Source organism: Perissodus microlepis, chromosome 3 (genome assembly GCF_051167445.1).
Source record: "Perissodus microlepis isolate ML-2025 ecotype Zambia chromosome 3, ASM5116744v1, whole genome shotgun sequence".
NCBI lineage: Eukaryota > Metazoa > Chordata > Actinopteri > Cichliformes > Cichlidae > Perissodus > Perissodus microlepis.
In genome coordinates, this window is record NC_140463.1 from 40,925,562 (window position 1) to 41,144,487 (window position 218,926).

The window sequence follows — 218,926 nt, forward strand, 5'->3', positions numbered from 1 at the left end:
TTTGAGAGAGAATCAGGCCTTCCAGCCACACGTTTATGAGTACAACAGAGTACACAAAAATACCTAAATGACAAAAACAGAATTAAAAAAAAAAACTGTGAAAGAGTGCAGAAGGCACTACATTACAAAAGTAATGTTTAACAAACAAACAAACAAAAAATGTTTATACCAAAATTTAAATTGGTTATGTATATTCTAGCTAATCCACTTCAGTGGCTGACAACTGGTATTGAAAAACAAAGTTGTTGATTATATTAAGAGATGCAAAACACTTTCTGAAACTCCTTTTTTGCTTATTAAAAAGTTACAACTATGTTCTAAAGACTAAAAAAGAACAGCAACAATGTTTTATTTACATTTTACACAGCATCTCAGCTTTTCTGGAATCGTTTTATCTCCCTTTTCCTTTCCAGATATTCTTTAGTCGCTGCTTTTAACCTGAGATTGTCTGCCTCCTCTCCAGCACTTCACTCACCTGTTCAGCTTGAACAGGTGGCCTAAAGGTCACAAAAGAATGAGATCAGGGTCACCACTCAGGAAGGATGGTCAGTAAACGAGGTCAAGAAATTTTGTAAACAGAGCAGGCTTTTGGATCCCTTGTAAAACAGAGAGCTACAAACCAAGGTACATGCTCTACCATAGCCTAAACTATTTCTACTATTTTGCCTGATGCTCCACCTGTAGAACTTTGCTCAGCTATTCCAGTGCAAGTCTCTGTAACTACCCATTTTTCTGGTGAAATAGGCCACTGTTGTGAAGTTCTCCTGTGATACTCATTTGTTTTCATCAGTAGGGAATACAAGGTATCATACTCGAAGCAACCATCAGATTAGGTGGAGACATTTTCTTCTTCTGAGTCTTTAATTTCGTTCACTGAATTCAAGGAGCAGCTAAAGAAAGCTTATGATCACTTCTTGCATTCAGAAAATGCTAATAAAGAGTGCTTCCTGTGTCTGAGCTCTCATTGTGTTCTCATGGTCGGTGGGATGCACAGTCTGTATGTTGTGTAAGACCCAAATGCAGATGCATACAAAGCAAGAAGAGTTTAACAAAAAGCACTTACTTGGCTTATTGCAAAAACACCAAAAGCAGTTAAAATTCAAAATGTGAAACATAAATTCAAAGGTATGGTCAAGGTATGTATTAATGTAGAAATCCTTTCCATGATTATTTTAAGTCCCTTTAAACAATTTTATTTTCTTACCACCAGTGTTGGTCAAGTTACTTGAAAAAAGTAATCAGTAACTAATTACTGATTACTTACCCAAAAAAGTAATCCCGTTACTTTACTGATTACTTATTTTCAAAAGTAATTAATTACTTAGTTACTTAGTTACTTTTTAAAAACACGATTTACAACCTGAATAGGTAATAAAGCAATAGATCTGTCAGGCTAATTCTACTTTTTCTGCATAATCCATCACAAAATGTAATCAAATGGAAAAGTCTCTTTTTAAAACTTGTTTTATTAGTTTTAATCTTTTAACTTTATGCATCAAGCAAAAATTTAATTATATGCAACATTCTCTGACTTGAATAAATTACTTTAACATTTAAACCTATTTTCTGCACATTCCAGCACATAAAATATTTTTTTGTGTGTGTTTACACTCACTCTTTCAAATAGATGCAAGTAAAACACAGCAGAAAATAAATAAAGTCACAGACTAGCGGTCCTGTTGCTCTATTTTCACCTGTAAAACAGGAGCAGGGTAGGCGGAGGTTTACCCTGGTGCAGGTGTGCCGCAGCGGTCAGTGGAAGAATCCGCGAGTTTCTCTGTGAATTTCCCATTACGTCATAGCGCACTCGGTGCTTGCTTGGAAGTTTAGGGGTTTTTTTCGCTGTAAAAAGAAGTTTTCTTCCCATGCACAACGGACACTAATGTTTTTGTCACTTTTTATGGAAGGTCAGTACTTCCACGCTTTAAACGCTGCACGCTCATACTCTCTCCTGCACTCGATATATTATCCATTGTTGATCTGTACACAGCTGTTGTCACAAACGTCGCACTCGCTTACGTCACTGTCATGAGACATTCTTGCAAAAAAATCACGGTTTTAGTAACGCAGTAACGCAGCGTTCCTACGGGAAAGTAACGGTAATCTAATTACCGTTTTTGCAATAGTAATCCCTTACTTTACTTGTTACCTGAAAAAAGTAATCGGATTACAGTAACGCGTTACTGCCCATCTCTGCTTGCCACCAAGCAGTCTGTCCATACTTTAAAAAGAAGTAGGAAAGCCATGATTATAAGGTTTCATACAGAAGCTTCTTGACATTTTTTGTCCATGACAGGTTAAATCACAATAAATATCAATAGCATTGAAGTCGTGTGTGTGTGCTTTTCTGCTTCTCAGTGATTTTCCTGTGGTTTGAAATCTCATGTGAGCTTGTGATATCATATCATGTCATATCAGCAGGAATAAATGAACTAGTTTGTTGTTGAATTTCATGCAGATCATACATGATCAATTACACCAATCAAATTTAACATTTACCAGAACACCGAAACTGTCTCCTTAAAAATGAAGGGCTTAAAACATTCATCCAGGGTCTCAGGGGTGGGGGGGCCTACTGAGAGGAGGCATGGTTTTAATCAACCCCACCCCTTTTGGTTTATGTGAAGTTGAAACGACTGTTTCCATTTGTAAGCTTCACAATCTGCAATCAAGTGGCCAGACTTAAAACAATAAAAAACAAACAAAAAAAACCAAAAACACTTTTGGTCTGCCTTGGGACTAGATACAAGTACCTCACTCTTCGGGTGCTGCGCAGCTGGCACCTCGCTAGCCTTCGCTGGGGTATCGTGTCGGTCATACCTACTGACACTGGTTTTAGGAATGAGTGCGAACTCATCAGCCAGCGTCGCAGCCTGCTGTAGCGAGGAAACCTTTTGTTCATATATACTGCAATGCGCTCGGCAATGCAGTTCTTAAATTCCTCTATCAGCATTAGTTCACATATCGAAGCCAGGTCAGTAGCTTTGCAGGCCAAACACCACCGATTGAAAAGGACACTTTTTTCCCCTGGCGAAATCCAGATAGGACTGACCCTTTCCAACCCCCAGAAACACTGCCTATAAACCTCTGGGACCAGCACATAAGCCAGCAGGATAGCACGTTTCAGCTTGTCATAGTCCAGGCTGTCCTCAGCTGACAACGAGGAACAAACTTCCTGAGCCTTACCTACCAGCTTACACTGTAGCAAAATGGCCCACGAATCCTGTGGCCAGTGCAAGGCTGTGGCTATTTGCTCAAATGACTCGAAGTAACTGTCAACCTCAGTGTCGCGGAACACTGGAACAAGATGACTTTTTTCCCCTACATCAAACGCCTGCCGAATGGAAGCAGTTGCAGGAAGGGAAGCCTGCTGGAGCTCCAACTGTCGCAACTTGACAGTTGTCTCCACCTCTACCTTTTTCAATTCAACCTCCATGGCCCTCGCAATCTCTGCCTCTAAACACCCAAATTCCAACTACTTCTTTAGCTGGAACTCCCTCTCTCGATCCTCCTTTTCAAGCTGGAGACGAGCCAGGCGTACACGGAGCCTAGCATCCTGCTTTGAACTTACTGATGACTCTATGGAGAGTGGTTCGAAGTGAAGCAGTGTCATCGGCTTGTCCTCAGACAGCCCCTGAGCAAAAGGTGTAGACACTGATGGAGCTACAGCTTGATCTGGCACCTGAGGAACAGGCTTTACGCAGAGCTGTGGAGACACCAATGCCATAAAATGATGCCACCTCATGCAAATCCCTCTTCCTACAGGCGTCCAGCTGGACAAGCGAAGGGTTTGCCGTAAACACGGCAATATCAAAGGTAGCCATTAAAAACAACAAAAAACTACCCCAGGCTAACAATAACAACAAATGAGAACCACCTCCACCACACAAATCAAATACAGTTGGGAAATACGTGTGGCCACAGGGTTAACCAATAAATAAAAATACCACCGACCCTCTCCCCAGACCTACCTACTAAAATCTTAGCCTACTTAGCTTTTGGAGTGTGCCAGGTTCGAGGCAGCTTTAAAGGCTAAGCATCAGGTGCACAAAGCACCGACAAGCCGACAGGGAACTAATCCCCACCCAGGATTACTCCAAAAATAAAAAAGGCAAAATAAAAAATGAGTGCCTGAAAGAGGAGCTTACGCTCAGCTAGACACTCCCCTGTGCTAATGGAGAGAGAGCATAGCAGATACAATACAACTAAACAAGCGACTGGCAAACACACCAAAACTTAATCACTGTTCCTTCAATTCATATCCCGGACGAGCCCCCACATTGTTATGTCCCCACGAAGAGGTCCAGGGGTGTGAGTGTGGGGACCAGTAACAAATGGGTCCGGAAATAGAATGAATAGGAAAACAGATAGAGTTGTAAACAGCCGGCAACGCCGTTTTTACCAATAATGCCAAAGAAACAAAGGAAGCAGTCGCAGCCACAAAAGAAAAAAACTACCAAACAAATAAGGGAGGCACTTCCCACTTAGCTCCTCACCACGGGGAGACACTTCCGGGGCCCACAAGCCCATCTACTCACTACTCAAAGGAGCCTGTCCAAAACCAAGGGAAACCCGTGTAGAGCCAAAGGGGAAAATACCCCCCCACACTAGTGATGTGACATTCTGTATCGAGGCTTCGAAGCTTGTGTCGAGTAATTGAGGGGGCGTTTCCGCGATGCGCGTATCGAGGCTTGCTTCATTTATGGGAGGAGCTGAAAATGATGACGTCCGAAGCCTCGCTGCCCGGCTGTACCACGTGACTGGTTCATGAAGTGGTTCGAACTTTGCCGCGAGCTATGACAGCGATATAAACCCCTCAGACTTCATTCAAAATGTGGGTGTTTAGAGAGAGTTTGGAGGTTTATGAGAGTGAGGAGAGAAAGTCAGGAGAGAATGGAGCCAGCTAAGAAGAGGAGGATGTCCTCCCCTGTGTGGGAACATTGTGATCTTATTCCTCCCAACAAGGTATGTAAATTTCTACAGAAGATGTATTTTCATAATACTGATGGTGCAATACAATTTATGTTAAGCTGTCTTTACTTTTGTACAAGGTGAAGTGTTTGCTATGTGCCAGGGAGCTGGGATATAACAACAACACCTCATCCATGCTTAGGCACTACAGAGCTTTGCATGAGAATAAGGGGAACACCGATTGTGGAGCAAGACCAGGTGAGCCATCAAATATCATGATAATATAGCATGCCGTAATGTTACTAAATGATATAACAATATTATACAACTGTAATAAGTTACGTGTGTGATATTTATATTTGTGCTTTGTTTTTGTTGTCTTTCCTCAGGAGAACAATCTCAAATAGATGAAGACCTGGTTAGCATGGTGATTGAGGACTCCCAGCCATTTAGCATTGTGGAGGACAAAGGATTTAAAAGATTTGTTAAATCATTAAATCCTAGCTATGTTCTCCCCACTAAAAAGGTCATAAAAGCAGTGAAAATTTAGTTTTTACAGAATAAAATGTGGGCAGGACTGAGGCTCAAAGCCTCAGTGTGTAGCTGTCCATACCTCAACGTTACAAAACCACAACCACTGCCCACACCCCAACCACACCTCACCTCACAGTAAATGATCATTTCCATTTTAAGCATTTCCAAATGATCATTTTCCATACTGCCAGTATAAATATACACAGTATACTGCCATCACTACAATATACATGTTTTACACACTCCTTTTGTTGTTGACATTTACAGACTGTGTGCAAAAAGCCACACTCTTCAAATTCATGCCAACTAATATTTTTATGTCCAGTAGGTGTCCTACTAGAGCAAATGAAGCTTCAAGATGCTTTGCGCTGGGGTGAACCAATTGGATGAACCGCTTCATGGTGCTTCATGGTGCTTCATGGTGCTTCATGGTGCTTCATGGTGCTTCATGGTGCTTCATGGTGCTTCATGGTGCTTCATGGTGCTTCATGGTGCTTCATCTGCCCATCACTACCCCACACTCACAGTTCACCCCCGGCTTATATAGCCTCAGAGGTGATTGCTGACAGGGCCCAGGTGGCAAACGAGGCTAATCAAAAGCAGCTGTGTCCTGGGGAGAGAGAAGAGTGAGAGAGACAGAGGGGGGTAGGAGTGGCAAGAGAGGAGGAGGTGGAGAGAGGGTCAAACACCCAACCCACACCCAATCCCTTTGATTTACTTCAGATGGTAAAGTCTGCGCTTAGAAAGAAATCAAAGGAAAAGCAAGCACAAGAGTAGCTACAAAAAGTGACCAGCAGGTGTCGTACTTTATCAGGCACATTCTGAATTGTCTCAATATATATATATTTTTTAAATATGATGTTGACAGTAACAGCAAACATCAACTTCCTGGTATTGTGGTCACTTTTAACATAACACAGATATTTAATTTTAACTGACTAATATTCACATCCATTTTTTAATACAGAATATTTTTTTCATATTTCGAACTAGATTAAGTGTTACATCTGCAGTAATTATCACTTAGATTTAATCACAAACTGGACTCTGGAAACAGACTCAGCTCTCAGGTATGCAAATATGTCCATCCAAACTTTCAAGCATTGGAAAGTTTATCAGTGTGGCATTTTATTTAAAACAAAACTTTGACTATTCTTGCTTTACATTCTGGGGCTGAATCTGAATGTAAAATAAAAGTTAAAAAAAAAAACATTTTGTTGTACGCATGTATAATTTCTAAGAGAGTGGCGCTGTGCAGGGTGATTCAGTAAAAGGACTAGATGTTACAATCCCTGATAATGCATTGCTTTAAATGGAGAAAGTCTTGAGGGATGGCTGTTACGAGGAAAGGCAGCCCAGAAACTTTACCAGCGGGACACATCATTGTGTGCCTCAACTTCACAGGGTGTTTCGGTCTTTTAACCAAGCTAATCTGCCATTTTTTTTTTACCTTCCTTGGTTAGGTTTAGGGATTAGAGATCTGATCTAGATTATCATATTATAATTTGGGACACGTCGTCAGTAGTGGACCTTGGATTCATAGGGTGTTTCGGCCATTATCACTAGATACCCTCATTCAAGGAGGCCCTGCCAGGGTTGATCAGGCAGTGAGTGTCTCACTATTTCATGTTCAATTGTTATTTCTCTACTACTTTCTTCTGTTTAGTTTTCTACAGTTTTTTTCTCCTATCAATTCACTGCAATTAAGAAGTAATGCTTACCTCTTTAATATTTATGACAGGACAGGAAAATTATAATATTTTAGCTGAAAGTCTAAACTTTAGTCACATCTTGCCTGTTTGGTTTCAAATTGTAAATACATGGAGGCAAAACAACAAAATGCACACAAGCACAATACAAAACTTAAAGACCTCACTGTATAAAAAGAAGCTGCATGCATTCATTATATTTGTTATACCAGAGGCATTTCCAATTCACAGTCTACACTGTGAATCTTTAGCTTGTTTGCTTTTTGTTTTGTTTTTGCCTTTTTTCTTGTTGTTGTTTGTTTGTTTTTAAGCTTTCGTGCTTGGGGAAATTAAATCTGCACATAGTATAATCCAGATTCCAAAGCAGAGATTTCCTAACCTGGATTATTAAGCACTACTCAAGACTTTAAATAGTATTTAGGATGTAAAATGATGTGTAATATTTTAAGCACACACTTGATTTACAGTAGAAGAATCATTGGTCAAGGATGTCACAATGTAAAAATGTGCCAAACATTAACTGAAAGAATTTAAATATGTATTATTTGAAGGAATATGTTTGATTTTTACTTGGAAACAAAAAGAAAAACAAATTAAAGAAAATTGCCTTTCATGAAATGTAATTTAACAAAAACTGAATATGCACAACACAGATGTACAGGGATACAGATGGAAACAAAAAAAAAATTCAGATTGTTGTTTGACAGTTTTATGAAGCTCATCATTCATTTCTCTGCACCCTCTATTCCTCCAGAAGAGCCAGTTTCATGTCTAAGTGAGCTCTGAGATTCTTTAATAATCGCGTCCCAATTGCAATTATTTCCCGCAGTTCTGGAAAATCAGCTGATAATGTTTCCAGTAGTTCCAGTTTAGGAGTAAGGAGATAAACTTTTTCATCAAAAACTCTTGAGAGATTTACCATGTAGAAGTAGTCTTCTGCCTGAAAAAAACAAAACAAAACATTTAGCACGAATTAAAACATGTTGCATTCTCCTTTAGATGCTGCTGTTTTCAATAGTTACAAGAGTTACAGTTCAGTGTGTGGTGTAACACATTAAAGGTATGCTAATGTCAAATGAAGTGCTGTTTTTAATTTATAATTTAGAATCTACACAAACTGCATATTTTCTCAGCCAACATGTGAGTAACACGGAGACTGACTGACTTACCTTCAGTCTCTCTTCTTCTTCTGCTACTGCTGTCTGGAGGATTTTCCTGAATATTTTCTGAGGTTTAGCAGAAAGAAGCAGAGCATAGTGAGAATGCCAGCTGCTCAACAACACAATGAAATTAAAGGAAACAACAAATAATAATGAAAGAAAATATTAATTTACCAGCTGGTTCTTGTTAGGAAGTGAATTTGTGAATTCAAATAGCTTTGTGATGGTTGCATTTTTATAGTTTTCTTCTGCCTAATGAAAAACAATAAAATAACATTTTTTGAAACATTTAAATTTATTACAGTATATTGTGTTGAAAAGACTGTAGTCATAATATTTGCATGACTGTCAATGTATCACAGATAGATATTTTAATCTGAAATATAGTTATTGATAGTTTATATATATATATATATATATATTTTCTAACTGCCTACACATGACAAACTTTCAAAGTTAGCTTGTGAGCAACTTGGACCCACTTTGTGTCTGTTTCTTCTTTTGCACTCAGCATTTATATTGAAATAAATAAAATAACAGCTGCTTAAGCTTCTATGAAAACCCCTTTTAAGTACAGAAACTGTTCAGCAGTTAAGAATTATTTGCAGTGTTTATGTGCAAATAATAAATTTACCAGTTTGTTCTTGGCCCAGCTTGCGATGCAAATGAAGCACAGCATCGAGTAGATCGCCAGTAACACGTAGAGAAACAAGCACGTGATGACACAGACTCGCCCTCTTGTTCTGGTAGCTGCTTCTGCCATCACTGTGAGAATTAAAACAATATCACTAAGGACTGTGGCAGACAAATTCTAAATTTGCGCTGGTTAGATCTGGCCCAGTCTGTTCCACCACAAGTGAGTCTACCTCTGGTTCATGTACACCACGACGTGTCTCACTGAGTAACGGATTTTACAAATATCGCAACTAAATCTGCATTATGTGCTAAATTAACCTTGTTTAGTTGAAAACTCATAGCAGACTAATTCCCCCTCATCCCTGTTTCATCACAGTCACCAAAGGAAGATTGCAACTGACTCTCATATTTTCACCCCATTTTTGAAGCAAGTGAATAATTGTAATGTAATCCTTGATTGTATTCAGTAAAAAAACACCCAAAGGTACAATGCTGAGCTTACCTGCCAGGTGAATGGAAGAAGACCTGCTGCACTGTACAGGTGACGAATGAAAACGATGAGATGACACGTTGCAAATGCTTTATGTACTCTGGTTATGAGCTGCCCTTTCACTTTTGTTTTCAGAACTTACCTTAGACTCCTTTGGTTTTAAAAATGTGTTTAGATTTAAACTCAGTAGTTCTGCTACTATGCAATAAACAGTAAATGTTGATAGGTAATTCCGCATATTTAATTTTCCAAAATGTAAACAAATACAGTGTAAATGACACATTTTTGGATAAAGTGTACACTTTATCCAATACCTTTTGGAGTGAGAAACCCCGGAAATATTTAGAATTCAGAGCCCTTCAGGACACCAGGAGCAGTGAAGGTGAAGTCCCTCAGGGAGTACCAACAGAGACACCTTGGAGACTGGTGACAAAGTAGACCCACCGGTGGTCGAGGTGAGATGATTTGGCAGGTGATAAACAATGACAGAGGGGTGTGGAAATCCATAGGTGACAGTAGTCTTGGCTTGGATTTCACAAACAGTGTTGAACCCTCAGAATCTACTCTGCTGACCACACACCTTTGGAACGGAAGTCGCAAGTTCGATTTCCTCCCAGTATCCAGTAAGGGTCCTGGCTAGGCCCCCCATGCCAAAAAAACACCAAGTCCTGGAATGGCGCGGCTACGTCTGCAGCCTTTGCGCAGCTCGGGCAAGACACATTTCACATTATGTTGTACTCTATATGATTGTGTATGTGACCAATAAAGCTTGTTTCGTTTCATTTTGTTTGTTTCGTTCTACTCACAAGGGAAGAGAATCCCCAAGTTCAGGCTCTGTCAGCACAGCACTCTCAGGGGACATGGAAACTATCGGCTTGGGTCCTGTCAGTTGAAGCCGCACCACTGGATATGCAGTGACTTCAAGCTGATCGCCTGCACTGGACTTCATATCAGATCACTGTCTGACACCTCGCCCAGAAGCAGTCACATGAGTGATCCTGCCAACAAAGCCAAATGTTGTGGAAATCTACAACAAATAAGGACTGAGAGACTCTAATGGTGTCTTTCTATCTTATTTATTGAACATCTGCCACTGAACCACACAACCAAAGAGTGATGGTTAGTGTCTGGCAATGAGGACAGAAATATATGATTTAAGGAATACTTGTTTTTGTGTTTATTCCTTCACGTTAGGATTTTCCCCCAAGGCTGCTGTTTATCACTATGTACTAACAAAAGAATTTCATGCCTACACTAGTAGCACACCAAGCAGAAAAAGACTCCAACATAAAAGGAAATTACAAGTGGATAATTACACAACAGCGATTAACTGTATTAAATTGTCTTTTTCTTCTACACTTGTTTTTATAGGAAACAAACAACTCTTCATTTGCTGCAAATACTACAGTAAATGTCAAAAACGAAAGAGAAATTGACAGACACGTTTAGAACAACATGCAATGTTTTACTCTTTTGGGCTGACATATTTGAACAGTCACAGTATTGCCTCGGTGAATAGCCGGTCTGTCAAGTTTTGATCACAAGCCAAGGCTTTATTCAGCTCTCATAGTGATACCAATACTGTTTAGATTAGATCAGATACTGTCTGTATAAAGTGATACAATATGTACATTATCATCTCCGTCTAAAACCAAAATCAAATTTAAAAGAAAATGTGAGGTAATTAGGCTTTTTTGAATCAGATAGTGGAATGCATGATATAAGCAGGCAGTATTAATCTAAGATGTTTTTAATGGTGAGAGACACTGAAGCAAATCCCCAAGGCCATGTGGAGACTCCACACAGAAGACTCCTACCCAGGTTAGAACCCAAGACCCTCTTGCTGTGGGTTCACCACTGCTGCCAACAAATACAACTGTGTGTTTGTATGTTCTTTGACAATAGTTAGTGACCATACTGTATTATGTAGACTGTGTGGAGGTAAAGTATGGGGGCACATATGAAACAAACACTAATCCAATTTATGTGCTACAAAAAAGGGGTAAGAATTTTAAATGGATAGGGTTGCACTATTCATTAAACTTTCTGCCTTAAAATGTTACCATTTAGTTGATCTCAGCACTGCAATGAAAATGTACAAAGCACTAAATAATCTACTTTTAAGCTGCTTTCAGTAGTTGTTTGAAGGTAGGGAGACACAGTACAAACTGTGGGAAAAGGCATGCTTATCAAAAGTAAGTGTCAGGAGTAATATTAATAAAATATGTATATCTGACAAGGCCGTAAATTTCAGTAGTTGTGATGAAAAAGAATGAAAAAAAAGTTTAAACAAAAAATAAAATGAAAGTAATTATCAATGACTATAAAATAGATGATATAAATGTAACTATATATAAAAATTTTCCTGTCTTTTAATGACGTGAGTGTTATAAATAGTTTTTTGAATGAATGCAAACAGGCAAACTGCCCACCTGACCACTGTCAGTGTCCTCATACATGCCCGGCATCACTCTCACGTTCTTCTCTGCCATTTCTGACTTCCTTGTGCAATATTACAGTTCCTCCCTATCATAAGCTTTCTCCATAATCACCAAAGACATTATGCAGGTGTGGAGCAATGTGACAGGCACCACTTTAAATGAACATTCAGCACTTCATAATCTGAAGGTTTTAAACAAGTCTCAGTCGGCTCAATCAGCTTATCCTCCCAAACCCCCATCCCCTTAGAGACTGTGCCTGCTCTCAAACAGTTAAAAAACAAACTACAAATTGGCAAAAAACGAAAGAAAGAAAGAAAGAGTAATAGAGTATCCATGTCTGCACCAAGGTGTTAAACTGTGTGATCATATGCTCCTCACATACAAGGTTTTGAATAATCAGATCAGGTTGCAGCAGAGAGCAGCGAGCACTGCAAAGTGTCAGCAAGATCTGTGAAACTGACAACACAGACATTGTGAATAAAATAATATAAAAAGCTGAAAATGAGCACTCTGAGCCTTGTCAGGTCCTTCAGGGTTCCAGGTGCTATTTCACAAAATCATTCCATTTAGCAGACGTTCACTTTCATTACTTACCAGGACACCTGAAATGATGCCAAGTCAAAATGTGTGTCATTAGTTCTGTCTGTTGTTGACATAACTACCAGAGCATGAAGAGAATGTAAATGTTTTTATTCTGTATTATTTTTGCATTGACATTGTTTTCAAACAGGTAAAACAAGTATTTTCAGAGGCTATTTTAGTCCAAATTGAAGGGATGCAGCACTTGTAAATAAATACTTATGTATTTACAGTTCAGTGTGCTGCTCCCCAACGTTTTCAATCAATGTCTTCATTGTTCTCAGTTTCTTTTCCATGGATACAATTTCCTCATCAAGCTCTTCATTTGTGCTGTCTAGTTCAGCTTTGGTTTCTTCCATGGAAACCTTAAGGTCCTCCATATCTGTGTCAGGATCTGTTTCACCAAGCAGTGCGTCAAATTTCTTGATCACTGCTATCATTGGGTCCATGAGAGCCAGATATTCATCTACCAGCTCTGAAGCTTTCAACATGTCTGACTTGCACTCCTAATAGGAAAAAGAAAATTTTCATGGCACAAGATCAATAAATACACAACAAAGTCATGCTTCAAAGTCATGCATGATGCTATTCTTAATGCACACAAGGGACAAACTCAGTATATTTTATATGCAGTGAGAAACTTTTACTGACCATCAGTTCATCCATTTCCTGTTGTGCTTCCTTGTAACTTTCCTTGAGCACTTCCTGGAACTTAACAGGGAGCAGTGACATGTGGTTACAGTTTATAATGGCTGACAAAAACTTTTATATAGTTTCAGCAACAGATGTGATTGTGGTGACTCACAATCGCTGCTGACATGCATTAGATAAAAATAAAAGATTGGACTTAAAGCAAGCATCAGTTTACCAGTTGGTTCTTGTTTATCAGTGAAGCTGAAAGGCAAATCAGACACAGCAGGGTGGACATGAGGAACAGGCCTTTGGTGATGCTGGAAACAGCCACCCCTCTGCTTCTGGCCAAAACTGCTGCTGCCATCACTGTTTGGAGTAAATAACATGAAATTTTTACACTGTAAGAAAACAAATAGAATATTTACAAAAAAAAAAAACAACATTTGAAAATTCCAGGGAATATATATTCTAATTAAAAAATGTACAATGTTAGCAATACACAAACAATGGTAATAGAAATACTCAGTCGAATCTGCAACCGTCTGATTAGTGAAAAGTTCTAGAATAAACTATGATGTTGTAAATATTAGTTTTCAGCTTACCTGTGATGCAAATACAAGCTGATAAATGAAATGAAGAGATGGGACTTTACACAGTGCTTTTATGCAGACCTGCAGCCACCTCCCTGATGGCGCACCTCTGATATGTGTTTACATTGAGCACTTTCTGTTGTTTCACTTTCACAGAAATCTTCATGACGTATTAAACTAATTGCATCATTGTGTTTGATTACAAGTGTCTGAAGAGGAAAGCATGGGATTGGGGATATTACACATATTCATTTTACTAACCCTAACAAAAAAGAAACAACATTTGAAAATTCCAGGGAATATATATTCTAATTGAAAAATGTACAATACCACCAATACACAGTCTGGGTTTCCAATAAGTACAGTTTTCCGTCAGTAATTTGTAATATGGTTATTTCAAACTTTCTCTAACAGTAATAATAAACCTATTAACTATCTATGTATATGGGTGCCTTTAAAAAAAGAGATGAAGTTAAGAGTATATATAAAAAGAGCAAGTCAGACTTTTTCAGACCTAATAATGTATTTTCTGTAACTTGACAATTTAGAGAATGTTACTGTTAATGCTGTTTTTAGTAGACCTGGAATAGAAATTTATATAGTAGTTTTATACCTATCAGTGCCTGAAGAGCAGAATGTTTTTTTTCTTATCATCATGTAGATTAAGGTTTACACATGACCAATTTTGTGATTCAGACTGAGGCACAAATATTGTGAATGTGAGTGAATATTGCTTTAATCCAGCAGCAGACGATACCTTTATGTGATAATCCAGTAGCCTTATCACCTGGCAGTGAGGCATAAACAGACATATTTCAAAAGCCTGAGCCTTATGTTTCAGAGTGGTGAGGAATGAGTATATATTAAATTAATGATATGAGTGTATAAATTGGTTAGCCTTCATCATGTGACTAATTGATTGGTGTGCTACATTTTGTGGGTTATGATATATTTTATCAGTGAGTAAGCATTGGACAAATTGTTGATTATTAAATATGAGCTTTATTTGCAGACAGGGTTTATTCTTCTATTGTTAACTGTCAGCTTTACTGATACTACTTAATACAACAAATTATAACAATGTTATAATAATGAGAGTGAAAAACTTCACACTGAATCTGCACATTATGGAAGAGAAGCTTTATGAATACAGTGGAAACAACACCAGAGACAGACAATGACTAATATGTTACAGTTCATCTTTATGCCCCTCTAGTAATATTAACCACTTCATAATTCCACTTAGTTTCTCTTCATTGTCCTTGAGTTCTGCAGCTTTTAACTCAAGGTATTTGCCTTTGTACTTCTTGGTAGCATCCATGAGCTTCTTTAGGTCATCCATGAAATGCAGCAATGGCGTGAGCAGTTTAAACTCTTCCACTGTATTTCTCATTTTAAATAGATGGTTTATTAAGCGTGTAGCATCATCATAGATTAGTGGAGTATAAATTCTATCTAGCTTGTTTTCAGCCTGACAAAAAAAACCCAAAGCAAAATCAATACATATATCCTTTTTATATTATTTATATATCAAAGATATAAAAAGATACATTGATGGATTTTATTTATAGCCATTTGTTTTTTTGGCTTTGCTAATTTCATAACATTAGAAAGATTTATATTAGCAGTGACAGACTCTCATCCATAACATGAACATTGACACTCACCTTCTTTCTCAGTACTTCTTCCTGTAGTTTCTCAACATTTTCTCTCAATTCCTCCTGTATATTCAGAGGGAATGTCAACAAACATGTGAAGCATGTGATTACGCCAAAAGCGAAACAAAAACAATCATTTTTCTTGGGTGGTCCTTGAACCAATACAAAAACAATGTAATTAAAAAAAACAAAACTAATTAATAATTTTACCAGTTGATCCTCATCTATCAGTGAATTTGAAAGGTTAGCTGGATACAGCAGAGTGAAAATGATGAATAAGCCTTTGGTGACTGTGATCCCACTCACTTCTTTGCTTCTAGGCAAACCTGCTGCTGCCATCACTGTTCTGAAACAAGAACAAAGAGCAAACTTACAAAGTAAACTTTTTCTTACTATGAGTCAAGATATTAGATTACAATTTGACAACATAATCTTCTCTTAATACAGCGTTACAGATCATACCTGGTATTGGAAGGAGAAGCGATGAATGACAAAATAATTGGATGACACACCACACGTACGTTATATAAGACCTGGTGTTACCTCCTCTATGACACGGCTCACTTATGGGTGGGAAGGTCTGTGGGTGTATCCAGCTATATTTGTATTTACTTTTTTTGTGCATAATTATTTGTTCTTGTAATTTTATTAATTCAATATGAGTACAGTGAGCCAGTGAAACACAAACAAAATACTACAATAAGTTGTAAAAGTAAAAGAGAAACTGGCAAAAACCTGCAGCAGGTAGGTATCCTTTATGTTCACATACTTGAACTGTCACATTGTAACAACAAATATTGACACTGTCATAGTTAGCCACATGATGTTTTTTTTCCGTTTGAACAGAGTTTAAATGATCAAACAGACAAAGTGTAGCTGCGTAAGGGCCACAGACGCCTACACAGAAACCTCCATAGATTTTGGCAATTTAAAGGTAGAGTCAGTTTTTTTGTAAGTTATGAAAACAAAGTGTCTAATTCAGTTTTCAAAAAACAAACAAACTGGTGGATCCTTATAAACTTAAAATTAATCAATTAAAAGTACAGAAGAGCAGACATCGGGTTGTGGAAGCCGCTAATGTGCCCTGGCATCTTAAATATACTGACTGACATGGACATCCATCTAATCATGTTTTATGCACGTGGCTAGAGAACGACAACACAGGGCTGGCCCCTGGCATAAAGTGCCTTTGTGGTTGTTTAGGTTAGCCCTAGCATCGCTAACCAGAAGTTAGCCCCAGTAGTGGCTGGGCAAAATTGGAACAACTGTATCATAACGCTACATATCAATATGGACTTTTGATTATCCTAACACTGAATAAATGGCTCCTAAAATAATATCTAGGTGCTCAACAGAAAAAGAAATAAAAAGAAAATCGGAGATGGAAAAAACGATTCTTATTTCAAATGGTCAAATTCTTATATCAAAGTCGTGTTTGAACATATGTAACAGTAAATAGCCACAGTACATTTTAACCTGACCTGCTGGCTCAACATAATAGATGAGATGATGACTCTGAAGCATTTTTTCTGAGAACATACTTATTTTATGACAGTTCGTTCGCCAACCCAAGTGGATTTGTAACGTGCGGTGGAGATGAAGCCAGCCGCGGAGGTGTGCAGGTGGATGGCAAATGAGCAAAAGCTTCTAACTTTCCAAAAGTACTCATTTATTTAAAATATCAAAAATAAAAGTGCTACCTCTACTACACATTACTTTAGAGCACACTAGTCCGGGTACACACGGAAGAATCCATTACAGAGAGATGGTACGAAGAAGAGCAAAAAAATCAGCTCAAGAGGACGAAGGCAAGGAAGACAGCAGGTCTGGATGGAATCTGCTCCAGACTGCTGAGGGACTGTGCAGACCAGCTCTGTCAGGTGGCCCTGTACATCTTCAACCTGAGCCTGAGCCTGGAGAGGGTTCCTGAACTGTGGAAGACTTCCTGTGTGGTTCCAGTGCCAAAAATCGCACACCCCAGGGAGCCCAACCACTGTTGCCTGTTGCTTTGACTTCACATCTGATGAAGACCATGGAAAGGCTCATCCTGCACCACCTTCGGCCACTGGTGGGCTCAGTGCTGGACCCCCTGCAGTTCGCCTACCGTTCTGTAATTGTCATCTACCTGTTACACCGATCCCTTTCTCACCTAGAGCAGGCGGGGAGCACTGTGAGGATCTTTTTTTTTTACTTCTCCAGTGCTTTCAACACCATCCAACCTGCACTACTGAGAATGAAGCTGGAGGGAGCCGGAGTAGGCAAGCAGCTGACTGCATGGACCATCGACTACCTTACCAACAGACCACAGTATGTGAGGCTCGATGACTGTGTGTCCTAGGTGGTAATCTGCAGCACGGGGGCACCACAGGGCATGGTTCTCTCACCTTTCCTGTTAAGCCTTTACACTTCAGACTTAATTTGGACGATTGCCATCTACAGAAGTTCTCAGATGATACAGCCATCATTGGATGCGTATCAGACGGGAATGATCAGGAATACAGGGGGTTCATCAGTGACTTTGTAGGCTGGTGTGAGACCAACGTACTCCAAATCAACGCCAGCAAGACAAAGGAGATGATCATAGATTTCAGGAGGAAGTCACCCCCTACAACACCGGTGAACATCTAAGGGAAAGACATTGAGATAGTGGACTCTTATAAGTACCTGGGTGTTCACCTCAACAATAAACTGGACTGGACTACAAATACAGACATCCTGTATAAGAAGGGCCAGAGTCGACTCCACCTGCTGAGGAGACTGAGGTCCTTCGGAGTCTGCAGGACTCTGTTAAGGACATTCTATGACACTGTGGTAGCATCTGCCCTTTCCTATGCAGTGGCCTGCTGGGGGAGTGGATGCACGGACAGGGACAGGAGCAGGATTGACAAACTGGTGCGGAGGTCTAGCTCCATGCTGGGATGTCCCCTGGAGTCTGTGGAGGTGGTTGGCGAGAGGAGGATGTTAGTAAAGCTGACATCCATCATGAACAACCCACATCACCCACTGCATGAGTCTGTGAATGGGCTGAGCAGCTCCTTTAGTCAGAGACTGAAACATTCTCGCTGTAGGAAGGAGCACTTTCGCAGATCATTCATCCCAACAGCAGTTAGACTCTATAACTCCTCAATCACGATGTCATAAGTCACTGGACACTGTGAACATCCATGGTCACCACTTCATGCATAATGGACCTTCCATGAGTATGGACATGTGCGGGTTTATATGTATGTATATGTATACATATGTATATTTAGTGTGTACATGTGTGTGTGTACATGTCTATACATAGGGATAGTAGTGGTACAATAGTTATGTCAAGCTATATAGTTTGTCTTGCATATTTCCAACCATATCCTTAATCACATACTGTGTATGCTACCATTGTATATAGTGTATTATCTTACTTTTTTTCATTGATTGTACTTATTTGTATTTTTGATATCTGTACCTGCGCTGAGGTAACACAAAAATTTCCCCGTCGTGGGATCAATAAAGTCTTATCTTATCTTATCTTATCTTATCTTATCTTATCTTATCTTATCTTATCTCATCTTAGCTTATCTTATCTTAAAAAAGGGGGTGACACACCAGTCATGAGACAGGAGGCGCCACCATGCGGCGATACACTGCATTACAACAGCAACTGTTACAAATTGTAGACAAAAATAATGACCAAATAACCTCGTAGTGTTTTCTTGTATATGAGGCAAATCTTTTCACCTGACCAACAGCAACTAGAAAGTAATAAATTTATCATTAATTTTTGCTAATGTCTTTATCATTAGAACAAGATATACTTGCTACTCATTTTTTATTCATATTGATTTTTCATTGCTATTTATTTGTTCTTTTCAATGTTATTTTTCATTTTCTTTACTGATATACCTTTTATACAAGTTGCTTTCTTTCTTCGCCTAGCAGTGTGGTGGCTGTCCTGGAAGTGTTTTGGGGCTACATATAAAATCTCAGTTAGGGCCATTGAAATCTTAGGGCCAGCCCAGAAGGCAAAGGAGAAAAGAACTCATAAGCATTTGTGAGCCATGGGGACAACTCAATGTAATTCTAGGCTAATCTAATTACTTGTAGCAATAGGAAATGAGCTGGATGTCATACTGACACATGGATTTTGAAAAAATAAATAAATAAATAAACTAAAAGTTTGTCATATGGGGTTATTATAGCTAGGATTATGCAGGGGTTAAGAAAAGAGAATTCAGTTGACTGATTGGAGAGTACAGTCTGCAATCTGATGACATCTAGTGGTGAGATTTTACACAATACAACAATCAATGAATTATACTTTTGTCTAATAAACTGTTATGATAACTGCTTTAAAGCCACTTCATATTTTAACAAAATCTTCACAGCTTTTTTTTTTTCAAATTTAGTATATGTAGTGTAATAATTTAACTAGAATTGAATTCATAATAAGTTGGTTCACATTCTTTTGAACTTTCTCTTGTAATTTTATGTTTTGTTTTGTTGCCTTGATATGTCAATATATGAAATTTGTCATTTATCCAAATGCCAAGTTATTTATAATCAGAAACCTTCTGACTAGATTTGAGAAAAGCGGAAATGTGACAGTTGAATGGCGATAACAGTGACAGGAGAATAATGTAAACATTAATAAGTCTGACCTGAATTCAGTGCCAGTTTTGGTCATTAAGCACAGCTTGGACCAAATCAAAGTAATGCTGCAGGTTTTACATGTTAAGTTGAAGAGAATCAGGAATAAAGTATTATTATATATTGTGTCACTTATATATAATTGTAAATAAGAATTAGTTAACAAAAAACACAGTGCTATCAATATAAATTGTTAAAATGAAGTAAAAAGGAGTTGGCCTAGAATCAAGTTTTCCACAGGTAATACATCCATCATATTTCAGATTTTATTTAAAGTGTATAAATGAATGAAAATGAATCACAGTTCAGGAAATAAATGATGTCCACCTCTTTCAGGAAAACATAGTATATCTAAACAACATGTATTTATTTTGAAGATATTAAATAGAAACCGTTAGAGTTCATCTCGTTTCTCCTCTAGAAATTTGATGATGTTCTTTAGTTCTTCCAGTTTCTTTTCATTGTCCTTCATTCTTGCTTTAATGTGATCTTCCGCCCCATTAAACCAAACCCTGGATTTGTCAATGAATCGACTAAATTTGTTCATCAGTTCCAGCAATGGTGGAAAATCCTCTGCGATTGATGATGTCTTTATTAGTTCATAAATAGAATAAAACTGCTCTATTTTTTCATCATATTCTCTTGAATTGGTTGCTTTACTGTACTTGTAGTCTGCCTAATGAAGAAAATAAAGATGTTTAGTTTATATTCTGTTGTGGAATGTAGTTTCATGTCCACATTTGGCTGACAACATGTGATCAACATGAAACTGACAGACTCACCTTCATTCTGGCTGCTCTTTCTTCTAGTTTCTGAAGTTGTTCTTTGAGTTTCTGAAATTTGCAGAAAGAGGTTGTAAGTGTGTCAGTTGCTTCACAGCACCACATACAAACATCTTGAACTGAATAAAAAAAAAAATCCAACCATTAATGAGCTTGTGGTGACTTGCAGTGACAGATAAACATGTATTGGTCATATGACAAAAGAAGATAAAAGATTTACCAAAAGTTCCTTATTGCTCAGTGAATTCGCAACATAAACCAATGACAGCAGAGAGAAGATGAAAAAAATCAGTCCTCTGTTTCTGGATAAGGCTGATCCTGCCATCCCTGTTTGAAAAAAACTGGTATCAGTTTGAAAGAAAATAACTAAATATTATTGAAAAAAGAATTCAATGGATGTGTCCTGTTGTTAATTTATTGATATATTGTATAAAATATATTAAATGTAAACCATCTCACTGTAGAGTGTTACTGATCTTACCTGCCTGGTGAATGGAGTAGAAGTTGCTTTACTGTACAAGTCAGGGCTGAAAACACAGTGAGACGACACGCTGCAAATGGCTTATATTCTCTGGTGTTAGTTCACTAATGTCACATCTCATGTGTGTGAGCTGCCCTTTTGCTTTTCTTTCCACAGAAATAGTGTCGGTCAGACCCACTTTACAGGAATTAAGGGTCATCAGTTACTCTTGTGACATTTAAAGAAAAAACTGACAGAAGCCACCGACAGCAAAGGCACGAGAATGTGGTTAACACATTTTAACCACAAAGACAAAAAACTCAACACAAATGAAACCAGTCATGATACAATGGTAGAACTGTCATTTTTGTTAAACAAGAGAATAGCAGAGTCTCAGTTTTTCCAATAATATCAGTGAACCAAATATGATGTAAGGTGATGTTAGGTTTGTATACTGTGTTCTACTGTGTTACTACTATTGTACTATTCATGCATCACTACTTTTGTGCCACTTTTGTTACTCGCTACAATCAACACAGGAAGTTAGTAATAACATATAATAAATGTAAATAGTTGGTTATCAGAATACAGTTTTTTCTTAGAGCAGCCATTCCTTCTACAAATACCAGGATCCACAGTTATTTTAACATGCACATCAATCTGATTGTCACTGATCATTTCAAATCATTTGAAATAAAAAAAATATTTTACACAAAGCTTTACTGAAGCATCAAATATTATGCTGTGTATTGTTGCTTGTATCTTTCATGCGACGGGAGTATAACATAAACCTCGCTGTTACTTTATTTATATAACTGAATACAATATCTAGTAGATTATAAGGTACTTTAAATAAATAACTACAATATCAGTATAATCCAGTTAATACTATGGAATAAAATTGCACAAACACACAAAAGTAAACAGGGACAGAGGTTTCATTTATTTAAATTTGAAAAATCCATTAAGGCTAGCACTCACTTACAATGTTGCTGTGCATTTAAAGCAACAATTTTTTTCTGGCACAACTTCACCTACTTCCAAGGTGCATGGAGAAGACAAAGATCTGATGACGTGGAAGACTCCAGCCACACTTATTAGGGAACAACTTTATTAAGTGACCAAACCTTTTTTGTTTAAGCATTTTGTGTTTAAATAAAAACAGGAAACAGAAAAAAATCCAAGTGGACCAATCACACCTTCACAAATAAACCAGCTGACCAAATTAACATTTAACAAGGTGGCGTTGGCTAATTGGTTAATTGGTTAAGCCAAGGCCGAAATAGGTTCTGGACCGAACCACTACAGATTGAATACATTTAAAGCAATACAAAATATAATGCACATAAATGATAATGGGTCCAAATGAACATTAGAGACATTTTTGTGAAACAAGGGAATAGTCCAGGTTTCCAGTATCTTCAATTTTCAGTTTGACATTTATTATATAGCTTTGGAAACATTCTCTATTATTCAGATGGATATCTTAACAGTTTTCAAATGAGCAATATAAGCATGGGAATGTAATAAATCATTTAACCATCCATATAAACACATTTCTTTATGACATGTTGCAAAACATTGTAAGTCATTGACTACTGCCAGATTTACTGATGCAGTTCAACACACAATCTATGTGTTCAGTGGTTTTTGTTTATATTAGATCTCTAAAATGAAAATGTTTACAAGCTTCATCAAACTTTGTAGCACACTTGTACACAAAGTCTTCCTCAGTGAAAACATTTCAAAGCCACTTTCCAAAAATTTCAAACTAAAGCTGCTTAGTATAGAAGTTTTACACAGGCAGTACATACAATAGCAGAAACAGACCAATGTGTTGTGTCTGTAATGATTAATATGTTACAGTTCGCCTTTGTGCTTCTCTAGGTGTGTTATCCGCTCCATCACAACACTTAGTTTCTCTTCATAGTCCTTGATCTCTGCAGATGTAGTTTCAAGGTATTTACCTATGTACTCACTGAATGCCTCGAGGAAGGTCTTTAGGTCATCAATTATCTCCAGCAGTGGTGGAAAATTCAACACTGGTGCAAAATCTTTCCTTAGCACTTCAGACAAAGACTTCATTATGCGTGGCGCATCATCTAACAATTCTGGTATGTAGGTTCTGTCAATCTTGTTTTCAGCCTGAAGGAAAAAATAAAGCCAGAGGAATAAAAAAAAAAAACAAGAAAGAAAATAATTAAATGTATTATGTTACAAAAAAGCTTTGCATGATGGAAAATTTTGATTTGCTTTGGTGGTTTATAGTTATAGACCCTCCAGATTGCTCCTCCATTTCCACAATATGGATACTGACTGACTTACCTTCCATCTCAATGCTTCTCGTTGCAGTTTCTGAACATTTTCTTTCAGTTCCTCCTGCAAATAAAGAGGAAACATCAACAAACATGCACGTGAAGCATGTGATTATGCCAGAAAACCCCCAAAACACTGTACATTTGAATGTAATGACTTAGTTGTAGAAGTGCTCAATTTAGCTGTTCGTTTGGAAAGTCAACAATCGCTTTACCAGTTGGTCCTGGTCTATTAGTGAACTTGAAAGGCGGATCAGACACAGAAGAGTTAAAATGATGTATAAGCCTTTGGTTGTTATGACACCACTCAGTCCTTTGCTTCTGGACAAATCTACTGCTGCCATCACAGTTCTAAAACAACACAACAAAGTAAACTCTTTAAATTTCACTGGACATGATGTATTAAAAATCTGCATACACTATCTTCTCACAGTACAGTGTTGCTCTTCTTACCTGCTACTAGAAGGAGGAGTCATGAATAATAGCATGAATGTTGAATGACAACACAACACAAAATGCTTTATAGACTCCTTGAAAAGGCTAGCCTGTGGGCGGGTGGGTGGGCAGGTGTTTAGGTGGGTGGGTTGTTGCTAACTGTCTCTTTAATTTTAAATTCTTAAGTCATATTTGGATGTTTTGTTTTACAGGAAAATACCCATTTCATTTACTGTAAGTACTAAGAGATATGAACAACTACTGCAGTAAATACAAAATAAATGGAACAGAAACTGGCAGAAACTGAATTCAATAAGAGGGTTAACATTTCTTTGAACTGTCTTTTGTTGATTTGTTTTTTTTCCTTTGTCCTTGGTCAAGTTTTAGCTCAAAGACTGTGCACTGTGGTTCTGTCAAAGTAAGTAAATAAGGAAGTATAACTTTTGAGGTTAGAAATCTCTTTTGAACCAGAGTCTTGGACAGGCAGCTTTTAACAGGCATGTTTAATGATTCCCGTTTAATGTTAACTGAAGAAAACTCACCTGACCAGGGAGACGCATTCAAACTCAACAGCAATCATGCTGCTAACTAATGCAAATGCAATGAAGAATTAAAAATAATAATAGTTTGCTTTTTAAGTTTGTGCTTTCTGTTCATTATTATTATTATTATTGTTGTTGTTGTTGTTGTTGTAATGACAGACTTTCACCTTTGGCACTGACTGTATAAAAATAGATTTATATCATATGTTGAGCCTGGAGGGTTTAAAGTTCACAGGTACTTGGAAATTAGGAAAAGACTGTTGCTGTAAATCTTCATTATATGTGTGTTACAGAGGATGGGACAGTCTCCAAAATCAGCGTGAGGTCCATTGGCATTCATAGACAAATAATCAGAATAAATAATTCTCTACTAGTTTGTCATTCATTTTTGGTCACACTGAAGAAAAAGTAAGTCTTGTTAATACTATGTTTCAAAAGGGAGGAATAAATTATGATATGAAACCCTGGATGATCTTCTTTTGGCTTATAACCTAATGACTTTGTGACAACATATTAGACAATGAATTTCTGGTTTTCCATCAGACCCACCCTTTCAGCCTCATATCAAGACTTGAAAATCAGACTTCAGAAACAAAAGATTTCAGAGCTTCAAAAAAGGACGCGTAACATGATTTATTTATTTTTTTTACATAATATATTTATTAAAATTGTATTATGATGTCAAATCATTGGACAAGAGCGGCAAAACCAAAAGAAGTTCTCTGGGAATAAAGATAACTTTTATTGCATCAAACATTTACTTATTTAAAAAGGTTGCAGATAATTTCATAAGAATATGTTTGGTTTAATCTGGAAAATTATATAAAAACAATATTTTTCCACTGAGACACAGACAGAACGTAAACTGTTACTACTCAGTATCTTGTTTCTCTTGTTCTCTAGTCTTGCAGCAAAGCCAGTCTCTCGTCTAAGTAAATTCTAGCAATCTTTAAGGCTTTCCTTGCGATGTTAGCCATTTCCATCAGGTCTGGAGAATATGGCAATGTCTTCACTAGTTCCAACTGAGGAAGAAATTGCTTCTTTTTTTTTTCTTCAAATTCCTTTGAGGCAGTCAGCATGCTGTACTTGTATTGTGCCTGATGGAGAAAATACAACTTTTAGCATTTAAATTCATTGTTCAGTGTTACTTTGTGCCACATAGACTCCTGTTTCCTACACATCCATGTATTAGACTTATACTGATGTCATATCAATTTTTTTTTTTACTTCCTAATTTTATGAAATCATGTTGTATATTTCTAAACAAATGTAATCTGCAGACTGACTGACCCACCTTCAGTCTCTCTTCTTCTTTTACAGCTTTGCGGAGTGTTTCCTTGAATAGTTCCTACAATTTCCCAGAAAGAAGCAGAGCACAGTGCGTGGGCTAATATAATGAAAACACACATGAAAACAAGTAAATTCCTAATTTTATTATAAAATTATTCATTTACCAGTTTTTCACTGTTAGCCAGTGAATTTGAAAGCTCGAATAATTTTGTGATTGTTGCATTTCTATGCTTGTGTTCTGCCTGATGAGAAAAAAAAAATCACAGTTACATGTTAGTTTACTGATATTAGTTACAGCTATTAGAGATGCATGATATATAAAACTTGGAGACCAACCAACCTTCATTCTGTTTGTTTCTGCTATTGCTATCTTCACTTGTTCCTGAAATTTGAGACAATGGAAACTGCTGAACAAAGTATAAAGCCCATTTCATTTAAAGAAAAATGCTGATAACTTGCAGTGTATGTTAACAAGTTAACAAATAAATTGCAAGGATGTTAAGCAAGGATGAATTCACCACATAGTCCTTGGTTTTCAGTGAATTTATGACGCTAACGAGACACAGTAGAGAAAAGATGAAAAACAGGCACTTGTGTTCTCTGACACAAGCTTGTCCTCTGGTTTCGGATAAGGCTGCTGCCTTCGGCCCTGAAGTTAAAACAGAGTATCAAAAATAATGGAAAATGGAGAATTGTAGTTGAATACATATGCTGATATTTTTAAATATTTTGATCAGACAGAGCTAAATGTAGGATGTCGAGACTGGCTTCACCTTTCATGAACATGAAATCAAGTAAACATGAGGTACAGTAAGTGGTACGTGCTGTGCTGAACATAAACACGCAACCAGAATGCAATCTTTTACTCACTCAATCAGACACACACACACACACACACACACACACACATACACTGACATGCTGTACAATGCTATCGGTCTTACCCATTTGTGACTTGAAGAAGAAGTAATCTACCGTAGGGGTAAGGAATGACAACACGGTGAGATGACTCGCTGCAAATGCTTTATGTTCTCTTTTGTCACTTCACTTATCATCATCTCACATGGGTGAGCTACCCTTTCAGTTTCAGTTTCAGTGTTTTACACTTTTTGGGAATAGACAGCTGCCAGTTATTATACTATAAAAACCCTCCAATAGCTTTCCACTTTAAGCTCTTCCTTCCTTTTATAAAAAGTGACTAGGAACCATTTTATAAGATTTTAGGGTAGGGTAGCAATGTTTACTAACTTTTAGTAAAATTAGTTATATCCACCTATGAGAAATAGCTTTTGCACAAACCTATTTTGAAATGAATTCTCTGTAGTAATAATGTATTGTAACTAAGATGATAAAAATATACTAATAATAACATATTAGTATTTGTTAAATATGAGTAAATATTATTTTTCGTTTAATAGTAAAGATATATTTGATCAGTAAGGATGTTTCCCAGTCATTCAGTCAGGAAAATGTTGTTCATGGATTTATTTTAAAGCAGTTACACAAGAGAATGCACATCTAGAGCTCAGATTCAGTAACAATTGCTGGTCATTTCCAAACTGTTACAGTTGAAGGAAGTGGTTTCTGGAACAAAACAGAGCTTGTTATAATTTATTTAGAGTCAACAGAAACTATAACAAGCTATAACAGCATACTGTTTAACATTTAGAGATTGGTTTTGATTGAAATGTACACCTTTATATGGAGAAACGCAGTCCTTGTTGTCCAGTCCAAGCTTGGCTGCAAAAAGCAGCGCTGACAACTTTTGGATTATGTCAGTGGTGTTACCATGTGTTTGGTATCATGTTTCTGAAAGCAGTTAGGAGGAACTGTGTGGCAATGTCAAAGTTTGTGCCACTTTGACATTGCTTTCAGATCTCTTTTGGTTACAGCTCTCAGGGTCTGGAGTTTGATTGAGTACATTTACTGTAATGTGGTAGGCTTTATCATGCACATCTGACCTAAATGTTATTGAACATTGATTGTTGATTGTTAATGAACTGGAAATTAAGGAAATAACACATGCAATGGATTTTCTTTCTTTCTTTCTTTCTTTCTCTTTTTTATTAAAACATGCCTCTTACACAGTTACGTCCAAGTTTTTGGGCAATGATATATTTTTTTGTAATTTTGCCTCTGTACACCACAACGGTGGATCTTAAAAAAAAAAAAAATACACGTGACAGACTTGTATGCTTGATTTAACCTTTTAGAGTCCAGGGATTCACCAATTCACATGACTGATTTAAGATGGCCTAGCAGTGACATGGAGTATTCGTAGAAGTGTTAAAATGAATTCTGAAGTGTAGAAGTTCAGCCAAATACTGCATAACTGAGCAGAGAGTGCTTAACAGTGCAAATGGACAATGACCCAAATCATACTGCAAAAGGAATCCATGAGTTGTTGAAAATGAGATATTCTTCAATGGCCAAGTCCGTCACGTGATCTCAACCCAACAGACCATTTTTTGCAGTTAGTGAAGACAAAAGTGAGTGAAGAAAGACCCACAAGAGCATCTCAAGGCAGGAAACACGGTGTTTGGTGATGTGCATGGGGTCTAGATTTCAGACAGTTATTAACTGTAAATGACATTACAAATGCCGGTGCACTGATTCAAGTATGCATGTTCAGCAAATGAAAATGTGTATTTGTCATTTTGTAAATGGAGCTTAAGCAAGGATTCACCAAGTGTTGTTAGTTAGTGAACTTGGATTGGATTGGATAAATGCCTTTATTTGTCGGTTGCAGATGCCTGCAACTGAGATTAAAGACCTTGCAGACCGTACAGACAATACACAAACATCACATTGGGGAGACAGGTCAGGCTAGGTAGCAAAAAAGAATAACAATGAAATGTGTAACAGAGAAGGGGAGTTCAGGAGATAAAAAGAATTTTTGCTCATACTGATCCCCAAAAGGGAGTCAGCATGAAGCTGAAGAATTTGAAGCATAAACCACAGAATCACTGATACTCATCACTTATTGTTCGGACATTAAAAAAGAAAAGAAAAGAAAAAACACAGACAGAAGCAATCATTAACAAAAGGCATGGAATGTGATTAACACATTAAGCACTTAGAACAAAGGAAAGGTAAAGAGTAAATAATGACACAGGAATCAACAGGAAGTCCAGATGTCCCATGTTTCCACTAGCACTTGAATCTAGCTTACGTTTGCGGAACTATGTGAGTCTCAAAGCCCAATGTGCAAGAGATCCCACACACAGATCACATCTGATACAAGCATTATACACATATCTATTATACACAATTTTAAAGTTTTTTTCTTTCCTATTTTTTGTAACATCCTTTGTTTTTAGGAGAAATTATTTCTTTTCAATCAGCACCAGGGGGCAGTATTCGACTGTGTTAAATGTGTTGCTTTTCAGAAGAAGCTGTGTGCGCTTCTTAGTACAGCAATTCAGTCACATCAGTAGGCATGTATGTGCATGTATATATAGACCAGAAGTCCTTTATTTAGTTTAGCTGATGACAAATAAACACATCATGAATAGTATCATTCATCATGACTGACAGTTCATTGTTTTTAGTGTACAATGTGACTAAACTGTAGAATAAACTTCGCAATCCTGATTGATCATTAGACTGCGATTTGGAAGCTTTTGATCTCTAATCTGGAATCCAACCTGCTTCAGAGCATCCTAGGTTCACAGCAAAAGTTAAAATACACCCTGTAAGAAATGAACAACCTTGATAGCAGCAAACACCCAGCGTTAATCCTGAAGTTTCATTTTGCTCTTAGTATGCGAGTAATGTTTTAGTTTCACTCTAGTATCTTGAATTTTTAGTTTTTGTGTTTATCTTAGTTATTTAGGTTCAACTTTTTGTTGAGTGTTTATGTTTTGTATTTGGTTTCCTCAGTTTTCCTTTTTTTATCCTGTTCAGTGTAATTTTTTTTGTCTTTCTGTTTAGTAGTTTTTTGTTTTAGTTGTCTATTGTGTCCTGCTTTGAGTTTTGGCTCCTCCTCATGATTTTCTTGATTGTATACACCTGTGTTTCACTCTCCCGCTCGTATGTAGTTCTCCTCAGCACACGTGTGTGTGTGTGTGTCCTTGGTTCCCTTAATTCACTCCCTTGTTGTATATCTGGACTTTAAAGCAAACAAAAAATTGGAGAACATTTAACTTTTTAACATTTCAGAGTAATGTTTATTTCACAGATACATATATATCTACAACACAGATCAACAGAGACATGGATGGAAATATAAATTGTTGCAGTTCAATTAGTTTTTTCCTCCTATTATTTTATGGCGGTCTACGTTTCACTCAGTTTTTTCTGGCTTCTTACTGTTCTTGCAGCAAAGCCATCTTCTTGTCTAAATAGGTTCTGCTATTCTTCAGTGAACGCATCACAATGTTTAGCATTTCCCGTAGTGGTGGAGAATCATATGTCTTCACTAATTCCAGCTGAGGAAGAACTTGCCTCCATATTTCATCAAATTGTTTTGAGGCAGTTTGAATTTTGTGCTCGTATTCTGCCTGATGGAGAAAAATACAACTGTTATTGTTACATTGTGTTGTGTACACTCCTATTACCTACACATCCTTGAGTTGCAGTTCTGTCAGTATGCTGTGTGTAACATCACTAAAGGGTTTGCAAATGACAAACTGTCTTAGTCAACATGTGAATAACCTGGAGACTGACTGACCCACCTTCAGTCTCTCTTCTTGTTTTAGAGCTTTGCAAAGTGTTTCCTTGAACATTTCCTGAAATTTCCCAGCAGGGAACAAACCATAAGGATTATGAGCTCAGTGAAAACAACTGCAAATGTAGGAAGTTCCAGTAGTGAATGAGGTTGTCATGATATAAAAATACTGGAGTTTATGATAGAAATACATTTGTAATTGTTTCACATGAAAATAAAAGGTTAAGAAAATATGAAATTACCATCTGGTCCTTGTTAGTTAGTGAACTTGCAAGATCAAATAGTTTTGTGATGGTTGCATTTCTGTACTTCTCTTCTGCCTATAAAAACATATATTAAATGTCACTAAGGCAGTACGATGCAAAATGCAATTGTTAATTTATATTTTTAAACATAACTTTTCTTCCTACACATATGGAAGACTTTCAAAGCCAACTTGTGAGCAACTCGGAGACTGATTGACCCACCTTCTGTCTTTCAGCCTCTTCTAATGCAGTTTTCATTTTTTCCTGAAATTTGAGAAAATAACAGCAGCTGAAGGATCTATATAACCTTTTGCAGATAAAGAAAAATTAATGAGCCCATCATTACGTGGGGTAAATCTGTAAAAATAAGTCTATAATTCAATTTATATAAAAAAAGGGAAAGTAAGCAAGAATTATTCACCAGTTGATCCTCGGTCTTCAGTGAACTTGTGACATAAGCAAGACACAGCAGAGAGAAGATGAGAAACAAGCCTTTGGTAGTTCTGGCTGGTTCTCTGGTTCTTGATAAGTCTGCTGCTGCCATTGCTCTGAAAATGACAAGAGCTTGAGACAAAAAGGAAATAGAAAACTGTGGGTACATAAGGTTAATTCAGTCTTACTGAACAATGTTAATGAAATTACCTGTTAGATCAACTGAGCAAGAGCTGCCGTGCGGGTGAAGAATGAAAACATAATGAGAGGACATGCTGTAAATGCTTTTATATACTCTTGATTTCACCTCAATCATATTACAGGGTGTGTGTGAGCTGCCCTTTACCTTTGTTTTCAAAGGAGTAGTATTTGTCTGAACACTTTACTGGAATATGTGGTTATCAGTTAACATAAAACACTATAAAAACACTCCTTTAACTTCCTGCTTCATGCACTTTCTGCCCTCCTATTACATTTTCTATCTATATGGTATACACAGCACACTGGAGCTTTCCATTCAGCAGGGTCCACTTGTCCAAAAGAATGAACAGTCTTAAAATTCTGAATGAATCATAAATGATAATGTGTCTTGTATCAAAGCTGAAAGCACGTTGATGATTATAGTACAATAGGGCAGACTATATTTGTCAATGATTGGCAGACAGTAGTTGTAGTTGAATTCGAAAATCATTTGCACTGTTTTTCACTATTCAAAATGATGCAATGAATAGAAGATACAAAGACAAGATGGAAGAGTAAGACCACAGTGTGGAAGCACAAGTAATTGAGAGATTAAGATTCAGAAAAAAGTGACGTTCAGCAGACTTTGACAATGCAGTAAAAATAAAATAAATAAAGGGGATTTTGTGTCTCCAGTTGGAAATAAACAAGCAACCTTTCATATGTAAAACAAATGAGTAAACCACTACACTATGGAAACACATACTATATATATTGAGTATTTTCAGATAGAGAACGAAAATCAGTTAAATCAAGCATGGACCCATGCTAAATGTTTTGTAATCAGCAGTTTATGTTAATCATTCATCTTTTAGGCTGCAGTGCAAAAATTCTAGGTGGATGAAGTATAGTAACTACAAGTAAATTTTCTATGCTTGAGTCTGGTATGACTTAAAGTACCACTGTAATATGGGAGTTTTGCAAAATGGCAGCTTTCCAGAAAGAACTATAGTGATATTACTGTCAGAAAATATATAAAGCTGTCCAGTATTACTGGACAGGGCAGCACGGTGGCACGGTGGTTAGCACTGTTGCCACACACCATCAGGCCGGGGTCTTTCTGTGTGGAGTTTGCATGTTCTCCCCATGTTTACGTGGGTTCCCTCTGGGTACTCCAGCTTCCTCCCACCATCCAAAGACATGCAGCTTGTGCGGATAGGTTAATTGGATAATCCAAACTGCCACTAGGTGTGAATGTGCGAGTGAATGTGAGTGCGAATGGTTGTCTGTCCCTGTGTGTTGGCCCTGCGACAGACTGGCGACCTGTCCAGGGTGTACCCCGCCTCTCACCCTATGACAGCTGGGATAGGCTCCAGCGCCCCCTGCGACCCTGAAAAGGATAAGCGGAAGCGGATGGATGTCCAGTAATAACGCTGAGGGGTTAAAAGCAGCTTAAAAGAGGCTGATGCATGCATAAATCGCATCTCTACAATTCAGTACAAATTCAGATAAAACATGTGAAAGCTAGTGCTGCTAATTTGACTGGGTTTTATTACCATTCGGTAGTAACTTGGAGATGATTAAAGTAATTTTACAGGGTTTCATTGACAAGTTAAGTAGAATTGACGTTAAAATACCACAATGAATCACCAACAGAGCAATTAGTTTAAAACAAGACAGTGCCATTAATGAATAACTATAATATCAACAACGACTAGATGTAAAAATCAAGCTGTATCAGCTCAATGAGCTCTGGCACCAGTTTTGCAGAGAATACACCCGTCATGTGTTGAGGCTGCATACATAGTTATTTCATGTAATGGACATATTAATTTAAGTTTGATCTACCTCTGTGAAGTACATAAATTTCATACTTGTGAAATTTAAGTGTATAAATAAGTAAAGGTTTTATTACTTAACAGAAAACAAACGGTCAGGAACGGTAAAAGCAAAATAAAGTTAAAAAATGTTTAAAATAAAAGTTCTGACGACCTTATTAACCAGAAATATAATAATAATAATAATAATAATAATAATAACAATGCAAAATTACTCCAAATTCTAAAACAATGTGTAAACACAATATTTTAAATTGTATTTATTTTAAAGAAGTTACACAGAAACTGTTACAGTTCATCATTTTGCTCCTCTAGGAATCGTAGGATGTTCTTCCGATTTTCCAGTTCCTTTTCATTTTCAATTACTGTCGCAGCGAAACTATCGTCTTGCTTTTTCAACCAAACCTTGGTTTTGTCAATGAAGCAATTCAAACTGTTTGCCAAATCCACCAGTGGTGGAAAATCCTCTGACCATGACGACGTCTTCATTAGTTCCACAAAAGAATGAAGCTGCTTCATTTTTTCATCCAGTTCTTGTGAGGATGTTGCTTTTCTGTATGCCTGATGAAAAAACATTTCTGACACAGATGAAATTTACTGGTATATGTATTGTGTGCTCTCTCACTGTACGTCAACATCAACAAAGATATGTGTCACGGCGAGTGAAAAGAGCCGTGTGGAAAAGGAAAAGGAGGATCCAAACGCAGGCAGTCGTGAAGGTGTGAGGGTGATTTATTGAACACAAAATAAATATGGACAAACAGCAAATGAAGCACGAACTAAACTAGACTGGAAACAACTAAACTACAGAGCACAAACCTGGACAAGAATGAGAACGAGCAGAGGAGATTGACGATGGACAGCAGGGAGAACACACGGGTGACACATGATGGATACACAGAGGACACGACTTAAATACACAGAGAAACAGGGGAATTACACACAGGTGGTGGACACAGCTGGGAATAATCAACAAGACGAGACAGAGGTAAAACTGAACACACCCACATGAGACGCAGACCTTCACAATAAAACAGGAAACGAGAACACTACACCAAGACGCAGACCTGACACTGAGACAGACAGAATGACACATGGAACCTGAACTAAACCTGCAAAAACATGACAACTCAAAATACTGGGTCAACCTGACCCAGAACCGTGACAATATGACTAATATGCATTTCTTGTTTCAAATTTCACTGACATGTGATCAACATGAAACTCACTGACTTACCTTCATTTTGGCTGCTGTTTCTTCTGCTTTCCGAAGTTTTTCTTTGAATTCCTGAAATTTCCAGAAAGCGGTTGTAAGTGTTTCAGTTGCTTCAGCCCTACATAAAAAATGCCTACCTCAATGAGCTCATGGTGACTTGCAGTGACACATAAAGGTGTAACTGCTGTAGTGTAAAAGCAGCTTTAGCAATAATTCCTTTACCAAAAGTTCCTTATGTTGCAGTGAGTTTGCAACATAAGCCAGGGACAGCAGAGAGAAGATGAATAAAATCAATCTGTTGGTGTTTCTGATGCCAGTCACTCCTCCGTTTCTGAACAAAGTTGATGGTGCCATTGCTGGAAAAAGAGATGTATCAACTTGAGAAAAAATGACAGAGGATTATTGATGAAGGAAGAATCAAATGGATTTTTCCTATTGTTAAATTATTGATAAAATCTACTAAATATTAACCATCTTACTGTAGAGTGTTACTGATCTTGCCTACCTGATTAATGGAGGAAGAACTGCTGTACTGTACAAATGAGGGCTGAAAACATAATGAGGTGACATGTTGTAAATGCTTTATATACTCGTGTTACATCTCAGGTGCGTGAGCTGCCCTTTTACTTTCATTTTCACTGAATGTTTGATCCACTTAACGGGAATAGAGGCAGATTAGTTATTAACATGACATTTAAAAAAGTTGCTATGGAGACGCCCCAACAGCAATCCACTTTTAATGATAGATGATAGTAGTGGATGACAGAAGAAAGTAGTTAAGGGCTCCAACTCAAAATTAGAGGATTCTTTTGCTTCAATGTCTTCTGTATGACTTTATCAGTCTTTCACATGACTATCGAGTAATTTTGGCCCCACGTTCTTCACAGTGATGCGTCATTGAGGCTTGGGGGTGTTAGTTTATGCACAGCGGATTGATCTGTGGACTTTGACTGGTTTTCTTTATCCACCATTCTGATGTAGATTTGCTGTTGTGCTTAGGATAATTGTATTATTGCATGAGCCAACTTCAGCCGAGCTGTAGCTGTCAGACATATGTTCTCACATTTGACTCTGGTATGACTTGGTATGAGCAGTTCACGGTCGACTCAATGACTGCAAAGTCAAAAACAAAAATGTATCACCTCTCTGCTACTGTGCTACACAGTCGGCACGAGGCTTTTGTTCTCATATGCTGTGTTTGGATTTCAACAAACATGACAATGTACATTCTGGCCGAACATCAGTAAGAGATTCTTACAGTTTCTCAAATAATTAAGTGCTTCTGATAAGCAGCACCTGGCTGCTATGTATCCTCTTAATGGCCCTGAAATGTTGTACTTTCATCCTGAGTCATGAGAAAAGTTCCTTTTTCAAGTGTATCCTTTGGATCACAAAGAAAAGAGGCCTCAGACAACTGATTGATGTTTTTTCTTGCACAGTGGTTAATGAAGTGTAAACTAACTTCAGGAGAAGCTGCACAGTCATACACTCCTCCTCCTCAACAATGCCGCAGTGGAGGGGTTCAGCAGCACCAAGTTCCTGGGGTTGCAGATAATGGATGCTCTTGTCCTGGTCACTACACATTGGAGCTCTTGCAAAGAGAATTCTGCAGTGAATGCACATTTTGAGCTGCACAAGGAATGCTTTTGTGTTTTTATGCCCTTTTTATGCATGTTCTCTTTTTAAGGGTGCCACTGATGATTTGCAAGGCAAATAAAAAAAGGTAAGGCTATTAATGTGTGTGCTGTTTCTTGTGTTCTGTAATGTGATTGGGGAATAGCAACGTACTAAACTCGCCTTTTCCTTTATTTGCAGCACTGAACATAAAACTGGGTAAATTGACAGTCACTTTAATAAATGATTGCACCACAAATATCTATTAGATAGTGTTTAATAGAAATATGCACATACACAAAAGTACAAAAGCACATAGCAAGTACAATAGCAAAACTTACAAATGAATGGTGTTTGTTTAGTGAGCTAGTTTCACCAAGTACATAGAGTATTAAATGACTTGTTCAGTAGATAAAACTTTTTCCGTAAATGTTTATAATCAAGTTAAGAGAAGATGAAAATCCAGTAATTAGTGAAGAAATGATTATAGAATGGTCTTTAGATGAGTGGATAATTTAGTGGTTTACTATGAGTGTACATTGTATTACTGGGTTCTGTGATGCAAGGGACTCGCTGTTGCCATAGTGAAGAAATGTGTGTCTATGTGTGTAGTTTTTATGATACAACTAAAGAACAACACGTAATTCTAATACAATATATTGTGTATACTAAAGTTTATTCTTATGTTACTCATGCATTTTCCACCTAACATCATTAATTCATGAACTCATAGAGTCTTACAACAAAAAATTTACTGGTTATCTGGAAAGTAGTCAAGGTGTCTCTTTGTTTAAAAAGCAGCTGAACATTAAACAAGCCTCTTTGTGTTGATGCACATTTCCAGAGTTTATGACCACGCTCCTGATAGCAATCAATATTAGATTCATTTTTATTTTTTAAAAACATCGCAGTCCAGGGTGCTAATAATTTTAGTGTCAGTTTGTCATTTTTATTCAGTGTGGTGATCTTTCTCTATTAATCAATAAAATATCTTACCAGTGAAATAAAAAAATATATGTAGGAGTATAGAATGAGCAATTCAAGCATGGGATGTGATAAAAAAAAACAAAAAACTATTTCCTATTTATGATAAAGGTCTTTGTAATTTAATGCAATACAAATTCAAATTCACAAACAGATTTTCTCACTGAATCAAAAACATCCAAGGCTACTTTAAAAGAACTTCAAAGTCAGGCTGAGACAAGTTTTAGAGATACAGTGAGTACAATATGAGAGAAAGTCAATGACTAATAACTTACAGTTCATTTTGCACTTCTAGGTGTGCTATGTGCTCCATCACACCACTTAGTTTCTTTTCATAGTCGCTGATTTCAGCAGATGAATTGTCAAGGATTTTATCTATGTAGTCCTTGCCTGCTTCCATGAATGTCTTTAGGTCATCCATTAAATCCAGCAGTGGTGGAAAATCTTTCGTTGGTTCCTTCACTATTTCAGACAAAGTGTCCATCATGTGTATAACATCATTGAAGATTTCTGGAATGTAGATTCTATCTAATTTATGACTAGCCTGAAAGAGAAAAAGTAAAAACAAAAAGTGTGTGTGCATATATATATATATATATATATATATATATATATATATATATATATATATATATATACTACTTATATATATACTTGATTGGCAATTTTGTTTTGCTTTGCTTATTTCATAGGAATATTTATATTAGCATTAACAGACTCTCCAAATTACTCATCCATAGCATGAACGCTGACAGACTCACCTTCCTTCTCACTGCTTCGTGTTGTAGTTTCTGGAGGTTTTCTTTTAATTCTTCCTGCAAATCCAGACAGAACGCCAACAAACATCAAAATAAAGCATTTGATTATGACCTCACAAAAAGAAAATATACATATTTAGAAAACGTGATCATAAATCTGAGTGTGATGACTTAGTTATGATTAATTTATTAAAATGACTTAATTAAAACAAAAAAGTCATTCTACCAGTTGTTCCTCATCAATCAGTGAACTTGACAGGCAAACCAGACACAGCAGACTGAAAATGACAAAAAAGCCTTTGGTAGTTGCAACACCATTCCCTCCGTTGCTTCCGGCCAAACCTGCTGCCGCCATCACTACTCTAACAGAGCAACCAGTATAAAAACAGATATAAGGAAGATTTGCAAACTGAACTGAATGATACGATGGAACGCCACACGACGAATCTTTTATTTCGTTCTAGTGTCACCTCCTCCCTGGCACGACTCACCTGTAGGCGGATATCCAGGTCTGTGGGTGTGTCTGGCTATTTTAATTCCCAGAAGCCTGCTGTTATATTTTACAGGAAATTACCACCTTAATTTATTGTGAGCCATAAACACACAATAAACACATAAACCACAATACATTACGAAAACAAATAAGAAACTGTCAGAAACCATCAGAACACACATTTTATTTAATTTTTAATTTCGATATATTTTACCATTTTATGCAGAACAAACACCAATCCAACGTATGTCCTACAGAATATAGCTTTAAGAATTGTAATTGCACAGGGTTTTAATGTACCAGCCTGCTGTCTGACAAATATAATCTTCAAAAGAATCTTCCTGCAAAATTTGTTCAGGGGTTATTTGAAAATAAGGATTGGCATAAACTAATGGACAATAAATCAGGAAAAATATTTTTTAAAAGTTGAGGAATTACAAATGTGTAGTTGACTTTGTAAATTAAAAATATTTTTTTTACATAAAGTGATAAACTTTATTTGTAAATGGAGAAAGTGGGAAATTATTGTTATTATTAAACTTCATTATTAAGGGCTTTTTCATTTTAAAAAGTGGAATACAAAATTATGTCAGGTTTTTGACCTATTTCAGTACAGTACAGTGTACTATAGTTCTTTCCATTTAATTAAATTCTTTAATTACAGCCCATACTCTGATTACTGTTAAGCTGTGGTTTTCACTTTTGTTTCCTTTCCGGTATTTTGACCCTTTAGCTCTTGTGATGTTTAGGTCTTTTTTGTTTGTTTTGTTGAGTGTTTATTATCTGTGTTAAGATTCAATTGTTTTCCCTTTGTATGCCTTTCTGTTTCTTTGGTTGGTTGTTTTGTTTTGTTTTTTTCAGTAGTTATAATATAGGATATTTCCTGTTTTCCTTTCGTAGTTGGCTGCCTATTGTGTCTTAGGGAGTTTTGCCTTCCCCTTGTGATTGTCTTGATTGTATAAACACAAAAATCCCCTATTCAAAATTGTCTTGTGACTACCTAATTTGCATGTGAATTGTTCACCTTAACAGCAGCTTAGTGACATCATTAGAATCTTACATCAAACATCCCTTTTGTCATAACTCATAAGTAGGCAAGAGAAACTTTAAGGTTAACCATTTTAAGCTTTCATGCTCACAGCTATCAATCAACATCGACTAAGAAAAATTTGAAAAATTTTATTGAGCTACTAAAATGTCTCTGAAAAAAACAGCCAAGAAAAAAGGCTCACCCAATCACTCCTCAGAGGAGTGATTTTATAATCCTCAGAAGGGAGTTTGATTAATGTAGTGAGGAAAAACTACACCTGGAGAAAACTCATGCAGAGGAGAAGTACACTGATATGCAGTGCAAGCTCCATGACATGGAGAACAAAAATAAATGCAAAGGAAAATAATGTTTGATGAAGTGCTGGGAAGGAATACAAAGAAGCTAAAAGAGAAAAAGGAGCAGGAGGTAATACAGTGACGCAGTACAAACTTCAATATATGGAAGCTCAGCTGGAAGCTGTACACCAAGAAATGCAGATCATGATCCAAGACATAGAGAGGAAAAATCAAGGCTTGCACACAATGTTCAATAAAATGCTCCAAAGAAATACACAAATGCTTAAAAGAAAAAGAACAGCAGGTGGCAACTCACCAACTGCTGCAGTGCAAACGTTATAAAATGAAAGTTATACACCAAGAAATACAATGCAGGGAAAAGTCACAGAGAAAAATAGTGAAGGCATACGAGTCATGTTGGATGAAGCAATGCAGAAGTACTGAAAGAGAACAGCAAGAGGCAACACACCATCTGATGCAGTGCTAGCTCCAAGACATGGAGAGGAAAAATCGAGGCTTGCACACAATGTTAGATGAAGTGCTCTAAAGAAACAAATTTGAAAGAGAAACAACAGCAGGAGAAAATACACCAACAGATGCATTGTTTTAAAACATCACTGCTGGAAATGACCATCTAGCAGTAATTAAGAAAAGCTCAAAAACTTGAACTGATTTTTATTTCACATTACTCCGGTATTAAGATCAAGGTTGAGTTTGATAACAGGAACCAGTTCAAGAATAATTGGAAAATAAAGCTGTGGTGTGAATAAGGCACAGCAGGACCACAGATCCGTGTTTTGAGCCATCTTTATTTTTACATTTGTCACACCACCACAACAACACTCTCAACCAGGGGCGGACTGGGCATCTGTGGATTCTGGAGAATCACAGAACGGCCGGTACTCCAGGAAGGCCGGCGGGCCGGACCACCCCTCTCCACGCATGCTTTCAACACCTGTTTCCCCCCCCCCACTAATCTCTTTCACACTCCAGTACTCTAGGGGGGAGCACTGCACCTCTGAGTTGGATGCCAGCTGCATTGGCTGTGGCCGCCAGGCAAGGAGAAGAAGAAGTGGAGTAGGAGGCAAAGACGGTGGAAAGAAACGATGCAAAACGCAGCTGTGAAGAGTACAAGGTCAGGATGGTAGGGGTTGGCTGTGATGGTGACGAAGAAGAGATCACAGATGTACTAAACAAACAGTGCAAATCTTGTAAGGAATGCCCAGTCTGTTGTTATCAGATTCTGAAACGATACAACCTCTTCACAGATGCTTATCATATTCTTGGCTGGGGATACAGGTACCTCCTTACTCTGCCTGTGACACAGGTAGCAAGTTTCTCTGTTCTAAAACACATAAAAAGTAGAATAAGTTTTATTAAAACTTTTATTAAATGTGTAGTTGTAGTTATTTTTATATACACATTGCAAATGTGCTCATGAAGAGTTGGCGCTCAATCCTTTTAAGGTCATAAGCTTCGTCTGGCGTGAATGTCCAGACAATATATTGTGTAAAGGTGGCTCAGAGCGCACAAAGGTCTGCTTACAGACACAAATAACAGTAGGTGAGTTTTAGGCCAGAGGTGAGATATATTTTTGCTTGTAACTGCATTTTGTGCCTGCATAGCAACAGTTAGGACAGGATGGGCTAAAGATAAGCATAAGAAGTATAAATCAGCAGGAAACATCTGGAGGATAAGATGGTTGAAAACACCATGTATGGCAAAACTGTTGCTGATAGCGGGAACTTGTTTAACTGTCATTAACTGTAACTAATGCATGTTATATTATTTGCTGATGCAAGAAGGGGCAGAACCCTGACATACAAAACCAATTTGAAGTGTGTTTTTTAGCGGATATCTATGTTGCTGATGTCACTGTGTACATCTCCCCACGCACATGTTCAATAAAATCATTGTTTGACTGAACTCATCTGGACCAGTTTTTATTTGTTCTCATCCTCAATATAAAAGAATCAGGACAAAGCACACAGTCACAAGAACACCTGGAAGCATTTATGCTTATGACTACAGAGAAAGACATCCTCGTGTCCCTTGACAATGACTTGGTCATAGACAGAGTTGCAGAAAAAAGCAACCTGTTGAAGAAAATACTTATCCCCCAACATTAAGTAAGGTGAGTATTCAAGTTAACCTGCATACTAAAACCTCTTTACTTTGAGATTTATCATAACTCATACAGTACTATGTGTTGTGTGTTTCAGATAATGGTTTTGTATTGGTTCAGCCAGAGGGACTGCAGTATGTTGAGACCTCCATTTCTATATGAGTATTCAAGTTAATCTACCATAATATACTCTTAATACAACATCTAGTCAACATCAGCACTGTTGCTATAATTTTGATGGTTTGATAGCATAAGCCACAATTAAAGTCTTGTAACACTCATGCCAAGCATTATTGTTGCCGAGTTTCCGCACGCCAATTACTTTGCTCTCAACCCTGCTTCCCCGTGATTTAACACCGCGCGCGTGATCTGCAGATGCCGTGCAGGTGCGTCTGCACGGCACCACAGACCACGCCCCACCACAAAAGCTTTATTGAAGTCTCACTTTAAACATTTGACTTAATTTTATTAGGAAATAGGTGTATTAGTGTTGACTAATCCTGTTGAGGGTGTAAAAAATGAAAAACGTTTTAAAACAGAGAAAGGGTCAGTATTATCTGCAAACTTCTTTGTAGACTTTACTTGGGAGCCATTTAACACTCTAATAATGTTTTACCAATTTAAAGATCCTTGAACCAGGATTCTTGTAATGGCCAGCAGCGGGCATCTTGTGTGCTTTCAGAGAGACCTGATTGTATAGAAATCTCTGTGAACAAGGGCGAAAACGCCCTCACTCTCTGACCTGAAGAAGCACTAGCCAATCAAATAGTCTAAAAGTAAAAAATGCAACTGAACGGTGTGGCGCATTGTGCCGTGCATTATGAATGATGCACATTGTTTGAAAATGTATAACAACCATTTCAATAAAAGTTCAAATCTAAATAAAGGCAAACAATAAATCATCAAGGCAGTTTCTTCTGATTATCTGAGGTCAGGTTGCAGGGACAGCAGGGAAGCCCACCAACGTGGCATAACAATTTACTGGCAATGGCAAAATTTGCACAATACATATTTATGCAATAAATTGATATAATACAATTTAAAATGCATATATGCGAAACAATATTTTTATTGCTTTAAAATATTTTTGTAATTTTTCAGAAGGTTGATTATTCTTGTTTTGTTAAGCATGTGTCCCTTTTAAGTGCACAGTTAGTCTGTTAGTTGAAGCCACACTGCCAGTGATTTTTCTGTCATTTTTAAGAGAAATGCATTCTTTACAATAAACACCAGAGGTCAGAATTTGACTGTATAAAATGTTAAATGTGTTCATATATATTTATTTTTGAATGATCTTGTGTATGCACATCAAGTCCTGTTTGTGGATACAGGTATAAACATTAAGCCAGTAAGCCTACTTTAACATATATGTGGATATATGGTAGAATTACTATAAACCCTTTATTGAGTGTTACTGTAGAATTTACATAGTTTGGAAGATGGCAAATAGTAAAAGTAACACTATTCAGCATTATCATCATCATCATTATAATCAGTGAGAGCCCATCATTTTTTTATGTAGACCGTGACTGAAGTGTAAGTTGCTCACTTGTACTCAGCCAAGTTTTCCACATCAGTTGCATTGTTTGGCCAAGTAGTTGGAAGTTATGTTCCAAATGATGTTTGCATCTGTCCTCAACAGCATCAATAGTTGATTTGACAATCAACTATTACACCAATTTGATCTCTGTATTTCTTGTGCCTCCCAGGTTTCAGGGTCCCTTTGTGTTTCAGAATGTTAAAATATCTTTCTATCTATCTTATCATATCTTTTGGTCAACAGAAGACAATTCTCCATAATAGATGGCTATAGGTAGCCTCTCTGCAAATTCTATTCCAGCCCACCTGAGATGAACTGCTGTGATATAGGCCTCTGTACTAAATATGCCTGCTTGCTCAAGCACCACCTGTAGTTTGCAGACTTGCTGTGTGCATGTACTGCAGTTGTGTAGTTTTGTTCTTCTTAGTTTAAGAGGTTATGAAAGTGTTCCTTCCATTGCTCAGTAATTGCTCATATATGTAAGAAGTCAACTCCTGTCAGCTGTCTTCTCTCATGCAACTGAATTGGTTCAGCAACCATAGGTGACCCTCAATGCAGGGCCTACATCATGCTCCTATAACCTGTCTGGTATTTTTCACGTACATTATCCTAGTGGATAAGTTTTGTTGTGGTCAAGACTTTATAAAAGTATTTTTATGTTGTTATTAAAAAGCCATTTAACATTACAGTTGTTTTTCGTAGTCTCTATTATTGTGTTTCCTGTTTCCTGTTGTTTCCTATAGCGGTTGCTATAGCCCCTACAGGACTGTAATATAATCACCTTTTACTTAAAAATTAAGATTTCATCAGAGTAAAGCATAACTGCATAAATACATCTCAGTTATGTTAATGAATGATATGACCACAATAACAATACAGCATTCTTATGGACTAAGGATGTACACACACACACTTACAAATACACAACCACATCACATACACACGGATGAAGAAGACGCACAAGGAGAATATTCAATTCCTAGCAATCAATTAGGAAAATTGGCAACCGTGTTGTGCTGCTTCACCGGGGGTCCTGATTTCACAGCCAGCCTTCGTCACTACTGCGTCAGGACTGATGAGCTCAGCCTTACCGTAGGGGAGGGGGGGAGCTGGGGAACAGTGAAGAGAAGGGAAGAGTGAGAGAGAGTGAGTGAGAGAGAGAGCGAGAAGAAACGGGGTGTTGCCGCCTCAGAGACACACTCACGCATCACGGAGTAACAGCAGCAGGCTGAGAACAGAGCATCCCCCCATACTTCTCTCTGGGAAATCCTGTTTGTTTTTTAATTATTGAAGCACTACAAAGACTTTTGTATTATTAATAAAATCTGAGAAAAACCGCACGAGCATAGCATCAGAGGAGCGGCTACTACAGAAAGCAGCGCCGAAGCTGAAGCGTTGAAGCAGACGGACATTGTTCAGCACCTTGGATAGCGACCATGGCTCCAATGGTGGAGGATGGAGCTCAGCTCGGTGAGTCCAAATCCTGCTCAAAACTTCACAGATATCGTTTTCATCGAGAAAACCCCACCGTGGATGTCTAAGCTGCCGCGTGACTCATCCTAAAATTGTTAGCTAGCACTGGCTGGAAGTGGCCAGAAGCTAATTTATAGATTTCAAATTTAGCTGACTTTCTAAATGTCGGCTTCTTCTTCTTCTTCTTTTTTTCTTCTTCGTTGTTTGCTAGTTTTGTAGGGCGTGTAACTAGTGTAAAGTGAATGGCTCGCGCAGTGTGTCGTTTGGGTGGACTTCATTCCTCCATTTTGCAGCTGGCCAAAGGGCGACAGCTAATTATCAGGAAAGGGTGGAGCTCATTATTCAGTGCGATATTAATGGGTGCAATAATGAAGTCACTATTTTCGTATTCTAGGTGTTACTACAACGCAGGTAAAGCCAGGAAAGCACCTGTTTGTTTTCTTTATTTTCCTCTCGGTTCAGCTGCTACCTCACCGCCCTCCCGTTGCCTCATCCATCTGTCTGTTGTTGCTGCCTTGAAAGCCATCCCACCCAGGGATGCTACTGGGCTGAAATATTCATGAAAAAAGCAGAGAAAACAATATGTATAAGTGCTGTGATCTAAAAGTGAAGTGAACTGCCTACTCGTGGATAAAGTGAATTTCGTTGTATTTTCAGATTATTACACAGTTGCCTGAGCAAAATCAGCCTACAATATGAATGGAAATCTCTGCAATATTATTAGATCACCCCAATCCCATAGAAGAAGATTACATATTAATTATTTAGGGTTAAGTGAATAAGTGATTCTGTACTAATTCTCAAATTATCAAAAGTAGAGCCGTGATTGTGTTGACAATATGAAAAGGCAGATTTTAAAGATAAGTATCAGAGTGATTGATTACCACAACCACCACCTTGCCACTTCCACCTCTTCCTTCTTTTTATTGGCTGATCTGAGTGCTTTTCCACTATGTCGCCTGCTTAATTGCAGGAAATGGTATGCATTTTCTTCTGCGAGGCAACCCTTTTAAATCTGGTAGCATGACAAGGCAGCTTGATTGATGGTGAGTCACAGCTCAGCACTGCAAAACAAAGAACTGAAGCATTCACTTGTAAATATCTCTGTCTCCAGCAATACCATAAAAGGAATACTGACAGGAAATAGGTCCCTAAATATGCCATAGTAATCCCAATAGTAGTAACCATCATCCTTGATGAGTATGACTAAAGATATCTGCGTTATTAAGTACTGTTTCTAAGATCAGGACCACCCAGCCGGTTGAAATAAGGATTTGCCCAAACCACATGTATTAAATTCTCACTCCAAATATTTGAATTTTCAACATTTCTGCCTGTTTCCTTGTAATAGTGTACACTGATCTTTATAATGCTTTTGTGACAATGATTGGATCTGAGTTTAGCTGTTTTTATAAAGCTGCTATGGAGAGATCACCTTATCACAAAAGACGTTGTGTAGTTTTCCCAAAAGTTCATTATTTTTCCACCTGTTTCCTGTTCATAAAGAGTAACCATGTTTGGAATCTGAAAACAGTGATGCCGAGATTTGATCAGAGTTGAACAGATTGCGTTGTTCTCCCTCTGAGTCAAGGCTGCAGCTGCATTAGTCAGAATCACAAAATGGACTCACTTGCCTCGGTGTAACAATAAAATCTGTGAGATAGAAATTGTTTTACAGTTGCTGCTTAGTTTGTTAAGTTTTTATTTTTAATTTTACTTAGCTGAATTATTTTTCTCCATCTTTCCACCCACACCCCCGCTGTCCTTCCCTTCATTCTTTCCTCCTCCACAGTGGCAGTGCCAGTAGGTGTTGCTGTGGTGAGTGTCTTCGGCCTCGTATTCACTGTGTCAGCCTTTGCGTGGATCTGTTGCCAGCGTAAAAACACCAAGTCCCAGAAGACACCTCCGTACAAGTTTGTGCACATGCTCAAAGGAGTCGACATTTACCCAGAGAGCCTCAGTGGCAAGAAAAAGTTTGCTGCGCCTCCCACCACAGCAACTAACGACACCAGTAAAACAGATGTCAATGGAAACTGCCACACCGCGCCACCAGTGAATGCAGCTGGCACAGACAAAGTGGCATCAAGCCCAAATGGCTCCAGGCCAACTCTCCATCTGGACCTGGAGAAACGGGATCTGAATGGCAACTTTACCACTAAACCATTTCATCACCACCAGAAGCTGCGGAGCTCCCCAGATCTGGAGCTGCCTTCTCCCCATGCAGGGTTCACCCAGCCTGGTGTGATGGACCGCCGTGACCTGCCTTCACCATCCAGTACTCTCTCCAGCCAAGCACCCACCCCGGCTGTGGACAGGCCCCAGGGGGAAGACAAGGAGGCTGGACTAGGGACCCTCCACTTTTCCCTTGAATACCAGCCAGAGAGGAAGGCATTCATTGTTCATATCAAGGTACTGTATATGTTTAAGATTGTTTTTAAAACATTTAAAATAATACTCATTTTTAATACATACAATCTTAAATACTTGATTTTTTTCACGTTTCTAGGAAGCCCATGGTCTGACTCCAACTGACGAGCAGTCGCTGACCTCTGACCCTTACATCAAGCTGACCCTACTGCCGGAAAAAAAGCACAGGGTGAAGACCAGAGTCTTGCGAAAAACTCTAGACCCCACTTTTGATGAGACCTTCAGCTTCTATGGCATCTCACTTGCTCGTGTGTCAGAGCTGGCCCTTCACTTCATGGTGCTGAGCTTTGACCGGTTCTCTCGTGATGAAGTCATCGGCGAGACCCTTGTTCCCCTGTCTGGGATCGACTTGTCCGAGGGGCGTGTCCTCATGAGCCGAGAGATAATCAAGAGAAATGTCAAGGTAAGATTTGGAACAAATGTTTGAACCCTTAGTGTTGTATTTCATGTATAAAGTCATTCAGTGAGATCAATTTTAATTCTACAACTGCTCTGATAGTGACTCAGCTTTTTTTCATCACACCATCTCTGTCTACACCACCACTCCCTAAAAGCATTACAGCAGAACAGCTTAGTCAAATTCAGCAAAGTAAGCTGATTACTTCCACTGTTACCATATTAATCAATAAATAATCTTAAAAGTCATTTAAATACTAAAGTATAATAATATGTAAATCGTTCAAATGCAAGCCCACCATTTTATCGATTCCAAATTCTCTTAATAAAAAGGATTAATCTCATTCCGTGTGTGTGATCTCTATCTTCGATGGAAGTTTTAAATTAACATTTAATTGGTATATACCAGAGGAATAACTATCATAACAGCCTCTAGTTGGTTTAGAAATTATTTTAATATTATATGAAACCAGAGCAGAAAGCAGAGAGGGTATATATCTCTCTGTGGAGAGAGAGATGAGATCTGTTACAGGAATATGGATTCGCAAGTTGACACTGAGCTGCTTTGGATACAAGGATGCTTTTGGTATTTATTTTTTACGTTTTTCATCAGCTTTTTTAGGGTTCGTTATTTTCTTTCACTGCATTAGCCAAATATGAAAAAGTCATTTCATCTGCTCATTACATTTAACAGCTGGAACTGCTTTACATGACATCCTCCCTACATACCTTTCCTTTAGTGCATCGCACAGTTAAAACGGTAATCGCAACCTGTGAACCAGGCTATCATGGCGACATTTCCCATTCCACGAAGGTCAGACGATAACATCACTACATCATTATAGATCTGTGGGCAGGCAGTCAGTAGGTTTCTACTCCAGGCTTGCTGTTCCTGGCATCTGTGAGGACCACAAACATGCAGCAGTAATGTTTATAAGTGTCATTTAATGTATTGAGTACTTTGACACCCATGAGTACAATATGTCTTCATTTCCTCTAAATGCATTAGCCTAAATGATTCCTGGTTTGGCTAAATTAAATAAAAGTAAAAGGATATCATTGGTCTGTGGTATAGTATAGAGCACCACTCTATAGACTGGTATTAAATGGTATGGCCATGCATGAGCATCTCTCATTGTGTAATTATAGACGTGTGAGGTGATATTGTGCTCTTCTAAAATGGAAGCTCTTTCCCTGTGTGGTAGTTGTGGATATGTTCATGCATATTTGTAGTTTCTCAAAAGGAATATGAGCTACGTGTAATGTCTTTAATGGTCTCTGGTACCATATCGTACTCTAGGGAAGTGCTAGGAAACGGAAGTCTGTGAAGTATAAAGGGTTTATCCCATCTCCACTCGTCTCTCTTCAAGAGGATAAGATTTCTTATCTCTCTTCTCTTCACCCCATGCTGAGACAAACTGTATTTCATCAATTCCATTTCTCATCTGGGTCCCAGAGGAGAGAAATCTCGCAAAGCTTTATAGTAAGGGGGAATAAGAACCTGTGAAATCAGCTAAAAATTAGTTTTAGAATTCATGAAATTGCTTTGCAGGTTATTTCTGGATTCTTTTGCTGAAGAAAATCCTTAATCTCTTTCATTTATTTGCTATGCCGCAGCTGAACTTGTCAGAATGAGAAACATTTCATATGCAAATAAAAGGGCAGAGAACGCAGCTTGTTGGCCTTGTGACATGGATTTACAGTGTACAAAGGGACAATAATTAAACAGAACCATTTTCTCCACATCAGCATGAGAGACGCATGCAGTTGTTTCTTAAAAGTTGCAGCCCGTGCCTTACAGGGTGGTGGCTCTCTTTGTCTGTGTGACATAGATTTTGTCTCACTGCTTTGTGTAGTTTTGTGTATGTGTGACCACCCAGTAGTTTAAAGAATCAATACACCATCACCAACATGCTTTTGCTCTGGAAGTACAGAAACAATAAATACATTAATACACAAATAAACAAACTAATAAGACTAAAAATAACAGGCAATCCTTTTGGATTTAGACCTGAACATCAGGTCAGTGGTAGAAGTTCTCTGTGTGCTACTTCTCGTTGCTGTGGCAACCATGAGACTGCGAGCCTCTAAGGTGCGATCGCAACCATCTGAGGTGCCGACTCTCACGGGGTGCGGGCATGGATGTGTATGTGCATGAGCAAACTGACAGCAGCAACAAATTGTAGAGAAGATTGGGAGCTTCTCAGTGACACATTTTGTGTGTGTTAAATATGAAAATCTACCACATAAGCAGGTGATGATTATTTAGCCGGCAGTGTCTCAAGCTGTCAGGACTGACACCATTTGCTGCACGGGAAGCAGCAGCAGCACCACAAACCGTTCTGTAGCTCGTAATTTTGTAGGTTATTCATTATTTAAACGCCCTATTGTGTTAATTCTTTTAATACATACTAAGTGGATCCATTCTTCTGATTAATTTAAGCTACTTAAATGTATTAACTTGACAACCGAATAACAACTTTACAAATGACTGCTTATTAAGTAGAATTGGAAAACATGAAAGGACAGGCTGAATTTAGGGTTTCTTTAGTGTAAGTTTCACTTACAAATGTTTGCTCTGTTTGCTTTGCCGATTTTTGCTTTTTTTTAACCTTTATCCATTCTTCTCTTCTCCACAGAAATCTTCAGGTCGTGGTGAGTTATTGCTGTCCCTGTGTTACCAGTCCACCACCAACACTCTGACTGTAGTTGTTCTCAAAGCTCGCCACCTCCCCAAGACTGAAAACAATGGACCTACAGGTACACAGGCTTTTAACTGAACCAGTTTAATATGCAAACCATGTCCATATAACTGCAGGCTTGAATGTATTTCTTCTTCATAACGGTAAAGGGATGAAACCAAAATCATTTTGCTCTTCCTGCTGTGCATCCCAGACTGCTTTAGATGCTGTGATAGTTGCACTAATGGCACCGCCACCGCACCAAAGTAATCTGATCAGGATGTGATAGAGCACTTTAGTGACAAGCACACACACACGTACACACACAGTGTTTACACAGCCAGCCTCTTTTGTCCTCATCACTAACATCCATCATTTCCGCCCTATTGATTGCTGTATTGATCTGGTTTAGAAATAATGTGCCACTCTGCAGCTGCCGCAGGCATGGATAGTCGCTGTGGCTTTTCTTGCTCAACTCTTGTCGTTCTTCTCCTCCAGATCCATATGTCAAGGTGAACATGTATCATGGAAAGAAACGCGTGTGCAAGAAGAAAACCCATGTGAAGAAAAGCTCGCCTAACCCGGTGTTTAATGAGCTCTTTGTCTTCGATCTACCCTCCGAAGAGGGCCTGAGGGACACCAGCGTGGAGCTACTGCTGATGGACTCAGACATGGGCAACTCACGCTGCCCCAACACCGTCATTGGGCGCCTTGTGCTGGGCACATCGGCGGCAGGTACTCCCGGGGAGCACTGGAGGGAGATCTGCGACCACCCGCGTCGCCAGATCGCCAAGTGGCATGTCATGTCAGAGGATTAGAAAGTTGGGGTGTTGGTGGCTCCTGTCATCCATATCTGATCTGGTTCAACCACGAGAGGGACGGAATGAGGATGGGTGGGATCCAACATCCTGCTTGCCAGTAACCAATGGACTTAAAATGAGGGCGGGTTGAATAAGGGGGGAGTGGACTTTGATGTGTGTAGGAGGGGTTCATTTCAAGTGATGTCATCATTCAATTGTTCATTCATTCAATCACCTATCTTTGAAGTATTTGGGGTTCAGTGGGAGGGCAGGGGCATGACAAAAGGAACCCCAAAGCTTTAAACGATTCCAAAGACTGTCACTGAAAATCACCTGGAAACATGCAGCATCATCTACATGCAAGAAACCAATTGTCACTGTAGCCGTGTGCAGTGCAGAATGTCTTTAATGTTGCTATTACTCTTCTTCTTTTCCTCTTCTTCTTCTCTTTCTTCAGCTCTTCCTCCTATAAATAGTAACCTATATTCCATCATATGAAAACCAGAATGAACCACATCTGACACAGCTGTAAAAAAGTGGATTATTATTAAAGTTTATTTTATAATGACAATGTTTTCATCATAAAGATGTAGACTGTTTTTATTTATTCTTTTTTTTTATTTGTACTCTTGGTTTGTTGAACATGTTTTGTAAGTATAAGTGGTATTTCATATATCATTTTCTTAAGTGCAAGAAAGCCTAAATTAGGTGGTTGGAGAATAGATTGGAACTGACTGACTGCATCGGGGACAGTAATGTGGATGCATTTACACACGTGTGAGAGGGTGCGCGTCTTTCGAATAAAGTGTCCTGACACCACTGTGTGAGTTTGTGTGTGTGTGTGTGTTTGTGTGTTAGCGCTAAAGAGATGGGAGCCGCATAATATTTACGTTGTGTTTTGTCCCCTTTACTGTGAGCACAAAGACGGCTGAAATGTAAATGTATGTACTTATAAAATATGGCAAGTTCTGAGAAAGAAAATGAGTTTGATTTTTTTTTCTTTTTTATTTCACTGTCAGTGTGTTATTAAAAATACATTAACACCGCTTCTATAAAGGATTTCAAGGGTTGAGTCTGATGCAAGAAACTAAGGTAATAAAGTTAAATATTCTTATTATTTTCCTATGGCAACAGCCACCATCTCCACAAAAAATCTGTATAAGCTAAAAGCTTCTTTAAAATTATACTACTACATTACACAGTCTGTGCACACATGTGCGCATCACCTGCCCCACCTCTAGGGATGACATCATTCGGCTCAATTCCAAATCTGATGATGTAATAACTGCTGAGTGGCTAAGTGCTTGGGGATGAAGTCATCATGTCTGAATTTAATATCAGCTAAGTGGTTCAACAAGAGGACAGCTGCCTCAGCATGCTACTCCCCTCTTTTTCCCTTCCTTTCATAAAATTATAAATTCAACTGCAAATCTAAGTCTTTAAAACTGATATTCCTCCATTTCTCCTCCCACCCTCTAGTCTGTAGTCTTGCACTGAGTTGCATCAGTGTCTGTTGGTCTGTCCCCTTGCACTTCTTCTTCAGTGCTTCTAACACTGTAGCTGGTTTCTATTGTAAACACCTGTCTGTCATTATTTAAGAACTCAACAAGGTTATTTTGTGCAAGATACCGAACCCATGCTATCCTCGTATTCTCAGCTTTTCTAGCTATACAGTTACAATTAAGAAGGTGATTGGCTTATGCTATATATACATATATATATATATATATATATATATATATATATATATATATATATATATATGTGTGTGTGTGTGTGTGTGTGTGTGTGTCCAAGAAGTCTTACCTCACTTTCCAGTTTTTTAGTTTTACTTAGGACTAATCAGCTACTAGCTATCTATGCATTGCAGAGTTTGTCAATGCAGGTAGTTAGCCAAGATTGCCCACCTTAGTTGCTAACTTCAGTAACTTCATATAAATAAGGTAACTTTTGGGTCCAAAAACAAACAAACATGGTGGTAGCAACACATGGACACTGAAGATTCAAAATGCATAATCCAGTAGCAACCGTGGCTTCATAACTTTGACTTCAACCAAAGGAAGAAGCAGATAGTTGGCCACAGGAGGTTGAGACAGGAGTCAGGCCACCTGACTGCTGCAGAGTGATGTGTGGAAAGTGATCACATAAGGCCAGTCTGACATATGACTAAAAGAAGTGATCGGGGAAAGAGATGAGTATACGGCTAAAGTTAGTTTAGGAGTGTGTGAGATGAGTTTATGAATAGCTGACGTGTGTGGGTTTGCAGACAGCTGCCTGGGTGTGTATATTTGAGTGTCAAGAAGACAAAGTAGTGCAGTGAAGAGGCGGGAACATTGAATGACTGAGATGTGATGTCTGCAGGAGAATAGACAAGAGAACTTGAGCAATGACTTGAACTTTTGAAGGACAGAAAGCAGTTCTGAGAGCTTAAACAAAAACACCAATAACACGTCTCATTTCATGTTCTTCATTTGTGTTTCATTTCCATTGTATTTCTGAAGTCAATCTTTCTTTTTTTTCTTTTATCATAATTACAGACAAGCAATTACATTATAAGTTGTAAAAACATTACCAACAAGTTATTATTCTACATGCAGTAATCCATATTAAACATTGTAACAAATATACCTTTCCCACCCTTGTTTTGCTCCTCCAATAAAAAAAGTACCATCTTCAAAATACTCTTTCATTATGTCAACAAAGCAGCTCATATAACACATTTTAACTGTTATGATTTGTTTGTTTATGTCCCAAACTATCCAGATCGTCTGCATCAGATCAGACATTTAATCTCATGCAACATTTCACTTCAAGGTTGCTCTATTGTGATGACAGCAGAGGAGAGATGGCAGACACGGCTGACACTGTAGAGGGGGCTTATTTATATAACCTGTTATCAGTGAGGTAGCTTTACCTGAGGTAGAGAGAGACGAGAGAGTACAGAGCATATGATGGTGAAACTTCAAAGCAGAGACTACAGTCTTACATAACATCCTAGCCAAAGTATTTCTTGAACTAACATAATGCTAATAATTGCTGTTGAGACATTCATTCTCACACCCAGAGAGGAAGGAGCTGTTATCAAGGATAAACTGCAAGAGAAAAAAATGTAGATACAAGATAGCAGAATTATCACTACTGCAGGACTCCAAAACTCAAAAAACACTTAAAAAAGTATGATTTGATACTTTTTAAATATTCCAGCTAGGTTGCTGTAGAGACCACTGTGGTTTACACCTCATTGTTCTTATTGGTCTCTATCCATCATTCTGTTATGAGATACAATATTTCTGTGTGGCAGAAATAAATAACCCCAGAGCCACTGTGTCATCTCTACCACCCCATAATAAAAACAAGTAGAGGAACAAAAACCCAACACTCAGGTACCTCTGACAGAGGTGAATCTTTTTTCATCAGCCACAGCTTTTTCCCTCAAAAATATGATTATGAATTATTACTTCATCCCGAGTCTTTTGTTTTTCAGCTTCAGAAAGTTTGTTGCTTTTTTGTTAAGTGATCAAAAGGAAACTTTGTTCATCTTTCCATTTCGTCAGTCACTACTACATAGTATAGTTAAGATGTAGATGATATCCAAAAGATGGATGACTTATCATCTCCCTACACTGTGTATCAAGCTTCATAAAGGGCTCAAGCTTCATAAGAGGACAGAATAATAAATCACGTCTTAATGCGTAGGGAGTCAGCATAAGCGCAACGCGTACTGTATTACATATTGTGATATCAACTGATGTTTGAGATTTTCAGCATAAACTGATGCAGAAAAGTCAAAGTTCAAAGGTGCATTGAAATTGACCTAACTACAGTCAATAACCTGACTAATCCTCAAAATGAATTGCTTCATGTGTTCCCCGCAAAGCTAAGATGACACCCACAAGCAGGGATTCTATACAGGAACAGTTCAGCGCAAAAGTAACTTTGTTGTCATCTTTTCATGTGTATAATAATAGCACATTATCTTTTGTGATGCTAACATTGATGCTAGACTAGACAGTGGTAATGATATTCAGTATTAGACATATTAGAAGGAGTGTGTTTATAAATATCACACTTGTTGTTGTGTTCCTAATTGTGATATCATTGTGTCTGATCAATGACCTTTTTCAAAAGGTGACTGGACAGGTTGCCTGGAGAGAGGCAATCTCCATCCACTCATCCATGATCTTCTGTTCATCCAAAGCCAGGTTCTTGCTGGCAGTAGGCTAAATAGGATATTCCAGACATCCTTCCCCAGTTACTCTTGGGGGAGGTAATCCTGTCTCCAAGCAATCACGGTCCAAATCAAACCGACTGCAATCCTTTAAGACAGATTGGTAAATATCTGCAAATAACTGTGATCTAATTCAAATGCAGGCAGTTGCATTTAATCGAAGCCTGAACACAACTTGCCTGTGATGCACCTCTTTGCAGTTGTAGACTGGAGTCAAATGATTACCAGGTGTTTGTGTTCTAGTTACATTCCTATACAAAAGCAAGGTTGCCAAGTGTCTATGTCATTTTGCAGTTGAATCGCCATCTTGCAGCAACTATGTCTCAATATCATAGTGAATGTGAATTTCTGTTTATATCCAAGGCAGCAGATTCACAATTTTCACAGATTTATCACAGTCAGTTGCTGTATTTTTACAAATAGATTGCATCTAATTGTCAATTGTCTTTCAACTGCAAACTGGTGGCAGTCTGAACGCAAACAGACTACATCTTATTTCTATTACAATCTTGATACACCAAAGTATTTCGAAGATAGCAACTGATAGAAAAGCAAATGCAAGCTCTCTTCCCACCATTGCATGAGTTTTGGTTGCCTTCTCCAAACGCTGTTTTCTCTAGTGTGTCTGTAGCATAAAGGCTAACAAAGGTCAGTTGCACCACATCCCCTTCACCACAGTTACCTACAGATTTATGTTTAGGTCTTTCTCCTTATGGGCCTTTGCTCAATGTGTGGTTTGGTTTGGGCTTAGGCATAGCTTTATTCTTTGCTAATCCTGTTAGCTTCTGATTGATCCCAGTCTATATAAACTACATACTATTTAGTTGTGGTACTATAGGATAAAAGTTCAGCCGTGTTAACTTTAGTAATAAGGATTAATTCAATTCAATTCAATTCAATTTTATTTATATAGCGCCAAATCACAACAAAAGTCGCCTCAAGGCGCTTCATAGATACAGAGAAAAACCCAACAATCATATGACCCCCTATGAGCAAGCACTTTGGCGACAGTGGGAAGGAAAAACTCCCTTTTAACAGGAAGAAACCTCCGGCAGAACCAGGCTCAGGGAGGGGCGGCCATCTGCTGCGACCGGTTGGGGTGAGAGAAGGAAGACAGGATAAAAGACATGCTGTGGAAGAGAGACAGAGGTTAATAACAGATATGATTCAATGCAGAGAGGTCTATTAATACATAGTGAGTGAGAAAGGTGACTGGAAAGGAAAAACTCAATGCATCTTGGGAATCCCCCGGCAGCCTACGTCTATTGCAGCATAACTAAGGGAGGATTCAGGGTCACCTGGTCCAGCCCTAACTATATGCTTTAGCAAAAAGGAAAGTTTTAAGCCTAATCTTGAAAGTAGAGATAGTTTCTGTCTCCCGAATCCAAACTGGAAGCTGGTTCCACAGAAGAGGGGCCTGAAAACTGAAGGCTCTGCCTCCCATTCTACTTTTAAATACTCTAGGAACAACAAGTAGGCCTGCAGAGCGAGAGCGAAGTGCTCTAATAGGGTGATATGGTACTACAAGGTCATTAAGATAAGATGGGGCCTGATTATTTAAGACCTTGTATGTGAGGAGCAGGATTTTGAATTCAATTCTGGATTTAACAGGAAGCCAATGAAGGGAAGCCAAAACAGGAGAAATATGCTCTCTCCTTCTAGTCCCTGTCAGTACTCTTGCTGCAGCATTTTGGATTAGCTGAAGGCTTTTCAGTGAGTTTTTTGGACATCCTAATAATAATGAATTACAGTAGTCCAGCCTGGAAGTAATAAATGCATGAACTAGTTTTTCAGCGTCACTCTGAGACAGGATATTTCTAATTTTAGAGATGTTGCGCAAATGGAAGAAAGCAGTCTTACATATTTGTTTAATATGTGCGTTGAAGGACATGTCCTGGTCAAAAATGACTCCAAGGTTCCTCACAGCGTTACTGGAGGCCAAGGTAATGCCATCCAGAGTATGAATCTGGTTAGATACCATATTTCTAAGATTTTCAGGGCCGAGTACAATAACCTCAGTTTTATCTGAATTAAGAAGCAGAAAGTTAGCGGCCATCCAGGTCTTTATGTCTTTAAGACATTCCTGCAGTTTAACTAATTGGTGTGTGTTATCTGGCTTCATGGACAGATAGAGCTGGGTGTCATCTGCATAGCAGTGAAAATGTATGCTATGTCTTCTAATGATGCTGCCTAAGGGAAGCATGTATAATGTAAACAGAATTGGTCCTAGCACTGAACCCTGTGGAACTCCATAATTGACCTCAGTGTGTGAAGAGGACTCTCCATTTACATGCACAAATTGGAGTCTATTAGATAGATATGATACAAACCACTGCAGTGCAGTACCTGTAATACCTACAGCATGTTCTAATCGCTCTAATAGGATATTATGGTCGACAGTATCGAACGCTGCACTGAGGTCTAGCAGGACAAGCACAGAGATGAGTCCACTGTCAGAGGCCATAAGAAGATCATTTGTAACCTTCACTAAAGCTGTTTCTGTGCTGTGATGAGCTCTGAAACCTGACTGAAACTCTTCAAATAAACCATTCCTCTGCAGATGATCTGTTAGCTGTTTGACAACTACTCTTTCAAGGATTTTTGATATGAAAGGAAGGTTGGAGATTGGCCTGTAATTAGCTAAGACTGCTGGGTCTAGAGATGGCTTTTTGAGTAAAGGTTTAACCACAGCCAGCTTGAAGGCCTGTGGTACATAGCCGATTATTAGAGATAGGTTGATCATATTTAAGATCGAAGAATTAATCAATGGCAGGACTTCTTTGAGCAGTTTTGTAGGAATGGGGTCTAAAAGACACGTTGATGGTTTGGAGGAAGTAATTATTGAAGTTAACTCAGAAAGATCAATTGGAGAAAAAGAGTCTAACTTAACATCAATGGTACTAAGAGTAGCTGTAGATAATATTACATCTGTGGGATGATTACTGGTAATTTTTTCTCTAATGATAAAAATTTTATTTGTGAAGAAGTTCATGAAGTCATTACTAGTTAACGTTAAAGGGATGGTTGGCTCAACAGAGCTCTGACTCTTTGTCAGCCTGGCTACAGTGCTGAAGAGAAACCTGGGGTTGTTCTTATTTTCTTCAATCAGTGATGAATAGTAAGATGTTCTGGCTTTGCGGAGGGCTTTCTTATAAAGCAGCAAACTATTTCTCCAGGCTAAATGATGATCCTCTAAATTTGTGACACGCCATTTCCTCTCCAGATTACGAGTCATCTGCTTTAGGGTACGTGTTTGAGAATTATACCACGGAGTCAGGTACTTCTGATTAGAGACCTTAGTTTTCACTGGAGCTACAGTATCCAGAGTCGTACGTAGTGAGGAGGTGAAATTATTAACAAGATAATCGACCTCTGTTGGGGTAGCGTTCAGATAGCTGCTCTGCTCTGTGTTGGTACAGGGCATTGAAGATGATAACAGTGGGTGGATTATATTCTTAAACTTAGTTACAGCGCTTTCAGAAAGACATCTACTTTTAACTTTTACTGTTTATCTCTGTGCTCAGCTTGTGTTAAGGTTCATGCAGTCTGAGTCATGACCGTGTTTATACTATACTCCAGAGCCTTTCTAATCTGTCAGCATGTTCCTCTTTCAAATTACCTGTCTGTGTGGAGAAATCTGTCCCTGGTGCACTGTTGGATGGAAGATATGAGTCATTGTGCAAACGACTTTCAGTCATGCAGACATCAACAATTAAACATGTTTCACTGAGACTCTTAGGTTTGTCCTGCAGGTGCTGCTTGCATACCAGAATTTATTCCAGACAATTTCAGTGCATATTCCAGACAACCAAATCATCAACTATAGACTGATAAAAAAGAAAGCTGATCATCCACATCAGTCCTGATATTTGTGTCACAACACATATAAACAAACAGACACTAATTACCTCATTAAAATGGGGAACAGAGATTGGCTATAAGTCAGGCTGTGAGAGCTAAAAGGAAAAAAGATTACTTAGACGCTGAGAGAAAAGGCTTGACATTGGTTAATGGGAATAAACAATAACTTTCTGGGAGTAGAACATGTGGCAAACTGAGTGCCTTCCCAATTAAAGGTCAGTATTAGACTCTTTAGACATTTTTGTTGTTGCTCGTAACATTTAATTAGTTAGTTTGATGACCCATGAATGAAAGTGCTTCGTTTGAATATACCAATTAATTTGTGATGGGCAGCACTATTCTTTGGAAGGCTGAAAGGCTGCAGGCTTTAATTTCAAGCAGCAGGCAGTCTCACTGATTAACAACTATGGAAGGAGGAATTAATCAGCTGATTTTGTGTTTGGTTAGAATGCATGCTGGTAACTTCAGGTCCAGTGTCTTACCCAAGGACATTTTTACATGAGAAGGTGCTGGGGAACAAACTGACAACCCAGGAATTAGTAGACAAGCATCACCTGAGCCATAACTACTGTGACCAATGGATCAAACGTATGGCTGCTGTCAGTCTTTTAGACATTTATTTGTTAGCATGCACTAATTATGCAAGTCCATATAAATCGATACAAAATGTTGAACAATCTGAGGGAAATAGCCTGGTAAGACTTCATGTAAATGATGCAAAGACAAGCCAGCAGGTACCTTTCTCTGTGGGAACATGAACAGTGCCAAAGCCTACCGTGAACTCTGTCATCACTTTCCCATAAAAATACAGACAGACATGTAGGGATGGGTACCGGTACCCAGACCGAAAAGCAGCGCACATTTCGGTGCTTTTTTTTCCTGAGCTGTGACACACTTTAGATTCTAGACAATCACTTTACGTTTCTGAGGATAGTAGGCGGGTCCAGGTACGTACGTTCTTTTAGAGCAGAGCTAAAATGCCCAAGGCGAAGCGGTCAAAAGTCTGGCTGTACTTCACAGCAAAAGATGCAAACTCAGCAGCCTGCAACAAGTGCTTTAAGGTGATACTGTCAAAGGAGGTAACACCTCAAATCCGATGAAACACTTGGCGACGCATAGCGTTTTTTTTAAAAGCCGAGAAATGCGCCGTATTTGATAGCTTGCTGCGAGACCTCACACCGTGCACATCTACTGCGGGTGTGGTGCCTGTTATCGGACCCGGAGTTAGCAACATCCCCCAAAAACCCAAAGAGTAGAGTCCTGGCCCCTAGCCCTGCCAGTGTAGCAGAAATGATGATGGATGATGATGGCAGCAGCAGCTGTTCTTCTCTGCGTGAGTAGCTTAATGTTGTTCGTGTGTAATTTACGTTGAGTAGGCTAACCACGTTATTAAATTAATGCATGTAAGGTGAACTAGCAAACATCGTCATAGCTACATGCGGCTGTCTTCTTGTTTGATGGCAGATACTCCCTTCTCCCTGGCCAAAAAGGCTAAAATGACCAAAGAAAAAGTGGAAAACAGCTAAACATGAGAGGTTTTTGGACAAAGTTTGAGTTTTTTCCATTGATTAAGGCCTGCTTCCAGCCAAGAGTGATACCATATGTGCCCCATAGCTGCAGAAAAGGCTAACATTGTTATCTTTTTACAAAAAAACAGCTGAACATGAGAGGTTTTTGGACCAATTTTGTGTTCTCCATTCTTTAAGCACTGGTTTGAGCACTGTTTAAGCACCGGCACCGTTTCAAAAGTACCGGTTTGGCACCGGTATCGGATAAAACCTAAACGATACCCATCCCTACAGACATGGCATGTACAAGATAAGATAAGATAAGATAACCTTTATTAGTCCCACACGTGGGAAATTTGTTTTGTCACAGCAGGAAGTGGACAGTGCAAAAGTTATGAGGCAAAAATTAGGATACAATAAGAATAAATACAGTACACAACTGTACAGAATAGAATAAAATAAAATACTATATACAGTAGAATAAAATAAAATAAATATACAATAAGATAAAAATAGAATACAAATGCTATATACAACTGAGTAAAAATACAACGATGACAGAAAAGATTATTGCACTTAGTGTTATTGCACATGTGTGGATGTGTGTGTTTGATCAGTTAAAGTCTTTATTGTGGAGTCTGACAGCAGTGGGGAGGAAAGACCTGCGAAATCTCTCCGTCCCACACCGTGGGTGCCGCAGCCTGCCACTGAAGGAGCTGCTCAGTGCTGTCACAGTCTGCTGCATGGGGTGGGAGATGTTGTCCAACAGTGATGACAGCTTAGCCATCATTCTCCTGTCACTCACCACCTCCACTGGGTCCAGAGGGCATCCTAGAACAGAGCTGGCCCTTCGGATCAGCCTGTTCAGTCTCTTCCTGTCCCCGGCAGAGATGCTGCCGCCCCAGCAGACCACACCATAAAAGATAGCAGAAGCCACCACAGAGTCATAGAAGGTCTTCAGGAGTGGGCCCTCCACTCCAAATGACCTGAGTCTCCGCAGCAGGTACAGCCTGCTCTGCCCTTTCCTGTAGAGGGCGTCTGAGTTATGAGTCCAGTCCAGTCTGTTGTTCAGATGAACACCAAGGTACTGTGGACATTGAGCTGTCCACAGCCTCAATGTCCATACCTTGGATGTTCAGTGGTTGCAGTGGAGAATGCTTGTGCCTGCGGAAGTCTACCACCAGTTCCTTGGTTTTACTGGCGTTGATCTGGAGGTAGTTCAGCTGGCACCAGTCCACAAAGTCTTGGGTCAGTCCTCTGTACTCCTTGTCGTCCCCATCAGTGATGAGGCCGACTATTGCAGAGTCATCAGAGAACTTCTGCAGGAAGCACTGGGTGGAATTGTGGGAGAAGTCTGCAGTGTAGATGGTGAAGAGGAACGGAGCCAGAACCGTTCCCTGTGGGGCCCCCGTACTGCAGACGACCCTGTCCGACACACAGCCCTGAGTCCTCACATACTGTGGTCGGTCGGTGAGGTAGTCCAAAATCCAGGTAGTGAGGTGATGGTCCACTCCAGAGTTCTCCAGCTTGTCCTTTAGAACCGAGGGAAGAATAGTGTTGAAGGCACTGGAGAAATCAAAGAACATGATTCTCACAGTGCTTCCAGCGGTCTCCAGGTGAGCGAGGGAACGATGTAGGAGGTGAATGACGGCATCATCCGCTCCAATGCCAGGCTGGTAGGCAAACTGAAGTGGGTCCAGTGATGAGCTCACCAGGCGCCGAAGCTGAGCCAGGACCAACCGCTCCAGGGTCTTCATCAGGTGGGATGTCAGAGCCACCGGCCTGTAGCTGTTGAGGTCCTTGGGGCGTGAAGTCTTTGGCACTGGTACAACACAGGAGGTTTTCCAGAGCTGTGGGACTCTTCCCAGCCTCAGGCTCAGGTTGAAGAGGTGCTCCATCACCCCACACAGTTGGTCCGCGCAGGACCTGACGACCCTTTACAATTTCAAGACTCCCTAAAATCAGGCCCACGATGTGAGCCTAAAATAGATTACAGTACAAAATAGTCAACAGCCTCAATTCACATACATTTGTAGCACTGTGTAAAAGTATTTAATTTTTTAAGTATCGTAGGTCACTATAGGAAAAGTCATAATTTAAGGCGGAAGGAATGATCTTTATGTTTTATTGTTTTAAATTTCCTAAATCAACATTTAGTTAGTGTCTCAGTATATGATAAATTCAGGTTAGCATTAGCTCATCATTTCTGTCCTTTCTTCCAATAATGACCACGTGTATTTTCAAAAGACCAAAAGGTCAAACTCAAGCTTTACCAAAGTGTGGTGTGTTTTTATAGCTTTATTTTTAAACAGAACTGGCAGGGAATACAGTGCAGTAATGTGCTTGACCTATAGCACTCCCTCAATAAAAAAAACAATCCAGACAAAACACAGAGTGGTGAAGGTTAGAGTTTATTAACTGTAGCCTTCACCATTCGAACCAATCAAAACTTCGCCAGGGGCATTACAACCAAAGAATTATCAAATAAAGGATCCATGCGGGTTACCATGGCAACAGAATGAAGGCCACAGGTTCTCTCTTTGAGAAAAACAACCAGCTCCTGTTAGGTCTGAGAGACCCAGCCTGTAAAGCTAAGACCACCTGGGGGCTGGAGAACGTGTCACTGTGTCTCTGTATGATTCACAGACACAAACAAGAGGTTAAAAACAGGTTCGCTGATCTCTTGCCTTGACATTACCTTTGCTGTCATGGCAACAGAGCGCTGTAGTGCTTCCAAGGCGGAGACCATGGAGAGGATAACAAATGGGGGGTGATATTTTGGAAGAGACGGAGGAGGAATTTTTAGCAGGAGGCAGGAGATTAGTGAAACTGTTGACAGTTACTTGCAGTTCAAATTTGACCCATTTTGACATTTTACAACAGTGGAAAAAACAAACAAACAAAAAAAGCCCTAAATGTCATCCTTTTTCAAATGACCCAAAATACACAACTATTAAAATATTATAAGTAATTGTTGTTAAGGTGCAATGGATTTTTGTACAGTGAGACTGATCCTGATCACTTTTAAACCTTATCTCTTAATACTGATTTCAAATCAATTAGTGTGGGTCAAGTCAAGGAAAATGAGGGATTTAAATAATCTTGAAACTTTGAAACGGTACATGTCATGTGTTTATTTTTGTAGGACAGTCGTGATAGAGTTCCAGAGGGAGATTGACAGTGCCATGACCACCTTTGCCTATATTCATGCAAAGACAGGCACTAGCTAGTTGCTGAATTAGTAAAAGTTTCATTTGCATTTTCATGTTTTATGTTTCAGGTGTTATATAATTAGTAAATGTACAATAAAATTATTGTGATCATTTCTTTGCTATGATGACTTTTTAAGATATAAAAGATAATGTTTGATGGTTGTTGGATATATAAAGTCCCAAATCCTAAAATGTTCTTTCCATTTTAAGTTTCAATAAAATACAATTAAAATCATTATGGCTGTTATGTTTTTATGTCTTAGGGAAAACAGGACATGATACTGTGTGATAGTAGACATTTGTCTCTGAAAATGACTGTAAAACCTACAAAATAAAACACTGCCCCTGCTCTCAGAAACATTTATTAAATATTAATCATCCATTTACTAATGTCAGAGAGCCTATTTAGGCACCAAAATAGTTCAAAATAGTTCAAAATAAGGAACAGATACCTAAGACGGAAGTATCGGCCAAAATTGATGCAGCTCACACTGTGAAGGTGTGATATATGAACAGTACTAAGGGTTAAACAGAGGTGGGAAGGAAAGGCTGAGACATTACAGCTTTGCTCAGTCATGCTGGCGAAAAAGGAGAGGGAATGGAAAAGAGCCAGAGTGAGATAATGGGCATGAAAAGAAAAGGCTGGCATGACTGCACTGATAAGCTTTTGCTTTCAGTGAAGGTTCACAGTTCATAAAGTCTATTCCTTGTTTTCACAGAAGAACGGAAAATATATGTTGAGGTGTGAAAGAAAGTCAAATATGTATGTCCAATGGAACTGCAGGCAGAGTATGTGGGAGGTTTATTGAAGGAAAATAGAATGAGAAATACAAATGAAAGGATTAAACAACAACATTCCAGCATTCCCCTGGGTTCAATTTATGACCCTGCTGATCTATGACTGCAGAGACCCAGGAGACAGAGACAGAGAGAAAGCAAGGTGAGTAGTCACAACCGCGTCTTCTACTGTTCACAAAACAAAAGCTCGGGTAGCAAGAAGGTCTTTGTGGTGAGGGAATTCTGATGGACCGAATGCTATAAGTGCAAGATGCAATAGCTGCAACACATGGCAGTTTAACATGTATAACTTTATATAGTTATGCAGCTCCACAGTATTCTACAAGTAGTCTAAAAAGGTGCAAAACACAGAATTTTAGCTTGTGGATGAGCAAACTCTAGATTTGTTTCAGAAATAATGATCAATTCTGTGCATCAAGTATGAATGCTTCTTTAAAACAAATAGTGTACTTTCTACACTGCACTGCACAGCTGATGTTTTTTTCTAGACCTCTTGCCTCAGGCTACATTCTTGTTTCATTTTGGGAGTTAGGAAAGTTATCTTCATGTTTAGATCTCTCACAGCACTCCCCGAGTCTGGTCTGATTTTACTGTACTATCAAGGAGTTTGAGACAAGTAATAAAGATAAAATATAATTTTTGGGCTAATCATTTGTCTACTCTAACCTACTGCATGTGATACATTCAACATTACAACAGTAAATCCTGCTATGAAGGATCATAGCACTGCTCAGTTAGAATGGATTGTAGAAAATCCATACAATGCCTGATGATGTGTGAAGAAATGTGTGAATGCACTCAGTAGTAGCTGTTGAATTATTCAGAATAAGCTACTGTAGACATTCATCTCTGAGCAAAAATGAAAAGCCAGATTTGTTTTGTGGATTAAATCTCTAGTCTGCCACTCCATCATTTTTATCACCTTGTATTTCCACAGTCGCTGACAGAGACAGAGGAAAGGTGCGGCTAATGGTCTGCAGAGAAGCGGGCAGAGGAAGATTACAAGAGCAACCAGACAGTGAGAGTGCTGGAGTGATGGGAATTTCATGTGTTGCTAATCTGGACTTCACCAATATGTCTCCTAACAGGGATCAACAGCTGAACTGTATTCTCAGATACATATTGATGCAGATGCATTATGTATGTGTCATATCGCAAGTATATGTAACTTGTGTTCGGCATTTGTGGAATTTATTTTCTGGTGTTCTTACTATCATTTACTTTGAGACAGTGACTCATGTATTTGAAGAAGCGTGTTCATAAACCAGGATGCAGAGGAGAATTTTCAAATGTTGTAAAATGATCATTTGCTAAATCAAACCAAGTAGATTTGGTGCCTAAATCTAGCAAAAAAGAAGTCAAACAATACAAAAAATAGAATACAAATCCACTGACTCAAACAGAAGCCTGCTGAGTCAAAGTCTAGTGACAGCTGGCCTCCATTAATCTAAATGTCTTTTTAATTGTGTGGAATCGTGCTTGTGGAGAAAGAAAATGTGTTTCTTTGGTACTCAGTTTTTGTAAGAACCTAATTGATCCCAGAGGAAAACATCCTTTTGATTTTCCCATCCCACTTCCTACATCTCCTTCCTCTTCTTCTTTGTATCTCTCTCATTCAGCCACTTTCTGTGAAATTCCTTTTTAAAAACAGATAAAAACTCTCCACTTGCTCGTTGCTTTTTCTTTCAGATGCTACTCTTGTTACGCTCTTTTTGTACATTCCCTGTGGCCAGCAGTGGCTTGCCATGAAGAGTTATCACTCACTCAGTCCCATCTACACACAGACACACACACACACCCTTGATCCCTGATCCCTATTTCTCATGAACATAGTCTTCTGCCATGTTGTTAAACTGCAGAGCTCAAATATCCTCACTCACTCCTACTTCCACACTTTGTCATTTTTTTCATCATATTTTTCCGTCTGACTTGATCTGATCCACACACACTCACATCTGCACACATCATCTCAAGATAGATGAAGAAAAACGTACAACATATCTTTTTTTCTAAATTAATTATTACATTTTTTAATATGCAATAGCCGATTACACTCTTAGATGCCACAACATGAATGCAGTGCATAAAGGGGAATTTATGTCTGTTTGACCTCCCTTGGCCCTTTTTCATGAGCCAGCGTTCTTCAAATGGGATGCAAACAGCCAGGGGAGCTTTTTGAGAGCACAGCCGGAGTTATGATGATCATATTAGAGACATCCACCCTCACTGACATCAAACAGGTTCAAGATTAGAAAAAAGAATCCCTGTTTAAAACAAAGAGAGTAATCTGAGCTTGGATTACTTGTACATACATTAAACTCATAGTTTGAAACTTTTGCTGTGTTTAATTTGAGTAGCCACCACAGAAAATGATGAAAGGCATAATAACCTTCAACTTCTCACTGACTTTACAATTACAGTGCTGCGAATAAGACGGATAATCTGCCTTCTTTCATTTAACTAGATGGAGCGTATTTTCTTGTGATTTTCACGTTGTCTGTAATGAACTGCCTTTAGAGAACAAATTAAACTGACTGGATGAAACGATTAAATATTCTTTCTAGTTCAGCAAGTGTTAGTGTTTTGTTGATCATACAGACATTTTGGGTGGAAGTTAGACGTTTCGATGTTTTATTGCTTTGCCTAAATGTGAGCCCTATGATACTTCAAAAGAGAACCCAAGTGCATTACATAAAGGATTTGTTTCAAGAGCAGAAAACTAGCTTTAATAACGGATACAAATCACACAGCAGGGGAAGAACTGCACAGGGAACAGACACAAAGCACAGCAGGAAGATATAAAAACTAAACAAGACACAAACAAAAATGAAAAGGAAAGGAGATTAGACTGTACACCACATTCATGCACATATATAAAGAAATGAGCCGGAGAAAGCAAGACAAAGAAAACAGACACTGAAATAGAACACGGGGCTGATTGCATAAGAACATGCAGGTGAAAGGAATTAAGGCTGAGATGAGACAAACACAAGTACAACCCCCCACCCCCACCCCACCCCACCCCCCAAAAAAACAACCAAAAAAACCCCGAATGGATTAGGAGACACACACTGGAGACATTTACATGAATCCTAATATACACAATCTATTTGGTTTGCAAACACCAAGTGGAATATAAATAGTCCACAAAAACACCTCAGTGAGAACACAGAGGACAAAAATGTAGGGTTTCAGAGGGGTGGAATAAAGCTTTTCACAAGCCAATCAGAATAAAGGTTGCACCATGTAAATGGTCTTGAGAGCTTGAAAAGAAGGCAACTGGACTTTTTTATATTTTTGAAGTTTCTCCTCTCCTCTAGTGTTGTGCTATGCATTTGTAGAGCTGCGGCTTGGTTCATCCTATGTAGAGCTCAGGGCATCCCTCACTGTACTCTGCTGTGTTGTTTAGCCTGTATCACTGCATTTAAAGCAGAAAGGGACCGTGACTTGGCTGCCTGAGAAACTACAAAGACATACTATGCAAACGATTCAACCACATTACTTCTTGGCTGCATGTTTTGGTGTTCCTATTTTTAATCAAATCAAATGGATGTAAGCTTCTGCCCTCTTACATCAGAGAAAACCTTTTAAACCACGTATTTACGTATGTCACGCTGTTCAGATAAACTGCTTCTGTATCTGTGGATGTAAACAACAGATATGAGGAAAGCTTTTGTTTTAAAAATAAAACAGAATACAAAAGTCAATGATGCAGTAAGTCCTTGACACAAACCCACACCATAATAGACCCTATTGTTAAATTACATTATGATCAGGGTTTTTAGCATCCATATCCATAGAATACATTTGAAGATATATACATATTATTAAATGCAATTACATTAATTTGACTAAATGGAGAAAAATTTTGTATCAGTGTGTTACACCACTGATATTAGGCGTAATATCTTTTTGGATGGTCTTTGAACCTCACTTTTGCTAGATATCTTGGAACTCACATGTTAGCATGTTCCAGAAAAATCCAGGAAAAACAGGATTTATTTTGTTCTCAGGTAGAGCCATTCAGTTTTCACTAGCAATCATACAGAAAAAGACTTTCATGAATAAATGGTAAATGGCCTGTATTTGTATAGCGCTTTACTAGCCCCTAAGGACCCCAAAGCGCTTTACACAACCAGTCAGCCACCCATTCACACACACTGGTGATTTCAAGCTACATTGTAGCCACAGCCACCCTGGGGCGCACTGACAGAGGCGAGGCTGCCGGATACTGGCGCCACCAAGCCCTCTGACCACCACCAGTAGGCAACAGGTGAAGTGTCTTGCCCAAGGACACAACGACTGAGACTGTCCAAGCCGGGGCTCGAACTGGCAACCTTTCGATTACAAGGCGAACGCCCAACTCTTGAGCCACGATCGCCCCATAAATAAAACTCAGTTCCACCATCTTCCACCATCTTGGACAGCTACCTCTGGGTATGTTGGTCTGCTAGAACATTCCAAGTGGTAAATCTGAATTAAAGTGACATTCCATAAAAAAATGAACTGCCTTTCAACTCGGAATACAGAAAAATCATATTTAGCAGCTCTATAGTATTAGCTGCTAAATACAATTTACCTTGATTTAAAAGTTCAATTTTTAAACATTACGATAACTTAACTTAATGACATTATTTGCCTCAGTGTCATGAGTTTTCTTTCCTGTGTTAAGATGAAAGGCTCTTTGGAGTTCACGGCTGCCAGGCTCAGTGGATTAGCAGCTGAAGCATGCAGTCATTGCAGTTGGTACTGAAGAGGCTGTTTGCATGCACATAGCTGCTTGTGTGTGCTTTATTTGCATATCAAAGATTCAAAGTGAACACGACTGTTCACTTTTAGACTTTTATCTCTAACAGCTGAGGCCAGAGTAAAACAAATATTACACTTCTAACAAATTGTTTGTGTGGCTGGATGGTTCAGCCTATTTACAGTCAGCTATTACTCCAAAACAAAATCCTCTATGGGTAGACGTCAAGCCTGCAAACTGAAGCCAATTTACTTCTTTTGAGATTCTATTAACTCTCACTCTGACACTACTAATCCATCCTCCTCTGCTTCTTGTTCTCTCTATTTAGAAGTGTCGACCTGGATTTGAGAGGGTAAGTGTGGGCTAAGAACTGCAGCGACAGCAGAGACAGGCAGCTGCTGTGGGCATAGCAGAGGGTCAGTGCTGGTTTGTCTGAAACACAGATGACATTGACAGCAAAGACAATGTGACCGGCTGGTCATACAAAAACACTGACAGTTCAGCAGACCAAAGATGTGTGAATGTGCTGATGCTGCAAGCACTATCGTCTATTTTGAAGGGTCTGATAAAGAAGTCCAGACGCTTTTCTTTGCAAGCTCCTTTGAGTCTGATAGAGAACTGAGTTATTAGTCACAGGTTCTGTCCTCTTCCTTCTAGCATTCTCAGTATGCTGTCATCATCCATTGTAATCAGTAGTAGAACACAACACAGATTTAGTGGTCATCTAGCAGATTTGTCAAGAAATATGCAAAAGGCTAACTTTGTTTTTGACCCAAGCCATATTTTCAAGTCCTGTTGTTGCCTAGCTACATTCAGCTGCTCCCTTGTCACCTCTCATGGTAAGGGAGCAGCTGAGTTTTTCTGCAATGCCAAAGGGGACTTGTATCTCCATCTGGGATTGAACAAACAACCTTTCACTTGCCATGCAAAAGTGTTGAACTCTACACCATTGCACTGTGCAAAGTGATGTTAGACTGACGTATTTCATAAATCATTTTTAAACATACAATTTTGGCCCACTGAAGGGGTTGTTTTGTAACGTCAGGTTACTTTTTTGTACTTTTTCGACCTCCGTGTACGGGCTATTTAGTGGTCGTTGTGGACGTCTTTTCAATGTCAAACTTAGACTCATTTTAGATGTTGTTTTTATAATGCTTTTACATGTATAGACTCTTTAGTCACATGTTTCCAGAGGATGGATGGAATGTTTTCTGTACAGAAACAGTTTTGTGTGAAGGAATGCATAGTGATCAGCGGACATCTCCAAAATGGCGCTGGGGTCTTGAACTAAAACAAAAGCAAGCAGCTGGTGGATTTTGAGCAGAAATGTCCCCAGCTTCTTACAGGTAAAGACAAGAACTGATGAGCAGATAGTCCAGTTCCTACATACACACTTGAAAAAACTTCTCGTATTTCCCATCACAACTTATCTTAGTCCTGCTACCGATCACAAACACACTCACTTCCTCTTACAAAGCTCTTCACAATAAGACAGGATACCAGCTTCACTAAATTAAAAAGGAATCATATATAATGCAAATGCTCTTTTAAACTTGTTAAAAACATTGTGCTCCTTTTAAAATTAATTTTTTCCAAATACTTTAACCATTATTATTTTACATTGTAACATGTAAAAGTAGCAGGAGTTCAGTGTTTTTAATAGTTCAAAAATTTGAATAAATGAAAGTTTTAACCTGGTTACAAAAAAATAAGTTGATTAATTTAAATAAATAAACCAGTTAAAGAAAAAATTGAAAATTAAAAACAACAATCTCCTGGTGGACCTGGTTTGGACGTCGTATAGATGTCCAGAATTGATCAAGGACTGATGGACTAGATATAGACACGATCAGCACATCTATCCGACGTCCAATGTTTAGTGGGCTAGTCTTAACCAAACCTAAAAAGACCTCTATAAAGGACACTGTATAACCTGTATATTGACTGGTACCTATGTAGCAGGTTCACCTCTAACTGGGAACTCAGTGCTTTTTACTACAAGGCACGTTCAGCCATCTAGTATGGAAATTTAAAGTTATCTGATCATTTCCAGATAACATTTACATTTACAATAATTGATTACACAGCAGTGGAGAGTAGACTTTATCAAAGTCTTTCTGAAAGCGCTGTAACTAAGTTTAAGAATATAATCCACCCACTGTTATCATCTTCAATGCCCTGTACCAACATAGACCAGAGCAGCTATCTGAATACTACTCCAACAGAGGTCGATTATCTTGTTAATAATTTTACCTCCTCACTACGTACGACTCTGGATACTGTAGCTCCTGTGAAAACTAAGGTCTCTAATCAGAAGTACCTGACTCTGTGGTATAATTCTCAAACACGTAGCCTAAAGCAGATGACTCGTAATCTGGAGAGGAAATGGCGTGTCACAAATTTAGAGGATCATCATTTAGCCTGGAGAAATAGTTTGTTGCTTTATAAGAAAGCCCTTCGCAAAGCCAGAACATCTTACTATTCGTCACTGATTGAAGAAAATAAGAACAACCCCAGGTTTCTCTTCAGCACTGTAGCCAGGCTGACAAACAGTCAGAGCTCTGTTGAGCCAACCATCCCTTTAACGTTAACTAGTAATGACTTCATGAACTTCTTCACAAATAAAATTTTTATCATTAGAGAAAAAATTACCAATAATCATCCCACAGATGTAACATTATCTACAGCTACTCTTAGTACCATTGATGTTAAGTTAGACTCTTTTTCTCCAATTGATCTTTCTGAGTTAACTTCAATAATTACTTCCTCAGCAGCTCTATCTATCTATCTATGAAGCCAGGTAACACACACCAATTAATTAAACTGCAGGAATGTCTTAAAGACATAAAGACCTGGACGGCCGCTAACTTTCTGCTTCTTAATTCAGATAAAACTGAGGTTATTGTACTCGGCCCTGAAAATCTTAGAAATATGGTATCTAACCAGTTTCTTACTCTGGATGGCATTACCTTGGCCTCCAGTAACACTGTGAGGAGCCTTGGAGTCATTTTTGACCAGGACATGTCCTTCAACGCACATATTAAACAAATATGTAAGACTGCTTTCTTCCATTTGCGCAACATCTCTAAAGTTAGAAATATCCTGTCTCTTAGTGACGCTGAAACTAGTTCATGCATTTATTACTTCCAGGCTGGACTACTGTGATTCATTATTATCAGGATGTCCTAAAAACTCGCTGAAAAGCCTTCAGTTAACCCAAAATGCTGCAGCAAGAGTCCTGACAGGGACTAGAAAGAGAGAGCAGATTTCTCCTGTTTTGGCTTCCCTTCATTGGCTTCCTGTTAAATCCAGAATTTAATTCAAAATCCTGCTTCTCACATACAAGGTCTTAAATAATCAGGCCCCATCTTATCTTAATGACCTTGTAGTACCGTATCACCCTATTAGAGCACTTCGCTCTCGCTCTGCAGGCCTACTTGTTGTTCCTAGAGTATTTAAAAGTAGAATGGGAGGCAGAGCCTTCAGTTTTCAGGCCCCTCTTCTGTGGAACCAGCTTCCAGCTTGGATTCGGGAGACAGACACTATCTCTACTTTCAAGATTAGGCTTAAAACTATATGCTTTTTGCTAAAGCATATAGTTAGGGCTGGACCAGGTGACCCTGAATCCTCCCTTAGTTATGCTGCAATAGACGTAGGCTGCCGGGAGATTCCCATGATGCATTGAGTTTTTCCTTTCCAGTCACCTTTCTCACTCACTATGTGTTAATAGACCTCTCTGCATTGAATCATATCTGTTATTAATCTCTGTCTCTCTTCCACAGCATGTCTTTTATCCTGTCTTCCTTCTCTGACCCCAACCGGTTGCAGCAGATGGCCCCGCCCCTCCCTGAGCCTGGTTCTGCCGGAGGTTTCTTCCTGTTAAAAGGCAGTTCTTCCTTCCCACTGTCGCCAAAGTGCTTGCTCATAGGGGGGCATATGATTGTTGGGTTTTGGGTTGTGGGGATGGAGCTGGACTCCATCAAGCTGGTGTCGGAGAGGCGGATGTTGTCCAAAATAAAGACAATGTTGGATAACACCTCCCACCCACTCCATGACATGCTGGTCAGTCACAGGAGCTCGTTCAGTGAGAGACTGAGAGTACCGAAAAGCACCACTGAACGACACAGGAAATCTTTCCTGCCTGTGGCCATCTCCCTGTACAACGCATCCACTTAACACACTGGTTACTGCTACAACTACACATGTTTCTTTTCCAGCTATTTATTAATGAGTGACTTATGTATATATATATATATATATATATATATATATATATATTGTACTATTCTTAGTTAGCGTATTGTCTGTCTTGTTAATGTTGGTTTATAATGGAGCACTGTAACAAAAAAATAATTTCCCCCAGGGATCAATAAAGTATTCTGATTCTGATTCTCTGTACCTATGAAGCGCCTTGAGGCGACTTTTGTTGTGATTTGGCGCTATATAAATAAAATTTAATTGAATTGAAACACTTTAAATGCTTTAGTTTAATTTCATTTTTGGATGGACTTTGGATCAGATTTATTGTATCTGTAGAGTGCAGAGTGAAAAGTATAAGGCCCTAGGAATGGCCAAGACTAAAGATTTTGTGTTTTGTTTTCCTGTATCTGTGTTTATTGACTCAGACACACACACACATGCACACACCCATTCATGCATACACACACAGAGAGAAGAGCTGTAATGTGCTCTAATTATCTAGTTTCTTCACCTACAGCTGCTTCTTAATTGCTCTCCCCTGGAGAGCATGGAGGCTATCGACCGTTGGACACAATAATGGAATTCATCTCAGTCTTACAAATATGTAAGGAAACGAAAGGTGGAAACATTGAGATTAAAACATCTCATCAAGGCCTCCTGAAGAAATTATCATGTCTACAGTAACAGTTTTTTGACACGTGTTCATGTATTTACACATCTGCTGAGATCAAAGAGCACTAAGAACAGAAGGCTATGAAATCAAATATCAAGTTAATTTTGACATCATATTGCTTCTATTGATATTTGCAAAATCCAAGTTTGCACAAATTGATTTTTTGTTAGTTTTTTAATGTAATATTCATTGTATCACCTTTGCCTCAAAAGAAATATTTTTTGCTGATGTTGTCTGACAGAAAAAATACTTCTGTGCATAGTTTGAAGTTCTCTCTATGACTACATGGGTTTCCTGTGGGTGCTCTGGTTCCCACCCACAGTCCATACATCCATACATCTAAATGGTGATTTTTAAATTGACCGTAAATATGGATGCAAGCATGAACATCCTTCTCTCTGTGTTGGTCTTGTGATGAACTGGTGACTTGTCCAGGTGAAACACACACACCTCTTCCCCAATTTCAGCAGCTACAGGCTGCAATTTTCCTGTTTTTAAATTCAAATTTAAATGCATTCATATAATTTTACTTATATAGCACCAAGTCATAACAACAGAAGCCACTTCATATTGTAGGGTAAAGACCTACAATATGAAAAAACTTCTTTAAAACATTAAAGTTTTGAATGGACAGAATGGGGTGAGATCAGAAATATTTTTCTTTAGCCGGCTAAAAAAATGTGAAATATTTCAGAATGTGTGCCATCAACAAAATCTCAATGAATATGTCATATTGAAATCTGTTAAAGAAGGTAATTCTTTCCATTTTAAACAACCCATAAACAGTCTCATGCCAGTCATTTAGTGATGGAATTTTCACACTTAGCCATTTCTTAGTAATAGTCTTTCGGGCAGCCAGACTCAGAATACCATATAACAGCTTGGACATTTTGTCTACATTCGCTGAATATAAATATCCAGATAAAAGTTCATCCCAATTAAAGGGGAGTTGCATACTAAAAATGATCTGTAACTCAGAGTGAATCGATACCCAAAAAGTGTTGATCAATGGGCAAGACCAAAACAAGTGGAAGTGTTTTATTCCTTGGGCCCCACAGTTTCTCCAGCAGCTAGAGTGATTAGAATAGTGTTTACTTTGTGCAGGTGTAATAAAAAACCTACAGAGACTCTTCCAACCAAAACATCTCCATATATTAGAACTAGAAATTTTCCACTGAAAGGCACATTGCTGATACCAGATATCATTTGAAATTGCTATATTTGTTTCCGTTTCCCATTTTTGTTTAATGTAGATAGTGTTCAACTTCTTAACCTCTTGTAAACCCTTGTACAATCTAGAAATCTATATTATTCTTAATATCAATGATTAAATCCCTGATTTAAATCCCCCATTCTGCGTATTCTATTGATGCTCATAAATTAAATATTTTGACTAAATTGTGCCTAGCCTTTAAGATTAAGAAACAGACATGGCTATTTTTGTATAATGCAACTTATTAAACAACCCAATGTGTCAATTAAATGCTCAGAGAAGTGCTAAATGGGATCACAACCTGGTAGAGTTGTGGTTTTCACCAATCATCAAGCACCAGTTGGGTTTTTCCTGCTCTTTGACATCAGGGAGCTATAATGAACTCAGTTTGATTCTGTGCAACTCAATGAGGCAAACATATTTGTAGATGCAACACAAATAATGAGATTGGAGTTGTTCAGTAGTGTTTTCAGACAGTATTTCACAGTTTTGCCATAGAGCAGACTTTGGTTTTGTGTGAAACAAGTTGTTGTGGGTTGGATCTTAATGCTGCAAGAGTTTTTGTGCTTTTCAGCTTTGGCTCTGGGTTGAAAAGTGATTGTGGTCTGACATCCCGTCTTCCACTGGCAGAACATTTCAGTCATGAAAATATCTCCAGCTTTTGTTTATTTCCCAGATGGATTTTGCAAGAAATAAAAGAAGCAGTTTTCAAGTCAGGAGCATTCAACTCAGTTCACCCCTCAGGATTTGATATGCTTGCAAGATGAACAAAGAGGTTTAAGATGAGGAATATGTGAAGTCAAAATCAGAATTAGACTTGATAGTTTACTCTCCATCCAGGCTTCAAAGTATTTATGTATTTCCATTCATCTTTATTTGCAGCAGTAGCTCTGAGAAAAGAAGATAAAATGCTGATCTAACACGTGGCCTTTGGGAAAAGGCATCCCAAAAGCCCCTGTCAAGCGTTCACTGAAAGCTGCTGTTTCCACAGCCAGAGATCAAACAGCTGACGCAAACTCAATACAAACTATTTTAAGATCAAGGACTTTATATGAAGGCTTTGAGTTTTAACAGGGTAACTAAAATTGCTTAATATTTTAACAGAGCATGGCCAGTTTACACTGAGCAAAAATCTAACAGCTCACAGAACACATTTTAAATAAACACTTAAATTAAAATTGCATTCATCTTATAAACTAGTACTTTTATGAGACATAAAAGTGAAAGAAAATATCTGCATTACCACCAGTCAAAATAACAGTATGACTATCGAATTATCCCCAAGTTGACCTGCCTGCAGAAGCAGAATTGAATAAGTAATCTAAGACAGAGGTTTTAAAAGCTGAGGTCTCTTACTGCTGTACCAACAAATGAAATGATCTAGTCAGTTCTACAGAGCATTGAACATTCATGACTTTCAAAGGGGAGGTCAGAGTTCCTTTCATTGGTTTTGTGTTCAAGGGCATGTTATGTGAGATGGAAACTGAATCCACCATTGGGATTCCAAAATAAAAGACCACAGTAAGAACCACCAGGAAATGCTACTTACTGTCCTTTAAATGCCAGTATGTCACTGTTAGCCAGTTTGGAGTGCAAACTTTAGGCTATCTCATTGAAATTATTGTTGAAGCTTTTGAGTCTGGTTCATTTGAGTTGCTTTATTTTAATCTTATGATGTGTACTGGATCATAATTTTTCTGTATACGCTGAATTTTACTGCTGGGTAAAACCCAAAAAAGGTTTGATTTCTTTTAAGGACAACAGTAGTTTTGTGTTTGGCACGATTCTCTAATGAAACTAAAGCACTTAAACCTTGCAGTGTTAACCTTGTAAACATAAAGTGTATCATATTTGATGCATATGGCTTGGGAAGTTTTTGAGACTTCTGCATAATCAGTGTGAAAAACCAAAATATATTGCACAAAACATATTTTTAAAAGAAAGAAAAGGAAATTTTTGATGTAGAATATATATATATAGATACAAATTAAAACTTAAATATGCAAATTACAATAGATTTTTTTTGGTTTTTCAGTTATCAGAAGGTTCAATAAAGACTCCAATTTCAGGCCTTATCGCTGTTGGTTTGTATTTCACGTTTACTGTGGTGGCACATTTCTTTTCTGATGTATTAATCACATATTTTAATCCTATCACATTAGTAATAGTAATATCACTTTCTCACTTTAGTATAGCAAGATCACTCTTGTCACCAGCTGTATGCATAGATGTAAAATGTTATCATAAATGGGCTCCAAGTTTTATCGCACCTTCACAGTGGACTCATTGTAGACTTGAAGATCTCCAGACATCCTGCTCAAGGAAGGTGACGGATGGTCGTAGCTTTCCTTAGAGTGGGAGGGGGTCAAGGATGAGCTGACTGAAGGTATAGGCATACGTGATGTGCTGTGTAATGTTCTTTGTTTGAGAGTGTTTGTGTGTGTATAAAGATGAGCAACCCCACTCAAATTTCAGATATGATCCTAGTGTTTGGCTGGGATGTTTCTCTCCACATTGCAATTTGTTTATCAAACCCACTTCAAATCAAACTCACATGGGTGTGTTGCAAGTTATTGTTAAAATTTCCATAACATTACCTGTACAAACCTTTTTTCTGTTCTTTCTTTCTAGTTTTCATCGTCTGTTTTGTTAATCTTTTTCTGTTTCTAGTCTAGTTTTATGTTGTATAACCCTCCGGAAAGTTCCCTAGAATTTGGCCTTCATCTGCCTCTCACCTGGGCTTATGTAACTACTCATCTAATCTAACTACCCTCCAAGCTATAAATTAAAGATTTGGGTTTTACATTGTCTTCTAATGTTGTGTATTTATTTCCTGTGAATTCACAACATAAATGACAAATCCTAAAAGTGTGATTTTTTTTTTCTTCATCTGTGAAGTCGCTGGGTTAACCTTTTTTCTGGATGTCGGGCAGTTCTCCAGACGCCTACAGACCTGGGCCACTGTTGGCTCATGCTGGGAAGGCAGGCCTCTTGAGCTCTTGCCCTTTGGCTGTGGATGCTCTGTCTGGGGCTCTTTTCTTTCTTCTGCTGGAGTGGGAACGTGGTTGTCATTGGAACATTTGGGTCTTCAGTACTCTTGAGGGGCTCTTGGAGGATAGCTCAAGTCTCTTGGAGTGTTCTCTGCCTAGTTCATTTGGTTTTTGTCATTCTCTTGTAGCTCAGGAGGTAGAGCAAGTCATTTATTAATCAATCATTCATACTTAGCAACCTCAAGTTGCCAAGTATGAAAAAGTGTAAATAGACGAATGAGACATGTTGTATAAAGTGCTTTGAGTGCTCTGGGAGAATAGAAAAGCGCTACATAAGAATCAGTCCATTTACCTCTGGCATTGTGAACAATAAAAGAAAATAAATAAAAGTAAATACATTGACTAGCAAGAAGAACCTTGAAAGAAAATGTTTTGGCACCACAGGGCAGTCACATCATGATTCTGCTTGCTAAAACTACTGGAAAGGAGAAATTAAAAAAAAAAAAAAATGTTCATGTGGACATAAATCGCCCAGCCAGTCCATGCAGTCATTTGGATAACACACAGCTGGTGTACTTCATTCTGCTGAGGAGCTCGTAGTTTTAAGGCAGTGAGTCAGAAAAACTCAGCAGTCACTCTTCGCCTGCATGATCTCTTTTGCTTGTGTATTTATTTGATTGGATTTATTTTAGCTGTCCTCATTCCTGTGGGAGCCGAGCAAAGTAGCAGGCATGACGATATTACACAAAGAGAAGGCTATATTTAAAATCCTACTCATAGCTTCCAACCCTGAGTATATTTAGAGCAGCTGCACAATCAGTGACCATTTACCAGCCTGTTTCTGCGCTTACACACATCAACTGCACCCAGCCAAAGGGTTATGCATTAATTAGGGTTAGCATTTATTTTGAGAATGAAATGTATGTGCATTTTAAGCATATAAACAAAGACAGTAACCACAGGTCTTAGTTTACTGGCTTCCAGCTCTTAGGTGTTACATATGAACATTTTCCTAATGTTTTTATGTTTGTCCAAACAGGCTGCAAATGATTTCTTCTTTCCAAAATGCAGCACATTTTGTTCACATACATTGCACAAATAACTTTTGTTAAACCAGCTATGATAAAAATACAAGTAAGCAAAAAGGCATAAGAGTTATGACATTACAGACAATTATTCTGTGAATCCAATCTCTGAATCCAACTATGCAGCAGCTGCTCAGCACCAAGATTAAAGTACATAGTGGAGAGCATACGCTTTAGCCAATCAGCTTCATCACAAGTAATATTAAGATCCACTTAGAAAGAAAAGGGAAAGAAAAAAGGAGCTCCACTCATCATCCAGAGGGCTCTCCACTGGATCGGTCTATCATTCATTCACCAACCTTCTCTAATGTTTTACGCTTCAGTGCTTTTCTTAATAGAATGCAAGGAAGATGAGTCTATTGCAATGATACTCAAGCCTGAGAAGTCAGTGTAATTAAAATGCTGATGTGCATGTGTACTTTGATAAAGCTATATAGGAAAAATCTTCACCCGATTGATTAGCTACTTTAGGGTGATAAGCAAAGAAAAAAAACATCAGTACATTCTCAGGTCTGCTTTTTTTTGTGTAAAGTCAGGATTATAGGCCTGGAGCTTAGGGCAGTGTTTGACAGTGCAAGCACTTGAAGAGCTGACCTGGTTTTAAATATGTATTTATTTTCAAAATAAGTATAAGGTGACAATTGGATCCCAGATCAATAAAATCTGATCAGATAAATTTTAATTTGTACCAACAAGCTAAAATATTTCCTTTCTTTTGGTTTTAAAGATGCATCAAATCTTTAAAAACCACATTTAAAACCTTCAAATACATTGGATTTAAAGTTTGAAACATTATATTACAATATAATTTTGGTACAGTATAGTTTCCAGTGTGCAATATTGCAATAATATTTTTAGTAGTGTAAGTCTTTGAGCACTGAATTCATAAACAGGAACAGTGTTTCTCTGATATTGAGTGAGGGGACACATGTAAGCCATAAATGTTCACTTCGTGATTCATGGCATGCTTCTTTCTGCAGGGCTTGTATTAGAGCCATCTTCGCTTTGTACTTGAATCTTTGCCTTTTTTTTAGTCTTTAGAGAATGAGGCTGGATGAGTGAATAGTCAGCATGTTCACGTTCCTCTTATGCAACCATAATTTAAATGTTCTGCCTTTCTTTTAAAATAAATTGTGAAATTGTTTGGTTGGTGTGGTTTTAAAGTCCAGTCTTTGCTATTTCAGTGTTTTACAGTCAAGTCAGGATGTTTTTCAGCGGCTCACCTTGACTCTGATGCATTCTGGGAAGCCGATTAAATTATCTGGCATCAGTTTAAGTTAAAGTGGCAAAACAAAGTCTGTGTATGTCAGTGTGAGTGTTTCACAGGCATCCAAGAACATCGAAAGAGAAGATGATAAAGAACGATGAGGGAAAAAGACAATCACCATAGTAACAAGGAGAAAAAATGCCCATTTTCCTCTGCTCTCCTCTCTAATCTTCCAGATAACACAATCGCCCCATGTCCTTCCTTAACAGTGTGTTTCATGTGTGTCCTGCCCTCACACCCCAAATGTCTTATGTGGGCATTTAGTAATTTATTGTTTACAAACCTGGGAAATGTTAGAATATTCTAAGACAATTAGCCCTTCGAGGCTAAGCACCATGATGAACAGTATGAACACTGCATCTTGAAGTCCAGATGGGCTGTTATTTCTGCACCTCATTTGTGATGTTATCAGGGCCTCATGCTCCATTTGCTTTGAAGATTGGATTCTTTGAGCCACTTCAGTAATTAGATACTTAAGTGGCTGTAGGGCATTTCTGGAAACTGATTCGAACACTTGCATTAGTTCTGATTGGTAGCTTGTTCTTTCTTTATCTGAAACCTCAGATTAATACCCTAATACTTGCAAAACATAATGTGTCCATTCGATGTGTGTAGCAGTTGCTGGTACTTTTGTTTTGCTCTGTTCTTGGTGGATGTTGACGTGACATTAATGTTTTTTAATAATGTCCGGAGACCATCCAGTTTATCACTTTTAGTCTGAGGAGACATTAAACTGCTGAGATGTATTGGGTTAGCCCATATGTTATGAATCTAACTGAGTGAGGACACTGCTGCAGATAGCTCTCATTAACTGTATATAAAAGATGGGCACAGGTTGGTAGCCTCAGTTTTAGCTTTTTGATTTAGTAAAATGTTGATGTTTTTTGTTTGTTCTTATCTAGAAATGATCATAACTAGTGTAACAATTACTGTTAGTACAATTATCTCCACACCATGCTACATTACAACAATGAGGAAGTTATTAAAGTCAGTCATGGTAGTTACCATGAAAGGTTAAATTAGCCCTGGACCAAAACTGTTTGTTTGTTTGTTTGTTTGTTTGTTTTTTTGTCCAAAGCTGTAAAATTCTTTATTTCTACTGTAAAAGTATGCATTTTAACAGAGAAGTGTATGGGGGCTGAATACTCCTGTAGTCAAGGAACTACAGTTTTTAACACTTTTTTCCCTCCTTTTTGAATCATAAAAAAATGGTAGTACAAATCCAGCTGTATTCATGTAGAATGTAGGACACAGACTCTGGGATAAATATTAGGGATTATGATGAGAACATTTTTAGAATTTTGTCTTTTAAACTGTTACATTTCCATATACTCAAATAGAGTCTGGCAGGATACGTACTTACTGACAGCCAGAATAGCTACACAAAACTCTCAATACAAACCCAAGTCGAAAAATAATACAAAGAAGTAAACAGGGCACAAAGAACCTCAGGAACATAGGAGGAGAATAAAACACAGAGTAACAGGTGGGTGAACAGATGATCTTAAAGAAGACAGAAGGACATGAGAATAGCTAACTGGTAAAAAAGTTAGTTAAAGACCTAGGTGGAAACAATTAAAGAAAACAGGGAATAAAAACAACTGCAGGAAGTAAATATAACAGTAAGGCAACAACGTCAAAGTCAAACCTGAAGTAACCAAACTATAAAAGTAACTAACACAAGAAAACATGTACGGTGGCAGGGAAAATAAAACCACAGAAACACAAAGGAGTACAACAAAACCGACACAATGATGTTATGTGCAGATTTTCTGTCTGTCACACATGTTGCACAGTGTATTTCTACAGACTTCACACACTTCTCTGTGTCACTGTACAAGTTACTTAACAAAACCCGTCTGGTGGAACTGTATTTTTCTTCAGAGCAAAGGTCTTTTGGTTGATTCCTCCCACATTTGATCAGTTCTCTGTTACTAGACAACACACAAGTAACACATTAATGCAGGTAAGTCCATACTTTATACTTCACTGTAAGGCTCCACCCTCTGAGTGTGATGTGTTTATGCTCTCTGTGACCTTCACCCTCTGTTAAATTGAGTCTGTAGTAAAGTAAACAGAAAAACCTAACAAGAAGAATAAGAATATGCATATCAGTGCACGAGTGGCTTGTCCTCATGTGCTGTAGACCTGTGGCTGCGTGTGTCTTTATAAAACCACCACATTTGCAGGTCCAGCATTTTCCTTCCTCTTATTACAGTCCACTCGGGTGTGTATCCATCTGTAGCTCTCTTCCATCATCTGTGATTGATGAAATGAGCCAAGGAGCAGTGACAAGCAGAGGGAAGTGGATGTATTTATTGAAGCAAATAAAAGATGGATAGAGCGTGGGAGATAGAGGAAGCAAGAAAGAGAGACAGAGAGATGAGCTGTCAGGGGTTCTTGAATGGCACAGCAATTCCCACCTTGCTTTTCTGCTTCAGTTGAAGTGAAAAGATTCACTTTTGGAGATGATATGTGCCATTCTGCTATTGCTTTCACCTGCTCCACTTTGGGCCTGCTAATGGATGTGCAACAACTGCCGTGCATGCACACACACAAGCGCACAACTTGTTATGCAGTCACCACAGAGTTGCGTTCTTTTGTTTCTCAAGCTTAGACGTCAAATCAAAGCATTTTTCTGATATTTAGGTCATTCTGTGAGTTGTAAGCCACTACAAACCTGGAAGATTTACAGGTATACACACACTTAAAACAGCAATACAAACCTTTCTCTTAACTCAGAGTGCTCTAAAATTGGAGTGGGGGGAAAAGACTTTTCAAGGCAGCAGTAGTGTCTTGTTATGGCTCTGGTATGGATCTTCTTTAAAATGATGTCAACAGGAAGTCAAAAGCAAAGCAAGTGCTGCTCAGAACTTCCAGAACTTGGTGTCAACAACATTTCCTCTCCTATATCTTTCTCAGAGAGGACACAGCAGCACAGAGATCTGGATTATATGTTACACCTTTTGGAAAAGCATCAGATAACATGAGGTCCACAAATGGCTTTACAAATAAGGAAAGGCAAACATTCACACACATGCTGCAATAAAAAGTGGATGAGTAGCTTAAATGAACAAACAATAGGTAACGAGATGTCAGAGTGGGGTTGGCTGAAGAGAGGAGAAAGAGAGGACTGATTTTGTTGGACTTTGTTCGTCTCTGGCACTGTGCTCGAAAGCTGTGTGAATACGTTACCCCCCTGGTTTACAAGTTACCCCCTTAAACCGCACTGGAAAGGGAAGGGGGAGAGCAAGGGAGGCGAAGGAGAGTGGAGATGAACCAGAGGGAGCGGAAGGAAAGAACCAACAGAGGAACAAACACAGACGAGAACAGAACAAAAAGAGTCGCAAATAAGAAGAACCTTGAAGTATTGCAGCATAATTATTATCCATTTGCCACGTTTTGTATTGGTGTGGCCCAGCAGCTGCAGGGATGTGGATAGAAACCAAAACAGAGATGGAGGAGGCCAGCAGAACGCGTGCCAGCTTCAGTCGGCGTGTGTTGAATGGCTTGCTATTGTGCAGTGGAGACATGGAGCACTTGGATAAATACATGAAGGGTAGGAAAACACTCACAATACATGTCATCCGGAAGCCTTTTCTTATAATACTAATCTTAACCCTTTAAAGCCGGTCGGAGCAGGCACGCTCCGTTTTGCGTAATTATTTTTAAATCCCTGTAGAAGCAGAACCTCGTAAGCTAGCGCAATCATTTTTTTGCATATGAAACCGAGTTGTACTTACATCTTATGCCATCAGCTTGTCCTAAGTCACAGTTTCCTTCCACATATAGCTTTGCAAAAATTGCATAAAAAGCGCTTGCAGGAACAAAAACATAATATTCCAGAAAAAGCTTTGCCGATCCGATCAGCTGTTCGTAACACTTCCCACATTGAAACAGATGCCAGCACGAACGATCACATGTCCGCAATTTCCTGCCCGAAACCGGAAGTGACGTCATTTCCGTGGAAAATGTAGTTTTTACTTGTAGGCCTTAAAAGCCTATACTGGTGTTTTTAAAAGTCATGTTTGACTTTATGCTTTTCTGAATAGTTTCTGGGATGCTTAGAACTCAAATTGCACTGCTGGAAATAGTTTATTTTGATGCACATGCTGTTTTCTTTGCAAATTTGCATCATAGGATTGTTTTTCGTTTTTCCTGCAGTATATAACAATTGCTGTATCTCAAAAATAAAACTATGAAGACACTCAAAATAAATTTCCTGTTGTTGTAAACTATTTTTTGCAACAAAGTTTTGAGGGATAAGCCTCTTAAATTTCTCCAAGTATAAATATATGTAAAAAACAAAAAAAACCAAAACGATTTTCAATTTTTTTGTAGTTTATTGCACTTTTTTGCAATTAATGTAGTTACTATGGACTTAATGCATACATATTATTAAAATATGGGCTATAACAGTTGTATTGATGTATAGCAACTTAAAATGCTCCCAAAAATGGCACTACAGCATGTAAAAATATAAAGTAAGCTCTGGCAGACTTGGTTCTATGGTAGGTCTTAAAGGGTTAATGTAATTAATCACAAAACTTTGCCACTAGAGGAAGTGCTAAATTACCATAATTATAAATAAATGATTCAGAAATGCTTACATCACCATTAAAACACGCAGATGTAATCATCATGCGACTCCCACAGAGAATACTGTCGCACTTTTTCTCCAGCTTGGAACAAAATTATCATTAAAATCCAATTTTGATTCTGCTATAAAACCCTGACTTAGCAACAAGAAATCCAACTGCGGCTGAAATTTTGTAAAAGTTGCACTTGCCTCTTTCAGTCCACTTTTACATCTGCAAGCATCTTGCTGTGAAGTGCTGTTTATTTATAGGGACCTTTTTTTTTTTCTCATGTGTCCTCAGACAAGTCATTTGTGCTACAGCTGGCAGTCTGTGGCCTGAGAGGGGTGACCAGGGTAATTCTGGCCAACAACCCGCTGAGTGGTGGTCTCATCCTGGCTGCCCTGTACTGGGCTTCCCCCTGGCAGGGCCTGCTGGGAACTCTGGGAGTGTTGGCCTCCACACTAACAGCTGTCATCACAGGACAAGACAGGTGGGATGATATAGAAATGCACAAACACAGGCAACACTACAGAGGCTGAAAGCAGTGAGCATTTATGTGTCCATATTTAATGCTTTGGTCATTCTAAAAGCACATAAATAAAACATATCCTCTTTAACCTTTGACCTTGTAATCTACTCAGGTTCGCTATTGATCGGGGCTTCTACTTAAAATTCATGAGAATAGTTCAGCTCCACAACTATAAGCCCTGCATACACACCACCTTGCATTTATTTTTGAAGCCTTCTCCCTGTATTTATACCATACAAAGTGAAATATGTTTTTAAGGTTTATAAAACAATTCCAGCTGAACAGGAGAGCCTCATATTTTTAACTTTGACGTGCAGAGAAAATTTAATGTCACCCATGGGCCTCAGCTCATTAACTCAACTGAACATTTTATTTTTCTTGAGAACCCATTAAAATCTATTTAAAGCTTTGTGTTGCATTACAGAAAAAACAGTACAGATTTATTACCTTTCAGGTTTTTTTTTATTTATGTATTTATTTGCAAAATGTAATCGTCATATGTAAATATTCCTGTTCTGTGTCTGCGTGTATAGTGTTGAGGTGGCGGGAGGTCATCATGGTTTTAATGGCATGTTGGTGTCTCTGCTGATGGGAGTGTATAGCTCAGCTGGAGACTGGTACTGGTGGCTCCTGCTGCCTGTCTTCCTGGGGTCGGCAACATGGTAAGAAACACATACACGGACTCATGTGTTTTATATTCCCTTCTTGTGTGTCCATTTTAGTATAGTATAGTAGTAGTATTTCCTCAGAGTGCTTTCTCAACTCTCAAGGTTTCTCAAGGTTAATGGTTCAGGTAAGGGAATGGCTTTCATTCATGTTGTCCTTTCAGTCAGATTCTCCAAATTCAAAAGAAGATTTTTCCTTCTGTCTGCAGTCGTTCATATCTTTTATGTCTGACTCTGTTTGCGAACTTCCCCATCTTTCTATATGTACTGTACATGTGAAAATCGCGGTCAACAAATATGAAACTGATTAATCCAAATATAGCATGAAAGGAGGAGCTGACGTGGAGATGGGTTGCAAAGCAGCTTGGACATGCAAAGCAACCAGAGGCAAGCTATGGCATATTGCCTAAATAGCATGCTGTAAATGTGAGGTGCCGGTTGAATGCATAGAAAGTGTATCAGCTGAGCCAGCAGTGATGCAGGCTGGCACTTAGATCAGCTGATCTGCAGAGATTATATATTCTTTAAAATACATCTTGTTATTTATTGATACATTAGCTAGTTGATTCTTTTTAGGGAGTAATTTTCAAGTACCCAGCACCTCAGGCGTTTTCCAGACTTTAACAAATGTTAAGGTTGGTGTCATTCAGAAAAAAGTAGTTCATCATTATCATTATCAATTTTTTCTTATCAAAAATGAACAAAGATGAAGTTGTTAAATTTCTCAGTGCAGTAATGTATATTTTAAACAAAGCACATTGGAATAAAGCTTCCCCATCATGAGTTGTCTCTGCTGAGATCTACAGTAGTCAGTCAACAGGATATTCAAGAAAAAGAAGTTACTGCCTCAGTGACAAAACGTGTCTCCCACTGAAAAGTCCAGATAAACATTATACACTTTCTGGGTTTTCCTTACCTGGATGATAGGGCATGTATCAATAAGTTACCAGTGTAATTTTGTCTATTTCAATTAGAAATGATTTCTATTTCTAATTACTTCTTCCTTACTCTTTTCCTTTTTTCAGTGTCTTTCTGTTTAGTGGACTCTCATCGTTTTTAGACCGCTGGGACTTGCCTGCTGCCGTGTTTCCCTTCAACATTATTATCATCCTCTACCTCCTGTGTACTGGCCCAGAACACCCCTATTTTCCACACCACTCAGTAAAACCACCAGGGGCCCTGGAGCCCAATGCTACAGAGCTCATAGCATTACAGGTAAAGAATATGTAAAACCTCTGAACTGGGATTCTGTCTGATAAATACTGTAGAAGTAATTACGTGAAGGTACAGAGAGGCAACTATAATCTGGAATCGACGACTAAAACCTTGAGATATGGAATAAGAATGACCAAAATACTGAAGGCTACATTGTAACAGATTTTTATACCTGTCACCCTTTTGATTTTTGATTTACTTTCATACTGGGACAGAAAGTCTAACACAATGAAAACGAATTATTCATTTGTCTCATATCATCTAGCCATGTCCAGGTGCATTATTTGCCTCAGGCCTTAGCTCCCTGAAGTTGTCCAAATGTTTTATGTGAAACTGTGAAAATTATTGAGACTGATTTCTGCATATTCAAGTTTATGTTAGAGTTGACATCTTGGTTTTGAGTCTGACTGTGTTGGCTCAGTCCTACTGGCACAATCACCCATTATATCCTGTCTATTCACAGGTGCCATTTCCTAGAGTATGTGGTACTGTTTATTGCTATTTCATTACAAAAAGAGACATTTCTGTTTTTCTGGCTGTCCTCACTGATATAATTAGAACTATTGAAACTATTAAAACGGATTATGAAATAAATGTGTTAAGTGTCATATAAACTATACAACAGTACATAAACAAAAAATCAAAATCTCTAACATCTTGCATAACCAAATAACTGTCTTTCGTGCGAGCCTAATTTCACTGGCACTAGTGATACTGTTAACTTCAGTGATAATTATCACACAGGAGAGTCAGATTTACAGTAACATTACTTTGAGACGAGGATCATTTAATGATCCAGAACACAGGTGGGCTGTGCTCAATGCATTAGGAGAACTTTATTACAGCACTATATCTCATTGATGCCATTAGGAGTTTATTAGGATCCCACACATATAACAGCAAGTCACACTTTCTTAAAATGTGTCTCTCTGCTGAGAGTTAATGGTGCTGTGAGACTAGTAGAGAGGAAACTAATATTCTTATCCAGGATGTGCCAGAGGGGTAAATATTAAATAGTGAAAATATGCTGGCAAAGACAATTTTTAAAGATTTGGAGACCAGCAGTGAATGCATTCAAAGTGCACCATGGGAAAAGTTTTAATTAATTTTAGTATGATTTTCTTCTAGATAGACAAACGCATATATATGAAAAAATGATAAGTGCAATTATTGGACAAGGTTGTACAGTTTGTACAATTTTAACCCACACTTGGAAACAACATGAATGCAGGATGGAGCCATGCCTTCATTTTTTTTCCCACCAAATGTTGATCTTACCATCCAAATGTTGCAGCATTAATCAAGGCTCATCAAAACAGGCAATGTTTTTCCACTTTTCTTTTGCCTCTCTACATTGTTCAAGGTTTTCAGCGTTACCTTGGCTGTAAAGAGTGGACACTGTTACTGTTTCCTTCCTATCGGTTTGCAGCTTTGTGGCCATTCTCCTCTGACATCTGGTGTTAACAAAGCATTTTCCCTTCAGTGATCTAATAGGTAAAGTCGCTTTCTTGGACCGTTCTCTGTAAACCTTAAAGGTGGTTTTCCAGGAAAATCCCAGCAGATCAGCATTTTCTGAGATCAAAGGCCAGTGTATCTGGTGCAAACAATGATGGAACATTAAAAGTCACTTAAATCAGCTTTCCTCTCTCTGATATTTCTTCTTTCTTCTCTCTCATGTCTAAATATACTGAGAGCTTTTAATGAGATTAGCTAATTAGATATTTCTTTTACTAAGCAGCAGAACAGGTGTACCTAACAAAGTAGACAGGGAGTGCCTAATCACTCCACTTTTAGCCCCACCAGCACATTAGCCACTTTTATAAAATTCTGCCTTAGAAGTATCAAACTACGTGATGGTTAACTGGATTTCTGTTACTGATGAGCTGACATCATGAGGACTTCCACTAAAATATCTTAAAAAGGCAGCTCATCAAGTCATTTAAAAAGAAGAGGTGCTGCTCATTTGCAGTCACAAAAGGAAATATTAGAAGTTGGTAGGATATATGATGAAGAAAAAAAGAGACGGAAACCCAGCTTAACTAAGGCCAGGGTTATCCTAAGAGTGCGCATCATGTTGCAGCCTGGTCTCCAGAGTGAACAAGTAACTGGGAGCACTATATGCATAAGAGCAGCCAGCTATGACTCACCAGTTACTTAGCAACAGTCAGTGGTGGCGCTCCTGTTTGGAAATTATAATGAGTCAAAACTGTTTCAACTGATGATTTTTGCTGGGAGAATGTGATTGCACAGGTTAAGCTCTTTATAAAGGTTACGGTTTTAATTGTATTCTTTTCCGTTTCTATGGAGAGAAAGGGCTTGGACTTGTGATGAATGGTTTAAATATCAGGAGCGCTAATCAGGTTCCCAGTAAGTTTGGGAGTAGGTGGGTGGGCTGAGGTGGGGGTTCATGGGGATTTGAGAACTCGGGGCTCAGCAGTCAGGGACAAAAAGACAAAACAAAGTGAGAACTTACTCCTGAATTTGAAGCTGAAAGTATAGTAGACTGTCTACAAGTTGCTGAACAGTGTACCTTTGTAAGGAATTTATTTCCTTTCATCTAGTGAATTCAAATGAAAGGCACTTACCTTGAGCTGCTTCTCACAAGACAAGAATCCAGACTCTCACCAGCTGCTGTGTTCGGCTTTTGATCTCAGTGAGCCAGCTGGCATCTCAGCACTTACACAGCGACTGAATTTTTTCGATCTTTGGCAGACCCAATTAGGTGACCCAAATCAGAAGAGCTTTGTGATTATGAGGATATTATAATGTCTTAACAACTAGGTTTATGCTATAATGACAATTAGAGCAATTAGGCAGTTTAAAAATATACAGTCTATACAAAAATATTTTGTATAGACTCACACAGAGAAACACCAAAATACGCTGGCATGACATCAGGTCACTGACTTGATCATGGAAGAATATCCAGTTTCTTTGTGTTGAGAAACTCCTGTGTTGTCATTGCAGTATGCTTTGTGTCATTACCATTGCGCTGTGAAACTCTGTCAGATTAATTTTGCAGCATTTGGCTGAAACTGAGCAGAAAGTAAAGCCCTGCACACTTGAGAACTCATCCAGTCATTTCTGTCATCATCAGCAAACACATCATTTCCACTTGCAGCCATTCATGAGGACATCTCATGATTGTGGATTCTGACAGTGATGTGACTGCTTTCTCAAGAGTGTCCTTGACTGGTGGAAGGGGGGTTTATATCAAAGGAAGTAATTTACAGTCATCAAGGTTGAGGGCCAAATTATCAGCTAACTTGCATTATTTTTCATTTTTATTTTTCATTTTACCAAAGCACACTCGTAGTCAGCACAGACTGCTTTCTCAACGAAACTGGAGCTCCAGATTCTCTCCTGGGCTGTTAGTGCAATTAACCTCACAGCAATTCATGCTGTTTGTCAGATAACCAGCACCACAAACATGGTCAAAAGGTGCAGGTTAGTGACTCCAATTAGCCGAGGTTATGTCTAGAAGATAACCAAGAGCATAGTTTGAACCCACCTGTCAAACAAAGGGGACAAAGAGGAGTTATGCATTAACAAGCGCAATAACCCATGCATGACCTCAAGCCTTAATTCGGTTTATGTAAATATTTTATCCCATGTTGGGCAACATGCTGGCGTGATGGCACTCTTGCCTCGCAGCAAGAAATTTCGGGAAATGAATCCACCATCAGGCCGAGGGTCTCTCTGTGTGGAGTTTGCATCTTCTCCCCGTGTCTGCATGGGTTCTCTTTGGGTACTCTGGCTTCCCCCCACAGGCCTGAGACATGTAGTTAGGTTAATTGGTGACTCTAAATCATCCATAGGTGAGTATGTGAATGCAAATGGTTGTCTGTCTCTCGCCTTATGGCAAATGGGACAGGCCACCCATGACCCAGATAATCAGAAGAAAAGGGATTGATTTTATCCCATGTGTTGTTGCCACAAAAGAGAAAATGACATATAGATACCAAATGCATTAGGCAGTAGTCAGGTGAGGCGCAGCTGCAGGAGAAGCCAACGCACTGGAGCTGCATCGGCTCACCACGCCGTCCTGCGTAAATAGCACTGGGTCTTGAGTGTGTGTTGTGGTTGGTGATGTGTTTGGCGGTGATCTGGAAAACTGCACCCGAGTATTGTTAAAACAGCAACCGTGAATAAAGTATGCTGGAAAGCATGAACGTATGGTCGGGTCTGCCGTGGATTTATTACACCAGCTTAACGCATATGCAAATTTGAGCATTTTAACATGGGAGTCAGCTGGAATTGAATAGCCTTTGGAATCAGCCTCAAGTGTCCATTTAGGGAACTTCAGTCTTTGGCTCCTGTGCTTTGACTTCAGCTTTTATTCACTGGAGCCGAGAGACATTCTTTCAGTTTTTGTGCATGACTTTGCATCATTATTTCTTTAAGAAAATAACAATCCCCTGCTAACAAAACACTGATGGCAGGGACATGACCTTAGAAGACCTGTAAGCAGGCTTCCTGGTATGAAGCTATCTGACAGAGACTACAGACTGAAGTTGTTTCTTCTTTTTTTAGCACATTGCCTAAAGTGCATTTCTGTACATGACAATATGCAAAGTAACTGCAAACTTGTATAAACTAGATTAGCCATGCTGCCAGCCTTCAGCGCTGTAAGGTGTCCTGAATATGGAGTCAAGATTTACACACGATTCCATTAACAAGCATCACACCCCGTGGCACAGTTTATCCCTCACACTAAATAATTACTTTCCACAACTTTCAGCTCCATCACCTCAGATTCTTTTTTTCAATTTTTTTCCCCACATATCAAAGTTTCTCCATCTTTCCCTCCTTCAGACATATTTCATTGTTTCCTTTCTGACTCACTCCATCTGTCTGTCTTTCATCGCATAAAAAGCTGTTCCTCTAACTTAATAGATTCCCTTTTTGTTTGTTACTTATGAGATTTACACCCTCTAAATCCTTCTTTTCATCTCTGTGCCTCTCTTCCTTCCAGTCTGTTTCCCTGCTCTGCTGTGTAAATCTCCTTCCTTCTTTCTTCCTTCTTTATCTCTCTCCTTCCCTTTAGTTTACAACGAACAAGGTCACTGTGATCCTGTCCCATCCTCATATTCCTTGCTACTTCTTCTTTCCTCTTCCTAATTTTCCCATTTTTATCCAGTATTTATTTTCTGTTGCTCTCTGTTTTACTTTTCTTCCATCAGTCTTCCTCCTCCATTCTTTCTTTCACTCATGTTTCCTCTGGTTCTCTCCAGAGATGGTGATGACGTCGATCCTATTTATATTTGATGTCTTCGGCTTCAGTCAGTCTGCTGAGGATGGTGCTCTGGCTGCACTTCACTGACAGTGTATTTAATCTTGCACAAACACACACGCATACACAGGCACGCATGCAAGAGTTACAGCAATATAATGAAAGACCGGTTATGACTTGTAAATATCCGCGACAGGCAGGTGCACCAGCACGTCACCATGGAAACTCTTCATTTAACTGGTTTGGATGCAGCACGGGTGTGTGTGAATGTTGGTAAAAAAAAAAAAAAAAGAATGCTGTTTTAAGCTACAAGAAAGTCACTGAGGTTATTTCAACCATTGTGTTATTATGTTTTTGTGAGAGTGTTTCTGCTCTTGCAACTTATATAAATTCTGTGTAATGCTCTTCAGTATGCTAGGTAATAAAAGCAAAGCAAATAATCCCCTAAATCCTCTCTTTGTCCAGGTAATACGTGGCATCCCTCTTGGAGTGGGTCAGATCTTTGCCTGTGGGGACCTGGGACCGTCCCTTCTCATCTTGGGAGCTGTTTTCCTCTACTCCCCCTTGCTCGCCGTCCATGCTCTGCTGGGATCCGCAGTAGGAACGCTGACTGGTTGGTTTCAATCTGTGTGCTCATGTGGCTGCGTGGGAGGAGTGGGAGAGAGAAAAGTGTTATTGCATTTGTTTGTGCATCATACAAATGCACCACTCACAATAAATCCCAATTTAACACAGTCTTCAGTGATACTGGGATCAACTTGTCAGCATTTCATTGTATGATACATCACCTTAGAGCTCACCACTTACAGGGAACTCCTAAACTTCACAGGAAAATGTGAGGAGGTGAGTATTATTGTGTGAAAATAGTTGTGTAACAATGTCCTCAGTGGCTCTGGGGTACCATTTCCAAGCATGAGACAATATTTATGATAGAAAGCCAGCAGTACAAACTATAAGAAAGACATTTATGCTTACTGAGGGGAGAAGTAAACATCACAAGGTAGTTTTGTTTGTGTTATGGGGGGGTAGAAGGATCCAATTTACCTTCACAAAGGACTTAAAGTCTGCCTTTTTTGAGCCTATTAGGCCTTTCTTGAAGACATTGTAAATATAAGACACAAAACACAAAGAGAAATACAGCCTCAGTCAGACTGAAAATTGGAGTAGCTCATGGTTCCCTACAGAGCTGCTCTAGGTCTGTTTCATGCTCTGACCTCTGTGATTTTACAAATTGTGAATCCATTGTTTATCCATATGAACCTGCTTTAGTTTACTTTAGGAAAAATGCACACATTGTACAGGTTGCAAATCAATTACAAGGCTGGAAGGTACAGATTATTCATATTCTTATTCACACAATTATCCTACAGTAATTTACATGCCTTGAGATTGATACCCAGGTGGAAGCATGATGATAATCCCAACTGAGTCATTAACATTTACACATAATATACTGGAAAACTCTGTTTATATTAACAATATTAACAGATTTGGCCTAAAAGCTATGCTTTATCATGCTTTACTGGTTTGTGGAACAATGTGTCAAAGTTGGTGTTACGCATGTAGTCACACCTGTGCCCAAAAGCAAAATGCAATACCTCTGCCAGGACCTGAAGACGTAAATGTCTGCATGCGAAGTGTCAAATGAAAGTGTGTTTTAATGAGGTCAGTTTCAAGTCAGGTTCATTCATCTCTCTGAAATTAAGACATGTCAGCAGCAGATATATAAATAAGAAACTGTTAGCAGCAGCAGCTTGTGCGCACTAAGCTAAATAAAACACAAAGCAATTAGCCATGCAGAGCACTAATACTGCTGGCTTATATACAAAGCCACGGGGCTGTGGCACAGTGTTCTTCTTATATCTGCTTCACTCTGACTCTGTTTACACAAAAGAATGAGAAATGCTGGACGTTCAGCACTGATTCCAGCCACATCTACGTAACTTTAGTACAGTGTCCTAAAATGTGTGTGTGTGTATGTGTGTGTGTGTGTGTGTGTGTGTGTGTCTACATCATGTGTGTTTGTAGCTATGAGTCATACAGAATAAAAAAAAAGAAGAGTGGGAGTGAGCTGGTACAGCTACACACTCACACAAACCTGTGGACACATGCTAACAGTGGCAGGGACATACACACAGGAGTGCAGAAACACACAAACACAAACAACCACACAGACTGCTGCAATAAAAACAACGGTGTGATGGGAACGTAATCAAAGGGATGTGACTATAATGAGATTGTGTAGGAGACAGAGCCAAGAGGAAGCAACCTGAGGTAGCGTAGCAGCTAAATGCAGACAGACAAAATGCCAAAGTCTCTCTCACTGCTATTTGTGCATTCTCTCTTTTTTCTGTCATCCATTCTTCTTTCCTTCATTTCTTTGTAATGCGGCTTTTGCTCTTAGTGATTTTAGAATTTTAGTCATATTTTAGCCATATTAAGCTATTTGAAGTATTTTATTAACATGAAAGTCACTCACTTTTGTCTCTGTCATTTAGACACCTGTAGTTTGGGGCTCCATCAGAATGATTTTAGCTGCTGCAAAATCCAAAATTTAGCCACTAGCCTAAAATATGCTCTTATCCAGCAAACAATCCTGTTCCTAATTTTAAATGCTGTTGTTACTGCAATTGGCTTACTATACATCTGCCAGGCAACAAATCTCTCAAAAAGAATAAAACTAAACTTCATTTATTGTTTTTGTACTTTTTGTCTACAAAAGTCTGATGTATCAGATTCCTCTGCATCACAGATCTCCACAGTTGTTCTTAACTACTAAACTATACTGTATATACAGTCATGAGAAAAGTTCATAACATTTACTGTGTAATTATAAGCATCATTTAACCTCTTGGTATTGTTTGGTGAACCAGAAGCTCTGAATAAATGTAAAATGGACTCCCACACACCGAAAGAAAAGAAGCCACAGCAGCAACAATTGAGACAGTTAAGAGTGTGAATAAGTGCAACAAGGTTAAACTTACAACTGAATCCTGTTCAGCAGAGAATTAGAACAAGAATAGAAGGATCAGTGTCAGGAGACAAAACATGGAGATGGAGAATTGAGAAAGGGTATTATAAGTTTTGAAGCGAAAGTAAGGATAAGGGGTGACCTGAGTAAATGAAATAAAAAAGTGACAGGGAGAGAAACAACAAAAGACCTTGTATCATTATTTGGACAAGATAAGTAAACCGATAATCTTTTGTGATATTTGACCGACTATTTGGTAAGATACACAATGATCAGTAAGCACTGTTTTAATTAAGTTTATTAACTAGGTGTAAACATTTTTTTTTTGATTTGCTATACAAAAACCCAGACAAAACAAAATAAACAAACAAAACAAACAAACAAAATCAAATATAAAATTGGAATGTAAAGGTGGATTGTACATTTACATTTCTGGTTACAAATAAAAAAAGTAATAAAATAATAAAACCCAATACAAACAAACAAGAACAAACAAAAAAAAAACCCAAAATGTTTTGAAAAGAAAACATTTTAAATATGTTTATTATTTTTGTTCAAATACTAAGGCTTACTACTATTACAAATATGTTTTGTTGCCAGCATTTAGACATTAATGGCTTTATGTTGAGTAATTTTTAGGTGACAGCAAATTTACACTGTTATACAAGCTGTACACTGACTACTTTACATTGTCTCAAACTTTCATATCTTCAGTGTTGTCCCATGAAAGGATAGAATAAAATATTTACAAAAATGTGAGGGGTGTGCTCACTTTTGTGACATACAAGTAAAAGTAAAAAAACAACAAAAAAAACCTGTATAATTCATCTATGGACTAAATATCACCATTTTATTTCTTTGTTTGTTTGTTTAGGTTTTGTTTTTTACTTACAAAGTATGAAATCAGTGACAAAAACATAAAAAAATGACTGTAGTGCTAAATGTGTAAAGATCAAAAGGCAGGCAGGTGGCAGATGTTCAGAAATGTGTGATTTATTGACAGGCCGATGAAATCATTGAGGCTGTCTCAGCTTAACAGCTTCATCGCCTTTTAATGTCTTCAGAAGGAGGCAGAAAGATACAGAAGCATGGGTCAGACTTGGAGAGGAGAGAGTGTGAGGACATTTTTAGAGCTGTCATTCAAAGGATTGTGCTGTAAACTAGTCCCATGAGGGATTTCAGGAGGAGGAGATCAGGGGCTGTATGTAGGCCATAGCCTGTCTACCTTCTGCTGCATTCATATTGTGTATCAGGTACAGGAGGAAAGAAAAAGTGAAGCATCAGAGAAGTCAACTACGGTTCACTCTTAACTCTGGGTTCTTTCATCAAATGATTTTTCATCAAATCTCACATCTGCATTTGTGATTTTGCATAGTGTAGCATCAGGAGAACAAAAGAAAGGAGGAACAAGAAGGAGAAGGATGTTTATTTGTGATATGAAGTATAATGTTGTAATGCATAGGGATGTTTAAAATATATCAAATTAGAGTGTAAAGTAAACGGCAAGACCTGCTTTTGTGATTTTATTTAGGCTCTTGGCAGAATTATGGTCAAACTATACACCAGTGGTCTTGAGTCAGACCTTCGGGTATTACATAAGAAGCTTAACGACATAAATGAAGTATTTTCTGTGAATGGCTGAGCTGAACAGTCTGAAATTTCTGTTTATAAAGTCAAAGCATGTTTCTATTAAATTTCATAGTAATAATAGAATAATGGAAATTTCCAAAGGTATAATGATTTCCAGCAAATAACTGTAGCAATAACCATGAATCAGGCCAGCAAAAAGAAAAACTGCCCATTTCTACTATATTTCATAGTAATATTGTTTTCACATTTTTATTCCATTATTACCATGTTATTACCAAGCTGTAATATAAAGTACTACTAAAGCTAAGATAAATAATTCCATCTGATGCTTAGACTGTTGAACCCTAGAGAGTATTAACATTTGAGTCCACAATTTTCCCCCTTAAAAACATCAAAGGATGCGTCACTAGTTGCATGAAGCACAGAGGATCAGCGCCTCCAGAATTATTTTCATGGGTATAGCCACTAAAAATATTGGGGTGGCACACCTGAAACAGAATTTCCAGCTTTATTATGCTGTTCCTGCCTCTCACCCTACGGTACCTAGGATAGCTCTTGTCAGGAGGGTCCACTGGGTGGGAAAGAAAAAGTCACTGTTAATGGAGGAATGTGAAAAAGAAATGGGAGGAGAGGAGAAAAAAGGAGAGGGGACATACTGGATTTAATATGATATGAATACTCATTCTGACTCATTCTGATAGCACAGATGACATCAGAAAGAGAGTTTCACGTCCAGAAACACGCAAGAATAAAGACGTAAAAACAGTAAAAAAAAATTTAGTATCCTCCAGGGACTTTCTCCATCAAAGCTATTAGTCTTTAATGGTGTAGAAAGAGACCAAGTGGGAAAAGGAGGAGTGATGAAGGAAACAATGAAGGGAACAAGAAAAGTACTGCGTGTGAGAAACAAAAGAAAATGGTTGGAATAAAAGATGGAGAGTGTGAAAGGAAGCAGAGACAAGAGGGGAGTGAAGCGTTTAACGAGCAGCTGCTGAAGGAGGTGGCCGTAAAAAGGAGAAAAAGCAAACGGGAGTGGAAGCCAGTAGTCTAGCAGACACAGAGTAAGGAAGCACCACAGGGGTGTGGTCAGTCTGCTTCAGGTCCAGACTGCCAAACTGCTGCTGCCAGTGCCTTGTAATAAGGAAATCAATCACAGCACTGCCTGAGGGTCATTAATCTACAGACGAGCTGCCGAAATTGATAGTTCCTTGTAAAATACAGTCTGTGAAACCCGCATCAAAGCGACCACGCACAGTCGCCATGCATTTACACTGTGTATTATCTTTCATTTTCAGGCATTAAAGAGTTTCTACTGGGTCTGAAAGATAAAAAAAAAAAAATTACTTAGCAAAGTGGAGCTCATCCAACTTAGTGCACATGTGTGTAAATGATTTATAAGAAGAGCAAATGGAGGATTAAAGGGTCACTCCTCACAACCAGACCGTGTTCAGTTATTTATTTTATAATATTCGACATATCCAGACAGTTAAAAATCCATCACTCCTACTACAGGGCTCATGCTGAATCTTACGAGCTACGTGGTGCCCATTTACTAACAACTTTGCAATATGCACTCTTTATATAGTCACTTGCATTAGATCTGAGGGAAGGCACTGGGGATTAGACACAATATTGGTGCGGCTCTTGGAATGGAAATATTTCAGAAGCTGGATGGATTATCACGCTATTTTTCACATTGATGAACATAATTTGGGCATAATGTGTCCTAATGACTTACAGGTTAAGCTTGTTGTTAACGAGTACACGATAGATTGCCATGAAAGCTGATATTGGTATGTCCTTGAAATGAATATTAATTATTCCGATTGTGTCCTAACTATTAATCTGCAATCTACAACAGGTCAACATTTGAATATGTCCAATACTGTAATTAGATTATCTCCTGACATACTAATTAGCAATTGCTGGCATTCTGCTGATGGATTGGGATGCATTACATTAAAAGGTGTTTACCTACATGAAGGAAGTGAACATGCAGCCATTGCAAATTAGGCGTATGACAATGGAGCAAAGTTTAAATAATCAATCAGGAAACAATCTAACACAAAAACTCAGTGGCTCTACATGTTCTTACTTTATTGTATTGAAATTGTTATTCTCCCTTGTGAAAGTTGAGCGACACTGTGCAGCTGGTGCCGGAGGCCAGGGAGAAAAAATGTCAGTGCTTTTGGCCCTGCAGAGATTTATCTGGGTCAGCATGCCCCCTGTGCAGTTTTCTTTTAGTTTCAGCGTCACACTGTTGTGGATATCGCGTGTGCACGTGAGTCAGAGGCAAGGCATTGACCTTGTCTTAATCCACCTGCCTCTTTGACATCAAACTCAGAATGAATTAATCTCTTGTGATGAAGATTTGAATGTTATTCTCTGTTTCAAATCTAAAACTGCATGTCACTGATATGTTAAGTGTTAAGAAAATGTAATAGGCAGATTCCCTTTGGTGTGGCTCCATTCGACATACAGTGGCTCAATTCAACCTGCAATATTCTGGAATACAATAGACAAAGCGGGCAAATTGGCAGCGGTTACCTTAGTGATGCATCATATTCTGTAAACCCAGTTACACAAGACTTTAAAATACTAACTGCTCTTCTGCGATCTTCAGTGAAATGTTGATATTTAGTGACATTTGTTCTCTAATCTCTGCTTTTCTCTTATTTTTGTATCTTGATTGTATATATATTCTCCTGTTTGCTATTTATTCTTGCTGTCCACTATTCATATTTTATTGCTGTGGAGCACCCACAATTTCATTATACGTGTACAATGACAATAAAGGCCAATTCTATTCTATTCTACTCTGGACCAGTTTTTGTCTCTTCCTGTGTGTTGATTTGAAGTAGCAGCCAGGAAACATTAAAATGTCCTTATTAGGTTACACGCAAATTACACGTTGCACTGAGACCAGCCACACAATAGTGTGCATGTAGCACCACCACATGGACGGTTATTTAGTAATTCAGTTTGTCAGTGATGGATACAGTAATTAATTGTTATTTGTGTATTTCCACTTGTGTTATTACCATATCTGTGAACAAGTGTGACTCATTCATTGGCTCTTATTGTGTGTATGTGTGTGGCAGGTTTGTCCATGGCAGTGCGTCATGAATCTCTGTACTCAGGTCTGTCAGGGTTTAATGGAGCTCTGGGCTGCATGGCTGTTGGAGGATTCTTTATCTTCAGCTTGTGGACACACCTCTTTGCTATCGCCAGTGGTAACACAAACACACAGACACACACAGGCACAGTTATTATCTGTTGTCTCAAGTATCTAATGGCAGTTAAATGACGCTGTAGTTACATAACAAATGACGCCTTAGAAAAAGCGCCCTACCAAACAAGCACCTTGGGTATCAGGAATGTGGTGCAAGAAATTTGACAAATGGAATATGTGGAGTTACCTGCTGTGGTGACGCCTTTTAAATAAGAGAACAGCTTAAAATGGCTTTCAACAGCAATACAACAATATTGTTTCCCATTTTTAAAATAATATGTGCTTGAAATGAAGTGACCTTCCTTGTATTTGTCTTACAGAATTGATAAAACAGCAAAACAATATTTTTGCTTGTGTAATTGTGAGTCTTAGTACTTAAATATGCCACTGGAGGGCAACAAAAGTATTATTACTGGTCCAAATGTAAGCTTCCCGTTGCCTCTGTCCATGGTGCTGAAGCATTAAAGTGGGCTGTTACTTAGCTATAACCCTTTAAACCAGATGTGGGCAACTCCAGGCCTCGAGGGCCGGTGTCCTGTAGGTTTTAGATGTATCCTTGACCCAACACAGCTGATTTAAATGGCTAAATGACCTCCTCAACATGTCTTGAAGTTCTCCAGAGGCCTGGTAATGAAATAATCATTTGATTCAGGTGTGTTGACCCAGGGTGATATTTAAAACCTGCAGGACACCGGCCCTTGAGGCCTGGAGTTGCCCACCCCTGGGTTATAGCAGTCAAATGTATTTATTTTTTTATTTATCTTGAGAATGTGGGTAAAAAGTTTTTATGTGTCAAAAACCTGATAGTAATATGTAATACTCACAGCAACCAACTTACTTTGAGAGGAAATTGAGGTCAAACAAACAAGAGAGATTTTTTTTCATGCCCAACACAATAAAACCGTTTACATGGGTCTCTGAGATATTCACCCATTTGAATGAAAGGCCTCTTTTTTGTGCATTTATGTAATTTGCTCAATGTGCTGATATCCTTTGACTCATCAAAATGTCACTTACTCCATCACAGCTCTTCTCAGTGAATCATCACTAAATGAATTCTTTTGTTGATCATTCTGATGTTGAATCATCCTTCCTTAAGAAGAATATGGCATGTCTCCATTAATGACCACATACATATGAAATAAACAGCTTATTTAACCCGCAGTCACACCATTTATGTACATACATACTTCCACTTTCCTGTCATTAATTTAGTTTATTTCCCCCTTTTCTACATTATCCCTCTACTTATTACTGCTTCTCTCCTTTTTTCCTCTCCTTCATGCTGAATAGCTGTAATTACACTGAACAATTATTTCAAATTGTGTCAGTTATAAGCTGGAAAGGCATTCTGAATAGACAGATTATCTTTCTATTCAGAATGTGTTTCCTTTTCAAACCTTTAACACATGAATACAGAATCAAATTGCAGCTCAGGCAAAAAGCGGTACTGACCCCTCTGAAAAGGGACCTAATCTGCTCACATTAGGTAAATTGGCCTTACGTGGAGCTGGTACTGTGTCTACTGTCAGGAGAAAGTGCAACTAAATACCACAGAGCAGTATGTGAGACAGAAACCTGGAGAGTGATAGGGAGTGAATATGTGGAGGATATATTTGACCTAATCTTTTTTTTTTCTCCCGTCCGCAGCCTTCTTCTCTGCATATGCTGGCATTGCTTTGAGCAATTTGATGGGAACTGTGAGTACACACGGAGGCCTTTCACAACCTTTTTCACATTTTTGATCCCAAGCTTGCAAGCTTGGCTTCTTATGTTTTATACTCTATAGAACCTATTCTTCCAAAGTAGGATATAGCTTTCAAATTGATTGGAACTAGATTGTGAAATTTAAATCACTTTCTTTAGCCTTAGATGTGTTTACAGGAGCCATCAAATGTAACTAAAATAACTATAACTTTCAAATAAGTAGTTACAATAGATACACGATCCCTGTACTTTGTATCTAAAAAATTATGGATTCAGTGTCCTAAAAGCTTGCATATATATAGAAGGAGAATTTCCAAAAGCAGTGGACATGAAATTTTGTCTCACTTCAGTCTTATTCATTATTAAAGATCCTCTCTCTTTTTTTCTGCCAAGGTTGGTCTGCCAGCATGCAGCTGGGCAGCTACTCTGGTGGCCACACTGATGTTGCTGTTGACCGGCAGTTTAGCAGCGTACCGCATCCCGATTGGTCAAGTGAGAGCTCCTGAACGCAACTTGCAGTTGCGAAGCCAATGGGAAGCTGGAAACACCGAAGAAAGGGAGAGCGCAGATGTGTAGCGTGAGGATAGACATGCACCTGTGTACGCAGTACTGTATCTGGACTGTCATGTTGTTAGCTGGATGGAGTAGACCATAAAGGTTTTAGGTAAACATTCTCATGTCAGCATAGGCTTGTTAAAGATGGTGAACACTTTACTGAACACTTTAAGGAGGAGTTCATTCTATATTTTGCCCACAGTGTGGCAATTAAGGCACAGTAGTGAATTGTTCAGTTGTCTTTACATAAATGTATGTATTCAAACCTGACCATTTCTATTAAATATGTCAAATATTCCACTCTGATTAGCCCCCTGTATTATTTTCCTCAAATGACACACAAAGCCGACAGAAACAGGCACTTTAAAGGGAAAGAAAACCTCTTTTAATAAGCATGAAAATCAACAAGTCAATAAAATCATTATTTTTTTTAAATGACAGTTTTACTGTTATTGTCAATAAAAACACAGACTGAATTCTAGTTTGTTTTTTGTTTTTTTGGTAGTTTTTTTTTTTTCCAACTCGTTCATTACCCTGCATAGACATACAACAGCACTCCACTGGAACTCACTGTAAACACAGACCATACATGTTGCTCAATGCAGGCAGGAAACTGGATAATGAGACGCTGAATTTAACTGTGGTCAGCTGCGTAGGCCTGGAATTTAAAGGCAACTGCTTTTATTATTACTTTTATCATTATTATTATTACTATTATTCTTATGACACTTGTTAAAAATTCTCCCAAATCAAAAACATTGTGGTTTACTACGCTTTCTTTTTTCACAGTGCTCCATGTTGCCTGTGTAGATTGTTCACGTACATATATTTCTCATCATCACCCCAGACACGCACGCCTACATTCACACACGCACTTTTAAATTAGAAAAAAATAATAATAACACTGAATTTCCATAAAGGTGAAACAAACAAATGTGACATCTTCTCTAAAGATTTCCTCTACATCATGCATATTTTGCTGCCTTTTTTTTCTCTTCTACACAATTATCAGATCTGGGACTACATGAAGTACTTAACAGACAATGCTGATGAAGCTGGTAAGAAGAAGAAACTTACAAAAGTGCCTTTCAGTCTGTGATTGATCGAGCATAATAGTTAAAAAAAAGTAGAAATATAAATACCTGCACAAACAGTAGTTGCGTCTTCTTAAGCTGCATTACAAAAAATGAACATTCATAGTTCTACATACTTTAAGTTGAAGATTTGATTGTGAGTGTCATTGTGCTTTTTTAGAATGAGTGTGTGTGTTTGTGTTTGTATGTGCACACGGGCGCAAGTGTGTGTGTGTGTGTGTTAATCGCACAGCTGGAAATCACCAACTGTACTTGGAATATTATACATGACGATGCTTCAGGCCCACCACTGCTGACCAATCACAATCTTGTGGTGTCATGAAGTGACACCTTCAGGGCTTTTTGAAAGACTTTCCAACACCTGGTTAATGTTTTGATAACTCCAACATTTTCTCAAACTGTTTAATTGCATAATTCTAACTTAACTTTAAAAAATGAAGAGGGTGGGCCGCTTAGTCAAACGATGATGATTTATCAATGGCTTTTGGTTTCATGTGCAACATAAACCCCAGAGTCCTGGGTGAAAGTCCTGTGGTTAACACAGTGAAGCACCATAACGTGCCCTTTATCTTTCTCCTTTTTCTGGCTCTCTGCGCTTTTGTCTGACTTCCTAACTGCCTTTTCATAAATCTTTAAGCTATGACATCACAACAACATGATTGGCCAGTTGCAGTAACAGTCCTGGAAAAGCAATAATTGTATTTTATTTACTAATAGCCATAGAAAGTTGTAGAAACAACATCTATGTAATGATGAGACAGACCTGCGTTCACTGCTGTTTAGAATAGAGGCTGAACCACAAAGCTGTCTTGGTTTGTATTTTTTTTTTGCCACTTACTCACACATGCATACATCTCATACAAAATACACACGCGTTCCACCACCTAGGCCAGTGTGTAGCGTTTTTTACACACTGACAATGTCTGTAAGATCTGACAGCTGTATAAATTTTGTCAAATGAGGGAGACGTATCAGTTATATCTAACTCAAATATGTGTAAACTTTAGATTGTGTATGTGTCTGAGTGTGTGTTACTGTGTTTCTAATGAATTTTAGCACGCATGCGTTTGCATTTTCTTGTTTTGTTCCTACGTCATAACAGCTACAATGGCTGTCCACAAAAAATCATGTATGTTCAAGCATGCCAGTACAATGGTATTTGTTTGTGTCCCTATTCTCTGAACAGCCACACAGTTTGTTGTTCTTCATGCACGTAAACATTCATCTAATCTAAGCGAGTGTAAACAGTGATGCCAGCCTAGTTCTGATTTGATGTTAGCATACTTTTTAAACCAGCAGGACAGGCACTGGAAAACATCCTAAATTTAAACAGGAAAAAGAAAATGACCATTTATAAACAAAGCGAAGAGAGGAGGATGCTAGGTTAGCCAGAGAAGCTTTTCCCTGGGCAGGTTTTGTAAAGGATTATTTCATCTTCACTTAGAAGTAGTTTGAAGATTGACAACACGCTCCGTGAGTGGTTAATATGAAGCTACGGCTAGTTTAGCACGCTGGAAGCAGGGAGACAGGCACGTCTAGCTCAGTCCAAAGCTGACAACATCTGCCTACCAGCACCAAGCTCGGTCATTACATTAAATATCACCTCAGTCGGGACCACTTTATACAAAAGAACACAGTTATTTCCATCTGCAGTAACTTACATTGGGCAGCATGGCTTGTTTCTGGGACTTTCTTGCCTTTTTCGGGTGTACACATGGAAAATTTAAGGCAGGAAAAGCATCACCAAGACCACAGATATGGTACTAAATATGCCAGACACAAGCTGAAAGGAGGAGCTAGGGTGGAGGTAGTGTGCAAAGTTGTATGCACAGCAACTCTGGGCAAGCTATAGAAGCTTAAATAGGATCCTCTGTAGCTAATTACATGTGTAGAAGAGTCTGGCAATGAAATCAGCACTCCTAAGCCCAAGACTCCCAAAAAATTACTATGGCTATATTTAAGAAATAATTGGACGCATTAGTCTTTGGACAGAGAGCAGGTAGAGTACAAAGAGGTTTCTTTTTTTGTCAAGAATGCCTGGCTGCAATTTCAGAAAATTAACCTGATGAAAGCGGTGCAAATAAATCAAACTAGTAGTGTTGTCAGCTTAAAACTCCGCAAAAATAAGCAAATAAGAAAAAGTACTAAAAAACTCAATAACACTGATTATTAAAGCTTTAAAAAAAGATGCATACATGTATGATGAAAAGACCTACGGCCCACAGAGCTGCTTGGATCGAGCACTCCGCTACAATCTCAAACTCTTCTGTTGCTCACTTTCTTTGAGAAATCTTCTAATCCTCAGTCGTGGATGGAATCTGAGAAAGATTAGCACAGCCCTGCTAAAGGTTTAAACTTTAAGCTTATTTTATATTTTGTAAATCCCTCCAAAAGCTCTGGGTTGATCCCCATTACTGCCACACAGACTCAAAGGAATCCAGAATTGTCACTCAAAATAAGGTTTCCTCTCTTGATGGAGAAAAATATGGACCTCACTTCTTGGCAAAGCACAGTTGTTTATGTCTGTGCCATGCACACTGCATTTCTAACACCTCTCTGTGCATAAGTGCCTTTGTGTATCTACCACATCAGTGCAAATGTCTTTGTTGTTTGTCGTGGTGTGTGTGTGTGTGTGTTTGTGTGAGATCATGTGAATGCTTATGTGAGTGTTTTGTGTGTTCTATGTTCACAGCAGCCGTCCCAGCACCACCCCCTCTCTGCTTCTGGCTTCTCCCCTGAGGATCTCCAGGAAGCCCAGTTTAGTCAAGAACTCCAGCCTCTGACGGTCTGTTGGCTGCACCTCACAGAACACACCCTGAGAACCTAGACACACACGCAAAAATCACAAAGCAAAGAGGCAGTCATTGACAGATCAGTTTTTCTCCAAGAATAAATCATACAAATATACAAGCAACATATAAATAACAGAATTACATAACAAAATCCCTTTACACAGTCTAAAGAAGCAACATAATCAGCAATTACAACTAATAACTCATATTTAATGGTGTGAAAACAACTACAGGTAGCTTTTCCCTTAAACCCTTCTTGCATTATTGGAGTATTCTTCCACCCTCCACATGTCTTTTCTGCTCTTTTCTCATCCTCTAATCCTTTTACTTATCCTTGAGGGTATAAGCGCATACGGATTCATGCTAACATATGCAGCAGAATTTTATTTAACAAAAGACACACTCGCAAACACACACGTGGAGCTTACCATTGGCCTTTAGCGCAGTGAGGAGGGCGGTGAGCAGGGTGCGGCTGATGCTGATGTCCACCAGCTCGGGGAGGGCGTCCAGTCGCAACTGCGAGGGAAAGTGGTAGAGCAGCGAGTCTGGGTACTCGCCCTGATCCTCCTCCATCAGCTGAATCAGGTCCTGCACAAAGGAGAGCAGAGACACAGATGCACTTTCACATGTTGCAGAAGATTGTTCTTCCTCCAGCTGCCACTAGATGTTACCAATTAGGCACGTTTGGTACCAGACTCGTTTCCAGTTACCCAGCAACCTTAAAACCTTAAAATGAATACAAACACACAGTAAAACACTAATTATCATTACCAATTAAGATTTGCTGACGCTACATTTTAAGTGTACAATTACTGCCTGGTGACCCCAGAAGACACTCCTTGATCAGCAGCTTTTATATTTATATGCAAAGACTTCTGGGATGAGTCTAATGTACTTCCTGTCTCAGAAGCTGATAAGCATTTTTCTTGGAACTGAGTTAGCTAACAGCAACTAGATTTCAAGTGAGGTAATGTAATAAGCAGCTATTTGTATAACATACCAGTAATATGTAACTATGTGACACAAAACAGGGGGAAAATAATTAAATGTTCTCTATAAACAGATAAATGCTTATGAATATGTAGCATCAGTCGATGAGGGAGACCATTTTTGGTAGATTCTTTAACCCATTTGTAACCCACTTGTATTCCTGACCAATCAAATTTGAGCATACTATGGCTGAATGTTAGTAAACAGTCCCTGTGGAGAGAAAAAGATGGATTGCATTTGCAGAAATGCAAGCTTAAAACCAAGATTTTGACAATCTTTTTTTCTTTGTTTTCATTTTGCTGCATTTGTAAACACTGACCAGTAGATGGAACTGGAGGCGCTGGCGTGGATATCTACTGGCTACACTGGAAGCCTCTTAAGGTGCCAGCCCTCCCAATTGAGCGGACTAACCGATGGATTCCTAGATCGAACACTCTTGTTCCCTAGCCAGTTTGCATGTGACGAAAGCTTTCAGCTGGTAAACTTTAAATTTGTCTGCACCTGTGGCTGCCTGCTGAAGTGTGAATGATCCACAGCATAGCTGTCAGTTTGCTCTGTGACGCACAGAGTGGCTAAATGAATCCTCCACACATGTCAGAGTTTGACTCTGTCTGCTGCTCACCACCATTTATGCTTGGCTCTTTGCCAGAGATCACTGAACAGTGATGATGGGCAAAAACAACATCAGCCGTGTGCGCTACTGTACTTCAGTTCTCAATAACCATTCTGTATTTTAAAGCACTTAAATCCTTACCTTCCCCATATTTGCCATATTTCTGCATTTCTCTTTTATTAACAATTAGTCACATTCACATGGCAGCAGCTGGTAAATCTGAATGCACCGTTCGCAAGTTTACACACTAACCCGCTGATACAGAAAACAGGCCCACTAAAGACAGAAGGAATACTGCAGGTGGCCCTTAGACACATACTAAATTAAATCATTAAATCCGGTCTGTGTGTGTGTGTGTGTTATATTGTCTTTGTCTACCTATGTGTTCCACCTAACTCCCAGCGAGTTATCCTGCACAGAGGAATCCAGATGGTGTGACAGCAGGTACTCATACGTCTTAAGTTAATGTGCGTAATGTAAAACTGGTCTGTCGGGTATGTTTATAGCTTTGTGTACTCTGTGAGCATTTATGTTTCAGCATAGGGTGTCAACCAAAAAGAGAGGTTTAACTGACTTCTTGTGAGAGGGTAAAACCCACGTATTCACCTGGGTGTTTGGATGTGTGCCGTTCATTTTTGGTGGGTATTTGTCCCTCATGGCGGGTATCCAGCTGGCCTGGCACCGCTTGGCAAAGGAGCGAACATCCAAGATGCCTAACACACAGCCGCAAACGCCCAGCTCATCCTCCAAGATGAAGCTGTACTCGGGGCACAAAGCTAGGCATGGTCCAAGACATCTAAGAGAGTGAAATCAAGTGTTATTTGATACAGTATTTGACAAATCGTTGCACACTTCCTGATTGAGTTTCTTTTCTCTCTCACACGCAGACACACCTGTCTCCTATGACATCTGGATGAGCAGCACTAGACTCTGGCCCACCTTGTGTCCTCAGGTGAAGTTGGCGTACCATTCGATACAGCTCCACCTAAGTACACAACCATTAAACCATGTGTCTTCCCACACCAATGTTTAAATGTTGAACTAAAAATCTACTGAACAGTCAGACCTCTTTTAACAATTTAAATTTCCACGTGAAAGTTCCATAAATGTTGCACCTACATGATCTACTGGTTTGCTCCCTGGTTGTTTAATGCAACTGTAAAAGCTAACACATGACTTTCCAATTCCCCTTTTGTTTAACCTCTTTGCCAGTTGTATTATATCAAGAGTTTCTGTGTGTGGGTGAGACTACCTTGTCTTTGCTGTGGTAGGGCCTGATGTTGTAGAGGCGAGTGGTAGGGAAGAGAGGAGGAGGATGAGTAAAAAGTTCACTGCTGCTCCCTACTGGGAGAAGCATCTGCACACCACATGGGGAAAAAAAAACATGCACACACATTAGGCAGTTTTAGGGGGCTTGACTTGATAGAACAGAGTAAAATATTATCAAGAATTTAAGAAGAGATACATCACGAATGGCATGTGAAATATAACACACTACCTGCACCTCCCCTGACACACCCCCCTTGAACGCCCATGGCTCAGACTCTACTCCCAATTGGTCCGCTCCCGTGGTCTTCCCACACCCTAACACAGAAAAAAACAATCATATGTGACAGGCTACATCACATGTTCAGGGCCAGCGAAATACCAGAAAAGTTACCAGTGCACATGGAGAATGATCGCGCAGCTTGAAAATTTTATGTCAAGCATAAAACTGTAGAGCTTTACAGCACCACAAGAGACGCTCGCTGAAATAAACTTGTCATAAAAAATTCAGTCCTCCCTATCAGCTGGGCTCCACTGAGCTCGAGCTGAGAAGTAATGACTGAATTTTGTAGTAATTTATTTCAGGCGCAAATACAAAAAGTTTAAAGACCATCAGAAATCAGGCTTACTCACATTGGAAGCAGTTCCTCCAGGAGCCGAGGGCAGAGCTGTCACTCAACACTCGTCCATCTGAGTGAATGAGTAAATGGGCACGTTAGAGCGTAAGAGAAAAATGAGCCACAGACAATGACTGGCAATAATCTACAAAACCGCTGATTCCACCAGTGTCCTCTCTTAACATAAGTACTGAATACAGTACAGTATATAGTATGTGCTACATTATATAATGCTATAAATAATAGAGCAGAGACTATAGGGCATACTACTAAAATAGTAATCATACAACTGGACAGTAGATAAATTATTATTGGATACACAAAACAATAGTAATCTGTTACATGCAATATTATACAATACTATAGTATACTATTATTGTATTCTACAGCAGAATATTATGTTGAACTCTTACACTATAGCACTATAATACTACACAGTTTCTCAATATAACATCAGTTCAATAGCATGGTAAACTATATACTGCAGCGTGCTTCTAGTATACTAGGACCAAGTGGTATACTTCTACTATGCTATTATGCTCTGTTCTGCTACTGTAGGGTAGCACTGTAATATTTATTTATCTAGTATTCTTTAATTAACGTCTGTACTTTCTCAAGTTCAAGTGAAACACATTGTGTAACAACTGTACCTCGCACGTGGCACAATTGCTATGGGATAGCTGTAACAGCACAGAATTTCAGTGGAAACTTGTTTGAATGTGAGCGACAAATAACTTCCTCCTTTAATACCTTAAAGCAAGAAACAGGAGTGAACATTCTGCCATTCTACATCTATATCTATCTATAGCTATCTATTTATCTGTCTATATATAGATAACTCCCTGTCCACTTCCTTCAGCTAAGCTTGTCTCAGTTCATTAACACAAATATCTGATCAGCTCACAAATTTAAGTTTAAGTGATTTTAAGTGATTTACGTGCCATGTCTTGAAGCACTCCTGTCTGCTTAGAACAGGAAAGTACAGCTACAGTTCAAACTTGGACAAATAAAAGATTGTTAAACTATTGCCTGGTCTGATGAGTTGATTTCTCCTACAATATTCCAATGTTACAGTCAGAATTTGTTGTAAACAAAATGAAAGGAAGGATCCTGCATTATCTGGTAGCCTTAGTGTAAGAGTGTGGGGAAGTTTTTCCTATTTAAATAGCACAGCCTGCCTGAGTATTGTTATTAACCATGTCCATCCATTTATGGCCACAGTGATACGTCTTCTGACAGCTGCTTCCAGCAGGACAACACACCATTTTGGTGTTTCTTGAATGTGATAATATGAGTTCAATGTACTTAAATGGCCTCATTCTCATGGCACATCCTCGTACAGCAGGGAAGATCAAACCAGTGCAGAGTCCAGTGCGTCACACTGATAGTATAGCAGTATATTGCTTCTGTCCTTACCAAGCCAGCATATAAATGCCTTTGCCACCAGAGCTGTGTTCCTCAAGTCCCACACATAAGGGTAAAGGTCATAGAGCACGGCCCTGTTGTTCCCACCCACGACACTGCAGTGGAGCTGCGCTATGTCTTCACACAGAGAAAGAAACCTGGAGGCCCGCCCACGCCATTCATCAACCTGAGGACATAATAAAAAAAAACATTATGTTGTTCTTTCTCACGTGTAACATACACAACCAATCCAAGTACCTCAACAAAAACTCCCCTCATAATCCTCACCGACCTTTTGAGGTGCTGCCTTCTTGCTGTTAGCACTGACCAGCTGGCAGTTTGTTTTCAGCCAGGTCAGATCCTGTAGTAGCTTCTGGGCTGATGGGCCGTGCTCGTGAGGGAGATAATGAAGACCAACCAGCAGCCGCACCTGCGACTCACTTAGCAGACCTTTCCCACCGCAGAGCCCACGAACCTGGGCTTTCTGTCCCCGACCTCCAGCCGCAGGTGCTCCAGGCTTAGTTCCTGGAGGTTGCTGGATCGGTTGGCAAGACTGGTATGACTTCCTTTTTTCCCACTCTCGTCCTTCCCTTTCCCCACTGACTTTAGTGGGTGAGGACGGAGGGGAGCTGGAATTCAGGGGGAAGACTGGGAGTTTGGCCACAGTAGAGGTTCCTCTAAAGGTGGAGGGACAGTCAGATCTGTCAGGAGTTTTACAGTGAGCTGTTGGGACAGCGGCACGCTGGTCTGTCCTTGTGTTCTGCCGGCCTACAATTATCATGAAAAAAAAAAAAACACGCATAGGTTGTGTGTTTGAGTAACAACACTACACTGAACATAAACTGCAATAATTCATCAGTGTTTATACATATATATAGATAGATAGATATATAGATATATATATATAGAGAGAGATATATTTTACCAGGTTGTAAAGGTTGGTTGAGTTCTTCCATCCAGTCTTTCAGTGCAGCAGACAGAGCTCTATCAGGACAGTACTCACACTCCTCATCTGGCGGACACACAGCAATGCATTGACAACCAAAAACAGCCACACCTTGCATACTCGTTCTGTAATGGTTATTGGCTTACACGACACTATAAGGAAATTATTACAGGTCTGCACAACAAAACCTGCCCTAACAATTAAAATTTTTCCTCATCTCCTCTTCTGAAAGCTTCTTTTGTCCTCCAGCCTACCGCTCAGTTCTTCCTCCACAGAGGGACCGGGCTCTCTCCTCAATTCCTCCTCCATCACACCGTGCAATTATTCCTCAATCATCACCTCTCCCCCACCCAGTCTTCAGAACATCACACGCTACACTGCTTCTCTGTTTCGACAATTATCCATCCAATTCCCTGCCCTTCCCCCCGCGACAAAAAAAAAAAACTCTGTGTGCCTGTGCTCTAATGCATTTTAGTGTCATGGTAAATGAGATGCAATGAATAGGAACAACATATCAAATTCATGTGATGCTGCACCCCACTTTTGCAGATGCGTGACAGGAATTCTTACATTACACTTCGAACACATAACTTATTATACACCGTGTGAGAAAGACTAATGAAATGACTTAAAGTCACAATGTTTTAACAGCTTTTACAATAAAGGCAGATTGAGGCTGGTGAAACTGTGTAGGCTGAAAGCTTAACAAGTGACTTTAGAACAACAGATGGAGCTTTAACTTTGCTTATTTGGTAGGTAATATCAGACACAATGGCTGTCTGGTGGTCAAAATGATGCTAGTTGCCAAGCAACACGGGCTTATTAAACATTTCTCCTGAAGCGATGGGACTAACTGTACATGGATGTGGTCTGGCAGAGACAATATTAGTTTATTAACTCAGGACATCTCCTGTCTCATCATACTCCCTCACTCCATCTGCCTTCCCTCAGTTGGATCCCTCACCTTTCGCATCCTCTTTCCCAGCTCTGTGCCAGCTTCCCAGCGTGTGCAGCGGGATGTAGTTGGCTTCAAACTCACAGTTGGGGTTAAGCAGCAGGCCCCTGAGATGGTTCTTAAGCTGAGGCTCTCGACCCTTAAAGGGCCCCAAAAACAGGCGTCTGGAGTCATAGTCATTTGCGTGCAGATTGTCCCAGATAAGTGGGGGGCGTTGGAGGACTGACTCCACCTCAGCCAGGGATTCCAGTGAGAGTTTCCTGGAAATGACCTTACTGCCTGTAGAAAGAGAAAGCCCAATGCTCAAAAATCTGTTAACGATTTTCCATTTAAGAGGTTTACGTTAGGACAGCTAAATAAATAAACCTACAGTCAGATAACAATGTTACTGTGTGATACTGGAGTTACAAGGTGCTTACAATACGTTTTAATGACACACACCTAAAATATTTCTACAAGCTTTGATGCATATTTGGCATGCAGACTAATGACCCTGTTCAGCTGGTCCTCCTGGAGGGACTGGTTGTTTCTCATTCAAACTAGAAGGGCTGCTGGCTCTGCTCCAAATCACATTAAATCATTAGAATACAAACTTGTGTCTGTTCCATTTAACGTTATGGGCTTTGTAATGAGCTACAGATTCTATTATGAATCTTAAACTTTTCGGTGCTTTTGTGTTTTTGAAGGTTTTTCTCTGTGTTCCTACTGCTTCAGCCCCCCTTTTTTTGATGAGGTCTGAGTTCATTCTGTCTCTCTTTCGATTTACTCCCTCCTTCACTTTGAAGGTTAGTTTCTCATGTGAGTTTTTGCATTTTTTCTTTCCCATTTTTCTTCTCCCACCTTCCTAAATGCATGACTTCACCTGCACGTTACAGGCCTTCCCTCTCTAGTGTCAATCTATCAGGCTCTTGCTGCAACTCCCTTGTGTTTCTAATCACTTATGTTTTGAGCCTTTCATCTGAGTTTGGTTTCTTTGTGCCCTATTTGGTCTTTTGATTTTCATTTTTGAACTACAGTACGGACTTCCTGCCCCATATTTCCAGCACCACCTGTTTAGAAGGATTTTGTAGTAGTAAATTGTGACAGTTTTCAGCAACTAGAAAGCAGAATCAAGTCCAATAACAGATAAGCAATTAAGGAAATGCATAGAAAAAAAACAGGTACACTACATGCATATACTGTCCATATAAAACAATGTCAGAGCACCATATAAGTTAGCTAACCAGTGAATCCAATTATTTTAAATTGGACAAGTGCCATTGCCAACATGACCTAAGGCCTATAGACCTGCTGCAGGTCTCACTAGTGAAACAAAAGCCACTGTTCTTAGCAATGAAAATTATATCTGCAATATGCAAGTGGCACAGATTGAGTAAAACTTGTCATGGCTGAACACAGACAGTGCTTCAAGTACTATAAATATAAAATAATATGAAATCAGCAATAAAATTGTAGTTCACAGGGTCACAATAAAAAAAAATATAACAAATATACATCTTACCTGTCCATATTACTGTTATGTTAGGCAGCAGGTCCTCTCCCACAGTTTGCAGGTAGGGAGACTTGGATACACTGGGAGAACAGAGAGAACCACAGTACTCTACACAGAGAGGGAGAAAAGCAGTGATATTTAATGAAGAGGCAAATATAAAAAGTGCTCATGTTACATTTTTTTGTATAATTTTCAGTCCTGTAACAAGTCCTCAATCTACAAGCCTACCTGTAGGGCAGAACAGGAAGACAGGCGGTTCCCCCAGGAACCGATAAATCTCATTGGTTACTGTGACCTGAGCGTGGGCAAATGAAGTGAAGGCCTCGCTGTCGGCTTGACACATGGAGTGATCAATGTCATCGAACAGAATGGCAAATGCCTGGCAACCCAGGTCTGATACCTGGACAGAGTGATGAGGTTGAGTTTAAAGAATACAGAAATCAATGAAACTTCTGTAGTAGATGACCTTGTGTAGCCTACCTGTCTTAACTTGCGTTTAAGTAGAGTCAAGTCACAGGACGAGGAGAAGACTATGTCCTGACCAGGAGACAGCGCATAAACAAACCTGAGGCCTCTTGACTGGGCCTCTACAATGAGAGTACGCAGCTGACCTGAGAGGATGAGAAAAGGGAAAAATACTAAATATGCATTTTAAAACAGGACAAAAATGTTTTTAAACACTGATTAAAGATGTCTGAATATTTTGTTTTCACTTTTTTTATATGACAAGATTACATACTAAATGTATGAGCTGCGGTATAATGTGTACTGACATTTCCCTTCCCCTCTTTTTATGTATCCTTGTGGAAATCAGCTTGACTCTCGCAGTAAAAGGTGCAACAAAAAATATAATGGACATCATAAAAACTGTAGACGCCTTTATGATCACAATGAAACATACATTTAATGCCAAAAGGGAAATTTCAGAATGTGTCAGAGAAGTTCTGCTATACTAGTGTACAATGAATCAATAGTCTGATTGTACTTGTACCCTTGTGGTTCCCCTTTAAATAGATTAAATTGGTTTTACAGCTTTCAGGAAACCATGGATGCCCACATGAGTGAAAATTTGCTATGGTTAGAGGTCCTTACCCTCCTCTTCAGGAGAATAGACTTCTCTCCACAGCAGTCTATGTTTCAGGTCATCTTTCGGACCATACAGGTAGGTGTTCAACCCCCAGTGCTGCATCCTGATGGAGAAAGACATGACCAGATTGGTCACATGTTGTCACAATGCTCACACTCAGAGTTTTGCAGAGCCAGGAAACAAAAAAGCTGCTGAAAAATCACAGCTGCTGTGACTCACCACAGGATGGTAATGTAATGTACTTGCATTTATCTAGTGTTTTCCCACTCAAGTCACTTTTTTAACCACACACTTATATAGACTCAAAGCTATCAGGAACCTTCTTGCTGTGAGGTGCCAGTCTAACCAGTGCAGCATCATGCAGCCTGGTGGGCTGCAGTTTTTGAATTTTTGGTTGTTTTTTTGGTTGTTTTTTAATAATAATACTCCTTAGAGTTAAGTTACAGTTACTCTCCCATATACCACATTTGTATTTGGGAGTAGCTCACACTTAGGTATGAATTAGAGTCACTGTCTTCTGGTGCAGTTCATGAATCCATACTTCTAAATGACTGAATATGGATTAAACCACCATAAATATTTTGTATATTTAACTGTTAGTCACTTTACTCATCTTATATATTTTGAAGCTAGAGGTTGAGCTCAGGCAGAAGTTTCAGGGGTGAGGCAGGACTTGGGTTTCTGTGCATGATTTTAGGTATTGCATACAATTTAAACAATTCAAGAAAAGTAGCAGCAATCTAGTAATTTGTGACTTGAATGTTTGCACTGGGCACAGAAAAGACAACCTCAAACAAAAACATCCTAGTAAAGTTTATGACAAGTTACCGGATAAATGGTTCAGAACATATCAATGGCCCAAACTAATAATAGTGAAATAATCTGAATCAAGGCCCCAGCAAAGACATGCTGGAGGACAAAGAAAGAAGTGACGGTATCGTGTAGAAAAAAGAAAAGGAAGCTGGAGGACAATGACAAAACAATGAGGCAAGAACAGACCAATGTGGAATTTGTAGCTATCTTCACAAATTGTGCAGATTACCATAGGCAGGTGTGTCTGCCAGCAGAAAAGAATGGATGACGTCCTTAGGAAATCACACTCTGCAAAATCAGCTGCTTTGGTGTATTTCTGCATTATTTCTTCACTTCAACATATCGTGCTGGACTTGCTCTGTGTAAGCATACATATCATTCAACATCCAACCCATGGAGCGAGACAGAGTGATAGAGACAGAATTGGAGCTAAGAGCAAAGACAGGAGGGGAAAAAAACAAACAAAAAAAGTGGATCTGGCTGCAAGAAAATAGATCCACAATATCGATCGAGAGTCTCCAAGGCTGTCTCAGTTACAGGAAATGACCTCCTGAATTATAAATAGAGCATAGTACTAAGAGGGAAACAATACCAACATCATTCATACACGCACAAATATACAAACATGAACACTGCTTTGTCTCTGTACATGGACCGGCTCTTGTCTTTCTTGTCATTTTGTAGGTGTGCTGTGCTCTCGATCTCTCTCTCTCTGCTTCACTTCCTGCACAGATGGTAAGTCGCCTCCACAAAGCTGCATCCTACCTCCCTCAAACACACAGTCACACACACACAGTCACACACACAATTACATACTGTACACGCATCCACGGCCAATCTTACGCAACATTCAGCGTATGATTTTTGCCTGCACCCCACACTGGAGTCTAAAAAAGCTTGTCTATAAATAAACCTGGAGCCCACACACTCAGCTGCAGCTACGCAGAAGTTTTGGAAAATAAATTAATTCTCTTTATAAAGCATCCACTGCCTCGTTACCCAGTTTTCTGCATCCTCCCAATGCAGTACAAGTTTATAGATAGATTTGAGCAACTTACAAAACTGCTGATCATGTCTTTTTTTCTTTTTCACAATCCAAAACCTTCTAAATCACAATGACAAGCACAAACAACGAGCCTTAAAAAAAACTGGAAATATATCATGCGCATATATCATTCAATGGCAGTGGAAAGAAGAGAAGCAGGGGGACCTACCCTCTCTGGGGATGCAGACGGCTGTGACTATTGGCTGCTGAGCAACACAACTGTGTCACAGCTCCCAATAGGGATTTATGCTGCTCCGCTTGTACTTAACATCAAGATTTAATCAGTCTTATGAGGTGGGCAAATGTGAACATACATAAAAAGGGATTGCCTCATTGTTAATTAGTGCAGTCGTTTGTATTTAACTCACTGTTGTTGCTTTATTGTTGTGTTCCTGATGGTTACTTCCTGAATGGACAAGAAAATGCCGCTTTGAATGTGTGCTGAAAAATAGTCTATTAGTATTCTGCCTCTGCTGTCATGAAAATCACTGGGAGGTGATTCATGCTGAAAGAGCTTGTCTCTCTTTGTGAGCTGATCAAACTGTTAATGAAAAGTGCTGTGGCCCACTCAATAAGGAGCTATTTTTGCCTTCGTTTAGTCAAGATTTGAACCCCAACAGTGTTGCCTTTAAATTAGATTCCTGCCTCTGATAGCAGCCTTACTCTTAAGAACATTTGATTACCCAGAACGTTGATTTTATCTGGCTTAAACAGCATTTGTCTTCCGTTTTTAAGTTGTTGTCATGCTTATGGGGCTGCACTGTATCACTCCAACCACCTGAAGAGTGTGATGGTCCTTGAAAGCTTCTTCATTGCAGAGCTTCATGCTCAGCAGATAATAGTTTATGTACGGACACTTAAGGGGGAGCTAATCTGCTCATTTCAAGCTTGAATTTCTAATTCTTAGACTAAATTTAACCTTTATTTAACTTATGCTGGGCCTTGGTGCAGCCCGTCAGCTCATCCATTTTCTGAAAATAAATACATTTTAAAAAAGCTCTTTTAGCTTATCTTGTAATAATATCCGTCCCCTAACTCAGCAAAGTTTCTTCTGATTGGCTGCCCCTTTCAAAGAAAAGGTTTGAATAAAAGGTAGGTGGGGCTTCTGTGCTTCTGTGGATTACTAGACATACACTGATGTGTATGACAGGAAATAAAGAGGAGCATAAAAGGTCTCCCTTGAATAATGGGGCACTTTAATTATATGATATTATCATTTTAATAACTTGACCTTTGATAAATTTCCCACTGCAGCGTTGGAAATGCATTGCAACCGAGTAAAAACTTCGCAAAATAAGTTTTAACATCAAAGATGGTAAAAGAAGATGTTTTGAACCTCTTTCTTAATCCTTTCACTATAACAAGATGTAGTGTCTGCCTCTCCTTTCCCCTCCTGTCACCCATAGCTGAGCACTGAGGATGAAGCTGTCCTTTGCTATGGAATCATTCTGCCTCAGTAATTTCTCTCTGAAGCTGTGCTTGGCACTGAAATAGAGGTTTGGATCTGGTTTCAGCCTAAAGGCATCAAGTCAGCAGCTCCTGAGCCCACACTGTTTTGGGGAAAAGAAGATCAGCGACACAGAAACATCCCGTCTGACCAGGGTTAGAAGACATATGCATGCTCACCTGTGCTCACAGACTGTGCATACAAAAGAGTGAAAGCAGGGATGCAGAAAAAGCACAAATATCTTGAAGAAGTGTTGGGAGACTTACCACTGGAAGAGTACTTTCCTCTGATCCATAGACCAAGGCCTCCCATAAAAACCTGATGAGGAAAAATACAGAACTGAGTGCACGCAGATAACTAACTCACTTGGATGAAAAGATGATTGTGTTAATGCACACTCAAATGAGATCTTCAATGACTTCCTGACTTGCTATCACATGATTCAACAGTAAACATGACATTTGCACTGCAGTCTCACATTTATACACAAAAGGAAATATACTGTGGAACCTCCATAGGTGTCTTTGACTATAACCTTTCAGCGCATGCAATTGCAATTTAAAATAATGTGCTTGTTGGTTAACAATATTGTTTGATACACATATATGTGTGGCATTTAACTCCTAATTAATGCAGCGTTTATTCACAAATCAGAGAATTACTGGACACCATTAGCAGCTGCATTTCTGTAAAGTAAAGCTACACAAAATGTTTCAAGATCTTCCCATGCTTATGTGGTCACATGCCTGCTGTGTTTGGCACAGCCATAATTCATTTCCAACTACACTCTCCATCACAGTTTCTATTCTTAGAAATGGGAGCATCTCCAGTGTCCCTCTTCCTCCTTTGTGTTTTGAATAAGTCTGCAATGTGTGTGTACGTGCGAGTGTCTGTGTACAGTAAATGGGTCAGAGTAAAAATTAAATCAGATACACTTACAATTTCAACTGCTTTCTCCTGCTAAATACCTTTGGGGAATTGGTTTTATATTGGTGTGCATGGGTATGTCATGTCTGCATATGTTTATGTGTCCTGTGTAAAGCTGCCCACCAAGCCAAACCCAATTACTAACTCTGCTGGATGCCACCACAGGATTGAGCATGTACAGGAATAAGTAATGTGTGTGCAGCACCACTTTGGTAGAAATTCATAGAGCTATAAAGCTGAGACGGTGGACAGACCAAAAAGTACAGAAACAATGAATCAACTTACATAAAATGAATCTGCAACAATTTAAAATTTTAATCAGTGACCATTTAAAAAATTCCCTAAGCAAAGACATGAAAGCAGTTCAGCTCCCTGTTTTATATTCCTGTGAACTGTATATTTTTGGAGTTTGGATTTGTGGGTGAATATATAACAAAACAAAACACCACACAACCAACTCTAGGGATTACAGAGAATGGTCTGAAAAAAAAATATCCAGCTGTAATTCAGCAGTTCTCTGGGAGTAAATACCTTTGATATCAGAGGTTAGAGGAGAATGGCCAGATGAATGGCTGATAAGAAGACATCAGTAACTCAAATCACTCATTACAACCAAGGTGTGCAGAAGCGCATCTCTGAACACACAGCAAACATTCAAGCAGATATGCTACAGCAGCAGAAGACCAGGTGCTACACCTGACAACTGAAACAGGAAACTGAGTCTACAGTTTCCACAGGATCACCAAATTCTTTCAAAAGAAAATTGGAAAAATGTTTCCTGGTCTGATGAGTCTGTTATATTCATCTGGTAGAGTCAGAATTTGGTATAGAAAACATAAGCACATGGATCCACAGTTCAAGCTACTTGTGGGGTGTAATGGAGTGGGGGATATTTTTCTGGCACATTTTGGGCCACCTCTTACCAATTGAGCATCATTTAAATATCACAGATTGTCTGAGAGTTGCTGATGACCATGTCCATCCCTTTATGACCACAGTGTACCCATCTGCTGATGACTGCTTCCAGCAGGATAACACGCCATGTCAAAAAGCTCAAATCATCTCTAACTGGCTTCTTGGAAACAAAAATGAGTTCACTGTACTCAAACAGCCTCCACAGCCATCAGATCTCAATCTGCCAACAAATCCACAGCCACCGTACGATTCTGTCATGTCAATATGAGATATGCCAAAATCTCTGGGGATTGTTTCCAGCACTTTGTTGAATCCATGCCATGAACAATTAATTCAGTTCAACCCAGTACTAGCAAGACATAGCTAATAAAGTGACTGGTGAGTGGTGATACTATAAAAGACAAAATAAACTGTTGAAGTGTGATATCAAAGCTACTGCATGAAAAGTTATACAGAGAAGTGTATTTCGCGCAAACACTGAGTCCCAAAAAACAAAATAAGTTAATGCCATTTTGCAGGGAATAATTAAAAAGAAACACTTGAGACAACTTTTTATTATAGGTTGTCAATTTCTTTTCAGTAATTACACCCTGACAATTAAAAATAATCACATAAATGTCTGTCAGTACTAGGGATGGGTATCGTTTAGGTTTTATCCGATACCGGTGCCAAACCGGTACTTTTGAAACGGTGCCGGTGCTTAAACGGTGCTCAAACCGGTGCTTAAAGAATGGAGAACACCAACTTTGTCCAAAAACCTCTCATGTTCAGCTGTTTTTTTGTAAAAAGATAACAATGTTAGCCTTTTCTGCAGCTATGGGGCATATATGGTATCACTCTTGGCTGGAAGCAGTGCTTAAACAATGGAAAAAACACCAACTTTGTCCAAAAACCTCTCATGTTTAACTGTTTTCCACTTTTTCTTTGGTCATTTTAGCCTTTTTGGCCAGGGTGAAGGGAGTATCTGCCATCAAACAAGAAGACAGCCGCATGTAGCTATGATGATGTTTGCTAGTTCACCTTACATGCATTAATGTAATAACATGGTTAGCCTACTCAACGTAAATTACACACGAACAACATTAAGCGACTCACGCAGAGAAGAACGGCTGCTGCTGCCATCATCATCCGTCATCATTTCTGCTACACTGGCAGGGCTAGGGGCCAGGACTCTATTCTTCGGGTTTTTGGGGGATGTTGCTCCGGGTCCGATAACAGGCACCACACCCGCAGTAGATGTGCACGGTGTGAGGTCTCGCAGCAAGCTATCAAATACGGCGCATTTCTCGGCTTTTAAAAAAAACGCTATGCGTCGCCAGGTGTTTCATCGGATTTGAGGTGTTACCTCCTTTGACAGTATCACAGTATCAGCTTAAAGCACTTGTTGCAGGCTGCTGAGTTTGCATATTTTGCTGTGAAGTACAGCCATACATTTGACCGGTCCTCCTTGGGCATTTTTAATCTGTAGCTCTGCTCTAAAAGAACGTACGTACCTGGACCCGCCTACTATCCTCGGAAACGTAAAATGATTGGCTAGAATCTAAAGTGTATCACAGCTCAGGAAAAAAAAGCACCGAAATAAAGCACCGAAATGTGCGCTGCTTTTCGGTCTGGTTACTACCGTTTATGTCAGAACGGGTGCCATCATGGCACCGGATACCGGTACCCATCCCTAGTCAGTACACATAGTTTGTCATTGGCTTCTATGTTGAACACGAACCTTTCCTCTTCACACAATGCTGTAGAAAAAATATACTTGGTATCATTTAGAAATGGTCTCTGCATTGTCTGCACATGTACTAGAGTAGCATTACTGTGCAGATAATGCATGTAGTCAAGTAGTATCTTCAAAGCAAGCTGCTAACTAGGTTTTTGAAATATTTGATGCCATGTACCAATGACTCTATAATGTTGAACGTCTGCTTCTCTACCAGCAGACTGGGAGTTTCTTCTGGGCAGTCACTTTGCCGTTTGTGAGGACTGCACTCTTATTCTTAATGTGACTGGAACCACTGTGGACTTCACCTTTCACAGCTGTTCTTCTTTCTGGCTCTGGTTCTACTCATTTCATACCATGTCATAATTTGCTGGCTCTGTGTGAGTGTGGTTAAGAAGATATATATCTATATATATATATATATATATATATATATATATATATATATATATATATATATATAGATATATATAGATATATATATACATCTCTTCTTCTTCTTCTTCATTGTGTTTCCTTAGGTTGGAGCCTAAGGAAACACAATGAAGACCGTATTGAACGTTTTTCATTGCTTGCTTTTTCATCCCCACTTCAAGCCTGACTGATCACCACTAGATCTTTTTATAAACCCTTTTCATCCCACCAAGGCCCGTTTTCTTAAACATACGCCCCTCACACACGTCTCGAGTAGGTAAAGAAAAACGTTCAGTTGTGAATATAGGTCAAATGGTGGTCTGTTTAAAAGCAGCCCCCCGAGGAAAAAACATCATATGATCTGACAGGTCGATCTGGAAGTCGAGCGCTCTTACCTTCCACCACCCCACAAAGGAACTGCTTCTTCTCCTCCATTCTGGCCTCCCTCCGCTTCCAGTCGGCCCCTAAGGAGCGAGGGCAGACAAGATGCTCTGCCTATCCTGTCAGCTTAGATCCCGGGGATAGTCTTCATGCCTCTTCTCGATCTGCTTCCACCTCCTCCTCTTTTCCTTTTCTACACAGCGCTGATGCTCCCGTGCTGCGTTCAGGTGCTCAAGCGAACCTCGTACTTTTTTTACCAGCAAAGTGCCGAGTAATTTCAGAAAAATGTTAACACAACATACAGCCCAGGAATTTTCTTAAAGGAGCTACCTTTACTTTCTTACTTTGAGTTCATTTCGGAACCTGAGTATTTTTTTAACACAAGTACCTGTACTTCTACTTAAGTTCAGAATTTCGGTACTTCTGCTCCCTCTGGATAAATAGGTGTACAAATTTCCCGAAACACTGAAGGCAGCATCTCCCAGCCGTCTCTTCCAGTCTCCGGGCGCACAGGCGCAATGCCCCCTTGATAAGAAAGGGAATGAGGTGTGTGTGTGTTTGTGGATAACTTAATGACCAACCTAATAGTCATCCACAGTTACATTCGTCGCATGTGGTATTTTTCTCATGCACAATACTTCCTGGATTACTGACTTACTAAACTTGTGGGTGTGGTGGCATATTCGATGTTTAACTGCTCTACAGATGCTTGAAAAGTGTGGAAATTGTTGTGAAAACTATCGTGATATTGGTACTGCAGTATGTTTCTAAATTGTTTTGTATGATGCTTATACTGTGAATAAATGGGCTAATATATACATTTGACTTAGAGCACCTCTTGCTGGAAATACATTTAATTACACCAGTGCTGCTCCCATAGTAGGGGTAAGAATAGAGAAGTACTATGGAGTTACTGTATATGCAAAGCTAATGACTTTTTCTCAGTGTTACTATTATTATTCCTTATATTTATGGCAGGTGCACGTGTACTTCAATCTAAATTAGTAAAACAGAGCCAAATGTTTCTATCTAATGTAAGCATCTGTTTATGATTGTGTGCTGAAGTGTCACAGAGGACAACCAGCATGCGATCACTGTTACCCTATTCTGTTTACTACTTGGCAGTTTGAACATCTTCATTGCATTCTTTGCTGCTAAATAGATGAAGCATATGCCCTTTTACCAGGTTAATTTTGCATGCATCATAAGGAAATTAATTCCCTGTTTGGCCTGAATGCCTCCTGGCTCATCTTCAAACCCTGCACTGTACCAGTAAGCATAATGTTAACATCTGATTTTTTTTTTTAAAAACTGTCAAGGTATGAATACACTAAGATAACCATAATTTGTCAGGACAGCTACTTTTAATATGCTAAAGAATGTTGTTTGCCCAGATAGTTGCCAGGTATGTTCACTTAAGCTGCAGCTGTGTTAACAAAACAAGTACAAACATGCCAGACAAGATAAAGACAATTAATTGGCTGTAAGATCAGATCTGTTTGAGTTTTTCACTACTATTTGAAAGTTGCTGTGAACAGAAAAGCAACTTTAAAGTAGATGTGAAAATTACTACGCTGTCCATATTATCTTTATTATGACTAACATTTTAGACAGTAACATTTTAGAAGCAACGGGTAAGTCGGTTTATTTAAGATATTTCAGTATATATTATGTGTTTGTAATTTTGCATATAAAATACATAATTTCTTTTATTTATGCAGTTGCTTTGATCAATATGGTGTCCAAAAGAGAAAATATATAACATGAGGGTTTGTTCCTAGTAACACACAACGTTAGACACGTTTATCGCGTCGCATCAGTTTATAAACTATAAATACAAAAATACGTACGTCAAACCGATATGAATATTGTGACTGAGCAAATTATGTTGTTTTAATTAGTAAATATGTCTAGCTGGAAAAGTAAAAGAAATGTTATGAGGAGTGAGGAGTTATGCAACTAGCATAAAGCATCAGCTAGGGAAAACCCCAGCAAATGCTTTATTTCCTTAAAGAACAGCACTCAAAACACTAAAAGGAGCAGGTGACGAGGTGAAACGTTGGCTGTCCATCTTTGCTTCTCTACATTTCTAATATGCTCTTTTTATACCCAGTCATGTTTCTGTCCTGTTGCCAATTATCCTGCTTCGTTGCAAAATGTTCCTCCTGCTTTTTTTTTTTTTTTTGTATCACCTAATTTTTCAGCTTTTAGTTGCTCGCACGCAAACTTTGTTGAGACATGTTGCTGCTACCAGATTCAAGTTAAGTTTAGATTTTACTTCCTGATAGTTTTGTCAAATGATTTGTCACAGAAGAATCTGTTTTACTTCCTTTAGTCTTAGCTACACCCACAAGGATGATCTTTAAACAGTCACAGCAGAAGCTGAGCACTAATAAACCCTGACATTGTCATGCTCAATGAATCCTAAGGGGCACTTGGAGTATTTTTTTTCTAAGAATCGGTAAGAACTATTTGTATATCTAACATATTTAACTGGAATGTTTTCTAAGGATCTGTTTCCACATCTGCACATCCACACATATGTTATATTTATAGTAGCAAAGATATATTCATTTTACATTAAACAGTTTAACATTATGACTTTTTTCATAGTTTGGACTTATGGATTATAGACTGATCATCCTGGTGTTCACAGGTTGGTGCCTCTTTTTCTATTTAAAAAATCATTACAGGTCAAAGGTCTTCCTTTAATCCTACCTACATACATGTTTTTCTAGATAACATGTTACTGCAACAGAGTGGTCAGCTTGAAAAAAAAAAGCTGTATCCATCAGTTGTAAATGTATTCTTGAGCAGCAGTCTTCAACCACTGGGTCACGGACTGATACTGGTCCGTGAGTCGTTTGGTACCAGGCCGATGCTTGGGTTGTGAGTTGAGGCTCGGGTGTGAAATTTATGGTTTTCAGGGTTTTTAATCGTTTTTTTTTTAATCGTTTCTATCGTAAAATTGGTTTCCCTGGGTCTTTTCCCGTATGTTATGAATAAATGTTCTTTTTTTTTTGTACCGGTACTGGTTTTATTTATTAATGTTTTATTTAGACACGACACCTTAAAGGTCGGTCCATGAAAGTACTGTCAGACATAAATCGGTCCATGTTGAAAAAAAGGTTGGGGACCGCTGCTCTAGAGGACATCTGGATTTGTTACTGTAGTCATAATTTTAGATTTTTATTAAAACTATGACAAAAACTAACTAACTAAACTAACTAAATTAATTCAAATACAATACAGATTTCAATCAGTTCCGAATACTATCTGACGCACACTTCCCCACAGTTATGTAAACCTGTTCAATGGTTTTTATGAGCCTGAAACTGAAGCTATCTCTAGCGAAGCCTGCAGAGGACAAATTGTCTCAGTTTTAGATTTTAAATTCAGTGCTGTTTAGTCTAGGTTTAGTGCAGCATTCATTAATGTCATATAGCACAGGTATGTAAAAGTAAAGTCAGTGACATGGTATTGAAGGAGGTATTTTCATGATATAGATTTATGGTGAAACACAAAAATCATATCATTGATTAAGACACTTTGTGAAACCATGAAGTAATATTTCTAATAATATATCTGATTCATATTCCCTTTTATATTATTTTGATAAATAACATATAAATTCTACATAATTCATAATGCTACATAATTTAATAATGCCTTATTTCAGGAGCACTGGTTAGTGTTGCCTTTTGTCAGACTCGTCAGTACTACTTTGTGAGCACCTCAAAGACATGGACAAATGCACAGAGTCACTGCAGAAATGTCTACACTGACCTGGCAACCATAGAAAACACAGCTGATCTTCATGCTGTCACAAGCATTGCACCAAACACAGGTGAGTGTTTAATATTGGAAGTAAAAATAATACATAACAAACTGTAAAAATATATACATTCACAATAATAAAATTCTTGAGAAACTTTAAAGGAATACAGAAAACAGCAAACTGCATCTTTTTAAACAGGTAAGGCATGGATAGGTCTCCATGATGACCTGCAGAACAGTTGGAGATGGTCCCTAAATGACAGCAGCTTCTATGGTGTGGGAGAGGCAGCATTTAGAAACTGGTACCCTGGTTCGCCCAACAATCTTAATGGACAGCAACAGTACTGTGTGGCACTTTTAAGTGGGAGTCCATACAATGGTGAATGGGATGATCGTTATTGTGGCAATAACTACTTCTTTGTGTGCTATAATGGTGAGTTTACATGGAGTAAGAATTAACAATGTGTCAAATATTTCTCCTCAAACATTTTGACCTATTCAGTCTAGATCATAAATCTACTATTAGCTCTTCCTTTTCATTTCCTGAACTCCACACACATTTTATTGAAAATATATAATCGGCAAGTCCAACCTATCAGTCTACTGGTTCATTATTTCTGTATATTTGCAGGTACAATAAATGGTGAAGCATCCTTTGTTAAGGTTGACATTGCTGTAAATTGGACTGATGCTCAGAGCTTCTGCAGGAATAATTACGTTGATCTAGCCAGGTATAGTATTCACTAAAGAAGACTTTTCTGTTTATTATGTCAGGGCCATTAGCTGATTAGTTGGTTGCCTACTTTTGTTTTAGTCTTTTTTTATTTTTTAAGGTAATAGAAAATAATGAAAATATACTACACAAAAAGGTGTTTGTTATATGTAAGACTGCTGTTCCCCTGTTTGTTGCTGGTTGACACCAAATCTTGAAAGAGCCATTAAATGCACTTTATTTCAAAATAATTTCAATAAGTTCTAATAATACCTTGGAAAATGTGTTGCATGTTGAAGTATCGGTTGTTTTACTTCTGCTTTAAAAATCCAACTCTTCTTCTTGCAGTATACGAAATCAGACAGAAAATCAAAAGATCACAGTCCTAGCAAATGGAGTTTTTGTGTGGATCGGTCTGTATCGGCAAAAGGTGTGGTCTGATGGGAGTGACTCTCTGTTTCAATACTGGGCCAGTGGGCAACCAGACTCTGGAAATGAGCAGTGTGTTGCTGCAGATTTCAGTGACTCAGGACGATGGTCGGATGAATTGTGCTCTAACAACTTTCCATCCATCTGTTTTACTACAAGTAATAGATCCAATTTCTACGCTCATATACTGAATAGATATTCATTTTTGAGTTAAGGCAGTTTACTATGAGGTGCTGTAAGGGACATTATTACTGAAACGCTCTCACACACACTACTGAAATTTTATCTCTCACACACTACTGAAATTTTATCTCTCACACACACTACTGAAATTTTATCTCTCGCACACACTACTGAAATTTTCTCTCTCGCACACACTACTTTAAGGTGTCTTGGATAAATACAATAAAATAAAACCAGTACCGCTACCAAAAAAAAAGAAGATTTATTCATAACACACAGGAAAAGGCCCAGGGAAACCAAGTTAACAATATAAACGATATAAAAACACAAAAACGATAAATACCCTGAAAACCATAAATTTCAAACTCAAGCCTCAACTCTTGCGACCCGGTACCAAACGACTTACAGACCGGTACTGGTCCAGGACCTGGGGGTTGGGGACGGCTGTGCTTGTAGCCTAAGTGAAGCAGCCACAATACTTAACAATATTTTAGCTCCCTTGAATCCAGGAATGGATTCAAGGTGCAACACGGAATTCGGCAAGTATGTCCTGTTTCCCCTAAGCTTTTTATATTGGCAACTCAGTTGTTAACACTATTAATCAAAAATTCTAACGACATACAAGGAATATAAATTTTTAATAAAGACTTCAAAATAAGTCAATTCGTATTTTTTTGATAGATAAATACGTGGTAGAGAAAACTAAATTTTCTCTAAAGCTTCTCGTTTATCTCTCAGTATCAAAAACTGTGAACTACTCCCGATTCATACAAGCTCTGACTCCTCAATAGCTTTGGTTAGAGTTTAATCTAAAGTTAAGTATATAGGGCTGATAATATCTAAAGAACCTAATTAGCAGAGAAGACACTAATATTTCTAACTGTATCATGGAGATGAAGAAATCACTTAGCCACTGGTTAACCAGAGACCTCGCTATTTTTGGCAGAAACATCCTATCTAAAGCTGAAGGCATCTCCAAATTGATTTATCCTTGTCACTCTCTATATATCTCCTCTAAAAACATTAATAAAGCCAACGCAGTTATTTTCAAATTTTTGAAAGATCTCAGCTTGTGACGGAATACAATAAAGGTGGTATCAAAACTCCAGAATTTGAATTTATGGTTGGTACCCTTAGAATTAAATGGTTAAAATCTTGTCTGTCACAGCCAGACTCTACGTAGTTCCACATCCCATGATCCTTGTTTAAGAAAATAGGAGGATTAGAGTTTATTTTGAAATGTGATTTTGAGGTAAATAAAATCCAGATCAAGATATCAAACTTTCCAAAACAGACTTTGCATTTTGCAAAATGAGATTTACCCACAACTTCTCCCCATAATTCAACCTTATGGAATAATAGGGTAATAACACTTAATCAAAAATCAATTTTCAAGTTATTATATTCATAACAGATTTGTTGGATGATAACGGTGTCATTCTAAGTTACACAGACATTTCAGAAAAATATTGTCTAAACTGTTCTCAAAGAGAATATAACAAATTTTGTAAACTGGTCCCACTGCATCTGCTTCGTTTGATTAAAACCTTTATGATATACAATAATTTCTCATCAGTGCTCCCAAATTTATTGCTAGGGCAATGTCAGCTGTTTGATAAAAATGCAATAATACATTTATTAGTAGTTTCTTCAAAGACAAAGTATTTCATAGTTACGACAGAATGGTTACATTGCATGGTTCTAATTTAGTTATTTCATATACACTGGATAAAGCATACTAAAAATTTATGAAATAGCCTATTCTACCTAAAGTAAACAAAACACACTTTAAAGTAATAAACAAAATTAATCCTGTGGCAGAATTTCTAAAAAAGAGATTTGGCTTTCAGGTGGATCAGTGTTCTTTTTGTACTGATGAAAATGAAACCCTAGAACATCTTTTTTTTCTATGCCCTATCACACAATGCATTTGGTGCAACTTAAAAAATTGGATTTCCCTAAATATTAATGATGTGCCACTATTTGAATTACATCATAATTTGGTTTTTATATGGATCATCTAGCATTGGGTGTCTCAGACATTATTAACATCATCATGCTTTTGAGTAAATATCATATCCATTGTACTAAATGGAGGAACGCTAAGCCTTCTCTCCCTGGTTTTATTAATGATTTTAAGATATTTTTCTCTTTGTTAAAAAAGACAAAAAGCACATATGCCAAAAAAAAATTAACCAGGATAATGCCAGTCTTCTGCTATTCTAAATTTTGACTTGTGCTGAGGCTAATATATTGTTAAGTAATGCAGCTGCTTCACTTAGGCTACTAGCAGGTTGCTGAGTAGACATCTGTGTAGTGGTTTGTTTGAAATCTACCACTTTTTCCTTCAGTTTCCTTGTCAGGAAACAACTTCCTGTTCAACTGAAACGCCTTCCTGTTCAACTGAAACGCCTTCCTGTTCAACTGAAATGCCTTCCTGTTCAACTGAAATGCCTTGGTTTTTCAGTAGTGTGTGTGAGAGCTAAAATTTCAGTAGTGTGTGTGAGAGCGTTTCAGGAATAATGTCACTTATGGCACCTCATAGTTTACCATGCACCAGTTTGCTACTGAATTCTCATAGTATAACCAGTACTTTTGGTTTGGGAACAAGTAGTCCTGTAAGATAAAAGTGCCAGTGAAAAAGATGTTTATATTTATATTTTGTACATGAAACAAAGGCAGACACAATCATTTTAATATTATATACTATATTAGAATATACAGTTCTTCACAGTTTGCATGCCAGCTAAATACAGTGCAAATCTACTGATCTAATTTTAAAAACAGTATCTGTAAAGTGATTAATGGGCTTTGTTAAAATGGCAACAAACAAAGCTAAGGATTTCACAAACACTGGCAAAACAGTTTTTGTTGTTTCTGTCATTTACAGTGACGTTCAGACTAACAGGACAAACTGAGAGCAGCATCGCTCTGCAGTGGAATAAGATCAGCAACAATGTCAGCTTTATTCTTCAGTTTAATGGGACAGAGACAAACATCAGTGCACCAGCTGGAAATGGACCAGTAAATCACACAGTCTCATCTCTCACTGCTGGAACTAAATACACATTCACTCTCTACTCTGTGTTCGAGAACGTCAGAAGCAGTGGAGTCAGCATTACTGCAGTCACTGGTATGATACTACATTTCTTGCTCACTGTATCCCCCCATTATAATTTCTGCTTATATATATATGTGTGTGTGTGTGTGTGTGTATTTATTTTATATGGCTATATAAAGATGATAAACATTTTCTATAGGTGTTTGTGGGAGCTTAAATTATTGAATTGAAGTAGTGAATTGTGTTATCTTAGTATGTTGTCTTCTGAGCTGGGGATATTTAAATAAACAGTTTGTTTTCAGTTCTCATTTTTTCAAAGGACATGATGATAAGAGTGTGGAAGATACAATTTTTGAATCTTTTAAAACCTTTAAGAAGCCAAAACTTAAAATGTACCATCTGCTGAGTTAAGCTGCAGCTTGGAAATTTTTGAAAAAGATAAAGTAATGTAACAACTTTATCTTTAAATAGTTGATTTAATTTAAAAGACTGGTAATAGGACATTTTTCTTAGTCATGAGGTCAGCAACAATTTTGGTCTTAAATATACTGAACTTTCACTGACTGAACTTGCTATGAATAATTTTCTTTCTCAGCTCCTCTAAACACAGACAGCTTCATGTCAATTGCACAAACTGAGAGCAGCATCACTCTGCAGTGGAATAAAGTCAACAACAATGTCAGCTTTGTCCTCCAGTTTAATGGTAGAACGACAAACATCAGTGCACCAGTTGGAAATGGACCAGTAACTTAAACAGTCTCATCTCTCACTACTGGAACTCAATATACATTCACCCTTTACTCTGTGTTTGAGAACGTCAGAAGCAGTGGAGTCAGGATTACTAAAGTCACTGGTGAGTTATTATATTAACACAATTTAATTATTTATTTCACAAAAAACTAAGATAAAATACAAAAAAAGGCTTTTAGAACCACCTTTAGCATCAATAACTTGGACTAATAATTTTATCTATGATGGCAAATAAATTTTGTTTTGGGTTTTTCTTTTTAAACTTCAATTTAAGCAGTGTTTCAATTTAAGATGCCAGGAACCTGAACTGAATATGCCTTTTTTTCTTTAAATGTAGTTTGTTATCTGAATCAAACATCTCATTACTGAGAGGGTGCTGGTGCTGAACTTAACACTGATCATAGTGCCATCTAGTGGGAACACAAAATTAAACATTTAACACTTCCCTACACAGATCCAATCAGGTTGACCAGAGCCATCTAAAATTTGATCAGGAAAGCCTTAAGGAGTTGGTGTAACTGTATTGTGAGTTTTTATGAAAAGGCATGACTCTGTCAACATTGTGAAGTTTTATGTGTCCCCATAAAGAAGGAAATTCCTGTAAAGTATGGGTATTATGTGCTACAAACTGTCTGAAAACAGTCCCAACTTGACCACATCTTTAAGCCAATAGTAAGGGATACTTAGAGCACCAAATAGTGGGAACAGGAAATGTCATGTTTTGTACTTTGACATACTCTTCCTCACAGGCTGACCAAATCCACGTGAAAAGTGGTCTGAATAAACTTTAGACCATAATGATTCTGTCATGTGAAAACTGTGAGGCTTCATTTCACAGTGAGTCAGGATAGTGAGGACATTTTCCATAATCAGGAAATTGCTGAGGGGCTTGGAAAGCTTAAAAAATCTTGAAAATTAGACTCACCTCAGTCATGATGAAAACTTATGAAGCTCATGTGGAAATTTATCAAGACGATTTGTAATCACTCATCTTCCTGCTTTCCTGGGTGTGCGGTTGGTTTTCTGTTCTTTACATGATAACCACTTTCCCATGCTGTCAGTCTGAATACTGACATCAAGTCCAATCATCTTCTAGCCCACCTTCTCTGATCCAATCAGCCTCTGCTTTGTGTGGTTTAAATCTGTGCTCACCACCATGCACCCCTTTAGACTCTCTTTCATGCAACCCACCTCCTCCCCATCTTCACCTCAGACACCTCAGCCAGAGCTCAATTCAAATCTCAGTCTTCATCTTCACCACCACCAGTGTCTGGAGGGGGGTCTTGTCCTAAATCCTGTCAACCCCGGGATTCCGTTCTACCATGATTGGTCATCAGAGCATAATAGGCAAATACATTGATTTCTCTATCTCAATAAATCAAGTTCAGTTCTTCAAATTGATCTTTACTAATTAAAATACTTCATAGTTTTTGTTCATGCATGTGGCAAAATTCCTCTTTAGGCCCAACTGCAGTATTTAAATGAAGCAACCCAAGTGGTACGTTTCATCCACATGTATGAAAATTGGTCGTCCACCCAAACCAATCCGAAGGTTCATTGTTCAAGTCCTGCTAAAGGGACGCAAGCTAAAGGGTTCTTGGGCAAGAACACTTTAGCATGTGTCCAATGCATCCACCAGGGTGTGATTTTTTTTATGTGATAGTTAGCAAAGTAACTCAAGCATAGAATACAGTGCTGTATAAATAAAGATGATTTGGCTTGTAATACAAAGTGCTTGTTTGTCCTGCAGGTGTTGACTGCATGAATTTCCAGTGCTTTGACCCCTGTCAGAACTATACTGCTCTGAATAATGATTGGCGGTCAAGAAATAATACAAACATTCAGGACCTACACTGCGATCGTAATATTGACTGGCAAGGCTGGTATCGCCTGTTTCTTGGGCAATCCAGTGCTCGTATTCCAGAGAGGTGCATAGACTCAAACAGGTGTGGGACCCATGCACCTTTGTGGATAACACAACCTCATCCCACACAGGTTGGAGAAATTGTGGATCGCACTGTGTGCAATACTTGGGGTGGCAGTTGCTGCTATTTTAACTCACACACGATCAAAGTCAAACTCTGCTATGGAAACTACTATGTCTACAAACTTGAAAAGCCAGTCACGTGCCATCTTGCATACTGTGCAGGTATTGTTATGCTTTAAGTATTACTAAACTATGTCAAATTCATATTTATTAAGTTTTCCTTAAATTTGCCTGTTCAAAACAATGGCTCCACCATGACTGCAGTACTTGTATTTATTTTTAACTTTAAATAGAGGCGAATGGAACAGACCCTGAAGTTCCTTCAACCACAACGTCTCCAGGTATTCACCTGATTGACTCTTGATAAAAAATATTAAGACTTAAAAAATATGACATTCTACCATATTTGACATGATTACTTTATTTTTCTCAGTCTTTTGTTTAGCTCCTTCAAATGCACAAAACCTCATATCATCAGGACAAAATGAAACCAGCATCACTCTGCAGTGGAATAAAGTCAACAACAATGTCAGCTTTGTTCTCCAGTTTAATGGTACAGAGACAAACATCAGTGCACCAGCTGGAAATGGACCAGTAAATCACACAGTCTCATCTCTCACTGCTGGAACTAAATACACATTCACTCTCTACTCTGTGTTCGAGAACGTCAAAAGCAGTGGAGTCAGCATTACTGCAGTCACTGGTGAGTTAATGAAATTATTTAAACTGCATTACAATGTTATCACATATTATTGATTAAAATCAACAATAAAATTATTAAGTGTTATAAAGTAGCGAGAAATCAATTCTAAAGACATTTTGAACTTACTTTATTTTTCTCATTCTTTTGTTTAGCTCCTTCAAATGCACAAAACCTCATATCATCAGGACAAAATGAAACCAGCATCACTCTGCAGTGGAATAAAGTCAACAACAATGTCAGCTTTGTTCTCCAGTTTAATGGTACAGAGACAAACATCAGTGCACCAGCTGGAAATGGACCAGTAAATCACACAGTCTCATCTCTCACTGCTGGAACTAAATACACATTCACTCTCTACTCTGTGTTCGAGAACGTCAGAAGCAGTGGAGTCAGCATTACTGCAGTCACTGGTAAGTTAATGAATCTATTTAGGCTGCATTACAATGTTATCACATATTTTTGATTAAAATCAACAATAAAATTATTAAGTGTTATAAAGTAGCAAGAAATCAATTCTAAAGACATTTTGAACTTACTTTATTTTTCTCATTCTTTTGTTTAGCTCCTTCAAATGCACAAAACCTCATATCATCAGGACAAAATGAAACCAGCATCACTCTGCAGTGGAATAAAGTCAACAACAATGTCAGCTTTGTTCTCCAGTTTAATGGTACAGAGACAAACATCAGTGCACCAGCTGGAAATGGACCAGTAAAGCACACAGTCTCATCTCTCACTACTGTAACTAAATACACATTCACTCTCTACTCTGTGTTCGAGAACGTCAGAAGCACTGGAGTCAGCATTACTGCAGTCACTGGTAAGTTGATGAATCTATTTAGGCTGCATTACAATGTTATCACATATTTTTGATTAAAATCAACAATAACATTATTTCTGTTGTTAAGTAGCAAGAATTCAATTCTAAAGACAGTTTGAACTTACTTTATTTTTCTCATTCATTTGTTTAGCTCCTTCAAATGCACAAAACCTCATATCATCAGGACAAAATGAAACCAGCATCACTCTGCAGTGGAATAAAGTCAACAACAATGTCAGCTTTGTTCTCCAGTTTAATGGTACAGAGACAAACATCAGTGCACCAGCTGGAAATGGACCAGTAAAGCACACAGTCTCATCTCTCACTACTGGAACTAAATACACATTCACTCTCTACTCTGTGTTCGAGAACGTCAGAAGCAGTGGAGTCAGCATTACTGCAGTCACTGGTAAGTTAATGAAATTATTTAAACTGCATTACAATGTTATCACATATTTTTGATTAAAATCAACAATGAAATTATTAAGTGTTATAAAGTAGCGAGAAATCAATTCTAAAGAATTTTTGAACTTACTTTTTTTTTCTCATTCTTTTGTTTAGCTCCTTCAAATGCAGAAAACCTCATATCATCAGGACAAAATGAAACCAGCATCACTCTGCAGTGGAATAAAGTCAACAACAATGTCAGCTTTCTTCTCCAGTTTAATGGTACAGAGACAAACATCAGTGCACCAGCTGGAAATGGACCAGTAAATCACACAGTCTCATCTCTCACTGCTGGAACTAAATACACATTCACTCTCTACTCTGTGTTCGAGAACGTCAGAAGCAGTGGAGTCAACATTACTGCAGTCACTGGTAAGTTAATGAAATTATTTAAACTGCATTACAATGTTATCACATATTGTTCATTAAAATCAACAATAAAATTATTAAGTCTTATAAAGTAGCGAGAAATCAATTCTAAAGACATTTGGAACTTACTTTATTTTTCTCATTCTTTTGTTTAGCTCCTTCAAATGCACAAAACCTCATATCATCAGGACAAAATGAAACCAGCATCACTCTGCAGTGGAATAAAGTCAACAATGATGTCAGCTTTGTTCTCCAGTTTAATGGTACAGAGACAAACATCAGTGCACCAGCTGGAAATGGACCACTGAATCAAACAGTCTCATCTCTCACTCCTGGAACTAAATACACATTCAATCTCTACTCTGTGTTTGAGAACATCAGAAGCAGTGGAGTCAGCATTACTACAGTCACTGGTGAGTTAATGAATTTATTTAAACTGCATTATAATGTTATCACATATTTTTGATTAAAATCAATAATAACATTATTTGTGTTGTTAAGTAGCGACGAATCAATTCTAAAGAATTTTTGAACTTACTTTATTTTTCTCATTCTTTTGTTTAGCTCCTTCAAATGCAGAAAACCTCATATCATCAGGACAAAATGAAACCAGCATCACTCTGCAGTGGAATAAAGTCAACAACAATGTCAGCTTTCTTCTCCAGTTTAATGGTACAGAGACAAACATCAGTACACCAGCTGGAAATGGACCAGTAAATCACACAGTCTCATCTCTCACTGCTGGAACTAAATACACATTCACTCTCTACTCTGTGTTCGAGAACGTTAGAAGCAGTGGAGTCAGCATTACTGCAGTCACTGGTAAGTTAATGAAATTATTTCAACTGCATTATAATGTTATCACATATTTTTGATTAAAATCAACAATGAAATTATTAAGTGTTATAAAGTAGCGAGAAATCAATTCTAAAGACATTTTGAACTTACTTTATTTTTCTCATTCTTTTGTTTAGCTCCTTCAAATGCACAAAACCTCATATCATCAGGACAAAATGAAACCAGCATCACTCTGCAGTGGAATAAAGTCAACAATGATGTCAGCTTTGTTCTCCAGTTTAATGGTACAGAGACAAACATCAGTGCACCAGCTGGAAATGGACCACTGAATCAAACAGTCTCATCTCTCACTCCTGGAACTAAATACACATTCAATCTCTACTCTGTGTTTGAGAACATCAGAAGCAGTGGAGTCAGCATTACTACAGTCACTGGTGAGTTAATGAATTTATTTAAACTGCATTATAATGTTATCACATATTTTTGATTAAAATCAATAATAACATTATTTGTGTTGTTAAGTAGCGAGGAATCAATTCTAACGAATTTTTGAACTTACTTTATTTTTCTCATTCTTTTGTTTAGCTCCTTCAAATGCAGAAAACCTCATATCATCAGGACAAAATGAAACCAGCATCACTCTGCAGTGGAATAAAGTCAACAACAATGTCAGCTTTCTTCTCCAGTTTAATGGTACAGAGACAAACATCAGTGCACCAGCTGGAAATGGACCAGTAAATCACACAGTCTCATCTCTCACTGCTGGAACTAAACACACATTCACTCTCTTCTCTCTGTTCAAGAACGTCAGAAGCAGTGGAGTCAACATTAATGCAGTCACTGGTAAGTTAATGAAATTAACTTACCAGTGACTGGAGTCAGCATTACTCCAGTCACTGGTGAGTTAATGAATTAATTTAAACTGCATTACAATGTTACCACATATTTTTGATTAAAATCAACAATAAAATTATTAAGTGTTATAAAGTAGCGAGAAATCAATTCTAAAGAATTTTTGAACTTACTTTATTTTTCTCGTTTTTTTGTTTAGCTCCTTCAAATGCACAAAACCTCATATCATCAGGACAAAATGAAACCAGCATCACTCTGCAGTGGAATAAAGTCAACAACAATGTCAGCTTTGTTCTCCAGTTTAATGGTACAGAGACAAGCATCAGTGCACCAGCTGGAAATGGACCACTGAATCAAACAGTCTCATCTCTCACTCCTGGAACTAAATACACATTCACTCTCTACTCTGTGTTTGAGAACATCAGAAGCAGTGGAGTCAGCATTACTGCAGTCACTGGTGAGTTAATGAATTTATTTAAACTGCATTACAATGTTATCACATATTATTGATTAAAATCAACAATAAAATTATTAAGTGTTATAAAGTAGCGAGAAATCAATTCTAAAGACATTTTGAACTTACTTTATTTTTCTCATTCTTTTGTTTAGCTCCTTCAAATGCAGAAAACCTCATATCATCAGGACAAAATGAAACCAGCATCACTTTGCAGTGGAATAAAGTCAACAACAATGTCAGCTTTGTTCTCCAGTTTAATGGTACAGAGACAAACATCAGTGCACCAGCTGGAAATGGACTAGTTAATCACACAGTCTCATCTCTCACTGCTGGAACTAAATACACATTCACTCTCTTCTCTCTGTTCAAGAACGTCAGAAGCAGTGGAGTCAACATTAATGCAGTCACTGGTAAGTTAATGAAATTAACTTACCAGTGACTGGAGTCAGCATTACTCCAGTCACTGGTGAGTTAATGAATTAATTTAAACTGCATTACAATGTTACCACATATTTTTGATTAAAATCAACAATAAAATTATTAAGTGTTATAAAGTAGCGAGAAATCAATTCTAAAGAATTTTTGAACTTACTTTATTTTTCTCGTTTTTTTGTTTAGCTCCTTCAAATGCACAAAACCTCATATCATCAGGACAAAATGAAACCAGCATCACTCTGCAGTGGAATAAAGTCAACAACAATGTCAGCTTTGTTCTCCAGTTTAATGGTACAGAGACAAGCATCAGTGCACCAGCTGGAAATGGACCACTGAATCAAACAGTCTCATCTCTCACTCCTGGAACTAAATACACATTCACTCTCTACTCTGTGTTTGAGAACATCAGAAGCAGTGGAGTCAGCATTACTGCAGTCACTGGTGAGTTAATGAATTTATTTAAACTGCATTACAATGTTATCACATATTATTGATTAAAATCAACAATAAAATTATTAAGTGTTATAAAGTAGCGAGAAATCAATTCTAAAGACATTTTGAACTTACTTTATTTTTCTCATTCTTTTGTTTAGCTCCTTCAAATGCAGAAAACCTCATATCATCAGGACAAAATGAAACCAGCATCACTTTGCAGTGGAATAAAGTCAACAACAATGTCAGCTTTGTTCTCCAGTTTAATGGTACAGAGACAAACATCAGTGCACCAGCTGGAAATGGACTAGTTAATCACACAGTCTCATCTCTCACTGCTGGAACTAAATACACATTCACTCTCTACTCTGTGTTTGAGAACATCAAAAGCAGTGGAGTCAGCATTATTGCAGTCACTGGTGAGTTAATGAATTAATTTAAACTGCATTACAATGTTATCACATATTATTGATTAAAATCAACAATAAAATTATTAAGTGTTATAAAGTAGCGAGAAATCAATTCTAAACAAATTTTGAACTTACTTTAGTTTTTCTCGTTTTTTTGTTTAGCTCCTTCAAATGCACAAAACCTCATATCATCAGGACAAAATGAAACCAGCATCACTCTGCAGTGGAATAAAGTCAACAACAATGTCAGCTTTGTTCTCCAGTTTAATGGTACAGAGACAAACATCAGTGCACCAGCTGGAAATGGACCAGTAAATCACACAGTCTCATCTCTCACTGCTGGAACTAAATACACATTCACTCTCTACTCTGTGTTCGAGAATGTCAGAAGCAGTGGAGTCAGCATTACTACAGTCACTGGTAAGTTAATGAAATTATTTAAACTGCATTACAATGTTATCACATATTTTTGATTAAAATCAGCAATGAAATTATTAAGTGTTATAAAGTAGCGAGAAATCAATTCTAAAGACATTTTGAACTTATTTTATTTTTCTCATTCTTTTGTTTAGCTCCTTCAAATGCAGAAAACCTCATATCATCAGGACAAAATGAAACCAGCATCACTCTGCAGTGGAATAAAGTCAACAACAATGTCAGCTTTGTTCTCCAGTTTAATGGTACAGAGACAAGCATCAGTGCACCAGCTGGAAATGGACCACTGAATCAAACAGTCTATTCTCTCACTCCTGGAACTAAATACACATTCACTCTCTACTCTGTGTTTGAGAACATCAGAAGCAGTGGAGTCAGCATTACTGCAGTCACTGGTAAGTTAATGAATTTATTTAAACTGCATTATAATGTTATCACATATTATTGATTAAAATCAATAATAACATTATTTGTGTTGTTAAGTAGCGAGAAATCAATTCTAAAGAATTTTTGAACTTACTTTATTTTTCTCATTCTTTTGTTTAGCTCCTTCAAATGCAGAAAACCTCATATCATCAGGACAAAATGAAACCAGCATCACTCTGCAGTGGAATAAAGTCAACAACAATGTCAGCTTTCTTCTCCAGTTTAATGGTACAGAGACAAACATCAGTGCACCAGCTGGAAATGGACCAGTAAATCACACAGTCTCATCTCTCACTGCTGGAACTAAATACACATTCACTCTCTACTCTGTGTTTGAGAACATCAAAAGCAGTGGAGTCAGCATTACTGCAGTCACTGGTGAGTTAATGAATTTATTTAAACTGCATTACAATGTTATCACATATTATTGATTAAAATAAACAATAAAATTATTAAGTGTTATAAAGTAGCGAGAAATCAATTCTAAACAAATTTTGAACTTACTTTAGTTTTTCTCCTTTTTTTGTTTAGCTCCTTCAAATGCACAAAACCTCATATCATCAGGACAAAATGAAACCAGCATCACTTTGCAGTGGAATAAAGTCAACAACAATGTCAGCTTTCTTCTCCAGTTTAATGGTACAGAGACAAACATCAGTGCACCAGCTGGAAATGGACTAGTGAATCACACAGTCTCATCTCTCACTACTGGAACTAAATACACATTCACTCTCTACTCTGTGTTCGAGAACGTCAGAAGCAGTGGAGTCAGCATTACTACAGTCACTGGTGAGTTAATGAAATTATTTAAACTGCATTACAATGTTATCACATATTTTTGATTAAAATCAACAATGAAATTATTAAGTGTTATAAATTAGCGAGAAATCAATTCTAAAGAATTTTTGCACTTACTTTATTTTTCTAATTTTTTTGTTTAGCTCCTTCAAATGCAGAAAACCTCATATCATCAGGACAAAATGAATCCAGCATCACTCTGCAGTGGAATAAAGTCAACAACAATGTCAGCTTTGTTCTCCAGTTTAATGGTACAGAGACAAACATCAGTGCACCAGCTGGAAATGGACCAGTAAATCACACAGTCTCATCTCTCACTGCTGGAACTAAACACACATTCACTCTCTTCTCTCTGTTCAAGAACGTCAGAAGCAGTGGAGTCAACATTACTGCAGTCACTGGTAAGTTAATGAAATTAACTTACCAGTGACTGGAGTCAGCATTACTCCAGTCACTGGTGAGTTAATGAATTAATTTAAACTGCATTACAATGTTATCACATATTTTTGATTAAAATCAACAATAAAATTATTAAGTGTTATAAAGTAGCGAGAAATCAATTCTAAACAAATTTTGAACTTACTTTATTTTTCTCGTTTTTTTGTTTAGCTCCTTCAAATGCAGAAAACCTCATATCATCAGGACAAAATGAAACCAGCATCACTCTGCAGTGGAATAAAGTCAACAACAATGTCAGCTTTGTTCTCCAGTTTAATGGTACAGAGACAAACATCAGTGCACCAGCTGGAAATGGACCAGTAAATCACACAGTCTCATCTCTCACTGCTGGAACTAAATACACATTCACTCTCTACTCTGTGTTTGAGAACATCAAAAGCAGTGGAGTCAGCATTACTGCAGTCACTGGTGAGTTAATGAATTAATTTAAACTGCATTACAATGTTATCACATATTATTGATTAAAATCAACAATAAAATTATTAAGTGTTATAAAGTAGCGAGAAATCAATTCTAAAGACATTTTGAACTTACTTTATTTTTCTCATTCTTTTGTTTAGCTCCTTCAAATGCACAAAACCTCATATCATCAGGACAAAATGAAACCAGCATCACTCTGCAGTGGAATAAAGTCAACAACAATGTCAGCTTTGTTCTCCAGTTTAATGGTACAGAGACAAACATCAGTGCACCAGCTGGAAATGGACCAGTGAATCACACAGTCTCATCTCTCACTGCTGGAACTAAATACACATTCACTCTCTACTCTGTGTTCGAGAACGTCAGAAGCAGTGGAGTCAGCATTACTACAGTCACTGGTAAGTTAATGAAATTATTTAAACTGCATTACAATGTTATCACATATTTTTGATTAAAATCAACAATGAAATTATTAAGTGTTATAAAGTAGCGAGAAATCAATTCTAAAGACATTTTGAACTTACTTTATTTTTCTCATTCTTTTGTTTAGCTCCTTCAAATGCAGAAAACCTCATATCATCAGGACAAAATGAAACCAGCATCACTCTGCAGTGGAATAAAGTCAACAACAATGTCAGCTTTCTTCTCCAGTTTAATGGTACAGAGACAAACATCAGTGCACCAGCTGGAAATGGACCAGTAAATCACACAGTCTCATCTCTCACTGCTGGAACTAAATACACATTCACTCTCTACTCTGTGTTTGAGAACATCAAAAGCAGTGGAGTCAGCATTACTGCAGTCACTGGTGAGTTAATGAATTAATTTAAACTGCATTACAATGTTATCACATATTATTGATTAAAATCAACAATAAAATTATTAAGTGTTATAAAGTAGCGAGAAATCAATTCTAAAGACATTTTGAACTTACTTTATTTTTCTCATTCTTTTGGTTAGCTCCTTCAAATGCACAAAACCTCATATCATCAGGACAAAATGAAACCAGCATCACTCTGCAGTGGAATAAAGTCAACAACAATGTCAGCTTTGTTCTCCAGTTTAATGGTACAGAGACAAACATCAGTGCACCAGCTGGAAATGGACCAGTGAATCACACAGTCTCATCTCTCACTGCTGGAACTAAATACACATTCACTCTCTACTCTGTGTTCGAGAACGTCAGAAGCAGTGGAGTCAGCATTACTACAGTCACTGGTAAGTTAATGAAATTATTTAAACTGCATTACAATGTTATCACATATTTTTGATTAAAATCAACAATGAAATTATTAAGTGTTATAAAGTAGCGAGAAATCAATTCTAAAAACATTTTGAACTTACTTTATTTTTCTCATTCTTTTGTTTAGCTCCTTCAAATGCAGAAAACCTCATATCATCAGGACAAAATGAAACCAGCATCACTCTGCAGTGGAATACAGTCAACAACAATGTCAGCTTTGTTCTCCAGTTTAATGGTACAGAGACAAACATCAGTGCACCAGCTGGAAATGGACTAGTGAATCACACAGTCTCATCTCTCACTACTGGAACTAAATACACATTCACTCTCTACTCTGTGTTCGAGAACGTCAGAAGCAGTGGAGTCAGCATTACTACAGTCACTGGTAAGTTAATGAAATTATTTAAACTGCATTACAATGTTATCACATATTTTTGATTAAAATCAACAATGAAATTATTAAGTGTTATAAATTAGCGAGAAATCAATTCTAAAGAATTTTTGCACTTACTTTATTTTTCTAATTTTTTTGTTTAGCTCCTTCAAATGCAGAAAACCTCATATCATCAGGACAAAATGAATCCAGCATCACTCTGCAGTGGAATAAAGTCAACAACAATGTCAGCTTTGTTCTCCAGTTTAATGGTACAGAGACAAACATCAGTGCACCAGCTGGAAATGGACCAGTAAATCACACAGTCTCATCTCTCACTGCTGGAACTAAACACACATTCACTCTCTTCTCTCTGTTCAAGAACGTCAGAAGCAGTGGAGTCAACATTACTGCAGTCACTGGTAAGTTAATGAAATTAACTTACCAGTGACTGGAGTCAGCATTACTCCAGTCACTGGTGAGTTAATGAATTAATTTAAACTGCATTACAATGTTATCACATATTTTTGATTAAAATCAACAATAAAATTATTAAGTGTTATAAAGTAGCGAGAAATCAATTCTAAACAAATTTTGAACTTACTTTATTTTTCTCGTTTTTTTGTTTAGCTCCTTCAAATGCAGAAAACCTCATATCATCAGGACAAAATGAAACCAGCATCACTCTGCAGTGGAATAAAGTCAACAACAATGTCAGCTTTCTTCTCCAGTTTAATGGTACAGAGACAAACATCAGTGCACCAGCTGGAAATGGACCAGTAAATCACACAGTCTCATCTCTCACTGCTGGAACTAAATACACATTCACTCTCTACTCTGTGTTTGAGAACATCAAAAGCAGTGGAGTCAGCATTACTGCAGTCACTGGTGAGTTAATGAATTAATTTAAACTGCATTACAATGTTATCACATATTATTGATTAAAATCAACAATAAAATTATTAAGTGTTATAAAGTAGCGAGAAATCAATTCTAAAGACATTTTGAACTTACTTTATTTTTCTCATTCTTTTGTTTAGCTCCTTCAAATGCACAAAACCTCATATCATCAGGACAAAATGAAACCAGCATCACTCTGCAGTGGAATAAAGTCAACAACAATGTCAGCTTTGTTCTCCAGTTTAATGGTACAGAGACAAACATCAGTGCACCAGCTGGAAATGGACCAGTGAATCACACAGTCTCATCTCTCACTGCTGGAACTAAATACACATTCACTCTCTACTCTGTGTTCGAGAACGTCAGAAGCAGTGGAGTCAGCATTACTACAGTCACTGGTAAGTTAATGAAATTATTTAAACTGCATTACAATGTTATCACATATTTTTGATTAAAATCAACAATGAAATTATTAAGTGTTATAAAGTAGCGAGAAATCAATTCTAAAGACATTTTGAACTTACTTTATTTTTCTCATTCTTTTGTTTAGCTCCTTCAAATGCAGAAAACCTCATATCATCAGGACAAAATGAAACCAGCATCACTCTGCAGTGGAATAAAGTCAACAACAATGTCAGCTTTGTTCTCCAGTTTAATGGTACAGAGACAAACATCAGTGCACCAGCTGGAAATGGACCAGTAAATCACACAGTCTCATCTCTCACTGCTGGAACTAAATACACATTCACTCTCTACTCTGTGTTTGAGAACATCAAAAGCAGTGGAGTCAGCATTACTGCAGTCACTGGTGAGTTAATGAATTAATTTAAACTGCATTACAATGTTATCACATATTATTGATTAAAATCAACAATAAAATTATTAAGTGTTATAAAGTAGCGAGAAATCAATTCTAAAGACATTTTGAACTTACTTTATTTTTCTCATTCTTTTGGTTAGCTCCTTCAAATGCACAAAACCTCATATCATCAGGACAAAATGAAACCAGCATCACTCTGCAGTGGAATAAAGTCAACAACAATGTCAGCTTTGTTCTCCAGTTTAATGGTACAGAGACAAACATCAGTGCACCAGCTGGAAATGGACCAGTGAATCACACAGTCTCATCTCTCACTGCTGGAACTAAATACACATTCACTCTCTACTCTGTGTTCGAGAACGTCAGAAGCAGTGGAGTCAGCATTACTACAGTCACTGGTAAGTTAATGAAATTATTTAAACTGCATTACAATGTTATCACATATTTTTGATTAAAATCAACAATGAAATTATTAAGTGTTATAAAGTAGCGAGAAATCAATTCTAAAGACATTTTGAACTTACTTTATTTTTTCTCGTTTTTTTGTTTAGCTCCTTCAAATACACAAATCTCATATCATCAGGACAAAATGAAACCAGCATCACTCTGCAGTGGAATAAAGTCAACAACAATGTCAGCTTTGTTCTCCAGTTTAATGGTACAGAGACAAACATCAGTGCACCAGCTGGAAATGGACCAGTAAATCACACAGTCTCATCTCTCACTGCTGGAACTAAATACACATTCACTCTCTACTCTGTGTTCGAGAACGTCAGAAGCAGTGGAGTCAGCATTACTACAGTCACTGGTGAGTTAATGAATTAATTTAAACTGCATTAGAATGTTATCACATATTTTTGATTAAAATCAACAATAAAATTATTAAGTGTTATAAAGTAGCGAGAAATCAATTCTAAAGAATTTTTGAACTTACTTTATTTTTCTCGTTTTTTTGTTTAGCTCCTTCAAATGCACAAAACCTCATATCATCAGGACAAAATGAAACCAGCATCACTCTGCAGTGGAATAAAGTCAACAACAATGTCAGCTTTGTTCTCCAGTTTAATGGTACAGAGACAAGCATCAGTGCACCAGCTGGAAATGGACCACTGAATCAAACAGTCTCATCTCTCACTCCTGGAACTAAATACACATTCACTCTCTACTCTGTGTTTGAGAACATCAGAAGCAGTGGAGTCAGCATTACTGCAGTCACTGGTGAGTTAATGAATTTATTTAAACTGCATTACAATGTTATCACATATTATTGATTAAAATCAACAATAAAATTATTAAGTGTTATAAAGTAGCGAGAAATCAATTCTAAAGACATTTTGAACTTACTTTATTTTTCTCATTCTTTTGTTTAGCTCCTTCAAATGCAGAAAACCTCATATCATCAGGACAAAATGAAACCAGCATCACTTTGCAGTGGAATAAAGTCAACAACAATGTCAGCTTTCTTCTCCAGTTTAATGGTACAGAGACAAACATCAGTGCACCAGCTGGAAATGGACTAGTTAATCACACAGTCTCATCTCTCACTGCTGGAACTAAATACACATTCACTCTCTACTCTGTGTTTGAGAACATCAAAAGCAGTGGAGTCAGCATTATTGCAGTCACTGGTGAGTTAATGAATTAATTTAAACTGCATTACAATGTTATCACATATTATTGATTAAAATCAACAATAAAATTATTAAGTGTTATAAAGTAGCGAGAAATCAATTCTAAACAAATTTTGAACTTACTTTAGTTTTTCTCGTTTTTTTGTTTAGCTCCTTCAAATGCACAAAACCTCATATCATCAGGACAAAATGAAACCAGCATCACTCTGCAGTGGAATAAAGTCAACAACAATGTCAGCTTTCTTCTCCAGTTTAATGGTACAGAGACAAACATCAGTGCACCAGCTGGAAATGGACCAGTAAATCACACAGTCTCATCTCTCACTGCTGGAACTAAATACACATTCACTCTCTACACTGTGTTCGAGAATGTCAGAAGCAGTGGAGTCAGCATTACTACAGTCACTGGTAAGTTAATGAATTAATTTAAACTGCATTACAATGTTATCACATATTTTTGATTAAAATCAACAATGAAATTATTAAGTGTTATAAAGTAGCGAGAAATCAATTCTAAAGACATTTTGAACTTACTTTATTTTTCTCATTCTTTTGTTTAGCTCCTTCAAATGCAGAAAACCTCATATCATCAGGACAAAATGAAACCAGCATCACTCTGCAGTGGAATAAAGTCAACAACTATGTCAGCTTTGTTCTCCAGTTTAATGGTACAGAGACAAGCATCAGTGCACCAGCTGGAAATGGACCACTGAATCAAACAGTCTCATCTCTCACTCCTGGAACTAAATACACATTCACTCTCTACTCTGTGTTTGAGAACATCAGAAGCAGTGGAGTCAGCATTACTGCAGTCACTGGTAAGTTAATGAATTTATTTAAACTGCATTATAATGTTATCACATATTATTGATTAAAATCAATAATAACATTATTTGTGTTGTTAAGTAGCGAGAAATCAATTCTAAAGAATTTTTGAACTTACTTTATTTTTCTCATTCTTTTGTTTAGCTCCTTCAAATGCAGAAAACCTCATATCATCAGGACAAAATGAAACCAGCATCACTCTGCAGTGGAATAAAGTCAACAACAATGTCAGCTTTCTTCTCCAGTTTAATGGTACAGAGACAAACATCAGTGCACCAGCTGGAAATGGACCAGTAAATCACACAGTCTCATCTCTCACTGCTGGAACTAAATACACATTCACTCTCTACTCTGTGTTTGAGAACATCAAAAGCAGTGGAGTCAGCATTACTGCAGTCACTGGTGAGTTAATGAATTTATTTAAACTGCATTACAATGTTATCACATATTATTGATTAAAATAAACAATAAAATTATTAAGTGTTATAAAGTAGCGAGAAATCAATTCTAAACAAATTTTGAACTTACTTTAGTTTTTCTCCTTTTTTTGTTTAGCTCCTTCAAATGCACAAAACCTCATATCATCAGGACAAAATGAAACCAGCATCACTTTGCAGTGGAATAAAGTCAACAACAATGTCAGCTTTCTTCTCCAGTTTAATGGTACAGAGACAAACATCAGTGCACCAGCTGGAAATGGACTAGTGAATCACACAGTCTCATCTCTCACTACTGGAACTAAATACACATTCACTCTCTACTCTGTGTTCGAGAACGTCAGAAGCAGTGGAGTCAGCATTACTACAGTCACTGGTAAGTTAATGAAATTATTTAAACTGCATTACAATGTTATCACATATTTTTGATTAAAATCAACAATGAAATTATTAAGTGTTATAAATTAGCGAGAAATCAATTCTAAAGAATTTTTGCACTTACTTTATTTTTCTAATTTTTTTGTTTAGCTCCTTCAAATGCAGAAAACCTCATATCATCAGGACAAAATGAATCCAGCATCACTCTGCAGTGGAATAAAGTCAACAACAATGTCAGCTTTGTTCTCCAGTTTAATGGTACAGAGACAAACATCAGTGCACCAGCTGGAAATGGACCAGTGAATCACACAGTCTCATCTCTCACTGCTGGAACTAAACACACATTCACTCTCTTCTCTCTGTTCAAGAACGTCAGAAGCAGTGGAGTCAACATTACTGCAGTCACTGGTAAGTTAATGAAATTAACTTACCAGTGACTGGAGTCAGCATTACTCCAGTCACTGGTGAGTTAATGAATTAATTTAAACTGCATTACAATGTTATCACATATTTTTGATTAAAATCAACAATAAAATTATTAAGTGTTATAAAGTAGCGAGAAATCAATTCTAAACAAATTTTGAACTTACTTTATTTTTCTCGTTTTTTTTTTTAGCTCCTTCAAATGCAGAAAACCTCATATCATCAGGACAAAATGAAACCAGCATTACTCTGCAGTGGAATAAAGTCAACAACAATGTCAGCTTTCTTCTCCAGTTTAATGGTACAGAGACAAACATCAGTGCACCAGCTGGAAATGGACCAGTAAATCACACAGTCTCATCTCTCACTGCTGGAACTAAATACACATTCACTCTCTACTCTGTGTTTGAGAACATCAAAAGCAGTGGAGTCAGCATTACTGCAGTCACTGGTGAGTTAATGAATTAATTTAAACTGCATTACAATGTTATCACATATTATTGATTAAAATCAACAATAAAATTATTAAGTGTTATAAAGTAGCGAGAAATCAATTCTAAAGACATTTTGAACTTACTTTATTTTTCTCATTCTTTTGTTTAGCTCCTTCAAATGCACAAAACCTCATATCATCAGGACAAAATGAAACCAGCATCACTCTGCAGTGGAATAAAGTCAACAACAATGTCAGCTTTGTTCTCCAGTTTAATGGTACAGAGACAAACATCAGTGCACCAGCTGGAAATGGACCAGTGAATCACACAGTCTCATCTCTCACTGCTGGAACTAAATACACATTCACTCTCTACTCTGTGTTCGAGAACGTCAGAAGCAGTGGAGTCAGCATTACTACAGTCACTGGTAAGTTAATGAAATTATTTAAACTGCATTACAATGTTATCACATATTTTTGATTAAAATCAACAATGAAATTATTAAGTGTTATAAAGTAGCGAGAAATCAATTCTAAAGACATTTTGAACTTACTTTATTTTTCTCATTCTTTTGTTTAGCTCCTTCAAATGCAGAAAACCTCATATCATCAGGACAAAATGAAACCAGCATCACTCTGCAGTGGAATACAGTCAACAACAATGTCAGCTTTGTTCTCCAGTTTAATGGTACAGAGACAAACATCAGTGCACCAGCTGGAAATGGACCAGTAAATCACACAGTCACATCTCTCACTCCTGGAACTAAATACACATTCACTCTCTACTCTGTGTTCGAGAACGTCAGAAGCAGTGGAGTCAGCATTACTGCAGTCACTGGTAAGTTAATGAAATTATTTCAACTGCATTACAATGTTATCACATATTTTTGATTAAAATCAACAATGAAATTATTAAGTGTTAGAAAGTAGCGAGAAATCAATTCTAAAGAACTTTTGAACTTACTTTATTTTTCTAATTTTTTTGTTTAGCTCCTTCAAATGCAGAAAACCTCATATCATCAGGACAAAATGAAACCAGCATCACTCTGCAGTGGAATAAAGTCAACAACAATGTCAGCTTTGTTCTCCAGTTTAATGGTACAGAGACAAACATCAGTGCACCAGCTGGAAATGGACCAGTAAATCACACAGTCTCATCTCTCACTGCTGGAACTAAATACACATTCACTCTCTACTCTGTGTTTGAGAACATCAAAAGCAGTGGAGTCAGCATTACTGCAGTCACTGGTGAGTTAATGAATTTATTTAAACTGCATTACAATGTTATCACATATTATTGATTAAAATCAACAATAAAATTATTAAGTGTTATAAAGTAGCGAGAAATCAATTCTAAAGACATTTTGAACTTACTTTATTTTTCTCATTCTTTTGTTTAGCTCCTTCAAATGCACAAAACCTCATATCATCAGGACAAAATGAAACCAGCATCACTCTGCAGTGGAATAAAGTCAACAACAATGTCAGCTTTGTTCTCCAGTTTAATGGTACAGAGACAAACATCAGTGCACCAGCTGGAAATGGACCAGTGAATCACACAGTCTCATCTCTCACTGCTGGAACTAAATACACATTCACTCTCTACTCTGTGTTCGAGAACGTCAGAAGCAGTGGAGTCAGCATTACTACAGTCACTGGTAAGTTAATGAAATTATTTCAACTGCATTACAATGTTATCACATATTTTTGATTAAAATCAACAATGAAATTATTAAGTGTTAGAAAGTAGCGAGAAATCAATTCTAAAGAACTTTTGAACTTACTTTATTTTTCTAATTTTTTTGTTTAGCTCCTTCAAATGCAGAAAACCTCATATCATCAGGACAAAATGAAACCAGCATCACTCTGCAGTGGAATAAAGTCAACAACAATGTCAGCTTTGTTCTCCAGTTTAATGGTACAGAGACAAACATCAGTGCACCAGCTGGAAATGGACCAGTAAATCACACAGTCTCATTTCTCACTGCTGGAACTAAATACACATTCACTCTCTACTCTGTGTTTGAGAACATCAAAAGCAGTGGAGTCAGCATTACTGCAGTCACTGGTGAGTTAATGAATTAATTTAAACTGCATTACAATGTTATCACATATTATTGATTAAAATCAACAATGAAATTATTAAGTGTTATAAAGTAGCGAGAAATCAATTCTAAACAAATTTTGAACTTACTTTAGTTTTTCTCGTTTTTTTGTTTAGCTCCTTCAAATGCAGAAAACCTCATATCATCAGGACAAAATGAAACCAGCATCACTCTGCAGTGGAATAAAGTCAACAACAATGTCAGCTTTGTTCTCCAGTTTAATGGTACAGAGACAAACATCAGTGCACCAGCTGGAAATGGGCCAGTGAATCACACAGTCTCATCTCTCACTGCTGGAACTCAATACACATTCGCTCTCTACTCTGTGTTCGAGAACGTCAGAAGCAGTGGAGTCAGCATTACTGCAGTCACTGGTGAGTTAATGAATTTATTTAAACTGCATTACAGTGTTATCACATATTATTGATTAAAATCAACAATAAAATTATTAAGTGTTATAAAGTAGCGAGAAATCAATTCTAAAGACATTTTGAACTTACTTTATTTTTCTCATTCTTTTGTTTAGCTCCTTCAAATGCACAAAACCTCATATCATCAGGACAAAATGAAACCAGCATCACTTTGCAGTGGAATAAAGTCAACAACAATGTCAGCTTTCTTCTCCAGTTTAATGGTACAGAGACAAACATCAGTGCACCAGCTGGAAATGGACTAGTGAATCACACAGTCTCATCTCTCACTGCTGGAACTAAATACACATTCACTCTCTACTCTGTGTTCGAGAACGTCAGAAGCAGTGGAGTCAGCATTACTACAGTCACTGGTAAGTTAATGAAATTATTTAAACTGCATTACAATGTTATCACATATTTTTGATTAAAATCAACAATGAAATTATTAAGTGTTAGAAAGTAGCGAGAAATCAATTCTAAAGAACTTTTGAACTTACTTTATTTTTCTAATTTTTTTGTTTAGCTCCTTCAAATGCAGAAAACCTCATATCATCAGGACAAAATGAAACCAGCATCACTCTGCAGTGGAATAAAGTCAACAACAATGTCAGCTTTGTTCTCCAGTTTAATGGTACAGAGACAAACATCAGTGCACCAGCTGGAAATGGACCAGTAAATCACACAGTCTCATTTCTCACTGCTGGAACTAAATACACATTCACTCTCTACTCTGTGTTTGAGAACATCAAAAGCAGTGGAGTCAGCATTACTGCAGTCACTGGTGAGTTAATGAATTAATTTAAACTGCATTACAATGTTATCACATATTATTGATTAAAATCAACAATGAAATTATTAAGTGTTATAAAGTAGCGAGAAATCAATTCTAAACAAATTTTGAACTTACTTTAGTTTTTCTCGTTTTTTTGTTTAGCTCCTTCAAATGCACAAAACCTCATATCATCAGGACAAAATGAAACCAGCATCACTCTGCAGTGGAATAAAGTCAACAACAATGTCAGCTTTGTTCTCCAGTTTAATGGTACAGAGACAAACATCAGTGCACCAGCTGGAAATGGACCAGTGAATCACACAGTCTCATCTCTCACTGCTGGAACTCAATACACATTCGCTCTCTACTCTGTGTTCGAGAACGTCAGAAGCAGTGGAGTCAGCATTACTTCAGTCACTGGTGAGTTAATGAATTTATTTAAACTGCATTACAATGTTATCACATATTATTGATTAAAATCAACAATAAAATTATTAAGTGTTATAAAGTAGCGAGAAATCAATTCTAAAGACATTTTGAACTTACTTTATTTTTCTCATTCTTTTGTTTAGCTCCTTCAAATGCACAAAACCTCATATCATCAGGACAAAATGAAACCAGCATCACTTTGCAGTGGAATAAAGTCAACAACAATGTCAGCTTTCTTCTCCAGTTTAATGGTACAGAGACAAACATCAGTGCACCAGCTGGAAATGGACTAGTGAATCACACAGTCTCATCTCTCACTGCTGGAACTAAATACACATTCACTCTCTACTCTGTGTTCGAGAACGTCAGAAGCAGTGGAGTCAGCATTACTACAGTCACTGGTAAGTTAATGAAATTATTTAAACTGCATTACAATGTTATCACATATTTTTGATTAAAATCAACAATGAAATTATTAAGTGTTATAAAGTAGCGAGAAATCAATTCTAAAGACATTTTGAACTTACTTTAGTTTTTCTCGTTTTTTTGTTTAGCTCCTTCAAATACACAAAACCTCATATCATCAGGACAAAATGAAACCAGCATCACTCTGCAGTGGAATAAAGTCAACAACAATGTCAGCTTTGTTCTCCAGTTTAATGGTACAGAGACAAACATCAGTGCACCAGCTGGAAATGGACCAGTGAATCACACAGTCTCATCTCTCACTGCTGGAACTAAATACACATTCACTCTCTACTCTGTGTTCGAGAACGTCAGAAGCAGTGGAGTCAGCATTACTACAGTCACTGGTAAGTTAATGAAATTATTTAAACTGCATTACAATGTTATCACATATTTTTGATTAAAATCAACAATGAAATTATTAAGTGTTATAAAGTAGCGAGAAATCAATTCTAAAGACATTTTGAACTTACTTTATTTTTCTCATTCTTTTGTTTAGCTCCTTCAAATGCAGAAAACCTCATATCATCAGGACAAAATGAAACCAGCATCACTCTGCAGTGGAATAAAGTCAACAACAATGTCAGCTTTGTTCTCCAGTTTAATGGTACAGAGACAAGCATCAGTGCACCAGCTGGAAATGGACCACTGAATCAAACAGTCTCATCTCTCACTCCTGGAACTAAATACACATTCACTCTCTACTCTGTGTTTGAGAACATCAGAAGCAGTGGAGTCAGCATTACTGCAGTCACTGGTGAGTTAATGAATTTATTTAAACTGCATTATAATGTTATCACATATTATTGATTAAAATCAATAATAACATTATTTGTGTTGTTAAGTAGCGAGAAATCAATTCTAAAGAATTTTTGAACTTACTTTATTTTTCTCATTCTTTTGTTTAGCTCCTTCAAATGCAGAAAACCTCATATCATCAGGACAAAATGAAACCAGCATCACTCTGCAGTGGAATAAAGTCAACAACAATGTCAGCTTTCTTCTCCAGTTTAATGGTACAGAGACAAACATCAGTGCACCAGCTGGAAATGGACCAGTAAATCACACAGTCTCATCTCTCACTGCTGGAACTAAATACACATTCACTCTCTACTCTGTGTTTGAGAACATCAAAAGCAGTGGAGTCAGCATTACTGCAGTCACTGGTGAGTTAATGAATTTATTTAAACTGCATTACAATGTTATCACATATTATTGATTAAAATCAACAATGAAATTATTAAGTGTTATAAAGTAGCGAGAAATCAATTCTAAACAAATTTTGAACTTACTTTAGTTTTTCTCGTTTTTTTGTTTAGCTCCTTCAAATGCACAAAACCTCATATCATCAGGACAAAATGAAACCAGCATCACTTTGCAGTGGAATAAAGTCAACAACAATGTCAGCTTTCTTCTCCAGTTTAATGGTACAGAGACAAACATCAGTGCACCAGCTGGAAATGGACTAGTGAATCACACAGTCTCATCTCTCACTGCTGGAACTAAATACACATTCACTCTCTACTCTGTGTTCGAGAACGTCAGAAGCAGTGGAGTCAGCATTACTACAGTCACTGGTAAGTTAATGAAATTATTTAAACTGCATTACAATGTTATCACATATTTTTGATTAAAATCAACAATGAAATTATTAAGTGTTATAAATTAGCGAGAAATCAATTCTAAAGAATTTTTGAACTTACTTTATTTTTCTAATTTTTTTTGTTTAGCTCCTTCAAATGCAGAAAACCTCATATCATCAGGACAAAATGAATCCAGCATCACTCTGCAGTGGAATAAAGTCAACAACAATGTCAGCTTTCTTCTCCAGTTTAACGGTACAGAGACAAACATCAGTGCACCAGCTGGAAATGGACCAGTAAATCACACAGTCTCATCTCTCACTGCTGGAACTAAATACACATTCACTCTCTACTCTGTGTTTGAGAACATCAAAAGCAGTGGAGTATGCATTACTGCAGTCACTGGTGAGTTAATGAATTAATTTAAACTGCATTACAATGTTATCACATATTATTGATTAAAATCAACAATAAAATTATTAAGTGTTATAAAGTAGCGAGAAATCAATTCTAAACAAATTTTGAACTTACTTTAGTTTTTCTCGTTTTTTTTTTTAGCTCCTTCAAATGCACAAAACCTCATATCATCAGGACAAAATGAAACCAGCATCACTCTGCAGTGGAATAAAGTCAACAACAATGTCAGCTTTCTTCTCCAGTTTAATGGTACAGAGACAAACATCAGTGCACCAGCTGGAAATGGACCAGTAAATCACACAGTCTCATCTCTCACTGCTGGAACTAAATACACATTCACTCTCTACTCTGTGTTTGAGAACGTCCGAAGCAGTGGAGTCAGCATTACTGCAGTCACTGGTGAGTTAATGAATTTATTTAAACTGCATTATAATGTTATCACATATTTTTGATTAAAATCAACAATGAAATTATTAAGTGTTATAAAGTAGTCAGAAATCAATTCTAAAGACATTTTGAACTTACTTTATTTTTCTCATTCTTTTGTTTAGCTCCTTCAAATGCAGAAAACCTCATATCATCAGGACAAAATGAAACCAGCATCACTCTGCAGTGGAATAAAGTCAACAACAATGTCAGCTTTGTTCTCCAGTTTAATGGTACAGAGACAAACATCAGTGCACCAGCTGGAAATGGACCAGTGAATCACACAGTCTCATCTCTCACTGCTGGAACTAAATACACATTCACTCTCTACTCTGTGTTCGAGAACGTCAGAAGCAGTGGAGTCAGCATTACTGCAGTCACTGGTAAGTTAATGAATTAATTTAAACTGCATTAAATGTTATCACATATTATTGAATTAAATCAACAATAACCTTATTTCTGTTGTTAAGTAGCAAGAAATCAATTACTGCATTTACTGGTAAGTAAATTAATGATGAGTACAAGCTTGAAGAATAACAGTTTTTGTTTTGTTTTTGAATTTTTTTTTGGTTTAGTTTTTTTTGTTGTTCTTGTTGTTGCATCCTCCTTTTGCTGCTCATCAGTGCATGTGATTTTTTTCCTTTTCCTTGTTCATTAGTGTTGAAGAATACATTTACATATAGATATTGTGTTTATAGTTAATTCCATTTTGTTTTCTCTCCATGTAAATGCATAACTGATTCTACTTTCTACATTCAAAGGGCCTAGTAAGTATTTGCATTTCTTTCATTTACTGTATCCTCCCAATGCATTTCTTCAGGTATATTGTTTGCATACCTGTGTTTGTATCATTTGATCATTTACAACCTTTCTGTAATTTACTTCATAATGCATTACATCTCATATATCTCTACAATCCAAATTAACAAAAACTTGGATGCTGTGAATAACAATATACATTTAAATACAGTATCCAAGAATAAATACTCCTTTAATTTATTTCATAAATAAAGATTTCATGATCATTATGTCATTATTAATTAGTGTAACATTTGTTTTTTTGTGTAAACAGATTATGTTATTGGACTGAAAGCAAGACTGCGGGCATTTGTTCAGCTGTCAGAGTCGGACATTCAGGAGAGACTGGAAGAGGTCAGACAAACCTCTGTTTTATTTTCTTTTTTCATACTTATATTCACTTTGTCCAGCGATAACATGAAGCCTTTTTTCTGTTTTTTATGGCTTGTTTTTTTCCGCCTCTAGTTCTTCAGACAACATGGATTATTGCCACAAGTTTTATCCCTTAGGAACCTGAAGGTTAAACCATGACACCAGATGAGAAAAGTGCTTTATAATTTACAACTTTCCAATTAATTTCCTCAAACTGGAACAAAAATTAATTTGACCATTTTTGAAGATCTCCATATACATAATTGTGTGTATTCTGTGTACTGAGCAGCAGCAGAGGTCATTAAATGAAGTTAAATGTTATCTTGACCTTTTCGTAATCTTTGTTGCTCAGAAGTTGGTAACAGGTGTGCAACGTTTTGTTTATCAGTGTTTTAAATGTGATAATGCAATTAAATTAAATACTGTGGGCATTTATACTATATCATTATCTTTCTAAACCGATGAGTTATATTTTTATGGTATCTATTTGAACAAACAGAATACTGTGTTAATGTAACTCCCTTGCACGTCTTGCTGGAAATAAAAGGAATTACAGTGGTATTGCTTTTGTTGTAGGGCTGGAAAAGGAGAATCAATCTAGCTGAGATCATGTCTAAAGTCAAATTCCTTATCACTTCTTTTTTGTCAGTGTTGCCATATTTCTGATGGCCACACATTGTAAATAAATATTGTCAAGATCACAGCAGAGGTGGACTTTTTTTTTTTTTTTTTGCTGTTTCTTTCTACATAGTGTTTAGTTCTCTTATAATTTTTTTCCTGGTGTCTGCCGCATTTTTTTCTGAGTGTTCTGTTCTCCTGTCATTGTCTGAAGGGCAGTCTGTCTTTGTTAGCTCTGCAATAAACTGATGACCTCTCCAGAGTGTACCAGAGTGAGCAGCTGGGTACGCAATAAATTAAATTAAAATATTGATATTCATTTATTAGTATCTATTTGTGTTCCACTTTGATTCTTTTGGGATCAGAATCAACAACTGTAAGTCTATGTGACGTAGCAACAGGAAGAATTGCCATACAGCATTAATTCACTGCCCTGACTGTCCAGGGCAGCTTACAGGAGGTCACACTGGTAGTTTATTTATCAGAAGAGCGACCGCAGACCCACAGACCACATGTCAAAGTGACAAAGTGACATGACTTGGACAAGATACTGAACCCCAAAATGCCTGTCATTCATTCATCAGTGTGTAAGTATATATCAACCAAGTGATACATACTTATCATTCCCTATAATTTTTCTTCAGAAGGCTAGACTGACTTACAATGAGCCAATAGCCACGTATTGAGCAGCTGGACATACAGAACCAAACATAAGGGGAGGCTCTAGGTCCAGAGATAGAGCAGGTCATCTACTGGAATCTGTTGGAAGGTGATGGTTCAGTCTCTGCCTACTCCAGTCTGCATGCCAAATATACTTGGGCAAGATTCTGTTCATATAGCACCAACCTGCACCTCAAGGTTCTTTAGAACGTAAGATAAAGACCCTACAATATTAGAAAGAAACCCTAACAATCACACAACCTCCTATAACAATGTACTTGGTGATAGTGGGAAGGAAAAACTGCCTGTTAATAGAAATAAACCTTTGCCATAACCAAGCTTAGGGAAGGACAGTCATCTGCCACAACTGGTAAAAATAAAAAGAGAGCAGAGAGAAACAGGACAAAAGGCAAACTATAGGAGAGAGAGAGAAAGTTTAATAAGATAGCTCTTTATAGTCATTGCACAGTCATACCTATTATATTAGTACAATGAAATTGGAAACTGTCCCGCGTCAGCAATACGCACATCACAACACAAGACAGCACAGCACAACACAAGACAGCACAGCACAACACAACATAGTAGCTTAATTTTTTTTAAGGTATGAGCAAAGGAATGACTTAATAAATAGAAAGAATGAGTGTATGTTTATTTCACAATGTTATTATTATTATTATTATTATTATTATTGCCTAACAAAAAGTCCAGGGAAGTAGCCAATCAGGTCAGCCGTTAGCAATGATTAGGGCTATTGCCCTATTGTAAAAGCTGTCCATGAGTCTGTTTGCCCACGACCTCAGCAGCCTGAATCTCCTGCCAGATGGCAGCAGCTTAAACACCTGGTGTCCTGGTGTGTGCAATCCCGTAGGATTCTGCATGCCCTCTTGAGACAGTGCTAAACAGGGGGGTAAGAGGATGTCCAATGATTTTTGGAGCCATATTAATGACCCTCTGAAGGGCCTTTTTGTGTGCCATGGTGCGGCTAGAGAATCATACACAGAATTGCTAATAACTATATTTACCATGTGTACCAAACAGGGCTGCGACTAGTCATCAAGTACATTTAATAATTAAATTAAAAAATTCTCAACACAGATTCTTTGCTTTTATACTTTGTTTAAGGCACGGCTCTGTAGCACGCCATTGTCAACATGGAAGCGCAAATGTGAATGTTTTAGCCCGAAAAACAAACCTGCAATACAAACGTATTTATGAGAAGTGTGTGAATAAAATGTTTGACAACATTAAGCCCACACATGCTAATGACAAAACAGAAGCAGTGAGGATGATCTGTTCCCACACCGCCAAGAACAAAGAGGCGGAGCGATTACCGAGACAGTGAGCTCTGGTAGAGTGAAAGAAAAGCAAACTTTGGTGCTGCTGCATCCACCGTTTGTTTTACAGAGCGAAAAAGCAACAGGAAGTCTCCAGATGTTGTATTAAAATATGCAGATGAACTGTTACCTAAGTCTGATAATGTGACGAAATTATCCAGCTTAAGGAATCTGACGGCAGCCGTCCTATTTTACATGGAAGCGAACAGGGGTGAGTCTAACTAAACCACTCAGTCATCAGAGCCAAACCCTTTAGAATAAACACCCAGCAGAATATATGCATTCAAAACTTTGTAGATATATTTCTCATTTACACAGAAAAACAAATGTCTGTTGAACATAATCAGGCAGATGCCCACTGATGATTAACATTCAAAAGAGAGTTATGAACTTTCTAATCAACTTAAATCCAGCAGCCAAGACCAAATCTCTAAGCTCTCCAAAACATAAGGGATGAACCCAGAAAAGAGGCCCCTATATCAACTGATGCTGAGACTAAACACCAATCAGACCGAACCAAACTGTAATAAAGTGCAAATCTAAAACACGGGAGAGAAGAACCTAAAAGCCAAAGTAGAATCAAATATTCTCAGTCCATAAACAGAAATTATGAATTAGCATAACATGTCTTACTCTGCTGATCAAACATAGACTCTGTGACTACAAACCAACAATGAAATAAAGAAGACAAAAAAAAATCATGGAAACCAAAAGAAAAGAGAGCAGTTGAGGTTCTTAGTGAGATACATATCCTTCTCACATGTTAATGAGTCATTATTATCAAACTTATAATCAAACTTATTCAGTTCTATAATTCCAAAAATACAGAACTGTGATCTAAAAATACTCCTAAGGAGAATATCTGGCTGCCCATCATACACTCATCAGCCACTTTATTAGGTATGTGTTCAAATGCAGGTTTTCACATACAGGGAGTGCAGAATTATTAGGCAAGTTGTATTTTTGAGGAATAATTTTATTATTGAACAACAACCATGTTCTCAATGAACCCAAAAAACTCATTAATATCAAAGCTGAATGTTTTTGGAAGTAGTTTTTAGTTTGTTTTTAGTTTTAGCTATTTTAGGGGGATATCTGTGTGTGCAGGTGACTATTACTGTGCATAATTATTAGGCAACTTAACAAAAAACAAATATATACCCATTTCAATTATTTATTTTTACCAGTGAAACCAATATAACATCTCCACATTCACAAATACACATTTCTGACATTCAAAAACAAAACAAAAACAAATCAGCGACCAATATAGCCACCTTTCTTTGCAAGGACACTCAAAAGCCTGCCCTCCATGGATTCTGTCAGTGTTTTGATCTGTTCACCATCAACATTGCGTGCAGCAGCAACCACAGCCTCCCAGACACTGTTCAGAGAGGTGTACTGTTTTCCCTCCTTGTAAATCTCACATTTGATGATGGACCACAGGTTCTCAATGGGGTTCAGATCAGGTGAACAAGGTGGCCATGTCATTAGTTTTCTTCTTTTATACCCTTTCTTGCCAGCCACGCTGTGGAGTACTTGGACGCGTGTGATGGAGCATTGTCCTGCATGAAAATCATGTTTTTCTTGAAGGATGCAGACTTCTTCCTGTACCACTGCTTGAAGAAGGTGTCTTCCAGAAACTGGCAGTAGGACTGGGAGTTGAGCTTGACTCCATCCTCAACCCGAAAAGGCCCCACAAGCTCATCTTTGATGATACCAGCCCAAACCAGTACTCCACCTCCACCTTGCTGGCGTCTGAGTCGGACTGGAGCTCTCTGCCCTTTACCAATCCAGCCACGGGCCCATCCATCTGGCCCATCAAGACTCACTCTCATTTCATCAGTCCATAAAACCTTAGAAAAATCAGTCTTGAGATATTTCTTGGCCCAGTTTTGACCTTTCAGCTTGTGTGTCTTGTTCAGTGGTGGTCGTCTTTCAGCCTTTCTTACCTTGGCCATGTCTCTGAGTATTGCACACCTTGTGCTTTTGGGCACTCCGGTGATGTTGCAGCTCTGAAATATGGCCAAACTGGTGGCAAGTGGCATCTTGGCAGCTGCACGCTTGACTTTTCTCAGTTCATGGGCAGTTATTTTGCGCCTTGGTTTTTCCACACGCTTCTTGCGACCCTGTTGACTATTTTGAATGAAACGCTTGATTGTTCGATGATCACGCTTCAGAAGCTTTGCAATTTTGAGACTGCTGCATCCCTCTGCAAGATATCTCACTATTTTTGACTTTTCTGAGCCTGTCAAGTCCTTCTTTTGACCCATTTTGCCAAAGGAAAGGAATTTGCCTAATAATTATGCACACCTGATATAGGGTGTTGATGTCATTAGACCACACCCCTTCTCATTACAGAGATGCACATCACCTAATATGCTTAATTGGTAGTAGGCTTTCGAGCCTATACAGCTTGGAGTATGACAACATGCATGAAGAGGATGATGTGGACAAAATACTCATTTGCTTAATAATTCTGCACTCCCTGTATATCCAATCACATGAAAGCAACTCAAGCATTTACGCATTGTAACAACCCTTATTGTAATATAGCACCACTAGGGTGGTGGCAGCCATTCCATGCTGTTCATGCTCTGTTCTTAGGAGAAACCTTACCGTTGTAACGGGCTGTCGCCGGCGACTACCGATCTCTGCGGATGTATGTACGACCTAGTAGAGCTGTGGAGACCTGGCTTGTATGGTCTTTTGTTGCTGACAACGAATAAAGGTCTGTTGTTTGATTTAACTGACTGGCTTCGAGTTATCCGGCTAACCTCCACACCACATGCCCGCTGGACCTGCTAGCCACTCCTTCCTCGCCAGACTGCTCTTACGCCATGCAGCCCGACAAAAATACGTACACTGATATGTTGGGTTCAGTTTCATAGGGTTTGTATTCTATCAGAGCAATGAGGAAGTAAAAAGCTGATACATTTTTTACTTTATTTCCTGATACCCTACACCACGGTATTTGTCACAGAGGGTCTGATTTACTACCCCAAATCCTATCTAAGCCCATGACTAAGACCTTAAACATTAATAATGAACACAGTTAAACATTAAACCATGCACTGTATATTGACTTACAGACATTACTTAGGATTAAAATATTGATACCCACCCATGTTTCATGTTTTTACAGGGAAATGCACTGAGAATCTGTTCATTTGTACAAACACACACACACACACATTCTGGCAGTTTGCTGGTCTGATGCAATCAGGTGCAATCTTCCAAGGAAATTCCCCTGAGGTGAGAATATACAAAACAAACAAACAAAGATCATGACAGTGGAATTTCACATCTTCACATGATCTGTTTTACAACAAATAATTTACACAGTCTATTTACTGTCACAAATCTCCTCTATGAGATTTACATTATGAATGGTGTAGCTTTTAATTATTGTCACATGCTATAATGCAGCCCACATACTAATGGGCAAATAATAAGTGACATGTGAAATCATCTCACAAACCAGATATAACTGCATCACAGCCCTTGAGTTTGACATGTCTGCACTTAAACCTTTGCATACATTTGCAATATCTCTAAAATTAGAAACATCCCATTACAGCGTGATACTGAAAAACTAGTGGATGCATTTATTATTTCTAGGCTGGACTACTGTAAATCGTTTTCAGTCCTAAAAACTCACCAAAAAGCCTTCAGCTAATCCAAAATGTTGCAGAGGGAGTACTGACTCGAACGAGGGAGGATATTTCTTCAATACTGATTTCTTTTCATTGGCTCTCTGTTGAATCCAGAATCAAATTTAAAACTCTTCTCCTCATATACAAGGTCTTGAATAGTCAGGTCACATCTTATATTAAAGACATAGTACCGTATCACTCCAATAGAACACTTCGATCTCAGGCTGCACTTCCCAGATTATTTTAAAGTAGAATAGGAGGCAGAGCCTTCAGCTTTCAGGCCTCTATTCTGTGGAACCAAGTCCCACTTTGGATTTGGGAGACAGACACTGTCTCTACTTTTAAGATTATGTTTAAATATTTTTGATAAAATATATATTTTGGACTGAATCAGGTGACCCTGAATCCTCCCTTAGGCTTGGGCTACTGGAGACTTCCCATGATGCGCTGTGTATTACTTCTTTGATCACCTTTTTCACTCATGTGTTTATACACCACTGTGCGTCTAACGATCAGTTATTATTAATCTCTGGCTCTCTTCCACACTGTGTCTTTTATCCTGTCTTCCCCCCCTCACTCCCAGTCATATGCAGCAGAAGGCTGTCCCTCTGCCACAAATGATTTTACACATCATCAAATATTTTTGTTCACTGGAGTTGTAACTGGTGTTGTAAAGTATTTTTTTTACCAAGAAGGAAAAAAGAAATAACAGATGAAATAACACTATGTTATGCTGTAATATGAGACAAAAAGAGATAAGCACTGAGACAGGTTGGTTTTTGAAAGAATTTGTATTACATCAAAGTAGTGAATACAAGAAATGTCTGTAAGGTTTAGACTGTTCTTCCTGATATCTGATAAGTCATTGTTACAGAAAAAGTTTTACTTCCTTTTGTCTTAGCTACACCCATGAGAACGATCTTTAAACAGTCACAGCAGAAGCTGAGAACTAATATTTCTACACTGACACCTTACTCAATGAATACTGAGAGGTGTTTTAAGTATTTCTTTTCTTGGACTTGGTAAGAACAATCTATATTTACTGTATTTTGTTAAAAGGTTATATAAGGATGAGTTTCTCTGCACATATCTACATGTATTTTACTAAAGGTATATTCATTTAAAATAGGCTGTTTAACATTGTGGCTCTTTTTACAGTTTTGACTAATGGACTATAGATTGATCATCTTTGCCTTAACAGGTTGGTGACACTTTTTCTTAAAACGAATTTCAGCTTAAGCAGTCTTCTTTCAATCCTACCTACATACAGGTGTTTCTACATAACATGCAACAGAGAGGTCAGCTTAAAAAAAGTTGTATCTATCAGCTATAAATGTTTTCTGTAGGGCACTAAATTTGTCGCTGTAGTCATAATTTTAGATTTTTGTAATATGACAAAAGAAACTAAATGATTGAAAAAATGATTCTTAATCTGTTATGAATACTGTTTGACGCGTATTTCACCATATTTATGTAAACCTATTGAATTGTTTTTTAAGACTGAAACTAAAACAAAAGCTAGCTAAGCCTGCAGAGGACAAATTTTCTTGGTATTAGAGTTTAAATTCAGTGCTGTTTAGGGTAGGTTCAGTGTAGCATTCATTAGCGTATCAACACACTGAATTTCAACATTTCAGCACAGCTATATGGAAGTATAATCCAGTCAATGACATAAAGAGATAGAATAGGAATTTTCTTCTTGCTGTAGAGAAATGTGTAAGAATGAATGTGAGAAAAACAATGTCTTTAAGTATATGAAGAAATAATAAAACAATAACAGGACCTTACAAAAATCTATTTCGCTGTTGTCAAATGACCTATAAGTTGGTAGATTCTTATATAAGACACTTTGGGAAACCTACAGTAATATTTCTAAACCTATTTTATCCATATTCCCTCTTTACAGTATAAACTATAATATATTGTGTTTTATTGAGTGCTGCAAAATTTAAATAGTGCCTTATTTCAGGAGCACTGGTTAGTGTTGCCTTTTGTCAGACTCGTCAGTACTACTTTGTGAGCACCTCAAAGACATGGACAGATGCACAGAGTCACTGCAGAAATGTCTACACTGACCTGGCAACCATAGAAAGCACAGCTGATCTTTATGCTGTCACAAGTACTGCACCAAACACAGGTGAGTTCTTGATATTGGAAATATAAATGATACATAACAAACTGTAAAAATATATACAATTACACTCTGTTTATAGTAACCATTGCCCTTAATGTAAATATGTAAGAAAAAAAATCGTGTATGTTTCTGTTCTGTGTCCTGTGTACTGTTTGTTTGTATATGTGTCTTTCTGGCTGCTGTTACAACCAAATTTCCTCTTGTGGGACAATTAAAGGATTATTCTATTCTATTCTAAGTTGACAAAAAACAAATTCTTGAGAAACCTTAAAGGAATACAGAAAACAACAATTTGCATCTTTTTAAACAGGTAAGGCGTGGATAGGTCTCCATGATGACCTGCAGAACAGTTGGAGATGGTCCCTAAATGACAGCAGCTTCTATGGTGTAGGAGAGGCAGCATTTAGAAACTGGTACCCTGGTTCGCCCAACAATCTTAATGGACAGCAACAGTACTGTGTGGCACTTTTAAGTGGGAGTCTATACAGTGATAGATGGGATGACCGTGATTGTGGTGATAAATACTTCTTTGTGTGCTATAATGGTGAGTTTACATGGAGTAAGAATTAACAATGTGTCAAATATTTCTCCTAAATCATTTCGACCTACTCAGTCTAGATCAGGGGTGGGGAGCTCCAGCGTCAAGGGCCGGTGTCCTGCAGGTTTTAGATATCACCCTGGATCAAATGATTAGTTCATTACCAGGCCACTGGAGAACTTCAAGACATGTTAAGGAGGTCATTTAGCCATTTGAATCAGCTGTTTTGGATAAAGGACACATCTAAAACCTACAGGACACGGACCCTTGAGGCCTGGAGTTCCCCACCCCTGGTCTAGATCATAAATCTACAATTGGGTCTCACTTTTCATTCGCACACATTTTATAAAAACTATTTCATCAGCTAGTCCAACCTATCAGTCTACTGGTTCATTATTTCTGTATATTTGCAGGTACAATAAATGGTGAAGCATCCTTTGTTAAGGTTAACATTGCTGTAAATTGGACTGATGCTCAGAGTTTCTGCAGAAAGAATTATGTTGATCTAGCCAGGTATAGTATCCACTAAAGAAGACTTTAAGGCACAACACAAGTTACCTTTTTCTGTTCTGGCAATTTTTTCCCAATGAAATTTGAAATTACAAGACACATTCCCTGATTTTACAACAGCCTTTGCTTTTATGTTTTAAATGAAAATTGGTTTAAAGTCATGGAAAATTTTAAAAGTGTTTGCTTTATATAAAATATCAATTCCTCTGTTGATTAAAAGTTATTGCCAAATCTTTAAATAGCCACTCAATGCACTGTCTTTGAAAATTTGAAGAAAAAAAAAGAGAGAGAGAGATTTTTCCTCTGTATTCAAAATCCAACTCTTCTTCTTGCAGTATAAGAAATCAGACAGAAAGTCAAAAGATCGCGGTCCTAGCAAATGGAGCTTTTGTGTGGATCGGTCTCTATCGGCAAAAGGTGTGGTCTGATGGGACTGACTATCTATTTCAGTACTGGGCCAGTGGGCAACCAGACTCTGGAAATGAGCAGTGTGTTGCTGCAGATTTCAGTGACTCAGGACGATGGTCGGATGAATTGTGTTCCAAGAACTTTCCATCCATCTGTTTTACTACAAGTAATAGATCTAATTTCTACTCTCACATACTTAACAGATGGAAAAGCCTGCATCGAATAAACATATTTCTATTAAGGCAATTTATTTGTAACTGAATATTAATACTAAAACCAGCACTTTGGTTTAGGAATTAGTAGTGAAATAGTAGTAGACTTAGTAGTCCTTTAAGATCAAAGTGAGAGTACATGTTGTTTTCAGCCCAGCTAAATGCAATTAAAACCTACTGATCACAAAACTATATAAAAGACATTTCAGGGTTTTTTTGTCATTTCTGTCATTTACAGTAAACTTCAGATCAACGGCCCATAATGAGAGCAGCATCACTCTGCAGTGGAATAAAGTCAACAACAATGTCAACTTTATTTTCCAGTTTAATGGTACAGAGGCAAACATCAGTGCACCAGCTGGAAATGGACCAGTAAATCACACAGTCTCATCTCTCACTGCTGGAACTAAATACATATTCACTCTCTACTCTGTGTTGGAGAGTATCAAAAGCAGTGGAGTCAGCATTACTGCATTTTCCAGTAAGATAACAAATATTTTCCTCACTGTATAACTACTGCCCGTCACCCCTCCCAGGGTAAGGTCCATCTCCAGAGATTTCTCTCCTGAGCCATTCTTTCTAGTTGGCTCCGGGTGTAGCCCATCTTATTTACTTCTGCCTCGAGGTCTCGTCGCCAGGTGTTTCTTGGGCGGCCTCTCTTTTCCTTGCCTTCAGGGATCCACCTGAGAGCCTGCCTCGGATGTTGGTTGGCGGTTTATGTAAAGTATGCCCTACCCAGCACCATCTTTTCTTCCTGATTTCTTCCTCTACTGGAAGTTGACAGGTTCTTTCCCATAAGATGATATTTCTGAGTGTGTGTGCCAGCGAATGTGGAGGATCTGTCTGAGACAGCTGATAAGGAATTTCTGGGGGGATTCCAAATCTATGTCTTTCAGAATGTATATTACATAAAATTTTGTCATAATCTGCAAAAAATCAGCTACAAGCAGCTTGAGAAGCTCAAGCTATTGCTAATACAAACACAGATATGAGAATGCCTACCTGCCTTGTTTTAGTGGTTCCTTTATCAAGTGGAATTAATTCAGCTTCCAGGGACAAAAGCTGACTATGGCCACAAGATGGCAGTAATGTTAAGTCTCTGTCACAATAGGCATCTGCTGTAAAACATGCAGAGTCATCTGCTGTGGACGCATTTCTTCTCAACTACTTAAAACATAGTTTCGCAATTGGTCCTCCTAATTCTTCTTTGGCAATTTTTGTGTCCAGATGTTTTGATTCATTTATCTGAAATAGATAATAGACCCAACGCAACTAAGGATACATTTAGCTCCTCCAAATCTGTTTAAATATTGTACTACACTGTTTTGTAAACTGCTCTAAAGCCTCTCTTTATTTAAAAAAGAGGCTTGCAGTATTGTCTTCATAACAGAAGCCACTCAGACCAGTAACTTATATTTAAATTACAAAACTGCTATTGTTTTCTGCTCATTGGTCAGTTCTTTATTTTTCTTGAATTTTCTCTCGCAACTGCATTCTCTTTTACTTTTAAATTTAAAAATACTAAAGCTCAAGGATGGTGAAAGAAAGATAAGCATCTAATAATATTGAGTGGTGCCGGATTTTTTTTTTTTTTTTTTTTTTTGAAATATTTCGTTAATAGAAAGAAGCGATACTACAATCTAAAGATAACTCACTACACATAAAACTATATTATTGGAAAATTGTTCTTAAACCATCAAAGCAAATCTGCCTACTGCAGAAAGTGTTTATTCATCAACATCACTGTTGCTAAGCTCATATCAAGGACTATTTGATCCGTTTCATCCACAGTGATGCACCATTCATCCAAATTTCCACTTATCTCTCAAAGGAAATTTAAAGTTAATGTTACGCACATATGGGAAAGGGCAAACACAGAGAACAGGCAAAAAACAATTTAGAATAAACATCATGGATATCTTTTTATTTTTGTATTCTAATATTCTAGTATTCCAAGATCTAATGAGAAGTTAATTGATTTAAAATAAATGCTTAGTTGTTGTTTATTCGGTCTCAGTTCCTCCAAAGGCAGAAACCTTCAGGTCATCAGGACAAAATGAAACCAGCATCACTCTGCAGTGGAATAAAGTCAACAACAATGTCAGCTTTGTTCTCCAGTTTAATGGGACAGAGACAAGCATCAGTGCACCAGCTGGAAATGGACCAGTAAATCAAACAGTCTCATCTCTCACTGCTGGAACTAAATACGCATTCACTCTCTACTCTTTGTTTGAGAACGTCAGAAGCAGTGGAGTCAGCATTACTGCAGTCACTGGTCAGTTAAAGAATTTATTTAAACTGTATTACAATGTTATCACATATTATTGACTTAAATCAACAATAACATTATTTTTGTTGTTAAGTAGCAAGAAATCAATTCTAAAGAATTTTTGAACTTACTTTATTTTTCTCATTTTTCCATTTAGCTCCTTCAAATGCACAAAACCTCATATCATCAGGACAAAATGAAACCAGCATTACTCTGCAGTGGAATAAAGCCAACAACAATGTCAGCTTTGTTCTCCAGTTTAATGGTACAGAGACAAACATCAGTGCACCAGCTGGAAATGGACCAGTGAATCACACAGTCTCATCTCGCACTGCTGGAACTCAATACACATTCACGCTCTACTCTGTGTTTGAGAACGTCAGAAGCAGTGGAATCAACATTACTACAGTCACTGGTGAGTTAATCAATATTTTCAAACTGCATTGCAATTTTTTAACAACTTAATGATTAAAATGAAAAATAGGTCAAACATTAGGCTTGTTAACTAGTAAAAAATCGATTCTAAAGTATTTGTGAACTTACTTTACTTTTATCATTTTTTTTAATTTAGCTCCTTCAAATGCACAAAACCTCATATCATCAGGACAAAATGAAACCAGCATCACGCTGCAGTGGAATAAAGTCAACAACAATGTCAGCTTTGTTCTCCAGTTTAATGGGACAGAGACAAACATCAGTGCACCAGCTGGAAATGGACCAGTAAATCACACAGTCTCATCTCTCACTGCTGGAACTAAATACACATTCACTCTCTACTCTGTGTTCGAGAACATCAGAAGCAGTGGAGTCAGCATTACTGCAGTCACTGGTAAGTTAATGAAATTATTTAAACTGCATTACAGTGTTATCACATATTTTTGATTAAAATCAACAATGAAATTATTAAGTGTTATAAAGTAGCGAGAAATCAATTCTAAAGACATTTTGAACTTACTTTATTTTTCTCATTCTTTTGTTTAGCTCCTTCAAATGCACAAAACCTCATATCATCAGGACAAAATGAAACCAGCATCACTCTGCAGTGGAATAAAGTCAACAACAATGTCAGCTTTGTTCTCCAGTTTAATGGTACAGAGACAAACATCAGTGCACCAGCTGGAAATGGACCAGTGAATCAAACAGTCTCATCTCTCACTGCTGGAACTAAATACACATTCACTCTCTACTCTGTGTTTGAGAACGTCAGAAGCAGTGGAGTCAGCATTACTGCAGTCACTGGTGAGTTAATCAATTGATTTAAACTGCAATACACTGTTTTCACAAACTACTGATAATAATTCAAGAGTATAATTTTTTACTGTTTTTAACTAGTGAGAAATCAATTTTGACGAATTTTTGAAACTTACTTTATTTTCTCATTTTTCCATTTAGCTCCTTCAAATGCACAAAACCTCACATCATCAGGACAAAATGAAACCAGCATCACTCTGCAGTGGAATAAAGTCAACAACAATGTCAGCTTTGTTCTCCAGTTTAATGGGACAGAGACAAGCATCAGTGCACCAGCTGGAAATGGACCAGTGAATCAAACAGTCTCATCTCTCACTGCTGGAACTCAATACACATTCACTCTCTACTCTGTGTTTGAGAACGTCAGAAGCAGTGGAGTCAGCATTACTGCAGTCACTGGTGAGTTAATATGTTTCAAAAATAGGGTTAGGGACACTACAGTAGTGAAGCAAAAAGCTCTCGTCTACCTCTGAGCACAATTGCTGTGATTTTGCAGATCATAATATATGCTTTTGTACGATTAAGTTTTTTTAATTCAGTATTTCTTGATGTACTTGGTAAAAGGTACAATCAGCAATCACTCAAACTGAATTAAATGTAGGATAAATAAAAGGAAAATTACTATTTTTGTGGGTTTTAATTTCCTTTCTGTAACACTTCTTCCTTCAGCCGCTCATCCGTATCTTTAAGCATCCTTATCCTTTAGTATCATTCTTTTGATTTTTCATTTGATTCATTAATGCAATGCAATGTTTGATTTACACTATGAAGACATGTCAAAGAAATATTTATTTAATTTTAAATGTTTATTTTTTTCTTTATTTTTCTGTGTGAACACACAATAAACTCTGCTTTCTACAAAGGACCTAGTAAGTGTTTATATTTTTTGTTATTATTTTGTATTATATTTAGTTTTTATTAAAAAATATTTGTGTCTGATCAGCTGAATTTCATATTTTTATCCAGTGCTTAATTTACTTCATTATGTGTCATGTGTTTGGATCCATTTGGCCAGATTTTAAACCCTAGGAACTACTTTAAATTTAATCCTAATATTAATCCTAATATTAAAATGAAAGAAGACACTGTTATGTAGAAAATGTCATAATAAAATGTCAGATAAAAATGTTCTCGGTAAACAAAGAGGCATTTGAATACCAGTTATTTTTCTCCAAATTTCTTCTAAATAAATTTTTAATAAATAATAATATCTGTAACATCAAATTGGAATGGGTTATGTAGGTATAGTATAGCTTTTGTGTACTGTAATGAAGTCACACTGACTATTTCATGTTATTATTTCAAGTAACTTGTTTTTATTTATGTGAACAGATTATGTTGTTGGAATGAAGATCAAATTAAGGTCATTTGTTCAGCTGTCAGACTTGGATATACAGGATAAGATGAAGGAGGTGAGATTTCCCTGTGTTTGATTTTCTTTTTTTAAATCAGCTTTCTAAAATGTACTTTTAAATAGTCTTTAGAATTTTTTGTCTAGTGGTAACATGAACATTTTCTCTATTATGTGCGTGGGTGACGTTTTTTGTTGTTGTTGTCCCAATCTAGTTTTTCAGACGATATGGATTATTGCCACAGTTTTCATTCCTCAAGGTTAAGCCTGTTCAGCCATGACACCAGAGGAGAAGACATGAGATTAAGAGAAAGTGACTGGATCTGTACTGTTATAGAAAAATTATATTTTTAATTACTTTCCTTAAACAGAATCAAAAATAAATAAATAAATTCTTTTTTGGGGGGTATAACTGGGAAAGAGCATTGTACATCTTTATCCTTTGTACCTTAACAGTAGAAGAGGTCATAATTTAGATGGGTCACCACTTTGCCATTGTCTATTAAATTGGTTGGGAATTTGGTTATAAGCTTCACTGTTCTCTATGGTCTGAGAGAGTACAAGCAGAGCTCTATCTTATTTAACCTGAGCCAAAGGGAAATATACAAATAGATCCAGGCTAATTATGAAAGAACCTGCAATCCATCCACACCAAAATATTTGCCAAAGATGGGACTGTTTTACTTACTTTTACCTTAAATTTTATTCTGATCTATGGGAAACCTCTTTTAAAATTATCAGTAAGCACTGTTAAACAACAGCAAAAGACTGAAAGATGAGCCATCTGAAATGTAGTCGTTCCTTGGACTACAAGATTCAAGATTCTTTATTTGTCACGTGCATAGTTATACGAGTACAACACGCAGTGAATGTGCCCTGAAGCACTCCTAGACTGTGCAAAAAGAGAACATTATATACAGTAAGTGAATATGTACAATAAATGTACAATAAAGGATAAAGTTTAAAAACTTTGCACCGGATAAATTAATACACTGTGCCTTTCTAAACTTTTCACTCATGGATTGTGCACTGATCATCCTCGTGCTCAAAGGTCAGTTGTCTTTCATTTCTACCTGGCTACATCTGGGAAAATGATTTATGTTTCAGACATTTAATTCAGTCCTGTTTAAGGGTAGGTTTAGTGAAGCATTCATTGTTTGTATGTTGCACAATTCTGTGAAAGCATAATATAGTCAATTATCAGTCAACACAGAATTGATTAGGAGACAGACTTGTCCTTTTTGGTGTAAGTACATGTGTAAATGTGTAAATATGTAAGAAAACTTTGACAAGTGTAAATAATCACAATAATCAGTAAATATCTCCTTACAAAACTGCAGTATACAGTTGGTGTAATCAGATCCAGAAGATTGGGTCTAAAAACGTAACTGTTGGAAATTCCAGCAGAGGCACCAGAGGGATCAGCCGCTGCCCAAATTGTGACAATACAAATTGGTCTTGTATGTTTTTTCCTCTCTATAGCTTTTTCTCTGCAAAGTTTTGCAAAGTTTTTGATTTCCACTCAACACAGAATACAGAGAAAGCGCATATTCAAGCCTGGGTGCTCCCATTCCCTTTCCAACCTTTCTCCTCACAAAGATCAGCTCAAGGTAGGTTAATTAGATAAATATAATTCAAGTGATTGAGTATAAATCTACATTAGTGTGAATTGCTCTTACAGGTTACACCCCTGGCTTCCAAGCCAATAAATTTAACCCAGCTGTTTACCAAGTCCACTAATCTAGAGAGGACCTGAACAGGTGTAGCTGGTAGGACAACAGGCTTGCGAGGCTATTCCCGCTTTGTAGCAGAAACAGGGCAGACACCAGGAGGGCTTCCTTTACAGGGGTGTTCATACAGAAAGGTTTTGTGAAATCCTACCACAAAACCTCTGAAACTGGACTGATTATTTTAGGAGCATTGGTTAGTGTTGTCTCGAGCCAAACTCATCAGTACTACTTTGTGAGCACCTCACTGAATTGGACAGATGGACAGAGATACGCTGACCTGGTGACCATAGAACCCAGCTGACCTTGATGCTGTCAGAAGCATTGCAAAAAATACAAATTACATGAGTACTGCTCAGAGTTTCTGCAGGGAGAATAATGGTCATCTAGCCAGGTACAGAATCCACTGTTGAAGATTTAGAGGCACAACAAACAGACTACTCAGGGCTTTTAGTTTTCTGTTTATGAACTCAAAGCTATGAAATGTTGACACAGTTACTTTTAACCACTGACTACAATTAACCACTGTGGGTAATTTATCATACACCATTGATCTTTTGAATGAAAACTGACTCATTTTGCAATAGGAAGGGATATTGATTCATCTGTTTTGGAGAGTGTCCTGTATATTTTGAACAGTAATTTGGGGGGTTTGAAATTAAAGAATTGCTCCACACTTGCTGGAGTTTGCAATTTGACTGTGATTATGCTTACATTTCTTTTTTACTAAAGATTTTATTTGTTGATATTCTAAAAATCTAATCTTGTTAATCCCATACTGCATAACTAATCTGTCAAACAGAATAAAGTCTGTTCCATCAAATATATGTTCCAAGTATTTAATTCTTTTACAACTCCAATCTGGAAAGGTAATCTTATTATTGTTCTGTAGTATGTCAGGTGGGTGTACGTTTGCATGGGATTAAAGAAGACTTTTAGAAACGCCCACCGTGCTAAGAGGAGTTGATGTTGATGCATACATGTTGTCTGATATTTAAGCTAATGAATGGTAGGTCCGAAATCTCTATATTATTGCATATAGTAGCGTGTAGCCATGTGTGATGGACCGAGCAGTGAAGGAAACTTAGGCACAGGTTAAAGTCCAAAAAAATTATTTTTTATTTAACCCAAAAAACATAATTGGTTAAATCATGCAAAAAGAATCAAAATCTTGGGCCCATAAAAGAGATCAAAATAACAAAACTCTACTCAAAGTTGACAACACTACTAATAACTCAAACAAACTGACCTAACTTAAGGAGACAAAGGGGAAACTTAAATAGTGGCTGATCAGCCCACAAAAACAGGAGAAGGGGTAAAACACACAAAACCTAACTAAACCTAACATAATGAACTCCAATTCCCCCCCATGGTCCCGAGTTATGGCATGAACCAATTTGTAGTCTTCCTTTAAAGCTCGCTCCGCCCCTTTTCCACCTCTTGGCTCCTTAATCAAGGGACTGGAACAGCTGCAACTAAGGTAACTCAGAAAACAAAAGATTAATCATACATAACAGTGTAAACTAAAATGTGCGCACTTATTTTAGAATGCAGTGTTATGTGCATATGGGAATTAACTCTAAATCAAAACCAGTTATTTATTGTCCTGTAAATTAATTCCTATATTTAAAGAAAGAAATGGGAATGCAATGTTACTTATAAGCCTCTACACTAACATGGTGGGTATTACCACTGTGTGGCTGTAAGTGCAGCCATTACACCATGTCTGTTTCTCCCTGGGTCCCAGTGTAAAGTCCATGTGTCTCACTCTGTGTGTTTCCTGTTTGATTTTGACCGTCTCTCATCCCGTGTACAATGTGCTGAGTTTTGCTTCGTCTATTCATCACTGGTCAGATGTTTTGCTTCATTAATACTCAAAGTTTAGAGTACATTACAGAGAAACATGTTGGATTTTGAAAGGTTATAAACAAAAATATTAATCTCATTGAATCTTTTTTTAGTTTAAATATTATATGTAAAAATAGTTGTAAGACTAAAGACAGATATACATATATTTGTAAGAATAATTCCTGTTTAAAGGGGACATAAAAAGCTATACACATAAAAGCTAATTTACACCACTCATCCCTGCTCTCAAAAACTGACATAGATGTAACTCTGTCTGTAAAGCTGAATTTAGAAATAAGTGCGTAAAGTAAAAGTTTTAAACGTGACGTCATGTGGTTGGTCGGTTGCGGCTAATAGACTTAACATTAGTTTATGTTAATAATGACACCAATGTGATCAATCAACCAATCAACTGTCCCGCCCTAAAGCCCACTTCTATGTTGAAGAGGGAAACAAAGCAAAGGTTCTTCCAAGGACCATGGGTGGGCAAATAACCTGAAGTTTCCAGTGTATTTGTACTGGTTGGCCAGTGCCACTTCCTATCATGAAGTGTTAGAAGTGTTTAATGTCCCACCACCATAGTCTATGATGTTGTACAGCTGGTGTGGCAGAATTATAGACATGTACAAGAGTTTAGTCTATCTTTTTACCACAGGTGGGCTGGAGAAGCCTGTTAGTTATCCTAAACAGATGCCTTGTAAGGTGCCATGTCACACAAAGACTAAATAACCTGCTTTATTCTTGTAGGACTGAGAACTGTTTGTGACTACATATTTTACCCAGAAGGTACCTGTTACTGCATAAAGAAATAACACAGCCCTATTTCATGTGACCTAAAAAAGGATAGACACAGGGACAATAGAGGTTGACCTTGAACAAACTGTCATTGTATGAAAGCAGTGAAGCAAAAAAAGATAAGGCAGAAAAAATGTTTTAGATTTTTCTGTCCTGATACCGGTGCCAAGTTACAGAAAATTTTGTTATACTTTTGCATTGCTATACACGCAAGAATGCTCTTTAAAGAGTCCAGCAGTAGCTGTGCACTGATAAACCTTGACAGCATACCAACAGAGGCATTTGGAGTGTTTCTTTTTCTTAGACACAGTATTGATTTAACATATTTTACTTCAACCTTTACTGAGGACCCAGCTGGGTTGAGGTTTGGACTTGGAATGAGTCACTGGAACCACTTCAATTTTTTATTTTTCCACAATTCTAATATAGATTTTGGATGTAGAAGAACATGAAAGATCTTTCTGTCAGTCAGATCATTCTTGTTTGCAATAATAGCCAAAGTTTTGTTTGTCTTTTTTCTGACTGTGCTTTTATGATATTGTGGTAATACATTTTAAAATGTACTTTAACCACTGAAAATACTACAGAACGGTGTTGCTAATAGAGATGGGAAAGGCAAACTAGTTTCTGACTGTTGCACACTGCAAAAGAGTAATGTTCAAACCATGGCAGAGACTGATGTTTTGCACTTCAGAGTATCTGTCTGTTTAGTTCCCATAGTGATTGGTTTGCATTTCTAAATGTAGTGTACAAAACAGCAAGACTTCCTACACAAAAGTTGGATTTTTAAAAAATACAAACTTGAAAGTAAAATCTGCACAGCTGTCAGAAGGTCTGCAAACATTTGGGAGACAGGGTACAAGTGAAATGTAACGATCATTTTACATGGTACCACTTTATCAGTCAAATTCACATGAGTAGTGTTTTTGTGCCAGTGATCCATGACAGCAAGTAGTAATATACCTATAGCTTTTTTGCCCCCCCACCCCTCTCCCCCCCTTCTCCCCCCACCCCCACGGGCTGTTTCCCCCCTCCCCTATCCCCCTCCGCGTCCATGTGCGTGTGCACGTGCGCGAGAACGGACTTTTTGCACGTGCATGTGGCTCCAGGGGTCATATGAGTTTACATGTGTTTAATAGCGTTTTATTTAATGAAACCATTATGTGTTTTAATTAAACTCTTTTTAAAGGATTGTATAGGTCTCAGAGTTCTGTTATTTAGATGTAGATGATTTAATTTAACTACTTTAGGGGTATTTTAACTAGTTAGGAGCATTTTGCTTTTTCTTTAGTGCTATTTAGGAGCAAATAGTTTTCAAACAGAGGGCCGCAAATAACAGGTATCCCTTTAGAAATAAACAGTGATACTTCTAAAAACCGTGTATTCCCACACAGCATTTAATTTAGTTAGTTTAGGAAGATTTCACTCTTCTAATAGTTTCACAGGCTATTAGTTTTTAAATAGAGCACCACAAACAACATGTATCCCTTTAGAAATAAACTGTGATACTTCTAAAAGTACATATTCACACTAGCGCTGTATCAACCCCAATGTGGCTTTAATGCAACTAGTCTTATAATTATCTACTAGTCTGCAACAGTTAGACTCGATGATTACACATAGATGATTTAACTACTTTAGGGGCATTTCACTTTTCTAAAAGTTTCACAGGCCAATAGTTTTAAATAGAGCACCACAAACAACATGTATTCTTTTAGAAATAAACTGTGATACTTCTAAAAAACACATATTCACACCTAGTCACACTCTGTAACAGTTAGACAGAGGGGGTGCAGTTAGGCTCCCAACAGTCTGTAAAAAGGTATAAAGCAACAAAAGAGGCTCCCTTATCAAGAGCATCCCAGCCCAAAGGTGTTTCTTCACAAACAGTTAATTCCCACACTCTGTAACAGTTAGGCTCCCAACAGTCTGCAAAAGAAGTCATGAAGCAACAAAAGAGGCTCCCTTATCAAGAGTATCCCAGCACCCATCCCAACTGTAGTTCCATACGTTCCACATTTTTTAATTACAAACAAACAAACAGTTAATTCCATTATCTTATCTTATCATGTCAGAGGCCAACAGAAACCATGTCCAACAGAGTCGCCAAAGGCTTTCCACCTTTCTTCCTTACATTGTGCTCTTTTATCTCTACATCTCAGAGGTCAACTGAAAGTAGCCCCACCTATATAAAAACACCCCATCAGACACACAGTATTTTCCTCAGCACTTCACAACTGCCGCAAGGTATATCGTTTTAACTTTTTATTTTTTCACCTGAATGTGCGTTGGAGCCGACTTTGCTACCCGCACAGAGCGTTTCTGACAGTCGGGCACTGCTTATACAATAGAGAAAAGCAACAATACAGAGTGTTTCTCTGCTCCAAGAAATCCGAGGGCCTTTCACAAGGTAAGCATGTCTGTTATACCCAGGGCGTAAATGTCTGTATGTCGGTGCTGATTATTCAAACCCTGTTTAAAATGTGACACATATTTTGTCCGAAAACAATTCCTCTAAATTTGCAAAGTTACTGATTTAAAAAATATATATTTTCGAATTTTTAGTTGCATGTCAAACATATGATAGACTCTTGAGCATATTTATATAGTGAAATTCACAAGGGTATAACCGTGCTAAATAAAAGAGGCCCAAGCACCAAAGCCCTCTAATGCAAGCCTCTAAACCGTATGTTGACAAGTACATGAAGTGTACCTCTACCTCTACAGCTGAAAACAGTTTGTATCAGCACTCTGAGGGTCTGCTGAAATGTTTTTAATACGGCACTTTTTGACGAACAGCAGATGATGAAATCCTCTTTATTGTAGAAACTGTCCCTAAGCTATTGTTGCTCATACTTACTGAGGTCCCTAGCTACTTCCTTACTATGTCAGTAAACTTTTTTGAAAAGGAAGCTGTTGTAGATTTAAAGAAACATCTTAATTGAAGCAAAGGCAAAAAAAACTGGAATGAATTTCATGTGACCGTTCATATTAAAGCCAACAACAAGTGAAAATCCAAAAACGGCTCCAATCCTTTGTATTAATGACCTCCCCCCTCTCTCTCTCTCTCTCTGTGTGTGTGTGTGTGTGTGTGTGTGTGTGTGTGTGTGTGTGTGTGTGTGAGTGTGCGTGCCCTCACAGAAGGAAGGTCACAGCAGGAGCTTTTCTCAAACGCATTACCAATCAGTTTTTTACAAGAAGTGTACCTCATACAATGGTATAAATGTATTCTTTGCGATACTTTCTAAATATGAAACTAAAGATTTTGAGTTCGTGCACATTGTGAAGCAAGAATCTAAATATTTGTGTCACAATGATTTCTATAAAAGCATGTTATTTATGGGGATAATGCAACAAATCTTTTGTGCGTCCTATTAATGATCAATGATAATTGAAGAGGAACCCTGGCTCAGGACATTTTCATGACAAGTGACAGCGCAGACAACTACTAATGAGAGAACATGTTTTATCATCATAAACACGATGATATGAAGCATCGTTAAAGTGTCACTTCAGTAATGTTGACTCATGTTTTTAATAATGACTTTAAAACACTAAACTCTAATTTCTGTGGTTTATTTTAAGTTTACAGAATATAACATGTGGTAAGACGACGAGTTTTACTTCTCACTGGCCGTGTTATGTGTATCTATTTATCATGTATGCTACTTTGCTCTGTGGACTGTAAAATGTTTCATTGTGTTCATGAAATAAACCAGACTTTCACTGTCTGCATCTTTTACTGTTTTTCTGCTTTCGTTCACTCCAAGTTTGACAAAACCTACAGATATCCAGAGTTAACTCACTAACAATGTGGAGCAGTCTCAGTGTATTTAGCTGCTTTTTCCCTGAACACAACCAACTGAGAGAAACACCTGTAGTCCTCACTTTGGTCATTTGAACGCTGAAGGAGATTTGTTCCATAGACACCTTATACTAGTGTTTCCTGCACTACTATGTTCTATTTAAATCCAGATTCCTTTTATAGTTTGCAGTGAAATTTGTTAAACCATTGCTTAATTGGACAGAAGTACAAGTCACTCTTTACTAACACATTTGTAGATAAGTTTATTGCTGAACAACACAGCTAGCAGTCTCACACACTCTTTAGGTTTTTCAAGTTATGTGTGTAAGGGTTTAGTCTATCAAACCTTACCCTTTTCTCCCCAGTATCACAACAGTATGACTCCCAAAGTGCGGCTCAGTAAACAACCAATGATTCTAAAGCCAGAACAGAAAGATACAGTTGGAAGATGAATGATTGCGTTTTTATGATGCGTAGTAAAACGACCCCCTCTTCTTCTTCTCTGTGTTGTTGTTCGTGTGTGTGTGTGTGTGTGTGTGCCTTAGAAGTCAAATAATACATTAGCCATACTTAAAAAAAACATCTGAATTTCATTTAGAACTGAGATTCTAAGTTGTAAGCAGAAATCTTATGCACAGCCAGAAACATGTTTCCCCACTTTCACAATGCTGAGGTGACAAATCCACAACTCCCCAACAAATGGTTTGTTACACGCGGGTGTGAAGGGCAAGCTTTACTTACACAGCCTCACACACAGTAGATTTTTAAAGTTTTTGGGTACAGGGTTTAGCCACAGATGCAACATCCACTTTTGATACAGATCACTCCACCTGTTTATTTCTTAAGAAATTAAGCATCTTTATTAAGCTCTTATTTATAAATGTCTACACAATAATAGACACCGTGTGCTCTGTGACATTATAGTCTTCTACTTCTGCTTCCATTGGTTTGCATTTTAAACTCCCAGCCTTTCACTTTGTTATGAACAACTTATATTTCTAACATTTTGTGATTATAAAAGTGAACCATGCAACTTTTTTTATTTTCTGTTTGATGGAATGACTTAAGACACGAGTTATTTAAACAATTCTAAATGACAGTGTGATGGCCATAGTACTTTATGTGGGCCAAATGTGTTAAGGATAATGTTTATCAATGTAAAATTGCAAAGAACTTGTGGATAGAATATAACATTTTGTAAACAGTTACCTCAGAAGCTGTACCGTCAGATCTATGTATGTAAGGTAAAACTTTCCAAAGTACTTCCACTTAAGTAACTAAACACATAAAGTCACCCTTACCAATAATCCACTGCTCCTTGAAAAAGTAGCACAAACAGACAACTGACTGAGCAATGATAAGTAGAGCTACCCGAGGCCGATACTCAAGCAGAAGAAAATTAAAAGTTGTTGTTTTTGTGGCTTGAAAAATTAAAGAAAGTATGTTTAATTATTCAACAAGACCCACACCTTCAACACATGTACATTCAAATTTTGGAACAGGCTCAACATTGCTGTTGTTCAATAGTTTTTATCCGTTCGAAAAAGTCATTTTACGGCTTTAATGTTTCCAGCTGATAAGGAGAATGAGTGCATTTCAAATGAGCGTCCAAAGGTTTTAAACATCTGTTCTGTCTGTAACGACAGTATCAAACTACAGAGCATTGTTTTTACTAAAATTCAACATTTTTAGATGAAAATTTGGCTGCTTTTTGTTTTTTTCACTGTAACACCCACCTCAATGCCATTTTTAGGATATTCTTGGTGATCCCACCTTTTTCATATTTATGCTTTTGGCACTGAGGGTATCTAATACGCATGTTGTCACTGTGTTTTTGTACTACCAGCTGTGAGGGCTCTGCTTTTGCTTTGAGCAGTCTGTTTTTATTTTGTCTCGTGACTGTGTGTTTTTTTCAAACGAGATCCTCGTCAGTTTGATTTTGTTACCACAAACTTTGTGTGAAGTTCACAACGAGGTAAAGAGATTTAAACACCCCAGTTTAAGGAGGCAGGCAGGGGTTGGACCACCTGCACAGGACAGGTGAAGCAGAGAGTGTCCGGGGAGATGTGCAACAGAAGCAGAGGGAACATTTTACAAGATGATAAATGGCAGATTTAGGTGATTAAGGATTTGTTGACAAGATTAAAAGACACGTCCGTCAGAGTTCAACAACATTACAGTTTGATTAAATAAAAAGTTTTTAAACTACACAAGGGTCATTTTCTCCTCTGATAGTAAGCATATTAAACATGTCAAGAAAGAAAGAGTATAAAGAAAAATAGTAAATGTGTGTCTAATTAAACTCTTCCTGTGAACCTTATATCATCCTTTAATATGTTTGGTGTTACAAACTTGAAGAAGCACAGAAAAGATCATCAGACATTAATCTAATCAGTTTTCAGCCTTCATTCATATTGAAAAGTTGAAATCTTCCCTGCTAGACCCAAGTGCAGCGTTTAACACCGTCGGCCATCACATTTTATTACAGCTATTATTAAATGGAGAGTCCTCTTCACACACTGAGGTTAATTATGAAGCTCCACAAGCTTCTGTGCAAAGACCAGTTTTGTTTACATTATACGTGCTTTAGAAGGCATAGCATAGCATACATTTTCACTGCTATGCATATGATACCCACCTTTATTGGTTAAACTGCCGGGATGTCTTAGACACATAATGAGCTTTAATTTTCTGCTTCTAAGTTCAGATAGAACTGAGGTTATTGTAACGGGGCGTAAAAATCTTAGAAACACTGTGGCTAACAAGATCCTTACTCTGGATGGCATCGTCTTGAGCCGCCTGTTGTAGTGATTTGGTACATTATAAGTAAAATTGAAACATACAATGCCATAGCACAACATCAACATTTATTTATATACAAAAATAAAAATGCTTTTTCAGAAAAGAATTGTAACTTCACAATTCATCACCGATTACATGGGTACATTTTTTTTTAATGCACTAAATGTAGAATACATTGTTTGGTAAAATGCTGGTTACACGTTCTAAGAATGAAAAAATCAGTCTTTCAGAGAAAAAATTAGCAGCCACCTTTGTAACACTCTGCGACCAACCGTAGCTGTCTGTCCAACCCTACCAGATTGGTGTATGCCTCGGCGATGGCGTCAAAGACTTTCCTTTCCGATTTCAGTTCGTGCAAGAGAGTTTCCGCCACCATGCAGACTTTGACGTCGTCCATTTTGATGTGGCGAGCAATCAGCAGCCGTTGAATGGATGGAATGAAACGAGGGGTGAGGAGTCTTTTTCTGATGCCGTAATAATTTTCAGCGTAAAAGTCATCCTCCAACACTCGCGCACACTCGTGCTGTTTCTGGCGGGGTTGATCGGACATACAACCGTTGCATTTGTCAGTGAGGTACTTGTTGATTACTAGGTTGACAAGATGATACATCGCGGTTTTCACGGTATCGATGAACAAAGAAGATGCCCAACCGTCAAGCTCGTCCGCTTGCTGCTGCTTTTCCAAGGGGCGATAGTAACCGGGCGTGTCAGGTAATATTGTACCCTTGTCCGCAGAACTTTCCCCCTCCTCCGCAGGGTGGCGCAGGGCTGTAGAGGCCATACTTCTCTCTGTTTTTGAGCTAAAAAAAAAAGGTTTGAAGGAATGAGACGGCGGTCTTCTTTTTAAAATAACAGAAGGGGGCGTGATCTGGAAGTGGGTTGATCTTAAAGGGTGCGGGTAGGAGTGGCAGCAATTTTCAAAAACCGTAGAGTTGGCCACTGTGTCTCTAGCAGCTGCAACTTTGGAAAAGAACGGTAATTCCCATCTGTTGGGCTTGAAATTCTCCATGAAAATGGCATCTTCCAGCCCTTCTGCTCAATCAACCATCAGAGTGACAGAACTTGGTACATATTTGGTACTTGGTACCAGGGATACTGAGCAATCTTTAGTCTCTGAAGATCCAGCCACGAACCCTACATTTGAAGATTGGAGTGAAGACGCACCGTATTCACCAGTGTCAGAGTGGAGCACACCCCCCTCACCACCACAACTGTGGACTATGCACAGTGCGGTAGAGGTGGCAAAAATACAGACATTCTTTACTTAGGTGGAAGCACAGACAGGCCACCTGTGTTAAAAAATACTCTAGTAAACGCTAAAGTACAGAATCAACTTCTTTGCTCAAATAAAATTGAAAATGTCTGTTTACTTAAAGTAAAGAGTAGCTCTTTTTTACTTTGAGTAAAAAGGAGCTAGTAGTAGATGTCACTAGATATTAGTAGATTCTAACATGCAAATAATAATTTAACCTTCATAATTTAACCTTGTGCTCTATTAATATGATAATAAAATAATATTGGTACTCAGAATACAAAATTTATTCACATCTAAATTATATATCTATCTAATACACTGAGCTTGAATCTTTTATGAAAGACACAAGCAGTGGAGGAGAATTTTAAAGTTTTTCTCTACACCAAAGGGTTAAAGTGGGATTCAGAAGGTAGGGGGACCCTACAATTGGTTGTAGTGGCTCAGTAGAGCTCTTTATCTTGGCTAATTTACATTTCCTACACTGACAGTATACTGCATATTGTCTTCACACTAGACCATATACCGTTGGCACAATTAATCTAAGCATCATCAGCTTCTTTGCAAATTATTTAAATGTAATTGTCCAACATACTCTTTTATTGTGAATTCACCAAAGTAGCTTGCAGCTAACCTGATTATTCTGCACAAGACTACAGAGTATTTTCATTCAACATTTAAATAACACAAAATAATTATACGGTAGTTTGTTGTGCAGGATGTTTCACATCATGAAAATACATAATTTACCAAAACACAGTAGATTTCTTGCCGCTGAGCAGTCCTTACCTTTAAATCTAACATCTGTCCTTTCTTACGTCTTTCTCCATCTCTTATTGAATTTATCTTGAAACTTCTTTCTGTACCTGGAAATACAGCAGCTGTTGTTGTTTTTTTTACCTAGCAACAAAATATGTGACAAGCTGGACGCACAGTTTGTGTGTTTGTTGAGCTAATAAAATTGACACATTTCTAATTATTTGACAAAAAAAACAAACAAAAAACGTTACTCCCTTTATCCTCACTCCTCTTCTGTAGGGCTAGCTAGATGCTCAAGAACCGCAACCACAACTCACAACACTTGCACTCTTTCTGGCCCACTTTAGCCCCCCACTATAAACACCTAGCTATATTTGATAGACTTAAACCTAACTTAATGTCTGTTTTGAAAATATAGAGAGTGAAAACCATGTAGGTAGTAAAAGTAAAAAGTGTTCTGAAAAATAAATACACAAATACACCTGAATGTATACCTGAAAAATATGACCTGCAGAAACAAAGTATTTGTTCCCAGAGAGGTGGAGTCTAAGACTCGACCTGACATATAGACACAGACGAACAGGCACACACAGACACAAGCGTACATTCCCATCCTCATGCACACATATACAAATACTCATCATTCGCCCAACGTGGAGACAAACATAAATGGACACTGTACACACACTCACACTCCCCAAACATACTCTATACCCCTGGTCCAGGCACCACCACCCCCAGAGGGGTGATGGTACCCAGACCCAGGAGATGTTACTCTTTTCCCTGGGGTGGAGACAAGCAGACCGCCCACGGTCCCGCAGCAGCAGGGAGGCCCCACATCCAGACCCCGATCAGATGGCCAACTCTTTCTCCCAGCCCCAATGGTAAAGAGAGAACGGAGGTGTAAAGAGACCCATGCTTCCCTCCGCCCGTTCATATGTGGTGTTACTGTGTGCTGTTCTAAAGTGCAATTTTTTTTTTTTGCCTGTCCCGTTTGGATCTTTAGCCATCAGAATTGTTGTCTGAAGGCAAAGAGATGCCAAACGGATTTACTTTACCAGTTGGATCATCATGGCCTTGCCATATTGGTCCATTTGATTGACCTTTATTATAATTATGTATTAATTGTATTTGATTTTCGGTTGTTACAGACGGGACAGACATGACTGGGGGATAGGACAGGGAGAAAGAATGAAAGAAAGAGAGTGAGAGAAAGAAAAATAGAGGAGAGAGAAGAGATGGTGAGAAAGGGGGGAAGAAAAAAACAAACAAACAAAACACCTGGATCACCTGTATGGAGATAAGAAAAAACAGAAGAGAAAACAAACAAGAAAGAGCAACATAATAAATACAACACCATCACAATAAACTAGCTAACAGTAGATAATAGTAGATAGTAAGTATTACATATTATTGTGCAGCACGCAATATAGACAGCGCACAATGTGCTTTGAGGTACCAGCCAAGAAAGGTGTAGTTTGTGTCTGTGAACACCCGTGTGTACACCTGTGTGCACACCTGTGTGCATCAGCACGCTTGTATTCAAAAGGTTTCTCCATGTAACGATCTGCTCGGGAGTGTGGGGAGCCATAGCCCCGTCCCCCAGGCCATGAAGCAGGCATAGAGGAGATCCAGGCCCCAGACATCCAGAGGCCCCAGAATACGAGGACCCAAGGAGGACCACCAGGGGGGCAACCGTGCCACCCTCCTGGGCAGAGATGAGGAGAGCCCCAAACGATAGGTCACCCAGCCACCATGGAGCAGAGGCCAGAGGGGGTTGCAGTGACATGCCAGCGGGCTCTGCCGGCAGCCAGCTGTGCCAGAGTGGACCGGAAGGGGCCCAGCCGGGCCACAGGCGCCAGGCCCCGCCAATCGGCCACCAGGAGTGAGCCAGTACATACATGAGCGCCCAGCCCCAGACACCAAGAACCACCAACACACCAACGTCTGAGGGCGTCAGCCACCGGCAGGGAGTGTGGTGAGGGGAGATAGGCCTCCATACCTCGGAGAGCCTGAGATGTTCCCAGAGAGGTGGAGTCTAAGACCCAACCTGACTTATAGACACAGACGAACAGGCGCACGCAGACACAAACGTGCATTCCCACCCCCATATACACAAACGAATACTCGGCACTCACCCGACGTGGAGACAGACACAAATAGACACTGTACACACATTCACACTCCCCAAAAATACTCTATATCCCAGGTCCGGGTACCCCTGCCCCTAGAGGGGCAAACCGTACCCAGACCCAGGAGATCTAGCCCTTCTCTCTGGGGTGGAGGAAAGCAGGCCACCTCCTTATCTGCAACAGCAGGGAGGCCCCGCATCCCAGACCCCAATCCGACGGCTAACAGAACGGGAGTGAGTGAAGACCCCAAACCTCCCTCCGCCCGCTCATATGTAGTGTTGCTGCATCCTGTTCTAAAATGCATTTAAGAGGTGGGCACCAGCGCCAGAGGTGAGGTTGAATACACAGACCGTCCTCTGGACGCTGTATAGCGTGCTCACCGTGCTCACAGGTATAGGGCCCTCACCACACTCCCTGCCAGTAGCTGATGCCCCCAGGCCTTGGTGTTTCTTGGTGTCCGGGGTTGGGCGCTCAGGTATGTACCGGCTCACTCCCGGTGGCTGCTTGGCGGGGCCTGGCGCCCGTGGCTCAGTCGGACCCCGTTTGGGGACTCCGGGGCCCTCGGGCCTCTGGATGTCTGGGGCCTGGATCCATGCCTGCTTCATGCCCTGTGGGACGGGGCTATGGTTCCCCACACCCTCTAGCACAGGGGTTTCGAACTCCAGGCCTCGAGGGCTGGTGTAACATGGTAAATGGCCTGCATTTGTATAGCGCTTTTCTAGTCCCTAAGGACCCCAAAGCACTTTACACATTCAGTCATCCATCCATTCACACACTGGTGATGGCAGCTACATTGTAGCCACAGCCACCCTGGGGCGCGCTGACGGAGGCGAGGCTGCTGGACACTAGCGCCACTGGGCCCTTTGACAACGGGTGAAGTGTCTTGCCCAAGGAGACAACGACCGATACTGTCCAAGCCGGGGCTCGAACCAGCAACCTTCTGATGACAAGGTGAACTCCCAACTCTTGAGCCGCGATCGCCCCAATCTAAACCCTGCAGTACACGATCTCACCCTGGGTCAACACACCTGAATCAAATGATTAGTTCATTACCAGGCCTCTGCAGAACTTCAGGACATGTTGAGGAGGTAATTTAGGCATTGAAATAGCTGTGTTGGATCAAGGACACATCTGAAACCTGCAGGACACCGGCCCTCGAGGCCTGGAATTGGACACCTGTGATCTAGCAGACCATTACATGGGGAAACCTTTTGAATACAAGCACGCTGATCCACACAGGTGTGCACACGGGTGTTCACTGTTCATAGACATAAACTACACCTTTATTGCCTGCTATTTCCAAGCACATTGTGCGCTGTCGGTCCTGCTTGCTACACAACAACATTCAATATTTAGTATTTACTGCTGTTTACACTGAGCTAGATTAACGTGATGGTGTTGTGTTTAGTATGTTGCTCTGGGTTTTTTTTTTTTTTCTTGTTTTCTCTTCTTTTTCTCTCAACAGGTGATCCAGGAGATTTTTTTTTCTTCTTTCTCTTTTTAAGTGCCCTTTCTCACTGTCCCTCTTTTTGCTTCTTGTTCGCTCTCTTTTATTGTCTTCTCTCACTGTCCCGTTTCTCCTCTGTTTTTCTTCACACACACCCCACCCCCCTTTCTGTTAGGGTGAAATTGTTAAATGTTGCCATTATTGTACGTGCATTTTTAAGCCTTGGTTCAAACTGTATGTTCAAAGACATTCTGTTTCTGTCCTTATTTAGTGAGGATGTTTACTTCTTGCAATTTATGGCCCCACCTGTGCTTGTGTATGGGTGACCATTAAAGGGGTTGAGGCATATACAGTGGGGCAAAAAAGTATTTAGTCAGCCACCGATTGTGCAAGTTCCCCCACTTAAAATGATGACAGAGGTCAGTAATTTGCACCAGAGGTACACTCCAACTGTGAGAGACAGAATGTGAAAAAAAAATCCATGAATCCACATGGTAGGATTTGTAAAGAATTTATTCGTAAATCAGGGTGGAAAATAAGTATTTGGTCACCTCAAACAAGGAAAATCTCTGGCTCTCACAGACCTGTAACGTCTTCTGTAAGAAGCTTTTCTGTCCCCCACTCGTTACCTTTATGAATGGCACCTGTTTGAACTCATCATCTGTATAAAAGACACCTGTCCACAGCCTCAAACAGTCAGACTCCAAACTCCGCCATGGCCAAGACCAAAGAGCTTTCGAAGGACACCAGGAAAAGTATTGTAGACCTGCACCAGACTGGGAAGAGTGAATCTACAATAGGCAAGCAGCTTGGTGTGAAAAAATCAACTGTGGGAGCAATCATCAGAAAATGGAAGACATACAAGACCACTGATAATCTCCCTCGATCTGGGGCTCCACACAAGATCTCATCCCGTGGGGTCAAAATGATCATGAGAACGGTGAGCAAAGATCCCAGAACCACACGGGGGGACCTGGTGAATGACCTGCAGAGAGCTGGGACCACAGTAACAAAGGCCACCATCAGTAACACACTACAACGGCAGGGAATCAAATCCCGCAGTGCCAGACGTGTTCCGCTGCTGAAGCCAGTGCATGTCCAGGCCCGTCTGAAGTTTGCCAGAGAGCACATGGATGATACAGCAGAGGATTGGGAGAATGTCATGTGGTCAGATGAAACCAAAGTAGAACTTTTTGGTATAAACTCAACTCGTCGTGTTTGGAGGAAGAAGAATACTGAGTTGCATCCCAAGAACACCATACCTACTGTGAAGCATGGGGGTGGAAACATCATGCTATGGGGCTGTTTTTCTGCCAAGGGGACAGGACGACTGATCCGTGTTAAGGACAGAATGAATGGGGCCATGTATCGTGAGATTTTGAGCCAAAACCTCCTTCCATCAGTGAGAACTTTGAAGATGAAACGAGGCTGGGTCTTCCAACATGACAATGATCCAAAACACACCGCCCGGGCAACAAAGGAGTGGCTCCGTAAGAAGCATTTGAAAGTCCTGGAGTGTCCTAGCCAGTCTCCAGACCTCACCCCCATAGAAAATCTGTGGCGGGAGTTGAAAGTCCGTGTTGCTCGGCGACAGCCCCAAAGCATCACTGCTCTCGAGAAGATCTGCATGGAGGAATGGGCCAAAATACCAGCTACTGTGTGTGCAAACCTGGTAAAGACCTATAGTAAACGTTTGACCTCTGTTATTGCCAACAAAGGTTATGTTACAAAGTATTGAGTTGTATTTTTGTTATTGACCAAATACTTATTTTCCACCCTGATTTACGAATAAATTCTTTACAAATCCTACCATGTGGACTCATGGATTTTTTTTTTTCACGTTCTGTCTCTCACAGTTGAAGTGTACCTCTGGTGCAAATTACTGACCTCTGTCATCATTTTAGGTGGGGGAACTTGCACAATCGGTGGCTGACTAAATACTTTTTTGCCCCACTGTACAGGGTGAGGGGAGATGACCCTTTGTGATCAGCAGGAAGTCACACAAAAACACCCACATCCACACACAGACTCACTCACGTGCACATGCATGCACACACACACACACGTGCTCGTACATGCATACGCACACACTCAGTGCCTTAGTTTTATGACGCACTATAGGGTTTTTTTTTTATGATGGGTGTTTTTGTAAACTGTGTGTCACAGTATAAAGGCTGCAGGGGAAGCTGGGTTCTTTGGAGTGGTCTGAGACCGAGGGCAGAGGTGCTGCTCTGAGATCCTCCCCTTGCTAGCAAGTAAAAACCGGTTAAGTTGTTGTCTTGCTTTCTTCACGGGTGATAAGTCTTTGAACTAGCGGGGCCGACCCAACACTTTCTCTCTCCCTTTCCCATTCCCCAGTCATGTCTGTCCCGTCTGAATAAAATAAAATAAAATAAATAAATAAAAAATAACAAAGAACATTCAAATTGACCAATACGGCAAGGCCATGATAACAAAGGTAAAGTAAATCTGTTGGGTATCTTTCTTGGCCTTCACACAGTAATTCTGATGGTTAAAGAACCAACCGGGACAGGCAAAAAAAAAAAAAGAAAAAATAAACAAAGTGATTGTACTTTGTTCCCACTTCTGTAGTTTAGCACACAATTTGTTTGTTAGCTAAAGGTACGGTGGGTGTATTTCCCAGGCAAAAAATGAATGTTAATGCATGGCAGCCAAAGGGATAAGCAGACTGTGCAGCTGCTTAGGGCCACCATGGTTCTCCAGAAGAGAGCTTGAAAGTCAGGCAGGTCACAAAACAGGTTGATGAATGATTATTTATTGTGTTTGTGTGATATATCAATAGTAATCACACAGTTCAGCACTGATACCCAAAAATCTATGCAAAACATTTTTGATAAATCCGTCATGATCACGTCTTTGAGTCCAGTAAAAACAGAAACATGTTAGTGCAAGTTCTCTATTCTAATGATTTCAATTCAATTCAATTTGATTTATATAGCACCAAATCACAACAAAATAGATTCATAGATACAGAGAAAAACCCAACAGTCATATGACCCCTTATGAGCAAGCACTTTGGCGACAGTGGGAAGGAAAAACTCCCTTTAACAGGAAGAAACCTCCAGCAGAACCAAGCTCAGGGAGGGGCGGGGCCATCTGCTGTGATTGGTTGGGGTGAGAGAAGGAAGACAGGATAAAGACATGCTGTGGAAGAGAGACAGAGGTTAATAACAGATATGATTCAATGCAGAGAGGTCTATTAAGACATAGTGAGTGAGAAAGGTGACTGGAAAGGAAAAACTCAATGCATCATGGGAATCCCCGGCAGCCTACGTCTATTGCAGCATAACTAAGGGAGGATTCAGGGTCACCTGGTCCAGCCCTAACTATGCTTTAGCAAAAAGGAAAGTTTGAAGCCTAATCTTGAAAGTAGAGATAGTGTCTGTCTCCTGAATCCAAACTGGAAGCTGGTTCCACAGAAGAGGGGCCTGAAAACTGAAGGCTCTGCCTCCCATTCTACTTTTAAATACTCTAGGAACAACAAGTAGGCCTGCAGAGCGAGAGCGAAGTGCTCTAATAGGGTGATACAGTACTACAAGGTCATTAAGATAAGATGGGGCCTGATTATTTAAGACCTTGTATGTGAGGAGCAGGATTTTGAATTCAATTCTGGATTTAACAGGAAGCCAATGAAGGGAAGCCAAAACAGGAGAAATCTGCTCTCTCTTTCTAGTCCCTGTCAGGACTCTTGCTGCAGCATTTTGGATTAACTGAAGGCTTTTCAGCGAGTTTTTTGGACATCCTGATAATAATGAATTACAGTCGTCCAGCCTGGAAGTAATAAATGCATGAGCTAGTTTTTCAGCGTCACTCTGAGACAGGATATTTCTAACTTTAGAGATGTTGCATCCACATCCACACACAGACTCACTCACGTGCACATGCATGCACACACACACACACACACTCACACACACACAGAGAGAGAGAGGGGTGGGGGGGGGGTCATTAATACAAAGGATTGGAGCCGTTTTTGGATTTTCACTTGTTGTTGGCTTTAATATGAACGGTCACATAAAATTCATTCCAGTTTTTTTTGCCTTTGCTTCAATTAAGATGTTTCTTTAAATCTACAACAGCTTCCTTTTCCAAAAAGTTTACTGACATAGTAAGGAAGTAGCTAGGGACCTCAGTAAGTATGAGCAACAATAGCTTAGGGACAGTTTCTACAATAAAGAGGATTTCATCATCTGCTGTTCGTCAAAAAGTGCCGTATTAAAAACATTTCAGCAGACCCTCAGAGTGCTGATACAAACTGTTTTCAGCTGTAGAGGTAGAGGTACACTTCATGTACTTGTCAACATACGGTTTAGAGGCTTGCATTAGAGGGCTTTGGTGCTTGGGCCTCTTTTATTTAGCACGGTTATACCCTTGTGAATTTAGCTATATAAATATGCTCAAGAGTCTATCATATGTTTGATATGCAACTAAAAATTCGAAAATATATATTTTTTAAATCAGTAACTTTGCAAATTTAGAGGAATTGTTTTCGGACAACATATGTGTCACATTTTAAACAGGGTTTGAATAATCAGCACCGACATACAGACATTTATGCCCTGGGTATAACAGACATGCTTACCTTGTGAAAGGCCCTCGGATTTCTTGGAGCAGAGAAACACTCTGTATTGTTGCTTTTCTCTATTGTATAAGCAGCGCCCGACTGTCAGAAACGCTCTGTGCGGGTAGCAAAGTCGGCTCCAACGCACATTCAGGTGAAAAAATAAAAAGTTAAAACGATATACCTTGCGGCAGTTGTGAAGTGCTGATGAAAATACTGTGTGTCTGATGGGGTGTTTTTATATAGGTGGGGCTACTTTCAGTTGACCTCTGAGATGTAGAGATAAAAGAGCACAATGTAAGGAAGAAAGGTGGAAAGCCTTTGGAGACTCTGTTGGACATGGTTTCTGTTGGCCTCTGACATGATAAGATAAGATAATGGAATTAACTGTTTGTTTGTTTGTAATTAAAAAATGTGGAACGTATGGAACTACAGTTGGGATGGGTGCTGGGATACTCTTGATAAGGGAGCCTCTTTTGTTGCTTCATGACTTCTTTTGCAGACTGTTGGGAGCCTAACTGTTACAGAGTGTGGGAATTAACTGTTTGTGAAGAAACACCTTTGGGCTGGGATGCTCTTGATAAGGGAGCCTCTTTTGTTGCTTTATACCTTTTTACAGACTGTTGGGAGCCTAACTGCACCCCCTCTGTCTAACTGTTACAGAGTGTGACTAGGTGTGAATATGTGTTTTTTAGAAGTATCACAGTTTATTTCTAAAAGAATACATGTTGTTTGTGGTGCTCTATTTAAAACTATTGGCCTGTGAAACTTTTAGAAAAGTGAAATGCCCCTAAAGTAGTTAAATCATCTATGTGTAATCATCGAGTCTAACTGTTGCAGACTAGTAGATAATTATAAGACTAGTTGCATTAAAGCCACATTGGGGTTGATACAGCGCTAGTGTGAATATGTACTTTTAGAAGTATCACAGTTTATTTCTAAAGGGATACATGTTGTTTGTGGTGCTCTATTTAAAAACTAATAGCCTGTGAAACTATTAGAAGAGTGAAATCTTCCTAAACTAGCTAAATTAAATGCTGTGTGGGAATTGTGAGATTATTCTGTTATCGTATGTTACCTTATATATGTAATCAAAGTAGTTGAATTATGATAACAGCTGTAGGACATATATTATCCTTTAGTTTAGATGGTGTGCTGTGTATGTAGCTTAGTTTCCATCATACTTTTGGGTTAAAAGAACATAATCATTTTTGTAGTTCATTAGATAAGTATGCATCACTCTGTATCCTTGATCTGCCGTGAATGTGTTACACTGTTTTCTTGACATGCTTTATTGTTGAATCATAAAAAGAAGGTTGTAGGCAGGAGACTTGGTGTCTAGGGCAGAAGAGATAAACCACATTCCATACCCCCACCTTACAGAGAGCAGAGAAACAACTGCCGAGGTCATAACTTAGGCGCCGTAACAGAGAAAGAATGTGAATGTTTAGGCTTTTACGACTAGGTGGGGGCCGCTAGGAGCTATAAGAGGCTGTGTAACCCGTCACCATTTTGAGACTCGCTGTGACCCTCTTCAGGCAGGTCTCCCCATCATGATGGTTCTAATGCTCATAAGTGTTGAATTGTATGGAAATAAATGATTGTTGATTGAGCATTTATACACCGAGTATTGTCCTTCCTTCAGCCCAAAGATTAAAAGAACTGGAAGATTTCAACAGAATACACGGTTTTTAGAAGTATCACTGTTTATTTCTAAAGGGATACCTGTTATTTGCGGCCCTCTGTTTGAAAACTATTTGCTCCTAAATAGCATTAAAGCTAAAAAGCTATAGGTATATTACTACTAATAATGGATTGGATTTATATAGCGCTTTTCAAGGCACCCAAAGCGCTGTACAATTACATCATTCATTCACTCTCACGTTCACACACTGGTGGAGGCAGCTACAGTGGTAGCCACAGATGCCCTGGGGCAGACTGACAGAAGCAAGGCTGCCATATCGCGCCCAAGGACACAACGACCAGGACAGAGAGCCCGGGGATCGAACCGGCAACCTATAACCGGCAACAGATGCGCTTCCCAACCCCCAGCGCCACGGTCGCCCCCCAGTATAGATATAAGCAGATTCTATCTATGGTGAAACGAAGTTGAAGACTGCCAATGAATCTGGATGTTCATGAACAACCAGATTCCTTTGCAAACAGGTTTAAGAGGTTTATTAGAAACTCAACCGGTGCAGAGGAAGGGTACGGCAAGCTCCAGGCTGAATAGAGAGAAGCACATCCAAGAGTTGGCAGGCAAGTGACAGTGGCAAGAAAAGTCCTCCAGACTCAGAGCAATTTCTGAAAGTATAGATATGCCTGATGTTTCCCACAACTATAGCTGAGCAATCAGGCAAGGTATGGAGGAATCGACTAATCTTTAAATCGACAAAAGGATGATGAATGACACCATTTGACAATTACTGTGAAGTGGAGTGGAGCAAAAATGCAGGACGTTAGATTTTATCATGCTAAAAACAAAAGTTCCCATGTGTTCACTTAGGGAGTGCCATTGCTCCTGTTAACAAGTTCTTCCTCTTGAAACTCATTTAACAGTAGAATACACTAAACATTAAAGAATTTAATTCACACAAAATTAGACTGAAAGCACAAAACAAAATCTTTAGGAATTTGTGGCAAAAGAATGAGCAAAATAACTGCAAAATGACTCTGCTTATGCAATTTTTGATGCTTTTCAGTGAAAATGTAGTGAAGCAATGTTAATCCATTTAAACATTCATGATAAAAGCTACTCAAAGCATGCATAAAAGTCAACCAGTGATACAGCAGGTAAAATAAGTATCAAACAGGCCACCAATTTTCAAATTAAATATATTTCTAAAGATACAATGGATATGAAAAAAATGTGTACACTTTGCTTTGGAAAGAAATTGTATTTCCTGTGACCAGTGCAGTAAAGAATAAGGCTACATGTTTTTAGATTTTACTTTCTGTTACTGGCATGGAGTGATTCACCACAAAGAATTCTCTTTTACTTCCTGAAATCTTATCTATGCTGTTCACATGATCTTTAAATACTCACTGAGCAATGGTAAGACTTTAAACAAGTTTTTCGACAGGTTAGTACTAAGCAGCATGCACACTTAGAAACATCTGAAGTACGGGGAGTTAAAATAGTGGTAAGAACAATCTATATCCACTTTATTTATCCACTCCAAAATATGGCTGAATGAGCTAATAATGTAACTAATTACACTGTTGTTCATCTTTTCTTAGTTGTAACTCATGGATTATACGGTGATCATCTTTGTGCTGATAGGTTGGTGCCTCTTTTTGATTAATTCTGTTTGTACTTTTGTTTGTTCTGAACAATTACAGCTCCAGAAACCTATATACACAGGGATTTTTGTATAAACCCTAAATATGGGGGGAAAAAAACAAAACAGTTGTGAATGTTGTTCTCCTGTAGAGTGTATTTTATTTAGGTTAAGATTTTGTCACTGAACAAAAGGTAAATGGGTAAGCATGAATACAAAAGAAAAGATGAAAGCTATAAATTCATGATAATATCTATATATTAACAATATGAATCAATAATAGCACTTTGCAAAGAGATTTTTGATTTATTTTATTTGATTGTTTGTTTGTTTGTTTTTTTGCTTAAAAGTTGGTGCCAAACAAAAATGTCACAAAGGAGAACAAAGTTCTGTGAAACCTTACAGTAATGTTAAACTGAACACTACCAAAATAAAAGACAATGCTTTGTTTCAGGAGCACTGGTTAATGGTACATTTAGTCAAACTCATCAGTACTACTATGTGAGCACCTCACTGAACTGGACGGAGGCACAGAGCCACTGCAGACATGCCTACACTGACCTGGCCACCATAGAAAGCACAGCTGACGTTGATGCTGTCAGAAGCATTGCAACAAACACAAGTAAGCTCTTAAAACTAGTATTATATATGTAACATATATGACTATACATATAAAACAAACTCCCAACATCTTGAGAAATGTAAATGGATTACATAAAACTAAAAAATTATATACTTTGGCTTGTTAAAGAAGAACAACAGTTTGTGGTTATTTCTGAATTGAAAAGTCTTGTTTTTATTTAATGAACATCTTTTTGAACAGGTAAGGCATGGATAGGTCTCCATGATGACCTGGAAAACAGTTGGAGATGGTCCCTAAATGACAGCAGCTTCTACGGTCAAGGAGAGACAACATTTAGAAACTGGTACACTAATGAGCCCGACAATCTTAATGGACAGCAATACTGTGTGGCACTTTTAAGTGGGAGTCCATACAATGGTACATGGGATGACCGTGAGTGTGACGACATCCTAAACTTTGTGTGCTATAATGGTAAGTTTATAAGAATTATACATAATATTTTTGATGGTTTGCACATTAAGAAATGTTTTTCCGCCACAATTGTGAAAACATCTATAATTAGATCACTTTTTTTTCTCAATGAACACAACACATATTAGAGATTTTACAGATATCCATTCTGACATGTTGTATTTCTTCTCTTCTTCCATATATTTCCAGGTACAATAAATGGTCAAGAATCTTTTGTTAAGGTTAATTTGCCTATGAACTGGACTGATGCTCAGAGTTTCTGCAGGAACAATTATGTTGATCTACCCAGGTACAGGATTCATCCATCCCTATTGACGACTACAAGAAATAATATTAGTTTCTAAGATTAGGAAGTCATGAAAATGAGATGCAGACATGATGGTCTTTTCATTCATTTCAATCAAGGTTGCACTACACATTGCATGATGTCTCTTTACCTACAAGATGTAAATGTTGAATTATTAAAGTTAATTTATCATAAAGTGTTTAACTTTCAGTGTGTCACTAAATCCTTGAATTGTCACATAAGGTACTATGTTTCCAAAAGAACATAATAAGATACATAAGTGATGAACAATAAGTGTGTGAAACTATGTGTTAGATGCTTAGATGTCTATTGTTTAAACTCTGTATTCAAAGTTCTGCATGCCTTCTTACAGTATACGAAATCAGACAGAAAATGACAAGATCAAAGTCACAGCAAATGGAAGCTTTGTGTGGATCGGTCTGTATCGGCAAAAGGTGTGGTCTGATGGGAGTTACTCTCTCTTTCAATTCTGGGCCACTGGGCAACCAAACTCTGGAAATGAGCAGTGTGTTGCTGCAGATTTCAGTGACTCGGGACGATGGTTGGATGAATTGTGCTCCAACAGCTTTTCATCAATCTGTTTTACGACAAGTAATAGATCTAATTTCTACTCTCACATCCTACATAGATGTTAAGTTCTGCATAAAAAAAAATTAAAAATGTACTTATTTTTGTTACTTTTTGTTTATGTGAAGCCAAGATCCCAGCTAAATATAGTGAAAATACAGTATACAGATTTTATTATATAAGATTATATAAAAATACAGGCAGTAACCACATGTCTTAAATTATCATTAATGAGGAATATCATCTGCTGTGAGTATGCAAGTGGCAAGAACTTAGGTACAAGTGTAAATTAAAAACTGATTCAAAAGTGTATTTTAACTTAAATGGTTATGTCAGTCAATACCTCAAAGAATTGCTTACTTTTTACGGCATTGTCTTTGAAATCATTAATGGGCAAAATAAATGTTGTGACTTTCTATGATTTCTGCCATGACAGTAACGTTCAGTCTAACGGCACAAACGGAAACCAGCATCACTCTGCAGTGGAATAAAGTCAACAACAATGTCAGCTTTGTTCTCCAGTTTAATGGGACAGAGACAAGCATCAGTGCACCAGCTGGAAATGGACCAGTGAATCAAACAGTCTCATCTCTCACTGCTGGAACTCAATACACATTCACTCTCTACTCTGTGTTTGGGAACGTCAGAAGCAGTGGAGTCAGCATTACTGCAGTCACTGGTGAGTTAATCAATTGATTTAAACTGCAATACAATGTTTTCACAAACTACTGATAATAATTCAAGAGTATAATTTTTTACTGTTTTTAACTAGTGAGAAATCAATTTTGAAGAATTTTTGAAACTTACTTTCTTTTCTCATTTTTCCATTTAGCTCCTTCAAATGCACAAAACCTCATATCATCAGGACAAAATGAAACCAGCATCACTCTGCAGTGGAATAAAGTCAACAACAATGTCAGCTTTGTTCTCCAGTTTAATGGGACACAGACAAGCATCAGTGCACCAGCTGGAAATGGACCAGTAATTCACACTGTCTCATCTCTCACTGCTGGAACTCAATACACATTCACTCTCTACTCTGTGTTTGAGAACGTCAGAAGCAGTGGAGTCAGCATTACTGCAGTCACTGGTGAGTTAATCAACTGATTTAATTTGCAATACAATGTTTTTACAAACTACTGATAATAATTCAAAAGTATAATTTTTTACTGTTTTTAACTAGTGAGAAATAAATTTTGAAGAATTTTTGAAACTTACTTTATTTTCTCATTTTTCCATTTAGCTCCTTCAAATGCACAAAACCTCATATCATCAGGACAAAATGAAACCAGCATCACTCTGCAGTGGAATAAAGTCAACAACAATGTCAGCTTTGTTCTCCAGTTTAATGGGACACAGACAAGCATCAGTGCACCAGCTGGAAATGGACCAGTGAATCAAACAGTCTCATCTCTCACTGCTGGAACTCAATACACATTCACTCTCTACTCTGTGTTCGAGAACGTCAGAAGCAGTGGAGTCAGCATTACTGCAGTCACTGGTGAGTTAATCAATTGATTTAATTTGCAATACAATGTTTTCACAAACTAGTGATAATAATTCAAATGTATAATTTTTTACTGATTTTAACTAGTGAGAAATCAATTTTGAAGACTTTTTGAAACTTACTTTATTTTCTCATTCTTTTGTTTAGCTCCTTCAAATGCACAAAACCTCGTATCATCAGGACAAAATGAAACCAGCATCACTCTGCAGTGGAATAAAGTCAACAACAATGTCAGCTTTGTTCTCCAGTTTAATGGGACACAGACAAGCATCAGTGCACCAGCTGGATATGGACCAGTGAATCAAACAGTCTCATCTCTCACTGCTGGAACTCAATACACATTCACTCTCTACTCTGTGTTTGAGAACGTCAGAAGCACTGGAGTCAGCATTACTGCAGTCACTGGTTAGTTAATCAATTGATTTAAACTGCAATTCAGTGTTTTCACAAACTACTGATAATAATTCAAGACTATAATTTTTTACTGTTTTTTACTAGTGAGAAATCAATTTTGAAGAATTTTTGAAACTTACTTTATTTTCTCATTTTTCCATTTAGCTCCTTCAAATGCACAAAACCTCATATCATCAGGACAAAATGAAACCAGCATCACTCTGCAGTGGAATAAAGTCAACAACAATGTCAGCTTTGTTCTCCAGTTTAATGGTACAGAGACAAGCATCAGTGCACCAGCTGGAAATGGACCAGTGAATCAAACAGTCTCATCTCTCACTGCTGGAACTCAATACACATTCACTCTCTACTCTGTGTTTGAGAATGTCAGAAGCAGTGGAGTCAGCATTACTGCAGTCACTGGTGAGTTAATCAATTGATTTTAACTGCATTACAATGTTTTTTCACAAACTACTGATAATAATTCAAAAGTATAAATTTTTTTTATTGTTTTTTACTAGTGAGAAATCAATTTTGAAGAATTTTTGAAACTTACTTTATTTTCTCATTTTTCCATTTAGCTCCTTCAAATGCACAAAACCTCATATCATCAGGACAAAATGAAACCAGCATCACTCTGCAGTGGAATAAAGTCAACAACAATGTCAGCTTTGTTCTCCAGTTTAATGGGACAGAGACAAGCATCAGTGCACCAGCTGGAAATGGACCAGTGAATCAAACAGTCTCATCTCTCACTGCTGGAACTCAATACACATTCACTCTCTACTCTGTGTTCGAGAACGTCAGAAGCAGTGGAGTCAGCATTACTGCAGTCACTGGTGAGTTAATCAATTGATTTAATTTGCAATACAATGTTTTCACAAACTAGTGATAATAATTCAAATGTATAATTTTTTACTGATTTTAACTAGTGAGAAATCAATTTTGAAGAATTTTTGAAACTTACTTTTTTTTTCTCATTCTTTTGTTTAGCTCCTTCAAATGCACAAAACCTCGTATCATCAGGACAAAATGAAACCAGCATCACTCTGCAGTGGAATAAAGTCAACAACAATGTCAGCTTTGTTCTCCAGTTTAATGGGACAGAGACAAACATCAGTGCACCAGCTGGAAATGGACCAGTGAATCAAACAGTCTCATCTCTCACTGCTGGAACTCAATACACATTCACTCTCTACTCTGTGTTTGAGAACGTCAGAAGCACTGGAGTCAGCATTACTGCAGTCACTGGTTAGTTAATCAATTGATTTAAACTGCAATTCAGTGTTTTCACAAACTACTGATAATAATTCAAGAGTATAATTTTTTACTGTTTTTAACTAGTGACAAATCAATTTTGAAGACTTTTTGAAACTTACTTTATTTTCTGATTTTTCCATTTAGCTCCTTCAAATGCACAAAACCTCGTATCATCAGGACAAAATGAAACCAGCATCACTCTGCAGTGGAATAAAGTCAACAACAATGTCAGCTTTGTTCTCCAGTTTAATGGGACAGAGACAAGCATCAGTGCACCAGCTGGAAATGGACCAGTGAATCAAACAGTCTCATCTCTCACTGCTGGAACTCAATACACATTCACTCTCTACTCTGTGTTTGAGAACGTCAGAAGCATTGGAGTCAGCATTACTGCAGTCACTGGTGAGTTAATCAATTGATTTAATTTGCAATACAATGTTTTCACAAACTACTGATAATAATTCAAATGTATAATTTTTTACTGATTTTAACTAGTGAGAAATCAATTTTGAAGAATTTTGGAAATTTACTTTTTTTTTCTCATTCTTTTGTTTAGCTCCTTCAAATGCAAAAAACCTCATATCATCAGGACAAAATGAAACCAGCATCACTCTGCAGTGGAATAAAGTCAACAACAACGTCAGCTTTGTTCTCCAGTTTAATGGTACAGAGACAAGCATCAGTGCACCAGCTGGAAATGGACCAGTGAATCAAACAGTCTCATCTCTCACTGCTGGAACTCAATACACATTCACTCTCTTCTCTGTGTTTGAGAACATCAGAAGCAGTGGAGTCAGCATTACTGCAGTCACTGGTGAGTTAATTGATTGATTTAAACTGCAATACAATGTTTTCACAAACTACTGATAATAATTCAAGACTATAATTTTTTACTGTTTTTTACTAGTGAGAAATCAATTTTGAAGAATTTTTGAAACTTACTTTATTTTCTCATTTTTCCATTTAGCTCCTTCAAATGCACAAACCCTCATATCATCAGGACAAAATGAAACCAGCATCACTCTGCAGTGGAATAAAGTCAACAACAATGTCAGCTTTGTTCTCCAGTTTAATGGTACAGAGACAGGCATCAGTGCACCAGCTGGAAATGGACCAGTGAATCAAACAGTCTCATCTCTCACTGCTGGAACTCAATACACATTCACTCTCTACTCTGTGTTTGAGAATGTCAGAAGCAGTGGAGTCAGCATTACTGCAGTCACTGGTGAGTTAATCAATTGATTTTAACTGCATTACAATGTTTTTTCACAAACTACTGATAATAATTCAAAAGTATAAATTTTTTTTATTGTTTTTTACTAGTGAGAAATCAATTTTGAAGAATTTTTGAAACTTACTTTATTTTCTCATTTTTCCATTTAGCTCCTTCAAATGCACAAAACCTCATATCATCAGGACAAAATGAAACCAGCATCACGCTGCAGTGGAATAAAGTCAACAACAATGTCAGCTTTGTTCTCCAGTTTAATGGGACAGAGACAAGCATCAGTGCACCAGCTGGAAATGGACCAGTGAATCAAACAGTCTCATCTCTCACTGCTGGAACTCAATACACATTCACTCTCTACTCTGTGTTTGAGAACGTCAAAAGCACTGGAGTCAGCATTACTGCAGTCACTGGTGAGTTAATCAACTGATTTAATTTGCAATACAATGTTTTTACAAACTACTGATAATAATTCAAAAGTATAATTTTTTGCTGTTTTTAACTAGTGAGAAATAAATTTTGAAGAATTTTTGAAACTTACTTTATTTTCTCATTTTTCCATTTAGCTCCTTCAAATGCACAAAACCTCATATCATCAGGACAAAATGAAACCAGAATCACTCTGCAGTGGAATAAAGTCAACAACAATGTCAGCTTTGTTCTCCAGTTTAATGGTACAGAGACAAGCATCAGTGCACCAGCTGGAAATGGACCAGTGAATCAAACAGTCTCATCTCTCACTGCTGGAACTCAATACACATTCACTCTCTACTCTGTGTTTGAGAACGTCAGAAGCACTGGAGTCAGCATTACTGCAGTCACTGGTGAGTTAATCAATTGATTTCAAATGCAATACAATATTTTCACAAACTACTGATAATAATTCAAGACTATAAGTTTTTTACTGTTTTTTACTAGTGAGAAATCAATTTTGAAGAATTTTTGAAACTTACTTTATTTTCTCATTTTTCCATTTAGCTCCTTCAAATGCACAAACCCTCATATCATCAGGACAAAATGAAACCAGCATCACGCTGCAGTGGAATAAAGTCAACAACAATGTCAGCTTTGTTCTCCAGTTTAATGGGACAGAGACAAGCATCAGTGCACCAGCTGGAAATGGACCAGTGAATCAAACAGTCTCATCTCTCACTGCTGGAACTCAATACACATTCACTCTCTACTCTGTGTTTGAGAATGTCAGAAGCAGTGGAGTCAGCATTACTGCAGTCACTGGTGAGTTAATCAATTGATTTTAACTGCATTACAATGTTTTCACAAACTAGTGATAATAATTCAAATGTATAATTTTTTACTGATTTTAACTAGTGAGAAATCAATTTTGAAGAATTTTGGAAACTTACTTTTTTTTTCTCATTCTTTTGTTTAGCTCCTTCAAATGCACAAAACCTCGTATCATCAGGACAAAATGAAACCAGCATTACTCTGCAGTGGAATAAAGTCAACAACAATGTCAGCTTTGTTCTCCAGTTTAATGGGACAGAGACAAGCATCAGTGCACCAGCTGGAAATGGACCAGTGAATCAAACAGTCTCATCTCTCACTGCTGGAACTCAATACACATTCACTCTCTACTCTGTGTTTGAGAACGTCAGAAGCACTGGAGTCAGCATTACTGCAGTCACTGGTGAGTTAATCAATTGATTTAAACTGTAATTCAGTGTTTTCACAAACTACTGATAATAATTCAAGAGTATAATTTTTTACTGTTTTTAACTAGTGACAAATCAATTTTGAAGACTTTTTGAAACTTACTTTATTTTCTCATTTTTCCATTTAGCTCCTTCAAATGCACAAAACCTCGTATCATCAGGACAAAATGAAACCAGCATCACTCTGCAGTGGAATAAAGTCAACAACAATGTCAGCTTTGTTCTCCAGTTTAATGGTACAGAGACAGGCATCAGTGCACCAGCTGGAAATGGACCAGTGAATCAAACAGTCTCATCTCTCACTGCTGGAACTCAATACACATTCACTCTCTACTCTGTGTTTGAGAATGTCAGAAGCAGTGGAGTCAGCATTACTGCAGTCACTGGTGAGTTAATCAATTGATTTTAACAGCATTACAATGTTTTTTCACAAACTACTGATAATAATTCAAAAGTATAAATTTTTTTTATTGTTTTTTACTAGTGAGAAATCAATTTTGAAGAATTTTTGAAACTTACTTTATTTTCTCATTTTTCCATTTAGCTCCTTCAAATGCACAAAACCTCATATCATCAGGACAAAATGAAACCAGCATCACGCTGCAGTGGAATAAAGTCAACAACAATGTCAGCTTTGTTCTCCAGTTTAATGGGACAGAGACAAGCATCAGTGTACCAGCTGGAAATGGACCAGTGAATCAAACAGTCTCATCTCTCACTGCTGGAACTCAATACACATTCACTCTCTACTCTGTGTTTGAGAACGTCAAAAGCACTGGAGTCAGCATTACTGCAGTCACTGGTGAGTTAATCAATTGATTTAAACAGCAATTCAGTGTTTTCACAAACTACTGATAATAATTCAAGAGTATAATTTTTTACAGTTTTTAACTAGTGACAAATCAATTTTGAAGACTTTTTGAAACTTACTTTATTTTCTCATTTTTCCATTTAGCTCCTTCAAATGCACAAAACCTCATATCATCAGGACAAAATGAAACCAGCATCACTCTGCAGTGGAATAAAGTCAACAACAATGTCAGCTTTGTTCTCCAGTTTAATGGGACAGAGACAAGCATCAGTGCACCAGCTGGAAATGGACCAGTGAATCAAACAGTCTCATCTCTCACTGCTGGAACTCAATACACATTCACTCTCTACTCTGTGTTTGAGAACGTCAGAAGCATTGGAGTCAGCATTACTGCAGTCACTGGTGAGTTAATCAACTGATTTAATTTGCAATACAATGTTTTTACAAACTACTGATAATAATTCAAAAGTATAATTTTTTGCTGTTTTTAACTAGTGAGAAATAAATTTTGAAGAATTTTTGAAACTTACTTTATTTTCTCATTTTTCCATTTAGCTCCTTCAAATGCACAAAACCTCATATCATCAGGACAAAATGAAACCAGAATCACTCTGCAGTGGAATAAAGTCAACAACAATGTCAGCTTTGTTCTCCAGTTTAATGGTACAGAGACAAGCATCAGTGCACCAGCTGGAAATGGACCAGTGAATCAAACAGTCTCATCTCTCACTGCTGGAACTCAATACACATTCACTCTCTACTCTGTGTTTGAGAACGTCAGAAGCAGTGGAGTCAGCATTACTGCAGTCACTGGTGAGTTAATCAATTGATTTCAAATGCAATACAATATTTTTACAAACTACTGATAATAATTCAACACTATAAGTTTTTTACTGTTTTTTACTAGTGAGAAATCAATTTTGAAGAATTTTTGAAACTTACTTTATTTTCTCATTTTTCCATTTAGCTCCTTCAAATGCACAAACCCTCATATCATCAGGACAAAATGAAACCAGCATCACGCTGCAGTGGAATAAAGTCAACAACAATGTCAGCTTTGTTCTCCAGTTTAATGGGACAGAGACAAGCATCAGTGCACCAGCTGGAAATGGACCAGTGAATCAAACAGTCTCATCTCTCACTGCTGGAACTCAATACACATTCACTCTCTACTCTGTGTTTGAGAATGTCAGAAGCAGTGGAGTCAGCATTACTGCAGTCACTGGTGAGTTAATCAATTGATTTTAACTGCATTACAATGTTTTCACAAACTAGTGATAATAATTCAAATGTATAATTTTTTACTGATTTTAACTAGTGAGAAATCAATTTTGAAGAATTTTGGAAACTTACTTTTTTTTTCTCATTCTTTTGTTTAGCTCCTTCAAATGCACAAAACCTCGTATCATCAGGACAAAATGAAACCAGCATTACTCTGCAGTGGAATAAAGTCAACAACAATGTCAGCTTTGTTCTCCAGTTTAATGGGACAGAGACAAGCATCAGTGCACCAGCTGGAAATGGACCAGTGAATCAAACAGTCTCATCTCTCACTGCTGGAACTCAATACACATTCACTCTCTACTCTGTGTTTGAGAACGTCAGAAGCACTGGAGTCAGCATTACTGCAGTCACTGGTGAGTTAATCAATTGATTTAAACTGTAATTCAGTGTTTTCACAAACTACTGATAATAATTCAAGAGTATAATTTTTTACTGTTTTTAACTAGTGACAAATCAATTTTGAAGACTTTTTGAAACTTACTTTATTTTCTGATTTTTCCATTTAGCTCCTTCAAATGCACAAAACCTCGTATCATCAGGACAAAATGAAACCAGCATCACTCTGCAGTGGAATAAAGTCAACAACAATGTCAGCTTTGTTCTCCAGTTTAATGGTACAGAGACAAGCATCAGTGCACCAGCTGGAAATGGACCAGTGAATCAAACAGTCTCATCTCTCACTGCTGGAACTCAATACACATTCACTCTCTACTCTGTGTTTGAGAACGTCAGAAGCATTGGAGTCAGCATTACTGCAGTCACTGGTGAGTTAATCAATTGATTCAATTTGCAATACAATGTTTTCACAAACTACTGATAATAATTCAAATGTATAATTTTTTACTGATTTTAACTAGTGAGAAATCAATTTTGAAGAATTTTGGAAACTTACTTTTTTTTTCTCATTCTTTTGTTTAGCTCCTTCAAATGCAAAAAACCTCATATCATCAGGACAAAATGAAACCAGCATCACTCTGCAGTGGAATAAAGTCAACAACAATGTCAGCTTTGTTCTCCAGTTTAATGGTACAGAGACAAGCATCAGTGCACCAGCTGGAAATGGACCAGTGAATCAAACAGTCTCATCTCTCACTGCTGGAACTCAATACACATTCACTCTCTTCTCTGTGTTTGAGAACATCAGAAGCAGTGGAGTCAGCATTACTGCAGTCACTGGTGAGTTAATTGATTGATTTAAACTGCAATACAATGTTTTCACAAACTACTGATAATAATTCAAGACTATGATTTTTTACTGTTTTTTACTAGTGAGAAATCAATTTTGAAGAATTTTTGAAACTTACTTTATTTTCTCATTTTTCCATTTAGCTCCTTCAAATGCACAAACCCTCATATCATCAGGACAAAATGAAACCAGCATCACTCTGCAGTGGAATAAAGTCAACAACAATGTCAGCTTTGTTCTCCAGTTTAATGGGACAGAGACAAACATCAGTGCACCAGCTGGAAATGGACCAGTGAATCAAACAGTCTCATCTCTCACTGCTGGAACTCAATACACATTCACTCTCTACTCTGTGTTTGAGAATGTCAAAAGCACTGGAGTCAGCATTACTGCAGTCACTGGTGAGTTAATCAATTGATTTAAACAGCAATTCAGTGTTTTCACAAACTACTGATAATAATTCAAGAGTATAATTTTTTACTGTTTTTAACTAGTGACAAATCAATTTTGAAGACTTTTTGAAACTTACTTTATTTTCTCATTTTTCCATTTAGCTCCTTCAAATGCACAAAACCTCATATCATCAGGACAAAATGAAACCAGCATCACTCTGCAGTGGAATAAAGTCAACAACAATGTCAGCTTTGTTCTCCAGTTTAATGGGACAGAGACAAACATCAGTGCACCAGCTGGAAATGGACCAGTGAATCAAACAGTCTCATCTCTCACTGCTGGAACTCAATACACATTCACTCTCTACTCTGTGTTTGAGAACGTCAGAAGCAGTGGAGTCAGCATTACTGCAGTCACTGGTGAGTTAATCAACTGATTTAATTTGCAATACAATGTTTTTACAAACTACTGATAATAATTCAAAAGTATAATTTTTTGCTGTTTTTAACTAGTGAGAAATAAATTTTGAAGAATTTTTGAAACTTACTTTATTTTCTCATTATTCCATTTAGCTCCTTCAAATGCACAAAACCTCATATCATCAGGACAAAATGAAACCAGAATCACTCTGCAGTGGAATAAAGTCAACAACAATGTCAGCTTTGTTCTCCAGTTTAATGGTACAGAGACAAGCATCAGTGCACCAGCTGGAAATGGACCAGTGAATCAAACAGTCTCATCTCTCACTGCTGGAACTCAATACACATTCACTCTCTACTCTGTGTTTGAGAACGTCAGAAGCAGTGGAGTCAGCATTACTGCAGTCACTGGTGAGTTAATCAATTGATTTCAAATGCAATAAAATATTTTCACAAACTACTGATAATAATTCAACACTATAAGTTTTTTACTGTTTTTTACTAGTGAGAAATCAATTTTGAAGACTTTTTGAAACTTACTTTATTTTCTCATTTTTCCATTTAGCTCCTTCAAATGCACAAACCCTCATATCATCAGGACAAAATGAAACCAGCATCACGCTGCAGTGGAATAAAGTCAACAACAATGTCAGCTTTGTTCTCCAGTTTAATGGGACAGAGACAAGCATCAGTGCACCAGCTGGAAATGGACCAGTGAATCAAACAGTCTCATCTCTCACTGCTGGAACTCAATACACATTCACTCTCTACTCTGTGTTTGAGAACGTCAGAAGCACTGGAGTCAGCATTACTGCAGTCACTGGTGAGTTAATCAATTGATTTAAACTGCAATTCAGTGTTTTCACAAACTACTGATAATAATTCAAGAGTATAATTTTTTACTGTTTTTAACTAGTGACAAATCAATTTTGAAGACTTTTTGAAACTTACTTTATTTTCTCATTTTTCCATTTAGCTCCTTCAAATGCACAAAACCTCATATCATCAGGACAAAATGAAACCAGCATCACTCTGCAGTGGAATAAAGTCAACAACAATGTCAGCTTTGTTCTCCAGTTTAATGGGACAGAGACAAGCATCAGTGCACCAGCTGGAAATGGACCAGTGAATCAAACAGTCTCATCTCTCACTGCTGGAACTCAATACACATTCACTCTCTACTCTGTGTTTGAGAATGTCAGAAGCAGTGGAGTCAGCATTACTGCAGTCACTGGTGAGTTAATCAATTGATTTTAACTGCATTACAATGTTTTTTCACAAACTACTGATAATAATTCAAAAGTATAAATTTTTTTTATTGTTTTTTACTAGTGAGAAATCAATTTTGAAGAATTTTTGAAACTTACTTTATTTTCTCATTTTTCCATTTAGCTCCTTCAAATGCACAAAACCTCATATCATCAGGACAAAATGAAACCAGCATCACTCTGCAGTGGAATAAAGTCAACAACAATGTCAGCTTTGTTCTCCAGTTTAATGGGACAGAGACAAGCATCAGTGCACCAGCTGGAAATGGACCAGTGAATCAAACAGTCTCATCTCTCACTGCTGGAACTAAATACACATTCACTCTCTACTCTGTGTTTGAGAACGTCAGAAGCATTGGAGTCAGCATTACTGCAGTCACTGGTGAGTTAATCAATTGATTTAATTTGCAATACAATGTTTTCACAAACTACTGATAATAATTCAAATGTATAATTTTTTACTGATTTTAACTAGTGAGAAATCAATTTTGAAGAATTTTGGAAACTTACTTTTTTTTTCTCATTCTTTTGTTTAGCTCCTTCAAATGCAAAAAACCTCGTATCATCAGGACAAAATGAAACCAGCATTACTCTGCAGTGGAATAAAGTCAACAACAATGTCAGCTTTGTTCTCCAGTTTAATGGGACAGAGACAAGCATCAGTGCACCAGCTGGAAATGGACCAGTGAATCAAACAGTCTCATCTCTCACTGCTGGAACTCAATACACATTCACTCTCTACTCTGTGTTTGAGAACGTCAAAAGCACTGGAGTCAGCATTACTGCAGTCACTGGTGAGTTAATCAATTGATTTAAACAGCAATTCAGTGTTTTCACAAACTACTGATAATAATTTAAGAGTATAATTTTTTACTGTTTTTAACTAGTGACAAATCAATTTTGAAGACTTTTTGAAACTTACTTTATTTTCTCATTTTTCCATTTAGCTCCTTCAAATGCACAAAACCTCATATCATCAGGACAAAATGAAACCAGCATCACTCTGCAGTGGAATAAAGTCAACAACAATGTCAGCTTTGTTCTCCAGTTTAATGGGACAGAGACAAACATCAGTGCACCAGCTGGAAATGGACCAGTGAATCACACAGTCTCATCTCTCACTGCTGGAACTAAATACACATTCACTCTCTACACTTTGTTTGAGAACGTCAGAAGCAGTGGAGTCAGCATTACTGCAGTCACTGGTGAATTAATCGATTGATTTAAACTGCAATACAATGTTTTCACAAACTCCTGATAATAATTCAAAAGTATAATTTTTTACTGATTTTAACTGCAATACAGTTTTTTCACAAACTACTGATAATTATTCAAAAGTATAAATTTTTTTATTGTTTTTTACTAGTGAGAAATCAATTTTGAAGAATTTTTGAAACTTACCTTTTTTTTTTCTCATTCTTTTGTTTAGCTCCTTCAAATGCACAAAACCTCATATCATCAGGACAAAATGAAACCAGCATCACTCTGCAGTGGAATAAAGTCAACAACAATGTCAGCTTTGTTCTCCAGTTTAATGGGACACAGACAAGCATCAGTGCACCAGCTGGAAATGGACCAGTGAATCAAACAGTCTCATCTCTCACTGCTGGAACTCAATACACATTCACTCTCTACTCTGTGTTTGAGAACGTCAGAAGCACTGGAGTCAGCATTACTGCAGTCACTGGTGAGTTAATCAATTGATTTAAACTGCAATACAATGTTTTCACAAACTACTGATAATAATTCAAGACTATAATTTTTTTACTGTTTTTTACTAGTGAGAAATCAGTTTTGAAGAATTTTTGAAACTTACTTTATTTTCTCATTTTTCCATTTAGCTCCTTCAAATGCACAAAACCTCATATCATCAGGACAAAATGAAACCAGCATCACTCTGCAGTGGAATAAAGTCAACAACAATGTCAGCTTTGTTCTCCAGTTTAATGGTAGAGAGACAAACATCAGTGCACCAGCTGGAAATGGACCAGTGAATCAAACAGTCTCATCTCTCACTGCTGGAACTCAATACACATTCACTCTCTACTCTGTGTTTGAGAACGTCAGAAGCAGTGGAGTCAGCATTACTGCAGTCACTGGTGAGTTAATGAATGTTAGTGATATGTTACAAACCAACTTCAGCAATGTTTGTTTACAGAAGGAAATGCAAACATAGAAAATGTTAAATACAGTACATCTTTGACTGACCAATTTAACATTTTAAATTAATCTCTAGACAATATGTAATGATGTCTGAAGGTGCAGTAAATTTGGTTCTGGTTAATAATCGATCAAGAAGATTTGGAGCATTAGAAGATCAAACTCAGCAACATATGATGGAAAACACAAATAAATAAATTTCATATGCAAATTAGAAACAATAACTTAGAATGAAGAGCAGTTACTGACAGTCATGGTACATCAGTACTTTATTGTTGTACTAGCAGTAAGGATTGGTCCATTGATGTTTAGCAAGACCTGCTACTGAAACTAAAAGCTGGTATGTGTACTGCTTGCACAAGAGAAAGCAAACACATTTTAATACTTTCTTAAACAAGTCACTTCACTCCTCATTTTCTCTCTCAGCTCCTCCAGATGCTGAAAGATTCAAATCATCAGGACAAAATGAAACCAGAATCACTCTGCAGTGGAATAAAGTCAACAACAATGTCAGCTTTGTTCTCCAGTTCAATGGTACAGAGACAAACATCAGTGCACCAGCTGGAAATGGACCAGTAACTCACACAGTCTCATCTCTCACTGCTGGAACTAAATACACATTCACTCTCTACTCTGTGTTTGGGAACGTCAGAAGCAGTGGAGTCAGCATTACTGCAGTCACTGGTCAGTTAATCAATTGATTTAAACTGCAATACAATTTTTTCACAAACTACTGATAATAATTAAACAGTATAATTTTTAGTGTTTTTTTTTTTTACTTGTCAGAATTCAATTTTCAGGAAAACAGTTGCATAATTTGAATTTAATTTGAAATATCTTTTTTTTCATGTAAAAACACCACTGATTCTGCTTCCTATATCTTAAGGGCCTAGTAAGTATTTGCATTTCTTTAATTTGCTGCACTTCTGAATTATTTCTTTGTGTCTGCAATTATCTCTTTGTGTCATTTGGTCATTTTAGTTTTTGTTTTTTGTTTTTTACTTATATCTGTCTGATGGGTTTGGGTCTGGAAATCCAGTTGGAAAGCTATGTAAAATATTTTATACTTTATTAACTATCGAACATAGAAACTATATCATATGAACTTATTTTGCATTAGTGTTTTTTGAGACATGCACCAACATGTCTCAAAAAAGTAAGGATGGGGATATCAAAAGACTGGAAATAGAAGTGGTACTCAAAAGGAGCTGCTGGAGGAACATTTTCAGCTAAGCAGATTACATGATCGGTTATAGGAAGAGCAGTTTAGAGAGGCCCGGTTTCTCAAGAGTAAAGATTGGTAATTTTGTCTGAAATGCAAAAACAAAGTGAATAATAATAATAAATAAATAAGTAATATAACGTTCCTGAACATAAAACTGCTAAGACTTTGAATATCTCATCATTGTCATACAGTACATAATGTCTTTGAAAACTTTGCGCAATTTGGAGAAATCTCTCCAATATCAGCAATAGATGTCCATATTTCATGTCTAACTTTCAGAAATTGTTGTGAAGATATTCTACTCTGCCATCCACAAATGCAGGTTAAAGCTCTATCATGCAAAGACATAGGTAAACACAAAATGCCACTGCCTTCTATTGGCCAAAGCTTATTTAAAATGGACTGGGGCAATGTGAAAACTGTTCCGTGATCAGTGCTCAGTTCAAAAGCCCATATCCTTGATGGTATGGGTGCTTTGGTACACTAGTGCCTAGGACATATTGACAGACTCTTGTGAAAGGTAGAGGCGATGTTACACGTTGTTAACCATCAAATTCCAAAAAATTCAATTTAATATCTTTTTTTTAAATCATACGGGGGGTTTTTTCCAGGTAGAAGAAGTTATTTTTAATATTGTATTGTGGATAAAATATGGGTTTATGAGATTTGGAAAATAGTGCAATCTGTTTTTATTTGCATTTTAAATAGGGCCCCAACATTTTTGGAATTGGCGTTTAATTTTAAAAACAGAAGCTCGGAAAATAATTCTGATGTCAGGATAAAGCAAGACAAAATACTCACTTAAAAATGTATAAAATGTAAATATAATTGAGAAATTATGAAATAAAAACATAATATTGTAATGAGGTCATATGTTCTTGGTTAACTCTACTTCAGATAGTTAAATAAAATAATAATTGCTTAATTTAATTCATAAATAAAGATTTCATGAAATCATAATAACGAACATCATAGTATTGTTTTATGTACTGAAATGAAAAGTAATACATAGTTATTTTAAAAGAGTACATTATCATTTAAAATGATCGTTTTATTATTTTATGTAAAAATTGTGCTTTTGTATCAACAGACTTTATCATCGGACTGAACGTGAGACTGAAGTCATTTCCTCAGCTGTCAGACTCAGAAATTCAGGATATACTGGAGGAGGTCAGACTAACCTCTGTTTGATTTTCAGCATCAAGACATTCTTATTTTACTTTCACTTCATCCACTGATTTCCTGTTGCGTGTGCATGTGTTGTTTTTTCCCCATCTAGTTCTTCAGAAAAAATGGAATATTGCCACAGTTTTTTTCCCTGAAGGTCCTGAAGGTTAAACCATGACATGAGAAGAGAAAAGAAGTGATTGAATGGAAGTGAACAGATCTATGCAGCAAAGAAGAAAAGAATGTTTCTTAAGTGCCTTTCACATTTATTACTTACTTTCCTCAAAAAGGAACCAAAACAAATTAATTGTTTAATTTAAAAAAATACATAAATAAAAGTAGTTTTTTTTTTCCTCTTCATTCTGTGTTCTTTAACAGTAAAAGAGATCATTCAGTAATAGCTATGTGATGTTTTTCTTGCAAGTATTATAACTGTGTTGATGCAAATAAACTAAATTCTGGGATTTATAGTACAACATTATATTTCAAAACCTATTGTCATGTGTCCTGTGTGGCAGGCAGGATGTAGGACCCAACTGCAGGACTCACGAAACAGAATGAACTTTAAGCGTTTATTGCTGGGAGACTTTCCGTAAAAAGTATACTTCACAAAAAAACTAACCAAAACCTCAAACATGAAAACTAGAAACTAAACTGGACACTTGAATCTAGAAACTAGCGATAGCTTGCTTGAAGCTGACGCTCTGGAGCGTCTTTCACAAAAAAACAACACACTCCGTCAGAAACACTGTGTCGAGGCTTCATTTAGAACGTAACTCTTCGGCACCTGGTTCAATGGTTTTGATGGTGAGAGATAACAAACCACTGATCATTCTATTGAGAGATATGGAGCCAGCAAGGAGGAGAGGAGGTTCTGTGACGTGGGAGTATTTTGAGTTGATTTTGGTCAATCGGGTGGGTTTGCCAGCTTTGTGTTCTTGTTGTTTGCCTTTTTTTGGGTGTTATTTTATTTTTAAAACAATCTTAAAATGTTATTCTACAAAATGTGCAGCAATTGAATTTGTTTATTCTGTTGAGGTGATAGTCTGTGGGACCCAGGAAGACCATATACCTGCATCTCTACCAGTTTCTGTGCACGCCAGCCTCTTCTGTTCCATGTGAGCGGATTTTCTCTAAGGCAGGAGAAATTATCTCCGAAAGAAACTGACTCGGCCATCGCACAGTGGAACAAATTCTCTTCTTAAATAAAAGCCAAACAGGATAACCTTAAGTGCATCATGTTTTTACTTTACAAGTTCATAAGCAGTGTTGGTCAAGTTACTTGAAAAAAGTAATCAGTAACTAATTACCGATTACTTCCCCAAAAAAGTAATCCTGTTACTTTACTGATTACTTATTTTCAAAAGTAATTAATTACTTAGTTACTTAGTTACTGTATAAAAACACGATTTACAACCTGAATAGGTGATAAAGCGATAGATCTGTCAGGCCAATTCTACTTTTTCTGCATAGTCCATCATACAAAATGTAATCAAATGGAAAAGTCTCTTTTTAAAACTTGTTTTATTAGTTTTAACCTTTTAACTTTATGCATCAAGCAAAAATTTAATTATATGCAACATTCTCTGACCGGAAGAAATTTGTTTAACATTTAAACCTATTTTCTACACATTCCAGCGCATAAAATAATATTTTTTTGTGTGTGTTTACACTCAGTCTTTCAAATAGATGCAAGTAAAACACAGCAGAAAATAAATAAAATCAAAGACTAGCAGTCCTGTTGCTCTATTTTCACCTGTAAAGCAGGAGTAGGGTAGGCGGAGGTTTACCGTGGTGCAGGTGTGCCGCAGCGGTCAGTGGAAGAATCCGCGAGTTTCTCTGTGAATTTCCCATTATGTTGTAGCGCACTCAGTGCTTGCTTGGAAGTTTAGGGGGGGTTTTTCGCTTTAAAAAGAAGTTTTCTTCCCATGCACAAGGGACACTAATGTTTTTGTCACTTTTTATGGAATCAAACTCAAAGTAAGGTCAGTACTTCCACGCTTTAAACGCTGCACGCTCATACTCTCTCCGCACTGGATATATGATCCATTGTTGATCTGCACACAGCTGTTGTCACAAACTTGGCACTCCCTTACGTCACTGTCATGAGACATTCTCGCAAAAAAATCATGGTTTTAGTAACGCAGTAACGCAGTGTTCCTACGGGAAAGTAACGGTAATCTAATTACCGTTTTTGCAATAGTAATCCTTTACTCGTTACCTGAAAAAGTAATCAGATCTCTGTTCATAAGTATTTTCCCTTTCCAGTTCACAATCAATTCCAGGTCAAAAATATGTACATGGAGGCAGGACCTCATAGCAGAAGCATGCTTCATTCTCCATAATGTTTTGTACATTATGTATATTATAGGTATTTTTCATCTATTGTGTTTACCAACATCAAGACGTCACAAGCAAAGACAGACCACACCATGGCACATGTTTAAATAAGGAAAGTTTATTGATCAAATTTATTTATTAAACAAATAGACATAATTTTTCTCCCCAAAAGATACATGTTCAAAGCAACACAAGGGGGACCCAATATCAGACAGAATTGTGAACTCCACTCTGTAGAGTGGGCAGTCATAATGAAGCTGTACACTTTAATTTGTACAGGGTGGGCCATTTATATGGATACACCGTAATAACATGGGAATGGTTGGTGATATTAAAGTCCTGTTTGTGGCACATTAGTATATGTGAGGGGGCAAACTCCTCAAGATAGGTGGTGACCATGGTGGCCATTTAGAAGTCTGTAGATTAAAGCTGTTCTTCATATTTTTGGCCACCAGATGTCACCAGAGAAAGCTTCAAGTAATGAACCGTTTTTTAACACGAGCTTCAATGCTTCAGAAAGCTTAGTTTAGCCATCACTACTAGAAACTAAGGAACACGAACTAGGAAATTCATGACATGGCAAAGATGGTAGGGAATGAAATATTCTCTCAGTCTTAGGACATGAACACCTTGGATTTTTATAAATGAAATCAATGTTTTATTCTTGCCAAACTACTCTTAAATAGAAGTTAGTAGAGTACAAAAATCTGACCAATGAGAAAGATGCTTTATGAAATGAAACTGCAGCGTCTGAGTTGAAGGCAACTGGACTTCTTATTAAGTTCTTGAAGACGTTTCATTTTTCATCCAAAAAGCTTTTTCAGTTTTAAAAAGTGATGGTGAATTTCAGATGGACACATATAGAGTCATTTACCATTATCTCAAAAAGCATCTGTGTCTTCTAACCAAAATGTGAGCATTTTTACCTTCAAAAGAATGATG

The 218,926-nt window shown here is 38.0% G+C and overlaps 9 protein-coding genes and 1 long non-coding RNA gene across 12 annotated transcripts; 4 read left to right on the forward strand and 6 right to left on the reverse strand.

Moving 5' to 3' along the window:
* Positions 1 to 5,504: 5,504 nt before the first annotated feature.
* On the reverse strand, positions 5,505 to 9,070 carry LOC146391507 (uncharacterized). 2 transcript variants are annotated; one of them, XR_014799936.1, is made up of 4 exons: positions 8,489 to 8,598; positions 8,324 to 8,380; positions 8,074 to 8,094; positions 5,505 to 6,055 (listed from the first exon to the last, which is right to left on the reverse strand). XR_014799936.1 is itself a non-coding variant. In XM_084924462.1 (4 exons), the coding sequence occupies exons 1-4, from the start codon at positions 8,991 to 8,993 to the stop codon at positions 7,897 to 7,899; spliced, it is 378 nt and encodes a 125-aa protein (XP_084780588.1). In that variant the 5' UTR covers positions 8,994 to 9,070; the 3' UTR covers positions 7,764 to 7,896. The 2 variants fall into 2 exon arrangements, 1 of the variants encoding a protein (XP_084780588.1); XM_084924462.1 differs by lacking the exon at positions 5,505 to 6,055 and adding an exon at positions 8,949 to 9,070 and having other exon boundaries at positions 7,764 to 8,094; positions 8,489 to 8,566.
* Positions 9,071 to 12,530: 3,460 nt separating this feature from the next.
* LOC146391508 (uncharacterized) lies at positions 12,531 to 13,849 on the reverse strand. The gene is made up of 4 exons (XM_084922824.1): positions 13,765 to 13,849; positions 13,329 to 13,459; positions 13,112 to 13,171; positions 12,531 to 12,966 (listed from the first exon to the last, which is right to left on the reverse strand). Exons 1-4 carry the CDS (start codon positions 13,847 to 13,849, stop codon positions 12,688 to 12,690), a joined length of 555 nt encoding a protein of 184 aa, XP_084778950.1. The 3' UTR covers positions 12,531 to 12,687.
* Positions 13,850 to 14,688: 839 nt separating this feature from the next.
* Positions 14,689 to 15,668, reverse strand: LOC146391509 (uncharacterized). Its single transcript, XR_014799182.1, has 3 exons — positions 15,552 to 15,668; positions 15,351 to 15,404; positions 14,689 to 15,154 (listed from the first exon to the last, which is right to left on the reverse strand). It is a non-coding gene; the product is annotated as an uncharacterized LOC146391509 (long non-coding RNA).
* A 6,478-nt stretch (positions 15,669 to 22,146) lies between these two features.
* Positions 22,147 to 23,895, reverse strand: LOC146391510 (uncharacterized). The gene is made up of 3 exons (XM_084918808.1): positions 23,743 to 23,895; positions 23,538 to 23,591; positions 22,147 to 23,357 (listed from the first exon to the last, which is right to left on the reverse strand). The coding sequence occupies exons 1-3, from the start codon at positions 23,869 to 23,871 to the stop codon at positions 23,073 to 23,075; spliced, it is 468 nt and encodes a 155-aa protein (XP_084774934.1). The 5' UTR covers positions 23,872 to 23,895; the 3' UTR covers positions 22,147 to 23,072.
* A 1,297-nt stretch (positions 23,896 to 25,192) lies between these two features.
* LOC146391511 (uncharacterized) lies at positions 25,193 to 26,815 on the reverse strand. Its single transcript, XM_084918822.1, has 6 exons — positions 26,739 to 26,815; positions 26,313 to 26,443; positions 26,135 to 26,176; positions 25,959 to 26,036; positions 25,799 to 25,852; positions 25,193 to 25,601 (listed from the first exon to the last, which is right to left on the reverse strand). The coding sequence occupies exons 1-6, from the start codon at positions 26,740 to 26,742 to the stop codon at positions 25,404 to 25,406; spliced, it is 507 nt and encodes a 168-aa protein (XP_084774948.1). The 5' UTR covers positions 26,743 to 26,815; the 3' UTR covers positions 25,193 to 25,403.
* A 17,545-nt stretch (positions 26,816 to 44,360) lies between these two features.
* syt4 (synaptotagmin IV) lies at positions 44,361 to 51,972 on the forward strand. Its single transcript, XM_084924463.1, has 5 exons — positions 44,361 to 44,684; positions 46,480 to 47,096; positions 47,194 to 47,517; positions 50,150 to 50,270; positions 50,690 to 51,972. Exons 1-5 carry the CDS (start codon positions 44,651 to 44,653, stop codon positions 51,007 to 51,009), a joined length of 1,416 nt encoding a protein of 471 aa, XP_084780589.1. The 5' UTR covers positions 44,361 to 44,650; the 3' UTR covers positions 51,010 to 51,972.
* A 31,810-nt stretch (positions 51,973 to 83,782) lies between these two features.
* Positions 83,783 to 103,356, forward strand: LOC146391513 (urea transporter 1). Its single transcript, XM_084924466.1, has 8 exons — positions 83,783 to 84,332; positions 85,654 to 85,843; positions 86,416 to 86,544; positions 87,573 to 87,762; positions 93,461 to 93,608; positions 100,658 to 100,789; positions 102,439 to 102,488; positions 102,889 to 103,356. The coding sequence occupies exons 1-8, from the start codon at positions 84,206 to 84,208 to the stop codon at positions 103,069 to 103,071; spliced, it is 1,149 nt and encodes a 382-aa protein (XP_084780592.1). The 5' UTR covers positions 83,783 to 84,205; the 3' UTR covers positions 103,072 to 103,356.
* A 56-nt stretch (positions 103,357 to 103,412) lies between these two features.
* LOC146391514 (protein O-GlcNAcase) lies at positions 103,413 to 124,185 on the reverse strand. Of its 2 annotated transcripts, XM_084924464.1 has the most exons (17): positions 123,980 to 124,185; positions 119,878 to 119,929; positions 116,312 to 116,409; positions 115,700 to 115,830; positions 115,448 to 115,619; positions 115,229 to 115,327; positions 113,737 to 114,006; positions 112,752 to 112,838; positions 112,119 to 112,594; positions 111,839 to 112,013; positions 110,439 to 110,495; positions 110,038 to 110,123; positions 109,792 to 109,896; positions 109,433 to 109,524; positions 109,146 to 109,335; positions 107,365 to 107,524; positions 103,413 to 106,967 (listed from the first exon to the last, which is right to left on the reverse strand). In XM_084924464.1, exons 1-17 carry the CDS (start codon positions 124,017 to 124,019, stop codon positions 106,831 to 106,833), a joined length of 2,427 nt encoding a protein of 808 aa, XP_084780590.1. In that variant the 5' UTR covers positions 124,020 to 124,185; the 3' UTR covers positions 103,413 to 106,830. The 2 variants fall into 2 exon arrangements, with proteins under 2 accessions (XP_084780590.1, XP_084780591.1); XM_084924465.1 differs by lacking the exons at positions 116,312 to 116,409; positions 119,878 to 119,929; positions 123,980 to 124,185 and adding an exon at positions 115,993 to 116,298.
* Positions 124,186 to 126,587: 2,402 nt separating this feature from the next.
* On the forward strand, positions 126,588 to 200,366 carry LOC146391515 (macrophage mannose receptor 1-like). The gene is made up of 18 exons (XM_084922836.1): positions 126,588 to 126,621; positions 127,645 to 127,812; positions 127,942 to 128,175; positions 128,374 to 128,473; positions 128,803 to 129,041; positions 142,871 to 143,113; positions 157,324 to 157,581; positions 166,612 to 166,776; positions 167,084 to 167,317; positions 167,725 to 167,824; positions 168,157 to 168,395; positions 170,474 to 170,716; positions 171,282 to 171,539; positions 198,200 to 198,364; positions 198,566 to 198,796; positions 198,986 to 199,085; positions 199,456 to 199,694; positions 200,107 to 200,366. The coding sequence occupies exons 1-18, from the start codon at positions 126,588 to 126,590 to the stop codon at positions 200,364 to 200,366; spliced, it is 3,510 nt and encodes a 1,169-aa protein (XP_084778962.1).
* A 4,961-nt stretch (positions 200,367 to 205,327) lies between these two features.
* On the forward strand, positions 205,328 to 209,841 carry LOC146391516 (receptor-type tyrosine-protein phosphatase eta-like). Its single transcript, XM_084922843.1, has 10 exons — positions 205,328 to 205,343; positions 206,276 to 206,533; positions 206,687 to 206,944; positions 207,098 to 207,355; positions 207,510 to 207,767; positions 207,922 to 208,179; positions 208,333 to 208,590; positions 208,745 to 209,002; positions 209,156 to 209,413; positions 209,567 to 209,841. The coding sequence occupies exons 1-10, from the start codon at positions 205,328 to 205,330 to the stop codon at positions 209,839 to 209,841; spliced, it is 2,355 nt and encodes a 784-aa protein (XP_084778969.1).
* Positions 209,842 to 218,926: the final 9,085 nt, after the last annotated feature.

What these genes read in the sequence shown, in the direction of transcription:
- LOC146391508 (XM_084922824.1), bottom strand. Translation starts at nt 13,849, where the DNA reads ATGAAGATTTCTGTGAAAGTGAAACAACAGAAAGTGCTCAATGTAAAC. An exon ending in CATCAGGGAGGTGGCTGCAG is followed by an intron (nt 13,460 to 13,764) that starts GTCTGCATAAAA and finishes TACTCCAAACAG; the next exon opens with TGATGGCAGCAGCAGTTTTG. An exon ending in TGATAAACAAGAACCAACTG is followed by an intron (nt 13,172 to 13,328) that starts GTAAACTGATGC and finishes CTCCCTGTTAAG; the next exon opens with TTCCAGGAAGTGCTCAAGGA.
- LOC146391507 (XM_084924462.1), bottom strand. Translation starts at nt 8,993, where the DNA reads ATGCTGTGCTTCATTTGCATCGCAAGCTGGGCCAAGAACAAACTG. An exon ending in GCTGGGCCAAGAACAAACTG is followed by an intron (nt 8,567 to 8,948) that starts GTAAATTTATTA and finishes GTTTTTCATTAG; the next exon opens with GCAGAAGAAAACTATAAAAA. An exon ending in TTCCTAACAAGAACCAGCTG is followed by an intron (nt 8,381 to 8,488) that starts GTAAATTAATAT and finishes GCTAAACCTCAG; the next exon opens with AAAATATTCAGGAAAATCCT.
- LOC146391514 (XM_084924464.1), bottom strand. Translation starts at nt 124,019, where the DNA reads ATGGAGGAGAAGAAGCAGTTCCTTTGTGGGGTGGTGGAAG. An exon ending in CCTTTGTGGGGTGGTGGAAG is followed by an intron (nt 119,930 to 123,979) that starts GTAAGAGCGCTC and finishes TTTCCTCATCAG; the next exon opens with GTTTTTATGGGAGGCCTTGG. An exon ending in CTGGAGGAACTGCTTCCAAT is followed by an intron (nt 110,124 to 110,438) that starts GTGAGTAAGCCT and finishes TTTCTGTGTTAG; the next exon opens with GGTGTGGGAAGACCACGGGA.
- LOC146391516 (XM_084922843.1), top strand. An exon ending in CAGCATTACTGCAGTCACTG is followed by an intron (nt 206,945 to 207,097) that starts GTGAGTTAATCA and finishes TTTTCCATTTAG; the next exon opens with CTCCTTCAAATGCACAAAAC. An exon ending in CAGCATTACTGCAGTCACTG is followed by an intron (nt 208,591 to 208,744) that starts GTGAGTTAATCA and finishes TCTTTTGTTTAG; the next exon opens with CTCCTTCAAATGCAAAAAAC.
- LOC146391510 (XM_084918808.1), bottom strand. Translation starts at nt 23,871, where the DNA reads ATGGCAGCAGTAGATTTGTCCAGAAGCAAAGGACTGAGTGGTGTCATA. An exon ending in TAATAGACCAGGACCAACTG is followed by an intron (nt 23,592 to 23,742) that starts GTAAAGCGATTG and finishes CTTTATTTGCAG; the next exon opens with GAGGAACTGAAAGAAAATGT. An exon ending in GAGAAGCATTGAGATGGAAG is followed by an intron (nt 23,358 to 23,537) that starts GTAAGTCAGTCA and finishes TTTTTCCTTCAG; the next exon opens with GCTGAAAACAAGATTGACAG.
- LOC146391511 (XM_084918822.1), bottom strand. An exon ending in CAGAAACAAACAGAATGAAG is followed by an intron (nt 26,037 to 26,134) that starts GTTGGTTGGTCT and finishes TTTTCTCATCAG; the next exon opens with GCAGAACACAAGCATAGAAA. An exon ending in TGGCTAACAGTGAAAAACTG is followed by an intron (nt 25,853 to 25,958) that starts GTAAATGAATAA and finishes GGGAAATTGTAG; the next exon opens with GAACTATTCAAGGAAACACT.
- LOC146391515 (XM_084922836.1), top strand. Translation starts at nt 126,588, where the DNA reads ATGGATTATAGACTGATCATCCTGGTGTTCACAG. An exon ending in AAGCATTGCACCAAACACAG is followed by an intron (nt 127,813 to 127,941) that starts GTGAGTGTTTAA and finishes CTTTTTAAACAG; the next exon opens with GTAAGGCATGGATAGGTCTC. An exon ending in ATCAATCTGTTTTACGACAA is followed by an intron (nt 199,695 to 200,106) that starts GTAATAGATCTA and finishes CTGCCATGACAG; the next exon opens with TAACGTTCAGTCTAACGGCA.
- syt4 (XM_084924463.1), top strand. Translation starts at nt 44,651, where the DNA reads ATGGCTCCAATGGTGGAGGATGGAGCTCAGCTCG. An exon ending in CATTCATTGTTCATATCAAG is followed by an intron (nt 47,097 to 47,193) that starts GTACTGTATATG and finishes TCACGTTTCTAG; the next exon opens with GAAGCCCATGGTCTGACTCC. An exon ending in TAATCAAGAGAAATGTCAAG is followed by an intron (nt 47,518 to 50,149) that starts GTAAGATTTGGA and finishes TCTTCTCCACAG; the next exon opens with AAATCTTCAGGTCGTGGTGA.
- LOC146391513 (XM_084924466.1), top strand. Translation starts at nt 84,206, where the DNA reads ATGTGGATAGAAACCAAAACAGAGATGGAGGAGGCCAGCAGAACGCGT. An exon ending in TTCCTGGGGTCGGCAACATG is followed by an intron (nt 86,545 to 87,572) that starts GTAAGAAACACA and finishes TCCTTTTTTCAG; the next exon opens with TGTCTTTCTGTTTAGTGGAC. An exon ending in CCTCTTTGCTATCGCCAGTG is followed by an intron (nt 100,790 to 102,438) that starts GTAACACAAACA and finishes TCCCGTCCGCAG; the next exon opens with CCTTCTTCTCTGCATATGCT.